This window comes from Dermacentor andersoni, chromosome 4 (genome assembly GCF_023375885.2).
Source record: "Dermacentor andersoni chromosome 4, qqDerAnde1_hic_scaffold, whole genome shotgun sequence".
In the NCBI taxonomy this organism is placed as follows: Eukaryota; Metazoa; Arthropoda; class Arachnida; order Ixodida; family Ixodidae; genus Dermacentor; species Dermacentor andersoni.
In genome coordinates this window covers 197,040,731-197,329,088 of record NC_092817.1, presented here as the reverse complement: position 1 = coordinate 197,329,088, position 288,358 = coordinate 197,040,731, and the positions used below count along the sequence as shown (strand labels likewise).

The 288,358-nt window shown below is 47.5% G+C and overlaps 2 protein-coding genes across 4 annotated transcripts; one reads left to right on the top strand and one right to left on the bottom strand.

Moving 5' to 3' along the window:
- Window positions 1-93,816: 93,816 nt before the first annotated feature.
- On the bottom strand, window positions 93,817-141,692 carry 14-3-3zeta (tyrosine 3-monooxygenase/tryptophan 5-monooxygenase activation protein zeta). 3 transcript variants are annotated; one of them, XM_072288008.1, is made up of 7 exons: window positions 141,486-141,658; window positions 141,014-141,335; window positions 117,916-118,039; window positions 108,329-108,492; window positions 101,207-101,302; window positions 98,704-98,749; window positions 93,817-93,974 (listed from the first exon to the last, which is right to left on the bottom strand). In XM_072288008.1, exons 2-7 carry the CDS (start codon window positions 141,305-141,307, stop codon window positions 93,967-93,969), a joined length of 732 nt encoding a protein of 243 aa, XP_072144109.1. In that variant the 5' UTR covers window positions 141,308-141,335; window positions 141,486-141,658; the 3' UTR covers window positions 93,817-93,966. The 3 variants fall into 3 exon arrangements, with proteins under 3 accessions (XP_072144109.1, XP_050033751.1, XP_050033750.1); XM_050177794.3 differs by lacking the exon at window positions 93,817-93,974 and having other exon boundaries at window positions 96,861-98,749; window positions 141,595-141,692; XM_050177793.3 differs by lacking the exon at window positions 93,817-93,974 and having other exon boundaries at window positions 96,861-98,749; window positions 141,486-141,657.
- A 384-nt stretch (window positions 141,693-142,076) lies between these two features.
- RpLP0-like (ribosomal protein LP0-like) lies at window positions 142,077-228,107 on the top strand. The gene is made up of 7 exons (XM_050177792.2): window positions 142,077-142,185; window positions 142,266-142,324; window positions 164,335-164,438; window positions 176,370-176,519; window positions 199,655-199,806; window positions 224,013-224,089; window positions 227,768-228,107. The coding sequence occupies exons 1-7, from the start codon at window positions 142,158-142,160 to the stop codon at window positions 228,080-228,082; spliced, it is 885 nt and encodes a 294-aa protein (XP_050033749.1). The 5' UTR covers window positions 142,077-142,157; the 3' UTR covers window positions 228,083-228,107.
- The last annotated feature ends 60,251 nt before the right edge of the window (window positions 228,108-288,358 follow it).

The following is a 288,358-nucleotide window of genomic DNA, read 5'->3' as shown; positions in this document are numbered from 1 at the left end:
TCAACATTACACCAACGATAAACGCAATTCCACTACATGAATGACTTGCCTTGTATGAAAACATTGTTTTCACGTTTCGCTCTCCTATTCGCCACATAAGCATTCCGGATTAAGAAGAAGTCTCACTGTTTAGTGCAATGCGTTTGTCACTGGCTGACCACAAATTAATCGCTATCAATGTCGTATAATGGGCATTGAAAAGTTCTCTTCAGCTCCTACTTTGTGACTGCTGAGCCGGCTGTGCTTACATAGGTGCAGATCCACCTCCAGAGGGTCATCATCGAATTGCATTTTTTTTTTTTTTACAGGAGCGTTGCCAACTGCATAAATAGTGTTTTTTGACTGACTGCACATAGGTTACCAGGCTTTTTATCAATCATTTAAATCACCCACAGAGGCGTACGTTATCCTCTTCATTTAGTAAAGAGGGGTAAACATCGACAAAATGATGCAGCTCAAATAGCTTGAACGTGTATGCGTTTTCTATCCGCAGTGACAGACAAGACGGCTCGAGCGTTGCATAATGCCGTTTGCCTAAAGTCAGCTTCGCCGCAAGCCACCAATGTCGCGCAATCAAGCATACGCAGTGTATTGCGTCAAAGTATACAAAGAGTGGAAAGCGACCACTGTCGGAAGATATAGTGTGATGTACGTGCGCACCTGCCGGCACGTCTCCTGTCGCAGTACAAGCACGGAGACGCCCAACGAGTGTACTGGCAGGCCTTCAGAGCTATTTCGCACGCGGCTGTAGCGATCTGAGCCCTTGTTTCGCGCACATAGAGCGCCCCGTATTTGAGCTAGACATCGTAACAGCTGGGATTAGTAATACGCGCTCCTTCATTAATTACCCTTGCACACAAGCCGCTCAGAATCGCTACGAATCTGCACCACGTAGCCAATGTCAGTGTTACTGCACAGCTTTCACGAGGATCTACTGCTATGAAATTGCATGACGACCATTTTTCTTTAGCATACATTTGTTCCGTTTTCATCCGCAGGACGTAGTGTTTTGCCAGTGTGGCTGTTCAGTTCTCACAACGATTTACGGCGCAGATTGCATGGCGACGCAGAGTACAATATGTTCAATTCCTACGAATCTCCAAGTGTGTTGTATGCTCAGTTACATTAAGAACTAATGCATCGGCACGGCAGTTGAATTCACAAACAGTTTCCGTTCCCGCGATTCACCTGAAGTGTGTGGTATGCTCAACGACACTAATGAACAATGCATCGGCACGACGTAATGCTTTGCCATTAAAGTCATCCGAGAAAACGCCTCACGTCCAAACGTATCCTCCTGCGACTATCAAAATTTAATATGCTACCGCCGCAAAAAAAAAAAAAGAAAAAAAAAAGCAACAAACTCGCATCGGCACGGCAGTCGAATTCATAAACTGTTTCCGTTCCCGCGAATCTCCTGAATTTAGTGTGCGGTATGCTGACCTTGCTCAACGATACTAATGTATTGCATCGGCGCGATGTAATGCTTTGCCACCAAAGTCATCCGAGAAGACACCTCACATCCAAACATATCCCCATGCGACTATAAAAATTTAATATGCTACCGTCGCAACAAAATAGCAACAAACTCAACTCGGACACGGCTTTTCCGCCTTGCCGGCCACGCATTCTGTCGATTCAGTGCAGCCAGCTTCGCTAGGGACAAACGGAGCTAGCAACTTTGTTTCCCGTAGTACCTAGGCGAAGAGAAATCTGAAGGACCGAAAGTCCCCACATTTCTCTTTCGCAACTACTGCTCCTCGCGCATGCGCAGAAGGAGCGGAGAAATCCAATTATGATGTGCTCGTGATAACCTTGTGGTGTTTTCGATATCGCTTCTCGTTTCCAACGAGTCGAAGCCTATCGAAAGAAATGGATGGATGGATGGATGGATGGATGGACGTTATGAGCGTCCCCTTCGTAACGGGATGCTGGTTTGCGCCACCCAGCTCTTGCTATTATACTGTCTAATGTCCTACCTAGGTTAAACAAAAAACGAAAAAAAAACGCTATGAACTACCCCACCCAAATTTTCTGATCCCCTATTTCGAACTGTGCTTTTGTACTTCTCCGTTTTATGTCGTTTCCCTACTTTTCTTCCACCAATCTTCTAATCGCCTCTTACTAATCCCTATTGCGGACATGTTTACTTTTCCACTGCTCTCGCTGAACCCAAGCGCTTCAAGGAGGCCAGTGGTGCCTAAATTGACCGCTGGGTAGACGTCTTTCCATTCTAATAAAACATGCTCCACAGTATCCCTAGCTTTACCGCGGCAAGCACATGCTTCTTCTTCCTTCTTATATCTCGCTTTATAGGTGCGTGTTCTAAGGCATCCCGATCTCGCTTCGAAAAGTAATGAGCTTCCCTTTGAGATATCATAAATTGTTTTTTTATTTCCTGATTTCGTTTTTTCCTCTTAAGCAGTTACTCATGGCAGGTCTCTTTTCCATTGCCCGCACCCATGAGATTATTTCAGCCTATCTGACTTTGCGCTTGACCTTCTTTGTTGCTGTGTTGCCCACCCTACAGGCCGCATACTTGCTGGTAAGCTTCCTAGTGCTTTTCCTCCAATGTGAATCAATGTTTTTCCTGTAAAAGTACCTCAACCCTCTTCCAGCCCATTTACTTTCTTCCAAATTCCTCAGCCGTTCTTCACACTCAATTTTACTGCGAGCTTCCCTCACTTCAAAACTAGTCCAGCCCATATCACCCTGCACAGCTTCATTTGTAGTCTTCCCGTGAGTGCACAATGCAAGGCGACCCACTGACCTTTGGTTCCCGTCGAGTCGAGAAGCATTCGAGATGTCAGCGCTACCTATCATTACAATCGTGAGATAGCCGCACTGATGGCATATGGCCTCTGAGATTCAAAGATCTCGCAGGCCAACTAAAACTGTAAAAAACGTGCGCTCGTTAGCGTACGCTACACTATAGCGTATACCGTGCGTTGTAAGTTGCGTACGCTAAACTAAAACTGTCTGTTGACTCGGCCCGATCGAAATCCTCTCCACTTGAGCGTTCTGCACCCTCTTGTCAGCCAGTTCTTTAAGAAAAACTGCCCAATGCAGGCAATGTTATTTGCTTTGAAACAGGCACGTACCCAGAATTTTTTTTCGGGGGGGGCCCACCACCTCCACCATCATCATCATCGTCATCATCATCAATCTATTTTATGTCCACTGCAGGACGAAGGCCTCTCCCTGCGATCTCCAATTACCCCTGTCCTGCGCCAACCGATTCCTACTAGCGCCCGCGAATTTCCTAATTTCATCGCTCCACCTAATGTTTTGTCGTCCTCGATTGCATTTCCCTTCTCTTGGTACCCATTCTGTAACCCTATTGGTCCAAGGGTTATCTAACCGGTGCATTACATGACCTGCCCAGCTACATTTTTTCCTCTTCATGTCAATTAGAATATCGTCTATACCCGTTCGCTCTCTGATCCAAACCGCTTTCTCTGTTAACGTTATGCTTAGCAATCTTCGTTCGATCGCTCTTTGCGCGGTCCTTAACTTGCTCTCAAGTCTCTGCCCCATATGTCAGCACTGGCAAAATGCACTGATTGCACACCTTACTTTTGAATAACAATGGTGAGCTTCCAGTCAGGAGCTGGCAATGTCTGCCGTATGCGATCCAACCTATTTTTATTCTTCTGTGAATTTCCTTCTCATGATCAGGGTTCCCTGTGATTAATTGACCTAGGTAAACCTACTCCTTCACAGTCTCTAGTGGCCGGCTGGCGATCCTGATCTCTTGTTCCTTTGCCCGGCTATTTATCATTATCTTCATCTTCTGCATATTAATATTCAACCCCACGCTTACACTCTCTCTGTGAAGGTCTCCAATCATTTGTTGTAACTCGTCTGCATTGTTGTTGAATAGAACAATGTCATCGGCAAACCGAAGGTTGCTGAGATATTCGCCGTCGATCTTTATTCCTAAACCTTCCCAGTTTAATAGCTTGAATTCTTCTAAGCACGCAGTGAATAGCTTTGAAGAAATTGTGTCTCCCTGTCTGACCCCTTTCTCTATAGGTATCTCTCTGCTTTTCTTGTGTAGAATTAAGGTAGCTGTAGAACCTCTGTAGATATTCTTACGCGAAGGACGAGTCAGTAAGACGAGAAACTATTTACAGATTATATTTACAACAACGGTTGCAGCGCTGACCGGTTAGATTCACAGCGCGAGCCCAGTTCGTTCTTCCTCCTCTTTTCTGGAGTGATGGCGCCTACGCTCCTCGTTCAAACAAACAAGTACCACACGCATGTAGCAATATTTTTCAAGCTTTTTACGTAAGCCTTCTGTATTCCTTGATTACGTAGTGCCTCTATGATTGCTGGTATCTCTACTGAATCAAATGCCTTTTCGTAATCTATATAAGCCACATAGAGAGGCTTATTGTACTCTACAGATTTCGCGATAACCTGATTGAGGACATGGATGTGATCCATTGTAAAGTATCTCTTCCTGAAGCCAGTCTGTTCCCTTGGTTGACAAAATCCAGTGTTGCCCTTATTCTATTGGAGATTATTTTGGTAAATATTTTATATAATACTGGGAGCAAGCTAATGGTCCCATAATTTTTCAATTCTTTAACGTCTCCTTTTTTGTGGATTAGTATAATGTCTGCATTCTTCCAGTTTTCTGGGACCCTTGCAGTCGATAGACACTTCGTGTAAAGACCCGCCAGTTTTCCAAGCATTATGTCTCCTCCAGCTTTGATTAAATCGACTGTTATCCCACCTTCTCTTCCCGCTCTTCATCGTTTCATGTCTTGCAGGGCCCTTCTGACCTCCTCGCTAGTTATAGGAGAGTTTCTGTATCCTGTTCATTACTGTTTCTAAGTGAGGTATCGTGACTCCTCTGGGTACTGTATACAGGTCAGCTTAGAATTTTTTCCGCTGCTTTTACTATATCTTCGAGATTGCTGATGATATTATCCTTCTTATCTTTTAGTGCATACATCATGGTTTGTCCTATGCCAGGTTTCGTTTTTACTGATTTCAGGCTGCGTTCACTTTTTACGGCTTCTTCAGTCATTCTCATGTTATAGTTTCGAATGTCAGTTATTTTCGCCTTGTTGATCAGTTTTGACAGTTCCGCGAATTGCATAACGCTGTGCGGCCGCCAGTCCCATACAACCGCGCCGAGCGCAGGACTCTGCGATTCTAGACGTACTGCGCTCACCGCGACAGGTTAGAAAAACACCCGCATAAGCACAGCAGAGAAGTGGCTACGTGAGGCGGTTCGACCGATAACTGTAGAAGCGTCATTCAAAACAAGTAATTGTTCTCCACTTCCGGCGGCGTTTTCTCTACTTCCTTTTTAAGTAAAAAGATGTTGATCCATAAATATTCTCATAAACAACGGCTAACTTTTGATTATTCGCTTTTGCTTGCAGTTTGGTTGTTGCCTTGGCTCTCTCCCTTAGTAGATCGCTTAATTTCTCAACTCCTTGCGATTTTTGTTTACGGTTGCCAATTTTGCACGAAAAGTGTTATACAATTAGGGAAAAACAGACGAGGTAACGGGCGACAGTCATCTTGCTTATGGGTTTAAGGGTTATTGCAGGGTTTCATGATGGACGCTCTTTCACATTATTTTATTTCCCACCTTATCTAAGCCATATCACGTGCATATGGTTCCGGGCATCTGCCAGCGTCGCGGCGAGCCGTAACTCAAAAAAATAATGAAGCAAACGGATAAGTTAAACGCAATTGGCGTTTTCTCCGGCCGCAACTCGTTCCATGAGAGTATAGACCAGCTGAGTAACAGCCGCATCCCTCTCCTGGTCCCAGGATCAGCCTAAAAAAAGAAGGTTGAACTAACAAAAGCAACAGCTATGCGCGTGACGGTTGAATAGATGGTGACAACTGAACGCATCTCGAGTTAATCGCGCGGGTGCGGAATGTATGAGAAAACTGTCCTTCACATTACAAGAGATGCCGATAACTACCGCCATCTAAAAGGAGTGAAAAAGGCAGCATAATGCTGACCGATGAACAGCTGCCAAGTCTCAACATTGATCTGGCGGCGCTTTAGGAATGTGTGAGGAGTGGTGGCGTGGGTGGTGGGGGGGGGGGGGGGGTATGCCACTTGATTTTGGGGGGGGGCCCGGGCCCCCCCGGGCCCCCCCCTGGGTACGTGCCTGCTTTGAAAGCAAACAGAAGTGACCTACTATAAACCATAACATTTAATTGGGCTTTTCAAACAGCGCTGCAGGTTAGCGCCTGATCTAAGGGACACATCGCTATATCAGGCGGACACACAATCACGGATCGAGAACGATCCGTGATTGGAATTAATCAACATATCACCAAGTGCTGCAGCCCTCTGTGGATATCTCAGGTTCGTGCACATAAACCCGTTCTTTATGTATGTGTTCTCTTTGTGCTTTGATACACCAAGGTGTATATATCCCATGTATAGGTATGCATCTGTGCATATGCATATATATATTCTGCTGAGGCTGGAAAACGGGAGGACTGAGCAGGCCACACGCTTGGAACTCTTCGTGTATGAGAGTGCGAATGAGCATACGCAGGTCGGTATCCGACGAAGGAGGCGCGTCACCGACGAAAGGTTGTAAACAGATGGCCTGCGGTGCGTCCAGGTGTTGGCAAGTCACGATCAGATCATTAACGGTATTTGGATTTTTGATCGCCAGTGCGTTGAACGCGACGTGGGCAATGCCCTTTAGGATATGACGAACATGATCGGATTCCGTCATGGTGGCGTCAACACAGCGACAAAGGGCGAGGACGTCCTCGATATAAGAGGTGTATGTTTCCCCGGGAAGTTGCGTGCGTCTGTCAAGCTTTTTCTTGGCGACCTCAGAGCGGACGTTGGGAGCGCCAAAAATCTGGCGAAGCTGGTGTTTGAATGCCGCCCAGTCAGGCAAGGTGCTCTCGTGGTTGAGAAACCAAGTCCTGGCAACGTTAGTGAGGTAGAATGCGACGTTGCGAAGCTTATGCATGTCATCCCACCGGTTAGACTCACTCACGCGGTCATAATTGTCCAGCCAGTCATCAACATCGTCGCTACGAAAGCCAGCGAACATGGTGGGATCGCGCTGCCGCGTGCTGACGGTCCATGCAGGAACGGCCTTTAGGGCAGAGACGGTGACTCCGGAGGCTCCTGGAGGATCTTCTTGGGGCATCCTGGCGGAAAGGTGGAGCAAGCGGCGGCCTGAACGAAGCTCCAGTGAAACTCGAAGGCGTAGAGGACCAAGGGATCGAAAGCAGCCTCCACCACTTGCGAGACAGCTGTTAAGCCTCAACGGTTTATTCCGCCGGTCGCGCGCTGAAGACGATGGCGCGGGCCATGATGATGAATATATACAGATGAAGAAGATCGAGTGGCAATATAATGCTCACAATATATATATATATATATATATATATATATACGCATTGTCTTGCAGCACGACGAAGAGAAGCACCGGTTATCACGTCTCTCCAAATGGTGATTGAAAAAATAATCCGTTTTTCGTTTCAGAAACGTGGCCGACGCGTCCATTGGCAAATTAACAGAATATATCAACGAGTGCTGGAAACAAGGAAAGATACCGCAGCAGTGGAAGACGGCACAAGGCATCCTAATACCAAAGCCTGGCAAACAACTACAACTCGGGAATCTAAGACCCATATCTTTAACTGCCTGCGTGGGCATAATAATGGAGCATGCCTTCCTCGCGAGGCTCACCAACTACATAGAAGACAACGACTTACTCCCAAAACGATGATAGTATTCCGAAAAAACCTGTCGACACAAGACGCCATGCTGCAACTGAAGCACCAAGTAATAGACGAACCTGGGCGATCGACTCGAGCCATCCTCAGGCTAGATCTCAAGAAGGCATTCGACAATGTGGCACACCAAGCCATACTGCACCAAATAGCACCCTTAGCTTGGGCGAGCTGACGTACAACTATGTACGAAACTTCTTAACGGATAGAGAGGCAAAAATCACGGTAGGAGATCTGACGTCCGAGAAAGTGCCTATTGGCAGTGCAGGCACACCGCAGGGATCGGTTATATCGCCTATGCTCTTTAACCTGGCTCTGATTGGTCTTCCTAGCAAATTACAAAGAATCAAAAGACTTAACCACACACTCTATGCAGACGACATCACGCTATGGATAAATGATGGGAGTGATGGATCGATTGAACAGGGACTACAAGAAGCTGTTGAAACAGTCGAGAAATACCTAGAAGACACCGGTCTAACATGCTCGGCCGAAAAATCTGAGTTGTTGCTGTACAGACCAACGCCAAAGGCGAGACCTCCCAAGAACTACAACAGACAAACCTACAAAGACATTCAACTCATGACGCAAGATGGACAACCCATACCCAAAGTCGAGAAGATAAGGGTGTTGGGAATGATCATAGAAGCCAAGGGCACCAGCGGAGAAACTATTCGCAAAATCGAAGCCAAAGTTTCTCAGACGATGCGATTGATCAAGAGAATCACCAACAGGCACGATTGAATGAAAGAAGCAAGCGTTATGAGATGCATCGAGACGTTCGTCATAAGTCAGATCACTTGTGTGGCGGCATACCGCAAATGGGGCGCCGCAGAAAAGAAGCTAGACAGCCTGATTAGGAAGATATATAAACAAGCGATTGGACTCATGGTAAGAACGAGCACGGCGAAACTCCTAGAGCTGCGACTGCGCAACACGCTAGAGAAGCTAATAGAAGCGCAACGTATAGCGCAATACGAACGCCTCTCCAAGACGTCGGCGGGCAGACACATCCTAGATAAATTAGGGATCCGCTACGCCACACAACACGGAGACAAACGGTACATACCCAAATAAATAAGGGCCGAACTCACGGTACCCCCCTTACCCAAGAATATGCATCCTGTGCACCACGAGGACAGGAAAAAAAGCAGGGCAAAGAACACGGCGAAGAATTACGGAAGGAACAAGGACGCGGTCTCTGTAGACGCTGCACGTTACAAACACAAACGCAGCTTTGTTGCAGCAGTACTTAACCACAACAGACTATGCTGCACAAGCTTGACTATAAACACGACACGCATCGAAACAGCGGAGGAAGCGGCTATAGCGTTAGCCATAGCCCAAACCAACGCATACTTTATAGTCAGCGATTCCCAGACGGCAGTACGCAACTTCGCGAACGACCGGATTTCAGCTGAAGCGCTAAACATACTCATAAAAGGCAAACCAACAAGGGAAGACACGCGCGGCCAAATCCTATGGATACCAGCCCACACCACTGACTCAACGGGAGAGGACAACCCTAACGCGGCGGCACACAACGTAGCTCGAGGACTCACTTTCCAAGCTGCGACAAACGTAGACCCCTCGACAGGGCCCTCCGAAGTATGGGAATGGGAAGACAGATTGACCAGGTTCAGCGACATCACCACCATTACAAGATGCAAAGATTCACTTATCCTCCACCTCATCCACGACTCAGTAGATTGCAAGCTTTCCAATGGCAACAACTACAAACCAAATCATACAAGAGTCCGATACTAATGCACGCCATATATCCAGAATATACACAGCAGATAGATGCAGAATGCGTGGCACCAGAGCCGCGCTAGAACACATGCTAAGGGAACGTCAGGAACTAATACAGGACAATGCGAGCGCAGCCTCCATCGACAGCTTCCGCGCGCGATGGCAGGCCGCCCTGCTCAGCTCGAACCTGGAAGACCCACTCTGGGCAGTCCAGCGGGCCAAGAAAGCCGCCGAGAGGCAAGAACTCTTGGCGGCAACCTCGGCGGGTGCCCCAGCCCACTAAATAGCCGGACGCGAATTGTTCTGATTCGAAATAAAGCTTTCTCACTCACTCACTCATTGTCGTTTCTGGGCGAAGTGGTGGTGTATTCTCTGACGTAACAAACACAGGGCAGCCAGTAAAATGTCATACATTCGTGGGCATAAGTCAGGAACACGCAACCAATCTTTAAAATTCATTTTCAGGGAAACTAAATCGCTTGTAGTCACATCGTTTGGCACAGATAATCGAAGCGAAAAAAAAAAGGGAACGGATATTCAAAATATTATTGAGGTGAGTGGACATGGAAAAATCGCCGGAGTTGCCCTTTAAGCGCCCAAGTCTCGCGCGTGTCGCTTTCAGTTAAACGTGGCTTGCAGTGGCACTGGACATCTCCGTGTTATCCTTCTGAATTAGTTAATCATGGTATAGATGCTTCGGTATATACATTTTTTGCCAGGCAAGAGATGACAGGGGACGAAATAAATTGCCGTCGTGCGAACAACGCCCACATCCCATGTGCTTGGCATTTTTTTTTAATTAATACCGCTTAGCCGTTCCACATTAGCGAATTAGGCTCTTGACAGTGCACCACAACACTTGGCGTTGCGAGCTGCCGCAGTATACCTCACTGGCTATGGAGTTGCACTGCTGAGCACAAGGTCGCGGGTCCGAACGCCGACGCATTTCTATTCGACGGGTCTCGAATGCAAAAAACGTGCAGTGGATGCCAGTGGCGTAGCCAGAAATTTCGTTCGGGGGGGGGGGCTCATGTTGCAGCTTGGTCTCCTCCTTAAGAGGAAGCTCTAGCTCGGGTGCTGCTATTTAAATACATGTAGAAGGGTAATTCGTTTTCCCTCGCAACAACTGCACCAAATTTGACGATGTTTGTTGAATTTAAAAGAAAAACTTAAATTCTAGTGACTGTTGGTTTCGAATTTTCATTTAGGCGGTCAATTGTTTATGAAAAATTGGCCAAAATCGCAAATTTTCAGAAAACGGAACTATCAAGTTTAAAACTCCGTAACTCAACAATGAAAAATGATAGCACAATTCTGTGAATTGCATCTAATAGTACATCTACAGCGGACAAAATAGCTATGTTAAACATGAATCTAAAAAAAAATTAGTATAATGGAAATACGACTTTTGCAGAACCCTTGTACACAACGTGACCAATTCACGCAAGATACAAATTGACACACCAAATTTGTCTGCATTGACTTTCCTAATAGTTGCCGTTTACAGAACCGAGATATCTGTTCTTGGTACATAGCTATTATTTTGTAAAGGTCGTGCTTCTATTTTTACGAAATTTCAAAATTTTCAAACTATTTTATACAAAATTCAGGCCGTAAATCGAAATTCCGTTTCCAACAGACACTATAATTTACCTTCTCTCTCAAATGCAACAACTTTCATTAAAAGCGATTAGCAGGATTATCTCAGAAAAGCGTTTCTGCGTTTTACATGTATTTAAATAGGCCGCGTCGGACTGGGCCCCAGCTAAAGCTTCCTCTTAATTTGTCGAGGGATCAAATACATGAATAATAACTGCATAACCATTGTCAAAAATGCTGTAAACGAATTCTTGAACGCTACGCACTGTCCAAACAAGTAAAATGTGTATTTTTTCATAAAAGAATATTCTCGTGTGTGCTAAAAATTGTGCCCAAAGTAACTGATATCAATGATTCCATGTTTTTGTCGATTTAATAAGTAAAGAAAATATCACACGAACTTTAGAACTATATCAGTTCGAAAACAGGAAAGCAGCGCATGCCGCTGATATGAAAAATGAAACGGCCATGAAATGAACAAGTTGAGAACAAATATGGTAATTAAACTTTATCATTCAAGAACCGTGTTTACGTTCTTGTATATATGCAATGGCCAGTGAAAAATCTCCATGACGCTGTCATTTGTTCCAATGTATTACGCAGGAGCAGCTGTCACCGGTCGTGAATCGTGAGTAATTGCACCGAAATTATGGTCGCAACAGAGAGCACGTATAAAAAGCAGGAGTTCTGAAAGCTATACGAGGGCGAGTCAAATGAATGTGAGCCAATGCGAATATATGACAAACGAGGTACTTTATTAAAAAGTAGTCTTCATGAGAATTTAGACATTTGCCCCATCGACTAACGAGTCGCGTGATTCCCGTCTCATGAAACTGCTTAGGTTGCTGCTTCAAAAAGTGTGTAACTGACTATTTCACGTCACCGTCCGGCACGAATCTAGTTCCGTTTAGCTGTTTTTCGGTTGCCCCAAAATGTGGAAGTCGCAAGGGGACAGGTCTGAGCTGTATGACGGATGTTGCAGGGTTTCCCACTTGAACTTTGCCAGTTTTGTATTAACCACATCAGCTACGTGGGGACGGGCATTGTCGTGGAACAAGATGACCCAATTCGTCAATTTTTCACATAGTTTGTTCTTGATTGCGACACGCAGTGGTTCCGGCGTTTCACAATATCGGAAACAATTGATAGTCTCTCAAGATTGAGCAACTTCTATCAGTATATAATGGCCCCTCACGATCGAAAAAGAAGTCAACAACACCTTTCCGGCGAAAATGACGGCCTTTGCGTTCTTTGGCCGTGGTAAATTCGAATGTTTCCACCGTAAGCTTTGCCGTCGTGTTTCAGACTCGTAGTAGTGGCACCATGGTTCGTCCCCAATCACAATAGCAAACAAGATATCGTCATCCTCATTGTGATACCGGATCAGATTAGTCAAAGCAGCGCCAAACTTCCACGTCTTCTGGCGGTGGATCAAAATCTTAGGCATCCATTGCGCACACAAGAGCCGATAACCGAGGTGCTCATGAATTATGGCGTGAACCGAACCGTGACTGATTTTCACACAGTCTGCCAGTTCATCGACGCTTATCCTTCTTTCTTGTTTCATCAGCTCATCAACCTTTGAAATTGTGTGGGGGGTGATTGCACGATGGCTTTGGCCCGGTTTTGGAATGTCTTTGCAACTTTCCCATTCTTCTTTGAACCGTTTGCTCCCACGCTTTACAGTGGCCAATGAAATGCAATGTTCAACGTACACGGCAGCCATACGGCGATTAATTTCTTTTTGGGAAACACCTTTAGCTGTTCAGCTTTTGGGGTGTCCATTATGTTAGGCAACTATGTTCAACCCAGTGTATGAGAGCATTAAAGAACATTTATCCTCACACATGCGTACCACTTTTGTAAATGAGAGATGCCACTCTGCTACGCGCATGCCTCGCAGATAATGAACCGAACCATTATTGCGACTCGCACTCGTGCATTAGAAATGCGAAGATACAATGGGATATACAAATGCCAAGATAGAGCTTCATAAAGGGCAAAAAGTGTGACTGGAAAAAAAGTTCACTGCACGTATACACGAAACCTCGTAACAAGATATTTAAATATACGTATAAGTATCCATTAAATCTACGTATCTAAGATAAAGTCGCTGTATATTATGCGTCAAACAAGGCAAATAAACATGTTGCGCGATCACAGATTCACAGAATCCTAGATTCCGCCCCAATTCCATCCACTCACCCCGATGTATCGCACGCGACGGAAGGCGGCGCGCTTGCTCCCCGCTTTTCTCCTTTGCGCACACACGACTGAGCCACCATCGTCGGCTCAGCCATTCCACCCCGCCCCCCTCTACGCTTTCACTCGCACATACAGCACGCGGCACGCGGTCACGATGTTATCACCCTTGGACTTTATACGAAACATGAGGGCGACGGCGACGGCAGGAATGCGCCTTGGGTGTCCATATAATTACTATCGCAATGATATAAGAGTATATGGCAACTGAAGCGTCCCGTGGCTCATTACTTTCCACAAAAGAAGAAGTAACAAAATCGAACTTTCACCATGCGACAATTCGCTGCTCCGCAACAATGTATTTTCTTTTTTCCTTCTGTGGGGCGGGGGCACCGAAATGAAAAAATGCAAAGGAAAGTATGTTGGCCACAATCGAATGCCTACTTTGGGCACCTAATTTAGCTACGGAAGGAATATCGAAGAAAACATGAGACGCTTGGTCCACTGAGAACCAACCATACGCATACTGCTCGGTATCATACACCGGCGAGACAAGACTTTCAGGAGAAGTTCTGCAAAAGCGAACGCGGTGCAATCCGTCGAGTCCCCACAGTGATGGCGGCGAGCGACCATTATTTCTTTTCTGCAAGCCAGAAAGTGTCCAAAACTCTGCCAGGCGAAAATCCACTCGGCCAGAGAAAACCGAACGCGCACCGAAGTGTGCCGCGCAGTGGTCGGGGCCACGCGAGAAAAACGTATGCGCTCTGGCTGGCTCTGGCAGCCCGCGCGTATGGTAGCGAGAAGAAAAAAAAATTGAAGAGGCTCAATGTGTTCTCGCGAATAAAAGTCAAAGTAGAAAAAATAAATAAGAACGTAGTTAGCTTGGCTGGCTTTAGTGTTTTGACATGGATGTTTTGGCGCAGGTTAAAAAAAATTTTGATATTTTTTTTTATGTGACATGGCGGCATGAATGAACCACCACAACGCTTCGTCTCACTGAACATCCCTGCGTGCTTTGTCAACTTGTCTGCTAGTGTGTTGATTTGACTTGTCTCGTCGTGTGTTCCGATGTAAGACTTTAGAAAAGTCAATGGACCTTTGGCGTTAAATGTTTATAACAACATTAAACCCACAAAGTTCCGCAATTGAAAATCTAAAGCACAACTTTGGAAATGTCAATGCACCTTTCACATCAAGAGTTTATGAGATCTTTACCCACAATTTTCGGAACTGACATCCATGCGCTCCATAGATTCCGCGGCCTCGGCGAGATGCCGCGGCGAGCTCGCTCACCACCAAAACGCCCTCGAAACTTTGGGGTCAGATGGGGCTGCTTGGCGTTATGTGACTCTCGGTGCATGGGCGTTGCCGCGAAATCCAGCCCGAGTCCGCTATCTTCGCGGTTAAATGTCTTTTCGAGATTCAAAAAGACATTCTAGACAAAATCCACAATGATTTCCGGCGCCGGGGGTTGCTTTCGTCGGCAGTGCATGGACAGCACGAAAAATTTTCGGGGGGGGCTGAAGCCCCATAAGCCCCCCCCCTGGCTACGCCCCTGGTGGATGCATGTTAAAGAATCCCAAGTGGCCCAATATAATCCAGAGCCCACCACTATGTATAATGCTGTGAAATATTTACGGAACGCCTCATATTTCTGTTGTAGTTTGGGCACGTGAAAGTACAGATCTTTCTTTTTACTTTCCGATGCCCACTGCGGGCCCGCACCTTCACAACGGGACACTCGTGCTACGCGCTTTGTGCGCTCGTGAACCTACCGGTTTGTAACCCCTGGGAGCGGCGCTGCGTTGTGGTGTCGGTTGCCAGTAGATCTGGCCGTCGGCTGCCATGAAGCACTGACCGCTGGGCTTGTGATCCTCACCGCTCACGGCACTCGCCCTCTGCATGTAAAGAGAAAAAAAAAGATTATGCAGATCCCACTCACTTCGAGTCCTCGGGGTCCATATACACAAGGACCGGTCCGGCTCCGCCACACTTCCCAGGCTACACAACACCGTGGCACAGCTTACTCATCTGATACGACGGGTGGCCAATCGCCGCAATGGCCTCAAAGAGCACGACACTTTGCAAATGGTACAAGCCCTCCTTTACAGTCGCATTACATACGGAACTCCTTACCTCAACCTGAAGACAGCCGAGAAACAAAAGCTAAACCTTCTAATAAGAAAGGCCACGAAGCTCGCCCTAGGACTACCGACAACCGCCTCCACTGACCGATTGCTTCGCATGGGAGTTCACAACTCCTGGGAAGAACTCGCGGAAGCGCACCTCATCAACCAGATCGAGAGACTCAAGCTCATAACCACAGGCCGAGCAATTCTCCGACGCACAGGACACGCAACCAATCTAGAACACGATGGAGAACGCAAGGAAAAGATCACATCGAAGCTGCGAGAAGGTCTACAAGTTCTTCAGATCCTTCGGAACATGCATCCAGAACACCATCGAGGCAGACGGCTCGCCAGGGTAAACGCAATCAGACACAAGCACCGTAACGACCCGCAGGCGCGCTACGTGGATGCAGCCAAGTATCCTGGCCGAAACGCCTTCGCCATCAGCGTGACAGACTACAGGGGGACGACACTGGCGTTGGCGACAATTCTCGCCAAACACGCGGAGACAGCTGAGGAGGCCGCTATAGCACTCGCCACCCATACAAGCGAGGATGCCATAGTGGTCTTCACCGACTCTCAAACAGCGGCACGCAACTACATGAAGGGCAGGATCTCCATCAAAGCGATCAACTTACTGAAACGTGGCGGCACACACCGCGGCACACATCGCGGCACACAATGAAGCGGCACACAATGAAGCGGCACACACTGCGGCCCGCGCAAGCATCAACCGGGCTTCCCCGCACGACATTCTAGACAGGTCCCACCCACCCAAATCAGAGGAGGAAACGGAAACAATACCGTTAACTTACCAAGCACTGCTACAACACTATCGACTTGGACGCAGGGTCTACCCTCCACCACATCCAAAACTAACAAGAAACGAAGGCACCGACTACAGGCGACTCCAGAGCAATACCTTTACCCACGGAAGCTTACTGCATCATTTCCACCCGACGCTATACAGTTACATCTGTCCACACTGCAACGTGCCAGACACCCTGGCGCACCTCCTCATGCAATGCAAGAACGCCAGAGCAAGCATCACAGCGCCACAACTAATAGCAGCAGACGCAGACCCAAACCTCCTCGCTGAAACGTGGGAGGCTGCGATCTCCAGGCCGGACCTGGTCGACCAGCGCGAACTCGTCGCGCAGGCCCGGAGGGCGATCCAAGCCAGAGGGTTCCTGGAATAAGGGACCCTCCCACGTCGACTGACGAATCACTACTTCAAATAAAAGTTTCTTTCTTCTTCTTCTTCTTCTTCTGCAGATCCCACGCACTGTGGGAACCGACGTAAGCGAAGTTTTCTGCGCCAGTTGCTTTGATTGACGATAATTAGCTGTGATGTTGACGGCGAAGGCTTAATTTCTTCAACGTTTAGTTTAACACGAGAGTGGCGAGTTGATGTTAAACGTTACCTTGCGTGCACCGCTCCTGTTTGTCTGCGTAGTAGACATAACAGAAAGGGAGAGGTGATTGCTTAAGGCGTCGTTGTGCGCCATATTTCATAACCTTTGAGAAGGTTGAGCATTGTCATTGCCTCACATGGCACATCGCATCTTGGCAAAAGAATTAAACAAGAATTGGATTATGGGGCACTGTACGGGCCAAAAGAACAATCGGATTATGAGGCAGGCCGTACTGGTGGACTCCGTATTAATTTTGACACCGTGATGTTCTTTAACGTGTACGAAAATCTAAGGGCACGTGCGTTTCCTACTTTGCCCCCATCGAAATACGGCTGCCACGATTGGGATCAAATCCACGGCCTCTAGCAATCACACAGCCGCAAAGTTACCGCGGTGAGCACAGAAGTGTTGGTTTGACGGTGGACCGCTTCCCTGGTGTTGCCTGGACCCTGTGGTGCGTTTTAATTTATGCGGCTATGCTGCTTCTGCACGCCCTGCGTAATTTGCCCACTTGACATATTTGCATGGTGTTTATTTTTCAGAAATTGCATGAACGTACTGCACCGTATCTAAAAGTTAAGCTTGTCCACTTTCCCCGCAGGCGCTGTCGTATAGTAGTAGGGTTTCCTTGCCTCTGACATCACCTCCACCCTCTAGTATGGGAACTGCCTCTTCTCCCCCCTCTCCTCTCTACACTTCTACCTACGACGCCTCTGAACTCGCACGTTAGTAGAAAGGAAAGCGCTGCAGTTTCTACAATGCTTTTGAGGGGGGTCATGGATAATTTCAGCTGTCAATGCGCTAATGTGGCGACACCCAGGGAGCTCCAGAGGGCATTGGGCACATTCGACGCGGTGGGGCCCAAACGAGTTTCTCGCGTCGCCTTTCCTCTCTGACTCGCTTCCGTCATGTATACACAGGCTCTGAATCACCTGCCGACGCGGTGTACCAGACAGCAGCAGCAGTGGGAAAGTCGAAGGAAGAGGCAAAGAAAGCTTCGCTTTAAAACGCCACGGAAACGCAGCTGCTGCTTCTGCATGCATTCACTCCAACGCGAGTGACCACGCCTCCTACAATTGATCGCGTTTACGTTTGTTCTGAACGTCAAATCGCGGATAGCGTGTGGTCCTACAGCTGCAGGTTTTCGTCTCACTACTAGCGTCGCATTTGTCAAGCGTACTTAATTCATATAATATCAAACAAATTAGGTTTCTTTTCTAGGTGAAAGTGGCTGAGAAATATGACCGTTGTCTGTTCACGAACAACGCAGAGGTCGGGGCTCTGATGCATCTGTGGAGTAACCGTAGTATGAGATCACGTGAGCTCGGGGATCTCTGACGTCAGTGCGTTCTAAGAGTCGGCTTCAGAGTAGATGGTATCGCTGAGTTACGCTATTCTGTCTCGAGTGACGGCACTTGGCGGTTTTCGATTCCTACCTTTACTTTTTCTACGGCAAGAACTGATGAAACCAAAGTTTAGGGACACCAAAGAAGTTCGGTCAATTCGGCTGTCACAAAAGTGTAATTATGGGGTTTTACGTGCCAAACCATGCTATGATTATAAGGCAGGCTGTAGTGGGGGACTTCGGATTAATTTCGACCACCTGGGATTCCTTACCGTGCGCCCAGTGCACAAGACACGGATGTCTTTGCATTTCGCCCCCATTGAAATGCGGCCGGCACGGCGGAATTTGACCCAGCGACCTCGGGCTTACCAGCGCCACACGAAATCCACGACGCCACCACAGCGAGCGACGGCTCCCATTCATTAGGTGCTTCCCTTTTACCCCTTTTGAGCGGAACCTCTCAAAGTGCTAAGCACTTAAAGTACATGATGGCTCATGCATGTTTATGTCCCCAAGGCACTTCCAACGCGATCGCTCACATACGTGTTCTGCGCGCGCGTTTGTATAAGTTGCTATTGCGTTCCCACGCCTGTGGCATGCTTGCTCATTGCTATTATTGGCCGAAAATACGCCGTAGCAAACAGGCGTAGTACCGCTTGGCTGCTAGAGCCTTTCTCTGTTCCTGCTAAAGCAAAAGGGAACTGCATTTAGGAGAATCTTAAGCCCTGTCACAATTAGTCATTGGTACGAGTTCTTCCTTCGCCCGCAGAGCCGATGACGACGGTATCAACTTACCCAGCCACCGGCAGCCGGCTGCCTCGATGACATTGTTCTCAGAAACAGCAGGGAATCACCTCGACGGAGAGTCGCAGGCTTAACCACAACCTGTAGGTTCCACCTGAAACATATAGTAAAAACTTTCAAGGCGATGGGCGACGTTCAATTTGCGGTGCGGATACGCAGTGCGTCGATTCATAATGGCGGCCTATAGAAGGCGCTTAGTTCACGTAATAATGTAATGCGAAGGGATTCACCCAGTGAGACCCGGAGGTAACGTACTACACCATCCAGAAGCGCTTGGATTTAAAGTGGGCGGAAGAATCAACCGGTCACCAGTCGAGATAAACGAGAGACGTTTACTGTATTCGTGGAAAAGAATGCAGGGAAGAAACTGATGTGACCGGATAGGTTACAGAAACATGTAGCGGTACAAGGTAGATAGAGAGGTTTTGAGGGGGGCAAAAATAGATAATGTGATGTATACAAAAATCCTAGAAAGAAAAACACGTACAGTATACCTGATTAAATCAAGCAGGCTATGTGACTATTTGTCACCGCCCCGTTTCAAAGGAAATTCCAATAAATCATCATCATCATCAAAGACATTTTACAAGCTCAGATGCCGCAGAAGACTGTGTTCGGAATTTCGATAAAGGCCCGGTCACACTGTAGGCCTACATGACACCGATATTGGTCGGTCGACTGCCCGGGACGGCTGTCTCCATATTGTCGATGCCAGGTTACACTGCGCCGACAGCAGCAGTCTGCAGATGGTCCGCCGATGTCGGCGGGGGCTCAGCGCGTCGGCCTTACGATTTTGCTGTCGCAATGCAACGACATGACGACCTACACCACCGTAGAATATTCGGCTAATTCTAAATGGGCTCTTTTTTTTATATGTATTAACTTAGAGCAAAACTTTCCGCGTTCGAATACGAATTAACGAGGGCGGCGCATTTGCTTGCATTTGCACGTAGTGTCGGCCCAGTGTGACCGGGCCGCTCGTCGCAAGTGAAACGACGACTGATGTGAGCGGGCTCTGCCCTGTCGAATCGGATCGAGCGCTGCGCCCTGCGTGACGCAACCGCCAGTGTAGTGTTCCCGCTTAGCGGCATGCACACTTTCGGGAGTTGTAGACCCGTCCGAGTGGATCGGTCTCCAGAGGCTGTGCTAAGCCTGTCTGTCTGCGTAGGCAGTCCATGAAGGACAAACACTTCTTACGAAAGAAGTTTGTTTAGAGAGTTAGCCCCTTGCTTTCAAGATTGCACAACAGCGTCACTTTTCAAGTGCTCATCCATGTTTAAGGGATAATTACGAATAATCCACATATAGGCATGTTAATACAATTAGCGTGTTTAAAATTGGCGTGCAGTAAAAAGAGCATGTGCAGCTATGCTGATCTGTCCGTTGTAAAATATTGCAGGCTGTAGTTGACGAAGCCGCGGAGGAACTTAGAATCGCTGGCGGCCGCACTCAGCTGCCCATAGCCTTCGATGACTACCACTCGAGGCATCACCGTAGTTTTTATTCGTAAGCTTATTTACAAAGAGTCCTGACAGGCAGGAAAGTAGACGTGTTGGCGCGAAACTGTGTGTAATAATTAATTATTAAAGTTGCATTGACACCTGCTGCCGCAGGCGGGTACCGCGTTGTAATATTTTCTAACAGTATCCATGCCAACTTGTTCAAACGTGGCCTCTCTGAAGGCATTCACAAAAGTGTAATTATGGGGTTTTCCAAGCACGAGCTAAATTTTGCGTATGGAAATTCTTGTGGGCTATGCATTTACTTTATTTATGCTTACTCAGAATGTGCATATCTATGGGCAATTTCTTTATCTGTTTCTACACATGTTCTGCCTTGTATCTCGTTATCCAATTTATGACATTCATGACATTATGTTTGAGAACGAAGAGCAATTATTACGCGCCTCGCACGGCATTCACAAGGCGATATACGAAGGGCATAACCATAGGGCGGCGTACATATACTTGACAGTGCTGAGAAATGGTGGATACACTGCTTCTTGTTATGGACGATCAGCAATATTTTCTGCTACAGAACGGTCTTCATTCCTTTCTCCTAACCGAAGAAATGTCATCGGGTCCGCCTTGTGTCTCGGTGCGCGACCAAGGCGGGGAGACGTCATTCAAGATCTACTGTCAATCTGGCCGAGCTTTGTTTCTACTCTAAGAAAAATGCCTGTGAAAGCGGCAGTACGTGAGCACTTAGCCTAAAAAAACCTGCCGTTAGTCCCTGTCGAGGTTAAATGCAAAGCGAGCTTGCGGCGAGCAAATTTTGGCAACAAAGTGTCTCGTCGTCGGCTACTTTGGACGTGCTCTCGGACAAGGACAATTCTCGAAAGCGTGCTTAAAGGTGTGAAATGGAACAGTTATCAAGCTGAAGACTATGTAAGATGGATTATGAACAACACATTTCATAAATTACTATTGCGGTATCTCTATAAAACCGGCATGCATGATTATATTTAGTTTCATACTGACGTGCGCGAAAACCCAAGCGAGAAAAAAAAAAGGGGGGGGGGGGGGAGGGTTTCGTCGTCTGTTATAAAGAGGTCAATATAGAAAAACCAGTTCGTACTTCGTGATGTCGAGTAATGCAGCCTAAGCGTCCATTTTCTGTTTAATAAATGCTTTAGATGGGGGCGAAATTCAAAAAAAGAAAAGAAAAGAAACGCCCGTGTACCGTGCATTGGGTGCACGTTAAAGAACCCCCGGTGGTCAAAATTAACCCGGAGACCCCCACTACCGCGTGCCTCGTAATAATATCATGGCTTTGGCACGTACGACCCCGGAATTAATTTTTTTAGTTAAATAAATGCGGCAATTGAACTTAATTCCGGACATGGCGCTCTTTGGCCATACTTGGCCCTTGCGCCATAAAACATCAAACATTCATTCATTCAACTTAATTGGATGATTCTTATACGTTACTCTGTGAACCTCGCGCAAGCACTGCCCATTTAAAAGTCGAGTTTCACTAAGCAACATGCAAATGAGAAACATTTACCCTTCATGGGAGCAACTGCGAGGAGTCCATCTCCTGCGAACTAGTTCCAGGGAACCAAAAGTTCATCCTCTCACAGTCAGCCACCAATGTTTTTAATGGTCCCAGATTAGTTTGTTTGTAGAGGTATTAACCTTTCACGCTCCCCCTCCACCTCCTCGTGTTTCTGCTATGTTCCCTGTCTTTCTTAAAGTTAGCAGCCCATTAACATTTACACGTAAAGGTCTTAATCTTTTTTTTCTTTTATTTATTGGCAATACTGCCACTCGCAGTTGAGAGCATAGCCGGTGGGCACTCCAACGGATTACAAAAGATAATCGTCATTCAAAGGAAAAATAATCGAAATTTGAAACATGCGCACTGTAAACACACAAACACGCACGATGAACGAATCATATTCACCGGAGTAGGATTTAAGAAATAGGTGTGCTCTAAGCAGTTTTCCGTGCAAAAATAAAACATCAACATCGTAGATAAAATATAACAGGGTACAATCACGTGCATTGTGCACTCACCAGAAAAGAACAAAACAAGAAATAAAGAATCGGAAAGCCCACCTAATCAAGAACAGAAAGAAAATAAACTTTAGACAGAGCATTTGTAGCAGACATCATAAAGAAAAAAATTGCCACTTCGATAGCATGAGCGCTGTGAACACGAAACGAAGTACAAATACTGAGGACGGGTTGTAACGTGAAGCGTTTTCATGTGCGAGCACGAAGGAGTTACGGCATTTGATTACAAGGCATTGCGTGATAACGGCTACACGCTTGAACGCTGAGTGTGTTGTCACGTCGGGTGCAGATGTCGTTAGCATTCGCCCTTATCGGGTTGTGCTCGCTGCGGGCATTATTCCAATGCGCGAACAGAGCGGCAGCGTTCGATGTAGCGAGTACAAGAAGTGGTAATTCTGAATAAACACGGAGGCCTCACCTGTGCGGCTTTCTTTCTCTTCTTCTCCCTGCTGCAAAATACCACTTCTTCCTCCTCTCCTCGCCTTCGACCAAACTGGAGTCGCGTATGCTGACACCAACGCGTCGAGCACGCAGTTGGCATCTGCCGCGGCACGATGCGGATTTCTGCAGTTACACAGAACCAGTGCTGCTGAAGTCATTTTGATTTTTCTTCAATAGCCCGTAGAAGATTTCATTCAAGATGTTTATGGAGCGTAGGCACCTGCAGTTGCTGTAATGGAACCGAGCAGCATATTACAGCAAACTCGCAGTTGTACGAACGTCGGTTTATCGAATATTTCAGAATAACGATCTGTTTAAAAATCCCCGGCAGTTTTCTTATAGATTCTATGCAAAAATGTTTCACTTAAACGAATTTCGGAACAGTCAATATTTCAGTTTAACGAACTCGTTCAGAGGATCAAGGCTTGCACTGCACTGCAGGCGCAACCGATGCCCCCCCCACCCCCCTCATCAAACCGCTGCTCGAGCGGCAATGTAACGTCGCTGGCGCTACAGCGTCCCTGGGGCAAAGCGGCGGCGCAGAAAACGAATGGCAACGAGACATATCCTCCGAGATTGCCCGCACAAAACAAGCAAGCATGTAATCGTGGAGGCCATGAACAAAGTAACATCGCTGGCGCTTACAACGCCGCCAGAGCAAAGCGGCGATCTGTCACACCAGAAACCACGTGGTGTGTGTTTTTTTCCGACCGGGTAGTCGTGGCATGGTCGTCCGTCTCTTTCCAGTCTCGTCGGTTCCACGTATGCACACAAACGACCCACGTGGTGTGTTTTTCATTAATATGTACAAATTCCATTTCACACATTTCTAACAATATGGATGCCATATCTTTTGCTCCATGAATTGCACTTAAACCTTTTGGCTCTGTATGCCATGTCTTATGTTGGTCTAGTGAATATTCAGTTTAGTGAACTTTCAGTTAAGTGAACCATTTCCTTCGGTCCCTTGAAGTTCACTCAAGCGAGAGTTCACTGTTCCTTCTTTCCTAGTGGTATTATAGGTAAAAAAAAACCAGAAAGAGATAGACAGAGAATCGAACATACTTAAATTTCTGTACCTTCGCATGCGTGCACTTTTGTTTCTTGCTTCGTATGTCCGCTGATTGGTTCACGACAGCTTAGTCCTATACTATAGGCAAGAAAGGCTACATTTCACGAAACAAGCACGAACTTCTGAAGGCGGCTAAGAATGTTTGCATTATCAGTGATAAGTATACGCACCATACTTACGGAGTTTAACTCTTCGAGTGAAACAAATCTGATTTAGTGATTCCGTATAGGAAAAAATGACTCTTGAAAACTACCAAGGCTGGAAGAAATGTAAAGAGTGATTGCTCGTTCTTAACTATAACCTACGGGTGCCGTAAGATCAAAATGAAACAAAGAAATGTTTTCAGAGTTACACACACACACACACACACACACTGTTGGAATCTCAGCGCTGACGCCCGTTGTTGCAAATGGGTGGGTCGCAAGCCCCAAGGGTAGCGTTGGCCTGGCGGCCTGGGGCACAACTGGAAGCATCCGAAGGTCCCGGCAAAGCATGAGTCGACTGGTAACAGAACAACTTGTTTATTCTAGCATCGCAAAAGAGCGGGCGGTCAGGTCGACCGAAGTGGAGAGACGGGAGAGCACGTAACTCAACGGAAGAAATCGGAGCCTCTCTCGGCGTCCGGGGGGTAGCTGCTTTTATACTCTCGGAGTTGAGGGCAAGAGGGAACGCCTCGATAGAGGCGCACGTGATGCGGGGCGCGGACAGGCTGAGAGACACGTTGATACTAGTGTAGTGACGCATCCGCTGGGCCGGCGCCGGTCAGACCTCCTCGCTTCACACTTGGGGAGCTCCTCTCCCCGGCTGCCGCGCTTTGACAAGCGTGGGCACCAACATGCACACACACACACACGCACACTTGAAGACACGTGGCACTGAAACATGCCTGGACGCGCGTGGCAGGAGGCGTTACGGCAGCGTTGAACGGGCCAAAATGTCCGCCGCTTTGAATGAAGCCCCGGCGTCCGTTGCATCCGCGCCGGCTATACCGCGCGTCGTAGGCGAAACGTAACAGACCGCCCCGCCGGGGGAAGGAGATCCCGATGGTCAGGGGACTGCATCCGCTGTCCGGAGGGATGTCGCTCGATGATGCTCATAACCGAAGTCGGTCGTCCCTCGGCGTTTCTTGAGCGCAGCGCACCGAGAAGGCCTCGTTCTCATGTTCAGGTTCACACAGGACACTGCAAAGTGACTTCGGGAGAGTTGCCATTTTTGTTCTCGTTCCAAGCAAGCGTTAGAACTACGCCGAAACTCAACCGCTTAGTCAGCAAGCACGACACAACCCTCACTAAGCCATGCCAGGCTCCTTCCCCTTTTATACTACTGCCTAGTTCCTTACAGTAGTCTAGCAGCACCCAGAACACATCCACAAATTGGAAAATTGCACTAGAAAGCACGTCATCACTTTGAAACACTAAACAAAAGCAATATGTTAAAAATCCTGCCTCAGGAAGAAAAACATCAGTAACAATCAACTTTGAGGCTGATTCCTACGTTAGGGGCTTCGACTTAAACCATCGGCGTTACCGTTGAGACTCCCCTTTTTGTAACGCGCCTCAAAGGAATATTGTTGCAAAGCGAGGCTCCAGCGCAGGACGCGGCCATTTTTGGGAGAGATGGTCTGCAGCCATTGGATAGGGCAGTCATCCGTCTCAATGATAAACCTCGAGCCGGCTAGGTAGCATGACAATTTCTGAACGGCCCACACGAGACACGCACACTCTTTCTCGGTGGCGCTGTACGCCTGCTCACGACTGGTCAGCTTACGACTAGCATACAGGACGGGGTGTTCCACTTCTCCCTTTTCCCGTTGGCACAGTACAACGCCCATGCCTCGCTCACTAGCATCGCACTGAACAACGAACCCTTTTGTGTAGTCTGGCGATCGTAGCACAGGCTGGCTTGTTAGGGCGCTCTTTAGGGCGCTAAAAGCTCTTTCTTTTGTCTCGTCCCATACGACTGTTTGGGGCTCTGTTTTTCTTAGAGCATCCGTCAGGGGAGCCGCGATATCAGAGTACCTGGGGATGTACCTCTGATAGTAGCCGGCGACACCTAAGAACGACCGAATATCGGTCTTCGTGCCCGGTTGCGGGAAGTCTCGCACAGCGGCCACCTTTATTTCAGAGGGGCGGCGACGACCCCGTCCAACCACGTGACCGAGGTAGACAACCTCGGCCTGTGCTAACTGGCACTTGGGAGCCTTGACTGTCAAGCCCGCATCCTGCAGGCGGGTTAGCACTGCCCGCAAGTGGGCCATATGCTCAGGCCAGGATGCGGAGAATATCGCTACGTCGTCTAGATACGGTAAAGCGAATTCTTGCTGTCCCCGCAAAACTTTATCCATGAGGCTTGAAAAGCAGTATGGCGCGTTCTTCAAACCAAAACTCAAAACTTTAGGACGGAGCGTTCCCATATGTGAAATGAACGCCGCATACCTACTAGCCTCTTCTGTAAGTGGAACCTGCCAATAACCCCTGACAAGATCTAGGGTGGAAATAAACTGAGCGCTACTAACTTTCTCAATGCGCTCCTCGATGTTAGGGATCGGATAAATTTGATCCTTAGTGATGGAATTAAGCCTGCGGTAGTCGACGCAAGGACGAGGTTCCTTGCCCGGTACCTCAACTCAAATCAAAGGGGAGGTATAATCACTCTCACCCGCCTCAATAACACCGAGCTGTAGCATTTTCTTTACCTCAGCCTCCATGATATCGCTCTGGCGGGGTGACACCCGGTACGCCTTGGATCGTACTGGCTCTGGGGAGGTAAGTTCTATATCATGAGTAAGGACAGAAGTCCTACCAGGCCTCTCAGAGAACTGACCTTGAAGCTCTTGTAAGAGCTGGTGTAGTTCGGTTTTCTGCTCAGGCGACAGCGATGCTTTACTGATTAAGTCACTAATGACTTGATCGGTGTCTTTCCTGTTCGTCACTGAGCCTAGTCCCGGAAGCTCGACCGGAAGCTCTTCGGGAACGTTTACCATCATGCACACCACTGCTTCCCGTTGTTTATAGGGTTTCAGCAGATTACAGTGGTAAACTTGCTGTGCTTTCCGCTTTCCTGGCAGACTCACCACGTAGTTAACGTCCGACAGTTTTTGAACAATCCGTGCTGGGCCCTCCCACTGCACGTCGAGTTTGTTCTTTAGCGACGTGCGCAATATCATGACCTCATCGCCCACCTCAAAACGACGGGCCCTGGCTGTCCGATCACAATAAACCTTGGCCCTCTGCTGGGCCTTTGCCATTGCTTCACCTGACAACTCCTGTGCCCTTCTTAAGCGTTCGAGGAGCCTAAGCACGTACTCCACAACGACTGGGTCGTCGCCCCTGCCTTCCCGCGATTCTCGAAGCATGCGAAGCGGAGACAGCAGCGAGCGACCGTACACCAGCTCAGCTGGCGAAAACCCCGTAGCCGCATGCGGCGCGGTCCTTAATGCAAACATCATCCCAGGCAGACACAGCTCCCAGTCAGTTTGTTGTTCAAAACACAATGCTCTCAACACGCGCTTCATGACGGAGTGGAGCTTCTCAACGGAATTCGACTGTGGGTGGTACACTGAGCTGTGTAACAGCTTTACCCCGCACCTTTCGAGAAAGGCTGTCGTCAAAGCGCTCGTAAACACCGTGCCCTGATCTGACTGGATTTCCGCAGGAAAACCAACTCCCGCAAATATGGACAGTAGTGCATTGACTATCTCAACTGAGCTGAGTTCTTTAAGCGGCACTGCTTCAGGGAACTTTGTCGCTGGGCAGATCACAGTCAAAATGTGTCTGTACCCCGTGGCTGTTACCGGCAGAGGTCCCACTGTATCAATAACGAGCCGTCTAAAAGGCTCCGTAATGATAGGTACCAACTTCAACGGCGCCCTCGATTTGTCCCCTGGTTTGCCCACACGCTGACAGGTGTCACATGTCCTCGCAAAGTGGTCTGCGTCCCGAAAACACCCTGGCCAATAGTACTCTTGCAAGAGACGGTCCTTAGCTTTCTTAACTCCTAGGTGTCCGGACCACGAACCCCCATGCGACAAGCGCAACAGATCCTGACGGTACCACTGAGGCACGATCAGCTGATCGAACTCCACTCCCCTGCGGTCTAGATACTTCCGGTACAGGACCCCACCTCTTTCCACAAAACGAGCATTTTTCTTGGCGACACCTTCCTTGACATTGCAGCGTATGTTTTCTAGGCTGCCATCCTTTTTTTTGCTCGGCTATCAAAGCCGACCGGCTGACTTTTAGCAACCTATTAAGTCCGTCTGACGTAGGCGCGATGAGCAAATCTGCAGATAGCTCTTCTAACTTTTCCGTGTCGGGCATTTCCTCTGCAGTATCTGGTGCCTTCAACGCTACAGGCTCAATTTTATTCAGTTCGGACGTGCTCTGAATATCAGCTTGCTGCGCCTCTGACCCTTTCTCATTGTTCGACAACGTCGGCCCCGCAACTACCACCTTTGCAGCGAGCTCCCGAACCTTCGATCTGGTTAAGGCCTGAACGCTAGCCTCACCAAACAAAAGCCCCCATATCCAGCTTTCCTGGACGCGTATTTAGAATTGCTCGTAGGTACAACGGGGCGTGCCACTTTTGACGGAGCTCGACGTTTCTGCGCAGGCGCGAGTAAGAGCGGGCGCGAGAGAGAAGATCTGGGGGCTTTTGCTCCTTGAATATATGACAGCCTAGGCACTACGGAGGAGGTTTCTTAGAGCGCGTTGTATTCGTTTGTCCCCTAGACATGCCGGCATTGCAGAGTTCGGTCGAGTTGGTTTATACGCTCCGCCGCTGGCTGCCCGCGCGGTGAGGCAGTGGGCGCGGACGCCGCTTGGTGATCGCTGTGTCTGAAGGGACAATGTTCTGACTGGTGTTTTATAAGTCGCGGGTCGCCTTTTTCGTCGTGACGATAGATCGGATTTTTTACAAGCACTGCTCCAGGAGGGCACATGTAACCGGCAAACGGAGGCCTCAGGAGAGCACCTGAGGTTATATTAAAGCAGGCGGCGCAGGATCTCCGGGGCACCCAAGCGGTAGCGGGGGGATCAAAGCTGGAAGCTGGGCGGCCCGTGGGTTGGGGCCGCAGAGGCCGAAGCGTGCCTGGGGGTGTTCGCATAAAACATTGGCTGTCCGCGATAGCGGACAGCCGATCTTATACTCCCCTGGCATGCGCAGGCCTCTGCGAGCCCCAACCCACGGACCAGTCCGGCTTCTAGCTTTGATATCCCCGTTGCCGCTTTGGTGTCCTGGAGGCGCCGCCAATAATGCGAAATAATGACACGTTGTTTTCATTAGTAAAAACATGATCGATTAAATATGATTGCGTCGAGCGCCAACTTGCGATGCTATGTTCAGCACAACCGCGCCCCGCGACTTCTGCTGGCACGCCTAGGGACAAGCGTATACACCGCGCGCCAAGAAACTCCTCCGTAGTACCTAGGCAGAGTCGTATTTTCAAGGAGCAAAACTCCCCACATTTCCTCTCTCGCACCCGCTCTCATTCGCGCATGCGCGCAAACGTCCGTCGTCTCCGCAAGTTCCACGCCCCGTTGTACCTACGAGCAGTTGGAAATACGCTTCCTGGACACGTACCAACTAGCGCCCCAAGCGGCCCCGGCACGAAGCTAGCGCGTTTTCAATGGAACGAGCGGGTTTTTCGCGAATAACAAAAGCTGCAGGTCGATTATCGAAAAACGCAGGCGACAGACGTGTTCTGGAAGACAATCCACACGATCCAAATGCAGTGATCACGCTATGGCACGTAAGAATTTTGTTCCCACAGCGGTTAAAGGTTTAGCAATGGAAGCCTATGGAAACGACGAAAATTTGTACTCTATTTTCGAGGCACGAACGGTGCCTGTAATTAACCTACGACGTCTATCGTAATACGCAGTGCAGCGTATGTAGTCCGGAGACTCAGCTTTCGATTGATGCCTATCGCGACTCTCCATACATGGCGCAACACTGTTCCCAAAAGCGTTTTTTGTAACACTGTTGTGAAAATTCACGAGGTATCTATAAAAACATGAGCGTACCGCTGGGCGAAGACTCGGAACCCGTGGCCGAGTGGTAGAATCGCGCGAACCTTTCGTCTCCCGTCGCGGTTGCCGCGGTTCGATTCCCGCTTCGCACTTTTTCTTTAAGCCGCATAGGGCCTAGTTTTATAGTCTGTCATTAGATGGCAGAAACACAAAATCCAATATTTGCTTTCGGTTCTGGTTTTGCAGCGGCGCAGTTTTTTTTTTTTTTTTTATAAAGCCGCATAGGACTTAGTTTTACATTGGGACGGGCTAACCTAACCATGGGGGTGATGTGCGGCTGCGCCAAGCTGAATTGGGGGGGGTGATATATGGGTGGGCTAACCTTAATTGGTGTGTGATTTGCGGTGGGCCATCCTAAATTTGAGGTGATTGAGGGGTGGGCCAGCGCTAGTTTGGGGCGGATATGGGGGTGGGCCAACCCCGATTTGCAGGTGGTATTGGAGTGGGCCAACCTAAATTTGGTGGTGTTGTGGAGGCAGCCCAATTTGTATTTGAGGGTGATATGGGGTTGGACCTACCTAAATGTGGGGGCAATCTCGGGGTCAGCCAATCTGAATTTGGGGGCGATATGGGGGTGGACCAGCCTGAATTTGGGGTGCGCCGACTCGAAATTTGGACGTCGATTTATGGAAATTCGGGCGTGCATGCACCAACTTGAAAATTAGGGGTGGCCCAATTGAAATTTGGGATTGGGATTTGAGTTTAAGGCTGGGCGAAAAGAAAATCGGGCGTGGCCGAATTTAAATTTGGGGGATGGGCCAATTTAAATTTGAGGGTGTGCCTACTTGAAATTTGGGGGTGAGCCTACTTAATGTTTGGGGTGGGCCAATTGAAATTTGGGGGCCTGTTTACGAATAGTTAGACAACACCAGCGGTGTTTCTGCATCGTTTTCATCATCGCAAAGTACGTACATTAATAATTGTTAGCCAATACCCCTCAAAGTGAGCTACCACTCGAGCCTTCCCAGCCCACTGAGCTAATAATGTCACAGGAGTGCTCTCATCGTGACGACCGCGACGTTCAATGTGGAGATCCACAAGAACAAATCGCAGACCGAGCTGACCATTTTCACACGAATGTCATCGTTAACACTACTCGCGCGTGCTAGACGCAACACAAGCTTACAACGATCATAATTCAACTTTCCATTGCACGCTAGTCGACACGCTCTCAGTGCACTATTTCGCCAATCATTGGATAGAGCCTTGCTGCATGTTTTACTGTCATGTTGCGTCGTTTTTCACGAAGGCCGTCTCCTGAAAAGAGAATACATTTTTGAGATTGACGAGGCAAGCTAGTATATAACTCATACGAAGCAAATGTTAAACGGTTATATTGATTTTTCAAAAATGAATATAAGTAAATAAGATTTCAGATGGTATTGTTTCGACCGGGCATGACAACGAGTTTTTCCCGCCCGTCACAGTGCTTTGACCGAAAACCTAATCATTTTGCTCAAACGTGTTGCCCCAATACTACATGTGCTAAATGTAGAAAAGTGCGGTGCGTGGTCACAGCTTCAAAGCCAGTCTATTTTGTGTACGGTTGTTGATATTGTAGTAATGTGGAGTTTTCTTCTTTATAAGAGCACAAAAAGAAGAATATAACAGATGGTAGCTAAGCGCAAAGTAAATTGGAAGATCTGAAACCAGCAATTATTTTTAATTTGTGGGTTGGTCTTCTCCGCCGGTAGATCGCTGTCGGATCAGTTCAAAGAATTTTGTTTGTGTGCAACTGCAGCAAAAACAAAGATACTACCATTTCATTGCCAGGACCTTTATGCCCTCCACACACACAAGAAGGACACCAGATAATTGGCAATATCAGTTTATAAACTGACATTATTTTGCTAGTTTCAGTGTAGCGTGGTGCCTGCGGACGGAGTATTTTCTTAGTATCAGTCCAGTGTTAGCAGTGAGAAGCAGTTCGGTCTACCATTCCCATGAGGGCATACTAGCCATCGTAGCGCTTTACTGTAGGACAAATTAAGTGCTAAAAACTTGGTGTGCCTTGTCCTTCCCGCAGGTCGTTCATCCAATCTGTTATGGTGACGATCAACGTTGTGTCCGTCAGGCCTCCTCCTCATTTTTAGCTTCACCATCGCGAGAGTGGACAGAGAAAGGAAGCTTTCTTCACAATCAGCCCCAGCGGGATTCCACCACTCGTAACTGCTGCAATTTGCATTCAGTGACTGGGCATGCTAAGCACATCCTTAGTTTCACAATGACTAGAGTACGCAGAAAAAGTAGAGCTTTGGTCGCTATCACTACCATGAACCCATGTCAATGCATATATAAGTACGTGCTGGGGCTGAGTATGCTAACCTCTCCGCTACCACCTGCTTCCACCACCTTAGATTTTCCAGGCATACCTGCTTCTTGTTTTCATCGCAGACGCATGCAGGGTAAACGCGTATAACTAAAAAATCTCAGTGCCCTTCCACTCTGTGAAGAAACATGACCTGCAAAGCTGTGTATGTGGGTCCCTTAATGGCGAACTGCACCTCCACCGTATGTCGGCCCCGCATTGCACTGTCTTCGGGATCGGCCCATGTATGGGGAGTGCTTAACGCCTGCTTCATCTCCGCCGCGGGTCTCCCCAGCATGGCGTTACATTCGGGATCAGCCCATATATGGGGAGCGCTGAACGCATGCTTCACCACCGCTGCGGGTCGGGCCGGTATTACGCTATCTTCGGGATTTGGCTCTACACGCGGACGCGATAGGGGGGAAAGTAGCCCTTAAGAGGAAGCTTTAGCTCTGGTGGTCCTATCTAAATAAACGTAAAAGGAGAATTCGTTTTTCTCGACAGCCACTGCATCTAATTTGACAAGGTTTGTTGCATTTAAAACAAAAACTTAAAATCTAGTGTCTGTTGGTTTCGAATTCTTGAATTAGGTCATCATTTGTTTATTCAAAATTGTCAAAAATTGCAAATTTTAAGAAAACGAAATCATCAAGTTTACAACTCGCTTTCGGCAATGAAAACTGATATCAAAATTATGTACATTGCATCTAACAGCACATCTAAAGCAGACAAAATTGATATATTACGCATGCATCTCAAAAAATTTAGTAATATGGAAACACAGCTTTTCCACAACCCTTGTTCACAACGTAACGACTTCACGTAAGATATAAATCGGCATATTGGAATTGTCTAATGGATGCTGTTTACAGAACCGCGATATCAGTTCTTGATGTGGAGTTAATAATTTGTAAACTTCGTGCTTGTGTACTTTTCACACTTTCGAATTGTTGAATATCTTTTACCAAAATTCAGGCCCTAAATAGAAATTCCGCTTGCAATAGTCACTAGAATTTACCTTTCTCTCCCGAATCCAAGAAATGTCATTAAAATCGGTCCAAGGGTTATTTGAGAAAAGCGTTTCGGCGTTTTACATCTATTTGAATAGGCGGAGTCGGAGTAGGGCCCGTGTTAAAGCTTCCTCTTAACGACTTCGCTGTAAAAAAAAAAAGAATGAAAGTATAAAAGAAAACAAAAACGCTGCAGCCATCAATATCGCCGGCTCAGATTTTGTCATGATGGCACCGTCCCCATCGGCACGGCTCCGTGAGCAGCTACCAAGCTGTTCACTTTCGTTATCTTCCTTCCCTCGGCGGCAGCGCATTGTCTTGATGCCAGCGACGCGCTAAATCTGCATCATCATTGAGTCATGCATCGCTCCTGCGACCAAGCAAGCTTTCGGCGGCACACGTACACTGCCGCATTGACACCAAAACTTTAAACTGCTTTCTTTCGAGCAAAGAGCATGAATAAAAATGGAACGCGACTATAAGGCCACGGGGAATATGTTCGCGGGGCAATACTATTGATGACAGCATCCCGAAAGGCTAGATGTGGTCAGGTTGACTTTACAGGTTTGGAAGGAATGACTGATGGTCTAGTTGCTTCATTATCACATAAAGAACAGCATTTGAAGCTGTTAGCGCAGTTTGTGTGTGGTTCCTCCTTTGTGTCCCGTCGTGAACTGCTGTTCTTTCTGTGGCTTTACAGATGTTCCTTTTCTGCGTCAGTTACGCCTTCCAAGAGTGTTTACTTGGAAAATTTTTGTTCGCATGGCTCTTACAGAAGCATGTTTAGTCGAAAGTTTTTCGATTGGCTGCATAATCTCGTGGACGGGCTCCAAACTGCTCATTTTCTTTAGCCACGTAAGAACCATTACTGAAAATTTAATTAACGTAGCTTTGTTAATTACGCAAACAACTTGTCAACTTACTCCGCATCTAGAGATTACCAATCTGAACACTCGAATGATAAAATGATGTTAACATTGTTTGTATCATTTCAATAGTTTTGTTTCGTGCAGTTAAAAGCAGCTGGCATATTGATGGTGTTGTAGACTTCTTATAAAGTAAGTGTGAAAGCTTGGACAGGTTATCTTGACACAAATCAACTTCATGAGCTTAAGCACATGTGCCCAACCTTGCACGACTGCCTTTACAACCGATTCTCATATGTTATACAAGAAGCACCTCAGCGCTACGGTACATCCCACAAGGTGTGCGGGAACATTGTGCGCGCTCCCGATTAGGTTCCTGAGCGTTGGTGGCATCAGGCTCGGTTTCCTGGCATCATATGGAATAAAAACTGCTGCCTGGAGGAAAGCATAGGGTACATTTTCAGTACTTTGTAACATATGAATCAGCACGGATGTGTACGTTAGAACGAAAAGTACTGAAATATTAAGATGAGGATTTGGCTGGATGTATTTTAGCTGTCGAATGATAAGATCTAAAGAAAAAATACTGTGATTTTCTGACAATTAATGCTGACATGAACTGTGAGCTCCGACACAGTACCCGTGGTGGAACTGGCCCCTGGACTATTGGGATACATTGAACCACGATACGCTGGTTTCATAGTTCGCGCTTGAATTTCTTGTATGTCGGCGCCGCTGTGCAGTGTTGGAGGCCCTTTTTAAACGACAAGCACTATGTTTCAGCTAATATTGAAAGCAACTGTATTCTCTTTTTAGGGGGGAGGCTTTTTTTTTAGCGTCTAACCACAGTTCCAGAGTTATCAGTTAGCTCAAGATGCGCCTGCATGTGTTTCTAATATCCAGTATGTTGTCACGGATTCAATAGCGAAAGAGCGTTATCTTATCAGATTGCGCGCGTGAAGCGAATACTGGCCTACATTCGCCGTCACATTTGACGACCCGGGATTACGCTGCAATGTACGAGCATTTCAGTCTGACGAACTGATGCCTTGATCCGCAGATCGGAATCAGAGGAAGCACCAAGGCGGATTTAAAGTGGTGGCGAAGGCTGGGCCGAAAAGTGGTTTAGCGCGACTGCAGCACAACCAGAGGATGGGGGGCAAAACACTCATATAAAGAAATGATAAAGCTACAAAATTGGAATGTAATCTGCCAATAGAAAAGAAAAAATATATTAGCACCTTGTTTTATGAAAGAGGTAAGTCATTTTATTAAAACCTGGCAAATTTTGTATTTTTGCAACACTCTTGACCTGCCCCCTATTCATGAGTGTGCGGTGCATTACAGCGCGTCTTTGCAGGCCTTGTTTCGATACCCGGCTAACCCGGCCACAGTGGCGGGAGCTTACGAAGCGATTTCTTATCGCCAGCTGTCTGCGATGGCGCGCCTGGTAAAGCGTATACATTTAGCTCGCCGGTCTCAAAATGCTCCTTTTGCGAAGTTTTCGTCGTCCTTGCACGTCGCTTCTTTGTCACCGTTCGGTAAGATTTGCAGCCCGCTGCACCGCTGCGGCAGTTTTCTCGGTTTTGTCGTTTCCTTCGGCGTGCGGCCAGTGCGAAGTCTTTTTCCGTCTTTGCACGCTTCGCGCTCTTCTTTTGAAGCGCTTAGCGCTTCATTTCAAGATGAGCTTGCGGCATGTGAAGAAACGATGCTCCGTGGCACACTGCGACAGCGTGGATAGTACCATTGGTGTCACGCTACACCGATTCCCGCTGGACTTTTATCTGGCTATATTGTAGAGTACAGTACACTGATTACATGCTTTACTGCCCCGCGAATGTCCTTGCACTTCACTGTACGCTGTACTTCATGTGTACTTTTGTTGACGTAAAATTACTTCAAATTGATCCGGCTAACGACTAGAAGTACTCTGGAGATGGTACGCCGGCTCAATGTATGGTATTTGCTCCTACGTTGAGCACGTTTGAGGGTGCTAAAGCTGGCTTTAACATTGCCTTGCAGATGTAAACGCACCTGCTATATTCTTTCAGCTGAAGAAATTAAATGTGAAGAATAATCCCAGTGTGCTCTATGGTCTGTGTTGATGCGCCTACTTATGTCATGTTATGTTTGCTTCAATTGAAGCTGTCGTAGCATTGTTTTCTATACTTTTCAATTTCCTAACTGACAACGTTCGTGGCACTTCAGGGCTTTTTCCTATCTGCACTGTGACTATTGAGATGATTAGCCAACTTAAACAATACTGCTTGTGCTGCCTGTGACATGTATTTTTTGTTTGTGTGCCAAGGGTGTGCTTTGTGACTGTATTTGTTTGGTTGCTGCAATAAACAATGAATATGAAACTATGAAAACCATACTTGCCGTACACTCTATTGCGAACTGTGCACTTGAGCCAGTGCTTTGTGCATCATACCTTGCTGTACTCAAAAGCTCTCAAAAGTACTAGCACCAGTATTTGCACTATGAATCATGCATGCTTCGCCAGTGTCTGGAAGTGTTGCTGCCTTTCTATGCTGCCCCTCCTTTACCAGTCACTTTCATTGCGTTCCCAATTGCACATTAACAAGGCCATAACTAGCAGGAACTCGAGCACATTTGACTGGCAAAGGTCGGGGCGCGCTGAAAGGCAGCAACCTTCGAGAGGTACGGGCTCGAAAACGCGGATTCTACAGAAAGACCGCTTTATAATTCGCGCCAAAAGCATACGTATGCGTGACGTCATTCTACGTCACGTTTGCGTAGTTTGCCCCCCAAAATCCAGGGGGCGCTGGAGTGCCCACGAGCCGCCATTTTTTGGACCAATGGGCGTCTATGGAGCCTTCGCTACCAGTACATCTACCTTGGAAGCACTTTGCGCGCAGCCATCGTTGCGCTTTGAGCGTTTTCTTTTCCAGCGAAAGCTCCCCTTATAATGAGTTATATTCGTGACTCACTCTTTGGAAGTGTTTTGTTCTTGACATCCCTACAATGTGAGAGTATAGAGGCGCTCCATCTTCATTGAGTGAATACTTGGAAACGGACTAGGCCTTTTCTTGCGTCTGCGTTTCCATACTTACCGCTTCAATTTATTTTTATTTTTATAACCTAATTTAGGAGGCTGTAAAGCACAGCAACCTTTTATTAACAGGACGTTTTAATAACACAGAAAATATAAATGCTTAGTAGTCGGCTTTCACCTGATGGTAAGGAATTTCAATAAAGATATCTTTATGATAATTAAAAGCCTGTCCTCTTGACAACGTTTAATCTGAGTTCCTCTTTGCAAGCTGATACAGACTTGCAGGTGATTCGTATCGGGGGTCCTCAACATATGTCTAACCGTCAAACAAAGAGTTATTCCGAATGTTTAATTTCAGGAAGGCGTGTTACCCTCCTGTCTTTCATTCCCGTTCGCAAACACGCATAAGACGAAAGTGCTGCATGAATAGCGTCGTTAGTCAAAACCAACGAGCTAGCGTAACTCACCTCGCTTATATCGCTGTCATTTATACTTATATACGAAATATATATATTTTGTATCGACGCATCACGAATCCAAAAAGAGCTGTCCATGACCAGCCCAGCTAGGTTTCTTTCATTTCGTACTTCGTAGTAGAGCTAACAGTAGCTCACGAAGCAGAGCACTGAGTGTGGATATTGCAGAGAAGGTGTTCTATATACTGTCTCGTCACCCACCAAAAATTGCCCGCCGTGCTACTGGCGATTCCTAGAAAATTGTATATGTGACGCCCAGTCATTTGCAACACCGCAACTTTGTTTTGCGATTGGAGAGTCCAGGTGAGAGACAGGGTGGTTATGTAGATAAAGACACGCTATTTTCTGCAGTAACATAGGAATGCATGAATGAATGCCTTCATTAATTGAGAAAAAAGAAGACCAAGCATCAGTGGAAGCACGTCTCAGCAGATTGGGAAAGAAGCGGGGGACAAAGAGGAAAAGCTGGAGGCCGGGTGGCAGGCGAAGTCGCAGTTTAGGGGCGAGAGAATATAAGCAAGAGTTGGTGAAACCAGTTGAATTCTAGTGTAGATCTGTGATGTGGTGAGTAAATGATTGGAGTGACCGCCAAGCATCCGTCATTTGCGGTAGTATAAGCACCCGCCGTTCTTGGTAACAAACGTTTACTGAAAACCAATCTTCGCAATTAATTATTCATCAGCCATACCTCGCCACGTATTTCTTAGTGGCAGGGTCAGTGGATTTGAACTACGCTGTCGCGACAAGTTACGACTATAACGTGAACGCTTGCGGTTACGGTTGCCATACTCGTGACTCTTACTATTGCGCGAATACTATAAACATGGGTTTACTGCACAAGTTAGTGAACAGACATTTTAGAACCGCGTTTTTCACCTTACATACGCGCAACGCAAGCACCATTGCAGCATGTTGCGGTGCGCGTCCCTTCAAGACAGAGACGAGAACAAAAGAACGCGTTAGAAGACAGGGTACCGACTTGGGCCTCGTGCCAAACATATCCAAGCCAACAATATTTATTTTATTTCAATACCCTAAAGGCCCGATGCGGGCGTTACGTAGGGGGGGATTCATCAAAGAAAACTTAACAATATACAACACAGAATATAAACGGCTGAAGACAAGAATAAACAAGTTATTAAGCCAGGTGCAAGTTGACAGGGGAAGAAATGGCTAGGAACAGGTACTGAAAAAATGCACATGTAGCAAATCCCACAAAACAAAACAAAAATCGCACCTTCAGAAGTTCCAAAACATGTCATCTAACATTCCACGGAATGTTACGGCCCACACGCACACACTGAAACAAAAAAACGAAAAAAAAAACGCCCATCATTCTACAGTGGAATTTTCTAAGTATGGGGGGGGGGGGGACCAAAGAGTTGCTTTAAATGATGATGTTCCAGCGATAGCCACAATGCCAGAAGGAAGCGAATCCCACTCTTCAATAGCCAGGACCAGAGGTGAGTATTTGTATCGTTCTGTCCGAGCGAAAATGGGGTTAGTCTTCTTCATGTGATCTACACGAGCCGGTGTGTGCGGCACCAGGAGAAGATGTGAACTTGCGAATGGTGTGTTGCTGTGATAGAGAGTATGGAAAAAAGATAAACGGCTGAGTTTTCTGCGCATGACCAGAGGCGGGAGACGGAGCGATATTTTCAGTACTGTTACACTTTGATACCGAGAGTAACGGAAAAGGATGAATCGAGCAGCCTTGTTTTGTATATATTCCAACATGTTAACAAGATAGGTATAATGAGGGTTTCAGATCACGGGTGCGTATTCTATCACAGGCTTGATTAGCGTGTTGAATGCGTGTAGTTTTGTATCCTGGTTGGCTTGGCGTAGTCGGCGTTTAAGAAGACCAAGTTTTTTTAAGTCTTTGGTAGTAATCAGTTCAATATGAGTGCTCCAGGATAAATAAGAGCTAAAATTTACACCGAGGTATTTTACCGACGCTGAAGTTTCAATGATAGTATTATTAACTGTGTGGGCATTAGGAATCGTCTTAGCAGCGGAAGTAAACTTGAGATGTATAGTTGTGTCTGCGTTAATTACCATCTGCCCTACCGCACCAATGAGTTAGCTCATCAAGATCAGTCTGGAGAGCAATGATGTTAACAATCATGCCGTCGTTTCTAGGCAAAGAGGTTATGTATTTAAACTTCTCGGGTGACAGTCCAATCCGCCACCTACGGGAGCGCTTGAAGCCGCCGGCGGCCATATTGTTAGAGGAAAAGGAGTACGGCTACAGTACGTGGCTGCAAGCACGCGCGACGCAACTGTGCTTGCGGTTCTGCGATGAAAAATAAAATGACACCCCTTTAGGAAGTATATCAGTCCGGCATTGTGTGTCGCTGTTGTCAAAAAAAAAAATTATGTCATGGTGGTGGGTGCCTTGTGTTCTGTGTACAATATGTTGCGAGAACTGAAAAACAGTCGTTTCCTGTTTTCTTCATTCAGTAACCTGACGCGTGCATCGGCACTGTGATGCCCTTTCGTCGATACGTGGTGCCGGGCCGTATTGACAAAACATGACCTTGAAGTATAGTATCCTTATGCCATTTCTTAAAAAAATCACTGTTTGTGTTAGTGAGCATTTTTGCTTTAAACCTAGAAAACAAGAAAAATATTCAACGGTAGGTCTCATTTTTGTCCGGCGTTTCAGTTCTAGCTGAAAAGAGTTGGTGAAAGCAAATTTACAGTAATGCTAAGGCGACCCACCATCTGCACGAAGCCGCAAGCCTACATGCGCTCCGATGAGGGTAACCTGCCAAAGTTAAAGTCATGCGTCACTGGCGGCGCAAGCAATCTTTACTTTTTTTTTCGTTTCTGCATCCGTTCTTCCTGCGTCTGCGGCGAAAACGAGAAGTGGGAAGGCAGATAAACGGAAATTGGTGGAGGCAGGTGGTAACGTAATGGTTAGAGTGCCCATCTCCCAAATGCAAGATGCTGCATTTGGGAGATGGGCTCGAATCCCGGTGGTTTGTTTGGGAAGACAGCTTTCTGTGCACTCTGGTGACTGCGACGCTCAGAATTAGGCGGCAGCCTGACGACAACGGTCGCCATCAACGTAACAGAATAAGCGGGCGTGCAAGGTCCCACTTAAAGCCGAAAGTACATTCAGAGGAGATACGCTATACTCTTGTCGGCAAAAAAAAAAAGTGATGAGTAATGAGCGGTGTTGTTGAGCGAAGCTGTAGACCGATAATGTCACCATACACAGGACCACGCTCCAATCCCGGTGCTCAACGGAAATATACGTCGACAGCATGTCAACTAGCGTGTTATAGATACTTCCTTAAAGTCGTTGCGTGTTTGTGTTGTGTCTAGCAGGAGCGAGTAGTATAGGAGATTTCATTGGAGAGGAGGCGGTAAGCGAAGTCCGCGAAAAGTAATTGAGGATAGCCACATTGAACGTCGACGCCGTGTTGAAGAAAGCCTGCGACTTCAGTTGCTCAGCCGACAGAAAGGCTTGAGTGGTAGCATACCGCTGGGCGTATTTGGTAACCACAGCGATAGACACACACTTTGCGGAAGTAAACAGAGGAAAGGGACGTAGTGAGTTGGCCGCCCTTTTCAAGCTCTGGTATAGCTTGAAAAATGAATGTGGCGAAGTATGACGCACCAAATAGTATATGCCAACCCAAATGAATCAGCGTGGTCATACTTGCGCGACATGCCATGGTGGCCTGCCACCAGGACATCATGAAGTTGCAGTGATTACAGTTTTCATTGGGTACTTGAGAATAAAAATGAGCACATCAGAGACGTCAGAGGGCTGTTTCTACGGTATAAAAACACATCGCTCTCGCCCCCCCCCCCCCCCAAAATAACTAAATCACGAATATAAGCTTACGAATAGGGGCATCATAAGATCGAGCGCTAGGGCGCTTGTTGATCTTGTTCAGGATGACGTCAGCGTTTCATTCAGCGTTTATTTCTGAGAAAATGAGTTGGAGTTACGTTTATTTGCATCACAATGGCGGGCGTAATCAGGCAAACATTGACAGCATTTCATTAGAGGGTGCCTGACTACTCTGTGGAGATTATGTTTAACAATGACAACAAACACAGAAAGCTTTGCTTACATCGATTCGCACATCCGTGGGATCCGCATAATTTTGTGACTATCAATTTAGATGCTTCAGAATGGCGCTCATTAGCGCAACATTTCCATCCACAGTGAGCAAAAGCGGCTGTCGTATCCACAGTAGAATTGATTTAAATGGCTTTAATCCCATGGACATATCGTCGCCAACTTCCGTGGGAATGGAGTCGTCAAAATGGAATACAGGTGACAGGGAAATCAGGAGGTTGATGAACGGCAAGAAGGCGGAAGGTTGCACATGACCTCAGGGATATAAAATGACTTTTTGAGCAGCTTATTCAGGGGGCCATGCAATGGTTTCCACGTCTATTAAAAATCCTCCAAAATATTAACAGAGGCCGACAAAAATGCGGGCATTTTGGGAAAGGGGAAACCGCTGGAAATTTCACGCCAGCCTTAGCCTAAATATAAAAGATGACTTAAAAATAAGAAACCATAACGTTGACAGGGTGGCCAAATTCTGGCACAAATAAATCGGCTGTTGAAGCAGTTCAGCTGAAACGCAATGGTGCGAAATAAGGCGAGAATGTCGGCAAGTGTTGAACAAAGGTCATGTAGGTCCTGTGGCCGACGCCAGCGCTCGGCAGCTGTCTGGTCGTCAGTGTCTGGTCGTCAGATGCCTGGTCGTCAGATGCCTGGTCGTCAGTAATTACAGTATGACTCGGGTCTGAAATATTGGACGCGGACTCCATCACATTGAATACAGTGCATTCTACGGTGTCATTCTTGGACAGATGGTACCCATTCTCTCGCAATGAGGATGGGAACAAATTGTCTCACGTGCGGGCTGTCACCTTCCTCCTAATGGCAACATTCCTTTCCCTCCGTAGTTGCTCAGCTTTTATTGGGTTCGGCTGCTAATCACGATGTCTCGGGATCGAATCCCAACCACGGCAGCGTACTTAGGGTTAGGCGCACGTTAAAAATTCCAAGCGGTCTAAATTATTCCCGAATCCTCCACTACGGCGTGCCTCATAATGAAATCGTGGTTTTGGCAAGTAAAACCTCATAATGCGTTATGTAACATTCGGTAAGGATGTCCTGGGCAGTCGCACAACTCTTGAATACAATTAAGTGTCAGGAGTTGCGCGTGAGGTCCTTGAATATGTCATCATCATCATCATCATCATCGTCAGCCTGGTTACGCCCACTGCAGGGCAAAGACCTCTCCCATACTTCTCCAACAACCCCGGTCATCTACTAATTGTGGCCATGTCATCCCTGCAAACTTCTTAATCTCATCCGCCCACCTAACTTTCTGCCGCCCCCTGCTACGCTTCCCTTCCCTTGGTTGGAATCCAGTCTGTGTATAATAGCTGTGTCTTACCAGTACTCACCTACGGGGCAGAAACTTGGAGGCTTACGAAAAGGATTCTACTTAAATTATGAACGAGGCAACGAGCTATTGAAAGAAGAATGATGGGTGTAACGTTAAGGGATAAGAAAAGAGCAGATTGCGTGAGGGAACAAACGCGAGTTAATGACATCTTAGTTGAAATCAAGAAAAAGAAATTGTCATGGGCAGGACATGTAATGAGGAGGGCAGATAACCGAAGGTCATTAAGGGTTGAATATGTGGATAGCCTTTATGGCGTTCGATAGCTGCTAGTCTACAATGCGGCTATATAATAAAGGCGGAACGGCAACATGGTAGAGAATGTGGAGAACATACAAATCCGCATATATTACTGCACAATGATTTTAAATAGCGTTCTTGCTTCACGCACGTGGATAGCAGCCATAGGAGACTACTTTGGAAACTAACTGCAAGTACTGTATATGTCGTACCCAAGGGTGTACCTGGCCTGGTGGCCAGTAAATGTGACCTAATATTGCGAGCAGCTTCGGCCATAGCATGCTAACGGATGACGACACAGACTGAAGTGACTAGTGCAAGAGTGGACAGGGGACACTAAAGACGCTACAAGGACAAGCGCCCAGTTGGAAGTTTGCGCTTATCCTTGTCGTCTCTTTAGTGTCCCGTGTCCACTCATGAGCTAGTCACTTTAGCATGGAATACCAACTAGCCCCTCTCACACCCTGCGACGACACAGGGACAGTTTGCTCAATTCTTGTTTCGTGACTTTTGCGTCAAGGTGAAAACAACAAATCCATGTATATGTCTTAATACTTAAGCACATCTAGATTTGCAGCTGCGGCGATAGCCCATGAGTGCGCATTGCAAAGTCGCTAGTGAAATAATTGTGTGCACCTTAACGAATTCGACAGGGGAAAATCAAAATCCATGCACGACGGGGTCTCTAGTAGGCGCGGTGCGATGTTCGGACGTTAACAATGTATGCCGATTGAAGAAAGGCTGCCCCGAAGTGCTTCTGACGGTTAGGCTAGCTTCTTTACTCCGTAGAATGAAAAAAAAAAAGGAAAAAGAAAAGGAAAAGAGAAGAAAAAAAAAAGAACCGAATCAAAAGCCCAGAATCAAGAATTGCTCGTCGCGAGTAAACGCTGGATGACGAGCAATTTCCAGGCGACGAGCGAATACGCTTGATCAAGAACACTGATAACGCCGGCGGGACATGCATTGTGGCGAAGTTCAATGCGCAGGGATAGATTTTACTTTTATTATTTTTGTTTGGTTGACGTCATCACGCGTCACCGCGGGAAGTTTGAAAAGTTTAAGGTGAGTACGCCACGTGGTGGCATTCACGCGAACTAAACCCTCGTGTCCAGAAAAGCTGGATACGTTCTCGCGCGGGAGGTGATCGGACCTGTTCGAAAATAGGTACGGGTACTGGGGGGGCAGCATAGATGACACTGCGGCCTCCGTCTCAAGTGCTCCGAAAGGTCCTTCAATAAGCACTTTTGCTACGGGCAGACACACGCTATGAGCTTCCACGGCTTGCTTGATCCATGCGCACTCGCCCGTGAACATATCGGGTTCTACGTAAGAGGGGTGAACTACATCCATCGTAGCTGCGGAATCGCGAAGCACTCGGCACTCTTTCCCGTTCACGAGGAGGTCTCGCATGTAAGGCTCGAGAAGCTTCATGTTCTCGTCAGTGCTACATAATGACAAAAACACGACTTTTGTTTTTGTTTCTGGACACTGCGCCGAAAAGTGACCCGGCTTCTGGCACGTATAACACCACGCGCTTGCCTCGTCTTGAACCGCTTTCTGCGTTCGGCTTCGGCTGCCGCCGTATCCTTTCGTTCGGTCGGACTGCTTTCACTCACATCCGCACTACGTGTGTTCCCCTTTGCTCTCATGGGTGTGAACTTCGGCCTCTCAAACTTGGAGCCAAATTCACCCTTTTGACCGTCCTTAGCTCCGCGAGCCCGACGCGTCACAATCTCCTCGGCTAGCTCAGCGGCTTTAGCCACCGTACTAACGTCTGGCCTATCCAAGACCCAGTACCGCACGTTCTCAGGTAACCGACTATAGAACTGTTCCAGCCCGAAACACTGCAGAACTTACTTTCTCGTGGTCACCAAACGCTTTCTCTTCTTTGAGCCACTCCTGCATGTTTGACATTAGCCTGTAGGCAAACTCTGTATATGACTCACTTTTGCCTTTCTCATTTTCCCGAAACTTCCGACAGAACGCCTCCGCTGACAGCCTGTACTTTTTTAGCACACTCGATTTCACTTTGTCGAAATCCTCTGCCTCCTCTCTCTTCAAGCGAGCGACTACGTCGGCCGCCTCGCCGGGTAACAAAGTGAGCAAGCGCTGTGGCCACGTTTCCCGAGAGAACCCCTGCTTCTCGCACGTTCGCTCAAAGTTAACCAGGAACAAACCAATGTCCTCTCCAAGCTTAAACGGCCGCATCAGGTCAGTCATTTTGAACAATACTCGTGATGATGATGATGATGATGTGTGGTGTTTTGTGGCGCAAGGGCCAGGTCTGGCCAAAGAGCGCCATGAAAAGTGGTAATGTTGAAGATGTTTTATGGAAGATGTGACTTGGCTGTAAAGTGGCCTAAAAATAGTCGCTGTGAAGTGCGTAAAATCTACGTGCTATAAAATTATGGCGATGATTAATGACGAATACTATGAACATTAAAATACATCGTAAGAGAATGATGCAAAATAGAAAATATATGAGATGGTAAAAATACCTGGAGCACTGCTGCCTCGCCAGAGCCCTTGAAAGACAAGGGCCTTGAGGCACGTGCTATACCAAAGAGCTATCACAGGGCCATCCTCTGAATAGAGGAGACGCTACGAACATGTTGGGCTAACAACATGCAACACAACATCTTTCAGATAACTTATGACTGCGCTGGTGTCAAATAGCGGTTCTGGGCCGAGTAACATTAATGGATGTAGGGGAATGTGCTGTCGGTATGCTAATGAAAAATGTCTCTTTCTCTCAGATTCGGCTTCCCGACACTCCAGGAGGACGTGGAGTACGGTCAGCCTCTCCCCGCATCTACCACAGGTTGGAGGCTCACTTCCGGTGAGTAGAAAATTATGGGTGCCAAACGTGTGTCCTATTCTGAGACGACAGAATAGGACATCTGTTCGGCGTGATTTTGCAGTAGAGGGCCAGAATCCTAACTGTGGTTTTATCAGGTGGACCTTATTATCCGTTTTCGCGTCCCACATGCGTTGCCAGTGGTCTCGCAATCTCCTTCGCAAGAAAGGTCTCAGATCTGTGACAGGCACCGCAGCGGTAGGGTTAACAGCTTGCGATGCGATTGACGTGGCCATCTCGTCCGCCAGAACGTTACCCTCGATGCTCCTATGGCCAGGCACCCTGCATATAATGATATGCTGGTTAGATCTGTACGCTTTACACAAGACGGAATATAGTTCATTAAGTACTGGATTTTTGTGTGTATAAAGTGACATCAGGCCCTTCACGACACTTAGGGAGTCTGTGTATATCGCTGACTTTTGGAGTTTTGATTTTCTTATATGCTTCACGGCAGACAGTAATGCGTAGGCCTCGGCCGTAAATATACTTGTTTCCGGGTGTAGTACATCGGATTCTGAGAAGGATGGGCCGACGGCAGCATACGACACCCCGGCATTAGACTTCGAAGCGTCTGTGTAGAACTCTGCGCAGGAGTGCTTGTGCTGGAGTTCTAGGAAATGAGTTCGTATTTCGATCTCTGGTGCGTGTTTTGTTATTTCTAAAAAGGATATGTCGCATTCTATGACCTGCCACTCCCAAGGCGGTAACAACTTGGTTGGATGCATTAGGCGAAGCTCGAGGAGTGGGACATGTATCTCATCACTAAGCTCCCTCACTCGAAGCGAGAAAGGCTTTCTTACAGAAGGACGATTATGGAATAGTGTAGTGCAGGTCATATTGTTAACAGTGTTAAAACATGGATGTTGATGATTGGAGTGTATTTTTAGGAAATATGTAAGGCTGATGTAAGTTCTCTGTAGATGGAGCGACCATTCATTTGATTCCGCGTATAAGCTTTCAATCGGGCTTGTTCTGAAAGCACCAGTGGCTAAGCGGATACCTAGATGGTGGATAGGATCTAGAATCTTTAGTGCGCTCGGAGCGGCAGAGTTATATACGACGGCACCATAGTCCAATCGTGATCGAATTAGGCTCTTGTAAACATTCATCAGACACTTCCTGTCGCTACCCCATGTTGAGTGGGATAGAATTTTAAGTAAGTTCATTGTCCTTAGACATTTTTCTTTAAGACATTTAATGTGCTGTATAAAATTAAGCTTGGAATCTAGTATAATACCTAAAAATTTGTGTTCTTTGTTAGTGGGTATTTGATGTCCACACAGTTGAACACAAGGATCTGGAACCAGGCCTCTCTTTCTAGTAAAAAGAACACAAGAGCTTTTGTGGGGGTTGATCTTAAATCCGTTTTCGTCAGCCCACTTGGAAACCTTGTTCAGGCCCTGCTGTACCTGTCTCTCGCATACTGCGAGGTTGCAGGATTTAAAGCCTATTTGTATATCGTCGACGTATACGGAATAAAAAATGGCCGGTGGCAGTGAAGCACGTAGTGTGTTCATCTTAACAATAAAAAGAGTGCAGCTGAGCACACCTCCCTGGGGTACACCAGTTTCCTGCGTAAAAGGACGTGACAGTGCATTACCGACTTTTACTCGGAAGGTACGGTTGGACAAATAACTTTCTATTAGGGCGAGCATATTGCCACGGATGCCCATTCCCGACAAGTCTCTCAAGATTCCGTAGCGCCACGTTGTGTCGTACGCCTTCTCCATATCGAGCAACACGGATAGGAAATATTGCTTATGTAGAAAGGCGTCGCGAATGTTTCCCTCAATGCGCACAAGGTGATCAATTGTGGACCGCCCTTCCCTGAAGCCACACTGAAAGGGATCAAGCATTTGGTTTAATTCCAGGAAATGTATGAGTCGCCGATTAATCATGCAACTTGTGAGGGCTATCGGGCGGTAACTTGACGCCAACGAAGGATCTTTACCTTGCTTCAGAATGGGAATCACAATCGCTTCTCTCCATGCAAGTGGAAGATATCCAGCAGCCCAAATAGTGTTAAAAAGTGCAAGTAAAGCCAGTTGTGTATCAGTGTGTACGTTCTTAATTATGTCGTACATAATTCTGTCAGGTCCTGGTGCAGAGCTCTTGCATGTGATCAAGGCAGCTCTTAGCTCGGCAATGCTAAAGGGACGGTTGTAAGGCTGATTCTCTCGACCTTTTCTTGTTAATGGCTTACGTTCTTCTGTTTCTTTGTATTTGAGAAAGGATTGTGTATAATTTGTTGGACTTGACACGCTCTCAAAATATTCCCCAAGTGAGTCTGCCTGGTCTTGCAGTGTATCTCCCTGTGTGTTTACCAGGGGGAGTGAATGTGTTTGCCGCCCTCTAATCCTATTTACTCTGTTCCAGGCTTTGGCCTCATCCCTCAACGAGTTAATACTTGATAAAAACTTGTGCCAGCTTTCTCTTCTGGCCTGTCGGCGGGTTCTCCTACCTTGGGATTTTATTTTTTTAAAGTTGACAAGATTCTCAGCGGTGGGAGAAGCTCGCAGCAACCCCCACGCCTTGTTCTGATTCTTACGGGCGGTCCGACATTCGCTGTTCCACCACGGCACACGTCGTTTGCATGCCAGACCACTCACTTCGGATATGCATTTTGATGCGGCATCTATTATGAATGATGTAAGATATTCCACAGCAGCATCAATTTCTAAAGAAGACATGTCGGCCCATGAGATGTTAGTGAGAGTTCGAAATTTCTCCCAGTCGGCTGTGTCTATCTTCCACCTAGGAGCTTGCGGAGGATATTCGTTTTCTTTAGATGTTCTTATCAGTATAGGGAAGTGGTCGCTCCCGTAAGGATTGTTCGTAACTTCCCATTCGAGTTCGGGCAGTATGGACGGGGAAACTATGCTAAGATCTATTGAAGAAAAGGTTCTGTTTGCTAGGGAGTAATACGTGGGTTCCTTCTTATTCAGCAAGCACGCACCTGAAGAAAAGAGGAACTGTTCAACAAGACGACCTCGCGCGTCTGTACGAGAGTCGCCCCACAGGGAGCTGTGCGCATTGAAATCGCCAAGAACAACATAAGGTTCTGGCAATTCGTCTATAAATGACTGAAATTCATGTTTGTTTAATTTGTAGTGTGGGGGTACGTAAAGCGAGCAAATGGTGACGAGTTTATTAAGGAGAACAGTTCGAACCGCCACTGCCTCAAGGGCCGTTCGTAGCTGTAAACGTTGACAGGCTACGCTTTTTTGAATTATAATTCCAACACCGCCCGATGATGCGACAGCATCATCGTGATCTTTCCGAAAAGTAACATATTGTCGAAGAAAGTTTGTGTATATTGATTTTAAGTGTGTTTCCTGTAAACACAGCACTTTTGGATTGTGTGTATGGATGAGTTCTTGCACATCATCAAGATTCCTAAGAAGACCTCTGACATTCCATTGAATGATTTGTGTATCCATATTTAAAGAAATATGGGTGCTGTGTTTACGGAAACGGAAGGGATGCCTTACATTACAGAGCCCTTTCGAGGCCCTGTAATAGGTGTTTTGTTCTTTTTGAAGCGTTCGAGCGAGTCTCGACGCTCCTTAGGCGTTTGGTGCGCCTTGGGGACAGGTGTAGTGTCCATTGCCTCCTGTGAGACGCCGGACAAGCGCTCTTGCGAGAGAGAAGTTTTCAGGGGGAGTCCCGCCTTGGAAGGCAAGACCCCTGCGCCCACCAGCCCGGAGGTCGATGGGGCTCCCTGAGGTATTTGGCTGCGCTGGCCGTTGCCAGCGCTGGAAGGGGTCTCGGAGGTTGGGGCAGCTTCGGCTGCGCCCACCTTCGGGGTCGATGGCCCCGTCTGTTGGGTTGGCGGAGCAGCGCTAGCTGCAACCGCCGCGGGGGCAGATGGCGTAGCTGCCGACTCACTGCTTGTGGGTCGGACAGCCGCCGGAGGCCGTTGTGACGCTGCCCCCTGACGCGCCACATCGGCAAAGGCTTTCTTGGGCAGGTACAATACCCGCCTACGTGCCTCTTTGAATGAAATATTCTCTTTAACTTTGATCGTTACGATTTCTTTTTCCTTCTTCCAGGAGGGGCACGACCGCGAATATGCGGCGTGCTCCCCGTCACAGTTTACACAGTGGAGAGCATTCTCACAAGCTTCAGATGTGTGTTCGAGGGCACTACATTTAGCACAAGTTTGGCGGCCTCGGCAGCTCTGCGAGCTGTGGCCAAAGCGCTGGCATTTGAAACAACGGAGTGGATTGGGCACGTACGGCCTAACACGGAGCTTGATGCACCCGGCCTCGATTGACTCGGGCAGGACACTTGAACCAAAGGTGATTATTAAGTGCTTCGTCTGAATCTCTTTACCATCTCGCCTTATTTTTATTCTTCTAACATTAATAACATTTTGCTCACTGAAGCCCTCCAGTAGTTCCGCTTCAGACAGCTCAAGCAAATCATCATCTGACACAACACCACGGGTGGTGTTCATTGTACGGTGCGGGGTTACTGTTATGGAGGTCCCTCCAAATGACACTAGTTGCGGTAGTTTCTCATACAGTTTTACATCGCGGAGCTCCAAGAGGAGGTCGCCGCTTGCCATCCTCAACACCTTGTAACCTGGACCAAAAATATCAGTTAGGGACTTTGAAACAAGGAATGGTGAAATGTTTCGCACTGCTTTGTTTGGCTTTTCGAAATGAATAACATGGAAGCGGGGAAAGTTCTGGGTTTGGCGTCCGAAAAACTGAAATACATCTTCGGTGCGCCCTCGTATCGGAGGGCGATCAGGAAGTTTAGGGAAAGGAGTTTCCATGAGAATATATAAAAATTCGGCAACAGCGCCGACCGCCCACCACGGAGCCCAACGACGGGACGCGGCAGAGCTTGCATGCAAGTCTGCACGACGCCAGCCGTACGCCATCACTATAACCAAATATGGTGTACCCAAGGTAGGATATCCACACAAGGTTAACCCTTGCCGCCGTGGAGAAAGGAAGTAAATGGAAGAGAGAAGAAGACAGGAAAGGTGGAATGTAAGGGAAAGACGTAGGTTGTGGGAAGAGAGAGACAGGAAAAGGCGACTGCCGATTTCCTCCAGGTGGGTCAGTCTGGAGGTGCCGTCTATGTGAAGCCGAGGCCGAAGAGGTGTGTTGCCTCCGCCGGGGGGCCTTAAAGGTCCAAACACCCAGCATCGGCTCAACCCCCAGTATCCCCTTTTCCCCAGACACGGCTAAGCCGCGCACGGCTACACGCGGGAGGGTCCAACCCTCGTGTGCTCGGGTCCGTGGTGTTGCAACACACCAAACGCCTGCTGACGCAGACGCCCCTGCGAGGGAACAGTACTCGTTCTCCTGCACCGTGTGCCTGACTTCCATTACGAGCGCGTTCCATCTCTACCTCGAGACGCTTCATTTCCAAAGCGTGTTGACGGTCGCGCTCTACTTTTTCTTTTTGTTCTTTTCGTTCGCGCTCATCTTTCTCTTTCTGTTCTTTAAGTTCGCGCTCCTGTTTCTCTTTTTGCTCTTTTCGTTCGCGCTCCTGTCTTTTTGCCGTCTCCCTCTCCTCAGTGGTCTAAAGGCATTCCGACAGCTCGTCATCCTCAGCTTCTAACTCAAGAATAGCCCTTAGCAGTTCTGGTTTTCTGAGTTTGTCTGAGACATCCAGACCCAACTCTCTTGCAAGCTCCAGCAATTTCGGTTTGCGCAACGACTTCAAATCCATGGCTGCTCTGAATGCTGCTTTCTCTACTGCCTACTATTGTCTTGCCGCAAACTAACCCGGCAGCAACGACCACCACAATTACCAGCTCTGTTTCTGACACTAACAAAAGCCTGGCAAAACTCAGAAGAAGAAAGTCCCGCACTCACCAAACCTCGCAGCCAAGAATTCAGCGCAGTCGTTCCGCTGCAGGCAACCAGTCATCACACAGGGCTCGTTGCACTACTCCCGGATGGTCGTTGTGCTGCTCAGCATACAGTCTACTGCATATCTTCGCTGCTGGCCTCCGTTGTCGCGATCTCACCGCTGGCAGACAGTTGTTGGAATCTCAGCGCTGACGCCCGTTGTTGCAAATGGGTCGCAAGTCCCAAGGGTAGCGTTGGCCTGGCGGCCTGGGGCACAACTGGAAGCATCCGAAGGTCCCGGCAAAGCATGAGTCGACTGGTAACAGAACAACTTGTTTATTCTAGCATCGCAAAAGAGCGGGCGGTCAGGTCGACCGAAGTGGAGAGATGGGAGAGTACGTAACTCAACGGAATAAATCGGAGCCTCTCTCGGCGTCCGGGTGGCAGCTGCTTTTATACTCTCGGAGTTGAGGGGAAGAGGGAACGCCTCGATAGAGGCGCACGTGATGCAGGGCACGGACAGGCTGAGAGACACGTTGAGACGAGTGTAGTGACGCATCCGCCGGGCCGGCGCCGGTCAGACCTCCTCGCTTCACACTTGGGGAGCTCCTCTCCCCGGCTGCTGCGCCTTGACAAGCGTGGGCACCAACATGCACACACACACACACGCACACTTGAAGACACGTGGCACTGAAACATGCCTGGGTGCGCGTGGCAGGAGGCGTTACGGCAGCGTTGAACGGGCCAAAATGTCCGCCGCTTTGAATGAAGCCCCGGCGTCCGTTGCATCCGCGCCGGCTATACCGCGCGTCGTAGGCGAAACGTAACAACACACACACACACACACACACACACACACACACACACACACACATATATATATATATATATATATATATATATATATATATATATATATATATATATATATATATATATATATATATATATATATATATATATATATATATATATATATATATATACACATATATATTTTTTTCGAGAATCTGAACATCTGTGATGAAGTTGGTGAAAATTTTTAACGTAGCCTGTCATTGTCATTGTGAGTCGTAAATCACGGAAATCTACTAAAAACAGCCTCAATATGTCAAATTCCTAAATGTGCCTATATAACCCAATAAAACGTGGTAAGCGGGCTGACGTTCTCTTATAATTTGGCTTTGAAGTTATGTAGCGGGTAAAAATGGCGCTCTAGAAATGCCATAAAATTGACCTCGCACTAAATTATACTCGATACAGATTTTTAGACTATATTTTTTTATATATAGGCTATGAGCGTACCGAATATGGCGTTGAGGCATAAGAGTTCTTAGGCGAGGCGCAAATAACGCTAATAACGTTAACGTTACCGCTAATTATGTGAGCTCCGGAAAAATAATTAACAAATATTTGTTAATTAACTATTTTAGAGCCTTGGGACCAGTTGTTTATATGGTAGACTTGGAGACAGTAACATTTAATTGCACCACCATTTTTTATAAGTCTTGAAAATCGAAAACTAATTCATTCAATATAGTCTTCATAGAATTTTAACGCTTAATCTATAGTTTTAACGCCGCATTCAAACGCCTGTGATGAAGTGTATGGCGAATATAGAGGGCTTGCATGTCGCAGGCAAAGCGTGCCCTATCAGTAGCTGCCGCGACTGGCCGCGACGTTCTATAGGAAACTCGGCCCTGGTTTTCGTCACGGGGCTTTCCCGTCTGATGTGACAGGGGAGCCTCCTTTTGTACGCTCACGGCGCGATCGGTTTAGATATTGCCTGGATTGAACGGAGAAATTGATTACGACTGTCATGAATTACAAGCGAAATTCAAAGTTTTTAAAGAAGGGTATGTAATAAAATGTTACTCCATCCAAATTCGCCGTTTATGTAACTGCCGCCAAAGGAATTTATAAAACAGTAAATAATAAATTTTCGCTAATTTGTATTCTGAAGATCACATTATTAGCGGCAAAGTGTGTCCACCTTGTTTAGGAACTCCTCTGCAAAATATCATGTTAGCTATTCTCAAAGCTTTTTATTTAAAAAAGTGTGTATCGCGAAGGAAAATGTTACGCAGAAACTCCTCTGGTCTAAGTATGCGTAAGCAGAATTGTGCCACTCGCTCACCTCCACGCAGCGTGGTGTCATTATCAACGTTGTGGAACTTGATCCGACCAGTATAAACCCTTATCCCCTCTCATCGGTTGTTCGCTTATCGTGTTCGATAGCTTAGCTTAGCGATCTGTTCGATACATGATAAGGCATGGATTAATTACGATAGAGTTCATTGCGGCACCCGAACCCACAACCATTGATGTTTATTAACGTTAAGGTAATTAGCCACAGTTAGTTAACATATAGTTAATTAAGGTACTCATACCCTCGACCTTTGGTGTTAACGGGAATTAGGGTTAATTTAGCGAAGCTGATGCGAAATCACCACTACATTTGCTTAGGGGTGTGTGCAATGCTTTATTGATGGTTCGGATGCTTGTGTTGAGCTTGTGCTTTATTGAAACCTATGCTGATCTGTGTGTTGTACGGGTGATTTCAATTAATACGTGCACTGTTCGGTTCACTTTGCGGAGCGCTTGCAGCCTCTGCCTTACGTGGGTATCAGCCATTGTATATATTGCTAGGTTACGGAGGTATGAGCCGTTGCTTCAAGTGGCATGAACCATTCATTGTCTTACGTGACGGACAAATTTCTCGTTGGGTAGGCGTAGAAATGCCTACGCAATTAAAAAACAAAGAAGAAAACACCCTATTCACTGCATCAAGCTCAAACAGGGGTTGCTAGTCTACGTGCTACCAGAAACCATTCATCTTCAACACACTTCTCGCGGTGCATGTTTTCTTTGTTTAGAGTTAAACAAAGAGAAGAAAAAAACAAGAAACAACATTTTACAGCAGTATCGACGCGTGGGATCATGGCTAAGGGATGATGTGTAACCACAGTGAGCCACATTGGCCCACATCAGTGGTTGAATATTGTGAGAGCTGCCAAGCGCATTCACTGCCGCGGCTGTGGTTGCGGACCTTGTTGGACCAATGCAAGGTGTTGGCAAAGCACGAAGCGCAGCTAAGCGGTCATATTATCGGCGCCGCAATTATAAAATAAGCTAGGTGACATGCGTGTCTGAGTGCACTTTCCACTGCACTTCCAAAACATAAATTCGAACACCTTGCAGAGCTTTGAGGCAATCGTGGGCATGTGTTTAACAACGAGAGTTAATTTCCGAAATCATGTGACGCTGTTATTCTTTTTGGTTTATTTTTGTTACCAGCGAGTGAATATTCACTTCTTATTGCAAGTAAAATCAGTTGTAACTCGACGTTATTTCACTCGATGCAGGTCTCTTATTTGCATTGTTATCGGCGCTGTCCCAGCACAAATGAGTTGAGACAGAACAGGTAAAGTAGACATTGCACTCTTTCTATATTCGTTCATATTACGCCTTTTTAAAAATATTCAGGAATATACTCCATAAAAGATGTCACACTCATTCAATTCTGTCGCTGGTTACTACAAAAGGTACGTGCTTCCGGCCCCCTCAAGACTGCTTCTGGAAAATCACGGTAGTAGCACTAAAAACTACTACAACTACAACTACTACTACTACTACTACAATAATAATAACACTAATTACAAATTTGCGAAACGTATCTCAAGATGACCGTCAATGGTAATTTATTTTATGTTCAAATACAGCAGCCCTATTCAGGGCTATTGCAGGAGTGGAGTATAACAAATACAAGAAACATACAGAAAGGTAGTTGAACATAGTGCTTCTACAAAATGTGACAGTCCCAATTCGTGAACAGAAGTAGATAACTCGTTCCAGCAGTCAACTCTCGTGAAATAATTGTGTTTGAACATGTTAGTACGTACAAAGAAAGGTTGAAGCTGTGACAACGTCTAGTTGGAAAAGCACTGGCATGCGGGATATGATAATCATCGGATAGTCGACAAGACGAGTGAATAAATGAATGTAACAGCTTCATGGAATCGATATGCTACCTTCTGCATAGAAGAGATAAATTCGAAGAATTCATTGCGGTCGAGGGCGATAAATCACGATCGTAGCGATGACAAAGGAAACGAACAGCTTCCCTTCATACCGATTCAACTTTGCTAATGTCGCACACTTTCTATGGGTTCCCGATGCATGAAGCGTACTCTAATACAAGGCGAATTAGTGTTTGATACATTAGTAATTTAGTGTATTATGGTGAATTAGGTAATGTTCGTCTAAGTAACCTACTTTTCTTAGTGTAATAGATGTAATGTGATCAATATGTTGCGACCAGTGGCGTAGCCAGAAATTTCGTTCGGGGGGGGGGCTCACATTGCAGCTCGGTCTCCTCCTTAAGAGCAAGCTTTAGCTCGCATGCTCGTATCTAAATACATGTAGAAGGAGAATTCGTTTTTCTCGGCAACCAATGCACCAAATTTGACACGGTTTGTTGCATTTAAAAGAAAAACTTAAATTCTAGTGACTGTTGGTCTCGAATATTTAATTTAGGTTCTCAATTCTTTATTAAAGATTGACGAAATTCGCAAATTTTCTGGAACCTTAACTATCAAGTTGAAAACTATGTAACTCAGCAATGAAAAATGCTATCGCAATTCTGTGAATTGCACCTAATTGTACATCTCACCGGACAAAATTTCTATGTTACACGTGAATCTCCAAAACTTTAGCATTATGGAAATACGGCTTTCGCAGGATCCTTGTACACAACGTAACCAATTCACGTAAGATATGAATTGACACACCAAATTTGTCCGCTTTGACTGTTATAATATACGCCGTTTACTGAACAGCGACATGTGTGCTTGTTGCACAGCTATTAGTTTGTAAACATAGTGCTTTTATATTTTTTTTACTTTCGAGTTTTTCAAAATATTTAAATAATGTTCAGGCCCTAAATCAAAATTCCGCTTCCAACAGACACTAGAATTTAACTTTCTCTCTCAAATGCAACCAATTTCATTAAAAGCGACCCGGGGGTTACCACAAAAAAGCGTTTTAGCGTTTTACATGTATTTGAATAGGCCGCGTCGGAGTTGGGCGCGAGCTAAAGCTTCCTCTTAAACAATTTGTCTGGGGATCAAATACATGACTAATAACTGCATTGTCATTACTAAAGATGCTGCAAACGAATTCTTGAACGCTACGCACTATCAAAACAAGTAAAATATGTATATTTTTATAAAAGAATATGCTTGTATGTGCCAAAAATTGTGTCCAAAATAACCGACATTAATGCTTCCGTGTTTTTTCTCTATTTAATAAGTAAATAAAATATCACGCGAACTTTAGAACTATATCAGTTAGAAACCAGCAAGGCAATGCATGCCGCTGATATGAAAAATGTAAAGGCCATGAAATTAGCAAGCGGAGGACGAATATTCTAACGAAACTTTGTCATTCAAGAAGCTTGGTTGGATTCTTATACATACGCAGAAGCAGCTGTCACCGGTCGTGTATCGTGGGTAATTGCACCGAAATTATAGCCGCAACAGAGAGCACGTATAAAAAGCAGGAGTTCTGCAAAATAAACGAGGGCGAGTCAAATGAAAGTCAGCCAATGTGAATATATGACAAACGGGGTACTTTTTTTAAATGTAGTCTCCATGATCATTTAGACATTTGTCCCGTTGTCTAACGAGTCGCGTGACTCCCGTCTCTTTAAATTCCTTGGGTTGCTGCTTCAAAAAGTCTGCAACTGGCTCTTTCACGTCATCGTCCGACACGAATCTGTTTCGCTTGAGCTGTTTTTTTCAAATGCTCCAAAAAGTGGAAGTCGCAAGGCGACAGGTCTGGGTTGTATGGCGGATGTTGCAGCGTTTCCCACTTGAACATTGCCAGTTTTGTATTAACCACATCAGCGACGTGGGGACGGCATTGTCGTGGAACAAGATGACCCCATTCGTCAATTTTCCACGTAATTCGTTCTTGATTGTGACACGCAGCCAATCTGGCGTTTTACAATAGCGAAATAAATTGATAGTCTCTGAAGATTTAGCAAATTCTATCATTTATGGCCCCTGACGATCACAAAATAAAAGTAACAACACCTTTCTGGCGGAAATGATGGCCTTTCCTTTCTTGGGGGCGGTGAATTCGAATGTTTCCACTGCAAGCTTTGCTGCCGTGTTTCAGTCTCGTAGAAGTGGCACCATGGTTCGTCCCCGATCACAATTGGAGACAAGAAGTCGTCACCCTTATTGTGATACCGGATCAGATGAGTCAAGGCAGCGCTGAACTTCTCCATTTTCTGGCGGTAGTTCAAAATCTTGGGCAACCATTGCGCACACAAGAGCGGATAACCGAGATGTTCATGAATTATGGCGTGAACCGAACCGTGACTGATGTTCACACGCTCTGCCAGTTCATCGATGCTTATCCTCCGTTCTTGTCTCATCAGCTCATCAACCTTTGCAATTTTGTTAGGGGTGATTGCACGATGGCTTTGGCCCGGCCTTGGATTGTGCTTGCAACTTTCACGTCCTTCTTTTAACCGTTTGCGCGAACGCTTCACAGTGGCCAATGAAATGCAATGTTCAACGTACACGGCAGCCATACGGTGACTAATTTCTTTTTGGGAAATACCTTCAGCTGTCAAAAACCTCAGGGCACCACGCTGCTCAACTTCTAGAGCGTCCATTATGTCCATGTCCATTATGTCCAACCATGTTCAACCCAGTGGATGACAGCATTAAACAACCTTAATACTCACACCTGCGTGTCACTTTTGTAATAGAGAGATGCCTCTGTGTTACGTGCATGCCTCGCAGATAATGGACCGAACAATTATTGCGCAGGGTGGGTTGGCTCGCTTTCATTTTACTCGCCTTCGTACATTAGAAATGCGAAGATACAGTGGAATACACCAATGCGAAGATACAGTTTGATAAAAGGCAAAAAATTGTCGCTGGAAACAAAGTTCACTGCAGGTATACACATAACCCCGCAACAAGATATAGAAATATACGTATAAGTCTCCAATAAATCTACGTATCTAAAAAAAGTCACTGTATACAATGCGTCAAACAAGGCAAATGAACATGTTGCGCAATTAGAGATTCACAGAATCCTAGATCCCACCCACATTCCATCCACTCCCCCCGATGTGTCGCGGGCGACGGAAGTAGGCGTGCTTGCTCCCCGTTTTTCTCTTTTGCGCACATAAGACTGAGCCACCATAGTCGTCTCACCCATTCCACGCCCCCCCCCCCCCCCCCCCATCCCCCTCCCTACGCTTTCATTCCCACATTCAGCATGCGTCGCGCGGTCACGATGTTATCGCCCTTGGACTTTATACGAAACATGAGGGCGACGGCAACGGCAGTAATGCGCCTGGAGTATCCATATAATTGCTATAGCAATACTATATAATAAAACTATCCGGCAACTGAAGCGTCCCGTGGCCCATTACTGTCCGCAAAAGAAGTAGGAAAATCGAACTTTCACGATACGACAATTAGCTGCACCACAGCAGTCATTTTTTTTTATTTTGTGGGGCTGGCGCACCGAAATGAAAAAGCGCAAAGTATGTTGGCCACAATCGAATGTCTACTTATCGAAAGAATATCGAAACAAACGTGAGACGCTTGGTCCACCGAGAACCATACGCATACTGCTCGGTATCCTACACTGGCGAGACAAGACTTTCCGGAGAGGTTACGCTCAAGCGAACGCGGTGCAATCCGTCGAGTCCCCACAGTGATGACAGCGAGCGACGATAGTTTCTTTTTCTCGTCTGCTAGCCAGAAAGTGCCCAAAACACTGCCAGGCGAAAGTCCACTCGGCCAGAGAAAAGCGAACGCGCACCGAAGTGCGCCGCGCGGTGGTGGGAGCAAAACGAGAAAAACGCATGCGCTCTGGTGGCCTCTGGCAGCCCGCGGGTAGGGTAGCGAGGACAAAAAAATTCGAGAGGCTCAATGGGTCCTCGCGGATAAAAGTCGTAGTAGAAAAAATAAATAAGAACGTAGTTACCTTGGCTGACTTTAGTGTCTTTGACGCGGATGCTTTAGCGTAAGCGAAAAAAAATGATATTTTTTATGTGTCATGACGGCACAAATTAACCACCACAACGCTTCATCTCATCCGACCTCGCTGCTGGCTTTGTCAACTTGTCTGATAGTGGGTTGATGTGGCTTGTCTCGTTGTATGGTCCGATGCAAGACCATAGAATAAAGAACCAGCAAGACTTTAGAAAAGTCAATGCACCTTTGGCGTCCAATATTTACAGTAACATAAAACCCACAAAGTTCCGCAATTGAAAATCTAAAGCACTACTTTGGAAATGTCAATGCACCTTTCACATCAAAAGTTTATGAGAACTTTATACCCATAAATTTCGGAATTGACATCCATGCGCTGCGTAGATTCCGCGGCCTCTGCAAGATCCCGTGGCGAGCCCGTTCGCCATCAAAACGCCCTTGAAACTTTGTGCTCGGATGGGGCTGCTTGGCGTTATGTGACTCCCGGTGCATGGGCGCTGACGTGAAATCCAGCCCAAGTTCGCAAGGTTCGTGCTGAAATGTCTTTTCGAGCGTGAAAAAGACACTCTAGAGAAAATTCAGAATGATTTCCGGCACCGGGGATTGCTTGGGTGGGCGGTGCATGGACAGCACGAAAAAATTTCGGGGGGGGCTGAAGCCCCATAAGCCCCCCCCCTGGCTACGCCCCTGGTTGCGACCACTGCGCGTTGTGTGTGTCAAGATAATTCCTAGGTATTTGTGCAACTGTGCCCCGAAAACTATTGTGCTGTTAAAAGCGGACACATACTGTGAAGTAGAATGGCGGTTTGTAAATGACACTACTATGGTTTTTTGAAAGTTAATGCGCATCTGCCAATCCGTTCACCAGGCGCAAAATCTGTTGAAGGAATCCTGAAGTAAGATTGATCACTAGGAGAAGAAATTACCTGGCATAAGATGCAGTCATCAGTATAAAGACACTTTTGATTTAATATTGCTGGGAAGGTCATTTCTAAATACTGAAAATAACGAGGGTCCCAGAACAGAGCCCTGAGGAACACCTGATGTTACATTTACAATTGAGCACGAGGTGGAATTAAATGAAACGAGTTGAGCACTAATTCCGCTATTGTTGGTGACGACGTGCGTCCAGCTGGTCGACAAACGTACTCTAAGGATGGTATAACATAAGCTGCAGTCGCACTTTCTTTGATTACAGACCCGTTCGTGTAGACGTAAATAGATTCCCGGTACTTGTCAAATAGGTGATGTAACGCTAATTGTTTTGCTACTAATGTGGAAACGTTGCTTTTATTTTGAAGCCCTTCGATTGACGTTTCTATTTTCGGCGCTTGCAGAAGCCATGGTGGGTGGGAAAGGTCTGAGTGCCAAAAAACTGATCGTAGGAGTTGTGATTTATGCTCTTGAAATAAGGCGTGTATCTGTGCACCCGGACGGTTCTCTATTAGAGAGAGAAGGGGGTGAGCAGAATACTGAGCAGAAATTCTGAAGAGATGTCAGCATGTTTCCAGGCTGCGAATTACCGTGAAATGCGGTTCGCGCTTCTGCAATAGTGAGGTGACTGGACGTAGCTTGAGGGACTCCTAGGCACACTCGTAAACTCCGAGCCTGCAATACCTGTAGCCGATGGAGGGACGTCGCAGATAATTTGTGCAATATAGGTGCGGAGTAAGCAATTCTCTGACGCACAAGTGCTGAGTGGACGTGAGGCAGGGATGCAGTTGTTGCACCCCACTTCGTACCTGCGATTCTGCGGAGAACATTTATAACACAACTAATTTGGTCCTCCAAGACGGTCAGATGATGAGTCCATCGAAGTTGGTGGTCTAAAATCACGCCGAGAAAACGATGTTTCCGAACCAGCTCGATCTCATAGCCATCTGTTGAAAGACAAAAATTTCTAACCTTTTTTCTTGTGAAAGGCAGAACCGCTGATTTGGCATAAGATGTCATCATGCCCCGTTCTCTTAAATAATCACCTACTGCGTTGAAAGATTCCTGCAGCCGATGCTTGACAACTTCTAGGGACTTGTTCGATGTCCATATGGAAATGTCATCAGCATACATAGATATGTTTATGTCTGCTGAAAGTACTGCTGGTAAACCTGCTATTGAAGCATTGAAGAGAAGTGCACTTAATACACTTCCGTGCGGAACTCCTTTGTTTATGGTGTATGCGTCGCTTTGGCCGTCATTTATATATATATATATATATATATATATATATATATATATATATATATATATATATATATATATATATATATATATATATATATATATGTGTGTATATTTCTGTCTTTCAAGAAGTTAGCTATCCATTTGAGAACTCCGCCACATGCACTCCGAGAGTTGAGAGTACAAGCAGAACGTGAAGGTGACTGACCGAGTCAATGGCCTTCTTAATATCAATAAACACAGCAACAATAATGTTCCCAGAGCTAATCTCGTGGTCAACAAACGTTACCAAGTCAAAGATGCAGTCCATTGTACATCTGCGTTTTCTGAAGCCAGCCATTTGATCTGGTAGACAACTGCTGGATTCTAGCCACCATTGCAGTCTAATATCGATCATCTTTTCCATCACCTTTGAAACACAGCTCGTTAAACTAACAGGACGGAAGAAGTCAAGAGACAGTGGCGTTTTGCCAGGTTTTAGCAATGGGACTACGTTAGCGATCCTCCAACTCATAGGAACATGTGCTTCCTCCCACATATTGTTGAAGACGTGTAGAAGAGTGGACGTGCCTTTTGGGCCAAGGTTTTTCGAGATTCAATAAGAGATGTTGTCAGGACCAGTCGCTGTTCTTTGGCGTGTCTTTGAGAGAGCGTGCTGCAGTTCTTTTAGAGAGAACAGAATATCCAACTGGGTATGAGGTAAATTTCAATGCATTGCAATGCAATGCAATGCGAGACTTCGTACTTTTAACCCCGGAGACCAGGTAATGATCCTCAAACCTTCAAGAAAGAACAATATTGAAGTTCACTAGGACGGGCCCGTTAAAGTGTTGCACAAAATTTCAGATACTAACTATGCTCTGAAAGTGCCCGGTCGCAGAAAGGAGGTGAGGATATACCACTGCAATTTGATGAAGCCGTACGTGGAGCGGAGCGGAGTCGTTAACTGTACCACCAAGGAGCAGGATGAGACTAATACCGAGTTTAACGAGTATAAGGCGACCTACAACTCTGAAATTAGCCTGGAAGTGGTAAAACATTCGGTAAGCTCGCACGCTCTTAGACCCGAGCAGCTAGATGAGCTAAAAGAGGTGTTAGGGGAATATCTAGATTCAGCGATCGGCCAGGTAGAGCCGAACTAATAACGCATGAAATAGAGCTGACATCAACCAAACGCGTAAGATCAAAACCTTACAAGTTGTCTCCACGACAGAGAGAAATTATGGAGGCAGAAATACAGCGCATGCTAGAGTTGGGAGTTATTGAGCCCGCTGAGAGTGACTACACGTCACCGCGAATACTTGTAGAAGCCCCTAATAAGGACCCTCGTCCGTGTGTTGATTACAGGAAGTTAAATGCCGTCACTAGGGATCAGCTGTACCCGATACCCAACACTGAGGAACAAATCGAAAGAGCGCTGCTAAATACATTTCAACTATAGATCTCGTGCGGGAATACTGGCAAGTTCCCCTTTCAGAAAGTGCCAGCCGCTATGCCGCATTTATCTCACCTGTAGGCACTTTTCGCCCTCTCGCCTTCAGCTTCGGGCTGAAGAACGTACCGTTTAGCTTCTCTAAGTTAATGGATATTGTCCTAAAAGACTTGCATGAGTTCGCCTTGCCATATCTTGATGATGTAGCAATTTTTTCGTACAGCTGGAAAGAGCAAGTATCGCACCTCGAACAGGTGTTCGCATGGTTCAGGGAAGCCGGCTTAACGATGAAGGCGGAAAAGTGTAGGTTTGGCTGCTCGCAGGTTACTTATCTGGGCCATGTTGTCGGCCAGGACACGAGACGGCCGGTCGAGCTGAAAATAGCTACGATTGGAGATTTTTCACAGCCGCACACGAAAACACACATTCGTTCATTTTTGGGACTTGTTGGGTACTATCAACGGTACGTTCTGAATTACTCGCAAATAGCAAGTCCTTTAACGGGCGCCCTCTGAAAGGGAGCACCGAATAGCGTGCACTGGGATAAGGACAAAGAGAAGGCTTTCCAAGGTTTGAAAACGCTATTGCTTTCTCGTCCAGTGCTTCGCGCGCCAGACTACACAAACGAATTCATAGTTCAGTGTGACGCAAGCGACAGGGGTATGGGCGTGGTACTTAAGTCGGCGACGATAATGAGGAACATCCTATCCTCTATGCCAGCCGTAAACTAAATATAAGAGAGGAAGCCTACAGCACTTCAGAGAAGGAATGTGCTTGTTTAGTTTGGGCAGCCCAGAAGTTGTCGTGTTACTTGTGCGGAGCGAGGTTCACCTTCCAGACCGACCAGTGTCCTCTGACGTGGCTCAAACAAATGTCACACAAAAATGGCCGCTTGCTACGATGGAGACTCACTCTCCAAGAGTGCAACTTCTCCGTTAGATATAAGAAGAGAAAGTTGCATAGCAATGCGGATGGTTTGAGCAGGCTAATTTGAATTCTGCGTTTAGGGATCCCGCCTAAATTTTGGGTTTGTTATTCTTATTTTGTTCAGCCAAGAAGATCCCCTCTCATTTAGCAGGACTCCATCCATGATTGCTGAATTTGTCAGCACGAAAATTTCTTCAAAAATTGGCGTAGCGAAATGCAGCATTTGTTGTTTGTGCACTTATGTTTCTTTCTTTTTTTTTTTTGAAGCCTAGCAGGTCTAAAGTGAGATCTAAGATACGTCATCTCGGCGCAGAGCCGTGTTGTGGGGTTCGCTTTGCAATTGCCTGTCCTTGATGGATGTTTTGGGGCGGTGTCATCTTTTCACAGCTGGTCGCTGCAAGCCAAGGCACCCCCCCCCCCTTGCAACCAGCCATTCTCTTCCTGCCTAGCGGTTATCAGCACTAGCCAGTCGAGATTTTCGGGGCCAGGGAGGAGCTGGTACGATCGGCCTGCGGGGGCTGGCGATCTTCGGAGAAGCGACCTCCGAACCCTTCCTAGCCCGCTGCGACGACTCGCTTTGTAAAGACAACAATGTGCATCGTCGACAGCCCGACAGCGCCGGCATGTCTAGCCACGTTTGGCGGGCCGAGTATTGTTAGTTGATTCGCTGCCGCTTTCACGGTTTGCTTGGAGCGGGGGAACTCCTGGAAGGGGATGTTTTGCGGTGCTTTCCCATGGGCCCCAGAGGTCGTCACAGTCAATGGACAGACGCGGCGGCTACTGATTGCGGGGTCAGCTCTGGGATCAAGAGGCGCCTGCTCCGGTCAAGACACCTGCCTCCAAGAACCCTCTCGCCTCGGTGTGTTCAGTGAAACGAAAGTGCGGAAGTGAGTGTGTGAATCCTCCCCCTCAAAGACGGGTCGACAACGATGACTTTGGACGCTCCTATTGGTCGAAGGTTGAACGGCAGTTTTCCCTCACCTAGGGATCTAGGGAGGACAGAATGTTTTTAAGCAGCCGTTGTCGGCTCTTCAGTGTGCATTCTCTTTCAGTCATGCTAGACTGATGAACTGTAACGTTCTCCACCCTTCATGTAGATATTGTAAATAAATACCATATTCCTCGTTCTCGATGAGAACAAGTCCCTCCCTTCAACAACATCCTTAGCGTGGATGAGTCGGACGACGGCATGGGCCAGCTACCATCTATTTCATGCCCGACCCCAACTCTTACAGTATTCGCGAGCTTGCTTCACGCTCGGAAAAACACTTATATGTAGTAGGTATTGAGCAGCAGAAAGCTATATCGGGAGTTTTTCATGTTGCCCTGCGACTTTCTCATTGGAACTTTTCAACTAATTATAATAATTGAGAAATTGAATAATTATTTTAGACAAGTTATCTAATTAGGCGCATTGCAAAAAATAACTAGAGTATCTACAAGCGACGAAAAAGAACATTACCCTGGTTCTTTCGAGCTACGAAGCATCTGCATATTTTTAAAGTTTGGCCCAAGTTAACACCCTGTATATGACTATCCTTCTGGATGAAGGGCTGATGTTAAGGCGTGTGTAAACTTTAAACCTCGTTCAAAGCGTCATATTATCATTTGCTTGGGCATTGAGGGAATTAAAGAGACATTCCTTGTCACAGACATCGTTAGTTTGGAACTGTCTTGCTCGAGGCTCACAAGTGAACCATCCTAAGGCGCAAGCGCGTGTAATTCGCACCATCCGGAAAATGAAGGCCTTGCCGCCTTGCAGCGACCACTGCGCGATTTTGCTTTCTCCTCACACGTGAGCAGAAATAAGAGGCGTGCGAAGAAAGAAGCACCTAAGAGACGGCCTCCGTTGCTAGGCGACAGCCGGCTAGGCGGAGCATGCGAAGAGCGCGGCCCACCCATGAGGAACCTCCTGCGAGGAACTGCTTCGTGCAAACGTACGCGTGGGACCAACGTCGCCATCTACTGAAAAAGAGAGGGAAAAAAAAGGCTTTGGCTGTTCTGTCGTAGCTCGTCAGAGCACGCTGATGCTTTTAATGTATTGGTTACCGGCCTTATATAGTTTGTAATTTGTCTTCTGTACACGTGGCACCATGAATAATGCAGCTGTATTAAGAGATAAGCTCGCTGCCGGGAAGCTAGAGCTTGTCTCCAAGCAAGTTAAGAAAAGCCAGGTTTGGAAACATTTCCTGCGAGTTGTTGACGTGCACAGCCTATCACCAGTAGGGCATGTGCAGTGCAAAAGCTGCAGAGCTTTCTTCGTGTATGATGGCGGGAAGACAGGAGCGTCGCACCGGAACCGCCGTAAGCGCAAGGCTGCAGATGACATTGCTGCGATTACTTCGTTCTTCACCGAGAAGCAACCCCAGGTTTCATCTGCCGTTAAAGAAAATCTGCTGACTGCTTGCGTCAAGTGGTGCGCAAAAGATATGCGGCCATTTGACGTTGTTTGCGACGACGGATTCCTAAAGGTTGCCGACGAACTGATTGATGTCGGTGCCAAATACGGGAGCATATCCGCGAAGACCGTGATTCCGCATCCTACGTCGGTGTCTCGCAGGATGCCCGTAGTTGCAAACGAACTCCGAAAAGCGGTGATGCCTGAGATCCAGTCAGCGATGAAGGAAGGTCGCTGCTCGATGACCCTTGACATGTGGACCGACGACTACAATAAAGTAGCTTATATCACTGCAACTGTGCATTACGTCAGTGTGAAATGAGAACTGAGGAGCCTTGTTTTGTTCACTAGCGACTTCCCCCCCCCCCCCCCCCCCCGAGAGAGCAAAACGGGAGAGAACATCCGTAAAGAGGTTGTACGAAGGAGCGCTAAGTTGGGGATTGATGAAGGCATGTTAAGCAATGTGGTGTTCGTGACAGACCAGGGTGCCACCATAATTGGCGCGCTGCGTCCGTATGCCAGAATGAACTTCTGTGCTCACGTCCTGAACACCGTTCTTCGGAACGCGTTTGATGGCGGGTACCAAGCTCAGGAACTGCCCGACCTTTTGCAACAACTGCAAAAAGTGAAGGCTGTCGTGACTTTTCTAAAACAGAGCAGACTGCCGAGCCCACGCGGTGTGTGGCAGGAGATACGCACGCGGTGGAATTCGAAACTCGCCATGATCAACTTCGTGCTAACCAGTACGATGCGATAGAGAACCTCCTGGATTCAAGGGGCGATCTGCTCTGGCAAGTAGTCAATAAGGCATTGTTGACTGAGGTCGTCGAATTCTTGTAGCCCTTCAAGGAGGCCAGCGAAAAGCATGAGCAGGACAAAGTTGTAACGCTGCCCCTTGTATTGATGCACTACACAAAACTGAAGAATCACCTTACTGCTGCTTCGACAGACTCACCAGAAGTGTGCAAGTTCAAGTCGAGGACGCTAGAATTTCTTCAAATAAAAATGCCCATAGGAGAGCTTCACAAAATCGCAACGGTTCTTGTGGCCGCCTTTCCGCCATCTCCGCGTGCTTGATGAGCAGGAGAGGAAAAACGTTCACGACAGAGTACGTGAATTGTTGATTGATGTACATCTGCGTTTTCCACAAGGAGAAACGAGCGCAGACCAGCTGGATAATGGACCCCCAGCGAAGCGTACGTTCCTTAACGAACTTAAGGAGTGGCACGATGCTGTGGAAACTCAGCGAGCCGACAGTGAGCTTGACAGTTACCTTCAGGACAGTGAATCGTGTGACGACATTGAGAAACTGCTTGAATGGTGGGAAGCCCAGTCTAGGAAATACCGAGGGCTTTCATTTCTTGCAAAAAAAGTACTTTGAATCCCATCCCCGAGCGCCAGTAGCGAACGCAATTTTAGCGCAGCTGGGTACGTACTCGCAGAGAGGAGGACCTGCTTGAAGCCGGAGAGCCTGCACAACCTGCTGTTTTTGCACAAGAACATCTAAATTTTAGCATTTTGCTGGCCTTTTCAGACTCCTATTCCTGTCGCATCGTTTTCGGGTGCGAACTTCTTGTGTCACTGGGTGTTATCTTAAGCGTATTTTCTATCTTTAGTGTATTAAAAATGGGGAAATCTGGAATAGCATCACGTATGGTGCGGGACAGGTTAATTATATAATTATATTGTACGTGGGGGGCGATTACGTTTCCGTGTCAACGTTATAATTTGAACTATATATATTTCATATGCTTTTGCTGATAAAATGTAAAAACTATAATATATTGCTACGGCACAATATGCGCGATCACGAAAGGCCAGCAGTGTGAAGACGACGACGACGATTAGAAGCTAGCGCGGGCTGTTGCCTCTTGGCCAAGCGCAGCGTATTTTCCTTGTAAATATATTTGTACATAGCTTTTCGTCTGCGTCTTCCTACGTAACATATCTGGTGGAGGTGGACGTTCCCTGTACCTCGTCACGGAGCTTCGCAGTGGACGGTACGTCGAGCCTTCCTTCATGGCTCCCGGCGACGACAACCCGACTCCGCCGGCTCCGACACCTGCTGCCACTTCGACGACCTACATCACTCTCCCCGCTCCCCGTGATCCTGGCGTATTCTCGGGCCAAGATGGGCAAGACGTCGATGACTGGATCAGCCTGTATGAACACGTCAGCCGCAATAACCGGTGGGACCCTACTATTATGCTCGCCAACGTAGTCTTTTACCTCGGTGGCACACCTCGAGTTTGGTATCGCACGCACGAAGATGAGCTCACCAGTTGGGATTCACTTAAGACACAGCTTCGAGACTTGTTCGGCAACCCCTACGGTCAACAACTTGCCGCGCAGAAGGCGCTTTCCGGCCGTGTGCAGACGTCAACAGAGCCCTATGTCACGTACATTCAGGACGTCTTGGCTCTGTGCCGCAAAGTTGACACCCACATGACTGAGTCAGACAAGGTTTCCCACATCCTCAAAGGCATTGCCGATGACGCCTTCAACTTGCTCGTTTGCAACAACGTAGCAACGGTGGATGCTGTTATAAGAGAGTGCCGCCGCCTGGAACTCGCCAAAAGCCGACGTATTGACCAGCAGTTTGCCCGTCTGCCCAACACCCCAGCGACATCTTCCTGTGCCGACGCTCCTCGTCCCAACAACACTGCCGATGTTACCAGGATCGTCCGGCGTGAGATCGAGGCCGCCTATCCGGCTGCCTTCGACTCCAGTCCCACCAACACATCTGCAGTCACGGTCTCACTGATCCAGGCAGTTGTCCGCCAGGAGTTTGAAAACATGGGTCTTCACACCATCTGCTCGGCCCATCGCCCTAATACCCGCCCGGCTTCTTCGATTTCGCCCCGTCCCGCATCTTCTTACCCACCACGTTTCCGCAACCCATCTGAATGGCGCACTGCTGACGACAAGCCTATTTGTTTCCACTGCCATCGAATCGGGCACATTTCTCGGCACTGTCGTAGTCGCTGGAGTTCCCCGAGCCGGCCTACTTATACTGCCTACTCTCGCCCCTCAGGTGGCCCTTCTCGTCCCTATGCCGCACGCTCCGATAATGCCGCCACTGATTCTCCTGCAACGAACCGCCCCTATTCTCGTTCGCCTTCGCCCCAACGACGACAATCTCGCTCTCCCCAGCCCCGTCGCTCCTATTCGCCGACTCCCTTCGGACGCCGCTCCCAGCCGGAAAACTAGACGATGCAGCGCCTCGAGGTGACGCTGCATTGCTCCCTACGCCGCCAAATCCTCTACTGACTTTGCCCACTCATCTGAACCTTCTTGACGTGCAAGTCGACGGTGTTTCTGTGTCTGCTCTCATAGACACTGGGGCGCATTTGTCCGTAATGAGCGCTGACCTTCGTAACCGGCTCAAGAAAATTATCACGCCCGCCACGACGCCTGTTGTCCGTGTCGCCGATGGCGGAACAGCCCCCGTAATTGGTATGTGTACCGCCCGCGTCTCCTTCGCCGATCGCTCAACAATCGTGCTATTCACAGTCATCGCCCACTGTCCCCACGACATCATCCTCGGCTTAGACTTCCTTTCCGCACATTCTGCTCTCATCGATTGTTCCGCCAGTACTCTCCGCCTTGACCTGCCTGTTCTGGATCCTGCTGAACCACACCCCAGTCGCCTCAGTTCCGCCGACTTCGTTCGCTTGCCACCTTCGGCACTGACCTACGTTGACCTAGTGTCATCCCCACCAGTCCCCGACGGTCACTACATCGCGGCTCCTATGCAAGACGTCCTCCTTACACATGGGATCACAGTACCCCATACAGTTTTATCTATTACGGCGAATTGCGTCTGCCTGCCAGTGGTCAACTTTGGCTTGACGACACAAGTGCTGCCACGTGGGATGTCTTTGGCCCAGCTTTGTTCATTCGAGGATCACTCAGTAGCATCCATTGCAGTAGACGACACTTCATCCGATACTCCTCTACCATCGCAGTCGGCAAATTGTACCATCGCTGACTTACGGAAAATGATTGCCCCCGACTTGCCCTCCGAGCACGCTCGTGAACTCTACCGCGTTCTGTTTTCCTACCACGATATTTTTGACTTTAACGATCGTCCTTTAGCCCAAACTACAGCTGTCAAACATCGCATTAATACCGGCGATGCCCCTCCTATTCATCGCCGCCCGTATCGAGTGTCACCAGCTGAGCGTCAAGTTATTCACGCAGAAGTTCGCAAAATGCTTGCCAAGAACATTATTGAACCATCATATAGTCCATGGGCGTCACCTGTAGTACTGGTCAAAAAGAAGGATGGCTCATGGCGCTTTTGCGTGGATTATCGGCACCTTAACAGGGTTACCAAAAAGGACGTGTATCCCCTACCTCGGATTGATGACGCCCTTGACTGCCTCCACGGTGCTCGCTATTTCTCTTCTATTGACCTTCGCTCCGGCTACTGGCAGATTGCCGTGGACGATCTCGACCGCGAGAAGACTGCTTTTGTCACACCCGACGGTCTTTATCAATTCAAAGTGATGCCGTTCGGTCTATGTAACGCCCCTGCCACTTTTGAACGCATGATGGACTCCCTTCTTCACGGTTTCAAATGGTCCACGTGCCTGTGCTACTTGGACGACGTTATCGTATTCTCCCCAACGTTCGCTACGCACCTCGAGCGCCTCTCAGCAGTCCTGGACGTTTTTCGGCGAGCCGGTCTGCAACTCAACGCATCGAAGTGCCAATTCGGCCGTCGCCAGATTACCGTCCTTGGACATCTCGTTGACGCGAACGGAGTGCAACCGGACCCAGGCAAGATCCATGCTGTTACGCACTTCCCTGTTCCGAAGTGTGTCAAGGATGTGCGCAGCTTCATCGGCCTTTGTTCGTACTTCCGCCGTTTCGTGAGAAATTTCGCCGCCATAGCACGACCACTAACCGACCTTTTGAAAAAAGACGCTCCTTTCCAGTGGGGCGATAACGAGGCCTCTGCATTCTCTCATCTAATCGACATTCTCACAACGCCTCCCGTTTTGGCCCATTTCGATCCTTCTGCGCCTACCGAAGTCCGTACTGATGCCAGCGGTCACGGAATTGGAGCAGTACTGGCACAACGCCAGCGTGGCCACGACCGTGTTATCGCTTACGCCAGCAGGCTCCTCTCACCCGCGGAGCGCAACTATTCCATCACTGAGCGTGAGTGTCTGGCCCTAGTTTGGGCGGTTGCGAAATTCCGCCCATACTTATATGTCCGATCCTTTTCCGTTGTCACAGACCATCACGCGCTTTGCTGGTTATGCTCACTGAAAGATCCTACAGGAAGACTTGGTCGCTGGGCCTTACGCCTCCAAGAATATTCGTATACTGTCACCTATAAATCTGGCCGACTACACAAGGACGCTGACTGCCTGTCTCGCTACCCGGTCGACGAGCCTGACGACGCCGACAGTAGTAGCGCCAACGGCATTTTCTCTGTCTCTGCCTTCGGTAACATCGCCGATGAGCAGTACCGAGACCTATCGCTGCGAGCACTTATCGAGCGTCTGCGCTCTACACCTACCGACGCATCCGTTCGCCGATATGTCCTCCAGGGTGGCATTCTGTATCGAAGGAACTTCCTCCCTGACGGCTCTGACCTTCTTCTTGTCGTGCCAAAACAGCTACGACAGACTGTGCTCTTTGAGATGCATGACGCACCCACTTCAGGGCATCTTGGGGTAACCCGCACGTACGACCGCGTCCGCCGCCGCTTCTATTGGCCTGGTCTCGCTCGCTCCGTTCGACGCTATGTTGCTGCCTGTGATCCCTGCCAGCGTCGGAAGACACCTCAGGTGCTACCTGCCGGTCATCTCCAGCCGATCACCGTCCCTGTGGAACCGTTCTTTCGTGTTGGATTAGACCTGCTCGGTCCCTTTCCCACGTCATCTTCTGGGAACAAATGGGTAGCCGTCGCGACTGATTACGCCACCCGATACGCTATCACTCGGGCTCTCCCTACCAGCTGCGCCACTGACGTCGCGGACTTTCTCTTGCGTGACATTATCTTGCTTCATGGCGCCCCGCGACAGCTGCTTACTGACCGTGGTCGAAACTTCCTCTCGAAAGTTATCGCTGACATTGTGCGTTCCTGCTCCATTCAACACAAACTGACTACTTCATACCATCCTCAAACCAATGGCCTGACAGAGCGGTTAAACCGTACTCTTACCGATATGCTGGCCAAGTACGTTTCCAAGGACCACCACGACTGGGACATTGCCCTTCCTTACGTAACATTTGCGTACAATTCTTCCCGGCACGACACCGCCGGATTTTCTCCCTTTTATCTACTGTACGGTCGCGAACCTACCTTGCCCCTAGACACGGCACTTCCTCCTGCTGCGGTCTCAACAAGCGAGTATGCGCGCGACGCCATCGCCCTCGCTGACCATGCACGCCAGCTTGCCCGTGCTCGACTGACGGCCTCACAGACCACTCAGCAGTGTCAGTACAACGCCCGCCATCGTGACGTACAGTTTTCACCTGGTGCGCTCGTGCTCCTGTGGTCGCCCTCTCGTCACGTCGGACTTTCAGAGAAGCTCCTTTCGCGATACACAGGGCCCTACCGCGTGCTGCGCCAGGTGACGCCTGTGACTTACGAAATTGCTCCTGTGGCCTCAACCTTGTCCTCTCCTGTGGCATCTAGTGATGTCGTACACGTCAGTAGGCTCAAGGCCTACTACACTGCTTCCGAGTCCGATCTTTAGTCGCTCCGGGACGGCGCTTTTGCAGCCGGGGGTAGTGCTACGGCACAATATGCGCGATCACGAAAGGCCAGCAGTGTGAAGACGACGACGACGATTAGAAGCTAGCGCGGGCTGTTGCCTCTTGGCCAAGCGCAGCGTATTTTCCTTGTAAATATATTTGTACATAGCTTTTCGTCTGCGTCTTCCTACGTAACAATATGAAAAGGTTTTTTATCTTGAGTGAATGAATGAATGAATTAATTAATTAATTAATGAAGAGCGCCATGCCCATGATAATGAGTTCGCAGTGTAGTTATGAGTTCTATGAAGTTGGTGTGATGTGGCTGTAAAGGGGCCTTAAAAATAGTCGCTCTAAAGTGCGTAAAATCTGCAGAATAAGATTATGGTGATGACCTGTGACGTGTACTATGAACGTTGAGATACATTTCGAACGAATGATACGATGTATACAATATATCAGATTCTAAAATTGGCTAGAGCACTACTGCCTCCTTAGAGCCGTTGAAACGCAAGGGCCTGGAGGCATGTGCTATGCAAAACAATTATCGCAGCGGCATCCTCTGGAACGAGGATGCTCTACGAATTTGAGGGACTTATAACATGTAAGATAACTTCATTCAAGAAACCAAGGACTGCTTTGGTGTTAAATAGCGGTTCTTGGCCAAGAAACATAGCCGGGTGAAGAGGGATGTAATAACGGAATGCCAGAGGAAAATATTTCTTTCTCTCAGCTTCGGCCTTCCGACACTCCAGGAGGACGTGGAGGACGGTCAGCCTCTCCCCGCATCTACCACAGGTTGGAGGTTCATTTTCAGTAAGTAGAAAATTATGAGTGCCAAAGGTGTGTCCTATTCTGAGACAACAGAATAGGACATCTGTTCGCCGTGATTTTGTTGCGGAGGGCCAAAAACCTAACTGTGGCTTTATACAGTGCAGTTTATTATTTATTTCTGCATCCCACATGCACTGCCAGTGGTTTCGCAGTTTCCTTCGTAAGAAGCGTTTTAGATCTGTGACAGGGACTGCAGCGGTAGGATTAACAGCTTGCGATGCGATGGACGTGGCCATCTCGTCCGCCAGAACGTTACCCTCGATGCCCCTATGGCTAGGCACCCACCATATAATGATATGCTGGTTAGATAAGTACGCTTTACACAAGGCGGAACAGAGTTCATTAAATACTGGATTTTCGTGTGTATAGAGTGACATCAAGGCCTTCACGACGCTTAGGGAGTCTGTATATATAGCTGCTTTCAGAAGTTTTGATTTTCTTATATGCTTCACAGCGGACAACAGTGCATAGGCCTCGGTCGTAAAGATACTTATTTCCGGATGTAGTACATCGGTTTCCGAGAAGGATGGGCGGACGGCTGCAGAACACCCCGGCATTTGACTTCGAAGCACCTGTGTAGAACTCTGTGCAGGAGTGATTGTGCTGAAGTTCTAGGACATGCATTCGAATTTTGATCTCTAGTGCGTGCCAGGTAACTTCTAGAAAGGATATGTCACATAATACCGCCTGCCACTCTCAAGGTGGTAACAGCTTGGTTAGATGCATTAAGCGAAGCTCGAAAATTGGGACATGCATTTCATCACTAAGTTCCCTCACACGCAGCGAGAAAGGCCGTCTTACAGAGGGACGATTATAGAAAAGTGTAGCACACGTCATATCGTTAACGGTCTTAAAACATGGATGTTGATGATTGGAGTGTACTTTCAGGAAATATGTGAGGCTGATGTAAGTTCTCTGCAGATGGAGTGAACACTCATTTGATTCTGCGTATAAGCTTTCAACGGGGCTTGTCCTGAAGGCGCCAGTGGCTACGCGGATACCTAGATGGTGAACAGGATCTAGAATCTTTAGTGCGGTCGGAGCGGCAGAGTTATATACGACGGCACCACAGTCCAATCGTGATCGAATTAGGCTCTTATAAACATTCATCAGACACTTCCTGTCGCTACCCCATGTTATGTGGGATAGAATTTTAAGTAAGTTTATTGTCCTTAGACATTTTTCTTTAAGATATTTAATGTGCTGAATAAAAGTAAGCTTGGTAAGTATAATACCTAGAAATTTGTGTTCTTTGTTGATAGGTATTTGATGTCCACACAGTTGAACACAAGGATCTGGAACCAAGCCTCTCATTCTTGTAAAAAGAACACAAGAACTTTTGTGGGGGTTGATGTTAAATCCGTTTTTGTCTGCCCACTTGGACACCTTGTTCAAGCCCTGCTGTACCTGTATCTCGCATACAGCGAGGTTACAGGCTTTGAAGCCGATTTGAATGTCGTCCACGTAGACGGAATAAAAAATGGCAGGTGGTAATGAAGCACGAAGCGTGTTCATCCTCACGATAAAGAGAGTGCAACTAAGCACGCCTCCCTGGGGTACACCAGTTTCTTGTGTAAAAGGTCGCGACAATACGTTGCCGATTTTCACGCGGAAGATGCGATTTGACAACTAGTTTTCAATTATTTTCAGCATATTTCCACAGATGCCCATTCACGACAAGTCTCTCAAGATCCCGTAACGCCATGTTGTGTCATATTCCTTCTCCATATCGAGGAATATCGATAAGAAAAACTGTTTATGTACAAATGCATCGCGGATATGTCCTTGAATGCGCACAAGATGATCTGTTGTCGACCGTCCTTCTCTGAAGCCACACTGATAGGGATCAAGTATATTGGCACGCACTAGTTACGCTAGAAGTCGAGGAAGAAGAAGTGTGCGTGGTAGCTGCGGCAAAAACAGAAGCTACCGACGCCAGTACCTCGGGGACGGCAGAAATCTATCGAAGCAGCCGTCGCCTCCGAGGTCTTCCACCGCAATACAGTCCCCTGGCAAGCTCCGTGAGGAAGATGTCAACAACTACCGCAAGCCAAACCGAGGGGATCCCAAATGCTGCCGTACCATGCATTCTCAACGCGCCTCGCACGCCTAACCCGTTCCATGGCGACGCCTTTGAGGACGTTGAAGACTGGTTGGACCATTTCGACCGGGTCGCCGCCTTTAACGACTGGGACGATCGCCGTAAGTTGAAGAACGTCTACTTTTCCCTTTTAGACGCGGCGAAAGTATGGTACGAGAACCACGAAGCCTCTTTTACCAGCTGGCAGGAGTTTTACCGACTGCTTTGCGAAGCCTTCTGCACTCCCGAAAGGAAAGAAAGAGCCGAACAGGCACTGTCTTCGAGGTTCCAAATGCCAAACGAAACCGTCGCCATGTTCGTCGAAGACATGACGCGATTGTTCCGTCGGGCCGATCCACTAATGCCAGAAGACAAGAAGGTGCGTCTGTTAATGCGAGGCGTAAAGGAACAGCTTTTCGCGGGCCTCGTGCGCAATCCTCCTACAACAGTCTCTCAGTTCGTTCGTGAGGCAACAGTCATGGAACGTATGCTTCGGCAGCTGCTCTCGCAGTATGATCGCCAGACCACCATGACTGCTGCATGCTCTCTCGTACCTGCAAATGATGACAGGGAGTCCCTTACCGAGCTAATACGACAAATTGTTCGAGAAGAACTGCAGAAGTCCTATGCATCGGCTCCGGCACCTCCCAGTGCCGCGGTTCTTACGGATGTCATTCGGGAAGGAATCGGCAAAGTGGTTCATCCCTCGCCACCAACACGACCCGAATCTCCCACGTTCTCGTACGCGGATGCTCTTCGGGCTTGCGCGCCATCGACGGGCCGTTTTTCGCAGCCGCCTGCTGGGATTTCTCGACGCTCCCCTAGTCCGATCTACCGCACGAATTCGCAAGCACCCTTTCATCCTGGTCCGCGCAAATCTACAGTATGGCGCGCCCCCGACAACAGTCCGTTGTGCTACCACTGCGGGGAGGCTGGTCACATGTATCGCGACTGCCAGTACCGACGGATTGGTCTGCGGGGATACCATCCGGACGCCCGTTGCCCGCGCTATGGCGAACGCCCGCACGAAATCGAGCAATACTTAGAAAGTAGCCGGCTTCCTCCTGCCCAACAGCGAAGACAGTCACGGTCACCTTCACCTCGTCGGTAAGCGTCACCAAACCGTGCTCGACCCGCCTTTGATTCCGCTGGAGTCAACGGTGGAAGCCCGCGCCGGGGAAACTGAAAACGGCGACCTCCGGGGGTGAGGCCGCTGTCATGCGAACCGTCAAATATCCTCCGCCGACGCCATCCCTTCGCGACGTACTGCTGACGCCTTCATTCGAAACTGCAAAAAGAACTTCTGCTGCTATTACTGCTTCAATCGACGGTTATCCGGTAACTGCACTTGTAGATACGGGAGCTGACTACTCGGTTATGAGTGCCTCACTGGCCACTGGGCTACGCAAGGTGCTGACAACGTGGGACGGCCCACATCTGATTACGGCCGGAGGACACCTCGTGTCACCCATTGGACGATGCACCGCCAGACTTGCAATTTCTACTTCGACTTTCGTAGCGCCTTTCCTTGCGCTGCCCAAGTGTTCTCGGCTAGTTATACTGGGCATGGATTTTCTCCAGGAATATGGGGCGATCATTAACCTTCGTGACTTGTTCGTGACTTTTTCTAACTATGTTTCTTCGGATTCGAGTGTGGAGGATGAACATCACCGCGCGGCTTTACGCGTGGTCGATGACTGCGTGACGTTACTGCCTCGAAGTAGCATCTTCGTCCTCGTTGAATGCCCCCAAGACCAACTAGGAATAGGCATCGCCGAAGGTAACCTCACCATATTGCTGGATCGCGAAGTCGGCGTCGCACGAGGTCTCGTAGAGCTCCAACATAGGCAAACCACGATTCTAGTTACCAACTTCAGTGGCGAATACAAGCACTTTGCGAGGCATACCACCATAGCCTATTTTGAAACAGTGGCCGAGTCCAACGCCTGTGCTTCGGTAACGACAATCTCGATTCCGGAACCCAGCGATGTGGACTTGACCAGTCACATCAACGTCAACCTACAGCTAGACCAAAACGAGAAGGAGAGGCTCCTCACTCTGCTATCGTCATTTAGCGACTGTTTCGCCACCACGTCGAAGGTCAAACAGACTCCTTTAATCAAACACAGAATCATCACTGAACCGACCGTCCAACCTGTTCGCCAACACGCTTATCGCGTGTCGCAGAGAGAACAGGATGCTATTCGTCATCAAGTAAAACAAATGCTTGACGATGATGTCATTCAACCATCGACAAGTCCTTGGGCTTCACCTGTTGTATTAGTTAAAAAGAAAGACGGTTCACTACGATTCTGTGTCGATTATCGCAAACTGAACAAGGTCACGAAAAAAGACGTTTACCCACTTCCTCGAATTGACGACTCCTTGGATCGCCTGCGACATGCCCGTTACTTTTCTTCAATGGATCTGCGTAGTGGGTACTGGCAAATTGAAGTTGACGAACGGGACCAGGAAAAAACGGCGTTTATAACACCCGACGGTCTCTATCAATTTAAGGTCCTCCCTTTTGGATTGTGTTCCGCTCCGGCCACATTTCAACGCATGATGGACACAGTTTTATCTGACCTCAAGTGGAACTCGTGTTTAGTCTACTTAGACGATGTAGTTGTTTTTTCCACCACGTTTGAACAACACATCCAGCGGCTTGAGGCGGTTCTTCAAGCTATCCGCACCGCCGGCCTCTCCCTGAAGTCCGAAAAATGTCACTTTGGCTACGAGGAGCTCAAATTTCTAGGTCATATTGTCAGCAGCACCGGTGTGCGCCCTGACCCTGACAAAGCCATGGCAGTTGCTCTGTTTCCGATACCGAAGACAAAACACGATGTCCGCCGATTTTTAGGGCTTTGCGCGTATTACCGCCGTTTTGTACCCAATTTTTGCTAAATTGCCGAACCTTTGCAACGACTCATCAAGAACGACGTCACATTTGTTTGGGGCCCAGCACAATCCAACGCCTTCCACGAGCTTCAGAGACGTCTACAGACACCACCGATCCTTGGTCACTTTGACACCGAGGCTGACACAGAAGTGCATACTGATGCTAGTAACGTTGGTCTCGGAGCGACACTCGTACAGTTTCAAGCTGGTGTTGAGCGCGTTATTGCGTATGCCAGCCGAACCTTGTCTGCTGCTGAAAAAAAACTACTCAGCAACTGAAAAAGAATGTCTGGCAGTCATATGGGCTATCCAGAAGTTCCGCCCATACCTGTACGGACGCCCCTTCCGTGTCGTCAGCGACCACCACTCTCTCTGCTGGCTGGCGAATCTCAAAGATCCTTCAGGCCGTCTCGCAAGATGGAGCCTTCGGTTGCAGGAATTTGATGTGACCATCGTCTACAAGTCTGGCCAGAAACACACTGACGCCGACTGTCTCTCCCGCGCCCCGTGGAACCCGCATCACTAGATACTGACGACGATTCTGGTTTTCTTTGTACTCTTCCGTCTTTAAACCTTGCTCAACAGCAACGCCAAGATTCCGAGCTCCAGCCCTTGATTGAATACCTTGAAGGAAGCCGCCCATAACCCCCCCCCCCCCCCGGCAGTTCGCGCGTCACTTGTCCTCTTTCTGCCTACGTGGCGACGTCCTATACAAGCGGAACTTTCACCCTACGGCAACCGTTTTCCTGCTCGTTGTTCCCGCTACTCTCCGCGACGACGTTCTACGTGCATGCCACTACGAACCAACGTCCGGGCATCTTGGTTTCACGCGTACTCTCGCGAGGATCAAGCAGAAGTACTATTGGCGAAAACTCACAAAAACCGTGAAGCAGTACGTCAGAAGTTGTCGAGATTGCCAGCGTCGGAAAGTTCCACCACTGAAACCAGCCGGTCTGCTTCAGCCTGTCCGACCTCCTTGTTCACCTTTTGAACAAGTCGGGATGGATTTACTCGGCCCATTTCCATAGTCTTCGGCTGATAACCGCTGGATCGTTGTCGCCACCGATTACCTCACTCGATACTGCGAAACACAAGCCGTTCAGCGAGCTACTGCTTCAGATGTTGCTAACTTCTTTATCAAAAATATCGTCCTTCGACATGGTGCTCCCGCTGTCGTCATCACAGACCGTGGTACGGCCTTCACTGCCCAGTTGGTCCGAGATATTCTGCAGCTGAGCGGAACAACGCACCGTACGGCAACTGCGTATCACCCGCAGACTAACGGTTTAACTGAGCGTCTCAACAAAACGATTGCGGATATGCTTTCCATGTATGTTGCCACGGATCATAAAAATTCGGACGAACTGCTCCCGTATGTGACATTCGCGTACAACACTGCCCTGCAAGAAACCACCGGGTTTCCTCCTTTTCGTCTGGTCTACGGACGCGACGTCACCACTATGCTCGACGTGATGCTCCTACCAACTTCGTCTCAACCTACCGCACCAGATACAGACGCCTTTGTTCAGCGTGCCGAAGCAGTGCGGCACCTTGCACGGCAACGAATTCTATCCCGACAAAGTCAAGATGCTCGTCGATACAACATAAGCCATCGAGACGTCTCATACAAACCGGGAGATCTTGTATGGGTTTGGACCCCTATACGTCAAAGAGGCCGGTCAGAAAAATTATTGCGCCGATACTTTGGACCCTACATAGTTTTGCGTCGTCTAAGTCCTGTCAACTACGAAGTTATTCCAGCCGACACTTCGCACCACTCCCGTAGACCACGTTCCTCTGACGTTGTTCACGTTACCAGGATGAAGCCGTACCATTCGCGCTGACTCTCATCCACAAACTTTGTGATGCGGCCCCTGTCGTCATCACGTCCGTTGTCTTTCTCATTTCTTTTATTTCTTCCTTGTGGCATTTAACATCTCCCCAACTTTATTTATTTATTCTTTCTTTTTTTTTTTGGAGGGAGGGATAATGGTACGCACTAGTTACGCTAGAAGTCGAGGAAGAAGAAGTGTGCGTGGTAGCTGCGGCAAAAACGAACCGCAAACGGCTGTTCGCTTAGAATTGACTGACTGGCTTTTCCTCTCGTGACAATATTGTTGAGTTCAAGGAAATGTATGAGTCTGCGATTAATCATTTTCTTTTTTTTTTCAAAATATTACACAGGCAGCTTGTAAGAGCTATCGGACAATAACCTGCCGCCATGGATGGGTCTTTCCCCTGCTTCAAAACAGGGACCACAATCGCTTCTTTCCATGTGTGTGGAAGGTATCCGGCAGCCCAAGTAGTGCTGAAGAGTGCAAGTAGTGTAACTTGTGTGTCAGTGTGTAAGTTTTTGATTATTTCACACATGACTCGGTCAGGTCCCGGTGCAGTGCTCTTGCATGAGATCAAGGCCGCTCTCAACTCGGCAATACTGAATGGCCGGTTGTACGCTTCTTTGTGTCTGCATTTACGTACCAATGGTTTAAGTTCTATTTCTTTGTATTGAAGGAAATATTGAAAATAGTGGATTGAGCTCGACACACGCTCAAACTGTTCCCCAAGAGAGTCTTTGTAAGGTATTCCCTCGGTCATTCACCAGAGGCAACGGATGGATTTGTTGCCCTTTTAGCTTTGTTAAGCCATTCCACACTTTTGCCTCCTGCGTGTAAGAATTAATGCCAGAGAGGAACCTCACCCAACTTTCTCTTTTTGCCTGACGACGTGTCCGCCTCCCCTGTGATTTATTTGTTCAAACTGAATTAGATTTTCGGTATTGTGCGATCTGCGCAGTATGCCCCATGCCTTGTTCTGTCTATTTCGCGCCTCTCTACAGTCTTCGTTCCACCAGGGAACACGTCTTGTAAGTGAACCACCATTCGTCTGTGGGATAAACTTTTCAGCTGCATCAATAATAAAAGCGGGAAAATATGCAACAGCATCATCTATAGTAAGATCATTTATAAAATCTCGTGTTAAATGATATTATTCTTTAGAATGCTCCCAATCCGCCGACGCTAATTTCCATCGAGGAATATGTGGAGGATTCTCATGCAGTGTTATCAGTTTTAAAGTTACAGGAAAGTGGTCACTTCCATACAATTTATTGATCATGGACCATTCTAAATGGGGCAGAAGAGAAGAAGAACCGACTGCTAGATCTATTGCTGAATATGTGTGGTTTTGGACACTGTAATACGTCGGCTCTTCTTATTAAACAGGGCGGCATTAGAGGTCAGAAGAACATTTAAATCTTGCTGCAACAAATTATTATTCCAGTCTCTTATAAAAGATTGTGGGAATTAATAATGTTTCCAACGCGAGTGAAGAAAAGAGCATAAAAGAAAATGTCACGGGTTTGCTTCTATCCGCTTTAGTTGTACACTCCTTTTAAATAAATTTTGTTGCTAAGTTTTATTGTCACTATACTTTTATTGTAATGAGTTTTCATGTACCACATGTACATGTACCACATTTCATTTATATTCCTTGGTATTACGTGCCAAAACCACAGCATGATTACGAGGCACGCCATAGTGGGAACCGGATTAATTTCGACCACCTGGAGTTCTTTAACGTGCCCCTAAATATAAGTACACGGGTGTTCTTGCATTTCGCCAATATCGAAATGCGGCCGCCGTGGCCGCGAGAATCGCACACGCGTCCTAGGGCTTAACACGCAACAGCTTAACCGCTGAGCTACCACCGCGGGTAAAGCAGCATTTCGATGCATGTACACACCGGATTTTCCGTCTGATCGCCCGCTACAAAGCGCAAGGCATCAATAATAATCGTCATCAACAACAAATATCGTCTAGCGGGCCCGAGCCTGGCCTGGTCATGAACACGCGCGGCCTGGCTAAGTTTAGTAATGAACGCCCGGGCCCGGGCTTGGAACCATGCGCCCGGGCCGGGCCCGGGCTGGGCTCGGTCATGTACGCCCGGGCTTGATATCACGGGCCTGGTCTGGGCTCGGGCTTCATAAAGCGGGACCGGGCCGGAAAATCAGTCCCGTGCAGTGCTCTAGGAGGAAAAGGCAGATGCGAAACCACGTGACTACTGCCAACGTCCGATGTTTCGCCGATACCCCGGCGCTGCGGGAAAAAACCGTCGGACGCGCCGTGGTACGAGCGTTCGTTGAGACGCCGGCACGGAGCGGCCTGCGTTGACGGTGCGCGAAACGCTTCGATCTCGACGACTGCTCTGACGAGGGGGCTCGGACAAAGCCACCTAGAAAAAAATGTAAGGCCTCCGCATCACCTCCTCTCCCCTGTCAATACGTCACGAGAGTCGGATGGTAGCGGTGGATGGGGGAGCGCTGCGTTTCTAGAACGCGGCGCGCGTTCTGAAAACAAATTTTATCCGTGGCTGCAACGCTAGAGCGGCAACGCGTGGAGCATTTGCTTGGTGGCTTTGGTGGGGCATGCTGCACCGTAAACGCGATTGCTTTTCTTCGATTGTGCGTGGTTCGTCGTACACGGAAGCGCAACGATGCCTGGCTGTTGTTGCGCACCAAACTGCAAGTCCAATTATGACGGAGGACAAAGTGTCCGAGTGCACAAGTTCCCATCTGACCGAGCCACTCGGGAAGCATGGACGAGAGCAGTTCCTCGGAAGGACTTCTCGCCAACGAAGTACACAGTGGTAAGTATTTCTTCTCTCTATTGTTATTCTGGGTTTCCAGACTAATAGGTTTCGTCAGCATAGTGCGCAATGCATTCGTGCACGCGTGCACAATAGATGGGTCTCTGCACCTGTCAACGCGTTTGTAAATTCAACGTTTTCGTCGAGCTTCATACCTGTAACGGCTTGTTGTTGTTTTTTTTATTTCAGATCTGTGAAAAGCATTTCTTGCCATCGGATTACTTGAAGACATCTTACACGGACGTCAAGACAGGAAAAGTGGTCGAAGTTGCCATGAAAAACATCCGTCGGAAGAAAACTGCAGTTCCGAGCTTGTTTCCCAATTGCCCTGCCTATTTATCGCGTCCGCAAGTGTGCGTTCGAGAAGCGCCGGCTGCCAAAAGAGCGCGCTTGGAAGCCACATATTTGCAAAAAGCAATAATGCTTTCTCAGCAAACCCAAGCAGAAGAGGACGCCAAAAATCTGGTTGGTAGCTTTGCGGACTTGCTGAAGGCCTTGCCAAGCTTTCAGAGTTCGGACTTCTGGACAGTTTTGAACAAGGGCTCCAAGGTTTTCTTTTTGGACTTGCCACTTCAATCTGCTCCTGCAGTCCGTACTTCGGTGATCGTGTCCACAGACCTGCGCGTCGAAGTATTTTTTGGTGAAACGGGTGTGAGGAAGTGTGGTGATGTTTTAGTTCCTGAAAAGCTGTGCGACTTGAGAGATTTGAAAAGTGCGTTACACATGATCGAACAGACACGTAAGGATATCAGCACTGAGCTTTCTGAAAAGGCCCGTCATCTACTGACATTGATTTCGACATTGCTAGAGGAAGTAAGTGGAAAACATTTCGCATGCGAGTTGCAAGAATGGCATTTGGAAGTGCTTAAATTCTTGAAGAGTCAAGTTGATCTTGTTTTGAATGATGCTGGCCGATATCCCCCCGATTTATTGGTTTTTGCTAGCCTTTTGTTCACAATTTCACCTCATGCATATAGATTCCTGAGAAGTTCGATGAGGCTTAAGATGCCGCATCCTGATACGATCAGAAGACTGTGTTCATCGTACGATGTACGCCCTGAAACGGAGCAGCAAGAATGTAGCTTTCTTTCCTATACAAAGCGTATTGTAAGCACCTATAAAGAGCATGAAAAGACTGTAACGTTAATGATTTATGAGATTCACCTTCAATCATTTTTTGATTACAAGGCTGGGTTGGTTACTGGTGCTGCGGTAAATTCATCGACTGCAGCAAAAACTGCCCACGTATTTATGATACAGATCGAGCCTGCTTTCTTCAAACAAGGATGTTGTACACATCCTTCCTGTGGCACAAATCGATGCTAAGGCGCTGCACGACTTCCTTCGGAAGATTGTTCTTGATCTAGAGGCATCTGGTTTTAGAATAATCGCAGTGATCTCGGACAATAACTCCATAAACAGAAAAGCCATGTCCTACTTCGCTAAGCCGGCAAGTGTCAGCATTGTTTACCAGCATCCTGCTGACCCATCACGACCCCTGTTTTTTGTGGTGGACCCAGTTCACATACTAAAGTGTATAAGAAATAACTGGCTGAATCAAAGAAACATTGGCAAATGCATGTACTTTCCTGAACCGAAGAGTGATGAGGCTGAACCAAAGATACTTACAGCATCTTTCAAGGTATTATGCCAGCTGCACGAAGCTGAAAAGCATGAGCTCTTGAAGCTAGCACCAACGCTCACTTTGAAGGCACTGAACCCCTCAAACATGGAACGGCAGAACGTTAAACTGGCCTTAAAGATTTTTTATTTCATCTACTGTTGCTGCTCTTAGTGTTGCAACGTTCCAGCATGCAAAGGAAACCTCTCAATATGTCGACACCATTTTGACTTGGTGGAACATTGTTAACGTCAAGACGCCAAGAAAAGGACAGCGGTTGCGAGATCAATTGCAAGGTCCAATAGTTTCATCGTCATGTCCTCAACTAGAATTCTTAGAGAGAATAGTTCAATGGCTTGATCACTGGAGAAGCCTCGAACATGACAATGGCCGCTTGATACGTGAAACGCACATAGCTTTCAGCCACGCTACCCATGCCTTGCACGAACTTGCCATATAGTGTCTCAAATAGCTTCATTTCGAGTAAGTTCTTTTGGGCAAATTTCAAACTGATAGCTTAGAGGATCGCTTTGGAAAGTACCGGCAATTGTCTGGTGCCAATTACCACGTGTCTATAAGGCAGATATATGAATCTGAAAACAAATTGCGTTTGCAGAAGGTTCTAGACCTGCCAGATTTGGACATTCTACTACCACCGAGCGCGAACACGTTGGAGACAAGTGTACATTCAGGAAACGGCCAGTTTCAAGTCACTGTGACCGACTCCGACATTGAGAAAAAAACGTCAAGGCTACCGGCACTAACCTATGTTGCCGGCTATTGTGCCCATGCAGCTCTAAAAAAGCTGACATGCGCATCTTGCAGTGAAAGTCTTGTGATGCAAGACGTCGATCTAGATGACCCTGAGAATGCATTAATCACGAAGATGACAAGGGGTGGCCTGAAGTTTCCACGAGCAGTTGTAGTTAATGCTGTACTCTTTACTGTAATTATATTGGACAAGCTCAGGACACCAGAATATGCCGTACGATTTTTCAGCCTTCCTAGGCAGAAAGATACTCTTGTCGGCCTTGTGTTCACTACCCTTCATGACTTTGAGGATGTCGATGTGTGTGATTTCGGTCATCCTGCACAGGAGGTAATGGGGCATGTTGTAAGTGCTGCAGCGAATACACTGCTGAACAACTTGTGCCGCACAGAAAACGACAAATTACGCAACGCCAAGAACGACCGAAAATTGCAGACCTTGAAGGCCCGAGATGTTTCTCATTATTTATTTTTTATTCATGAAGCTCTGTTTTGTTGAACATCTACGTATGTTTGTGTTGACAGAACCCTTGTAAAAAGAAACCTGTGGCGTAGCTAGGACTTATTTGCCTACATTATCAAAATTTAAACCCTGCATTTTGGCCAATTCAAATGTTATTTGAGTGCATTGTGCTACCTGTTTATGATTCGAACTCTCCACGCTACCGCAATCCATTAATTGCATGTTTTCCTTTAGGACTGAGAGTAGGCCTCTCGTTTTTTACTTACTTTTCACCATTATCTCAGTATTTTATGAAGACCAATGAGGCCTGCAAACAAGGCGGGTGGAAATAATATAACCACAAGAAATGGTACAACAAAGACGGAAGCTTATTCTATTCGAGAATTAGTTGTGCGTGACCCTATAATAATAAAATTTTAACAATAAAATGAACCTCGATATTCGTGTGTCCAGCGAGGACTGTTTTACGCAATGCAAGAGTGAGAATGATAATTGTATATGGAAGATTTAAAATGCTTGTTTCTGAATGCAGTTCTTATCATTTGTGAATAAAGTATATTCTGTGTCTTCAATATGCAGTTTTCCTCTTTCTTTCCGTCTAAGGTTAAAGTGACTAAGCTGCATGCAGTTTGCTTGTCTTAATCCCGACCAAACATCACAAGCACAATAAGGCAGGTCGTGTTGCGATACACGCAAAAAAGAAATGTCGCGAGGCAAGTAATCTAAGGAAGGTATGAAATAATGTTGCTTTCTATGGTGGTGTTGACTGCGGTGAACCAGCGGCTCCCCCTTATTTTTTGCGTCAGCTATACGTGTCTTGCTTTCGAACCGAAGCACATGCATTTATAAGGTGCTGGCACTTTAAGGACAGCACTAATTTTCCCATGCCATAGTATCCGCGACACGCCAAGAGACACCCTGCAAGCGCAACGAACCTAGGCGCGGAGACGCCGACGGCGTCGACTGTCCGGCTCATCCGACTAGCGTGACGTCACACCGGCGTGCGGAGGCCTTCCTTTTTTTTCTAGGTGGCTTTGGCTCGGAGCGCATCAGAGAGCGCTCGAAGATGGAGGAGAGCGATCGAGAAGGACTAGCCGAACGCAGGGCGCGCCCTCTTTCAACCAGCCACGCCGCTCGCGAGAGCGCTCAGAAACGACCAGCCGAAGATGCCATTAATAACAGGTTTGATTTGTAGTCAATGTATGGCGCCACAGCATTACCACTGGTGATGCGCTGACGATGCGGAACTCAATAAAGGCCTAATTGCTCATTGAATAATTAATTTACTACCCCGCTCCAGCAGGGTACGTGACTACCCCTCCCCCCCCCCCCCCCAGACACACACACCTCAAGTGCCGTTACCAGAGCTTTGTCACCCACATCATTTGAGGTTTCTATTGACTTTCCTCGCCCTTTTCACTTGAAATCTTACTAGGGCCGATAGCTTGCTGTATCATTGTTGGCGCGAACGTGCACGGCTTTAAATTCATACTTTCGCTGTATTTCTGCAAATCCTGATAATAGGAGGACACGCGCGTTAGAAGCACTAGCGGCGGCTGCCTCATCCGTATTTTCTCACTTCAACATTTTGTTTTAAATTTACACTGTAAGCACTATGTACACACACAATATATTTAAATATACACACAGGACAAAGTTTATTATATTTTTGCAAGAGATGGAGGTAGCCAATAAAAATTATTTCTAAAAGTATGGATAGCCTATGTCTAGAGAATAAATATGTTGCTGTATGTTCACCACGCTTTAAATTGCATTGCGTGCTTTTTTGACCATGAAAAAAAAACTGTAGACTCCAATGACCCCTTCGGCAGAGTCTTATCGATGGCGTGTGAAATGCGCGTCAATGTTGTGTGTCTCTGTGTCGCTTCTCTTTCCGGTAAGCAATGCTAAGAACTCATGAAAAAAAAAAAAACATTTCTAATAATTTACAACATATATTAGAGATGGAAACATCGTCACTTGCATGCAAAGGTGATAAATATATACAGGGTGTCCCACTTGAATATAGTGCAGCAAAATTTTAAAAAAGAGCTATGTGTTACTCAAAGAAAACCTAGTGCGTATTGTTTACAGTACAGTGGAGTAGCTGCCAGTAATTTCTCGTTACTGAGATTTAATTTGGTAATTGTAATTGATTATCTAACTCGAGACGTGCTATCCTGATTATCAAAGTGTCAATGAGACATTTCAAGGCACAGCCAAAAGACATCTAACTGCGGTATTTTCAGCGACGTACTGATTGCGTACGAATTTTTTTCTGACTGATCAAGGAATCCCGCGAAATATGGAGAATACCACGTGACTGCGCTCCCACCCGGATTGTAAAGCAGCGCCCTCGAACAGGCTCCCTCTGAGTTATCCAGAACGAAATGAAGGAAATACAGAAAAACATCGTGATCGAGCTCGTGCCTTATCTACCGCGCCCCGGCTGAAGTAACACGTTGCATTTGGTGTTGGTTAAACAAGCTGTGATAGCTGTTGTCTTAGCATATATAAAGTGCGCTGATGTTTTTTTTTTTTTTTTTTGCCGCTATACTTGTCAACACAAACGCGAATTGACCACGTCAGTGCAAAGGTTTAAAGGTGCCTTTTGCTTCGTCCCAGTCGCCGTGTCATTCTGTAATGATCAGAATGTAAACAAGAGGCTTGTCTTGGGATCTGAATATGGCAACAAGAGGAAGGCCGCATATGCATATATATATATATATATATATATATATATATGTACACACACACACACAGTGAAGCAGACGCGCGTATGAAGCGGTTTATTGATGTTTCGGCCGGGGTCCGGCCTTCATCAGAATACATTGCATGGTGTCAGTACAGTTAATATACATGTGCCTGTCAACCAAATGGAGATACGCTTACATGAAAAACGAATAAAATGGGCGAACAAAATGCATCCGAATCGTTCAAAGGACAGCTGACACGAGTGACTGCCCTGATGCCATCGGATGCCATCCTTGTCGAAAACCGCGATGTAAAGTATGCCCCTACATGGTCACATCGCAACAGGTTACTAGTACGTCTTCAAACTTTTGTTTAAAAATCAAAGGAGATTTCTACTGCGACACAAAAAACGTAATATACATGCTCGAATGTACACTCTGCAAAAAACGGTACATCGGACAAACAGAAGGGCCTTTCAGATTCCGCTTTAACAATCATAAATCCCACGCTAATACGTTGCCCAACCTGCTCATCTCAAGACACGTGCATCTTCCTGACCACTCATTTGATAAACTGAGAGTCACGTTGCTTGAATCTGGATTTCGTTCAAATTATGACAGAGAAGCCCGCGAATCCTTCCTTATCTATAAGTTTGATACCGTCGCTTGTGGTATGAATGAATGTGTAGGAAAATTGAGTTGCCTGTCTTTGTAGCCCGTCACTTATCCCTTCTTCTACAAGTACGTCGCTATTCCCCTTTTTCTGTGTCTGTGTTTGCTTGATAACATAGCACATATTGAGCACATATTGACGTTTTGTTGTCACGTGGCGATTGGTTGTTTACAATTCATTTCGGTGCGTTTTTATGCTTTGTATTTTAGATGATATGTTTGCAATCGCCATAGGTCTATACACGTGTCAGCTGTCCTTTGAACGATTCGGATGCATTTTGTTCGCCCATTTTATTCGTTTTTCATGTAAGCGTATCTCCATTTGGTTGATAGGCACATGTATATTAACTGTACGGACACCATGCAATATATTCTGATGAAGGCCGGACCCCGGCCGAAACGTCAATAACCGGCTTCATACGCGCGTCTGCTTCACTGTGAATATTTACCCGGACCCAGAACTGCTTTTTTTCTGGAATGTATATATATATATATATATATATATATATATATATATATATATATATATATATATATATATATCAGACATGTAAGTGTCGCGGTAGACCAAACGCATCGATTATCATAAGAAATGATGAAAACCTGCATGAGACAAACCGGCAGCTTCAAGAAACAGCAGCGTAGGATTCCATCTTTGAATGCACGGATGTTCTAGCATTTATGGCCTCAGACCCTCGTGCTAGCGTGCGAGATGTGGCCGCCCAGGCACCAATTTCCATGTCATCAGTTTGGAGGATTCTGAATGACGGCCTTTCACCCGTACCACCTTAACCAGCACCAATGCTTGGAAGAGAGAGACCTGAAAAATCGTCTAGATTTCTCGAATTGGGTCCTCACAAAAGCCGATGAGTGGACGAAATATTTGAAGTGGTGGACGAGTTTCTCAGCGACCTCCCGCTGTCACGTCTTCCGTTTCTGCGGTATCAGCAAGATGGGGCACACAGCAGCAGCCGAGCACGAAAGTGGCTGGATGCAACTTTTCACGCGCAATAGATTGAAAGGGACGGGCCTGTAAATTTGCCGGCTAGGTCATCCGACCTCTGATATCTTTCTTTGAGGTTATGTGAAAGATCGTGCGTACATGATCGAGACGCACGTCAGATTAGTTCAAGGCAAGGATAGCGGATGCCTGCCGTAGAATTCCGGCGTCGGTCATAAAGAAAGCCACTGAAAATGTGACAGAGCGGACACAGTACTCCGTACCTGCAAAAGGAGACCTATTCGAACACGTCTTCTAGGCAGCAGCTGGTGTTCAACTGAGCTTACGAATTCAAAGATGACACTGAAATCTGACGTCCTTATGTGTGTGTGTGTGTGTGTGTGTGTGTGCGCGTGATTTTTTTTTTTCTTTATGGAGACATCGTGATTGCCACTTCTGCTCATTTAGAAGTGGTATATTTACTTTCTTGAAGGCACCGGTTTCTCCTTTTCTCTACACGTTGGTCGCTTCTCGGCCTGCCTATCTCGCTTTTATTTTTTGGCACGAACCTTTTTGCAGCACGTATACATTTTCATGAAAAATAAAACGGTGACTTTAATTTGGCTTTGGTCCGAAGCAAGTTTCTGGCTCAAATTAAAGCTTCGCGCGCGCTCTTACGACGCGGTGCGAGCAAAGTCGGGATTTTGAAAAAACTCCATGCCTATTCCACTGCCTTTCGCGTTTCGTGCGTGGTCGGAGCGGCGCTTCGCCGCATTATCAACGGGCTTTTGTCATCAATGTGACCAGTAGGCCTTGAGAGACGGATAAGTGTGACGTAGAGGGGAAGGAAAAGCTGCAAAGTCTGCTGTTGCTGTTCCTATCAAGGTGATGTGCTGTCTTTTCGGGTTTGTGACAGGCAAAGCAGTTGCTTTCAATCAGCTTATTTGAGGGCGCTGCCTTATGTGGGTGGAAGCGCAGTCACGTGGTATCTTTCATACTTGGTGGGGTTTCCTTGCCAGTCGGAGAAAAACTGTGCGAAATTAGCATGTCACTGAAAACACTGAAGTTAGATGTCACTTTGGGTACCTACAAATTACTCGTTGACAATTTCGAAATTGGGACAGTACTTCTCGAGCTAGATAATTGTAATTACTGGATTAAATCTCAAAAGAAAGTACGAGAATACAGCTGTAATACTCGCCGCCTTGCCAAATCCTTTTTCCACAAACTGACAGACCGGAATTTGATACCGGAGAAAGTGTTTCAACATCTCATAATAATGATTTTTAATCCCGTCTGTTTGCTACAATGCATTAGTCTTAATTTCGTTTTAATTTTCTATTGCGCTTGAATATGTTCTTAGTGTGCTCGCACCTTGATGTTGCTTTAATTTATACGTTCCTTAATTATTTCTGTGAACGATTTAATACATCCTTCTCTAACTGTCCCCCCTGCGATGCCTTCGAGGGGACGCAGGTATTCTGAAAATAAATCTGAGTAACGAAAGAATTACTGGCGGCCACTCCACTGTGCTGGAAACAATATGCACTAGGTTTCCTTCGAGTAACGGAACGGCACTTTTTTTTTAAGTCTTTGTGTATTATAGTTGGGGAACACTAATTCACTCAGTAACCGAAATGAGGCCAAGCTGGATTCACTCAAAATCAGAATGAATAACAGTCATGCGCACCAGCGCTGAAGCTCGGACACGCAGAAAAAAAAAAATGAGGAGGCTGCAGTTTCGCCGGAAAGGCGAGGCAGTATTAGTAATCGCCAAGTATGCGACAATTACACGAAGGAAGTTTACATACACCACCGAGGACGGGCTGTGAAATCAGTCTCCTACTGCTAGGTCTTCACACCGCCGCTTCAGCGCTCAATTCTTCGAGGTCACACGAAGTTTCTTCAAGTGCAACAAATATGTATATGTATATATATGGTTCGGAAGGCTGGTCGCCCCCCCCCCCCCCCCCTCCTCCTCCCGGAAAAATGAAAACTCCGCCTATGCCAAGTGCAAGGGATGCACAGAAATATTTCACGAATAGTACGAGCGTAACGTAACTTTTGTACGAATGCAGAAAGGACACTGAACAAAAGAATAAAAAAGCTGCAGCAGTTTCATTCCTGTACGTGTCGGCATCCCCCTCCACCAGACGCTTACGTGCAAGCAACCGATGTGGCGCACGTACCATCACTTGATCTACGTAGACGAAACTTTTTGCTTCCAGCAGGTGACAGGACGAAAGGCACTCTTGGCAATTCGTTAAACGCCCCTTCTCCGAGGGACAGAGCCCAGCAATGTGGCGTCGAGGCCGGCAATGTGCATCCGCCGCAATCACACAAGGGACACACAAGTGACTGATCCTGCAAAGCCGGGGTGCAAGAACGCGGCGCAGGCGCACCACCACCCCACGGGCAAAGTGGGTACAGGTAGAAACTTGCACCAAAACATTTATTCTGCTTCTGCCTTCCCCGCAAGGCAACAGATGGCGGCCACCTCCCGCGTTACAAACAACTGTCCCAGCAATCGAGGCCTGGAGTCCGCCGACAACGTTTTCTACACCCCCGTTGACTCGGCTACACTCATGTCGCTGCAAAGAGAGAGACAGGCAGAGGCAACGGTTGAGCAGCCCGGTTTGCACGGGAAGACGACAGGCAATATTGTCTACGCTAAGGCGGCAAATTCTCGCGTTACATAAAATGGACCCCGCCAGCGTTCCCTAGTACCCGAATGCACGATTCGCTGCTGCACTTCTCCATTAAGAATCGCCGCGAGATGCCGCCACAGCAGCACTACTGCAGAAGCCGCTAGTAGAAAGTACGGTTTCCAGCACACACGAGCACGTTCGAACAGGCGTGCCATAACACTCGGGCGTGCAGTAGCGCCCACGTTCTGCTACACGACGACTGTCGGTTGGCGAACAGAACAGGTCGCCAAACAGGTCGAATAACGTCTGTACATTAGGGACAATGTATTGGGCCACATACCTTCTGCCAAGTTTTTACTTTAGCCATCACCATGCAGCAACGACCAAGCGTCGTTCTTGGGCGCCGTCGGGATTAGGTACCGAAATTTCTGGCACGATTAGCCCAGGTACCGCGCAAGGCTTGGTAGTGTCCGAGGAACTGGTGCTTACATTAGTCGTCGTACACGTTCAAATCCACAAAACGTAGTCAGCCACACAATTGTACGGACCACGACGGATTTTCTAAAACCATTTCCCAGCAAACTAACTGCAGCAAGTGAAACCGTACATCATTTGCATACACTAGTAGAGACTGGAAACGCGAATACCACGGCGCGCAGACCTCCGATCCCGTGGTCCGTAGGCTCATGATCTCAACGGTACACCGGGCTTCAGTTCAAGGGCCTGAAGCTACAGGGCAAATCAGCCTGCCCCTACTTTTTCAGCCAAGTTATCGCTGTAAATGCGAAATCAACATATCCATCCCCAGCGGTGGACCTTTCTTTACCGGACCGGCCCTACCTGCCGGCAGCTCCTCGGCACCGCGCTGCTGTCAGTTATTGAAGTTGGCGGTTGTGCTTATGGCGCGAGGGACGAACGCCCATCGAAGAGGCATGCTTACCACGCATGGGGAAAGGAGTCTCGCTTTGAGGAAGCGCGAGGTGGTGGTGAGTGTTCGCAAAAGGCGGTGAAGACTTGCATGATTGAGCGTTCAGGGAGACTGCACGCATCGCTGACAGACATGGCACAGGGGCAGCTATAGTGCTGCTACTAGGACTGAACCGCTGTGGGAACTATGTCGAAAAATTGTGTACAAATATACGTACTATTCTACGGACCTTCATTACCTGTATGTACCTTATTTCGGCTTGGGGACAAAAGTTCGCCCTCGTGTCTACGCAGAAGCTTGTGGAACAGGTGCTAGCGCCACCAACCACATCACCTGCTGCTAAGCAGGGGACTGCACACTTCCCAACGTTTGAAATATTCACACATTCCCTATAACAGCAGACCTCGCCGTACAAGACCGCGGGTGCGCTTTTAGACGTGGGACCTATACGAAAGGCTCGAGGGTGGCCACTGGGTCCGTGCAGTGTCGACCAGACAGGTTAAACCATGGCGTTTGACAAGCCCACCTCTTGCACTCAAACACCAGTTTTCAGAACTGTTGCACATTTTGCTTTCAGACATTCCCCAACTCAAGTAACTGCAAGGTTGCCCGCTCGCATTGGAAGGTGTCAGTACTAGGCACATCTCGGCTGCACCAATTTGGCTTTTACCTTGAAGACCCCTACATTATTTGAAAATTGTAACGGCGCTAACACATGCATCCACAAAGTAACAAGGACGAGACAGTGCTTACGTCTCGTCCTTGTTACTTTGTGGATGCATATGTTAGCGCTGTTACAATTTTCAAATCAAGTATGCAACTTGCCCAGGAAGTTCGAATGACCCCTACATATCTGCACTAACTTGCACAACTGATCTGGAGCACTTGCTAGATATCCTACAGAAGCCCCAGTGGGCAAGAATTTACCTTGCAAGGTTTCTGCCCCTTGCGATTGGCTTGCATGAAGACTTATCACTTAAGATGCACGGAAACCTGAGCAATTACACAATGAGGTCCCAGATTTCTATAGTGTTGCACCAACAGCCTGCAACTGAGAACGCCAGTGGCAATGTTTAGTGAAACTGCACTGAACCACACCTAGAGGCATTCTTGCAGGGCCACATCGAGTGCACAACATGCTCATTCGAACTGACAGCTCTGTTGAAAACTTTTCCAGATGTCATAAGCTGCAATAAGCAGCCCTTCAGCCTCAATCTGTCTGTTCACAGTGGGGAGGTCTGGTACAAATTGCTTCATTTGGCTTTCGAGTGAACTTTGCTTTCAAAGGTTATCTGCTAAGATACTTCAAACTAGCCCAAAAGTAAGCCAACTTTCAGAAGTATGGAAAATGCTGTAGTTTGTGTACTCGCTATCATTCGCACAGTGAATAGCAGCTTCCAGAACATGATCCTTCCATGACACAGGTCAGTGCAGCCAGCCGATGGACGCCACAAGGCTGGCAGTCAGATTTTACAAGTGTAAGGGCCGAAGCACATTTACAACCTGCCTGCTCAATGATACAGCAACAGGTTAAACACTAATGCCACAGGGTTAGCACTAATGGAGACCATCGCCGCCGCTGCTGCTGCTGCAACTTGTCCACGCACCGGTCACTCTTACAGCCGCAGGGGGCTGTGGTTTGGTGTCATACTCATCCATCGTCGGCTACCAAACGCCCAGGCTTTTGACCCGACGGAGCAGATAAAAGCCAGCACTTCTGATGCCGCCGTGGACAACACGTGCTCATCACTCTAGCCGTCTTCAGGGACGTACCCGACGATTCAACCACCACAGGAGGGGAACTGGCAAATCACACGCTCTGCTTCACACAGCAATAACACTGAATGCGCTTGCTTGTAGAGGAAAAAAAAATGTTGAAAATGAAAAACCACCACCGGGGATCGAAATCAAGGGCACACGTTTCTCTTCCATCATCAGTTCTCAGTACACTGTATGCTCAAACAGGAGGGCAAACAAAAGGAATCGGGTGACAGCTCTGGTAAATGACAATGTTCTTTTTTTAATATAACGATGCTGCTGCGAGGAGGGAGAAGGAAGGGGGCAAGGGAGGGCAAGGAGGACAGGAGAGAGACCGAGTTGTGGGGGAGCATAGGCTCCAACATGTGAAAACAAGATGTCAACGAGAGTGACGCCTTCGAGGGGGGAAAAAATAAATGGTCAGCTACGGAAGATCATAAATACAGTAGTGGTCGCAGGCGTTCGCTGGCCCCTCCCTTATATTCCACAGGGGAAAGAAAAGAAAGAAGCACTTCCTACGTTGGGCGGTGTAAAGAGGGCCGCCACGCATCGGTTTTTTTTTCCCTATTCTAAGCAATCCCTCCCCCTGCCTTCTCAATCTTTATCGAACAAATAAAAAGCTCTGCGCATCACTAGAACGTCATTCTCCCAGGGGGGAAAAGAAAATCTAACAGAAACAGTTGAGGGACGGGGAAAAAAAAAAAAAGAAGCTGTACACGAACCTGAACACTTAAAAAATTATGTCCGAGACAAGGGTAGTGGCAGGAGAGAGAAAAGTGGTCGCTGCCGCCGCTTTGTCCAACAGGAGGCACGAATCTTCCTTCGAAATAAATGTTAAACCTAAGTTTCTCTTAATCTGAGTATAGACTTGCATGCGCATGCGCACTGCCTCAGCCAAGTGTCATGTGTGGAAAAAGTCCAACCAGGTAAACACTCCCTCCCCTCATTCAGGAAAAAAAAACAGTGAAAACAACGGAAGACTTGGGATTCTTGCTGTCAAAGCTCCCTCCAAGAATGGTTGCAACAGAGGAAAGGAGGCGAGATGCTTCCTTTTTTTTTTGGCTACAGTGGATTGGACAAATTAAAACAGCAGTGAACAAATGAACACCGAAGAAAGAGGTGGGTTTGTTGGAGCGCGTGCACTCAAGTAGCTTGGGCCACCTCCCCCCTACATAAAACACCTAGGCACAACCGCAAGGGAACAAAACGTGGGGGTGGGGTTCTTGATATCTGGGCACACACAAACAGGAGGGTGGGAGAGCAACAACGGAACCAGCTATCCGACAAGACAAGAGCACCCGGTCGACGGGGCATGGACACAACCCCCCCGCCCCCATGTTAGAAACTGCACATCAAGAAGGCAAAATTCCTTTGGAAACGGAAGAGAACAAGATGGGAGCACGAAAACATTGGACCAGCTTGCGTTCCTCCTCCTTCAGACATTAAAAAATGCGCGAGAAGGGGGGCGGATACTTAGGCGGCCGTGACACCACACACCACGGCTCAAGAAGTGACACCACACAACGTGACCGCCCAATAATGCTCGCTTTGTTTCGAGACCCTTTCCCCCTAAAGTGAGGTTTGGCAAGACGAGATATACAGAAAGGGGGGGGGGGGGGGGGGGGGAGCGTCCCTTCTTCCACGCGGTAGGTAGACATGAAAACAAGACAACGAATGAAAAGAGTCAGGAGGAGTAGAGTAGAGGAGGGGAGGCCGTGAGGTGAGGAGGCGCAGCGGTGGCAAGGACCACAACGACCAGAGGCGGCGGCGGCAGTAGGAAGAAAGGGCGGGCGGTGAGGGAGGGGAAGGAGAGGAGGGCGGCGGCGGCAGCGGCGGCGGCGACGTCGGCAGCAGCAGCATCAGCATCGCCATCGGCCGGCTGCTGCGAGGGACGACGGTGTCGGCGTTGCTGCTGGGGCGGCCGCGGCGCGATGGGAATGCACGCGGAAGGGGCTCGGTGCACACACGAAGATCAATTGTCACCACCTTCCTGCTGCTCGTCGCCGTCCCCTTGGGTGTCCGACGTCCAGAGCTGCGCAGCACACGGAACACCACACATCACACCCACGCTCATCAGAGTGCCACAGCGGGCTTTGTGTGCATAAATACTGAAGATGGAATGGCTTAAAAACAACAGTGCATTGTTGCCGAAGAGATTACTGCAAGTGCAGTCCTCCATTGCACACCGCATTTGCACAATTCTAATGCACACTTTTCAATAAAAGGCGCTCTCAAATTTGCATGTTTACTCAAAAACAAAACAAATTCTTACTTAAAAAAGCTATGCAAGGTAGCTAGCCACACTTATCGAACTGGTCATCTGAAGAAAGTAATGCTCGGAGACATCACAAGATGGATCCATGCTGCACGGAATGCCCACCCACAGACAATGGTTCCGTGAGCCTCCAGAAGTGTGCCACTGCTTGTGCATTAAATGGAACTGAAGATTACTTTTTGTGGCCTGCAGACGGCGAAAAGGCGGTGTCGTCGGACTCCGATAGTAGCCAGCCGCTAACATTCAGCTGTGTGCATTGCATGAAATTGTTTGAACACAGTACACATCTACCTGGCTTCGTTACTTGATGTGCACTGTAGAATCTGCATTAATTTTTAACATAAATGGGCAGTAATATAACTGCAAGTTACAATTGGTAGTGCAGTAGAATTGTGCAAATACAGTAGTTTTGTACAAACCATGGGCCCTATAGCAAAGAACTATTCCAATCTGAGGTCAAATTCACGCAACCACCAATGCAAGCAGCGTTATTTGAGAAGAACAATAAAATGCTGTCCTGGTTTATAGGTGCCTTATGTTTGCTTTCAAAGCAAATAATACTGCATTGAGAGAGTTTTTCTGATCTAACTGGCTGACAAGAGGCAAGGAGCTCAAGTGGAGAGGGGTTTGATAGGGTCGAGCCAGCACAGTGAAAATAGATAACTGGATGAGGAGGGTGGTGCCGACAGAAACCTCATCCACGAACACTAACGGCAGATGAAGGCCTTTCAAACTAAGGTAAATCAAGACTGCACCAAATCTGAATCAATAATTTAATTCTGTTCTACGTGCCAAAACCACAATCTCATGATGAAGCACGGCGTAGTGGGGGTTCCCTGTCCGTATGGAGTTTTAGTAAAATCTAGATGTGCACACTATCGTATGGACTAGTGCAAGGGCCGCACCTTTTTCCCCCCACATTGTTGGGAACGCGGCCCTTGCACGGGTAAGGCGCTTACAGTAGTCTACACACAGTACCGTATTTACACGATTGTAAGTCGACCCCTTTTTTTAAATTTGAAAGTCTGAAGTTAGGGGGTCGACTTACAATCGAAACCGAAACATGGCACCGCCAAAAAAACGCGATACCAACGGGAGCTACAACGCAGTTAGAATTTTATGTTTGCTCTATGGCCCTACCCGTATTTTTTCGCTATCCCGCGTGTTTGTTCGCTTTCGGAAGAGTTTTTCAACATTTTTGAGAGTTTTACAGTGCATGCAACTCATGGCTGGGGGGGGGGTGTCGATAGTTGATGGAAGCGCCGCCGTTCCCATTTGCGGCGGCACCCTCAGAACGGCGGCGCTTGCGGGGAGTATCGGTAGTTCATGGAAGAGCAGACACCGCTCGCTGGTTTCTCTTTCTCTGTTTGAACGCATTGGTATTGGCATGGTATTGGTTTGACGCGTTCCACTTGACTGCCGGCTACGTGCTACTTCTATGCTTCCCCAGTCGTCATGAGTGCTCCAGCCTACTAATCGTTCGGCACTCGTTCACAGCAGCGTTTAAGAGGGCTGCCATCCTTTACGCCGAAGAAACAAATCACTGCACAGCGGGCCGCAATTTCGATGTTTCTAAACGGGTGGTGCGAGAGTGGCGACTGCAGCGAAGCGAAATTTTCACCTGTGACGACAAGTGAGAAATTTCCGACGTGCCAAAGTCTGGAAGCTTTCCGGAGCTGTAGGCTAAGCTTGCGGCGTACGTCGCTGAAATGCGTGATCAGTCCCTGCCAGTGAAGTGCGACGTGGTCATGAAACAAGCCCGGACCTTCGCCTTAATTTTAAGATTCTGCTCCGCCGTGAGTACAAGTGGCTGGCGGCAGAAGACTGCGAAAATACGCCAACCGGACTTGTCAAAAGAGCCTCCCTGACGGCTGCGTGTGGTTGGGTGCATTTGGCGTGGGCTGCTGTTCTGCAGGATGTCCTGGTGCAGTCGTTTGCCAAATTTGAAATTTCGCTGGACCACGACGCGCTGTGGGACCGCAGCACTAGTGAAGACGAGTAGTCCAGCGACCATGTCAGCTACTAATAAATTTTCGTTATCGAATGCGCCCTCGGGTATGCTCTTTTTTTTTTTTTTTTTCGGTCACGCGATATGGGGGGGTCGACTTACATTCGAGTCGACTTACAATCGTGTAAATACGGTACATGAAATACAAGAATCCCAAGCTTTTCCTTTCTGCTGCTAGTTACCCAGAGGACTCAAAGGGAACTCACCGTGAGGTTGTCTCGGAGGAGCTGCATTATGAGCGTGCTATCCTTGTAGCTATCCTCATTTAACGTGTCCAACTCCGCGATAGCGTCGTCGAATGCCTGCAAAAGTGCAAGAACAAACACTTCAGTGCCCGCCACACAGGGGCCTACACTGCATCACGGATGGCTCGTACAATGCTGACTGGTCTAACAACCCAAAACCCATTTCTATTCCAAAGGAAATTAAATGTATTGTAGCAAAATTATGCCGACAAGGCTGCAAGTTTCTACAGTGTGCACCACGCAACATCATTAACTTCCAAGAAATCATAGCACACTTGAACACAAAGTCTAATGTGCATTTTCAATGTTGAAAAATTGGTTTGCACGAACACACAGACATAAAGGTTAGGGTAAAGCAACAAGTTAGGGTAGGGGGGGGGGGGGGGGGGAGTGCTCTGATGTACACAGGAGTCCTATCCCCACTTCGAGAAGTACGAGTTTGACATAAATAAACAACATTCGAGCTTTCGGCACGCTGCTTGACTCGTGTTTTCCTTTTGCAAATGACATGCCCACAGGCTGAAATTCCTGGGTGTTGCATGGCAAAACCAAAATCCCTCGAAAGCATAGCATCTTTCCCAACACTTCGAATGCGTAAACATTCATTGCATCAATATGTATTCAACAGCGCCGCACAAATACACTTCAATTACGACGCACATGACATTGAGGGACGTTAATTTTTTTTTACGTGCCCCCAATGCAAGGCACACAGGCAATCTCATTTGTCTCGCATTGAAATGCAGCAGCTTCTCCGCACTAGATACATGTGCACACTGGCAAAATTAAAAATGCTAGTTTCCTCACACTAGAGCGTACAGTCGAACACTGATATATCGAACTTGAAGGGGATCACGAATTAATTCGATATAAAAAAATACAGGCCCAGAGACTACCTGTGGTGGACGATGACCTACCGATCGGCGCATTCAAGAATGATAACTATTTCCGCACACACGACGCAACGTAATGCTTTATTTGCGTGAAAAAAAAAAAATCGCTTATGTTGGTCTGCTTCTTCGCCTTGCAAATAAAATTAAAGACTCCAGCCTCGATCTTATCGAGGCTGTTCAGGTGCTAAAGCCCGGTTCCTTCCATGTCGCCGCAACAACGGCGAATCAAGCTGAACGCGGCCGCCACTTCAGCGGCGGAGTACGAGCGTGTAGCCGCCCCCTCGTCCGGACGATCTTCGTCGCCACTCGAGCTGTCGGCCTGGGTCCCTGCGACTGCAGCTACAATGTCCTCGTCGGCGAGGCTCGCAACAGCCTGAACATTGCCGTCAACGTTCACAAAATCGTCAGCAGACACTTCGGCTGGAACGGCAGCCGGGAAAAGGGACGACAACTCGCGAAACGCGTCGTCCATGCACTCGTTGTCGCCGTCTTCACAGGTTTCGGGAAGTTTGGCCGTCATGAGGCCTGCCTTCCGGAAGCCGTTGGCCACGGTATCCTGCTTCACGTCTCTCCAGGCGCCCGTCATCATTTGAATGGCGCCCAGCAGGTCAACCTTAAGCTCGGTGCCCATGCGGAGGTTCACCAAAAGCCTATCAATGAGTCGCCTCCTGTAGCCGACTTTGAACGACTTAATGATGCCCTGATCGAGCGGCTGCAACTTCGCTGTCGTGTTTGCCGGCAGAAACTTGAGCACAATGCTTTTGAGCTCGCAGTTGGTGTGATGGGCCGAGCAATTATCGACGAGAAGGCAAGCGTGACGCCCCGACTTGCCCAGTTCGACGTCCCACGCTTGCAGCCATTCTGTAAACAGCTGACGCATCATCCATGCCTTCTTATTGAAGGCGTAGCGAATGGGGAGCTGCTTACAGTTTATGAAGCAGCGCGGTGCCCTTGCTTTGCCAATCACAAAGGGCTGGAGCTTTTGAGAGCCATCCATGTTTGCAGCGAGCAGAACGCTCACGCAGATTTTGCTCATCTTGCCCCCATGACACGTGCTGCCCCGGACGTCGAGCGTCTTGCTTGGCAGCATCTGCCAAAACAACCCGGTCTCGTCGGCGTTGAAGATTTCCACGGGTGAAAACTTCGTGCAAATTTCCGGCCATTCGTTCGAAATCCACTGCTGGATATCCTGGCTGATGACTGCTCCGCTTTCCCCAGAAATGGTTTTGCCAACTATCTTATGGCGGTTCTTAAACCTCTGCAGCCACCCTGTATTGTCGGCGAAGTTATCACCGAGTGCAGCGGCAAACCATTTAGCTTTAGCCATTAGCATTGGGCCATCCACCGGAATGTTTTTAGCCCGCACCTCTAAAAACCACGCATAGAGGGCCTTTTCAACTTTATCGTGGGCAGGAGCGCGCACATGACAAGCTCCCGACGTTCGTTGCTCCGCCACTTTAGACTTCATGTCCGCCTTGTTTTTTAACAAGGTGCTTAGAGTGCTCCGAGGAATCCGGAAGTCGTCTGCCACCGTCGCACTTTTCTCGCCCGCCTCAACACGCTGAATGGCCTTCAGCTTTGTCGCAAAGTCCAGGTTCTTGCGCTTCTTGACTCTGCTTGTGCTTGCTGTGGCCATTGCTTCCGCATCAGCTCACCACGATCCAGTCACACGTGTCGTGAGACGCACGCAAAACAATAATGAACACGAAACACAAGAACGCGCACACAACACAAGAATTCACGTGCGCAGCCTCCGCCAACAAGCCGCTCGCGATGGTCACCTCCGAGGGCAAAAGCGACGTACAAAAGGCACGAGCTGTGGTTGGCTGAGCAAAACTCGTGAAAAAGCAAAAAGAAAAAAAAAAGGCAAAAGGAGGAGGCCGCCGGCACCTTCTTTCCTCTTTTTCGAGCAGATCACTATGGTTACGCGGGGGAAGGATGAGAGACATTGAGAGAGAGAAAAAAAAAACAGTACCGCAAGTCAGAGAGCGTGCGCAGCGGGAGTACAGTCCGAGCCTCCCTCCCTCTCGCTCTCACATTTTCCAAGCATTTCGTGGGAGGCGCGGAGCTCGCGGGTGCAGCAAGTGCAGAGATCGCGCGGCGTTCTATATATCCAATGGCAGGTAACAATATCGTTAGATATAAACGTACGGATTGCTATACTTTAACACAGAATTTTCAAGGGGATAATTTACGAGTTCGATACACACAATAATTCGATATATGTGGGTTCGATATATCCGTGTTTGACTGTATATATACTTGCCAACGTCAAAATTAACAGCTGGCACAACGGCAGGGAGCCAAGTGACCAGATCCCCGTCCTGTCAACTGCCCGGCTTAAGTGTGTCTCGACCACCGGTGACACAAAGAGACTACTTCGCATTTGCTACAAAACAGTGGTTGGTAGAATAAACTGCCTTAACTTTATATTTTGTAAGAAGTGACAACCACTCTCCAACCTGTAGCACGAACGAGAGCTGTACAAAGCAAGCTAGACTGCTTGCTTTGTACCAAGTCTTGCCGCCACTGCGCAACATGCGAAACTGCTTGACTGCATGACGCCCTTTGGGCTCTGGATACCGCGAATAGCTGCCTATTTTTTGTGTGTGTACAAATCGTTGCAATGAGAAGGCGTTATCAAAACAATTCTGCTAGGGTCGGCAATTGTGTCAAGTGCTGTATGCCATGTCTTCAAAGCTAAGCAGGTTGGGCCTAGTGGCATCCGTGGCACTTGATCATCACCAAGGCAACAGCAGTTGGCAGTGGTGAGCTGCTTCCATTCTTTACCCGAAAACTCAGTTTGGTGTTGCGTGGCACGCTAGTGCAAGAAGCTTGCTGTCAATGTGTTCGTTCTCTTGAGGAACATTAAAGGCCAATATTAAGTCAACATGGACTTAAAACTACCATTGCAGGAACCTCGCAGTGCTTGCTTTGAGCCAAGAAGAAGCAGTTTCAGAGAAAATATCGTCCGGCAGGTCCACATGCCTTTAGCGGATGTTAAATTGCGCGCCCTCGAGCGAGCAGTAGTAACACTGCTTAAGACCATCACTACCCTTTACTGCCATCACCAAGTAAAACGGCGCCCAACATATCGGTGCAACTATTCAATATTTAATAGCTTTAATATTCCCGTGTCACAAGCATGCTCTTCCCGTACCTCGAGACAAAGGGCAATGCACAACAGCTCCTGTTTACTGTCAAACTAAGAGCTGCTTTTGCATTGCACTTGCATTTAACTGCACATTCCAGCTGCATGCACCTGTCTACACAAGGCCTTTGTGTATGAACAGGGTCCACCTTCTTGGTCAATCACTTTAAGGGATATCGCTCAGTGCGCAATGATACAGTAGACATCCGTTAATTTGATTCTGACCAAAGGTCCCAAACAGTGCTTGCGCATTTCTATGGGCCCAAACTTTCATTATTTCTATCCTAAAATTGGCCTTTGCCAGATAAGTTGAACTTGACCAGTCGGCACGTGCCTGACCCTTAGGGAGCCCATTCAGTGGTAGTGCGTCTGGGCGACGCTTAAGCAACAGTAAATGCATCGAACACATCTCCCATCGATAATGGCCAGTTTTGACCTGACCTAGGAAAACTTTTCAAGCTATAACCATGGCTCACATGTCCAATTACACTATATACCAGATTCTAATATGCACCTTTCTTTTACAGCAACTGGGCCAAAAATTGCTGGCTCACTGCAGTTATGAAACCAAACCTTCCTTTGTAGAGTTTGTATTGCTTTACTGCTAACACTGATAAAATGTGGCTAAGCCGACTAAAAACCAGTTGCCACTGGGCAACGGTAGATCCTCGTCTACCTTTCTTGCTAAATATAGGGTGTGCATTACTCCTTTGTTTAGGAGCTCTAATATCATTTCTACCTTAATTTTCCACTTTGGACACATAGAAAGTAGATGCATTTGATTTGGGGGGCGTGTGAGAATCAGTCAAATATTGAAAGATGAATCTGCCGTGTGTCTCGGCGTTTTATATTAATTCAACCCGCCAGATAATCCTATTTTGTCGGTCCGGTCACTGAAAAATTAGCAGGTTGACTGTATAGTGTGTAACCCAACTCCAGTGAGGGTTTGCAATGGATGTTAGTCATGTACAATAAAACATCCAACAGCAATTGTCCAGAACACAACTGCCCTCAAAAGGAGAAAAAAAAAATATTTGTCGTAAACATGACCTACAATTAAGCACAGCTAAATATTCAGCAAATGTACAGCACATATAATATTCCTTTGCCAACAAGTTTCAGTGTCTAAACGCAAAGCATGCAGACCAATGATCTGTCAAACCCATGAATATACTGATGACCTACCAATTAAACTAACAATGACCACAGACATGCAGACATGCAATCATTCATGAAATGAATTTAGCTTAAAATATTTTCATAGAAATGGATGTAAAATAGGTTGTGTGTTAACATGCTCAGCAGACAAAACCTTTCAGCAAGTTTAATTGAAAGTACACCCCACTTAGCTGCAATTTTTTTGCAATGAATGCAAATACAGCAACATATACACATACAAAGGTAATATCTACTGCACGCTAAATCAGTTCCCTCGATGTTGACTCTAGACACCATTTAACCACTAACAGAACTACAACATCCTTTGGATTTTCATGATGCACGAGACTAGAGTGTCAGCAAAAGAGTGCACAATCCCCTGACTGGCCACTTATCAAACATTTAACACGAAACGTTATCCAGTTTTATTCAAATGTCACAGTACTTAAGGACAACTCTTGCTGCTTCTCTGCTACTACATGTTTAACCAAAATGTACTATATATGTATTGGCAACTACTTGTGGGCAGGTTCTGCACTTTCCCCAGCAATGACTTACACTGTTTACCCAATTTTTTTTTTTTGGGGGGGGGGGGGGGGAGGGGGATCCTGCTCGTGTGGAACTATATGCTGCGATCCCTATTCATGTCATCTGCATATCTGCTCTAGCATTCACATGGTACCATCACACAAGACACTTGCAAAAACTGTATTTGCTGGAGCCGTAATTATGCTACATAAATGCAAAACATGGGCACTAAGTGGCAGCTTGCAGTGAGGAGTACGCCAAATAATTACACTAATGCTTGCTCAATGCAATAGAAAGCTTGTTCAAGTACTCAGCCTTGCATATCCCTAAATCCAAATTAAACAATTGTGCTTACAGTACTTCATAAGTTAGCCGAGCTCGGATACGCTTTTAATGCTGTATTCATATGGCTACAGATTCTGTGACAAGTGTAATGAAGAATGAACTTCCTTTTTGGTTAAAATCACAAAGCCTCACACAATTTTCACTGCGAGTCTTGACAAAATTACAAACCCTACGTGTGGTTTCCTTCAAACGCCTCAAAGTAGCCAGTCCAAGCAAACCACGGCCATGCCTTTTTTTTTTTTTTGCCATGCCTTTCACTGCCAATGCTGCACTGCATGTTCCATGTAGCGAACTGATCAAGCAAAGAACACGTATGATGCAAACTGCAACTTCCTAAATGTTACCACCAGTGCTTTAACATAAGTATCTTGCCCACACCCAAGCTAACAAGAAAAGCTGCTGACATTAGCATTGTGCAACCTACGTTATGGACACTGACCATTTCTGAACTTGAAGGGCACCACACAACAGGGTGGTGTGTGCAGTACAGTTCAAGCTAATCGTAGCACCCGAGTGTCTACAGACATGATTAGCAAAAGGGGAAACATCTTGCCAGCTTCTAGTGCCCTCGACAATCACACCATTGAGAAGCTACCCATCCCACAGCTATTTCAATGCTGCTCATGCTGTTAGTAGACAGGTTGCAACAACTGTTGAGGTCAGTCACGAGAGACGACAAGCCTTGCCCTAGTGGCCCAGGCAGGCAGTGGCGGCAGCGTTCAAGGCACCCAAGGCATGGCAGAAAAAAAAAGTGGCCTCTAAGCCGTGTGTTACCTGCTTGGCCAAGTGGCAGGCCCGGTCAGGGGCAGCGAGAATTTCATAATAGAACACAGAAAAGTTGAGGGCCAGGCCAAGTCGAATTGGATGTGTAGGCTGCATTTTGCCCTTGGAGATGTCGAAGGCCTCCTGGTAGGCCTTCTGAGACTCCTCTACCACACCTAGTTACAGGAGGGGGAGCAAGGAAGAGAAGAAGAGAAACTTGAGAGATGGGCCAGAAAGCTGGGTTACCTGCTTGGCCAGCTGGCATGCCTTGTCGGGAGAGTTCAGTATTTCGTAGTAGAACACAGAGAAGTTTAGGGCAAGCCCCAACCGGATGGGATGCGTGGGCTGCATTTTGCTCTTGCTGATATCAAAGGCCTCCTGGTAAGCCTTCTGAGACTCCTCGACCACACCTATGGCAATGCACACACGATCCATCACCACACGCCATTAGGGGCCGATATCAACTAAGACCTGTCAAAGGTAGTCACCATTAAGCATGCCCTTTGCAAGTGTAGACAGGCCCTGCGGAGCAAACAGTAATCACTCTCGCTGCACAGCAGGGCACCTTAAGCCTAGCTCATCGTGCAAGCAACAGCTATTGAAATAGTGTCAAAAATGCCCTGCAGGCCTAGTTATTACACTTGCCAAGAGCATTCTAACGGCACACTTCATAGCACAAAGAAATGAGTCACAAAGACACTCGATGTGGCAATTGCAATGCTTTCCAAATGACCAGTTGCAAGCCCACACAGCCACATGCAGGCATACCACCTGCCACGTCAAACATTTCCATCTTTTAGAAAATAATGTGCTGCACAAGTGCCACCAATGTCGGAATGTCTTTGAACCCGACAGATTCCTCGCAAAGGATTAACAATCCAAAGTACTGCCAGCATGCTTATCCACGAACAAGATTAAGGTGAAATGGTATGCAGTCTACCTTGGCCCTATGCTCTGCCAGCGCACTCAGAAGGCATCTCTGCCAACACAGCTCATCATATAATGAAAACTTATATGAAGAAAGAATGTTTTACAACTCGACACATCAGTTCCAATGGCACACGGACTCTTGTTAGTTTTTCTTAGCTCAACTTCAGAGAGTCCTTTTATGCCATTGCAAGCAGTATGGACTTCAACACAACTGCTAAAAGTGTCACCAAGAACTACATGGATAAGCAACCACACTGACACCACAGTAGTCCATACACAGGAACAATCCATGCTTCAGCCCCTGCAACTCATTGTCAGCAACGTAGGACATCTTCAGCCCCATCAGAATGTGATTAATGAGTTTTCAATATTTGACAAGAATTGCACAATTTCATCAGAAATCTTATGCTAAGACATTGATACAAATTTAATCATTAGGTTCCACACTCAAACTGGAACAAGTGTGGGCCACACCTAATTGTACTGAAGGATTCGAAACAGCCGGACAGCACAGTAGGCTGTAACTATTGTGGCAAACAATTTCATTCCCCCATTCTTTTCGTAATATTTTGGCATTGGCTCAGACATTGTTCTTCAACCACATGACCAACGAGAGTAAAGCTTTGCCCTGACCTTTGTTTCAGCCAACCTGTGCTGCACGTTCACCGGTGGCAAGTGCTATTCTTTTCTTGCCCTCCAAGATCACAATATGCGCGAAACTAAAAGGCAAATAATGCTACAAAGGTGGAAAACAATGAATTTTACTGCACTGTAAAAAGGTTAAATTTCCAATTTGCCAAAACAAATAACGAAAAGTGCCCTCAGAATAAACTCAGAAAATGCAGAATCCTAGCTATAAGCTACTGGACATGAGAGCTGTAATCTAGGAATGTGTGTGGAGCATCACATGCAGCATTGGCTTGGATGTTATCTAGCATGCATTAAATTTGCCCCCACTGCCTTCCCAAATGCTCAACCTAAACAAAATAACCTCAGTACAAAGGTAGGACTACTGCACAGCAAATTGTTAAGTAAACTGCTACACGCAAATGGCCTATTTCATTGCAGAATGCTGATAAGTGATCAAGCGCTCTACCCAATGTTAAAGTTCTGCAGGAACTGACTACAAAAGTTGGGAGCTGGAATTTCCTTTCCCAGATGGGTCACAATGCACTAGCATACCACTAGTCTGTTCCTGCCCGATTTACTGAATAGCAGAATCTGGGTTAGAACAAATTTCATTTCTTCACGACTATAAAGGCCCAACAATGAACTGATCCTCCGCTTGCAACAACCTGATGTTAATTACAGACGGGTTAGCTGCCTGACCTCCCAACTAGGCGATGCACAACACACGGCTTAAAAGCACATTTTAAGGTCCAGATAGACTGCTGCAATCCAAAAATACTTGTACAAAATACTACTTTTGCACCAGGCCACGCAACATCATCAGCCTGGCTACGCCCACTGCAGGGCAAAGGTCTCTCCCATACTTCTCAACTGCCCCGGTCATGTACTAATTGTGGCCATGTTGTCCCTGCAAACTTCTTAATCACATCCGCCCATCCAACTTTCTGCCGCCCCCTGCTACGCTTCCCTTCTCTTGGAATCCAGTCCGTAACCCTTATTGACCATCGGTTATCTTCCCTTCTTACATATCCTGCCCATGCCCCATTTCTTTCTTGATTTCAACTAAGATGTCATTAACTCGTTTCTTCCCTCCCCCAATCTGCTCTTTTCTTATCCCTTAACGTTACACCCATCATTCTTTCCATAGCTCGTTGCGCTGTCCTCAATTTAAGTAGAACCCTTTTCGTAAGCCACCAGGTTTCTGCTCCGTAGTTGAGTACCCAACAAGTGCAATGCAAATACAGTGTTGGCAACACTTCACGCACACAACTGAAGCTGCAAATGAGCCAGCTACCCGACTGTCAAGCCAGCTCTCTTGGCAAACTCTCACCCCGGGACCGAATACACTCACTCCAATGCAAGTGGAATGAAGGAAACAAACTTGTAAGATGCGCGCAATCCTCTTTGGTGTTTACGACTTACACGTGCCAAAGAGGTTTCACCAACGCAGCTTTATAAATGCCAGAGGCAAAACGCCAACAAAAAAAAATTTGAGATAAGCCAAGGTGCCCAACGGGAGCATGCTGTGCATTTGAATGAGGAGAATGCCGCAACGTTCTGTAGGTCCGAAATTGGCACTTGCAGCACAGGAGCACCCCATGTACTACTTCGCATATTGAGGCGCATAACAGTCTACTACACTAATACGTAGCAGGCAAGGCTACGAAGGCTAGAGATTCCACTTGCTGCTTTCAACTGCGAGCGAGAAGTAGTGAGTCAGATATGAAACAAAAAGCACAAGTACAGGGTCTGTCTAAAGTAACGAGACTGCCTGCCACGTGGCGCTGCCGCCACCTGTAGCGCATTTCCCGTAAGCAGGATTTGTGGTGGGAGTTCTAAACTAAGTAACGCACCGGGTGGCAGTTGCATCTGAGCTCTGACAGTGAGGATTTCAAGTGATGCAAAATACGTTGCAGTTTTTGGCATGGCAGAAAACGTCAAAAATGGAGCATTCGCTGGAGCAGCAGTAGAAGATTATATTTTGCTTTCGCCTGGGCAAAACCACTTCCGAGACGCCTTGTTTAACAAGGCTTGCAAAGACAACGCCCTGTCAAGGACCCAGGTTTTCCTGTGGTTCGGAGTGTTCGAGAACGGACGGGAGACTGTTGAAGACGTGAAGCGATCTGGATACCCTCCAATGAGCGGTTTGGACGAAAATGTGGCCAAGTAAAAAAATCGCCTGGACTCTGATCGTCGTTCCAGTATTAGATGACTTGCCGAAGGCCTCAACATGTGCAAAGCAGTTAAATTTGTTTCTGAAAATTTGAACATGCAGAAGGTTTGTGCGAAATTAGTACTGAAAGTGTCGAGTGATGAACAAAAACGAAGAGTTGAGGTTCCCCATCAGATATTGGTGCAGTTAGAAAGTGAGCAGGACTTTTTAGCCAATAATAAAAGGTGACAAATCCATGGGTGTTCCAGTACAACCCTAAAACCAAGTGCGAAGTTCACAGTGGTGCACAGGGAACTACCGCACCCCAAGAAAGCGAGAATGTCGAGGTTCAAGGTAATGACAATGTTCATTGCCTTTTCTGATGAGTGTGGGGTGGTCCACAAAGAAATTGTACCTCTGGGACAAACAGTCAGCGCAATGTTCTACAAAGAAGTCCTTGAGCGCCTCCACAGAGTCATGAAATGAAAATCACCGGAAATTGCCGATTGCTGGAAGCTCCACCACGACAACACTTCGTTGTGGACACCTACCTGGCCCGGATAGGGGTTTCAACCTTTCCACAGCCACCGTAAGGCCCCGATGAGAGCCCGGCAGACTTTCCTTTTCCAAAAGCTGGGCCGGTATTTTGTAGCGATGCCTTTTCCGAATCTGCTTTTCCAGGCTTTTCGTGCTTGGCCAGTGGTCAGAGCGACGGTCTGCCCACATTATCAACGGGATCAGGCGGCCGTGTGTGGTGGATGATAATAGTATAGAATAAGGCATAAGGCATCGCTACAAAATAGTGGCCCTGAAGAAAAGCCTGAAAGGTCACCATTTCGGCAATGTTCCTGCCATCCAACAGGCTGTCACATTCTCTGAAAGTGGTTACAGCACCCGACTTCCAGGGAGCCTTTGCAGTGGTGTATCGACACCAAAGGAGGCTTTTGAAGAATTATATTAATATGCACCGATCAGATCAATACGTTCTTTTTACAGACCCAGTCTCATTACTACAAACCGTGTACATGCCATGTAATTAAATGCAACATAACTTTCATGCCGCAAAATATGAAATGCTTATGACACGAAACGTGCCGCGGTTCTGAACCCTTTTACAACCGGACGAGCGAAGCGTTCTTGCGAATGAAGTCCTTGCAATACCGGTCACGGTGCACCGCCTTCACTTGCGACTAAAACAGTGCCTCGTACACGGGCAGCATGGAGATGAGTAAATAGTCTATCCACAAGTTGTAGTTGTGACATATGAACTACAGTAATACCTTGCCAACTCAAACTCGCGTATCTCAAAGAATCTGCTAAGTCGTGCACTTTTCCATGGCACCGAACGATTTCCCATAGCTGCCATGTATTTATTGCGCTTTCTCAAAGTTCTTTTGGGCCAAATTTCGTATATCTCGAAATCTTGACAGACAGATTTCAGCAGAGCTTCTCCAGCCAGCGAAAGTGGGTTCAAGGCTCCAAGTTTCCAAGTTTCCAGATGTCGAAGCAGCACTCGTGGTGTGGCTGCAAAATGCAATGTCACCAGAGCATTTAAGAGGAAAACGCAGATGCTCTGGCCTTGGCCAGAGCATCTGCGGGTGTAGCCCTTGGCAAATGGGCTACACCCATTTCAGCTGCAGCAGAGGATAGTCTGACCGTGTTAAGAAGCGAACAATGTGGCCTCGAAGCAGCCACTGCAGACAACTGGCGCAACAGCCGGCTTGCCGAGCTGCAGAATTACTGTTGCTGAGCCACACTTTCACACCGAAGCGACAAGCGTGCTCAGCTGCAAAGCAGCGAAAGGACAGTGAGAGGGCTCTTTTCGGAGCCAATGCCACAGGTGATGAAAAGTTGCCTCTACTCGCCTTTGGCAAAGCACTCAAACCTAGGTGCTTGTGAAGTGTATGACTGCTGAACGGAGTCATCTATTGAGTCAACAAAGCAGCCTGGATGACTGCAACTTCTTCCAAAGAGTACGCTCGTATCTAATTTGGAGGCGGTTATTGTCATGATGGCATCTGATGCCATCATGGCCAGCCATGATGATGGCCAGCCATGATGGCATCTGTGTTGCAACTGTTGGACCAAGGTGTGGCTGAAGTTGCCTGCAAGTTCTACAGAAAACCTGTTTCAGCCAATTTTATTGTAGTACGAAAACATTAAAGGATATGAAGTTGACTTGCTGGGAGCCGTCCATCTCTTCTGCAGCACCTAGCAGCAAGTTCATTGAGTGGCTATCACCCACAGCTTTAAGCATGCAGGATTTTCTCGTGTCACCAGTTTGCCAGAGGTGGAGAAAGGAGAATTCACAAGTTGTGAGGAACTCTGCCAAGAAGCTACCTTACAGGCAATGGCGCCACAGAAAGTGACACGAGCTTTTGCAAGTACGTGCAATGCGAGGAAGACTTACTAGTGACCTGCGAATTTACTGACTCCGAAACTGTTATGGAAGGCTACAAATGGAGGAGACCGAACACGATTATGCATGAAACTGTAGTACAGTCGCTGCAACTGCTGACAGTGGACACTAGCACAACTCTTGCAGTGCTGGTCAAGCCTATGACATAAGGAAGGACCAACTGCAAAGGAGCCACTCAAGGACATCGTACAACAAGCAATAAGAGGAGTGGCAACTTTTTGAACTAATTACAATAGTTATTGGAATCTAGGCTGATAGCTTTTTCAAAAAAAAAAACTCCAGGGTCGGCTTAGATTCAAGGTTCTTAAAACAAGCCATCTAGAAGTCAGTATACCAGCCACTACTAATCACGCCAGTAGCCAAGTGAAGTACACAAGCATCGTCGCCACTTTGATCTGTGTTCTATCCGAGCTGGTTCTTTATTCTATGGCACCGGCATGCGGCGTGGCACTATAGTGCCACTTTCAAATGAGAAGTTGTGCAGCCACAGAGGCATCGCAGAACGTTCAAGCCGGACGAGACTATCATCGATGAGAAAAGCTGCCATCGGAAGGGGCAATGGGAGATGCTTATTGCGTGTGCCGCAACAAGGATGGCATGTACTGTTTGAAGACCACAGCGATAAGGAAGATAGCAACGGGGGTAGCAGCTTTGATAACATAGAATGAGCTTGGCATGTTCTTTATTCAATAAATGCTATTTTCATTTTGTGAACACTGTCCTCTTTCTTTTGCCTACATTTGAGGTAAGCTTTTTTTTTTACTGGCTTAGGGCTTTCGGGGGTCTGCTTAGAATCAGGGTCGGCCTTAGATGCGAATAAATACAGTACTTATGGAAGGCTTGAATAAGTTAACACAAAGGCACTACAGTGGCTTGCAAAAGAGGACTGCATATAACAATGAGACTATCACGGTGCACCACTGTATATGCCAACAAGTTTATTTGGATCATGGAGCCATATACAAAAGATTTGAGAGATGCATCCCACAAGATTGTTGGTTAGCAAAGGACGCATGCAGCAAGAAGAAAAAACAAGTGCGAACAACAGCAAGACAGTCTGGAAAGAAGTAAGCAGCAGATGACACGAGTTAAAAGGGCCCCAAAGTACATTTCTGACAACCGAGAAACATTCAATCAATTGTCATGCCTTTCAACAAATACAAAGCCGAGAAGGAATTTAGTGCAGAAGCATTACGTGCCCCATGGAGCCAAAATCCGTTGTCTGCATGCCCGAAAAATTATCGGATTCACATCAAATTTGTCAGGCAGGTTTCTGCAAACGAAGTAAATTAATGTCTTCGAAAAGAAAATTGGGTAAATTTCGGTGTGGGTGGGAATCGAACCTGGGCCTTCGAGGTGCGAGACAAACACTTCCCCAACGCCACGGTGGCTCCATGGTTATAGCCAACTGAAGTTGTGCCTGGTGCGTGCGTCATTGCACACGTCACGTTGCAGCCAATGGGGAGGAGGTGACGCCCTGTCTTGAGTGTATAAAATGAGCGCGTTCATGATGTTTTGAGATTTGCAAACTGTATTCTTTGGCATTCCCACACATAAGCAGTCTTAACTGCCGCTGCCGAATTTTTTCAGACACCCATAGCCACATAATTTATGCAAGCACTACTACTTTCCTTATTGTCTCGTCCGTTGCCCTCGGCAGGTGCGATGCAGATGATACATCTTTTTGCTGCATGCTTACGGTAACCTTTTGAGATGCACCTCTTTACCTCCGATGCTTTATAGTGAAGCTTGCTGCCTCAGCTTTCTGCACTGGGGCTATTCAACAGTGCTTCCCAATATTGCCCACTTTCAGAAGAAACCAACAATAAATATGCACAAAATAGCCTTCCCACTGATTGTTTACAGTTGTGCTGCTAAAATAGTGTGTTGGGGGAGGCATTCTACTAGCATGAGTAGAATTGTTGCAAGCTTCATCTACCTTAACCCTTTTAATAAGTGCCAATCCTAGCACATAATGAGTCTGCTATTCAGTGCTGCCCGAGGCTATACACATTGGAATATATTACTGGCCAAATAATGCCTCTGAAGTTATACCTTTCGTGACAACCTGCATATCAGTGGTAGCACTGCACAATTGTTTTTTGCATCACTTTGCGTTGTCTTTAGCTGGACATTTTTAGTCTGTTTTATTAACTGCGGTTTTATGTAGCCTGCATGTTTTAGAGCGCCGCTCTATGTGCCCATTTCTGGGTTGAGCATCGGCTAACTGCGTGCTTGCCACTGCTGGCAAGCATTTGTTGTCTTCCACAGCTGGCGTTGCCATGCTGCCCTTCCCTCTGCAAAGACACTGACGGCACTGACCCAGCGCCCGTCGGTGCAGTGATTTCAGTCCGAAATTCTTCGCATCAATTTCCTCCTTAGGCCCAAATACAGCTATGGGACATAATCACTCTTCAAGCTGGTTTCTATTGCCTGCTAGTATGTTACTAACAGGAAGAACTTTTTTTAAAAATTTATGTACCCCTGCTCAATGCCAAAACGTGCGTCACCATGTATTTGGAAGAAGAAACCATCTCCTAATTTCTGCTATATTAAAACACTGTACTTAGTTGCCTAAATGCAGAGATGAAGATAGAACTTTGTAGTATATTGCCATATTGCTGCTGCATCCTGGATTTTCACGCAATCTCAAGGAATTCGAAACACTTCAAGGTTGTTTTCCAACATCCGTGACAACACAGATCCAGTTCAATTTTATGTCAAATTTCTCAAAAGCGGATGACAGAAGAATATGAGCAGGCCACTTCTGCACACACAGTTCCACATGCACTGGACATGAAATCCAGAATGTATGCCTCGAGTAATTGCAAGCGAATAGAAAAAATAATGCATATACAATACATTGTATAAGGGGTCTTAAGAGGATATACCGCTCGTGCTTTCATTGTTTTCCACAACTGGCTCTGATGCCACTCATCGTGCCAGCGGAACCCATGCTGCCCCTCCCTCTGCAAAGGTGCCAACTGCACTGGCCCACTGCCAGTCGGTGCAGCAATTTCGTTCTCACATTCTTTGCATCAATATTTCACGAAATTAAAACGCATATAAAGCTGCACTCAAATTTCATATTAAGGAGTATCGTAATTGTCGGACAGTTCTCCGTGTGCAGTAATCTTTCAAAAATCTATTTCTAATATGCTGATTGCATTTAAGGCTAGAAGACTAGAAGTTGCAACAATTGGAGAAAAATGTGCTTCTGAATGAAAATTGGCAAGGTAATTTGTAGGGATAAGGATGAAGCTTCAGCAAATTTATGCACTGTTTATCAATCTGTGCTAGCCAAACAGTCATTCATGGTGCATTCAGACACTAGCACCAAATTCCTCTAGTAGCCACTGCATGAAACTGCAATGGCTGTCCTTGTCAGGGCTGCACACCCAGCAGTAGGGAGGACTAAGCCCTGTATTCACAAATGGGCCTCACCTCTATGCTCCCCCTAGATTCCAAATGAAATACAGTGCCACCACTCAACCGAAGGAAACTGCACTTTAACGATGCTTTAAAAATTCTTACAATGACGAAAGTTGCCCGAGAAACCTCAATTGTTGCAGCATACTTGAGTAGATGCTGCCAAGCGCCGCATTACAAAAGCTCTTTTGCTCGGAAATTGCCGTGAAATGGCACCGCCATTGCACTTTCTTTGAAGTGTCGAGTGGTAGTAGAATACTGAGTGGTACTCACTGTTCCTCTGCTCGCCGGTGGCAACCTCTGCCAAGTACCTGTAGTAGTCGCCCTTCATTTTCAGGTAGAACACTTTGCTTTCGGCATTACTTGCCTTGGGGATCAGATACTTGTCTAGAAGACCCTGCAACGGGACAAATATCTGAGAGTCAGTACTGCACCCAAGGCACACTGGAGGCACCCATGCTAACTACGGACCGACATCCAGCACAAGTGTACGAGAACATACAAGGACAATGAAGGTCTTCTCAAGCTGAAGATATATTCTCAGTGCATTCTATTTCTCTGCGCAGTGCTTATGCCATGATCAACTGTTTTTTTTTTCCTGTTGTGTACCGTGGAATGATAAATGTACGCCTTAATCCCGTTTCCAATGCAATGACATTTTACACATTTGTCAACGGGTGTGAATCACAAGTCCTTTTGCCATGTGAAGTATTGTTCAATAGGTTGGAGACAATGTAGATTGCCGTCCGAGTAACAGAGGGGTGAGAACGCTGTCAAACCGCCTAAAAGCAGTTCTAGCTCCCGCTCCGTTGTACATGAAAAAAGAACTATTCAAGGTTGCCCAATCATGCAACTAGCTGTCTTGGGACTTGGTGCTGCTTGAAAAGCTTCCCATTTATTAGCGCCACTTCAACTCTACTTCCGGACTTCTGTACTGTTGCGCTGCCCTTTTCTCGTTACACAGGCTCAATTTCTCTGACTTCATGCTTCTTGTGCCAATGTGTAACAGCAAATGACAGTTGTGACAGGATATTGCGACAGATTGGGCAAGCCCACTCAGCAAAGGCAGCCTGTTTATCGGATATAAAGTGCACATTTGTGGCCCACATATTAGCAGCAAATTCACTTGTGTGCTCAAATGGCGCAACGGAAGCACCAAGCATGGTTTCCGTAGGTCCCCCATAAACAATCTGCACCTCCACACACTGGCAAACAAAATGCACGACACGTGACTAGCACAAAAAACCACCACGATTGTGCACAAGGCAAACTGCGATAATATGTGTTCTGGTTCCTGCAGGATTGAATGAATGGTGTGAATTTTGTCTTATAAGTGTCTTTTTCTTCAAACCCCTGCATGGTACAAGGTTGAATGAAGACTTTGCTCCCCCCCTCCTTTATTCCTTTTTCTTTAAAAGCCAATTACGGCCGTAAATGCGAAGTCAATATATCCATCTCGAGCTGTGTACCTTTGTTGACTGGCCCGGCCTTATCTGCCGGTAGCTCCGCGGCACGGTGCACCTGTCGGTTATTGACTGTGGTTATGCTTCACACGCCCAGGGCGTACGAGCAACAAAGTGCGTTTCGTTTTCTATGGAGAAAGGGACGAACGCCCATCGAAATCCAAAGGGCAGCCCATGTATAGTGGAAAGGTGTTTCGGATTGAGAAGTGTGAGGTGGTGGTGTTGAGAGTTCGCAAAAGGCCGTGAACATTTGCGCGACAATGAGCGTTCGGGGAGGCCGCATGCATCGAATTGTCACAGGGGCATCCCAAATTTAGTCCCGCGAAAGGACAATTTCTGAACCAGTGTGGAGACCACGTGAATAAAAATGTAAGGTAGGTAGAATAGTATGTATATTTGTAATTACCTGTATGTACCTTCACGATCATCATCAGCCTGTTTTATGTCCACTGCAGGATGAAGGCCTCTCGCTGAGATTTCCAATAAACCCTGTCCTGCACCAACTAATTCCAACTAGCACCCGCGAATTTCCTCATTTCATCGCTCCACCTAGTCTTCTGCCGTCCTCGACTGTTTCCCTTCCCTTAGTACCCATTCTGTAACCATAATAGTCCAACAGTTATCTAACTGGTGCATTACAAAACCTGCCCAGCTCCATTTTTTTCTCATGTAAATTAAAATATAGGCTATACCAGTTTGCTTTCTGATCCAAACCGCTCTCTTTCTGTCTCTTGACGTTATTCCTAGAAATGCTCGTTTCATCGCTCTTTGCACAGTGCTTAACTTGTTCTCAAGCTCCTTTGTCAGTCCCCAAATCTCTGCCCGATATGTCAGCACTAATAAAATGCACCTTCCTTATCAATTATAACGGTAAGCTTCCAGTCAGGAGCTGACAATGTCTGCCGTATGCGTTCCAACCAATTTTTATTCTGTTAATTTCGTTCTCATGATCACGGTTCCCTGTGATTAGCTGATCTAGGTAAGCGTACTCCTTTAGACTCTTGAGGCTGACTGGCGAGCCTGAACTCTTGTTCCCTTGCCCAGCTATTCATCATTATCTTTGTCTTCTGCATATTAATCTTCAACCCCACTCTTGCACTCTGTTAAGGTCCTCAGTCATTCGTTGTAACTCGTCTACAGTGTTGCTGAATAGAACAATGTCATCGGCAAACCAAAGGTTGCCGAGGTATTCGCCATCAATCCTTAACCCCAAAACCTTCCCAGTTTAATAGCTTGAATACTTCCAAGCACACAGTGCATAGCATTGGAGAGATCGTGTCTCCCTGTCTGACCCCTTTCTTTATAGGTATTATAGAATTAAGATAGCTGTCGGACCTCTGCAGATATTTTGCAAGTCATTTATGCAAGCGTTCTGTACTCCTTGATTGCGTAATGCCTCTACAACTGCTGGTATATACTGAATCAAATGCTTTTTCGTAGTCTATGAAAGCCATATAGAGAGGCTTACTGTACCTTGTGGATTTCTCAATTACCTGATTAATGAGATGGATGTGATCCATTGTAGAGTATCAGTTCCTGAAACTAGCCTGTTCCCTTGGTTGACTTAAGTCGTGTTGCCCTCATTCTATTGGAGATTATTTTCGTAAATATTTTATAGGATATTGGGAGTAAGCTAACGGGCCTATAATTTTTCAGTTCTTTAATGACTCCCTTTTAGTGGATTAGTATAATGTTTGCATCCTTCCAGTTTTCTGGGACCCTTGAAGTCAACAGACACTTCATATAGAGAGAAGCGAGTTTTTCAAGCATTATGTCTCCATCTGACCAAATCGACTGCTATCCCGTCTACTCCTGCCGCTCTTCCTCGTTTCATGTCTTACAAGGCCCTTCTGACCTCATCGCTAGTTATAGGAGTTTCTGTATCCTGTTCGTTACTGTTTCCAACGGTGGTATCCCGACTCCTCTGGGTACTGTAAAGGTCAGTATAGAATTCTTCCGCTGCTTTTACTATATCTTAGAGATTGCTGATGACGTACCTTATTCAAGCTAATACAGGGGGACTTCCCAAAGTCATTTTGTAGCAATTTTCAGAGCAAGTGAAACTGCGTTATAAACCTGCAGTGCCGTGTACAACGGGGCCGTGCGGGTCCCGTATTGAAACGGATCTGCCTGCATGGGAAGAGAGCACCGAGTGCCGGTAGCTTCGTGTGCACTGTTTTCGCAGCTTAGTTCGAAGTATTTGCCGGCTGCACGAAAGTATTCACCCACTGCTGCTGCTGAACTTCCCCACTCCAGCAGCATTTTGACAGTGAGTGCTCATGGTGATCGGGCGAGATGTGTTCAGGTTTGCTTTTGCACGCGCAACACGATGCTTGTTAATTTAGCAAGTGAATGATTACAGGTATATACGACCAATAACACTTATTCTTACTTCATATAGCTGTCTACTAATTAGGCATCGCAACCGATGCTTCGCCTTACGGGCGAAACTACGACTGTGTTTTAAAGTTACTTTTTACATAAGAGACCAGGGCGATTCAAAGCATCTAATGCTTTACTTTCTGGTATAAGTTATACCAGAAAGTTCTAGAACAGATTGGAATAGTTTTACGTGATACCTTATAACGTAAGACTATTCTCATCTGTTTTTACTCCAAAATGTGCCATTAGCCCTTCGTGACAGGTCAAAATGGCTAGCGCCTCACCCATGTGGGCATAGAAACAGATTGGTATAGTTTTGAGCTATGGGGCGAGCTCCACCACTGGAAAAGCTGGTGCCACCATCGGCGTGACGTGGCATGAGGGATCACGTGGACACAGCAGCCGCGTCGGATGCTTCGGAAGCGCCGAACAAGCTGAAAACTGAAGTTTAAAGTCCCACCTGCCCTGCGGTTCTGATTAAGTGGCGAGGCTTTCCCGCCCTGGGTGTCTGCTTGACAACATTTGAAATCCCTATAATAGGTAGTGGCTGCCTTTGGAAGCGTGCAGCATGGTAGGCTACTACTGCCCAGTGCCGCAGTGCTGGGCGTACGCAACGGAGCCCGGTGTCAGCCTTATTCATACGTAGCCGCAGGGCAAGAAGCTGCCTGAAGCTTGGCTCGCGAAACTTAGAACCGGCCAACAGCCATCGGCTACAACTCTGGTATGCAGCAAGCACAGACGCGAGGAAGATTACTGCTACGGCGCCGGGACACATGTTCGATGAAGTAGCAGAAAACGCGCACAGAGACATTCGCCTGCACTCTGCTACTCAGCTAATGTCATGACAGTTTGGTCTATGAGCTTGTTTATGGAGACACTGGCAATGAAAAGGGAGCAGTAAGACGCACATTAAAAACTGAGTGCATAAAGTGCGAGACAACTTTAAAAATATTGAAACATTCCATAATTTAGAAAAAAAATATTGAATTGTCGCGACGGCACATCACAGTCGCCGTAGGCGTTGACGTCCCTTGATAAAGCAAAATTATTTTTTAACAGCTCTAATAACGTCCATGCAACAATGGTTGCTTGTGGACTGTTGAATGCTTGTATTCTGCAGCCTAAAGCTCACAGCACGATGCGAAAACGCTCCCAGTGAAAGCAAAATTGGTGCGCAGACATGCACGCAGTCGGTCGCTGTGAACCCATGCGATCGCTGCACGCATTGAGGCTTCAGTTCAGGCCCCGCCCACTGTAAGAACACATTTCACATACTTTGCGCTTAGCGATTGCCGACCATTCATGCAAGAAGCCGGTTCGGGAGACTCCATCGCGGTGACCGCCGGCAATGGCGTTCACTGTTTGTATTCGGTAAAGAGACAGCGTCTGTAAACGATCCTGTGCTTTCAGTCTGCTCAAGATTATTATTTCAACAGTAATAAAGTTCCCTAATTTTGAGAGTACTTACAGAAATGTACAGGAGGGCTGCCACATGGAGTTTTTATTAAGCGCCATAAGCCAAACCTATATGAGGAGCACGCTGCGTGATCCCTCATACTACGCAAGAGAGGCGCTTCCGACAGATGGCAACTCCGCAAGTCTTCGCTCCCAATAGCAGCCCTAGGGACAGAGACACACGCCCGCTGAACCCGCCACAGTGCACACCTACCGAATAAAGACTTCATTCGCAGCTCCCTCTGCCTACTTTTCATTGTTTCGCGCCTCAGCTAGGGAGTGCTCGGCCCACTCCACCATATTCTAATATACTGCAAATCCAGACCGTTCCGACAGCAGTGACAACCGCCGGGAGTGGTTGCGCATGCGCCGGCCACTTGCCGTAAGTGCCATAAAGCCCATTGTTACATAAGCGCGAAAATTACAAGAAAGTGCGGAAGGTGCTGTCATGCGGAATGTGATGGACAGCACTGTTCTTTGGAGAAAGAATCCACTCGCTGTTTGCAACCGCCGTCGGAGAACACATGACAAAGTCCATTCTGGTGCATTGTGGTGCAATTTCAGTCAATTTTCTGTGTTTAACAGTTTGGTGCAGGAATTTGAGTTTGTATCAAAATGGTTCAATTGGCGCAGGAGTCCCACCCCTGCTAACAAAATAGGGGCAAAGGCTTTCCAATTCGCCCTCGTATATTTGCGCAACCACTTTTCGCCAGTGCACACTTTGTACAAAGATCTTGCTCCTTGACAACACAAAAACCGTTAGTAACTGCTGACAGACGTCTTCACATGTAATTAATCACTTGCTTGTTGCACGTAAAGCCATAAGCAGAGTACAATGTCGGGACAGCAATGCTTCATTCCAAAGCTCACTTAGGAAGCACATATCTGTTCCAGTGGCACTTGAAGCACCTCCCCGCGGCTAGGCCAGCTGCTAAGCTTTTCATTTAAAAAAGAAAACACTAACGCACTTTTGGAAACCAAACACTATTCTTGGAATCTTCTCAAAGGGCCGAGCATGTCCCCAAGTACTAATCAAGGTGAGAGGTCAACATGGTGCTGCCCCGAATACTGCTTGGTGCCCGCCGAGCCTGGTTTCACGAAATAATGCCAGACACAAATACCAATGGTATAATTCTTTTAGCACATGCCACGCTTGAAACACTGTTCCGAAGATCACAGCAGCATAAGATCGAGCACTACGTTCTCTCAGTCCATTAAACGCAACTGGGGGAAGGGGGGCTTGTCACAGTAGCCGTCATTAGCAGGAGATGGGCAATCAAACCACGCCTCGTTACAGAGGCCTGCACGCAAGGGAGAGCGCCCTAGTCGAAAACCGCCCCTCGCACCGCGTCCTTCTCACCCATCCGCGGAGAGGGCAGACCGTCGCGGCAAGGCCAGTGCTCAAACGTGCACCCCCCTCCCCTTCCTCACACAGGCCACTAAAGGTTGGCCCGCCAAGGTGGTACGAGGGGGGCAGCAGAAAAAGAACCCAGGGAAACCCGACGAACGCCAGGTTGAATGAAGAAAAAAGAAAGCGCGGAGTGGGAAAAATAAGGCGCGGCAGGGTCGTGACCGCAAGGTGAGAGCGGCAGCAGCTATACAGCTGCAGTACAGGGGGCAGGGTGGGAAGCCCCGGGGCCCGGCGAGAAATCGATGAGGCCCGGGACTCTGAAGCGGCTCCCGCACGCCGGGCGCGCTCGGTCCAAGGTTTCTTCGCGCCAGCCGACGGCGCCCGAGATGGGAGAGGAGGGCTTCCCCACCCTCCTCGAGGAAATGAGCCCCGGGTTGAGGCGCGCATGTTTGGGGCTCCGACGCTTCCGAGTCGCAGTGGCGGCGCCTCGCTCCGAGACCGTCGCGCGGCTCTAGCGCAGCGCGGTCCACGCCGGAAACGCTCCAGTCGAACCGCGACGCGGAATCCGCGGCAAAACAACCGACTTCCAAAGCTCGCACGAGGTAGGCCGACGCGACTCGTTGCCAGGCGTAGCGCCGAGCTGGCCTGGGCGAAGACGTCGGCTCCTATTCTCCGGGAACGGAAAGAGCGCTTTCTCGAAGTCGCACCATGCTGCACGAAAGAGTGAAAGCTACTTGCACGACGGGGCCGCTTGGCGAATACCCGTCGGCGAACCAGACAGCCGTCGCCTGCGGCGAGCAAGCCGGCCTGGCGACCTTCCTCAAGGTCGCTACGAAGTTGGCGCTAAGCTCACTGCGTCCGGAACCCCGTTAGCAACGCATTGGTGGTAGCTGCATTATACGGCGCATCTTTCGCGACGTGGTGTCGAACAGTGAAGAAAAGCTCGTGCATCACGATTCCCCAGTGCGAGAGGCAAACGCACGCACCGCTAGAGGAAACTGCCATTCGATCCAACGCTATCGTCCGCCGCTCCTCTACGCATTTTGACTACGTCGGAGGAAAAACGGCAACTGCTGTATTCACGAACTCGCCGTATGCAGCGGTCAACTCCGATGTAATCACGGACGTTCACAAGCCTTTCCGTTAATACAATTACTACATGGAAATGCTGTTTCGCCAGCCGACAAGCATAGTAATGAGGGGTGGTGTTACGTGGATTTACCTTTGCTCTGCGGCCTTCAAATGGCTCTTTTGAACAAAACGTCAGCTACAAACTACGCTTTTGCGCGGAAACAATGCTTCAATTTTTAAAATATGACCGCCTGAGTAGTTAATCAGGAAAGGCGAGTCAACAGCGGTTGACATCAGAGGTGAAGGTATATTAGTATTAGCGGCGTATTAGTGTGCCGATGTGCTTTGTTCCACGGTTTTCACGTTTGTCACTCTGAGAGAATAGAGGCTCCCTCCCTCAAGAAAATTTCGTCTTCGATGCGAACACCTGTTGAGTCGCCTTAGCTTCATTTACGCCGCTTACCGCTGCTTTAGTACCATACCAGACAAAAAGTATCAGCGTCATTTGTATCATTTTACATATAGCCCTCCAGTTTACATTTTTTCTTATGCTTCGCTACCATCGGGATACGCCTACATATTTCGCCGAGTAAAGCCACACTACCGGTACAGGTTTAGGAGCGCGCAGTTTGAACGAGCGCATCTGGGTTTCATTTGAGCCTCTGCGCTAATGGCACGTTATTACTGCTGCGGACATAGTTCTACGCTGACTCGGCGCGTCTTTTCTTTCCTTTCAGGCTTTGTCTCGACATGCTCTAGAAGGCCTCAAATCGTGTAGTTTACGACGCAAAATTATGTATAGATACCGATGAACTCGCCTAAGAATACCTTATCTTCTAAATTATAGATATCGCAACAACACTTTAAGCCACAAGCACGAAGATTAGGCAAATGTGTGTACCAGCATTCCCAGGGTACATAGACGACCGTAGCGCTGTAGTTCCTTGCGATATAGTAAACTATGCATAGGTAGGTGCGTATGTCACCTACTGCGTATACTCGTGTGAGGGAGGCGCACTTCCGCAATTTTCCGGTCCGGCGCAATTCCCTGAACTGATGATCGGGGGTTTGAACCACGACACACATGGGTCGACACACTCGCTCGGCATTCATTTCGCAGGCGTGTGACGTCAGTACGAACCGCTGGTTAGAACGGAATTCAGTCACGGTGGCTGACGCGAAAAGTGTGCGAATGTCAACGAGCGAGTGCCGGTAAATACCGAGTAGAAGCGACTACACAAACTGCACGAGCGGGTGGGTGCGAATGAGAAGAACGCGAGCGAGTGCCGACAAATGGCGGGCCTGCAGCGAATGTCGGCGAGCGAGCATTCTGCCCAACCGTAAAGATTGAGGGGCTTTACCCAACCGCGCACGACAGCGCCGAAGGGCATTCCCGTCCGCAGTGAGAGAAGCTCGAAACGCGATCGCCCATTTCGTCCGGCGCGATCGAGCCGCCCAGCACCGCCCCGTGGCAAGCGAGGCTCTTCGGCGTACACACATCGATCGGCGGACGCCCCGCCACGCGCGTGCGTGTACACAACACACGTGAACGGGAGATGGATACAGCGGCACGACGGACGAGAGCTCGCACGCCGAGAAGTCTGCGCTACGCGCGGCCGCCGGTGCCACCGCTCATCGCAATCTGAACGAGAACCTCCGTCGGTACAGCCGCGCGAGAAGCGCGACTCCCGATCCACCATTGCAAGAGAACTTGCGCGGCACAGGTGCACCGTCGCTGGGAGATCGGCACGGTGAGCGCTGCTCCCACGGATCGCCCGCTTCCACGCAGCCGAGCGCCCCCGCAGAACCTCGCGGCGACAGGCACCCCGCTTCCTTCTCCCGTCGGCGGCGACCGCGCGAGGGCGAAAGAACAAAGGGCCGCTGGGAGGCGACGCCCTCGCCACGTCGTGCGGATATCGGCACGGCTCCCGATGCCCGGCTGGCACGCAAAAGGAGTCCGGCACAGGCATTCGGCTCGCCGATTCAACGAACCACTCTCACTTGCGCCGTAGTGCCCATCGATGACAGCCATCGATGTTGTTCGTCAGCAGTGTCGGAACACGCGCCCTCGGTCGGCCAACAGTGCCGCCAACACACCACTTCCGTGGGTCTCCTACGCTAGAGGACAACCGCGAATCTTTTCATACGGCGGTACATTCAATCTCGCTCCGTTTCGCGGAAGAAAAAGTCACGGCAAAACTTCGCCCCCCCCCTCCCCAGTTATTTTCTCAATGTCGCGCCGGAACCTCGTCGTCCACACCGAATGTCACGCCACGGATTTTTCAAAATTGTCCGTTTGGCTTTTTGGTTCCCTTTAAACCTGTTATGCGCGAATACAATTTTCACATCACAGAAAATGGAAACAACCAGCTTACATTTATTTCTGGCCATGGGTATATTCGTCATAACAAGACAGGTTATCAAAATTCAATTGCCGCTGTAATTAATGATTTAGTCATTCATTTGCTGAACCAATCCACAACTGAAAACACCCTCCAGCATATCAAAAACCCTACTACGGGCTCCAGACTAGGTTTCTATAGCTTAAGTCAGTCCTTGGGCATCAAATAAACGTGTCGAAAGTACGTTGGGCTTTGTAGGTAAGGTATCAGGCCATGTTCAAAACTCGATTTTTTTTTTTAATGACGTTTTCCTTTTCGGAAGTACAATTCACCGAGAAGCATTGTGCAGCAAAGAATTTTGTTCCTATGCTGTTTCCTTCAAGATATCTCAACAAATGTTATCCTACCCGGGAGCTGTAAAACCGAAACTGAAAGTGCCAGTCTCGTGAAACAAAGGTGCCCGAATTCTGCAGTTATGTCGCGTTATTTGTACGCAAATAGTCATGCTTTCTGCAGGAACTTTCAGCGTGTTTCTGTACTTGGCAACCATTAGCTCCGACAACGGGGACTCCCCACATTTGAAGCACGTTTACGTTCTGGAGATTCCTTGCGGGCGTAGCGGATTGCCTTGCTGATCAGTGTGCACACGCTGCCGTCTGCTCATGCCGGTAGCCACAGTATGGGGTTGTTCAGAGCACAGCGGTGAGGAAAACGGATGTTTTCTGGTTTAACGCTCATGAACAAGCTAGAAAAAACGAGGTGTCATACGAGCAAAAGCCGACAAGAACATTACTCTGGACGAAACAAGTTATGAATACGGGGGGATTTTGGCTCTCCAGAATGTCTTGTGCGCGATGCAGTTCTTCGAAACTTTGGCTCCGAGGATTCACGGGATCTGATTAGGTTTGGTTCATTGCACAGTTATGAGAAAACCTCTGAAATTTTTGGATTTGGAAGTGTCCGCGTAGTACACATCCCGAAGCCACAAGGGGTGACGCTGCCGTTAAGATCGCATTCATTGTGGGAGCGCCCAATTCAGTCCACATGTCCCTCTGTGAAAGCAGCCCCACCTTTTCTGGAGTCTAAAGGGGCTGACCACAGATTTTTAAGGGCCTAGCTTTTTTTTCTTTCGCGCAGCGCAGAGCTTGCCTTCTGTAGTGTGTACATCTGCAGCAGTCACTTGAAGTGCGTGGAAATTTAACAAGCAGGATTTTTCGATCTGAGCGGCATCTAACGAAGTAGGAGTCCCTCCAGCAACGCTGAGAAGTCAGAGCGATGTCGATAGCCCACCTCGCAAATTGTGAAAGCCGCCTATCATTCTGCTTCCACAGGAGCAAGTGTAATTGTGGTTAACCACCTACGTCTTAACCTTTTTCAACCACTTTTCAAATAATGCAATAAGTTCGCGTTGCTGTACAGACATTCTTTATATTTGTACCGCGTTTTCCCTTAAATACACGCCTACTGGCTGGCTGGCTGGCACCCGTCTTCGTTCTGTCGATAGACGAGCCAAGCCAACTCATCGAAAACGAAGGCAATGGCAACGCCACTTTTCTGCTTACTACGTTTCAAACGAAGGCTTATCTGCACGTTGTGAGGAAGAACTGATAAAAAGAAAATGTATACCGCATTTCAATAGTAATAAAAATACTAGCAACCGCGTGCACTAGTAGAAGGTCACGTGGTGGACCTTATGCAGCTTGTTTTGCCCCATGGTGCGCCATAGGTCATTTTTCGCGACTTTTAGCGATGAATGAAACAAATGCGGGTTTAATGAGATAAACATTGCTCGTTTTAACCGCTGCGATAGGGAATCATTCAATCAGCGGGGTTATCTCGATTCATGCTCCGAGCGGTTGTCTGTCCTTTTAAGGTATGAGAAGTCCCAGTAACAGAAAAAAGATACTGAACATTGTGTTTTCTTTGTTCACAAATAAATGTGGGTATCACAAAACGCTCAAATTTCATTTTCCTCATGCCCACAGAACTACGTTTGGCAGCAATATAAGCGAGCCTTTGAGCTCATTGCCAGTTTTGCGACACGAGGTTAGTGAAATTTCAAGGTCACCACATCAGCCTACAATACCGGACTCGTACCGCCAGTAAGCCTCAAATTGAGCGCTTCGGATCTGACAACCATGCGACGTGTGTCAAGATGTATTCCGAGGACCGGGTAAGGCTTGCCCCTTTAAAACCAGCAGAACATTTTGCCAAGCAAACCTTCCCTACCTTCTCGGGCACCGGCTAGCTGCGCCGTAACCACTGCGGGTACCAATTTGCGGGGCTGAAAACTCGGTTTCTTCCCTACGATACGAATTCCCTTAAAAAATCCGCCTTTCCCCCTATGGTACGCTTACCGGGCCTTTACCCGCGGTACGAGCGTCCCGTTTTACTAGTTCGTGGGAGCTTTAAACTCAAAAATGTTCGTCGCTTCCCTTTTACAACGAAAACCCTATCGCCACCTCACGCGACGCCCGCGTGCAAACACCACCGCCGAGTAATAAGCGCAGTTAAACTCGCGCAATCTCGGGCGTTTCTGCGACAACAGAGGCACACACAGCCTGGAAAGGCAATCAAGGCCCCATCCCAGGGTGCCGCATAGACGAGAGCCGAACCAGGCGCGGAGATGCCGGCCGAGACGCAAGGGCGCGTCGGGGGCCCAATTCGGCCGCGGACGAAAGCACCCCTGCCCGGCGCCAGTCCACTCGAGTCCACACAGTCTACACAAAAGAACGCAAGGTGTGGGCGTACGTGCATCCACACGCACCGAAACATCGTCTTATTCGTTCAATTGACAGACCTCACATTGTTCGAACACCCTCGACTGCTTTTATTTTTGACGCGCTTTTTCTCTACCGAGGCGCCAGGTGGGCCGATCACGGACAGAGTTCAGTCAGTATACGGCGCAATGTGGCTAATTTCCGGCTACACCGGGGCCCAATTACGCCCGTAGCATCAATTTTACATACTACGCAACTACTACTCGCTTCTCGTCTCGTTAAGACCTACATTTTGATCCCTTCCGAAAGGATGCGCCGAATTGTCGCCGTTTGGCCAACAGGCCGATGGATACCCAGATCCCACGTACGCTGCCGAGCCCGCATGAAGTCGCCAAAGAAGACCTTCCACATGGTGAACGGTTTGCCACGACACCACAGCACCTTTTCCTCCCGACAGCGCAGTCGCACGACTTTTTCCACGAAACACTCTCGCGTAGAGCCAATGGGCGAACTATTCGGAAAATCCCCGATTTTCAACTTTCCGAAGCATAACAGCTCGTCCCCCATTCGAACGCCGAGCTTCGGAAAGGAGTGCGCTGCCCAGCGAACGCAATACCCGACAAGAGCGGCATCGCCATACGTACACTGCCATTTCAGAGTGACCGAGGAAAAGATCAGCAAATCCACGAGGTGTGCCAAACCGTGCACCGCGTACATTACACTCTTAAAAAAATTTACACCCTTTGGGGCTTGTCCCACAACAATAATCGATTGGCTTGATCGCGTTTCGTTTCTTCAATGCTGCGAGCCCGGTACTTCCCAGAGACGACAGGCTTGCGCGTTATCAGTGACACGGCATTCTCGACAGGAAAGTAGCGAGTTTTCAAGGAAATGGAAGCAAGGCAGATGATTATTGTGGGCCAAATGCACACACCAAAGGGTGAAACCGTTTTAACGGTGTACTAAACACAGCGGTGGCAACGTCAAAGCGCGAGACGTTACTGCAACCACCAAAGTACATAGATTGACCGCTACGACAGGCGGGGCCGCATGAACGGGGCTGCTGGCTCTATATTTTCTTCGTCTCGGCGACCTTCTAGTGCCGCAAATAGTCGTTCCTCAAGTGACTTTGGCCAAGTTCAGTGCGTCACCGTTATTCTGCCGCAAGGTCTACCGTTCGGCGCCGCTTTCATACCGAAGAGCTCATTAGCGTCTCAAAAGGACTTTTTTTTCACTTTCCAAGCGTTCACTCGCCAACGCCGGAGGCAACTTGAGGCTATATTTTAAAAACATTGATTACGTATGCGACACGTAAATTGGGGCAACTCGGCGAAGTCGTTTAGCGAATGTTTGCCGAGAATTGTTTCGGGCGGCTGCCTGACAACTTTGTCCCCCTCCCTACAAAAAAAAAGGGGGGGGGGGTTAGTGAAACCGAGGCGGCCCGTTCCCACGACCCTCCACAAACACTGCAGAGATCAGTCCAAGGGTTAACAAAGCTTATTTCCAAGCGGGAACCAACACGCCTCACACCGATGGTCATCAGTGTATCGGCAGCAACGGCGTCCGACAGATCGGGACGACTTGTACCCGCCTCCCCACGACGCTCTCACCCACTACTACGATCAGTCGTCCGGCTCGAAGAATTACTGCAGCGTACGCCTCACTGCGACGCAGAATTAGACCAATGCAGACCTAGCCATCTTGACAGGAGTCGCGGGGCCATCCAACATCGTTACCACCGGTGCGCGCGAGTAAACCACGAAAAAACTGCGCGCGATTTTCCAAAGCGGCAGCAGCAGCTCGGGAGGTAAACGTTCGCAACGGGGCCGTCACCGTAATGGGCCAGCGTAGACAAAAAACGGGGGGCCCGGCGCCGGATCGCGCGGCAGCTTCCGGAGCAGCCGCGCGCCCGAACCGTTCTCCGCGAGGCAGCAGCAGCCTCGGAACGCAGACGCCCCGACCTCGATAACGCCGGGGTCACCATCTCAAGGTCAACGCGACAAACAAACGCGCGCGCGCTCCCGACACTGCAACGCGCAGAGGTCGGCATTCCTCGACGCTGCGAATGCCCTACGCCTTGTGTCGTTACGTCGGCCGGCTTCCACACGGTTCCCTTTGCCAAGAATGACGCACACATATATATACTACTACATACAATATTATATGCCAGCCACAATCAAAACGTCTGCATATTGGTATTCTATTTGTGCTTGGCGATTTTTCTTTTCGTTGGTTACCGATCCCTCCCCGTATGGAATGAAATGAATGCGCCGCCGCAGTAGCAGCATGGGCCTATAAAGGCTACGTCTGTTTCAGAGCATGCAGGTCCGGTACACTGAAGGCGTTCGCACGTCAATACAAGCTTTGTTGTTCCTAGTGCCAATTCCAGAAAGGGCAATGGGCAAAGTTGACACGAGTGAAAACCAGCCAGACGAAATCGCAAGAGACCGGCAACCACGGTAAGAAGGCACGCGTTTTCAACACACACAGTCCTGGAAATAATACACGGGAAGAGCACCGCACGAGACTACCGTGCCCCGCCAACTGAGTGAACGAACGGGCACGGAACCTTTGCAGTGACCCACGACCAACGAGAATTCTTGCCGAACAAACCAACCCAATTTGAATGACGAGCAATTGCAAGAACAGCCTTCAAAACACCATTCAGATATATCATACGACAGAAAATGTCTTCCAGTTAACGGTTATGGACATATTGTTTACACGTTATGCAACACAGAACTAGCAAACGTGAAAACGAGCAAGAACCTTGCCACCGTAGTTCAATCCGACAATGACACGACGGAACAAAAGAGCATCATTAGACTAGACACACAAAAACATCAGCTTAATTGGACAACGTACAGAACTAATGCAATGCCCTGCTTTCTTCAACTTCATTTTAAATGTGCTCAGACACTAACCCCCGTATGCAGAAATGCAACGCAAGTTGAAGCCCATGCTTCACTTGATCTAAGTAACGCCTATCGTGATCACACCTAAGGAAACGCGGTGAGCGTCTTTGGGCGCGGTAACGCCAGGCGTCACTTAAATTAAGTCAAGCATGGGCTTCAACTTAAGTTGCATTTCTGAATACAGGGGTAAGGGCTAAATTTACAGTTGTACTCTCCAAATTCAGTCATTTGACAGAAAAAAAGAAGTGGTGAAAAAAAAGTCAACCTTCCCTAGTTTCTTGCCGACATGTCAGCATAATATTGTGATTTGAAATTATCTAGTACTTTATAAGTTGTAGTGCAGGAACCGCAAATATGCTAGATTCTGGTTCCTTCAGAGTGCCGTATAATCATTTACTGATAAAGAAACAAACCTAATTAGAAAATGTCAAAATGCCTGTCGCAGCAAGCTGAGACAAACTTATATAACCACCACACTTGCATTTTTGTTACCACACCAAGCTGTTACCAAGCTTCCTCACAATGTGGACATATTGTTATTGTGCAGTACAGAGTCAAAGGACTTGCACATATCAAGTTCAGTATTAAAAAAAAGAAAAAAAAAACCACCCGTCTAGTTAATACAGCCTGTTACACTGGCAACAGCTGCAGCAGGTCGCAGACGGGACCTCAATTTTCATGTCTTGACACAGCCTGATGGCTAAATAACTGAAATGCCAAAAGCTTGAATTCGGATCATAAGTATTACAACAGCATTGGAAATGTTTGCATGATCCTCCAAACCTTCACAACCTGCCAGCAACTGAATTCTGCCAAAGTGCAATCTCAAACTGGCAAGCTAACCATGAGGATGCCCTTGACAGTTTCAGGCTGCCTCGACGATTACACCCCACTTGAGCAGATACAGGCAATCTCCTTAAGTGAGTGCTACAAAGTGAAAATTTCGGATGCGCTGTTTTGAAAGATCCTTTATGAAAAGGCAACTTCCTAATGAAAGAGGGTAAGCTGTGTTCATTGGAAATGTGACCAAGTATGCAAAAGCAAACACTAAGATCATGCACAGCACACCAGTCGTGCTGGCCTTACAAATGCTACGAAAATGCCATGCTAGCCTCAAATTAACAGAGAGACACTCAGTGTGCCTACCAAGTTGACATTTCCAAATTTTCCAGGCTATGTTACGCAGAGCTGTTGGGTTACGCAGAACTATGTTTTATGTTAAGACGGGCTGAAACCATGTCACCCAATGCTATCATTTTCTAGTAAGCATATGAAAAACGAAGTTAAAAAATAAAACGACCTAATCCAGTTTGAATACTAAGGAGTAGTGTTTATGTTTTTAAAAAATGTTATTCAAAAAGAGAATAGAAGGGAGGGATTAGTAAAATGCACAGTAAATAAAATGACTGCAAAAAATTGCAAAGAGTTGGACATTCTCAAATACAAATAAAAAGGAGAGCATACAGAAGCAAATATTTTTGAATGCGAGCTATTTCTATCAACTAGTAGCAAGCTCAGTGGTATGAGGCCCAAACTTTGCCACGATTGAGATTCTCTCTGAACAGCTCGTAAGTCAACTTCAACTGTCCCTACACTCTCAGCCCGCACACAATGCCTCACTGTTGTGCTTCATTGCTTTAAAGAGTATTTTGGTGTGGATGATGGACATCTGTGTTCCGGCATCAGCCAACACTTTCTTTTTTGAGCTCAAGCTCCTTCAAAACAACGGCAGCACGCTTCCTTTCCCTTTCATTCCTCAATGCATAGGTTCTTTCCATTCTTGTCCTCCTTCCACTGCTTGTTCGCCCCACGGACCATTTGAAGCATCTTTTTGGTAAGTTGCACGGTCCACGTCCGATTTTTTTAACTCTAAGAGCCGTGAAAACGTCCGAAAAATTGGCCAGTTGTGAAAAATAAATGCATGTCACTTACTGCCCTTAAGGGCTCAAACCGCCCCAGACATTCGAAAATGCTCTGAAGCCCTGTCGGTACACGTGTTAGGCGAATTTGTGCTCGTACTGTGACAGGAAACACCGGGTGCATGTGTGTGCAATTAAGGAATACATACTGTGTCCCGTGGTAATAGCCCCTTCCCACGCTTCACCAAGTAGCATTCCTGTACAGAGGTAAAACACTCTCATGAACCGGCATTATCCAAGATTATGCTTTCCAAGCTTCTAAGCCAATCACGAGGACCCCAAAGGCGGAGTCTGTGCCATTGCTGACAGCAGCAAATTCTTTCAATGGAAAACACTGCACCCAACGGCAAGAAGCGTAATAGCAAACGTCGAAGCAGCTAGGTATAGCGTTGCCGCAGTGGTGGCATGGGTGCCAGCGGATCTGCGTGCGAGAGTGCCGGTTCAAGGCGGCGAGGTAATCAAAGCTGCAGCGGTGGTGGCTTTATGCCCTTTCGGACCTGCGGTCATGGCAAAAAGCACTGGAAAATCTGAGGGCAAAGGGTTCTTGCGTCCGAAATTTCAGACGTTCCGATACATTGACTCACTCTATGGGGTGCGTGCTGGTGCGGAGAAGCTGTCCAAATTATCGGGCATCCGGAAAGTTGGTCATTGACTGTACACTGCCAACTCCTCTAGCCGACAACAGGGCATCAAAGACTATTCATTACGATTCCTGTCTGTTACTTGAGCCAGCATTACCGTGAGTTTCGATCCTTTCAATAAAATTACAGCTAATTTTCCCCGACAGAGGCACAAATTCCCGGAGTTTTTCCAGACTACTCAAAATCCCCGAGAATTCCTGGTTTTCCCGGTTGGTAGACACCCTGGACACTGTTCTAGCTTGTGCTGTGTTCTTAATTCACATGCGCTACCATCAAAAACCTCCCTCAAGAAACAGCTTTTTCTCACCACTGCCAATTCACAAAGGAGAGCCCTTGTAAACATGCTTAATCAGACAGAACAGCAATTGTGTTAGTCATATGACAGTTAACCTGGGTCAAGTGCACAAAGCCTTCTGCAATACATTCATTATCTGAAACAGCTGCATCACTTGTCTAACGGGACTGTTGGCACACAAACTAATCGGAGAAAAATTATGCAGATCCTACATAGTGCGAAAACCAATGTTGTGCAAAGAATTTTGCAGGCAGCTAGCTGTTCAGCACCGTTTGGCGTTCTACAAAGCATTACCAGCCAGACCAATGTTTTTGTCAGCCACCAAACAAACAATTTGGTGACGAAAACGTGTGCACGATAGCAGCGACACAACCATGACGACGTTAAAGTGACAGCTATACTTTTTGCCCACTGCAACAAAGAAATGTTACCATCTGTTTCATTACGACTTGCCGATCCAAAAGGCTGTGCAGTTTAATGTGGCATTCCGAAGCGCAAGAAGGCTTAAAGAAATAATGGGAGAAATCGGCACTGTCGCCTATACACGCAGCACCACACCTGCAAAGACTATCGAGTGTTTCCAAAACATTAGTGAAGTCATAACACAAGTCTGAATAAAGCACTAAAACACTTGGGCGAATTGGCTGGTATGCCATTGCGATGCAGCAGCAGAAATGTGTGGTCTTACAATGCAAAGAATCAGACAGCCAACAACAAAAGGCAGCAGATTTTCAATTTTGAAGGAATCTGAAATCCTAGATATGAAGCTTGCTAAATCTGTAGCTACACTCATCTATTAGTTGCAGTAACCCTGGCAACAAGTCTCAACACCCAGAAATGCCCAACACGCAGTGAGCAGGAAATGACCAACGGCATTTCGAACTATCCCAAAGTGAGCCGATTAAATTGGCCCAGTTGTAAATATTTTCAGGAACACTATCTGCTGCAACTTCTACCGCATCTTTCAGAGGTGTGTAAATATTAGAGACCTTCAAATCCAGAATTGTTCCATTCAGTTTGGTGCTAGAATCAAATAGTCATTCCCAATACTTTTCAAAGAGTGAATGCTTCCCATTGTCATCAGCCTATGTTTAGGTCTACTGCAGCTCAAAATCATCTCCCTGTGATCTCCATTAACCCTGTCCTGTGCCAACCGATTCCAGCTAGCTTCTGCAAATTTCTTCATTTCATCTAGTCTTCTGCCGTCCTTGACTGCGCTTCGCTTCTCTTGGTGCCCATACTGCCACCCTAATGGTCCACTAGTTATCTTTCAAAAGATGGAGCACCAACAGAGACAGCACATGAATGAACAATGACAGCACCTTGTCCTGTCATTGTTCTTTCTTTATGCGCTGTCTCTGTTGGCACTTCAACTATTGAAAGATATGAACCAACTAGCCCCACAACATGTACTACTGCAGTTATCAAACCTACGCATTACATGACCTGCCCAGCTCCATTTTTTTTTCTCTTAATGTCAACTAGAATATCAGCTATCCCCGTTTCTGTGATCCACACCGCTCTTCCAGTCTCTTAAACATTAAGCCTAACATTTTCTATTCTTCGACTGTTCGCCCTCCTATTATAATCTCCATTCAGATTGACAGTAAGCGTTTATTTAAAATGAATTGTCAGCGTACATAAATGAACATGAAACTAAAGGTACAATCAAGATTCTTATAAGTCATAGGGGTCATAAGCAAACAAGGTTAGGCTCACACATCAGATCACTTGGAGACTCATGGCTAACTGCCATGCGTTGCCCCCAAACTTCTTGGGCACTATTCGGTAGCATTTAGCAGAAGGTCTGAATGAAATGCTTTTCGTTCTGGTTTTAGTTTCATTCTAGTGTGAGGTACTGCATTCCGGTTCTGGTCCGGAACGAAAATCATCCACAACGGTTCAGAACAGCTTTTGTTCACATGGAAAAGCTTTCGAAGGAAAGTAACGATCAAAAGCATTGTATTTCTCTTTCTAAGTGAATTATGGATAAATGAATTATCGAGTTTAATGTGACAAAAGCAATCCGATTATAAGGCACGCCGTAGCGAGGGACTCCCGATTTTGACCACCTGGGCACGGGTGTTTTTGCATTTTGCAGTGGATGGAAGTGGTGCCCACCAAGAAAACTTAACTACGCTCTGTTGCCAATTAAGGGCAATTCTTGGTAAGCGTAGCATCCTCTTCGGTCAAATGATGGCGCTGTGCTCCACTCTGAGTGGAGGAAGAGTATCGAGTAGAATAGTTTGAGACTGGTATCCCAGTGAACCTCAACCAGCACAGCACCAGGTGGTAGGATTTTGAAGGAACGATTGTTTGTCCAGACGATCCACAACACCGAGCCTACTTTAAGCTAGCTATGAGCAAGACCTTCAGCTCAAAACTGGAATTCGACATGAAATTTATGCAGTCATACGATGTACAACAGCTAACTGATAACCTTGAGATAATCGGCGTTTTCTACCAATGCTAAGCTGCGAGGCTTGAGAAAAATGTAAAGAAATGAGATGCAATGAGGCATAAAGAGGCAGGAAGGCAATGACGTGGATTTGAGAACGAACTTTTGCAGCAGATGAGATCGCGTGAAAACGTGTGCCAGATCACGTATGGAGCAGATAAGCCAGTGGTCCACTGGGAGAACGAGCGAACGCAGAGGACGTGATGGGACTAGGAAATTCGCAAGAATATGGGAGCCACCTATACAAGGTAAGTGAAGTTTGCTGGGCCTGGCCTTGCAGTGGACCTGACGCTCTACGCTAGCGAACGGACGCACTGCCAGGAAAAAACGCGTTGCCACGCGACGATTACCCTTTCCCTCCACGTGCATACATACCTCACCAGGGCTCCCTTCCAAAGCACCGCACGAAGCCTGCACTTGGCCTAGTACCACTGAAACACCTGCGCGTGCCGAGCGACTGCAAAGCGCGACCCGCCAGATGTGGCCGATTACGATCCAGATCGACTCAATCGGAAGCAAAACATCCGCGGTGTCCCGCCGCCTTTTGCCCCCGGGGCTGCAGCTGACGGCGCACGTGCGTGGAGAAGAGCGGCGCACGTCAATCGCGTTTCCTGCCCCCGGCGCCGCACCCAACCAAAGAGATTGCCGACAGTCTTGAGCACCCATTCCGCAAGATAAGCTAGCGAGCGCCACTTACGATAGCACGCCACACGTAAAAGGGCGCCTGACTCACACTCGCGACCCACGTCAGCCCGCGGTACCTATGGGTGAATCGGCCGAGAGGCTTGGCTCCGCGTTTGCGGCACGAAGCGTGCCGTCGGCCACGTGTGTGAGGCAAGCGCTTGGGCGTCAAGTGGCTCGCGAAAGGAACCGCTAGGTGCGGCACCGCCCTCGCACCGGAAACGGCAGGGCCGTCCAGAGATTGGGTCGCCGCGACAGCGGAACCTACAGAACGCGAGGAACACGCGACTGTGGGAGCCTTCCCGCGGTCAGCGTGAAAGAAGCGGAACGCCAACGCTTCTCGCAACACCTGGCGGTACGCGCACAAAGAATCGACACCGAGCGACGAACGCCGGCGCAAAAAGAAAACTCATCGCGGCGACGTTGGTGCGAGAGAATAGCTGCGCCGTCCGGCCGATCGAAGGCTCCGCGAAAGGAAGAAAACTGGGAGAAACTGGCGGCGGCTGCACAGGGTGAAAAAGAGGTTGGGGGGCAACAAGAACGCCGACGACGCGAGGAACGCGTCAATCGCTCCCCGAACAGTGCCGCATTTCGGGCCACAAGAAGACAGCGGGGGAGGTGTGTGCAGACAAGTTCGAAGCACCCCGCGCGCTGGGACGTCGAAACGCCCGCCCGCGATTCCGCCGAGCACTTCCCTCACCCCCGTCGCGGAAGGTAGGGGGAGGGAGGCCTGCGGAAGAAGAGCCGTCGCCCACCCAGAGAACGTACTGCAGTGTGGAACAGATCTAGGAACGCCACGAGGCGCTAACCCCCGCATGGTCCAGAAGGCGCACACGCAAGAACGCGGAAAGCAGGGCGCCAAGTTTTCTTCGCACGAGGAAATGAAAGAAAAAAAAAAATCTGACACCGTGCGCGCACCGCCCCAACAGCGTAATATATGTGTCGCGCTTGTTAGCAAAAGCGGCGCCGTGCGGAAGGTGAAAAATAAAAGTCGCCGCGACACGGACCCTCGGCAAGACGACGATGACGTTCGGAAGACGTGGGAGGGTGACTAGCCGCACGATCTGGTTCACGTTTAGCCATGACTCATCGCGCGGCATGTAGGGAGCCAGCAGACGATAGTGCCAAACAAAAGAAACAAAAACAAGGAAGGGGGTGGGGGCGGCGTGCTGCAGACTACCGGGAGTGTCACGCCTTCATTCGATGACCTCTCCGCTTACGACGCATTTTGCATGATTACACTGCTCTCAAAGTGGACACTGCTACGTGACGCGCGCAAAACTTGCGTTTTTCCGAGCCGTGCAGCACCCGACAAGGCGTGGGAAGGGAACGCGCACGGGCTTCGGCTAACCAGCGCCCAGACGGAAACGCACACCTGGCCGACGCCGGCTCACCGCCGGACTATTTTTCCCCGCCCGAAACGCTCTCCCGAAATGGCTACGCCGGGCGCTCGAGAGACGAGCCGGCGCCTGTCGCGAACGCGCCATGCAATCGTACGCGCGCAGCGCGAAACACTGCGATTGGGCACGCCCAGCATTCGGTGCGGGCGCGGACGGGCAAAAAACACAGGGCGACAGCGAACACTGCAGCACCGGCAAACACGGAGGCGCTAGGCCTAACGCACCCGCCCTCCCCCTTCGGCGGCCATGAAGCGGCGGCAGAGGAGAGTGCTACTCACCAGCACGTCGTAGCAGATCTCGCGTAGCTCCTTCTCCACTTTCTCCCGGTACTCCCGGGCCATCTGCTGCTTGCGCTCCGAACCCTCGGTCTTCTGCTCTATGCTCGAGATGACCCGCCACGAGCTCCGCCGGGCACCGACGACGTTTTTGTAGGCGACAGAGAGCAGGTTGCGCTCCTCGTTGCTGAGCTCCACGCCCGTTTCTGTGACCTGCTTCATGGCGGCCGCCATGTCGTCGTACCGTTCGGCCTGCTCCGCAAGCTTGGCCCGCTGAACCAACTCGTCCTTATCCATTGCCGTGCCGGTGGGCTGGGTGTTTTAGCTGCAAGGCAAGCGGCCGCGGCCCGAAGAGGAACACCCGTCAGTCGAACGAAGCGCGCACGCCGCTCGGCCTCCGTCAAAATGGCGGCCGGGCTCGCTCCCGCCGCTGCGGCACGCTGCTGTATCCGGCGCTCGGACTCGCAGTACTTACCGAAGCACGCCTCTAAAACACCGCGAGCGAGAGCGCTGGACCCTTCTGCCGCTAGCCGAGCGCCGTGGCAACGCTACCACTACGACGATAGAAACCGAGCAATCTTTACCCACTGGCGGATGGTTTCGCACTTCCCCAGGCGCTAAGCGGTCGAGGAAGATTCCTTCTATCAGCCACGGGGACGCGTTTCTGATGCCACGGTGCCTTGACGTCACGCGTTGCCTGGGAACCGAGCGGAACGCCGCTTCCACGCCACCGAGTTTCGAATCTGCTGAGCCGCGTTTCTCAAGTTACGGAGCGAGACACGCTACTATTCGCGTTAATGTCAAAACTTCTTAATACTATGAAACACGTCTTTTATTTTATGCCACTTTTCAGCAACGCAGACGACTTGCTTAAACAAAAGTTCTTTCGCAACGCATACTTCCGCTGCGCACAATTTGTTAGCAGAGGACAAATATATTCGTTAAACAAATAACTTTCCTGAACTGCCAAATAAAATACGCTGTGTATACAGGCAAATGTATTTGAATTGGTGTTTTATGAGAATATAATTGGTTGGGAAGCATGTAAATGCCGCTCAGGGCGCAACAGTCTATGTGACAACCAATGGCGTTATTCTGCCTGCCACTGCGGTTGCGAACACGTGGTTTCTGTTGACGTCGTACCAGTATGCCGCGCTCGAAGCGAAATCGTCAAGGTATTTCAAGCACTTTGCGGTTTTTCTCACCCTTGTAGTATGTGCTAATGCCTGGTACTCCTCCTGCTCTCTTATTCTAGTTTCTCTAACTCGGACGAAGAAGAAGGGATTAGAGCACAAGCGGGATCTCATCCAAGAGGTAAGCCTTGTCTCTGCCATGAGTTCGTCGTAAGTCGCTTGAACGGTGCAGCTTTCTTTTGCACCTTTCGAAAACTGTGCAAGTTGCGTCCTCTAGGGCGATGTATGACACGTATAAGATCCCTTATGAACCGTCTCATTCTGTAGTCGTATTGAAGCGTCGGCCAGTCATGTTCTCATTCCAGCGGTGTAAACAGCTGAGGAGTACGGCCCTCATTTGGCCACATACTCTTGCCGAAACTGGCATCAGCCTACTAAGAATGATACGTGCAGCGCTATGATAATGCCCTGCTGTGCAGCCTACCTGGGAAACAAGGTCCCATTTATTTTATTTTTTATTTTGGTGAACAGCATTATTACTCAAAGACCAATTACACTACCTGCTACGACCATTCACAACACACGCGCATCATCTTTCGTCACAGATAGGCAGTGTAGTTACATTAAGACGGCCTACTGCATGACTATAAAACTACTTGTAGAACGTGGTTTTCAGTGCGGGTTATTGCATCACGTCGTATGTATGGAACAACGGCTTAATTGTTGCTCTGAGACGTTGACACCTTTGCCTCTGAAGCCAGGTTATGTTTTTTCTTTCTTTCATTCTTTTTTCCGCTGTTGTGAGGCTTAATCATTTGCACGACACATGTTTGGTCAGTTTGGGCTTGAAATCCTGTTAGGGACAATATTTGAAACACGTTGGCCATAATTATCATTAGTAGCTGTGAAGAGTAACTAAATAAGCGATCTCTGCTCCCACATATCACATATGCATTCAAGAAACAATACTGCGACGAGGGGATCGTGAAGTGCAGACATATAGATTCTCGGATTTCTCACGTCTGCAATATATCTATGTACAGTCGGCGTCACCCTTGTGTAGAGCGGGGGAAGGGCGGCCTTCGGCGAGCGGCTGGGCTCGAGATCAGAAGTGCCTAGGTACGCAGCGGCCGACGCATCTAATTTCGGGCCCAGCAACTACCGTTAGACATCGCTGGCTGGCTCCTGAGCACCCCGGAGGCCGCCGTTCCCGCGCTCTGCACAAGAGTGAAGCCGACTGTACAGTGCGGTCCACTGTACATACGTATTGTTTCGTACTCCAGGGTAGTGTATCGTACTGCTGCCGAGTTGTAGCGACGCCTGCCTATCGAAGCTCGACGGACGTTACTATTGGGTAGCGTGGCGTTGTCGGCGGGCTGCAGGCATCCGGTAGACCATGGCGACCAGGCAAGCACGAGACGATTTCTAGTGCGAAACTTGCACGGTTTATTCAAAGGTTGGTGAGAGATGAAGAGAAGGGAATGAAGTGGTGAAAAGTACATTTCGGGGCCCCTTAAATAGGCTCTCTACAATCATGGAAGGGATCTTGCTCCCGTCGACGTCACGTGACAAGGACAGAGTCTGGTTTGTCAAAGGGCGTCCCGCCTCCGGTTATACCAAGCCTCAGGTCCGGGAATTTCAGACGCTTGTCCTTCTCTTTTGGGCATTGCTGGTTCACGGAAGTTCCCCTGTAGAGCTTGACAGTTCGAGGAAAGGGTCCCTCTAAAGTCGCACACTCACACACAAAACAGTCCTGTAAACACTGCGGGGCTTCCACCAGACCGGCGGAAGCCCCAAGATGACCTCGAGACACTCGAGATGACCATGGCGAATTAGGAAGTCACGCTTCGTTTTGATGAGGCATGGTGGGTGCAAGTCCTTTGTGAAGTCACGCTCCGTTTCGACGAGGCATGGTGGGTGAAAGTCCTTATTGCACGAGGTGCTAGACACCAGCCGTAACAGTATGCACTAGCAGCATCAAATGAAGTGCGAACCGCGCAATGCGCGGCCTCTGACCCAGCTCATGCCTCAGCCTGTCAACAGGAAGCATAGGCGCGCCCATCAGGTTTGCGATACATTTGCTTCTGTTTTATTTGACGTTCATTGTCGCGTTTCGCCACTGGAGCGCCACAACCATTCTTTCTGCGTATAGAAACTCGCGCAGCGCGGTTTCACTGGAAGCAGTGGCTCGGGCCCACGTGGATGGAGCGAGCGCTTTGATTTTGCTTCCGTCATCGCCATGTTATCACCGTCCGTCTGCGATGCGAAGAATAAACGTGGGCCAGTTCGTGGGAATTAAGACAGGAGGTTCATTACGCTTACGACAGCGTGCAACGTTGCTACCTTCTGCAGTATTTGTCCTTGCAAAGTAAAATGTGCGCGGACTACATAAAGGAAACTGGACATCACTCCTTGACTTTTTACCACCTGCAATCCTTTCACCCATTCTCAACTTATGTATCATGGCACCGGTAAATAAAAAAAAGTTGGAATTTCTCCGTACACCATTGATAAAAGAAAACACTTTATTCAGGGTAACTATATGGATGCGCAAAACCTCGGCATCAGACATACAAGGGACACTCAGGGAGGCCCCGTCAAGGGGTCGGGGGCGTGCATCCGGTGAGGAGTAGGCAGCTGTCTGACAAAGAGTCAGTACTTCGTGAAATCGCCTCTAGCGGCGACCACCGCTGCCATTCGCCAAGGGATACTCTCATACAGCCAGGCCGCAAAGTTCGAAGTCCGTAAGCGCTCCCACTCCTTTTGCATAGCGGCCGACAAAGCATCCTGGGAGCCAGCCTGGAGTGGCCGCCACGAAAGCGCCTTCTTCATAGCACCCCACACATTCTCCAGTATGTTCATGTCAGCGCCTTGCAGAGGCCACTCCAGCAACATGACTCCCAGTTGTTCCAGCAGACAGGTCGTGTGTATTGGGCCGTGGTCCTGTTGAAAATAGTACAGCCAATTGGGAAATGGGCTGTCCAGGGCGTAGGGCACCACAACATTCTGGACCGCGTCGCGGTAAGCTCCGGCATCAAACTTTCCGTGCAGGCGAACCAACAGTCCAAGGCCGTCCTTACACACCGCTCCCCATACACTGACGGAGCAGCGGCCGCTGCTTGCAACGCGATGAAAATTCTTGGGCTCGAACCTGAACAGAGAAAAAGAACCGACAATTTTTTGGCCATGATATAATTTTGCGATCACCAGAGACGGCGAAAATGCCTAAACAAAAACGTAGCACAAAGAGTATACACATAATTGCGAAGTATCAATAGGTCCCAGAATATAACAAAAACTTCTTCCTGCTTAGCATTTTTAAACATGACAGCTATCGCATAGAAGCAATTCTGCCTTAAATGTGGCAGAGTCTACACGCTCACATGTCAGAAAATACACACCTGGCATTTGTAGCTCTCCAAATTCGCTGACGCTGGCACCAATGTGTTGGAAAAGTTGACTCGTCAGAGAACATCACGCAGCGCCAGTCCTCCACCGTCCATGATGAGTGGCCTTGCGCAAATGCAAGTCTTGCATTTCTGTTTGCCTCTGAGACCGCCGGCTTCTACAACGCTACTCGGCTTCGCAGAGTAGCCTCGTGCAAGCGACGTGTAGTAGTCGACGTGCTGGCATCCAACTGAAAAGTATCCTTTATCGCACGAGCAGTAATATTGGGTGTGTCTGCTGCAGAGGCGACAATGAGCTCGTCTTCTTCCTTGTTTGTCACCCGCTGTCTGTGCCCACGGGGCAAGTTACTGAGCCTTCCCTCAACACGGTATGCCTTGCAAATTCTGTTAATTGTCGACAGTGGTCGACCCAGTTCCTTTGCAATGGCACGTTGTTGCACACCGTGGAGGTAAAGGGAGATGATTCGCTGTCTATCTTCCATCCGGACGCTCGGCATTGTCGCTTTCAAATGACGAGTCGAAGGTTCGTTCTCATTTTATTATAGTCTTCCCGGCGGCAATACAGATATGCTCACTAAAAGAACAGGATTGGTTGCTGGGCGGGTGAGCTGGTTTCCTTCAGTCATCATGTGATCGATAGCACTTGCAGACGAAGGCAAGAAATCGAGAGCGGCGCACCCAGCATAATGTATGTCGCTCTCGACTTCGTGTACTCGTCTGCAAGCATTGTGGATTTGATAATAACTCACTACCAGAAAGAAGGGAGTCAGAACTCCAACCTTAACCCGGTCAGATTTTTTATTGTTTGCTTTGCAGCAAGACGCTGATAATACGACGATGACGGAAGCAAAATCAAAGCGCTCGCTTCATCCACGCGGGCCCAAGCAGCTGCCGGCAGCGGAATCGCGCCGCGCAAGTTTCCACACGTAGAAAAAATTATTGTGGCGCTCCAGTGGTGAAACGCGACAACGAACGTCAAATAAAACAGAAGCAAAAGTATCGCAAACCGGATGGGCATGCCTGTGGTTTCTGCCGACAGGCTGAGGCATAAGCTGGTTCAGAGGCCGCGGTTCGCATTTCATTTGGCGCTGATAGTACAGTGGACGTTCAGCAGCGTGAAGTCTTAAAGGGACTAACTGGCCAAAATGTGTTGTGAGACATTGAGGGAAATAAAATTACCGTGATTTATAGTGATAGAATTCAGCACATTGTTCGCGATTTAAGCAGAAATTATAATTTTAAATGGGCAAAGAAAGTGTCAAAAACCAGTAAGTGGCGAGACCTGGCGGTGAAATCTTGGTACTTTGGATGTATTCTATGAGATTCATGTACGTAAGTTGGCTTTTATTAATTACAGTATAATTATTGCTTAAAATTGCAGTTGGTATAATAATGTTACACACGAGGTGTTTAATGCAGAACCTGATGAATCTGGTTGACAGGCGCAGTTGTTGAAGAGCAGTCTCGCGGCAGCTTGGCTAACGTCGTTCTTCTCTTTCTTTGATCTGGTTGTCTGCGCGGCAGGCGTGGTTCATGACAGCTTGTGACATTTCCCCGCTGGCAGACGAAGCCCACCGGGCGAGTCAGTCATCTCGTGGGTTGTAACGCCTCAGACGCGCGACGTGTGTCACTTCAGCCTTGGCCGAGCCTCGTGCACTGCTCGTGAGACACTCAGTGCGGTAGTTTACTTCGCTGAGGCGCTCCAGAATAACGTAAGGGTCGGCCCTTACGTTATTGCCTTACGCGTAGTGGGCGAGAAACTTCTGGCACAAGCCACGCTTCCGCAACGGCGTCCAGAGCCACACAAGGTCACCAGGATCGAAGTAAACGTGGCGGTGACGCCCGTCATAGCGTATCTTGGACCGGTCCTGCGATGCTAGGGAGCGTAGCCTAGCGAGGCATCGCGCTTCTTCTGCTCGACATAGGATCTCATCAATTGATTCGTTGTCATGAGCGAAGTAGGGAAATATGGTGTTGAGGGTGTAGCGCGGCGGACGAGCATACAGAAGGAAAAATGGTGAGTAACCAGTGGTCTCGTGTCTCGCAGTATTGAAGGCATAGGTAATGAAAGGCAAGATACTGTCCCAATTCTTATGTACTGAATCGACGTACGTGGACAGCATGTTGGCAAGCGTTCTGTTTGTGCGCTCGACCAGACCATTAGTTTGTGGATGGTAGGGCGTAGAATGGCAGAAGCTACATGAACACAGACGAAGGGTTTCTTCAACCACGTCCGCGGTAAACTGTCGCCCACGATCGCTGATTACTATGCGAGGAGGTCCCTGTCGGAGTATAACGTTAGCCAGAAAGAAGATAGAAACTTCTGTAGCTGTGGCCGATGGCAATGCGGCGGTCTCACAATAGCGGGTAAGGTGATCTACGCAAACGATAACCCAACGATTACTCTTGGAGGATCGCGGGAAAGGGCCCAGAAGATCTATACCAACTTGCTCAAAGGGGACGCTAGAAGGGGGAACTGGTTGAAGCAGGCCATGTGGCGCTTGTGGCGGACGCTTGTAGCGCTGGCATTGAGAGCAGCTGGCGACGTACCGTTCGATATCTTTCCACATCTTAGGCCAGTAAAAACGTTCTTGAGCCCGGTAGAGTGTACGTGTAGAACCAAGATGACCGGAAGTTGGGTCATCGTGCATGGCGTGTAATACTTGGCGGCGAAGGTTCTTGGGGACAACTAAAAGGTAGCGTGCACCGGTGGTCGAGTAGCTCTTCTTATACAGCGCGCCTCCATCACGTAGGCAAAAGCGACTGCCTGCAGGTGACTCCTGTGCTGCCGTGAAGAGCGGTTGTAAGCTCTCGTCCTTGTGCTGCTCGGATATGACGGTACCCACATCCGGAAATTCCGGGGGAAAGAAAAGCGATGTATTCATCAAAATTGTCCGCATCACATTCAGTTGTTTGAAGTGGCATCTGAGAGAGACAATCAGCGTCAGCATGCCGCCGGCCACTTTTGTAGCAAATAACGAAATCGTATTCCTGTAGACGGAGGGCCCAGCGCGCTAGTCGTCCTGAGGGATCCCGCAGATTCACAAGCCAGCATAGCGAATGATGATCTGTTATCACAGTGAAGGGGCGCCCATAGAGATACGAACGAAACCATTGCACAGCGAAGATGACCGCCAGACACTCTTGTTCGGTGACTGAGTAGTTGCGCTCGGAGCGGCTCAAGGACCGGCTAGAGTAAGAGATCACATGCTCACTGTCGCCAACACGCTGAACTAGCACAGCACCGATGCCTACGCCGCTGGCATTGGTGTGAATCTCAGTTGGTGATGAAGGATGAAAGTGGCGAAGAATTGGTTGGGATGTCAACAGGAACTTGAGCTGGCGAAACGATGAGTCGCAATCTGCAGTCCACTCAAAGGGAATGCCTTTTTGGAGAAGGCGTGTAAGGGGATGAGCCATGTCAGCAAACCGGGGAATGAATCGGCGAAAATAGGAGCACAAGCCCAAGAAACTTCTTAACTGCTTGACAGAGTTGGGTACTCTAAATGCTTCAACGGCCGCAGTCTTTTGTGGATCTGGTCGGATGCCTTCTTTAGCGACCAGATGGCCAAGCACAAGAGTTTGTCGTTCCCCAAAACGGAATTTTTTTTAATTGAGCACGAGACCCGCTTTCTCCAAGCAGTTCAAGATCAAATCCAAACGTTTGTTGTGCTCACTAAACGTTCGTCCAAAAATCACAACGTCGTCTAAGTAGCACATGCAAACTTCCCATTTTAAGCCACGTAATATCGTGTCCATGAACCTTTCGAACGTTGCGGGCGCGTTACACAACCCGAAAGGCATCACGTTAAACTCGAATAGTCCGTCGGGTGTTACAAATGCTGTCTTTTCTCTGTCGTCCTTGTGTATAGGAATTTGCTAGTAACCTGACCGTAAATTGATTGAGGAAAAGTAAGATGCCGCAAAGAGACAGTCGATGGCGTCGTCAATTCGTGGGAGCGGATATACATCTTTCTTAGTAACTGCGTTTAGGCGACGGTAATCAACACAGAACCGCCAAGTACCGTCTTTCTTCTTCACCAATATCACGGGGGCTGTCCAAGGACTAGATGATTCTCGAATGACGCCTTTGCATAGCATTTCTTGGACCTGATCGCTGATTATCTTGCGTTCTGATGGGGATACACGATAGGGTTTTTGGCGGATTGGCTGGGCGGCTCCTTTGTTGATGCGGTGACGAGTTCTGGATGCAGGAATTGATGGCGGGCCATCGTGCTGCGCAAAGTCGAATACCAAGGTATGTTTTGTAAGCAGGGCCATCAAAACTCGACGCTCGTGATCGCTGAGTGACTTATCAATCATGGAAAGTATCTTCGAGCTGCCGGGGCTCGAGACACTGGTTGCTCCTCCATCGGGGAGCTCTGTAAGTACTGCCACCGATACGGGCGAGTCTTCCTGAAACGTGGCAATCTTTAGGCCTTGAGGTAGCACTGCCGCTTCAGTGGAACAGTTTAGCGCCCACAGCCCCGCGCATCCATTGGTCACTGAGACCACGCAGTGCGGAACTAACATGTTTTTCTTGAGGCAGTTCCGATGTACAGGTTCTACTGCAGCATCGAACGCGATAGGAGTCGGAGATGAACAGGCGACGGCAACACACATCGCGGATAAGGCGGGCACAACTGTATCCTCAGACACGCACAACACACTCTCCGGGCAAGCTTCACCTTCAAAGAGCACAGGTGAAACACTGGTGTCGACACTGAGTTCTCCCGTCCGGCAGTCAACATTCGCACCACACAATTGCAAAAAGTCAATCCCCAGAATCACGTCATGCGAGGAGCGAGGAAGAACAGTAAACTCTGCATTAAAAACTTTCCCACCCAAAGACACATCCACGTTACACACACCAATCGGGTGTAATGCTTCACCACTGACTCCACGGAAACTTGTGCACTGGTCCCAACAAAACATAACCTTGCGTCCTAGAAGGCCTTTAAACCCCACACTCATGACCGTGATAGTTGCTCCCATGTCGACTAAAGCCATTGTAGAGACCCCATCAATCAGTACATGAACCTTATTCTTTAGCATGAAAATAGTTGGAGGCAGTTGAGTCGGCAGCACACATTTTCCAGCGACCTCACCTCCATCGGCCGCGCTGGCTAGTTTCCCGGCGGGGGCGACACGAAACAGCGCCGAGGTGAGGGTGACGTGAATCGCGGCCGAGGGGAGGGTGATCGGGAGGCTCGGAAGGCTGGTGGTGGCGTCAGAGTACGGTCGGAGGCAGGGCAGTGGTAGCGGTTCCGGGTTCTTTCTTCTACAAAGTAGGTCTCCTGGGCGGTGCATCGGTCCTCTCGAAAGTGGCTTCCTGAAGTAGAGTCTCCTGGCCACTGAGTGCGCAGTTTACGACTGCTAGACCGCATAGTCGGCGCTGACGATCCGTAGTTTGATGTTCGGCGTCGGCTACAGTACCTAGCTATATGGCCAGGCATGCCGCAGCAGTAACACACTGGCGAAGGGCGAACTTCAGAATGCGGATTGAAGTATTCTGCCGAAGACATCGGTTGAGGGTAACAAGGCTCTTCCCCTTGAAAGTCGTAGGTAGCGGCAAGTCTTCGTGGACGAAAGTTCCGTGGGCGTGGATCAAAACGTTGAGGGGGCGAATCATTGCGTGGTGGTTTGGTCGTAATGTAATGCGGTTCGTCTCTCGAGCTAAGATCCGCGACGTTCACCGAGTGGTTTCAAGTAGCCGAAGGGGGTTCCCAAAGAGTGTCTCGGAAAACGGAGGAGCTGCAACGTGGCGCCGCATAACGTGCCTGTTCGTCATGTCGCTGGAGCTCCTCGCGGACTATCTGGCAGATGGCGGACGAAAGGTCTGGGAGCAGAGGACTCGTGTCAACACTTGCTACAGTCGTTACATAGGCCAGCCATCCAAACTTTGGTGTAATTCGGCGAGTCTTCAGCGCCTCGAACGTACGGCAGTGCCGTATCAGTTCCGATACAGTGTGCAAGTTCTCTTTACCAATGAGGAAGTTGTGCACGTCTTCCGCTATTCCTTTTACCACGTGCCCCACTTTATCTTCCTCTGTCATTTGAGGGTTGACGGTTCGGCACAGCTTCAAAATTTCTTCGATATAGGTAGTGCAAGTCTCGCCGGGTACCTGAGCTCTCTGGGCTAAAGTGAGTTCTGCACATTTCCTCTTTGCGTCCGAGTCACCGAAACACTTTTTGATCTCCTCAACGAAGCGTGTCCATGTAGTTAGCATGTCCGCGTGGTTGTCATACCATACCAACGCCGTACCGGCCCAGAAGAAAACAACGTTCCTAAGCTGACTGGCAGCGTTCCAGTTATTGTATTGGCTTACCCTTTCGTAATGGGTTAGCCACTCATCCACATCTTCTTCTGCCTTCGCCGAGAACGTGCGTGGCTCTCGGTAGTGCTGGATAGGGACTGGGCTCGCCGAGGCACTGCTGGTGAGGGTATTTTGCTCTGTGGCCATGATTGAGCGCGACGGCGAAAGTCCGGCGAGGCAACGGCTTCGGCGTAGCTCTTGTGCTGGTGGCTCTGTTGTAGGTCGTGGGAGTTACCCCGCACAGCTCCACCAAATGTTACACACGAGGTGTTTAATGCAGAACCAGATGAATCTGGTTGACAGGCGCGGTTGTTGAAGAGCGGTCTCGTGGCAGCTTGGCTAACGTCGTTCTTCTCTTTCTTTGATCTGGTTGTCTGCGCGGCAGGCGTGGTTCATGACAGCTTGTGACAATATTAAACACGAGCATTATTCTATGCTTTGGAAACCAGAACGCACGCATGGCTATGGCAACCCACTGAACAAAGTATCATGTGTATTGGTGTTGTTTCGCTTTCGATCCGATTGGTTTCATTTTGACTGGTTAAATATCAAAGTAGCTGCACAGGAAACAACGAAAACACATAGCTATTATTGCAGAAATAATCTAGCAATTCAGAAAACATGAATCGCAGGAACATCGACTTGATAAACAAAATCAGTTTGTTACAGCTACAGCCACACTTGTCTGCCTCCCGCTAATGCTGGCGTATAATCGCTATCGTACTTACCTATGACTGTTTTCAGCATGCTTCGAGTTAACTACATCCTCACTGCAGATTGAAAAATTCTGATAAAAAATGTTCCATGGCGTTGCCCGCATTAGCACTTCATGGTTAGACACTTTGACCGGTAAGCTTTCCATTGCACTAAAAAAAAATGGGTACCATGAAAATTGGTTGTCAGTAAGTGTTAAAGGTAACACTGTAATGTGCAGCTTTGATCAGCTAGTAGTCTAGCTGCAAGTGCCGGCCAAAGCTAGCTCAACACGTTGCACAGTTCTGTAGAAAGGTTTATCTTGAGGCCCAAGCACCAACAGATATGCATGTATATAGAACCGGTTTCACTTTCCATATAATGGAATGCACAAGCATTAATAGGCAGTTGCTGTTAAACCAACAATGGAGAATGGCAGGCTGTGGGTACCTGTAAGGTGCAGGCTTTAAAAAAGAGAAGCAAAAATACAGTGATTCCATTTCCCAGCACTTGCATATATTTCTTGTAGGTTTAAAAAGGTAAGTGACAGTGGCTATATATATATATACTGTCTGTCACATAGCGACGGTGAATAACGCAGCATTAAAACTGTGAATAACGAAACCAACCTTTTATTGGGCAAACTTGTGCCCACAAGACAAGTTACACCAAACACAGCAATAGAGGCAAACTCAGTCGGCAATCATCGAAAATCTCGTCAGTGAGTCAAGCGCATCGGCTTTTATACATCAGTCACCGAAGGTTCCAGAGTAGTCGCTGGTGCCCGCGTGTCTTCCAGAAAGTTCTACACCATTCGTGTTGCACGTACATGCAATCAGATTACATAAGGTTCGGTGTTAACAGACAGCGGGTGGAACCATCGATAACATTCCAGAAACTTTCGATACATGCAGGCATGTCCTGTGCTGAGCGACAACATGTTAGACGATGAAATGAAGTCACCCGATAAACAAGTACATGTGTCAACGCCCTTTTTTAAAAAAGCATCGTCCCGATGCTACAAACATAAAAGGAGAGCGAAAAACAAAACTACACTCACTATAGAAAAAGCAACAAAACAAAGTGCAATGCAACAAAGTCTAAAGAAAGTCCAAAGTTCAGCTATGCAAAGTCCCAAAGTTTGTTAGCGCTGATAGAACGGCTTAAGTCGCACAACATGGACTATTTCAGGTCGTTAGCGGCAGCGCTGTGATTACGAAATGCTCTCTGGCACGACCTCATAGTCCAATTTTCCAATGTATCGAATGATCTTGTAGGGTCCGAAATAGCTGCGTAAAAGCTTCTCGCTAAGTCCTTGTTGGCGTATTGGGGTCCAAAGCTAAACACGGTCGCCCGGCTCATATTCCACGTATCATCGTCGAAGGTTGTAGTGTTGGCTGTCGGTCCTCTGCTGGTTCTTTATGCGCAGGCACATGAGCTGTCAGGCTTCTTCGACATGCTAGAGATAGGTGGCGACGTCAAGATTCTCTTCATCGGTGATGTGCGTCAACATGCCGTCGAGAGTCGATGTCCTGCTGCAAACCAGTTTCAACGACATGATCTGTGTTGTTTCTTCCACCGCCGCATTGTAAGCTAAGTTTATGTACGGCAGGATGGCATCCCAGGTCTTGTGTTCGACATCAACCTACATTGCTATCATGTTGGCGAGAGTCTTATTCAGGCGCTCCGTAAGTCCATTCGTCTGCGGGTGTTAGGCAGTTGTCCTCCTGTGGATTGTCTGGCTGTACTGCAGAATGGCTTGCATGAGCTCCGCCGTAAAGGCCGTTCCTCGGTTGGTGATGAGGACTTCTGGAGCGCCATGTTGCAGCAGGATATTCGACGAAGAATTTCGCCACTTCTGCTGCACTACCTCTCAGCAGAGCTTTCATTTTAGCGAAGTGGGGGAGGTAGTCTGTCACCACAACGATCCACTTGTTTCCAGATGTTGACATCGGAAGGGTCCCAACAAATCCATCCTGATCTGCTGAAATGGTAGGGATGGTGGCTCGGTTGGCTGCAGGCCTCGTTTGCAGTCATACCAAGTCTTGACATAACAGGTGACGTTGGCAGTCAGGCACAGCCAGTAATAGTTCTCTTGTATTCTTGCGAGCATGCGGGCACAACGAGAGGGTTGTTTGCGCGGGCTGGCAAAAAGTTCTTCTTCACCAGGACGTCGTTTCATAATAAAAACGAAGACAATGCATGCCTAAATACCCTCGGGACAGCAGCGGCCTTGCCTTGCAAGTACTCAACAAGGCTTCTGAGCTCCGGGTCCGCTCGCTACTGCTTGGCAAAGTTTTCTGCACTTATTATACCTAGAAAGGCGTCCTCGTCTTAGTCATCTTGGAGCGGCGAGTCCACGGGAGCGCAAGACAAGCAGGCAGCATTATAGTGTTTTCATCCGGACTTCTAGATTACAGTGATGTATTCTTGCAGTCTGAGGCTCCACTGTGCCAGTCGTCCTGAAGGATCCTTTAATTTCGCTAGCCAACATAACGCGTGATGGTCGCTGACGACTTTGAATGGCCTGCCATATAGATAAGGGTGAAATTTAGCTGTAGCCCAAACGATGGGGAGGCATTCCTTTTCGGTCATAGAATAGTTGCCTTCCGATTTTGACAGCGACCGGCTAGCGTAAGATATTACCCGTTTAAGTCCGTCTTTCTTCTGGACTAGGACGGCACCGAGGCCTAGGCTACTGGCGTCAGTGTGGATTTCTGTATCAGCGTCCTCGTCGAAGTGCCCAAGTACCGGTGGCGACTGCGTGCGTCATTGGAGTTCTTCAAATGCGTTGGCCTGCCGCATTTCCCACTTGAACTCGATATCATGTTTAGTTAGCTGTCTCAGCGGCTCAGCGATGCGTGAGAAGTCCTTGACAAAGAGCCTGTGGTAGGCACACATGCCAAGGAATCTTCGCACTGCCTTCTTGTCGATGGCAGCTGTCTTCTGCGGGTCGGGGCAGACTCCAGATCTGCTGATGACATGGCCCAGGAACAGAAGCTTGTCTTAAGTAAAGTGACACTTTTCCGGATTTTCCAAAGTGAGCCCTGATGACTTAATGGCCTCTAGTACTGCCGCAAGCTGCCTAAGCTGATCCTCGAAATTTCCGGCGAAGACGTCATCCGAGTAAACAAGACAGGTCTGCCACTTCAATCCTGCTAACACCATGTCCATGACACACCGGAACGTTGCAGTTGCCAAGCACAGTCCGATTGGCATTACCTTGAACTCATAGAGGCCGTCTGGCGTAATGACAGCTGTCTTTTCGCGATCCCTCTTGTTGGCTTCTCAGTAGCCAGTCTTGAGATCTATCGACGAGAAGTATTTAGCGTTACAGTGCTGATCCAATGTGTCTTATATCGGTGGGGAGGAGGTTTAAGTCCTTCTTTGTGATCTTGTTCAGTTGAAGATAATCGACGCAGAAACGTAGTGTTCCGTCTTCTTCCTTCACCAACACTACAGGAGATGCCCACGGGCTTTTCGACAGCTGGATGATGTCGTCGCTCAGCATCTCGTCGACTTGTTGACTTATAGCTTCACGTTCTCTCATCGAAACTCGGTAAGGGCTCTGGCGGAGTGGTCGAGCACACTCTTTGGTTATTACGTGATGCTTTGCAACTAATGTTTCCCGAATCCTCAATGACATTGAAAAGCAGTCTTTGTATCGTCGCAGAAAGACTTCCGAGCTGTTGCTGCTTACTGATGGGGAGACTTGGATTTATGTCCAAGTCTGGTTTGGGAACTATGGTCATCGAGGTAGATGCAGTGCAATGTGAGAGGAGAAGTGCATTGCTGGCTTCCACAATTTCCTCGATGTATTCGAGAGGTACTGGGATCATTACCCAGCACCTCCACCATATGTCATGTAGTAGTGACGGTGAATAATAGTGGTAAAACTATGTGTAATGAAACCAACTTTTTATTGGGCGAACTTGTGCCCGCAATAGCAAGTTACACAAAACAGAGCAATAGTGGCGAACTCGGTCGGCAATGGTCGAAAATCTCATCAGCGGGTCAAGCGCGTCGGCTTTTATACATCAGTCACCGAAGGTTCCAGAGTAATCGCTGGTGCCCGCGTGTCTTCCAGAAAGTTCTACACCATTCGCGTTGCGTGTACATGCAATCAGATTACACAAGGTTCGGTGACAACAGACAGTGGATGTTCCATCCACTGTCAGCACATCGATAACATTCCAGAAACTTCCAATACATGCAGGTGCGTCCTGCGCTGAGTGATAACATGTGAGATGATGAAACGCAGTCACCCGATAAACAAGTATGCGTGTCAATATGAATAAAAAGAAAAGGGATTGAGGGGCTCAATTTTTTGTTGGCCAACAGACAATAAGGCCAAGGAAAGCATAAGGAGAATGAAAGTGAATCAAAAGAACAACTTGCCGCCAGTGGGTGCCGAATGCACATCTTGCGTATTACGCGTGCAATATCCTACCAATTGAGCTATGGCGACTGCTGTTTGTCCATCCATTTTCTTGGGTATTGACGTGTTTGTGTACGAGATCTGACCTTAGGAGTGTCACCAAGGCCAGCACCACTTATGGCCTTGGTGCAACAAGGTACGGGCTTGGCTGCCGTCGGTGACATTTATCATTTCTACATTTAAGTTAAAACCACGTGTGATGTCCTCTGTGCTTTCCCTGGCTTTCAATGTATGTTGGCTTCGTGTGTCAATAACATGGTTTCGCATTTTGCCTGCAAACAACAAATAGGCACCAGCGGTGCACCACTGATTTCGCAGTCGCTTGGAGCTGCCGTCACACAGCAGAAGGATATCAAAAAACATAACTCCGCTCATCACCGCCGCTGAGGATAAGACTTGTACTGCTGTACCATTAAGAAGTTGGGAGCTGGATGTGGTAACCACTAAACTATTGCATGTTTGGCACTTTGTGTGATGAGCTTTATAACATGTGTTACGCACACTGTGAGAGGGGTGGTGCGTATGCATATCTATGAGGAACACCAGCAGGCAGGTGCACCCATACAGTATAGCTTGTATCTAGAACTCATAAAATCAGAATTCCTGAAAAATAATACCAAAAAAATTACGTTGAAAGGTATTATAGGGTGAACTAGCTCTCTCCAGGAACAAGCAAGGTTGTAGCCAGGGGGGGGGGGCTGCACCAGGCACGTTACCCTCCCCCACCAAATGTTTGTGTACCAGAATACCTGGCATAAAATGATGTGCCACAACACCCGCCTCGCCCCCATTCATTTCCTGTTCAATGCATGCCTCTCCCCCCACGTCTGGAGGCAAGGATGCAAGAGGATTGTTTGACAGCTAAAGCAGGTACTGGCAAACTATGTACGTTGGGAACACAAAGCCTATTATTGCAAGTGGAGTTGGCAGCACTCGGGAATCCAATCACCAGTTCATGGCAAAGCAAGACCACCAATCTACCAAATTGGCCGAGAGGAACAAGTCTGTCATAGCCCTGACCTCATCCTGGAAAGAGGGCTGGATCTGCTGCAAATTAAAATCATTACATAGAAAGAATGTATCTTTTTTAAAAGCTGCTTAATATTTAACATCAGCTGAGAGGGAGAAAAAGGACTTGGAGCATAGTGCGAATTGCTTCCACATTAAGCGACCTGTAATATCGACACTTTGAAGGAAAGAACACCGTTCATTTATTCATGCATCATGTCGATAAATGAACATCTCTCAACATGGTTCTGTAGCTATGGTATTATCTTGCGGAGCACAAGGTGACAAGTTCAATTCCCAGCTATGCCAGCTGCATTTTGCTGGGGGCGAAATGCAAACATGCTTGTTTACCTAGATGTGGCTATGGTGTTGGGCTGCTGAGCACGAGGTCGCGGGATCGAATCCCGGCCACAGCGATCGCATTTCGATGGGGGCGAAATGCGAAAACGCTCGTGTACTTAGATTTAGATGCACAATAAAGATCCCCAGGTGGTCGAAATTTCCGGAGTCCTCCACTACGGCGTGCCTCATAATCAGAAAGTGGTTTTGGCACGTTAAACCCCATAATTCAATTCTTGTTTACCTAGATTTAGGAGCACGTTAAAGAACTTAGCACAGCATAGCCTTAGTCGCTTTTTCACCACTAAACCCAAAACTTTTTAACATTAAAGAGCCCCAGGTAGTCAAAATTAATTGAGAGCCCTCCACTATGGCATCGATTACAGTGTTGCTGTGGGATGTTACACCCCACTACTCATTATCTAAATTGAATTCTGGGGTCTCACGTGCCGAAACCATGATATGATTGAGACACACCATAGAGGAGGACTCCTGGTTAATTTTGACCACCTGGGGTTCTTAAGATGAACCCAATGCATGGTACACGGGCATCTTCGCATTTTGCCCCATCATAATGTGGCTGCCGTGACCTGGGATTTGATCCCGTGCTCTCAGGCTTAGCAACACAACATTGAAGCCACTACGCCACCATGGCGTGTCACAAATCGGGAAATAAATCGATCAAGCCTATGAGTGAGTGCAGCATTAGCACACCTAGTCTGAGGTGAATATAATTGCTCAAATTCAATACAATGACTGTTGCGTGTCGCAGAAGGCTGTCGGCATCATAAGGGAACTCATCATCAACTCATAAGGGAATCTTTGTGGTGGCCTGCACAGCAGCAGCACGGACACCCTTTCCCCTTTTTGACTCGGTAAAATCTTATCTCTTAAAATCTCTTAAAATCTTAAAACCAAAGGGAAGTGGTGTGAGGCTGTTCCACCAAGCCATAGAGGCTGGACGAACACAAAAATAAAGTAAGTTGTTGCTTGTTCTTCAGGGACGCATTACTCGCTTATTTCTGCTGATTTCCAGCCGCGCTCGTGTCCAGCACAACATTGGTGACCCGGACGAGCAGCAAGTGCTATGGACACACCTCAAGGCACCGAAATTCCGACACTCTCCGGCATCGAAGTCAAACTGCCTCCATTTTGGACTGCGGATCCTGGACTGCGGATCCTGCATTGTGGTTCATTCATGTAGAATCACAATTCGCTGCATGGCGCATCACAGCAGATTCCACGAAATACCATTATGTGGCAAGCAGTCTGCCCCCATCAACCGCTGGCGAAATTCGAGATGTGTTGCTTTCCCCACCAGCAGACAACATTTACAAGGCTAATAGGCAACACTCATTCGCAGGATCACGCCCCCTGAAAGCCAACAGCTACAACAGCTTCTCCGTGTAGCCAACCTCGGCAGCAGAACGCCAAGCCAGCTGTTGCGTCATATACAGCAATTATTGGGCAGCAAAGTGGGTGGTCTTGACAGCCTGCTGCTCTGAGAAATATTTCTACAAAAAATCCCCCCGAACGTCAGAATGGTCATGACTGCTTCAAATGAGAACGATCTATCCAAGCTGGCCGAGTTAGCCAACAAACTCATGGCGGCAGCTCCCACATCTATCGCAGCCGTCACAAGCGCACAGTCTCCACGTGAGTGACTTCAAGAGATGAACGAAATCTCATGTCTCGTGGATTCTGTGGCCACCCTCCATACCGCATCATGGTCAACCAGTCAGAGTGCTTCGCAGTCGCCTATGAAACACCAAAAACTATGTTGGTACCATTGCAAGTTCGGCAATGCTGCACGCAAATGCGTACCACCCTGCGAGCTCTCGGGAAACGCCCTGGGCAGGCGCTGAGGGCGACCAGTGTTTCTGCCATGCAAAAACGTTGCTCATCAGTCTTTTTCCTAACCAACCGGAACATCAGTTTCTGCTTCCTCATCAACACAAACGTTGAAGTGAGCGTACTTCCAGCATCGCCGGCGGACCGCAAGCGCCCGAACACATCGCCTTTGCAAGCAGTCAACAACACGGCCATCGCCACGTATGGAAACCGCTCCCTAACCGTCAGTCTGGGCCTGCAGAGAACGCTGCGGTAGATTTTCGTAGTAGCCGACGTGAAATTCACCATTTTCGGGGCGGATTTTCTGTGCCACTTCGGACTGTTAGTCGACGTGCTTAACGGGAGGTTACAAGACCCTGTGTCACAAAGGGCTTGTAAAAGGCAAGCCTTCAAGACATACGCTGCTCAGCCCTACACTGATCAAGCCAACGGGCCGGGCCCTCTTCGTTTCACTTCCATACTGAGCGAATTTTCTGACCTGATACACCAGCGCCAAGTGGGATCCCCAGTAAAACACAACGTGTTTCACCACATCACTACTACTGGACCACTGGTTCACGCTCGACCACATCAATTGTCATCTGAGAAACTGGTGGTGGCACGACAGGAATTCGACCATATGTTAGAGTTGGATATCATCCAACCTTCTTCCTGTCCTTGGGCATCTCCCCTTCACATAATTCCTAAGCGATCATCGGGTGACTGGCATCCTTGTGGAGCGTATAGAGCACTGAACAGTGTCACAATGCCCGACAGGTACCCCGTGCCACATATTCACTACCTACAGGCAGGTCTGCATGGGGCCAAACTTTTTTCAAAAATTGATCTCGTGCGGCCATACCACCTGTGTCACCGGAAGACGTCCCCAAGGCTGCTATCACTACACCCTTTGGTCTATTCGAATTCCTGCGCATGACATTCGGCCTTCGCAACGCGGGTCAAATGTTCCAAAGGTTTATTGACGGTGTTCTACAGGGCCTGATTTTTTGTCACGCCTACCTGGACAACTTGCTTATCGCGAGCCACCCCAGAAGAATATGAAGAGCACCTGTGGATTGTTTTTTGGCGCCTCTCTGAGCATGGCGTTATCGTCAACGCGGCCAAGAGTAAACTCGGCGTGCCTGGGTTATCATTTCTGGGCCACATCATTTCGAGCTCGGGAGTACGGCCACACCCATCTAATGTGCAGGCCATGCAAGATTTTCCACTGCCAACCACGAAGCACCAACTACGTGAATTTCTCAGACTGCTAAACTTCTACCGCCGTATTGTGCCTAAATGCGCCCATATCATACAACCGCTTCACAGACTGCTCAAGGCAACACAAGGGTCTTCGAATGACCCGCCTTGGTGCGAAGAAGCGAAAAGGGCTTTCAACCAAAGCAAGCAGGCCTTGGCAAATGCGACTTTCCTGGCATACCCACGGCCAGGAGTTCCTCAGTGTCTAATGGTTGATGCCTCAGACATAGCCATCGGTGCTGGGTTGCAACAGCTGAGCGACGGCACATGGCAACCAACTGCATTCTTCTCAAGGAAGCTGACACCTACTGAGCGCCGCTACAGCACCTTCGGGCGTGAACTGCTGGCCGTCCACTCGAGTAGACGCAACTTCCGGCATTTCTTGGAAGGTGTCGAGTTCTTCATTTTAACCGACCATAAGCCGCGGACCTATGCTCTCCGCTCTATGCGTTCAGACGGTGGCACGCACATGGCCCATGAACTTCGGCAATTGGCATACATCTCCGAGTTCACGACAGACATCCGCCACATAAAAAGGAGTGACAACCCTGTCACAGAGCGCTGTAAACGTCGTCAACGCTCCAGAAGGAGTTAACTTCGACGCGCTGGCGGCAGCCCAAAGAGAAGACGAAGAGCTAAAAAGCCTCCTAACAACAAAAACGACCCTCAAACTACAGTGGATTCAGATTCCGGGATCAGGTGACCAGATTTGCTGCGACACCTCCACGAGCAATTCACGCCCCTTCGTGCCTACCAATCTACGTCGCCACATTTTCCTTTCTTTTCGCAAGCTATCGCATCCTGGAATCAAAGCTGCAGAAAGGTTGCTCACAGCTAGGTTCATCTGGCCAGGTATCAACCGAGACGTGTGTTGCTGGCCAAGAGTATGCATACCGTGTCAGCGTGCCGAAATTCCTCGACATACTGTGACCCCGCTGGCAACGTTCGTGCCTCCAGACGAGCGTTTCGACCACGTACACCTCGACATTGTCGGACCTCTGCTGCCTTGCCAAGAGCATGCCTATTTACTGACATGCATTGACAGATTCACGCGCTGGGCAGAGGCCATGCCTATAGCAGATATCACTGCTGACACGGTTGCCAGCGTCTTCTTGCACCACTGGGTTGCTTGTTTCGGTGTACCATCTATAATAACAACGGACCATGGAAGGCAGTTCGAATCATCACTTTTAGCCAGCATTACACGTTTCATTGGTGCTTCTCGCATCAGAACAACCGCCTACCACCCGATTAGCAACGGCATGGTGGAGCGTTTCCACCGCCAGCTCAAGTCTGCGCTCGCCCCAACAGAAGAGCGCAGCTGGATGGAGGCACTACCACTCATGCTCTTGGGAATCCGAACAGCTGTCAAGACAGGCATCGGCTGCAGTGCAGCCAAACTGGTCTACAGAACGACATTACGCCTTCCAGGAGAATTCTTCACTGGCAGCCCGCAAGATGGTTGTACAGCCACTGCAGCCTATGCACTTAGGCTACGAGACATAATGGAAAACCTTCGCTACTGCGACGGGCAGCGTCACGCACGGTATACGTACCATCAGAACTCGCTTCAGGCGCACATGTGTTTGTGCGCCATGACGCAGTTCATCGGCCATTCCAACCACCGTATAACAGGCCATTCCAAGTGCTGCGTCGAGCTGAGAAGCAGTTCGCTATCGACGTGCGCGGTCGTCACGAAGTGGTATCACTCGATCGGCTGAAGCCAGCACACATTGAAGAAGCAAACGCCGTTTCACATGCACCGTCATCTCTGACACCATCCTCCTAGGTTCTACTCGTCCAAACACGCCAAGTCACAAGGACACGTGTGGACGAGTCTCAAGGGTGCCCTGTCAGTATGGACTTGTGAACAATTTAAATCGTCTCATGCACGTTCGCTAACTCACTAGGAGGGGAAGTGATGTGGCGGCCTTACGGTCGCACAGCAGCAGCACAGACACCCTTCCCCCTTTTTGACTCGGTAAAATCTTGTTGTGGAGTGTGCGGGGAAGGGAAGTGGTGTGAGGGTGCGCAACTGAGCCGTAGAGGCTGGACGAACACAAAAATAAAGTCAATTGTTGCTTGTTCTTCAGGGACGTATTACTTGCTTCTTTCTGCTGATTTCCAGCCGGGCTCACGTCCCGCACAACACCTTTAGCCACTGATCTCTGAGCTCTCTGTGGTATGCATAGGGCTCTGGAGCTTTCTGATGTGCAGGCTTAGGAATTTTCTAGTCACTGAATAGAGTGCTCTGCCACACATGGCTGTTGTTTTGAGTGAATGTCTTTTGTGCCCTACAATAGGAAATTTTACTGCGAAGCTTTTAAGGGGAGATTCACAATGGTTTTTATGTTGCAAAGGCCAGCGTGCAATAGCATGGTCGATGTCAAATGCAACACAGTGTGTGTCGGAGCCCCGAATTTGCTTTTATTTATGTAATAATCAATGATTACGCAATAAAAGTTGCGTTGCGTATATCTCATTTGGATGGACAACTTAAATGCGCATGTTTTTTAATCGGTAATCCGTAATTTTTCTTTGTCACATTGCGCAATACCGGCTCCACGTTGGAGGTGTCAGCCAGAGGTTTGTGCCACCGTGGTAGTGAAAGCTGATGCTGTGATGCTGCAATGCAGCCTTCATGGGAGCCCTCAGCAAGAACGCACAGCCACGACCATGCTAGAATGCAGGAGCAACTACTGCTGCATTTGTGCAAGACTGTGAGGCAGCAAACAAACACTTGGTGCTTCCAAAGGGCACGAAAACTCGAGGATACACCAAAGACAGCGGTTGCCAGATTAGCATACAATCTGTTAAGGATTTTCTTTATTTGAGATGTAAAGTTCCATTGTTTCTCATTGCAAAACTTTTTTGCTACTTCTGTTTCGTGTCATTCCAGGTGCGAGATGCCTTTGACAAGTATGACAAGGTGTTTGTGTACTCAGTGTCCAACATGCGGAACACCAAGCTCAAGGATGTGCGCCAGGAATGGAAGGACAGCAGGTAAGGCCAAAGATTCTGGCATTCTCAACACTGAGGGGGCTGGTGGAAATGAGTAATAATAAATAGATAGAAAAAGAAGTAGGTTGGGTGTGGCAGGAGATTGGGAACAATCCAATTAAATAAAAGCTTCCACAGATATTTTTTGAAAGCCATCGTCAGACCGTGTAAACATACATACTAACAGTGATAGTGCCATGTTAATAGAAATGTTAGATATGCTAATCTTTGCTGTACTCACACTTCTCACTCTTTCTTTGTTTTATTGTTAATGACTTTGTAACTTGCTAGATGACAGCACTTGTAATAATGTTATGTTATCTCGCCTCTGCCATTGTGCTTTACATGCTTCGCAGTTGTTGAGCTGTCAGGCATTTGCTATCTGTTGTTAATTCGTTCAGCTCAGGGGTGTGTTCAGATATCAGCTGACTATGGGGGGTCCTGACTATTTTTACTTTCCAGTGAAATTTTTATATGGCGTAGCAAACGTCTGTAAAAAGAATCAACCTTGGTCTTGTGAAAACTAGGACGGATGTCTTGGAAAGCAATTGTTATTTCACTAACGGTGGAAAAGAGTGTTTTAACTACTTGCAGATTTTGTGAATTCGAAGGCTGATCACTCTAAAATTAACACATTTTACCCTGCCCAAAGATTTTCTGTAATCTACATCGCTAGTACTACTGCCCACGGGATGTTAAATTTATGTCAGCCAGCATGTTTCTTGAACAATTGCCGATCTTTGGTTTTTGAGCAACTGCCTCTGACTGATACCAAAATCAGGTGTGTTTTCTTTTCTTGGGTGGGGGGGGCACCTGTTTAGTTAATGCGATAAAGCTGAAAAATACTGTCATATCTTCAGAAATTTTTTTTCAAATTAAGAAAGGAAGGATGCAACTACATCGCAAATTTATTTCATTATAAAACACCAAAATTGCGAAAATAGTGAAAATTTGAACATTTTAGAGATGGTTAAAAAAAGGTAATCCTCACCAATTTTTATGAAAATTTTATGGAATACCCAGCTAGGACTCGTTAATCTAGTACTTCAAAAACAAAGCGTTATTTTACTCTACGTGAGAAAATTGAGCCTGTTTTAAAACCCCTGGGTGGTCATCCCATCGATGCATCTTGTTCTGATAATAAAGTAAAACACATTCGTATTTAATTCTGAAGTCATTCTTTATGTTGTAGTAAAGAAGAGTGACTCAGATTGTGTATTTCTTACCTCTGTTTAGCCATCAAATGAGTTGAGCTTGAGTTTTCGGGGCTCCTGCATTCGTTTTCCTATGGATGATTATTTTCATGGTGGAAGGTGATGATTATTTATTTAAACATCTCTAAAACGTTTAAATTTTTAATATTTTGGCAGTTTGGGACAATTTGTAATAAAATGAATGTTTGATGTAGTTGCATACTTTCTTTCTTAATTTGCCAGAAACTTTTTGAAGATATGTCAGAAATATTTTTCAGTTTCATTGCCTTAACTAAACTGGCCTCGAAAAAAACCCAGAGTTTGGCGTCAATCAGAGGCAGTTGCTCAAAAATCAAAGTTTGTCATTTTCCAAAAGCATACTGGGTGACACTAGGGCGAACCAGAAAGTCTTTGCCCCTATATTTTATTAGCCAACATAAGGTACATGCAGGTAATTGCAAATATGCATACTACTCTGTGTACCTTACAGTATTGTTTCACATAGTCCCCACACCAGTTCAGACATTTGTCCCATTGCAGCATTAAATTTCAGAAATGTTATCGTCAGTCAGCATGCGTACTCCCCGAACACTCATTGTCATGGAAGCCTTCACGGCTTTTTGCGAACTCGCAACACCACCACCTCACACTTCTCAAAGCGAGACACCTTTCCTCATACGTGGGCTGCCCTTCCCTGTGGATTTCGATGGGCGTTCATCCCTTGCTCCATATAAGACAGTTCACACTTAGTTGCTCGTATGCCGTGGACATGTGAAGCACAACCACCATCTACAACAACTGACAGCAGCACCGTGCCGCGACGCTACTGGCAGATGAGGCCAGGCTGGTCCAAGAAAGGTCTACTACTGGGAATGGATATGTTGGCTTCGCATTTACGGCCGTAATTTGGCTAAAAAAGGGGTGGGGGGCAAAAACTTTCTGATTCGGCCTCATATAAATTTAACGCCCCATGGGCCAGTAGTACTAGTGTTGAGACTTAATGAAAAGCTTTTGGCAGGATACAATGCGTTAATTTTAGAGTGATAGGCCTTCAAATTTGTAGAATCTGCAAGTCGTTCAAACACTCTTTTCCACCTTCAGTGAAATAAGAATTTTTTTCAAAAAGTCTGTGCTGTGTTTCCCAAAACAAAGGTAATTCGTTTCTACAGAGACATTTTCCCACCTCCTACAAATGTATAGCTGGTAACTCAAAATAATCGGGAGCTCCCTTAGTCTGTCCTTATCTGAACACACCCTCAGGGCTCTCAATATCCTCTTGTGCGTCAAGTGGTGGCCAAAGTTACCAACTCGCTTTTTTTTTTTTTCTTAAAAGCACACCGGTCATTCATTCTGTCATGAAAAGCATGTGAAGCACTGCATTTGCCTGGACCTTTGATTCATCCTTCCCAGTACTGAATTTATTGGTTGTAGTGTTCGTAATGCAATTTGAGACCTGACATGCTTCAGATCTGTTATCATGATGAAGTTTGTGAAACCATGTGCAGGTTACTCTTGCAAAAGCCTGTTAGTGGTAATTTCTACAGCGGACAGATCATGGCAGTGATGATGTTTTGAGTGGGCAATACAGAAAACGTGGCTCATGGCTGACAGCTTGAAGTGCAGAGATAGGCATACTAATTGGATGTTTAATTGAAACTGCAGTTTCTTTAGTCGTACTTCAAATGCTGCTGTAACTTTCGAAACACTGTGGGGAAAGCCCTCAATGCTGGTTGAACAGTTTGCAAGGAATCTCACGACTTCCTTGTTCACCCACTGCCAATCATGTCTCCATCATCCTGCAAACAACCACTGTCTTCTTTACTGGTGAAAGCTGTGTTATAAGTTGTGACAAACAGGGCCATATTACCTGGAACTTTTCCATTTGAAGAAAAATGTTGTTATCTCTTCACAATTGCAATGTGGGTAGCACGTGTAAGCACACCTCGTCTGCCTGTTAACTGAAACATGGCAGACTGCTGTTAGTGAAGCATAGGTCTGGTGGCATCGGGTCACTTTAAGAGTCAGGGAATCGAAGTTCTAACCCTTTAACCCCCGAGTTTTTCCATAAAAAAAAATATAAGTGTAAAAAAATTTCAGATTTTGTTCATTGCAACAAAATCTTGCTCAATACGTATATCCAAATTTGAAAAATATACTACCTGCGTGATTTACCTCTTATATTCACCAGAAATATCAGGGAAGGACACCTGCCCTAAAAAAAAAAAAAAGAGGCTTTCCTTCAACACGCATCTACAGCTTGAACATAATTACACAACAGATTATTTCAAAAGGAATCGGAAGCATAGAAAAATACCTTCAAATGCCAAACCTCAAATAGATGTGGAGAACCGAGTTGACGAGCACAGGTTTTTAGAGGCAAACAAATAGGAAGGTGGGGCTTGGACAAGTGTGGCTTGTACTTGGTGCTATTGGTACCCGTAGCTAGGACGAGTACGGCTCAAGGTTAGGTGCAAAAAACAAAACAAGAAAGGCCACTACGAAATTTATGTTATAAAGGAAGTTGGACATCAGAATTTATTTCCATTTATGGCACACTTTTCACAGGAGCTATGGTGTCGTGGTGCTGGGCACGAAGTGAATGCTTTGGTTCCTGGCAGTGGCGGCCACATTATGATGGGGACAGAATGCAAAAATGCTTGTGTACCAGGCCTCGGTTGCACATTATAAGGAAATTTAGAGTCGTTAAAGTAAATTCATAGCCCTTCACTATGATATCCCTCATAGCTCGCTATGCAGCTTATTTAGTGAGGCTTTCTTTGTGACATCCAAAGATGTGCAGGGTCACCCAATATGACAGCTCACGTGGCCCCTGCTATGACGTCAAACACAACTCTATATATTAGTAATTACATCGCCTCCCTTACATGCCACCTAAGGGCGCCTCGTCAGCAACCAAGCTAGAAGAACGGACCCCTCAAATGTGCGATTGGTAACGAACCAATGAAAATCTCAAAGAAAAGACTCTTCAGCAATGAGGTGTGTCACTACATTGCTTGAATACTAATTGTGTTAATGTCAACAGTCATCGTCAGATGGGTTCTACTGGAACTCTTATGTTTGTCTGATTTTAACGTACTAATATACCTACATTGGGCAAACAAGGCAAGTCTCTAGCTTGAAGCCAAAAGACAAGGAACTTGTCTGCGATACTGGGGCCATATGCTGTAACGGCTTGCTTTGGAACCAGTTCGGTCTGGCTGCTACGTCAAGGGACGTAACTCGGAGAACGAGTGGAATGTCGCGACACGAGGGAGACCAATGGACGAGCGGCGTTCAGCTGCAAGGTCAAGTCATCATTTTTGTTTGTGCTTTGGGGACTATATAGTAATTGAAGGATGTTGCTAGTTCAGTAAAAAAATATTGGTTTGTATACAACACTTCCGCATTTAATTTCCAGTAATAACTGAGCTTCCGATGCAGACAGCTAGTGGTTAAATTTTATCTGCATTGCTTTATTTATTTTTTGTCACTAGGTGGTGCGCCATACATTGAGCAATCAAAGTGGTTCTCTGTGTGTAGGCCGTGGCTCTAATAGGATTTTGTTTAGCCATGGCTGAGCTTCTTACAGTGGACGATTGCGCTGAGAGTTCCATCCAAACATCCCACAACTTCGAGAATCTTGCCGTAATCAAGGAAGTGTTCTTGGCTGCAGTGAGGAGAGAAATCTCACACCCCTTTTTCTTTTCCCTCAACCGTAATGACCCTAGCGACGGTGTTAATGATGCAACTGACTGACGATTGTGACAACCCAATAGCTTCTACATTCCAGACGCACTGCTGAAAACAACCCGTAGCAAAAAAAAAGAAACGAAACGCAGCGCACACAGCACTTACATCGCAGTGTCAGCGCCACTAAATGTTGTGGTCCGCGATATTCTAGCTCGTCACAAATCCATCACATTCTTTTTCGGGGGCGCCTAAAATGCCTTCGGAACTCGCCTTCGCTGTTGTACGCGTCGCACCGTTGCCTCTCGTCGTGTCATTGTGTTTGGCCAATGCTCACCAGCAGCACAACCAAAGAAGCCACTATCGGCATCCCTCTCCTTGCGGTGGCCAGCGCAAGATTAGCAGAGAGCCATGGTTGCCCTAGCAACCAAGATCATGCTCACCACCGTGCGCGACCCTCGAGCGAACTGCTTCTCCGCAGTTCTTCTCGTAGCAGACGACGGGTTCCTTTTCAGATTACTGACAACCTACGTGACGACAACAAAATTTTTTGTCACTCCCACCAAGGATGACGACAACGAAGCGCCAACCAATGGTGATCATGAGAGCGAACGGGTTCCAAAATGAACCGTTAGAGAATACGGCCCCTGCTTTCCTTGCAAGATTGACTTGGCTCCATCTCCCACTCGTGTCGCGTACATATGCCTTGCACAAACACATTGGTCCACCTGAAAGCATTTTGCAGAACCCTACATGCTACATGCAAAAATTTTTTTCCTGCACATCATAAAAAATTATTTTGCACATACCAGTGCTCTGTTCTTGTTCAAATTTCAAAACAAGGACAAATTTTATGGTCCAGGTCTTTAAATATTACACTTGGGTGTTACTTGCTTGTTTCTGTTGAAAAAAAAAACAATGCCAAGGGGCCTTCGTCTGGGCCTCACCGTAAGTGGCGTCCAAAATATGACAACTATGAGGCCACAAGGTCGCTTTCCTAGTTTGCTGCACGGCAAAGCAAGGCCTTCAAGACTTGTTTCCACTTGTCAATCAAGGATGCAATGGTGACATTAGAAGAGATGCAGTTGAAGACAAATTTGCATATATTATAATTTATTTTTAATACGATTAGCATCTTTTGGGAACGTCATCCACTTTATGGTATGTCATTCTGTTTGTCCACGCCCGTTTTCCTGCCAACTTGCTCACTGCATAGTCCATGGTCTAATGGGTAGAGCATTGGGCTGCTGTGCCGAGGAACTGGGTTCGAAACCGACCGTGGGATCAACTTGAGCTATTGGGTATGTGGCACTGGGCATGTGCTGCTCTTTAACTCTTTCCATACTGCACCCATTGGGTATCGTTAGCAGGCCAACGATGGTTTGATAAGCCATTTTCAAGTCTTTCTGCGCTGTCCTCGGAGACACTGCACTATCAGACGCAAAGGAGAATAACTATTCTTTTGCTTGCTAAGCAGTTCGCCTTTTCCCTCCAGGCGGTGATTCTTGAGCTTGCTCCGAAGTTTTTGTGATCATCAAAGTATAAAGCAAAAATGGCCGCCCGCTATGCGTGGTTTGAAACTTCGCTTTCGAGACCTTCCACGCCGCTCACGGACACCCTGCGCCATAGGACGTGAAGGAGACGAACCTATCTTTTTTTTTTTTTTTTTTCTTCTAAGCAGTTTGCTTTTTCCCCACCAGGTGTTAATTCTTTAACGCATTCTGAAGTTTTGCGATCGTCAAAGTAGAAAGCAAGCTCTGGGAGCGTCTCGCGTGCTTTGAATTATTGCAGATCTCGCGATTCCACTGCGTTTGCAGCTGATTTTATCGATGGATTGAGCAGGAGCAGGTCTGAGGATACCGTGTTTTCGTTGGACTTTGGCTCTGAGAGCAATGATGCAAACCAGCCCGAAACATTGATAGTCGTAGCCCGGCACACTCAACTGTAGTGCCTGCAGTTAAATTTTTGTAGTGGAATGCCTGTTCAATGAAAAATTTTGATTTTTTTCTGATATAGTACCTATTCGATGGCAACACATTTTGTGTGTCTCATAATTTTTGTTACATGTTTTTCTTAGTAGATACAAGCATGTCTTTACAAACTTCATTCAGTTTGATGCCACAACCTTAATTTTGGCAAAATGTCTTTTTTAATGACATACATCTCGTTAATAAAACAGTTTTGCGTGAAAAGTGCATTCATTCTATTTTTTGTTTATGTATTACATAAAATATTGAGTGCAGTAGTTCCTTCAGAAACAGAAATCGGGCATAACCTACAAAAAGAAAACATATTTTCCCCGTGATAATTAATGAACCTCTTTGACACCAACTTCAGTCACTGCTTCTTGCATCCAGTAGCAGCAGTAAGAGGTTGAGGAGGAAGATGGACTGTCGACCTTACTGCAATTAGCATCAGATTAGATAGAGATTCTGCGCATCTGCAGTGAGTGTACGTCGGCCAAACTGGGCACTGCCACCAGCAGCAGCAAGAGCTCGAAGAGGAAGAAGACTCCATCTGGCTGCATGCACGCTTCACACGTGACACATTTCGGCGGTTGCCAAAATACGTCATGGGGCATTACATTGCTTCACTGCTGATCGCATTAATGTCGACATTTATCTTGAAGTAGGTCCTGCCAGAATCCTTTTTTTCTGAATAACCAGGCAAGGTAACAGTGCCAATTATTTCATTGAACGATCCAGACCAGAGTGTCAGACCTTGCTGTGAAATTTGGGCAAGAACAAGGCAGCTCAAGTCATAATGTGCAGGGAGATATGCATCTTTGGTACTTTGTTCATACATGGCAGGCAATGCTACGAACGCGAAGGAAGGTGTTCTCATAGCTCACATTCGTGACCAAAAAACTGTATGTGTGTCACATCTTATAGAGATGCAGCTGTGCGTCATGTAATTCAACGAAACAATAAGTCTCATACTTTGATGTTGCAGAGAGCATAACATCAAAGTATGACCTTACCCTTGCATTGAAGAGGTCTCATCTATTGACCACTGATCAAGCAGCATGACACATTCATGAGACCAGCAGCCACAGTGTACCGCTTGCATTCGCAACTAAAACACAGGGCATTGCATACAGGCAGCCCAAAGGGGCACAAGTAATGCATCATTTCACATAACATTACATCCAGAAGTTGCAATTGTGATGTATTGAAGTAGTGATACCTTTGAAAGTGTCGCAGGTCAAATACAACTGTGCTGTGATGCACAATTACCACACCACTTGCATAGCTTCTGCAGCATTGCCTGCTGACTACAAAACAGAGTATAAGACTTGTTGAAATGCACCCGCTTTATGCGTGGTGGCAAGAATGGAAGCCAGTGCAGTTGCAGTGATGAGGGTGCAGTGCAGTGTCCTTCCTGCCCATCACTGTCTTCCTTAGTTACTGCCACACGATACCCTCAAGCACGTGCCAGTGTGTGCTGGTCAAGGTGATTTTATTGGTTTTGTCAAATGAGCAGCAGAGAAATTCACAATATAGGTGGTGTTGCACTCAAAGTATATGTACCATAATTGCCATACATGCCCAGCCCACGCACAGCATAAGTGTAAGTTATGGTGCAGGACAAGACAAAATGCACGCAGTGTTTTCAGACTCCCGTTTATCACCCCCCCCCAGAACTCCATGTATACACATACCACTAGCAGTGAAACCACGCAATACAAAATACCGGTTATAGTGCATCTGCCAGAAAAATTCAGCAGGGTTCTCCAGCAGCAGAGGAGGGAGCGACATGTAAAACCCTGTTTACACGGTCCTTGAAGTATTTTCAATAAGTAAATAAATAAATAAATAAAATGTCATGAGTGAATGCGACGTCATGGAGCAAATCACAATGTGCCTGTCCCCACAACTCTGTTGCGAATGTGTCTCAGTTAATTGCAGGTATATTGAACTTACTGGTTAGGAGTGGCTGGCAGTTGCACTTTTTGTTTGCTTCTAAGAAACTCTATATCTGCTTTAAGAATGAGACAGGCGACTTTGGCAGTCAGTAAACTGCACAGAGAAGGACTGGTGACATTACAATATTCATTTCATACCAAAGACTTTTGTGTTGTGGGATACCGCCTAGTGTTTTGAATTAAATGTTTTCTTTCATTATTATTGCAACATCACCTCCTCGTCACTGTTAATCCCAACATTCTATCTTGTATCTAGGAGGTATTATCTTGGATCTCTGAATGCAACCATGTCTCTGTGATCGTAACAATGTGCGGATCATAATTGACTAAAATGTACTCTTAAGCCTGCAGTCTTATTCACGATGCTTCTGGGATTAAAGTTAATTAGCTGAAATTTGTGATGTCCTCTTTGTTTTGTTCAGTCCTGGCTTACTGCTGACAGATACTCTTATTATGCGTGGCCTTGCCTCGGCGGTTCTTTTCGTCGTCCCAACTGTACATATCGGCATCAATGAACAGTTTATAATAGTCAAGGTGTCCGTGCTGTCATCCTTTTCATTCATCCTGCGCAGAATTCCAAAAAAGCTTGCATTTGGGAACTGTTCCCTTGCAGTATTTACCAGGAATAGATATACCAGTTCCCTTTAGTTCTCTACAGTTTTTTATACTTTTGACTTTTCTCTGGAATTGTAAAGCTTTAGAATAGCAGGTCGCAGTTGTTTGCTCTGCCATTTTCCGATCCTGTGTATTCGTTCAACTGTGTACAGAGTTAAGTTCAGCTGTTTATCAAATAAATTGGTAAACACTTTTGTAGATAGTTCTTCTGTTGTTTCCTTTTTGCCCTCCAGAATTCCGATTACCATAAGGTTATTTCGTCTGCTTCTATCTTCCAGTGACACAAGCCTATTGTGCAGCATTTTTACAGTCACGTTCAAGGCCTTGTTTGTCTTATTCAACTTGGCTATCACTTTGCCTTGGCCCCTAACAACCTGTACCGTCTTCTCAACTTGTTTTATTCTTTTGCCCAAGGCAGCTAAATCAGTTTTGACGGCTTGTTGCCTGTCAAGCAGTTCTTTCAAAACCGCTGTTGTGTTAAGACCTGGATTTGCTTTTCAGTGTCACCAGACGGCAACAGACATAGAGTAGCAAAGACAAATAAAGCACTTTTGGGCATGGCAGCATTACAATGAAATGATTACCATTCCTGCAACCATAACACAAATAGAAACCAACCTGTTCAAGGAACAGAAGACGAGTTACAGGTGACATGGCTTCTGCAGTGCCACCGTGCCCACTGATGCAGGCTGCTAAGTAGGCTGCTTTATAGGACAGGACAAAGTTCCTGTGATGCTTCCTTAGTATCTAGTGCCGAGGGTGTCGCCCACAGGCACTTCCCAGTTGAAGACGGCCATATCAAGAACTGGTTGGGCAGTACACGTGTTGTATGCATTTTCAGGTGCGCAGATCAGCAGCACCTGTTCAAGGAAGAGAAGACGAGTGACTCGTGGCATGGCTTCTGCGGTGCCACCATGCACACTCATGCCCACAATTGTTCTTTATTCTTCCTCTTCTAAAAAATTTCTGAATCTGGCCTCGTACTTTAAAGCGGCATTTGCATTATATTGTACTTCATTTGCAATTCATTTCTCCATTTTTTTTTATAATTCATTAACAACTCATCACCACATGCATGGCACTCTTTGGCCATGCTGGGCCCTTGTGCCACTAAACACTACACATGAATCAATTTGTGAGTGTACTTTGCGCATTTTGTGTGCACTTTGGGTTGCTCCTTGGAACTTGTCTTGTGGTAGCTTGTGGCAGTTGCTTTGAAAAGATGTGCCCTAGCTCCTGACAGTGGGGCTCACTTGCAGTACTACCTGAACACCCTCCCTACTTCATGGTCTTGCCTACAAATTGAGCCCAAGTGGACCACTGTGCAAAACAGTGAACTGTGTATGTGTGCGATTAAGCAAAAACTAAAGTTCGGTGAGTTTGTGCGTGCTCATCACGTGAAACCACAGACTGAAAAAAAAGTGCTCATCCCATCGCTGCTTTCCTTGTAATCCTCAGCACCTTTCATGTCTCGCAAGATGCATATGTCTGTGCCATCAAAAGGCCTGAAATGTAAGAGATAGCAAGACAGCAGCATAGATTAGAGATTGCAAGCTTGGGTAGGTGACACTCCAGTTGAGATTAAGAAAAATAGAAGTGGACTTGTGCGTTTCTGGCAGTGTTGAAAACACGTGGAACTGGTAGTCTATTATGGTATACCGTTTCTTTAAGAATAAACATAATTTTTTTTAAGTCACCTGTGGCAAATGATGCAATTCTAGTCCTTGATCAGGATTGCTCAAAGGGATTGACATTACTTGCATGAGAAATAGAAAGGCATAGCCAGCTTATTAACAAATTGTCACTAAGATTTTAACTAATTACTTTATGGCACACAGTGCAATTACAAATTGTAGCCGGCAAGTTTGCCAGGTGTATTCACTTGAAACAGGCTCCCAGGATGACACCAACTTCAAGATACTGGCTCCAAAATATTGCAACAAAGTACATTGACATTTTAGTTATTTTCATGCATCAGTGCATAAAAAGGCGTTTTGGTACAAAAGTAAGTGGGACAAGCGCACATTTTTATCTTAAGTTTTACATTGTGTATCTTGAAACCTGTGCCTTCCTCAAAATTTGTTCCAAGCAAATATGCTTGCAAACTTATGTACTGTTAAGTAATTGTTTAAATATTGATTCATGATATTTCGTTAATTAGTCATTTAAGCATTTCAATTTATTGTGTAAGTAATGTCCACATCTTTGAGCAGTTCAGTTCAAGGATTATAATTGTGCTACCTGTAATCGGTAAATTTTTTTTAAATTCTGTAAAATAAGAACAAATAATTTGATAGAGTAACGGAATGACTGGCAATGAAGGGGAAGTTCACTTGATCATGGTAGAGGATTATCTCATATAAAGAGGATAGAAAAGTTACAGGCATGCATAGAGTCACTGGGCAGTAATGATAACTGCACATTTCTGTAGAATTTCTTTGTTTTGCAGTGGACCTCATTAATGATGATGGTTGTGGTTAAATGGTTGGTGGTGTGACTCTTGCACATCTGCAGGTTCTACTTTGGCAAGAACAAGGTGATGAGCGTGGCCCTGGGCCGATTCATCGACGAAGACCACCGTGAGAACCTGCACAAAGTCAGCGAGCGACTACGTGGCCAGTGCGGCCTCTTCTTCACCAACGCGCCCAAGGAGAAAGTTCTTGAGTGAGTGGCGCCCTCTTGTGGCAATTGGTACATCTTGTACCTGGTGGACCGGTTTCAAGTGTACTTTTGAAACTGCTTGAAACAGTAAGGAATATATGCCTTTCAGGCGCTGTGTGCATGATTGCACACTCCAAGATAGTACATCAACCGCACTGATGACAATAATGAGCAAGAAGGGAGCCGAGGGGCTCGATTTTTGTTAATCATAATCATATAAAGCCAACAGCCAACAATTGAAACGTAGAAAATAATAAAGGGGGAAAGTGGAAATGAAAGTGGATGAAAAGATAATGTGTCGCCTGTGGGGTCCGAACCCATGACCTCTACATTACGCGTGTGTTGCTACGGCGACAGCTATCAACTCATCCGCTAACTTGGGTATTCATGTTTTTACTAGATGTAGCCCTGGGACTGCTAGCCGGCGCCACTCAGGGCCAAGGTGTGGGCGGATGTGGGACATCCTTTTCTGCCCGGTGGCGTCATGTAGCACGTGAACTTAGGAGAGCATGCACATGGCTAATAAACCCTGGTAGGCTACCTAATGACGTCAAGGCTGCCAGATTCGAGACCCTCGCTCAAAGTATCATTGAAAATAATTATATTTAAAATATGCTGCAAGCATCTCGAGACACTTCCAATTGGACCTATGCTTCAAGTTTGAATACTACATGTAAGGTTTTTTTAGTAAAAGGAGTTGGAAGGGATCTTCAGCTTGTCATGGAGCGGGTTCTTTTCTTTCTTTTTTTTTTTTTTTGTTGTTTTCACAAAGTTTTACATCCGGCATATGTTTCAAGTGGCTGGACGGCTGCCTTCTAAGTGTGCTAGACATGAAATAGTTGATCTTCTCATATCTGAACTTTCTGTTGAGAGTTCTTGCATGAAGTGTACATTTTCGTAAACTTGATAAACTCACTGAAGAATAGAAAATTCTTAATCTGTTCTGCAGTAGCATGCTTTTCATGCTTATGAAGATGCCAAAAATAGGGTGAAATTAAATTTTCAATGAAAAGGATAACTAGCACCTTGTGGAGGCAATTGACAATGAAACCAAGGAGTGAGGGGATAATAAATGACTGGAATACCTATGTTCAAATTGCTTAATTGTCTGAGTTCAATTTACAATAAACTTGATATTCCTAATGAAGCAAGTGGGGAGTGAAAATAGTGGGAAAGACAAGTTTGCCATCAATGGACGCTGAACTTGCAATCTATGCATGACCTACCATTTGAGCAGTTCTCTCTTTGTGCACTTTCTGGGGTATTTATAGGTTTCCCTTCCATTCACCAACCATCTAGAATCTTGGTACATAAATTTGGCACAACAGCTCTGCTTTTTTCAACATCATATTCATTTTTTTCATGTCTCTATGGCCAGCAAGCAACCAGTTGTAATTTATGTCTTCCTTGCTGGTAGAATGTTTAGAGACAATTATTAGAATTTTATGGTATGGTGAGGTGGAATAACTCTACTCTCGAAATAAAAGTTTTTGGAAATGTTACCATCTAATCATGAATCCTAGTATTGCCATTGAGTAATATTTGTCTTGTAATGAATTATGCTTGGTCAACTTAATGTCATATGTACCTACAATTCATTTGCTCTGTTGAGAAAGCTAGCTGCAAAGACTGTGTGGTGCCAGCAGTCACCAACACAGCAACAAAAGGCCACTCTAGGCACCAGAGCGCTGAGCAGTACGTGAGAAGAGATGGACCGGCGAGAACCAAAAGGCTGGTTTAATTAGGCATGCTTGCTTTTTAAAAAATGGGCACTTCATAACGACGATTGTTCACTGCAGGATGTTACTTTTTAAAAAAGTCTTGCAGTGATGCTAACTGATTGATTGCACCACTCTTGTGCAAGAAGCTGCCTCGGTCTCAGTGCAGTAGCATGGTATGTTAGTGGTACCGTACTATGGTGTCAGCTGGTACAAAACGGGGGTAATTGGAGATCGATGAGAAAGGCCTTTGTCCTGCAGTGAAGGTGAAATAAGCTGATAGTGATAATGACACAGTGTGAACTGTTACACAATAAGGGTCCAGGGCATCAGTTTCAGATTTTTGGAAAAGAGATGCACAGATCAAGCAACAGTTAAGCAGAAACTGTTGTAGACCTTGTATCCCAAGCCATATATGTACTGGTAAAACAAGTACCTTGATTACAAGCTAATACACAAATATGGTGTACACATGTGTCAGTAACTGGCTGAACAGGCAGCACAAAATTTAATTTGGAGGCTTAGCTAAGAGATAAGCAAGTATGCTACACCACTTGATCACTCTGCTTGTATTTCATTGTACATAGAAAATGCTCTTTATGCACCTGCTTTTCTTTCTAAATTGACCAGTGATGTTATGTGTACATGTATATTCATTTCTTGGTGTGCCTTCTCATATAGAAAGATTTGCCTCTTTAAGCTGCAGCTCTTAACAGTTGACCCATCTTTTTTGTTTCATAAGGGAAAATAAATAATTTGCTAGATTGGTTTTCACCAGAAAATGAGGTAGTGGTATGGTATTCATAAATAAGGTATACCAAAAGAAGGATGAACAAATTTTGTGACATATTAGACATTGTAATAATTTTTCCATGCGCAGTGAGAGGTTAGTTTCAAGTGGGAGGGTTAGGGAGCCAAGTAATAATGGCATTTTGCTGAGTGGTTGCAGTGTTACATGCTGGAAATTCTCCCTTCTGTCCAGAAGTTTTCATTCAGAATTCAAGAAGGTCAGAGGGCGATGTTGTGGGACTGCAAGGAATGTTTTAGAACTGTGGAGCAAGTAAGGAACATCGCTCTAACAAAGAAGGGATTAGAAATCGATACCAATTTTCCTGCTTATTACAACTATGACTGAAAGAACAGTAACTTCCATGTCACCTTGGCAGCTCTGCACTGCATATGATCAGTTTATATCTCACAACAGGGGTTTCAAATTATTGTTTACAGTAGAAGCTCATTGATGCGACCCTGTTACGTACCCAATTGAGCTATGCTTGTTTTTTACCAGTTCATACATTCCCGGAAAACACGATCTTTCTGCACCAATGTTCAGTACATCGCCACACTGTGAACGTATGATGTGCTTTATGGCTGCTAGATCTTGTGTAAACAAGAGAAGGCGCGAGGCACACACGATTGAGAACCGTAGCCGCCCACTGCATCGGCTACACACCGATACTCACCCGCCCATCTCACGTGAAAACACCAGCGTACACTCAATTCCTTATTCCAGTTCCAGCAAATTTACTCCCTGGTCATCGCATGCCGCATTCACAGTTATCGCCACTAACCCTATTGCGATAAGCATCGATCTTCACCTATCTATTTTACAGCACATAAAGCACAGCGCCATTGAAAGTCTACTGCAAGCTTTTAGTAGGCGATAACCCAAACGTGCCACTGTTCCCTGCTGCAGGCGGCGCGATGCGAGTGTCACGTTTCACTCTGGCGGCATCGTCGGCATTGTATTCCGACATCACCCACCAGCTCAATTTCGTTTCGGTTTCCCATCACCATCTTAAAAACACTACAGAATATGAAAACTGCAATAACATGTCTAGAGTCACTGAAGCCTTACCAGCTCGACGCGCATCAGCGCCTCGTGCCACAACACTTCGTATTGTGTAGAGACAACTAATGTTGAGTCTGTAAAATATTTAGTTAGTTCTAATCGTACATTTTACCATTTAGTACGTTTTATTCTTGAATTTTTTTTTCTATAGCGTACAAACAAGATTCTACTGTATCTAAAGAAAACTTGTTACCAAGAAAACGTTTGGTGCAGACCTCAGCTGCTAATAGGAAAGTAAGAGTGTGTGATTGACCATGGTGATTATTGTGGTCTTCCCTTTTGCATCGGTTAGGCATCGTGCACTATTCTGACCAGAAATGTCAAAAGAGAAGAGAAAAAGTCTAACGATAAGCAGCACATGCACTGTCCTGCTGTCTGCGACATTTAAAGTCGTTCTTTCATCATTGAAGCTGCAGCTAGGTAGAGGTTTCACAGTTGTGCCTTGACTGCTGCATGCTTCCACAAATACCAGAACCTTGGTAAATGTTTGCGCCATCTGTTTGACTGGAGTGCACAAGCTTCCACGGTGTAGCATGCTGTGCTCAATATTCTCTTTTGCCCTCCCCACATGCCCTGCACTGCACAGTCGTGTCGTCTAAGGATTGGTTGAAGCAGTGACAATACATTTTTGTATGTAACGCTTCCTTATGGGCTTCAAACAGAAGCATACTGCCAGTGCTGTTATTGTACAGCTGCTCCACAGAGATTGTAGTCTTGTGGGCTTCGTAGAGGGCTAGGCTGGATTTTTGCTCGATTTCAGTCTGCCACTGCAAGTGCCCACCAGAAATCCCTGCCAGATTGCCCATATTTTCAATGTAAAGATATTTCAGAACTACGACTTTCAATACAGTGCATATTTCAGAATAACTCGCGTAGTTTATTTTCCCCTTTATAACCAAGAAACATCAGTATTACAAACTCGGCTAAAAGTAACAGCGCCGCATGAAACAAACTGCGAGTGCAGTAGCTATCATCATCACCATGCCGAGTGCCAACTGCTTCACCACAAACTTACCAAGAACTTCACGACAAAGGTTTAGCAATGTTCGCCTAAGATCCAACGATGAATGCAGCTAGTGACAGCGCCAAGAAGGAGCAGAAGCAGTTTTCACTGCAGGACAAATTGAACATATTGCAAGAAATCTATGCAGAGAAAAAGCGAATCGACGTGTGCAGACAGCGTGGCATTGCCCCATCAACCGTTGCGACCATTTTGAAAGACCGAGACAAGATCGTCAAGCTTCACTGGGAATCGCAACTCGCTGCTACGAGGAAGCAGCTGTGACTGGGAAACTTTCAAAATGTAGGCCAAGCTGTTCTCATGTGGTTCAAAGATCCCAGACTGCAAAACGTTCCTGTGTCTGGCCCAATGTTTCTAGAAAAAGCCCGCGAATTTGCCAATGCATTTGAAATAACTGGGGGAGACGCCTGTGCGGGTTGGCTTTTTCATTTCCGCCAAAGGAACGTAATAACTTGGCAGGTTGTCTCGGGCGAGGAAAAGGTTGCTGACAGAAGAAGGCGCGGATTCCTAACGCAATGATCGGTTTCTAGAGTGGGCTGAATTGTACTCTGAAGACAATATTTTCAATGCAGATGAGACTGCATGTTTTTATCAGCTCCTGCCAGACCGGACGATTCACTTCAAAAGGCAGCAGTGCAAAGGAGGAAAGAAGTTGCATCTTCGTGTGACAGTCCTGCTCTGCTGCAATGCAACAGGCACGAAGAAAATTAAACCACTCGTCATCGGCAAGTACGTGAAGCCTCACTGCATGAAAAACGTCATGTCGTTACCGTACGACTACCACGCTAATAAACGAGCCTGGATGACCAGAGAGCTCTTTTCCCGAGTGGCTCATCAAACTTGATGACCAAATGAGCAGGGATGACCAAAGAATTCTACTGGTTCTCGACAACTGCTCTGCTCACATAGTGAATGTTCGCTTAATGCACGTTCGCTTGGAGTTTCTGCCACCAAACATCACATCCTTGCTGCATCCCCTAGACCAGGGCATTATAAAGAGTGTGAAAGTAGAATTTTGTAAGCGCCTCGTGCAGCGGTTGATTATCAACCTCCGCCTAAAGCAGCCGACTGCAATCAATATTCGTCGGGCAGCGGAAATGCTCACAGGAGCTTGGTGGAACTTGAAGGTTTGAAGGCAACTGCCGACGAAAAGCAGGGCTTTTTGTCAGCAGTTTTCGTCAGCAAATTCGTCCTGGTCCGGGACAAATTTTTCTTCAACTGCGAGGCTTTTTCTTCCGAGGAACTCGTATGGGTTCTTTTTTTTTTTTTTTTTTAGCAATTGCTACGATAGGGTGGATGTCTGATCATCCCCTAATTAAAGACCAACTTGTGCAGAAGAAAATGAAGAAAGGCTGTCCTTATATGTAGGACTACGTTGACAGTATGTGCACAGTCGGCTTTCTGTTGCTTTGTGGCTAGGAGTTTTGGAAGCGCATTGCCCGATGGACAGCTGTGCATTTCTGGAGCTAAAGTGGCAATTTCTTCATTTCTTAGCAAAGTGGTTAGGTGATAGATGCTTCCTTGTAGTTTAAGTGCATGATTCCTCAATAAACTGGTTCCTCGTGGAACTGGCTTTGTTCCCTTTTTGATGTTCTGCACGTTCTTTGCAGCCTTGTTGCTTGCATTGTGTGAGAAGAATGGGCACGGATGCATCACACAGGGAACAGCGCTGTGCACAGCTGGAGTGGATATCTGAGCCAGTTGGTCGTTCACAATGGGCAAAACACTGCTTTACAACAACATACATTGTTTTCGGGAAGTCATACTGCAAGTCAAGGGCCAACAAAGCTGTTGTAGAATTCATTTATTATAGCTGAGAGACTTGATTCTAATCTTTTGTACTCTTCCCCTTTTTTCTTCCCTCTTTCTTCAACCAGGTGGAATGGTGTCCAATTTAACAAACAATTTGTCGTCTGTTCATCCTTCTTTGTTGCGTGCTTCTTATATCTTTTTATTCCACAATAATATCAGTGGTTATTCTGTGCTTTCTTCGTGTCCCTGGTTATACGCACTATTCTCGCCCATAAGCTCTGCACAGGTGCTGCTGTTCATTGTTGTTGAGTCGTGTTCGACTGCTAGTGACACCATGGATAATTACCCTCCAGTGCAGTCTCTTTAGCACTTTCCTGTCCACGCCTATTCCCATCGATGGCTTACTATTGATGTTTGCAAATTTGAATGTTGCTTTCCGGACACTCTCGGACATCGCACTTCTGCTAATTCTGATGCAGGGATGATTCTGATTCAGGGGTATTAGACAGAAATGTTTGCTCCTTTCATCTTACTTTTCACTGTATGTAACTTTTTCTGGTGCATGGTTCTGGCATTCTAAGTACATACTCTTTGTGTGTCAAGCTTTTCTTTTGGCACAGGCAACATGAGTCCTTGGATTTCCCGAAGGCATTGATTCAGGTATGATGAGACACTTACCTACTTAACAAAGCTATGCGGGCTTTAGTCACTCAGTGGCTCAGTGTAGTCACTCAGTGGCTGTATGGTGAACTTTCACTGCAAGGAAGAGTAATGTCTTCGAGAATTGAGCTCAAATGTAGCGATGCCGTGTAACACCCTATGAAGGAGCATTACACACCACAGTGTGGCAGTGTAGATCTTTTCATTGGAATAGGTTCTGAAACCTGGTCAATACAGACCGATTTAGGAAATAAAATACGAAGTGTGTACTCTGTGAAACACACACACATGTTTATATCAATTCAGCAACATATAACTTGCAACAAACATTACTATGGAACACTTCTATGTATGGGGTCTCTAACTAGTCTGCGCCCTACAGAATTAGGTCATTGAACGTCGCACTTCGCCATATGATTCGATGTAGGGTGTCTGAAAAGGTCACGGCCGGAATGGTACGGACGTCGCAAGCGCTGCTGTCGAAGTACCCAGCTGGAGGCGGGTGGTGAGACATGTCACGGCGGAACAGGAACGTAGGCCAGGAGGAAAGTCCAGGATCATTGGGACTGTGGTCTGTGCTCCGCAGGGAGCAGAGTTCCGCATAGGTCCGGCATTATTTTCCAGCTATGCAGTGAAGCCACTCCTTGCGAGCGCAGGAGGCAAATGGCGCACGGTGTTCCATTTGCTTTTTTGTCTGCTGGTCGCAAGCTACATGCGGCAATTGTTTACAAGTGCTGAGCAAGATGGCACCTTTTAATACAGGCTATAGGCTCGAACTATTGGCGCAGCCAGAGTGAAATAGGATTGCAACTACCTGAAATTTTTAGTTTGTATGTGTGTGTATATATATATGCAGATATAAACACACACACACGAACTTGCATATAGGGGGCAGGACCCCCCTCGATCCCCAGAAATAAAATCCTGACTACACCCGTGGCTCAAACAGCTCAAAAGCTCGCTTGCTAACATGCGTTAGCTTGCAACATAAAGCGGTGCAATGTTTTTCAGCACGCATATGAAGTTTTCTCGCTGAGGCTGGAAGGCAACAAACGTTTTAAAGAATGTTTAAAGAAAATTTCACACATGTTAAGTGGACAATTATGTGAGTGCATTTTGGCAGCCGAAGAGCCGATTAATGATCGGCGCCAAGCAAACTTTCATGCATGCAATTATGTATGTGACTGTTAATCGAGCGTCATTTATCACTAGCCGCCGTTCACAGCAGCTGCATGTTTTCAATACATGCAGTGCAGACACGTAGATTTAAATGCATTTCAAATGGTCACATGTGCACACTTTATGCAAAGCTTACTTTTATGACTCATTCATACTGCATACTAAACAGCTGCTTCGTAGCAGCAAATCTGCAAGTGGTAAAGTATTCAAGATACAGGAGCTTCTAGATCAAATTTATTTCGTACAAGGGAATGGTTGACCAATGGCCGCCGGCAGCAGGGCAAGATTGCTGGTGCTTGGAGCCCTGGGGGGGCAGAATTCAAAGCAACTGGAAAGGCAACAGGCTATTAACAGTGTGACGAAGAAGATCGGCAGGCTAAAAGGTGCCGCCAAAAAGAGCACCATGACCTCAGCCCAACCCCTCACCCCTTCCCTATCGACTCGCTCGTGTGGCTTTGGGTACCGCCTGTTGCTGCTCCTGGCCTTTCGTCCAAGCTCCTCCCGAAGTACCACAGGCCCTACCGCGTGGTTGCGCAACCATCACCTGTTAATTACTTGGTCGAGCCCGTGTCACCATCTCCTGATCTGTGTCGTCGGGGACGAGAGACTGTGCACATTGACCGGCCGAAGCCGTATCACGATCTGCTCACCTCTTCCTAGATTGCCAGGATGGCTACTCTTCAATTCTGGGGGTGATTGTGACGAACAAGATCGGCAGGCTAAAAAGCCCCGTTGCCATCGTGTGGCTCATACCCAGTTCGTTCACTGGCTGCACCCTAGCTGCTGTTGCTGCGTTGGTCGCTGCTTCTCTACGACCCGAATAAACCCCCTTTACAACAGTAACAAGAGGTCATTTTTATTGCAGTAATCACATCAAGATGGCAAACGTCCCAAAGTGGAGGAAGGTGGTGGAGAGGGGCACTGGGCCTCCCTGCCTATATACATGTAGTTTTCTCATATCAGCTCTGTCATCCCCCTATTTTGATTTTTTCATGTAAGCCGATTATTACAATTATCAGTTATGACAATGGAATTTACGTGGCACTTGAATATTGTTATAAGTGGGTTCGACTGTACACCAAAAATCGTACAACCCCTCATGCCAGGCGAACTCATCTCAGCGTTAACAAGGTGTTACTTGAGAAAATGTTGCTTTAGGGTAAACAAGCCCAACTCATCTCTGTAAACAAGGCGAATGCACCTCGCATATCCTGGTCCCTTTCGGAGTTGGCGGGTCCGCATACACAGTAGCCATATATAGTCGCCGGCACACGTCTGTCTGTCCGCATGGCACCGCGTAAAAAGCTTTGCCACTTTCTGTGTGGTTTGTGCGCTTTGGTACGCTGCACCTCGTCATACAAGTGTCAATATAATCTGTTTCGTATGAGCTCAACAAGGTCCTTGATTTTACATCGTCGAATACCAAACCTACAACCCGGAACCGATGAATGAAACGCACACTCAGTGGTCCGTTGATTGTAAGGTCGATGGCACTGACAGAAACGAGTCGGCGTCGCGCCCGTAAAGTTGGTTTCACAGTGGCGCAGTTGAACATTTGACGTCATTTTCTACCACGTGATAGTGCTCGGTGAATGCGGTGCGAGCGGCGCCGGAAAAGTTATGCGCAACTCTGCTCCCTGCGGTAGCATATAAAGGAACGCTAGGATGCCGCACAGACGTACACCGGCTTCAGTGTTTGAGCCATAGGCTTGGGAGCACCAGGCATAGGCAGAAGCCCAGACCCATTGTCCAAACAGGTTGCTTCTTCTACCACTGCTGCCTTCTTCTATCGGCTTCCTCCCTCACAATGGCACCACTCTCGGGTTCCACACTTGCGCCACGAGACTCTCTGCAGATTTTTTTTTTTTTTTTTTTCACCTTTTTTGGGTGTCAGTGCATCATGTGCGTGCATTTATCGTCGCCATTGTCGTCTTCGCCTTCCATTTGCAACACGGCATGTGCATCTGATGGTACATAGTCAACTGCCATTGCTATCCTGTCATCATGTCGTTGTGTCATCTTGTCGTTGTGTCCCAGCAAGAGCTATTACCATCAGCTTTAGGACTGACCACCCAACAACATCGACATCTGCTGAACTAGCTGCTCTTCGCGCTGCACTTTGTTTCGTCGATTGGGAGCCACCTCGACAATGGTCAGTCTTCAGCGACTCAAAGGCAACCCTACGATCTGTGCTATCAGTTCTGCGTCGTGCGCCATTCGAACAGCTCGTATTCGATATTAGATGTCTACTCCTTACATCACAGGAGAAAGGACACCACGTGACGTTTCAGTGGCTGCCAAGTATAACTGCAGCGTCATGGGAAACGAAGATGCTGATAATGCCGCTCGGGCAGCTCTTGAAGACGCACAAGAAGAGGCCATACCACTTTCATGAGTGGTTGCACAGGATATCACGCTCTCTCTGTGGTGCACACCAAACAGCCAGACCGACCGGAGCAACCGTCAATACCACCTGCCCTCTTTGATGCATCTCTGTATGCCAACTGGACTCCGCCGAAGAGAGGTGACTCTGCTTTATCGCTTGTGGCTAGGGGTGGCTTTCACGAAATCTTACTCATTTCGCATTGGAATGGCCGACAACGCTCTCTGCAATGCCTGTCTTTGCGAGGAGACACTGGAACACATTTAGTGCGACTGTCCTGAATGTAATGTTCAGCGACAGTCCCTGGCATCCGTTCTAGCGCACCTTGACACTAGACCATTGACCCTCGAAACGATTTTCACATGCCTTTGACAGAACACATCGCAGCTGAAGGCAACAAAGGGACTACTTCAGTTTTTGAAAGAGACAGGATTGGACAAGCGGCTGTGACAGTGATATCACGTACCACGCCAGAGTGATGGACTCTAATGGACGATGTGTGTGTGCTGTGCTATGTGCTCTCTCTCTCTCTCCCTTCCCTATCTTTCACCCCCCCCCAACCCGCTCCCGTTTGTAGGGTAGCAAACCGGTTAAGCTAAACTGGTTAACCTCTCTGCCTTTCCTTCTCCACTTTTTCCTTCCTTCCTTCCTTGTCATTGTGTTATTGTCATACCACAGTAATGTCATCATAGTCATCATCTTATTCAGGAATAAATGTAATGTTCATTGTACCCATAAAATTTGGAAGTGTTCTTTCACTTCCATTTGAACAAAATGAACAAAGGCAATTATACCTTGTTAACTGCTTTGCACAGTGAATGAATTCAAGTGTGCAAAAGGTGTCATCTTTCTGTAATCTCTTGTTGGGTCTTTTGTTGTTGTTTTCTGAATAAAAATATTTAAATTGCACTTAAGCTACTTGTCTGTGACGTTAGAGCAGCTAAAATTTGTTTCACACCATTTTCATCCCTGTGGTAAAGTTTGTGTGTTTTGTACAAAAATGCAAAAGGGGCATTTGATGTGAAACAACACCTTTATAATCCATATGAAAAACTGTACGTCGTTTGACTGAAAAGCTGGACCATCTTGCATCTTTTATCAGCCTGCAAATCAGCTGACAAAGAAGCTCAAGAACAAGTTAAGGACCGCGCAAGGAGTGACAGAACAAAGAAGGCTAGGTGTGACGTTAAGAGACAGAAAGAAAGCAGTGTGAATCAGAGAGCAAAGCGGGGGTAGCCGATATTCTAGTTGAGATCAAGAGAAAGAAAGGGAGCTGGGCAGGCCATGTAATACATAGAAAAGATGACCGATGGACCATCAGAGTTACAGAATGGATGCCAAGAGAAGGGAAGTGCAGTTGAAGATTGCAGAACACTATTTGGTGGGATGAAATTAGGAAATTCGCAGGCGCAAGTTGGAATGAGTTGGCGCAGGACAGGGGTAATTGGAGATTGCAGGGAGAGGCCTTCGTCTTACAGTGGAGATAAAATAAGCTGATGGTGATGATGATGAAATCAGCTGGTATTACAGAAATTATGACTGAGGTTTCTGGGCTTGAGTTAATGTACCTGTACATCTTGGAGTGTTCAGCTCAAGGCCGCATGTTTGATCCAAGCCGTGGTGGCCACATTTCGATGAAGACAAAATGCAAAAACATTCGTGTACCTATGGCACATGGTAAAAAACCCCAGGTATTCATAATTAATTCGGAGTCCCCCACTACAACTTGCCCCATAATCAGATTGTGGTTGGGGCACACAAAATCCCCGAATTTAATTTTAATATCGGAGTGTTCAGCACCTTCGAAAAGTAGTACATGTGCAGAGCATTATCTCCTAAGTGATAATGGCACATAGAGAATCGCACATCACGTCAGAATCCTTTTTCTGCTTAAACATTTCATTCCTATTTAGGGGCTCCAAAATAGTATACTATTGAACCCTGCAATAAAAAATTTGCGGGGAAAGTGCAAAAAATTTGCTTTTACGAGGCTTTAGTTGTTGCGGGATGAGACAACACAGACAGGGAATGCACGGCAAAACAACACTTTTCTGTTGAAATTTTGTTAGCCTACATTGCCCCCATGCGTCAGTCAGTGATGGCAAGATTTAAGTCAGTACCAGTTACGTCGAGGTCTACGGGCAACAGCATCCACTGGAGGACCACTTTTGCTTGCGTGGAATTCTGTTGCTCTTACCGTACATGTGTACCACCTCCAGTGCATGCTGTCACCCGTAGATGCTGAAGCCGAATTCGCACGAAATGCCTGTTGGGAAGTGCAGAAACCAGCATTCTTGAAGCAGGGGACGTGTAATCTCGGAGGACTGCTTTCAGAGTCGCAATGCGTCCCAGTTCTCAATCACAGCTGAAGGTGTGGTAGCGCATGCTGCTGCTGCCATCTCGAGCACCATAAACAAATCCATGTCATTGGGATGTGAATTTATTTGTTGAGATACAGTCATCATCATCATCATCAGCCTATTTTATGTCCACTGCAGGGCAAAGGCGTCTCCCTGCCATCTCCAATGACCCCTGTCCTGCGCCAACTGATTCCAACTAGCACCCGCAAATTTCCTAATTTCGTTGCACCACCTAGTCTTCTGCCGTCCTCTACTGCACTTCCCTTCTCTTCGTCCCCATTCTGTAACCCTAATGGTCCAATAGTTATCTAATCTGTGCATTACATGACCTGCCCAGTGCCATTTCTTTCTCTCCATGTCAAGTAGAATATTGTCTATACCCGTTTGCTCTCTGATCCAAACCGCTCTCTTTCTGTCTCTTAAAGTTATGCCTAGCATTCTTCGTTCCATCGCCCTTTGTGCAGTCCTTAACTTGTTCTCAAGCTTCTTTGTCAGTCTCCAAGTCTCTGCCTCATATGTCAGTGTCAGGTAATATGCACTGATTGTGTACCTCCATTTTCAATGATAACTGTAAGCTTCCAGTCAGGAGCTCACGATGTCTGCCATATGCGATCCAACCCATTCTTATTCTTCTGTGAATTTCCTTCTTATGGTCAGGGTTCCGTGTGATTAGTTGGCCTAGGTAAACGTACCCCTTCACAGACTCTAGAGGCTGACTTGCGATCCTGAACTCTTGTTCCCTTGCCCGGATTATCTTTGTCTTCTGCCATATTTATCTTCAACCCCACTCATACGCTCTCCCTGTTAAGGTCCTCAATCATTTGTTGCAACTTGCCCACATTGTTGCTGAATAGAACAATGTCATCGGCAAACAGAAAGTTGCTGAGGTATTCGCCGTTGATCCTTACTCCTAAGCCTTCCCAGTTTAATAGCTTGAATACTTCTTCCGAGCACGCAGTGAATAGCATTGGAGAGATTGTGTCTCCTTGTATGACCCCTTTCTTCATTGGTATCTTCCTACTTGTGTAGAATTAAGGTGGCTGTGGAATCTAGATATCTTCCAGGGTATTTACATAAGCGGTCTCTACTCCTTGATTATGCAATGCCTCTATGACAGCTGGTATCTCTACTGAATCAAAAGCTTTTTCATAATCTATAAAAGCCATATAGAGAGGCTTATTGTACTCTGCGGATTTCTCGATATCCTGATTAATGACATGGATGTGATCCATTGTAGAGTATCCCTTCCTGAAGCCAGTCTGTTCCCTTGGTTGGCTAAAGTTCAGTGTTGTCCTTATTCTATTGGAGATTATTTTGGTAAATATTTTATATCATACTGTTGGGAGTAAGCTAATGGGCCTATAATTTTTTAGTTCTTTAACGTCTCCCTTTTTGTGGATTAGTATAATGTTTGCATTCTTCCAGTTTTCTGGGACCTTTGCAGTCAATAGACACTTCGTGTAGAGAGCCGCTAGTTTTTCTAGCATTATGTCTCCTTAATCTTTGATTAAATCGACTGTTATTCCATCTTCTCCTGCCACTTTTCCCCGTTTCATGTCTTGCAAGGTCCTTCTGACCTCATCTCTAGTTATAGGGGGAGTTTCTGTATCCTGTTCATTACTGTTTCTAATGGAGGTATCCTGTTTCTTCTGGGTACTGTACAGGTCAGTATAGAATTCTTCCGCTTCTTTTACTAATCTTCGAGATTGATGATGATATTACCCTGCTTATCTTTCAGTGCATACATCTTGGTTTGTCCTATGCCAAGTTTCTTTCTCACTGATTTCAGGCTGCATTCATTTTTTACGGCTTCTTCAGTCTTTCTCACCTTATATTTTTGAATATCACTTATCTTCACCTTGTTGATCAGTTTTGACAGTTCTACGAATTCTATCTTATCTCTCTATATGGACACTTTCATTCTTTGTCGTTTCTTTATTAGGTCCTTTGTTACTCTGGAGAGCTTGCCTACTGGTTGGCTTGGTGCCTTGCCTCCTACTTCAGTTGCTGCCTCTGAAGCCAGCCTCGTTACGGTTTCATTCAGCCATGCTATTTGGAAGTTTTTGGAAACAGGCAATCGACAAACATGATGGCGGCCATGACATGCTTCCAGTGGCCTCGCAACATGCCGTGACGGTATTTTTTGTGATTGAAGTGAAAAGGAAGTGTATTTGAGCACTTTCTTTAATTCTGTTAGAGTTACACGGCTATGTAAAATGGGGTCTAATGATTCAGCAAATTTCATTGAGGTGGGATTGCAGCTTAGTGATGTTTCGTTCTCAAGAGATATGAAATGCATTGAATACTATGGGGGTTTGCTGGGGATGCGAAAGTATTTGGGCTTCGACTGTATTCTGATATCACAGCGATTGGCTAGAAGAAGTTAAAGGGACTGTGGGTGAAGAAAAACCAGATAGACGCTGGTACCTGGTGATCTAGCAAGGCAGACGCACACTGGAGCCAATGAAGGAATGCTTCTTATTCCAGAGCGCGCACGCTTATATAGCTTTTGCCGAGACGCTAGCAGTGCTTCTCAGACGCTGCTGGTGCGATGACACTACACTCCCCCCCCCCTTTTTTTTTTTTTTTAATTATAGCCCCAATGCTCAGGCTGCCGACGCTCTCTTGTGCTTCTCCAGTGAGGGATGGGCCTGGGTGATTCATCGCTATCCACACCTGGTTGGCCGAGGTTATGGCAAGCAGGACCCTTTTCTTGTGGCGTTGCTGGCTCCTGCTGTCTGTCTTCGACAGATGGAGCTGGTGCAGGCAAGTGAGATTCCGCTGAAGTCTGCCGAGTTCTTGGGAATGGCACAGGAAGGGGAATCACGGGCTGTTCAGGAACAGGAAACGTTGCCTCTACCAGGTGGTCTGCGTGAACAAACCACTCTTGGTTTTGTATGTTTACAACATAAGTCACAGCACTGATTCGTCTGACGATGATACCAGTAATCCATGCCAGCTCACCTGGTCTAGTTCCCTTCACCCGCACCGTGTCAGCTTCTTTGAACTTGCGCCATTGGGCAGCAGGCTGCTGAACGGGCCGTCACTCGTCTTTCTCCAGACAGTTGTGAAGCTCGGGGTGCAGCATGGTTAGCCGTGTCCTTGGACTCCATGATAGGAACAATTCAGCCGGGGTTTTTCCAGTTGCTGCACATGGGGTGTTTCTGTAGTGGAAAAGGAACTGGTCGACCCGATGTCGAATAGATTTGGAAACTCCCGCTCGCTCTTCATCCTTCAACTTGTTTCAGGTTTCTTTTCACGGTCTGAACAAGGCGTTCAGCAGCTCCATTAGACGCTCGATGATAAGGTGGTGCCATTTTGTGGCGAACTTGGTTTGCTGAGAGGAAAACTGCGAACTCTGACGACACGAACTGTGGGCCGCCGATGACTTCTTCCGGCAGGCCAAAAGCTGCGAAAATAGTTAGTAGTTTTTCCACCGTTTTGGCTGCAGTTGTGACAGACATGCAGATGACCTCTACCCACTTCAAGTAAGCATCTACAAGAACAAGCAACGAATGAGGTTTGCAGTATGCGAAGTCAAAGTGAATTCTCTGCCACCGTCATGTCGGCCAATGCCATGAAGTGATAGGAAGGCGTGGTGCAGCATTTTGAGTTAATTGGCAACTTATGCATCCCCTCACTGTTTGTTCAATGTTCTCAGTTTGCTTAGGCCACCAGACAAGACTTCATGCAAACATTTTCATGCGAGTCTCTCCCAGGTGCCCCTCGTGCAAGAGTTTCACTACCAAGCATTTCAGTGAATTTGCTATGAGTACCCAGTTGCGCCATGTGATACAGTCATTGTCAGCAGATAGCTCATAACACCTAGTAAAGTACGGCATGAGCGCTTCTTTGGTTGCTCTTGAAGGCCATCCGTGCCGCGTCTACAGCAGTACTTTTGACAAGACTCGGTCACTGCTGGTTTCTTTGCAAATCTTATCAGCCGATAGCGGCAGCTCGTCAGTCACCGAAAAAAATTGGACGTAGTCGCTAATGTCATTCATGTTTTTCAGTGGAATGCGCAACAATGCATCTGCGTTCACCACTGCGTTGCCTTTGCGGTATTGCCACTTGTAGCGATAGGCTGCAAGCAAAAGCATCCATCTTTGTATGCAGGCTGCTGCTGCTGCGGTAGATATCGGTTTATCATGTCCGAGCAACCCTTTCGGAGGCAGATGGTTGGAGAAAATTGTAAATTCACAGCCGAAAATGTACTTGTGAAACTGTTTTATCCCAAAAACAACAGCCAATGCCTCTTTTTCTAGGTGTGAATAACCCATTTCTGCTTTGGTCAGGGTGCGTGAAGCGGATGCTATCGGCTTTTCGTGGCCGTTCACAACATGAAAAAGAACCGCTCCTACTAATCCTAGTGGCTTGGAGGGATCGTTGAAGCTCAAAATGTTGTTGCTTGTAAGCCATCGCTTGCTTTCTTGGAAGCAGCGTTCTTCCTTATCTGACCAATGCCAGCTTTGATCCTTCTTCAGTAGGTTGTACAGTGGGTTCAGCTTAGCAGACATGCTCAGATTGAATTTGGCATAAAAAGTAAGCATGCCAAGGTAGGCTTTTAGCTTCGTCTGGTTTGTGGCTGCTGGAGCACTTTTGACAGCATTAAGCTTCTCTGTGCAAAGGCACACACCAGAATTTTCAATAACATGGCCTAAATACTTCACAGAGGGCTGGAAAACCTTACATTTGTCTTGCTTTACTCTAAGTCCCTGGAGCTGAAACTTTGCTAGCACAGCCTCAACCCGATTCTGGCATTCCTCGATAGATGCTCTGGCTATGAGGATGTCATCCAGGTAGCACATGACTCCTTCCAGTCCCTTCAGCATCTCGTCCATGACACACTGAAAAATAGCAGGGGCACTTGAAATACCGTACGGCATGCGAAGACACTTGAACAAGCCAAGATGGGTGTTAATAGTAAGCAACTTCTGCGAATCTTCATGCACTGACAGCTGCTGATATACTGAGGTTAAATCAAGCACTGTAAAGACTTTTCCGCCAACCAGTACTGCAAAAATATCCTCTACGAGTGGCAACGGGTAGTGTTCAGTCTTTACGAAAGGGTTTAACGTGACTTTATAGTCACCGCATAGCCTCACCTTGTGCTCAGGCTTTGGGACGACTACAAGTGGTGTGGCCCAGTCGCTCTGCATGACTGCGATCCCTCTGTCCTTGAGTGCGAGTAATTCCTGTTTAACAACATTTTTCCGTGCGTAGGGAACAGGACAAGCCTTGCAGAGGACCGGACGAGCCTCTTCTTTCAAAACTATTTTCACTTCATAACCCTTTATTAAACCAACTTGCAGACTGAACACGTCAGGGTACTTCTGCAGCAAGAGTTTTACTTTTTGCTCTGCTTCCACATTGAAAATGTGATTCCAGTTCAATTTGAGCATGGTTGAGTTCCAGGAACGACAATCACTGGCACAGTTTTCTTTTGACCTTCATACTCGACACTTACATGTGTCTGTCCTGTCGTCTCGAGCGGCGTGCCACCATAACTTTTCAGTTCTAGAAGGCACTTTGTCAGACCTGGCTTCCTAGGCAGTTGAGCGTAGATCTGCTCGTTGATAATTGATACAGCTTCACCAGTATCTATATGCATCCTCACAGGTTGACCTGCGATTTTCACTTCTACCAGATAGGGCCTCTGAATTTGCTCGTTTAACTCAACTTGAAAAAGGTACAAGTTGTCCGGCTCGGTGTGTACCTCAAGTGCATTAACCGCTTTGCCAATTTTCTTCATGCAAGCATTCGCTAAATGGCCTATTTTCTTGCACCAGTGACATTGTGCCGTACGATATTTGCAATCACATGCATCGTGCTTGTCTCCGCATCTGTAGCAATTTCCGCTAAGACAGAAACTTTGTGGTGTGCTTACCCTAGGTTTTTGTTGTGGATGGCCTTTCTTGCTGACAGTGTGGATGGCTTTGTCCGTTTGCAGATTTTCATTGGGCAGTTGGAAGCTCTTCGACTCTCTTTCGGCGAGTTCCGCTGCTTTCGCCAAGTCTCACGCTGTTTCGAAGTTGAGCTCTTTCCTCTTGAGCGACGTTGCTTAAATGGCTGGGTTTCGGAGCCCCACAACAAAGCGGTCACGTAGCGCGTCGTCCAGAAAAGTCCCGAACACGCACTTGGCAGCCATCTGTGTTAGTTCAATGGCAAACGCAGACGGACTCCATTTCGAGCTGGTGCCGGCGATTGAACTTGAACCTCTCAGCTATTACTTGGCTACCTGGCGCGTAGTGCTCCTTCAAGACGTTGACCACTTCCTCGAACGACTTGTCCTCCGGTGCAGCAGGCAACAGCAGGTCCTTGAGGGTCTTGTACGGGCGTCTTCCGAGGGCAGTGATGAAAGTGTATTTCTTCAAGTTGCAGTCTTCAATTTGCATGACTTTCCAGTAATGGTCGAAACGCTCTACATACGAGTTGAAGTCTTTGTCGCCATCTTCGACGTAGGAATCGAATTCTCAAAACTTTGACATGTTCAGTCACTTCGCTTGGTGTCAATGGTAGCCAGACAGGCGCTGCTCACGGACACGATCCCATCCTCATCGCCAGAAGATATAGCAAGGCAGACGCACACTGGAGCTAACGAAGGAATGCTCTTTATTCCAGAGCATGCGCGCTTATATAGCTTTCATTATACCAAGCATAATGAAAGGAAGGTGCTCGCTCCATGATGAAGGAAAAGTTGAAGCCATGAGTGAAGCCTTCATTTGGCTGTGAAAATGTTCAATGATCCAATTGGATATCGGATGCTAAGAGGTAGTCTTGATGTGATTGGCACCGAGTAGCCGAGATAGATTAGTGAACAACGTTGAGTCGAATTGACGACCATGGCCAGTCATAATGGTGGAAGGGACACCGTAGCAGCTAATCCAGAGTGTGATGAGTGCTCAAGCTATCGACTCAGCCGTTATGTCTAAGAAGGGCATTGCTTCAGGCCATCTGAGGAATTTGTCAATGCAGGTTAACAGGTAGCGATGGTTCCCGTAGGGAAGAAGGGGGCCAACATTGACGTGCAGATAGCTGAAGCGGGCGTTGGGGACGGGAATAGGTCAAGAGGAGTCGCCGTGTTGCGATGCACTTTACACTGTTGGCAGTTGAGGCACGCACGTGACCAGCGACAAACGTCTATGCTGACACTGGGTCACACATAACGAGAAGTGACAAGTCGCTGTGTTGTGCAAATGCCAGGATGAACCAAAGAATGGAGAGCATCAAAGACGGCCCGGCGGTATGGGCGAGGCACATAAGGACGAGGATGTTCTGTCGACGTAACACGCAAAAGGGGAACGCCGCAGTGAGGAAGCAAACAAAGAAAGCCAACGCAGGGCATAATGATCAGTTACAACAGTAAAGGCGCGGCCAAACAGGTAGGTATGAAATTTGGCGACAGCCCAGACAAGAGCAAGACACTTTCTTTCTGTGATTGAGTTATTCTTCTCTGGAGTAGACAGGAGGCAGCTAGCATAAGCAACAACGCAGTCGTGTCCACCCTGACACTAAGCGAGGACAGCACCGATTACGCCGGCACAGTCGGGTCAAAGTACGCTAAAATAGAAGTTGTGAGGGCATCGATTGGTACTTCATTAGCCTGTAAGTTCTGGTATGCTGTGCCCAAAAGTTTCGAAACATGGGCACTTGCTTTAACCATTGTGAGCTGTGTGAGTACTTGCGCAAGTCAGCTTTCTTCGTTTGTTCATGTATTCCCCGTCATTCACTTTTTGGAATATAATGATTTTTTGCAAGATGTTATGTGACTATCACTGAACGTGTCTGCGCCTACTGACAACAGCATCACTGGCACAGTGCTAGGATTGCCGTCGCCCGTACGGACGGGTGAGTCCAATGCTAGTTACAGAAAATGTTTCAAAAGTGATTGTATCCCCAAGAGTGAACGGCTACCGCCCTTGGTGACACCTGCCCACCAGGCAATTCTGTGCCACATGATGGCTGCCTGAAACTCAGCAGGAGCTGTATTCTAGACTGGTATTTATTGATGACGTGCAGTAAGTGCAGATGGCCGTGATGTAAAGGACACTTGTCCCATGGCCATTATTTAGTGTATTTAGTGTATGGACTGCATTGAAAGAGTGCCCGTCGTAGCTTCAGGGTGTTGCACTTGACATTAATTAATGCAAAAGTGAAAGCAGTATCTCTTCAAATGGTCGATCAAGAATGCAAGCCCAGTAGTGTTCCAGTGTGTTGTGTTGAATAGCAGCATTTAAAGAGTGGCTTGTTAGTGTTTCTTTTTTTTTTCCTCTCTGCTTGTAGGCCATTTTCATAAATGACAAGCTAGCTTTCTTTCAATCCCTCATGTTCAAGACATGGCAATCAACGTACTGTTCAGCTGGTGGATATGCTTCCTGCCTTCATGATTTTTTTTACTGTTTGTCTGTAGAGTTGAACAAATCATTTAGCATGCAGTTATTAACAGGTTTAGCATTTGAAGGCCATCTGAATATCTGCCTCCATTCATTCGATGTTTGTATTACTGTGTTGCCCCCCCCCCCCCCCCCTTATGTAATACCCCACATGGGGCCCTTAAGGGAATAATAAATGATGATGATCATGATGAATGTTTGCCATCGTATTTTGAGCATCCAGCTATATGTGAAAGCCATAAGTTTTGAAGAGGGTATGTACTATTTGGTTATGAGGCAGTTTCTTGATCGTCCTAACCTAAAAGGAATGACAGAGTGTGCGGTTCGGCACATAGTATTCTAACCATGAGGAATTGAATGTATAATTGACTTCATATGGGGGGGGGGGGTGGCTTAGGCGCTTGTTGTGACCTGTTACATAGAGTAATTGTATTTTTGTGCACATAAGCAATACCGAATATTTTTAAAATTTAACAGTACAGTTGAGGCGTGGGCTGTGAGTACCACCCGCTCCAACTCCCTGCGTAAGTGCCACGGGCACAGTCTAGCTTCCCAGTGCACACACACACACCTCGATGCTACCAACTACGGAGGCACATTGGCACACAAGCCCAAACACTACACACACTCAGTGATAACAGAAACAAACCAAACTCTATTAGGTCTTCCCAACAAGAAGTGCTGGCTTCTGGGATGCTTGATAAGCAGGCAGGAGGAAAGCTAGTAAGAAGCGGAGGTATTCACCTCTGCTTACCGCTGTGGTCTCTAGCATTCTTCGTCCCTCAGTGTTCTCGTTCGTGGTTCTTGAAAGACACCGATTCTAGCTGCTTCCACTCCGGTTGCTGTCCCACAGTCGTCTCCCTTGGCACCTTCCTCTGGCACAGGTGGTCCCATCTGGGACCTTCACTTCTTATGAACGAGTGTAAGGAGGAAGTCGGATGTGAGTATATTGGTGCACCTCATGGTGGGAGAGGCAGCAGATTTTCATCTCTGTCTATGGCTTCATGGCAGCGTGTGCCACACTGCCATGAAGCCACATCTTTGTGCACAGTTCTCGGCATTCCAAACTTTCGTTGCCTCCTAGGGAGCCCACACACTTTCTCCACCTCTGCGTGTCCTCCGTTCTCCTTCTCTTTTCTGGTCACTATTTTGCATTTTGACTGTGTTAGTAAGCGAATAGCGCATGTGGCACTGACAAACAAGAACTCGGATTACGATGAGCACAGCGTTTGACTGCAATCTTTAACAACACAGCAGAAGCTGGAGATTATCAGCGTTACCGAAGAGGTGGGGAACAAAGCCGCTGGCTGAAGATCTGACATGGACGAGTTGTGCTTCCACAAATGCAGACTGTTTTTGCAAATATTTGAGTGTTGTCGTAATCAGTTACGTAAATTATACAAGCTTCTTTTTTTTTATCAGGGCGTTGTAATTAGGGGTGCAAATTATACTCAGGAAAATGCGGTACATTAGTAAAAAAAAAGATTACTGTCAAGGCCTTTGTGTGAAGGTGGCACTGTAATCAGTCCTAAAATACCAATTAGGTGTCTCCTTCAGCAGTGAACTGTTCTGTACACCTAGTGACAAAAGTTTATGGGCCACGCCATCTCCAAAAATGCTCAGTTCCCAAGCAGCCTGTAGCAGTAGCCAGTAAAGCTGTATATGACAGTGTTGTTAGCATATTGTAGTCGAGGCCCGAAATGCAAATGCCAGACTGCATTGTGAGGTTGCAGAGACATTCAGCTTTTCCTCATGTCTCGTGCCCCGCAATATTTTGTCGCCGGGTGTATGTCATCATCGTGTCATCACTGTGTTTCCAGGTGGTTCAGCGAGTACACTGATGCAGACTATGCACGGGCAGGATTCCGAGCGACACACCAGGTATTCCTGGACCAAGGTCCGCTACCTCAGTTCCAGCACTCTCTGGAACCACACTTGAGGCGTCTGGGTCTGCCCACCAGCCTCCAGAAAGGTGACGGCTCAAACCAGTGGCACTTCATGATTATGTGAGCCTGTATGTAGCCTATGATTGCATGCCTGCAGCACTTCTGTGGTTTCACTGTTAATGAGGAAACACTACACACATCCGCACTCGTGTAGAGCACTTGAGTAGTGCATTGCATGGTGAGGAAAGCAATATTGCGCTTGGACTCCTATAAGGAAGGTCATAATATATATATATTTATTTATTTATTTCAACATACTGTCAACTCTTTGACAGGGTTATTACAGGAGTGGTGTGCAGAAAGAGTAATAATAGTAATTGTCAGGGTAGGTATGCTAAACAAGCACAAATAAGAAGGAAAAATATACATACAACAGTAAGTATGAATACAAGTATTGACAAGCATGCTAATAGAAAAAAACAACTAATCATATAGAGAATACAAGTAAATGACATCAGGTTGATGAGTACGTATTAAGCGAGTTATGTAACATCTCAAGGAAATCATCAATTCTTTGCTGTTCGACCATAAGTCGGTCAATGGTATTCCATTCCCGAATGGATCTAGGGAGAAAAGAATAATAGAATGTATTGGTTGTTGCACGCATATTCTTGTAGTGTGAGATCATGCGTGTGACGTAGTTGCCTTGTTTGTTTAGTTTCAACGTATGTTGTGTGGTCTATCTTAAAATAGTTGTGCAGTCGCATATATAAGAACTTCAGGCGGTGGATTTTAGCACGACTTTGGAGTGAGGGCAAACCTGCGCTGCGTAGCAATTCTGTTGGGGAATCAAGGCGTCGATAGCAGTTAAAAATAAATCTAATCGCATTGCGCTGCACATTTTCAAGCATGCCGATACCGCTACTTGTGAAAGGGAACCAGATTATGTTGGCGTATTCTAGAATCGGTCGGACAAGTGTGGTGTACGCTAAAAGCTTAGTGTCACGGTCAGCGTGCCGCAGCGTCCGCTGAAGGAAAAACAATTTTTTCATTGCTTTCGCGGTTATAGCTTCCGTGTGAGCTGCCCAGCTGAGATCAGAAGTTATTATTACACCAAGATATTTGTACTGGGTTACATTTCGGAGTGCGACATTATTAAAACCATAAGAGAATGCTAAGCTTGTTTTCTTGTTTGTTATTGTCATTGCAACTGTTTTGTCTGTATTAATCACCATTTGCCAGTTAGAGCACCAACTTACTACTTCATTCAGGGAAATGTGCAGCTCATTTTGGTCACTGTAGCTTTTGACCTCTTTATACAGTACGCAGTCATCTGCGAATAGCCTAATATTTGCGTTAATGTTGATTGCCAGGTCATTTATAAACAACAAAAATAATATTGGTGCCAAGACAGATCCCTGGGGCACACCGGATGTGACATTTAATGTGTCAAAAATGTGCTCATTGCATTGCACAAATTGTTGATGGCCGGACAAATAGCTTGACATCCATCGAGTCATTGGCCCATCCCCAAGTTTGCGGACCAGCTGGATAACTAGCTTTTCATGGGAAACCCGATCAAACGCCTTTGCGAAATCCATAAAAATTATGTCAATTTAGGAGTATTCGTTAATGCCTTGGGCCAAGTCGTGCATTATCTCGACGAGTTGAGTAACAGTCGATAGGCCTCTCCGGAATCCGTGCTGGTTGGGGTGTAGCAGATCATTGTCTTCGACAAACTTTGTGATGAATTTGAGGATAATATGCTCGAGTATTTTACAGCTGGTACACGTCAAGGAAATGGGCCTGTAGTTTGATGGGATCGTCTTGTCGCCGGATTTATGCACTGGGATTATTTTTGCGACTTTCCATTCAGAAGGAATCTGTGAATCCTGGATAGATTTTGTGAATATTAAGCGTAGACACTTGCTAACTGGTTCTGCGTACTGTTTGAGAAAAGCGTTCGGTATCCCGTCTGGGCCACAGCTCTTTTTGTCATCAAGGTTTAATAGCAGACACAGTATACCACTCTCAGTTATTTCTGGGGTTTCTAGTAATTTATTTTTGGTAGATGGGATAATCTGGGAATGTTGCACTATTCCATTATCGATTGTAAAAATCGACTGGAAGTAGCGATAGAATTGATCCGCCTTATCTTTTGTTTCTATTGAAGGAGAAGCCTTTCTATCGCTATGTTTACCATTTACGTAACGCCAAAATTTCGCTGGTGACATTTTCATGAGCTTGGATAGAGTGGTACCATAGTAGTGCATTTTGGAAACGCGCATCTTGCTTTTCAATGTTTTAGATAGTACGGAAATTTGAGCGGTGATATTAGTGGCTAAACCAGACCTCCTACCTTTCCTCAGCCTACTAATTTTACGTTTAACATGAATTATTTCGCGGGTGATCCATGGATTATATTTTCTTGTAAGTTTGCGCTCTAGTGGGACAAAATTTTCAATACAGTGCATGACGTGTGCTTTGAATTGCAACCATACATGATCTATCGACGAGTTTTTATCCGAGCAAAGATCTGAAAAGTCAAGAAATTCGTGAGTGAGATATGTGATTATTGCATCGTTGTCTGCTCTGCTGAATGCAAGAACGTGCTTTATAGGGCCGTGGTGTCGTACAAGACCAGGTAGAGGCAGTGTGCATAGGACTAATTTATGATCGTATATGCCGTCTAAGATTTCGGTGGATGTCTGGTCGTTCAGGAAATGGTCACTAACAAGAACAACGTCTAGAATAGAACTGGATTTGCCCTGGATACGTGTGGGGACGCGTACGAGTTGCTTGAGGTTAAAGTTGAACAATATATCCAATATGGCGTCATTCGCAGCACCTTGCACTTTTTTTGACGACCATTCCATTTCGGGCAAGTTAAAATCACCAGCTATGACTATTTTGCCGTTCGTCATGTAATCATGCATATAATCCAGAAGATGTTCTAGATAACTTGTCTCGGCGTTAGGTGGTCTGTAGATAGTGCCTACAAATATGCAGGCTTTCTGCAGCTGTACTTTGCACCACACCGCCTCAATTTCTGGCTTATCTGGTAAAACGTTGTGTCGTAGTTCTTTCTTAAAGAAAAGTGCGACACCCCCGCCTCTAGTGCCCCTATCTCTGCGCACAATCACATATCCCGGTGGCAAGACTTCATGGTCTGAGATTTCCGAGTGAAGCCATGTTTCTGTGACAGCAATAATGTCAGGTTTAATTTCTAAAACAAGAGCTTCGAATTGGTCTATTTTATTTGCAAGACTTCGTGTGTTCACATTCAACAGGGTCACTTCTGTCGACTTCGAGTGACTCTCTTCTGTAAGGCGTCCTTTTCTTCGTTTTTTTGTACTGCAACTAAATCTTCATGGTAACTATCCCAAGCAAAAAGTTTACCATTTATAGGCACTTTATCGTAGACTAGTGACACCCTTTCCTGCCTATCCCGGTATTCTTTCGTTCGATCCCACAGCTTCTTTCTTATTTCTCGAATACTATGAGAAAAAGCTTCACTGATATAGAAACCTGAGCCCTTGAGCATCGTGCAGTGCTTGAGGATTGAAACTTTGTCTCGGCAGTCGAGTAGTTTAAGGATTGCGGGTCTTGGCCTAGAAGTATCAGTTTGCTTCTTTTTGCCTAGGCGGTGGATTCTTTCGATTCCCTTGGTTTTTATCTGTAGTATACCGTCTAAAATCTTCTTTTCGACCAATTCAAGAAGCATGTCTATTGATTCCTTTTGTTGTTCAACACCGTATATGACAAGGTTGGACCGACGGCTCCGGTTTTCCAGATCCTCGACTTTCTTTTCCATAGCCATTAGGTTTTTTTCTAAGGTAGATATTCGTTTATTGTTCTCTGAGATCTGTTTTTCAATGCCAGCTATCTTTTCAAGTTTCTTGTCAATTGCATTAAGTCTAGTGTTCGTTATAGATTTAGCATAGATTTGACATAGCAGAACAGCTTTAGCTGTTCTGCTATGCCATCTAGTGTAGGGCCTGGGTTTAACTCAACATCTCCACCCAGAAGTAACAACATGCGCAAGAAAACAAACAATTTGCAAAAGGATTCGCAGAGCGACCGTATATATATATATATATATATATATATATATATATATATATATATATATATATATCACCGTTTCACCGTAAGGGCAAAGCAGTGAATGCAAGATATCAACATGTTAGAATATAACACGAAGTGTAAGACTTGTAGTGGTAGTACATTTGAAGTAAACATAAGGTAAGTAAAAATGAGCTGTTTTGGTAGGGGTCCTCTGTTTAAATAATGACATTGGACAAATTCATTTATGTTTATTAATAACAGCCATTGTCTTTCTTAGCGAACTTACCACCACTGTTCTGTATCAGGTATGTTTCAAACCTCTTTCCTGGGCTGATCCTGGAGGTAGTGCACAGCCACACCAATAAAATTACATCTTTTTCAGGTTAGAGCTCTGTTATTGTTTTGCACTTTTACTATTCAAGTCTGAGAAGGTTTAAGATAAAAGGCATGCACTGTCTATGTTTTGTTTCATGGCATCTGTTTGTGGGCTGCCATTCTCAAAGTTGTGAGGGAAAATTTTGTCATGAATGTAAGACTTGGTATGAGCAACTTTAGGGATGGAATTGTGTGGTAATATAACCCACATACACTGCATGTCATATAACATGGTGTAGCATATAGCACATGTATACCTAAATATATATGGAAGCTCGCAGTGACAACAACGGAAAAAATTTGCTAGGCGTGTCCACATGAATATGCTGTCACAGTAAAACAAGAGTGAAGGGATCAGCCACTAAGCCTCGCCACTTCGGATGACCCGTCAGTCTAAATTTGAAGTTTATTAAAGAAATGTACATACAAGTGCAAATATGCACTTTTGAGACCCAAAAATATTGTTAGAGGGTTCCAACAAAACATTCCATTGGGCATACACATCAGTAGCAGCATACAAACTATGCAAGAGTGTTTATAAAAAAAATAATTAAGGTAGTGCAAAGCCAGGCAAGAAAAAGCCAGAGTAAATACAAAATTTAGAATCATCGCAAAAGCACAAGCTCAGAGCAATATGTGTCAGTATTTGTGAACTACATATAGTTAATAAGTAAACGTTTATAATTCTTTCGAAACAGACTGTAAGCCCAAGCTGATTTGACATTAGTACAGTAGAACCCACCCCACTGATACGTTTATCATTCATATGTTTGACACGTTTATCATTCATATGACGTTGCTAAAGTACAGTCCCAGAAATAGGCTCATATACACGTGTGACACGTGTGTATTAGAATCCCCTTTGATACATAGGTGTTCTCCGAATGTTCCTGCGTAATACGTTCCGACTTTGGCGTACGTATAAAAATATTCATCATCATCATCAGCCTGTTTTATGTCCACTGCAGGACGAAGGCCTCTCCCTGCGATCTCCAATTACCCCTGTTCTGCGCCAACCGATTACAACTAGCGCCCGCGAATTTCCTAATTTCATTCACTCCACCTAGTCTTCTGCCCTCTTTGACTGTGTTTCCCTTCTCTTGGCACCCATTCTGTAACCCTAATGGTCCAATGGTTATCTAACCGGCGCATTACATGACCTGCCCAGCTTCATTTTTTTCTCTTGGTGCCAATTAGAATATCGTCTATACCCATTTGCTCACTTTCTGTCTCTTAACGTTATGCCTAGCAATCTTTGTTCTGTCGCTCTTTGCACGGTCCTTAACTTGTCCTCAAGCTTCTTTGTCAGTTTTCAAGTCTCTGCCCCATAAGTCAGCACTGGTAAAATGCACTGATTGTACACCTTCCTTTTCAATGATAATGGTAAGCCTCCAGTCAGGAGCTGACAATGTCTGCTGCATACGATATAACACATTTTTATTCTTCTATGAATTTCCTTCTAAATATTAAGTGGACTGTTTATAACGGAAGAAATCTTGGAGAAGAACGTCAACTGCACTAGACGTCCTAGCTGTGCACTTCTGACCACCACCAGTGTACACTTTGGCGCACCATGGTCATGGCGCAAAGTCGCAAAATTTCGGGCACGTTACTGCACACCGTTGAATATTCAGAGTTTGGCTGCACAACCGTGTGCCAATTTGGCCACAGCGACAAACGGAAATAATGATATTTTCGTTTTAATACATTGCTGGCATCATCGACGGCCACGTCACCAGCTCCTTCTCAAATTGAAAGTAGCAAAGTCTAGTCGATTCAGCAGTCACAGACCGCGCCCAAACTACCCAAACTGCAGGACAAGCCAAGCGGAGTTGCTTAGTGTTTAAAGGATGCACTGGCTGAATTTGCCGTTTGTCGTGCGAGTTTCATGTGTCCAGCATTTTCATTTGCAATAAATAGCGGCCAATGCCAGGCAACTTCCTCAAGCAGTTGCAAGTGGCATCAAGTCCACTCTCTATGCCTACAGTGATTAAGGTGGGGATCAAGTGAGGGAAGTGCAAGACGATGACTCGTGAAAAAACCCACGAGCATTTGGCTGTCGCAGCACAGTTGACTTCCGTTATGTAGATACATTGACTGTACATTCATCTATCTGTAGTGGCAGCATGACAGTGGTCTAAATAAGGACTGATCAGGCAAGCTTAAGTGTGTGCAAAAATGCATTGTCAGACTTGGGCCACATTCTCAAACGATCACTTTCGAAGATACTGCTTTCAATTTAATAGTGCCAAAATCATGTATGGGCGACAGTGATCCTGGCGCTGTGATTAGAGAGCATGCTTGGGCAGGTGCAGGGTTCGTACACCTCCTTGAAAACCCTTGAATTGGGAAAAAGAAATTCAAGAGCCCTTAAAAATACTTTAATGTAAGTGAATTTTCTTATTGAATTTTTCGAAAACTGAGGTTCGGAGGCAACTTTTGAAAATTCAAAGTAACAAATGCTGCATAGGGACTGTGCCATGGATACTGTCTATCAAGAAATAGTCCTAGATATTTTCTTTTGAGAGAGTCGCTAAACGGTTGCAATGTGGCTTGTTCCCAGCCGCCAATGACGGGCTTGTTTAAATCACCATTGCCATCGCAGAGCTAGACAAAGCCTGATCAAGCGACAAAGCCGTGTCACCATTTTGTTGTTTTGCTAGTTGGTTCACACAGCAGCAGTCATGGTATAACTCGTCACTTACAGCGCAAACATAGACGGAGGACAAAAAGGACGACGTAGACAAGCGCTATCTGCCAACTGATTTTTATTTTTCAGAACCAAACATATATACCCTAAAACACCAAGACAAAAGCGCCCTCTAGAAGCAACACCCGACATGAGAATGCATTCAGAATTTTACCTAAGATGAACGAGAGCGCATGTGCGATCTCGGGAAACCCAGTTCTTTTTCTGTTAGTGCGATAGATGGCTTACTAACCGAGTCGTCATCGGCAATCGCTGCTGCTTCAATGATAATTCTAGTAGTTTCATTGGGATGCCTAGCCAAGATGGTCGTCTCCTCAAAAATTGGGACGCAGCCGCATTGTGCGCAGTGAACCCCCAGGAAGCCTTCCCGCCCTTTGCGAACTTTATTGCTGTGTTCTTGTAACCTAACGTTGATACATCTACCAGTCTGTCCTATATAAGACCTACCACATTTCAGGGGAATCTTATACACTATACCTTTCGAACAACCTGTAAACTTCTTCCTATGATTGATGCTGCAAATACTACGTTTCTTAGCCGCAGGATTGGTTCTGACGCAAAGCTGGGCCAGTTTTTTTGGAGCAGAGAAGACAACGTCGATACCTGCTCTTTGTCCTATTTTCTTAAGTTTGTGGGATATTCCATGGACATACGGGATAACAGCTGTTTTTTTACTTCGTTCATGTACCTGAGACTCAAAGCTGTGAGGCTCGCTGTTAAACTTATTACGCAAGCTTTCCGAAACTGAGACCAGAAGGTTGCTCGGGTACCCTGCAGCCCTCAACCGAGCTACCTGTGCACTGAAACTGGGATCTATCTAGATCCCAGATAGTTGGCAGACAGCGCTTGTCTACGTCGTCCTTTTTGTCCTCCGTCTATGTTTGCGCTGTAAGTGACGAGTTATACCATGGAATTCCAACTAGCCCGTAGTCAGACCTTGCTTCAGCAGTCATGGCTCTATTTTCGATCCCTCAGCTCAAGAAATGCCCAACTTACAGCTATTAGGCTTTAACACGACGAGTATCTTTGGCTGAAGCCAGGTAGTGCTAACCATCATGCCAGGAGGGGGTTGACCTCATTATATTAAAAACATCAACTTTGAAAAGTTACCTGAAGAGCTCGAACTGTGTGTCCAACTCAGCTGCTTAGCTGCAAAAAAATTGCAGCTAAGAAGAAGGATATCTCGTTAGATATTAGTGCATGTGACGAATAAGCTTTGTTTCCCCCTCCTTGAATTGAAGCCTTTGGCATCCTTGAAATGCCTGAATTATTCTTGAATTTTTAGTCAAATTTTCTGTACGAACTCTGGCCCTGTGCCAAGAATGCCGTCGCTTGTAGATGTCCATGTGTCGAGTACTAGTCTTGCAAAATCTTGCGAAAGTAAAGGTATCCCCGAAAGTGATAGTCCAAGAATACAACTCGCCTTTTCTGCAAAAACCGATATTCAGACTGTATTATTCGGACTTTTATGTGGTTCCCAATGAGTACAAATTATCTGTCTGCGACTGTAAATCCTTTAGAGTCTGAGCTGTGCGTGGTTATTGTTTTAATATTTAAGAGGTAGTTTTTTTTTTTTTTTAGTTTAACCATATGTTCGCGTAATACATTTCCCAGGTATTACATTGTTTTCTCGCTGTCCAGTAGAAAACATATAAGAGGGGTTCTACTGTATTTAGTTTGTTCCATGTTTTAGTAGCAAAATATTCAAGCGTGTCACTGCCATAGTTACTGTGTACCTTTTAGAGAAGAAACTGACAGCAGAGTTCACTCTGCTATCAGCTTCAGACCGAGTCAATCGAAAGGAAGTGGTCAGAGATGATGTACTTCAGTATAATTTGTTGGTGCAAATTAAATACATTAAGGATGCAATGTTATATTTGACAAGGCCATAGACGTTAAGTATATTAAAAAATTAAAGTAGTTATACGTACTGTATTGCAGCATACTTTCGTATATCCATAGGGCTATTTTCTGAAGTATCTATATTGGTGGAAAGTGAGTTTTCTATACAGATCCTCATGTAGCCATGCAGTAACTAATGTGAGTCTGGATGAAGCTGTAGTAAAGGTTAACTCTGAACAGTTTAAGGGATTAAAAAGGAATCCGCTTTCCACAGTTAACCTGTTTGTTATACATGAACGCCAGACAGAACACTTGCAATATATTGTGGGGGTTCCACTCTGCATGCAGTTAGGGCTGAAGGCGAGCTCCGGATCTAGCCCCACACAGTCGCTCCGTGTTTCTCCCCAACCCGTAGCACGAGAATAGCGGCTACGTTGGGTTCGAACGAATGGGGCAACCAGCAGCTTCAACTGTAACAACATTTATTGCTGGCAGCAATAAAGAACACTGGCAGAGGGAAGTCCTCTCTGTAAGAAGTAATAATAGGCTGGCCTCGTTGCCCGGAATAGTCAGGTAAACGAGGTCACTCATGGGTTGTGGTAGGTACTCAAGTCTGGCAGGTTAGGGGTCCGGCGTCAGAGAGCGGGTCTCCCCCGATGGCGCTGTTTTGTACCTTTTTACCTTTGCAAGGGGAATGTCCCCCTCACCCATCAGCTACGTTCCCACAAGTCGGGAAGGAAGGGTGCGTGCACATCGCGAGAGCGAGGGAAAGGGCGTAGTGCGCTTCTCCCATGTCTATGCCGGCTCTCAACGCGACCGCGACGACGCGGGGGAACATGGGCTCGTGTGCTCCCCACAACATGTGCCAGTGTTGGGGGTTAAACTGCTAGCTGGTATCGTGAGTGAAAAGTCAGTTGTGCAGGTGATGTGGCTGCCCTGATATGGTGCCAGCATATTATTGTTAATGTTGAAGTCGGTAACTCTGGACTGAGGAGCATGATGCATTCTGCAGAAGCAGAGTTATCGGTAATCAAATGTCACCTATGATCTCTTTGGCGTTGCTCCTGCTCCTTCTTCAATGCCTTGCCCTGTAAACGCTACGGCAGAGCGAAGGCATGCCCACAATACTCCACCTACTTAAAGGGCCTCTCACCAAGTCTGGCCATTTTGAGCTGACAAGCGCAGAGCATACAATGCGCGCTAACAATCATGTTTGCAAAGAATTGCAGCGTTATGCTCCGCGAAAAAATCTGAAATTTCAATCTCAACGCTGTTTTCCCTTTCTCTCGCGGCGACCACGCTTCAAGCCGGACGGTGACGTAGTCGCGTCCTTACAGCTATGTTGTCGGGTCTGCAGTGTGACATCGCTCGTGGTGACACGTGACTTCGACAATTATTCAAGGCGACATCTGTTATCTGTGCGATCTGTTGCTTGAATTGACGAATTGAACTTTAGAGAAATAATAAAACACACAAATGGAATGTCTGCGTGTCTTTTGTTTTACTTCGCACCGAAGCAAGAGAGATGTACTTCCGCTTCGTCTGCTTGTTCCCACGGTCGTGCGGTCACGTGCGCATGTACCGAAACTATGCTATTTTCTGCCGTGTTCCAGCGCGTGATAGACTCTGTGATCCGCTTGTTCCGCCTCAGTATTCGTGTAGCACTGAATTATACCGCTAGTCATGTGTCTTCGTGCACAGCACACAAAATCATGCGCTGCGCGAAATGAGACATCACAACAGCTCCCGCGCAACACCGTCAGCAAAAATGCACAGCACCGAAGAAAAAAAATGGCTGTGGCTTAGCTAAGGTTAAGCCCAGGATGCGAAGCATACTAGCCTTTATTTTAGTTGTTGAACCACTGTTTAGCCTGGTGAACTGCTGTTGCTTGGCTATATTTGGTTCGGCTAGACGAAGAAACAACTCATGCGTTACTCTGCTTCGCCTTCAAGAGTGGAACGCGACAGCGTTCCCGTCGACCCGCCAAGGGGTGTAAGACAATGGGCTGCAGCGCAGCGACTACGCGCCCCACATTGGACGCGGTGAGCGTCGAGCAACGCAGCGTTCGGCGCGGCAACGAAATGTGCGCCTGAGCAAGCGACGCACGCCTGAGCCTTAGAAACAGCTCGTTTCTAAGGCAACACCGCATTCACTAGAGGCGCTTTTGTACCGCTTTGAAGCATCGTACTCGTGGCTCAGTGGTAGCGTCTTCGTCTCACACTCCGGAGACCCTGGTTCGATTCCCACCCAGCCCATCTTGCAAGAGTTGGGCCAAAGCCACCTAGAAACAAGCGCAGCTGCCTATATACCGCCGCGACGCCGCGAGCGACGGCGCGAGTTGGAGCCCCGTTTCTCCTCTGTCGTGACGTCATGGTGTCACGTGGTCAGCCTTGAAGGCGACGCTGCGAGCGACGGCGCGAGTTGGAGCCCCGTTTCTCCTCTGTCGTGACGTCACGGTGTCACGTGGTATGGCATGGAGTCACTAAAGGTCATTGAAGGCGACACCGCCGCGCCTGAGGAGCTGGGTTGAGCTCTAGTAATATGCTTCGCATAAAAAATGAACGCGGGACCCGTGACATAGGCATCACGCGATCCTCAAGGTCCGGTATGGCAGAATGCAGGGAAGGAATTTCGCTTGCGGAGGCTAGACGGGGTTAGTGGAGAGAGTGTCTCGATATACAGTGAAGCTCACCTTGTGAAATCATGGGTTCACAGCACTGAAATATTTATATCTCGGCTATTAATGAGTCGATTTGAAACATTTTTATGGCAGAACACTCCCTAGAGGACATGTAACAACTTTCAGCGTGAAACCAAAATTTGCTATGGGGCCTGGTGAGGGGCCCTTTAACGTGATCGTGGCGTGCAATTCAAATTTGATTTTTAATGTTCACGGAGACACCACTATTTGTGATTTTGGTGCCTACAACATGCCAAATGCAGTTGTCCACAGCGAGCCACAGTGCACTCAGCGTAGAAACCACAACAGCTGCAGGGTCTCACAGTGGCCATGGTATCAACTCTATCTACGCTATGTAACAGATCTGCTACACGCAACTGTATTACGTTTGCTTTGTGTATCAGAGGGATGGAGCAAGCACTCGTGCTCATGTGCTCCAGTATGGTTGTGTTGTATGGTACGGACCGGCTTGGTCCTGCACCTGCTTGACCGACGAATAGTAGCCATGTCCAACTTGCACATTTTGAAGCGCTGTCACTAGCTCGATCACTACAAAGTGAAGTCTGCCAAGTCGTCTAGCCATGAGTGGCGAGAAGTGAGCGCGTGCTGGCAAGCGTACGTGTGGTCTGAGCTCTAGTTTTGCCTGGTCAGAAGGGAAAATAGTGTCTTAGCAAGCAGTCTGTTGCTTTTACTAGAAAATAATTACTGTTTTGAAAAGAGCTTTCCACACTAGATTATATTCGGCGCTTGTACAATATGTTTCTTTTTGCTTAGATGCGTTCTGTTTTTGTTTAGTTTATTAATGTACATGTTTATTCTACGTAATATGACATTTGTTGCACTAGGCTGGTTTCTGCTCCACATGCACAGCCGTTTATCGTAGCTAAGTTGGCGTTTGTTTATATATTTGTGTTCTTTTCTAATAAGCATTCACTCGAGATTCAGCACTTGTGTTGTGATCCTCTTTTCCTTGACCTCATTTATTTAGCTCTGCTGCTTGTCAGGTATTTGTAGTGTAATCTTATCGTTCATCTTTCAGCAGTCACTTTCAGCTGGGAATGTCCCCCTCAACTGGAGGGCTAGGAAAATAATAACCATCTATAAGGAAGGGGATAGTCTATGCCCTAGCAATTATTGACCAATTTCAATTACTAGCATTTGCTCGAAGATTGTGGAGCACGTCATTTGCTTACTCACACATTGCCACCTTCCTCTCATCCACAAACTTCTTTTCTCAGATCAGCACGGTTTTCAGAAGGGACACTCCTGTGGCACGCAACCTGCTCTTTTTCTGCATGACTTCCATTCCTAGACTTTGAGAAAGCATTCGATAATAAGCTTTCTCACATGCCCCTCTTATACAGGCTTTCGCACCTCAACTTACACCTGATTGTTCGTAATTGGGTTCAAGATTTTTGGCCAACCGTCAGCAACTTGTTTTCGTTCATTCACATTCATCTACTCTATCCCCCACAGCTTCAGGTGTACCGCAACGTTCCATCCTTAGACCTCTTCTTTTTGTTGTTTACATGAATGGCCTTATCTCTAGCATCTCATCTAACATCCACCTTTTTGTAGGTGATTATGCTTTGTACCGAGCCGTAAAAGAACTTTCCAATGTCCACACTGTCTAGGATGACGTTTTCCATATACAAAAATGGTGGGACGACCGGTTGATGTCCTTGAACATCAGTAAGACCTCATTAATTTCCTTTTATCATCGGACAGTAACTTCCTTATAACATGAGTCAACTGTGTTAAGTACCTAGGTGTCCGTCTACATTTCTCCTTACCTAACCTGGACCCAACATGTGATTCACAGAACAAATTCTGCTAACCGTTCACTTGGCTACTTACGCCGTGATTTATCTTTGGCACCTTCCTCTGGCCTATACAACTCTCGTCCGAGCAAAACGCTAACTACGCTTTTGCAATCTTTGATATCTATCAAGCTCACTTAAACAGCATGCTTAAGGCCATCCAGGATCGTGCAACCCAATTTATACTTGAGTACAATTTCTATTAAAGTATCTCTGTCCTGAAAGCTGAGCTTCACCTACCTACTTTTGCGTCACACCGTAGATTAACTTGTATTTGCTTATTTCACAGATTTTTTTTTATTCACTCCCAGCAGGCAGCCAATTCATAGCTCCAGCTCACTGAACCTTAGCCATCCCATTGTAGTTTATCCTGCACACGCCCATACCGCTACCTTTCAGCACTCGTTTTCTGCAGACATCTAGAGATTGGAATGCACTTCATCCTAAAGTTGCCATAATGACTAACCTGTCATGCTTCAAGATTGCCATTGATAACCAGCCATCAAGTCACGCCAGCTAAACTGACAGCTAGCTAATCATTTGCCTGCACCTCATGTGATGTCCCCAATTGAGACCTTTGGGGTCCAGTTAAACCGCTAATAATAAACTTCAGTATAACAAAATTCACGTTATAGCGAAGTATTACATTCTTTTTAACTTCTTATCCATAGAACATCACGTATTTAGAAGCTCAATATAACGAAGTGTGTTTATACACGATTTCACTATAATGAAATATCACTGCCGCTGCGAAGGAACATGACAATAAATGGAAACTTCCACTGATGTAGATGGTCAAATGATTGAATTACGAGCGGCTGCTTGCGAATGCACGTCATAAATTGCGCGCGGCCTGACCAAGAGCGACCGCGGAAGTGAAGCAGCGTCATATTCCGTATAAAGTCCAAGTGCGATGAAATCCCATTGCGACCTCCCCCTCACCCCCCGCCTGTGCGCTTTGGGTGCGAGTGAAAAATAAAGGGATGCTGCACCCTTGTCACATCTTCACAGTGCCCCCCTTCTTTTATGTTGTCTGTGCTGCACTTGGAAGCTGTACTGCTGTACGTCCATGGAGCAATCCCATCATTGCACTGTGTTCTGGTCATGGTGGAAGGAAAATGTGAGGGGCCATGACATGAGGCAACTATCTTCCGCAAGGCGCTATTGCTGCCCCTGAGGCCATGCCTCCTTTCCTTTAGGGCTTATCTACACGCCAACTGTTGAGATATAAGCCCTACATGTTTGCTGGACCTCCCGGTAGATTGTTTAGCTCACGGTAGCTTTCAGTGTCACCCTCACCACCCTCAGCAGCTAGAAAATATTGCTTGCCTATGATGTGGTAAGAGATCGCAGTAATGTAAGCAGATATGGGGCATGATCCGAAAGCTCATGCCCGGCCCATGTGCCATGCTTGGGTAGCCCAATGTCGCATGGCTCAGGCCCGAGCTGGCCTTGGGCCACTGCATTCTTTTGTCGGGCAGACCAAGCCACGTGCAGAGCCCGACTCGTGCTGAAAACACGGATGCTGTGGTGCAATAGGTTTTGTGCGTAACATCCAGAATTGGAATGCATGTCTGGCTGAAACCAGTGTAGCTGTTTGGGCGAGTTGACACATTTTCACTTGACGAATGCATTTCTCTCTGCCACCCCTCTATACGGTTCTCCTTTCTTCTGGCCACTCCTCACACTGTGGCCTCACTTTAAGAAAAATCACAAGCCACAACACACACAAACCAACAAAGAAACTGAGAAGAAAACCACAGCAAAATATGCAAATATAAGCAAGTTGCATTTCCCTTTCATTGCCAGAATCCGCGCCTTACCCAGGATTGTGCACTCTTGAACAATCGGCATACTGAAAGATATGTCGCGTAATTGCTTGAATGTGGACTTATCCTATGTGGCATACACAGCCTTCGCCTATGCAACCCATGCTTCGACAGAATCTCTGGCGACCATGCCTTTGTATTTCTCGTCCAGTTTCCGCGGCATCGCAGAGCAGCGGCAACACTTCAGGAGGAACTCAACATTATTTGTGTGGCAGCAATTACGGTGCAATGCCAGGGTTGCTGTCAGACGACTGGCGACGGACTTACCGGCATCTTATTCCGTGAAGGAGTTAGCGTCCGCTCTAGTTGTGCGGTTTAAACATTGATACGCATGGATTAAGCATAACTGTGTTGGTGCTCTGACTCCCAATATTGCCTGTGAGTGGCCTGTCGTTATAGCTGACAGTGTGCATACTCTCTGGGCCTGTAAACATATGGAAACATTCTTGCAGAGCATAAGGGAATGTCGCTGAACTTGACATGCGCCTTTACACTTTGCACTGTCTCCATAGACTGTGGTCTGGCATCAAGATGTGTGCATGCCTCAAAACCCCGACAGTCCTTGGGATCGAATAGACCGGCATTAAACTGTGCTGATTCTATTAGAAGGGGCATTTCAGCTGGCTGCTACAAGCTGCTACCAAAAGCGAATGCCCAAAGTGTGGTGCGGGATAAGTTTCGTGTGGTGGTAGACAGCAAAACGTCTTCGCCTTTAGGACAAATGCAGTGCCAATTGTGCAATTTCCTTCTCACATATGAGTCTGCAAAGACAGCGATGCAAGACCAGTCCTGCAAATGCAAGTATGGTCCCTTTCTTGAAGCCAACAAGTACACAACAGCTGGCAGCTATGAAGGAACAGCCAAATCTTGAACTTTTTTTTGCCAAGGATATGCAGCCTTGTGATATAGTCAGTGGCAGCAGATTCGCTAAAGTAGCTCAAGAGCTCATTCACATTCGTGCTCGTCATGGCAATATCTATATCCAAGATATTCTTCCCAACCTTAGCACACATTTGTGAAGACATGTAATGCAACTAGCCAAGCAGGTTTGTAAGATTATAATGCTGGAAGTTGCGGCAGCCATTAACGAACACCACTGGTATGTGGACGGATGACTTCAGAAAAATTGCGTACACAACCACTACAGCACAATATATTGACATCGATTGGTGCTTGCACTTTCATGTTCTTTTCACATAAAGCTTTCCAAATGATCGCAAAACTGGGGAGACCATCCGAAAAGAGTTACAGTGGTGTTTCGCTAAAATCGGCATTAGGAGTGTTGCTTTGCATGGAGTGACTTCTACTACCAACTAGGTTGTGAATATAATGATTGTGCTGCAGCCCTACAGTAGGCTGACCTGTTGAACCTGTTTGCTCATTACAGTCCTACGCAACACATTTTGCAAACAGTTCATTACAACTGAAGCCCCATCGATCTCCAACACCTTACAGAACATCATATCTGTCGTTAAATTCCTAAAGTAAAGCGTTGAGCCAGCCAACTCAACAAAAGCATATTGCAGAAGGTAGCAACAACATGGAATACGAAATTCTATGATAAAGTCAGTATTTTGTCAGCTCGATGAAATTGAAATGTCGCTTGAATAAAGAATACTTGCTATTGCAAATAATGCGGATTGAGACACCTTCGAAGTCCTCATTGCACTTCTCTGGTCATTTTCTGTACGAGAGCATTAGAAGAAGAAAACCAACGTTGCATTTAGTTCTCCTGCATTTCGCTAGGCTTCAAAAAGATCTTCATACATATCCCCAGTCTTTATCAAAAGCTGTAGAAAAAACAAAGATCCAAGAATGTGCACTGCACTGTACTGCACTGTAATGTGCACTGTACTAAAACAAAAGTAAGTCCCAGCCTTGAGCACAAGATAGCTACACTTCTATGCCCTCCGTTTCGGCATTTTTGAATGCTCACCACTGATGAAGTACATGTGCACATAAGGCAGCTTATTTCTTGGCTTTCTGATTTTGCGCAGAAATTGCTTCAGAACAACATGCCATGGAAAAGCAATGTTTAAAACTGTATACTGAGTGACAAGACCATTTCCATCATGCAAGATCAGCTTCATGAATATTTGTCAATGAAATCATCACCTTGCTCTGTATCTGACCTACTAAAGTTTTGGGAAACCAAGCAGTCAAAGAACCCAAAGCTTGCTCTACTTGCCAAGATCTTGGAAATCCTGGCTACCAGTGCTAGCAGCGAGCGGAACTTCAATTCAGCAGGATTTGTAATGCAGGAGCACCATATTTGTTTCCAGATCATTGGACAACTTGCTGTTTTTACATAACTTGTCATAAGTGCTGAATATTTAGTTATGTTTTATTTCAATGTGTTCATTAAAATGTCATTTAATATGGGAGAAAATATTTTGTTCCTGCAACAAAGCCCTGGTAATGTCGGGCCAAGGCAGGCCCGGTTATTTACACTGGTTATTTACACTGGGCCAGGTCGGGCAGGCTCGTTGTTCTTCAATGTCAGGCTCCGACAGGCTCCGACAGGCTTTCGACGCAAAAGGCAGGCCCAATCCTGGCTCGGAAATGCAGCTCGTGCACAGCATTAGTAAGAGCCCATTTCCAATGAGCCTTGCCTTCAAATTATTTATGGCTAGGATTCCCAACTGTCATGTGACGCTCTCTCCTAGTCTTTCCTTCCTCCATGGTTCCAATGTCCGTGTGACCTCCAAGATCAGCTTGTTGTGCCACCCAATCTTGGAGGCCATAGTATTGGCGTAGCATTACCTTTCTGTGCCACTAGAGGGTGTTAACACCTTATCAATGATCAAATCTCTGTTTTTGCTTCTGTGGGGGATGCTGCTTAACCATGATGTCTAAATAAGTTCAACCAGTAATGATTACGTTGACTGGTGCATAACACTAAACATGGGAGGTGGCAAAAGATTTCAAGAACTTGGAAGAAGGAGCAGGCAGTGCTTCAAGGGGGGGGGGGGGGGGCTAATTGTTGTTTTCCTGCTGCTTGTACAGGGGTAATGTTTTGCTCAGCCGTATGTAGAAGCGTTGCCTTCCGACATGGCGGAAAGGAACAAAATCAGACGCCCTGTTGTAGCATCTTTAAGTTGGAAGTGCAGCAAGCGCCTTGGCATCCCCAATCAGCTTGCCGAAGCAGATGGGTGCGAGCCTCGAACTTGCATTGTGACGAGCCTCCGTATATGTGTGCTGCTGATGCACGTTCGAGCGAAGCCTACGAAACTTTTGTAACAGTTTTAATGAAACAAATGCACCCCTGTGTTTTTCCATGGCACGTTAAAATCTTGTTTTCTGGACGCCGAGAGTAGCAAGAGCTTAATGAGTGCGGTTACTATGGAAATGAGGATGTTTGAACCACCAGTCTCATTGCTTCTTTGCAAAAAATAGCATGTGACTTCTGCCACACTATCGCCAACAGAGCCAGGATGGCCAAGGCCTCTCCTAAGCTTTCCTTCTTCCATGCCTCCTGACTATGCAGAGTTATTTATTCACCATGTCCAAAAGGCATGAAAGGTTCTCTTAATGTCCTCTCATTGGCTGTTTCTAGCAGTATTGCCCTGCATTGGGAAGCTGTGAAGTATGCATTGCCAGCAAGCAGGGTTATCCCCACAATGGTCAGGGGAGGGGAAAGCTGTTCACTGCTGCAATTTGCTGTCCACCATTTCAGTTAACCACCCTCCCTGCAAGTGGTGACTCAGCAATTTGAATGGTCGATTTGGTCAAAACGTCCAATTATATTTATATTTTTTCCCCAATCCTCAGGTGTGCACTTTATCTCGTGGGGAAACATTGGGAAGAAATGTGAAGAAGTTAAAAGAATTGCACCTTTCTAGTGTGCTGGCAATAAAAACTTAGCAGAATATCGGGCTTGGGCAGATGCCATTGTGCCCCAAATTATGTGGCTTTCCGCTGACACATTGCCAACATTTCTTTACCGTCATAAAGAGGAAAGGTCAGAGCTCCACATAGCCACACCACATTCCGCCATGCAAAAATAAAAGCAAAAGAAGTGAGCAGAAGCATGAAAAGCAAGCATTGCGATTTGTTACTGCTGCTATGTGCACACAAGAAATGCTCGTTTCAGCTGATGCCGATTTGATTCACTTGCACTTGATTATAGAACATATGTGCAGTTAGAGGACCCAAGAAAAAGTAAAAAAGTGTATATACAGCATTGTAAGACAATAAAAACTGACTGAAAGTTTATTCTGAATTTCATTTTCAAGAAAGCAGAGGGCAAGTACAGAAAAAACCCCTCCTCTGCAATGTTTTCGGTGGCATCTTACTTTTGTTCCACTGCACAGATCCCAACAGCTTCTGGTTTTTATGATTACTCTACTTTTCAGTGCTTTATTGTAGCGGTGACAACTTCCCATTATGACTTCTTTATCAACACAATCGATTTTCATTAATTGGGCCCTGCCAGGACTGTAAATATTGGTCGAATTAAACAGGAGAAGGCAGAAGAAACAAAAAGCACACTGCTGATTCATTTGGCATTATTTGCCCCTACTATAACACATCCCCAAATCGAATGCACACCCACTTTTATGGATTCGAAGTCGAAAAGTAATGTAAGAACTACATTAGCGCTTCTAATCAAAGCCATATCAAACGCGCACTGGTGACTTAAATGGTGAGATCCTGGTGTTATTAAATGCGCACTCAAAGAACAGTACACCGCAGTACAATGAGCGGTTTTCTTTTTTTTTTTTTTACTATGTTTTATTCTGTCATCAGAATGCAGCCACCGCGACTAGGTTTCTAGCGTGCAACATGTGCTCAGCTGTGCAACGCCATAGCCACCGTGGCTGGTTCCTTCCACTTACAGCCAGGCAGAGCTAAAGCAGAGCCACTGGCATCAACGATTCGTCGTTGCCTCTCACTAAAATGACTACATTGGAGATTGCCACACGAAGGGGAGGAAAAAAATCACGGATCAGCCCAAAACTCTTCAAAGCGAAGCAGAGCACACGCTTTTGCGTTGCTTGGTTGGCTGCGCCGTACCACCCACCCGACTGCAGAGCCACCATGATGAACACCCGGGACCTGTAATCATTTTCGGCTTCACAGGAATGCACAGTGTGCTCATGCGTTTGATCCCACGACCCCCATCTAGTTCACTGTATTGTTGCAAATGCTATGAACATGGGCTTGGTATTGGTATCGTATTCGATGGCGCTGCCCAAGCAATAGGCCACAAATAGGTGTTTTCAACTAGAGCCGACGTGTGTTCGATGTATTGACTGTATCCTAAATGCACCACCAAGACAATGCTGCCGCTCTTGGAGTCACCACTGCAGTCACCATTGTGGTCAGGCACATGCATAATGACCGGTCAAGTTTTAATTATCTGGCGAAGGCTAATTTCATGATGGAAGTAGCGAAAGTTTGGTCCCGTAGCAATGTATGGACACCGACCATAGGGTCGTAATCAATTAAACGGAAAAATCAAATTAGTGGGAGTTTACTGTATTTACGGCGGCACAACAAAGCACTATGCAGCTTCTTATATGTCCTCACATGCAGCAACTTTTGCATCTCTGTCTTAGCATGCCTTACTGTGTGACACTCGTTATGCATTTTACTTTTAGGGGGATACAACTCACTTTATTGTAACATGTCTTTCCACTGCCCAAGGCTTTATCTCTGCATACTTCCTGCTTTGTGCGAAAACTAAGCTCTCCGCATTGACACCATCTGCATTTCTTACTTTATCACGACATAGGCAGTTTTTCTCAAGGTCTCCTGCAGACTTCCGTTTTGTGGAAACTATGTCATTGCCCGCCATGGTTCAACAGAAGACAGTGCAGCACAAGTATATCGTCGTGGCATATACGTATGGCCATCTGTACTAGCCCTGCAGATCTGCCATTTTCCAGCTGTGTTCTCTGCAGAACGACGCAACAAAACATAAGATGCTATCTAAATATCCTCACTGTAACAAATGTGTGCTTTCAAGCACATCATTATTTTAGTGAAACCAAACTGTTTTTTCTACCATTTAAAAATGAACAGCTTTCTTTGGTTCTTTCGCCTGTTCTCATACTCGATGGCGCGCATTCGTAGCCTAACGCCAACCAGCTGTTGAAGTACATGTGCTGTTGTTCGAGAGCTTTGTGATCAGGTTAGGTGCTGGGTCTGTTCGATTTGCCTGCACCACTGTGAACCAGTTCACGGTGATTCACGAGCAATTCAGAAATTGTGTAACTCGATTCCTCAGGTGGAGACACAGTGCAGGCATTATGTCAGACTGATGTGCACAGAGTGTGTAAGTTTGAGAGGTCCTGAACTGCAGCTATGGTCGGCTTCTGGGGCGTAAATACACACCACACTTGCGTAGACACATCAGACGTGCGTAAGCGGGGTTTTAATGGTGCTTGCGCCCATGTGCTGTGTCATCTTCTGCGTCGTCTGCTGTGCCGCTGCTTCGCACGTGTACGCCTGTACTAAGTCGGCACCAACAGTGGAGTGGGTGCAGCAAAATCATGAACCAGCCCTGCACCTTTCATGCACCTTTTGAAACGAACGTCGCGTTTAGCGGTCGCCATTGCTGCACCTCTGAAACTAATGGAACGGTCCTATTTCCACCCAAATCCGCAGCACGGCAGCGGAGCAAATGAGAGCGATCCAGCACGAAGCGAGTTGACCCGAAATGACCAGTAGAAAAGGGCGAACCCGCTCTAGAGGTCGACCAGTGAAAAACGCCATTAGACTCAATACAGCAGTGCAGGTTCTAAACCTACAGTGCTTAAACCTGCACTTTAACCTGCAAAATGAACTCCTGAAAAACATACTGAATTTCAAAAATTTTTTTACGTAGTCATAATTTTTTGTCACTCTGATTCTCAAAATATATTACTTGAATTACTTGATAGGTTTCTGGTTAGAACTAAAAGAAATTCAGAAGAGACACTTGAGACTGCTTACATGTGGGGATGTGAAAGCATTATACTATTTGTAGACCTTGGAAAGTCATGAATGTGTTCATTTTATACACTCATGACATGTAACCACCTTCTCCCCACCGGCTGAGCCGTCACGTACCCAATGAGGCACGCATTAGGCCACACACTGAGTCGGCCAGAACCGTGGAGCCACCATGGAGCTGCCGTGGTGTCGGGGGAGTGTGCTTGTCTCGCACCCCAGAGACCCCGGTTAATTTCCCACCCAGACCGAAATGTACATTTTCTTTTTAAAGCCATTAATTTACTTTGTTTACAGGAGCCTTATGAAATGTGACATAATTCAGGCATTTTAGGGCGTAGCTCTTAGGCAGCTGTTCCCGAGTTTGACGGCGGCGGCATCCCTTGGCATAACCGACAGAACTAGCACAGCAAAGGATGAGACAGCGAATGGGGAGCACAGTGAGGAATGAAAGACGGCAATAACAAAGAGAGCACGAGGAGGAAAGCAGAGGAGTAGGGTGCTCTGAAACCATGAGGTGGAGGAGGATGTGGCGAAAGCGTGAGAAGAAATGCGTAGTGCCGCGCAAGACTGGCTCTGCGGCGACTTCCGCTACGAGATGGTGCCAGAGTGGCGCGTCGTCGTCTGTTCACCGATAGAATGCTGCGAGCGCATCCACCGATACCACAAATTGAAACAAAGCACTGCATGAGCAGAGCTCTGTCTGCGGTGGCAACTGTGAATCGCGCCTATATTCTGCCTCTCGCAATCTCCCAGTTGGCGAGGCAGTCGCGCCACACTTGGCTCCATTTGCAATATGTCACACAAGACAGGTTAGGTTGTCCAAGCCAGCCAATAAATCACGAAATAAAAACGCATATAGAGCCGCGCTCAAATTTTGTGTTAGGGACTATCGTAATCGTAAGTGAATTTCTTTTACATGCTTTTACTCTTTGTGCCCTCGGCCATTTTTTGGTACCATCTTTCGGTCGCGCCGACTCCGACAGATTTTCGTGCGATGGGGCACATATTGCTTCCGCATTAAAATTTTAAACAGTTGGTCTTGAGGGCAGCTTTCCATCAAAGCCAACCGTAACTCATCTTTGGCTGTGGCCACAGCTTAATGGGCTGAACGAGTGATTGGCAATAATGGTACAGCCTCCCATGCAGTGGATTGAAAAATATCTCTCAGGCAACGTGCTCTGGCTTATATGTCATAATCCACTGATGACCAGGTGCACGCATCGTCTGCTCAAGTGTTTTTAAAGTCCACTAATAGGAAAATTAGACAACTACCAGTCCCGCAGGTTTGCCAAGGTTGCCTGAATAAGCTACTTATTTATAACCAATTTATCCAAAGTGAAATTTTGTTGCAGTTGGCCTTAACCCTTGAACTCCTGTGACAAATTTAAAAAAAGAAGCGTATAGATTTGTAAATCTTCTTTTATACCTGCATATCTTGTGCCAAAGTAGCAAAAGTCATTGTGTATATTGTCAAAATTACAAGAAACTGCACATAAACGCATGTGCAATAATTGTGGGAAGTTTGCGTGTTAACTCGTCATCGGCAACTAGGAGGCATGAGTGCCGATGATTTGCCTTGCCATTGGCAAGTTAAGAGGTTAAGGGTCACATGATGCAGCTGGTTGGCAGACTCAAATAACCTTACTATATAAGCTAACGTATTAGGAAATTTTTGAATATTCAAAGTAATCAGATACTGAATGTTTCAATCAGGTTCTTCAAATCAAAGCAAAGTTTTTCAATTTGCACCCAAGATTTCATATATTTACATGCCCCCACATCACATTCTTTTATTTGTGTTTTGCACACATAATACTCAGCATGGTCCTCTTATAAACTGCATTTCCAGAAGCCCCTTTTATCAGTACGTGCCTACATCATACGGACAATAACATTACATACGGACACTTGCACTGACTAAACTTTGTTGAACCATTATATCACAGTGCCTTCTCTTATGAATGTTGCAATTGTCCTGACATGATCTATTCAGTGTCGCAATGACATCTTTGCCTTTTCTCGTGGCAGGTGTGGTGACATTGGTGAAGGACCATGAAGTGTGCAAGGAAGGCGAGGTGCTGAAGCCGGAACAGGCTAGCATACTGGTAAGCTTCTCAACTGGCCAGCATTGTTGTGTGAATGCCATTTAAATCAGTCAATATTGTCAGCTACTATACTCACCAACTCTGTGAAGTGCAGTGGATACTGCTTGTGAGAACAAACCAGAGCTGGAAACTAAATGTCAAGTTTTTATTTCCAGCTACAAACATTGGAGGTCCCACAGGTGAAAAACAGTCATAGAGCACTTGAAAGTGCCTGAGAGCCCACAAAGAGGAAGCGGCTTCCTAATGGGGACAAGGCAACATACTACAGTCGAACCCAGCTATATTGAACTTGCAAAAAACGCCTATCAGTTCGGTATAGGGCATAATTCTATATAAGCCTGCTAAAGAATTGGACGTCATAGAAGCACATACCATTTATGAAATCACTTTATTGATGAAACTAGCTTAGTTTCGCATGAAATAGTCCTGCATTTTCTTCTGCTTGGGCAACTTCACTGCCTGCGACGCACGCACTTCTCTACATTGTCCAAAGAGTCGGAGCAGCTGAGTAACCTTCAGCATTTGCGCAGAAGCACTGGACTAGTGCAAGTGCACCAATCATCTCGGAGGATGTGGGCAAAGGACCATCGTTGCTTTCATCTCGGGTCCATTGCATTACGTTCCGATGGGGGCAGAATGCAAAAGCACTCGTGCACCATCCATTGGATGCATGTTAAACAATCCCGAGTGGTCAAAATTAAGTTGGAGCCCCCACTACAGCATGCCTCATAATCCGATCATGGTTATGGCACGTAAAACCCGAGAATTTGTTATTATTTTTTTTTTCTGGACACATTGTAGTCGCCGCTTCTCTGTTACCGTGCCTCGGAGATTTGTGTATGCATGTGCTATGTGTTTGTACTATAAATGTGTATTTGACTGAAAAGTACTTTGAACCACAGAAGTCTTAAAAAGGCTAAACTTTATTGCAACTTCCCCACTCAGCTTAAATGTGAACAGTGTGAAGCATTATGGGGACGTATCCACTGTGAGCTCAGCATTCTGGGGTTTTATGTGCAAAAACCACAATTTGATTATGAGGCGGTGACGCTGAATTAATTTTGACTGCCAGGGAATCTTTAACATGCTCCCAATGGACGGGATATAGGTGTTGTTGCATTTCGCCCCCATCGAAATGCGGCCGAGATTTTATCCCCCGACTTCATGCTTAGCAGTGCAACATCATAGCCGCTAAGCCACCGCCACAATTGGAGTTCAGATTCGTAGGCGACATTATTGGCTGAAGAAAAATCTTGTTATTTTTTCAATCTACAGTTGAACCCACTTATAATTATTTTTCTGTTATAACAACCATATTTCAGTGCATTCTCTTTCTTTCTGAACCTGCAGATTAAAATTACATTCAGACATATTGAAACTTTCAAATGCACCATGCTGTTACAATGAAAGCTTCACAGTCTGGTGCACGCAATGTTTTGAGGCTTATAAGTGTACCCCACTTCAGCTCATCCGTAAAGTGAGTGAGTGCCATGTATGGATTTCGGAAGCCGTGAGGAAGGTCTCTCGTTCTCGAGGCATGTCTCCAGGGTGGGCCAGTACAGCATACGACAGGCGTTGCCTCATGGATTGCACTAGAGTGTGTGGCATTACCATATTGTAGGTCACGAAAGCAACAGCCTCATTTTTCGCATGGTTCCCTGTGTGGTAGCAGGTGTACTGCACTTCTGGACAATTTGTGCCAACAGCCACTCAAGTGTTGCTTTCGTTGCACGCCTGTCAGTGTAAATACGCGCAACACGCAGCTGCCATGCAAAGTTGCAAAGAGTAGGCAGTTACATTGTTGCCAATTGCTGGTAAGTTACAGCCCTTCGCAGTGACATTCTGCTTATCGAACTTGGCACTCTTCAGGTGACGCGATCTAGAAAATGTAACTCTACAGCTCTCTGCACACTCATGACCCACTTATAATAAAATATATTGCAAGGTCTCGAAGAAAAAATGGGAGCGAAATGGCAGGTGATCAGGGGAAACAGGATGTCGTGTTGAAAGAGCTTTGACACCTCCTGTCCTTCTTTAGATCAACATTTTTCATGGAAATTTGCAGCCAAATGTGGGAAAGTACTGGAAACAAAAGTGAAGATACTAAAAGTTCTATTTTTGGGCCACGGTGGTGTCAAATCAAACTGCTGATGCCAACTTCAGTGTTAATTTTTGGATGCTTTGAAAGGCGGGTTCACATATAATGAACTACTGATATAATAATGAGCACTTCTCGTTGAACTAATTCAGTTCATCGTGAACAAATTTAGCTGTATGCTGTTATTGTATGTCACCTGCTGTTGTTTCAAAAAAGCTAATGTTTCCACTAGCTTAAGCTATTGACACAAGACTTGTTGTGCAAGCTTTCATAATAATCAAGCATAAATAAGGCTATCCAGTTTAATCCAAATATACCAGATGCATAGTGTTCCATGAGATGTAACTGTGGCTTACATAGCAACATCAGTAAAAGCTCTTCAAAGCTCAGATGTGCTGTGCAGGAAAGAGAGGGCACCAAAAGTGTTAAGAATGATAAGCACGGAACATTGAGGAATTTGGCAGTGCCAGCCTCCTTCATTTTAATGTGTTGCCCTACTAACAAAGGGACTGAGCAGAAAAAGCAATAACTCATTCTCCCTGCAGCTGATTGCAGCGGTACCAACTTTGTGCCTACTAGCCACTATGCTAAAATCAGTTCCAACATTTGCAAGTTCGAAATGGCGTACAGCACAGGTGACGGACAGAAGTGTGTGATACAAACAGGACAGATGTGCAAACTGTTTACATATTATTTGTAATCGTGCAGTATTGTAGGAAAGGTGACACGCAAGCACAACGTAAGTTGCGCAGCTGGCCGGCAAGAAAGGACAGTGAACACAAAAAATTCTATTGAATGCGGCGTCCTTTCTACATATCTGCCCTTGTTTTGTGCTAACTTCATTTTGTCAATATAATCTGGATGTTTAACACCTGCTAAATCGTATCCCCCCCCCCCCCCCCCGCCACCTCATGTACAGTTGAGTGAAAAAGTTGAGACCACGGCATCAGCAAAAAAAAAAAAAAAAATTAACGTCTTCTAGTACAGCCGTGCAACGTAAAATTGTATTACTGCACGATACTGGTCAAACAGACGCACGCAGGCAGTGCTTCTTTATTTCAGCCTTTATTTCCTGGCTTCAAAGAAAAAAAAGCATTTTAGCAGGACCTCTGGTCCTGAAACATTTGCACTCAAGTGTACATGGCGGCACCTTTTGAATGTATTCTCACTGCATTTTCTTGCCAGCCATCCAACCAACTTGTACGCATTAAAAACAGTTTACACCCAGAACACTAACTTGCCTTTGCTTTCATTTCCTATTTCAAGAACTCTGCAGCCGCTACTTTCCTGTCAAGAATCCTATGTCACACTGATAACATGCCTGCCATGTGCACCCTGGAAGTACGGGGAGCACAGTGTTATGTAGCGTTGTGCTTTTATGTCATCTGTCTCGCGTACTTTACGACTCCGAAGAAAAATTAGCTGATGGTCAGCATATCTGTCCCATTCATGTCGTTTGTTCCATTGTCTACACTGTTTACCATATTGAGCATAAACCAGCAAGCCCACCTTCAAAGCTTTGTATGTTCATTCATGAGAAAAATGAACTTATTTGCCTTTTCTTTTATCCCTGTGTGCAGAAACTGCTCGGCATCAAGATGGCCACTTTCAAGATCACTATGGAGTTCCTTTGGAATTCAGATGGTACTTGCGAGGTGCTCTGCGAGAGTACCAATGAGTTTGCCAAAAAGAAGAGGTCACTGCGAGGCAAGAAGCGGCAGAAGCTTGGAGCAGATGACAGCGAAGGTGCCGATAATGGCAGCGAAGAAGAGGAGGAAGACTTGGACAGCGCTGGTGAAGAGAGCGACGAAAGCGATGGTTCCTCAAACAGCACAGAAGATGTGGTCCAGCAGAGGCCAAAGAAAGTTGCAGTTAGGTCAAAGAGACAGAAATAAACTATAATTTTAGACATCTGGCAAAGATTGCGGATTTCTCTCTTTATCACTTTGGCAGGCAGCAAAAAAAAAAAAAAGTACAGGTGAATCAAACTAACGTTTTCTGCAAAGTTTTTCATCTACCCCCTCCTGCACGGTTATCTGGATGTGTTGGCACACCATTAGAACAGAAAACTTAGTACAATGCACACAGAGGTAAAAGAATGAGCAGGGACATCCACTGTGTTAACTTGCAACAAATTTGTCTCAAAACTTGCATCTGTTCCTACCAGGCAAAGCACTTTCAAATACATTTTTAAATACCTGCATTATCGGCATTTCTATAACATAGCACAACAATCTCAATGTTTTCATTAGGCAAACTACTTAGGCACCTAGTTAGATCTATGTAAACAAGGATACTCATGATCCCATCTTACTGTACTGTGGACCTAGAGTGTGCCGTTCCACAATTGCACAGTAACCACAAAAATCAAATTGACTTGTTTCTTAGAACAAGAAGCCGAGAATATGGGTACTGTTATGCAAGAATGAAATGCAACAACTTGGCACCCAGCTATGGTATGACCACACATCTCACACTCGAGTTATCAGGCATAAGATCTGTCTTTAATTTTTTCCTTTTCATATATTATTTAGTTTCCTATCATAGCCTGTCAGCATTGGTTTCTCTGCCAGGCCAAGAACGAAAACTTTCTAGGAAAAGGCACAAGTAGTCTACACAACTAAAATACTGGGAATTATGTAATACCCGCCGTGATTGCTCAGTGGCTATGGTGTTGGGCTGCTGAGCACGAGGTCGCGGAATCGAATCCCGGCTACGGCGGCCGCATTTCGATGGGGGCGAAATGCGAAAACACCCGTGTACTTAGATTTGGGTGCACGTTAAAGAACCCCAGGTGGTCGAAATTTCCGGAGTCCTCCACTACGGCGTGCCTCATAATCAGAAAGCGGTTTTGGCACGTAAAACCCCATTTTTTTTTTAATTATGTAATGGGTTCCCCCACCCCTCCAATATATGCCTAGTGAAGTGCCTTGACAAGCGTTAGAACAGACACAAGCTTCAAAATAAACTTGAAAATTGGTGCCTTGTGGGTCCCATTTATTCTTTTCTTCAGGTCTGCATTTCACTACATGTTCTGCTGTAATGCTGCCTTTGCGCAACGTAGTCATTTAGAGCATTTATTTTATTTATTTATTTACAGGCCTTCGAGAAGGCATTGTGTAGGAGGGGAAAATACATCGGTACAATGAATATTCACGCAACATGGAAAATTAATACATTAGCAAATACAATATGAAGAGCAACAAAAAACAAATAACATAATAGCATAACAACATTATAAACGTCTTTGCGTGTATACAGTAATAAGTACAGTAAAGAAAAATTTGAATCACGGAAATTCCTTTATTTATCTAGAAAAATACAGAAAAGAAATTAAAAGAAAGCAAAACGTGTTAAACGATTGAAATGGCACATTGATCGATTAGAAGATTGCAAAGTGCACTATGTTTCGATTGGCAAGCGATGTTATCTGGTAGTGCGTTTCATACACAGACCACACGGGGTAAAGCGTGTGCATTACCATAAATTCGGGTGTAGCTGAACTGATTGTTCAGTCTTTGCGACGTCGAGGATGCTTTTCTTTTTCCGGTTTGACAGGCCAACTGTATGAACGAATCTATGAAATGATAATAGAAGCGCAATATCACGGCGAGTAGTTAGTGGTTGCAACGAAAGATAGACTTTTAATTGGGTTACACTTAGCTGGTTGCTATAATTTTTTTTTTTTATTGAAACGGCTCGATCTATTCTGGATGCTCTCCACGAGTTCGTTACTAGTAGGGGCGATACTGTTGCCATTATATGCATGCTGAGGCATATTGAAGGCACAGTTATCATTATTTGTCTGGAGCACATATAAAAGCATGATTGGCCTAACCTAACGACAGGCAAGCGTTGCCTGCAGTCTTCACTATCCTTGCACTGTCGGACTAATTATATCCTGTTGGACCACCTGATCTCCCGAACTCGCCCAGCTTTCAGTTCTAGCAGTATAAAAAAATCCATGCATATATACTACAATGGCTCCACTGTATTCATTTTGCAATATGCAATAGGTACAGTATGACTTGACAGTTGGAGGGGGCAGTTATAACACAACCATGATTGCAATGTCTTCAAATTTACCTTGCTGATACAATGCATTAGCCAGACATCATACCAGAAACAGAATCAATTGCAGAACGCTAAACATGTGCTTCCCATCAGTGCTGCATGTTACCACACATATTGCAACCATGTTTTCACTATGGCTGTAATACTTGTTGAAAGAAGTGTGAATCCATTGCAAAGTCGCTGTAGATTTGTTTTATTAAAGAACACAACTGGATGTGCAGTGCTGATGCTGAAAGAGCTTCTAGAAAGTATGCAAGGCTGTGTAAGCTGCTGTTGCTAGTGCATTCCCCGGCTAGTGCATTCTTAAAATGCACTAGCCTACAAAACTTGCTGAGACTGCTATATAAATGATGGGGATTCAAGGGCTTTGGTTAAACTGCTCATACACCATCGTAGGGGTGCTGAAGATTCTCTGGCATTTCCAACGTGAATGCAGCTTGTGGCATCAGCTAGCAAGATTTAGCACCTGAGCTTACGGTAAGTAAAGGCCTCATTTTTTTAAAAGATATAGGCCAAATTATATTCAATTTTTATTATTTCTATCTATCTTCCTGTTCGACCCACCAAGCAAGTGCAACGTCAACAGCTGCTCTGTTGCATTTACATTACCTAATCTAGCTTACCCATTACTTAACACTGGCTTAAGCACAAAGCAGCACAGCAACCTAAATTTGTGATAACGTGCATGTGTATCTCACACATCCCCATCTCTTTCACCACCAGTATTATTGAAGTGCACAGGCTGTCAGGTTTGGTTGGGTTAGGCTAGTGTTTGTTACCCACTGCAGCTTAAAGTAGCTAAATATTTATACGAAAGCACCATATTTATTTTGCTTGGTAGATACAGTAAGATTCACACTTTAAGGGAGCAGTTGATTTACGAAAGCACCATATAATACCATATATACATGATATGTCCAAGACATAATCAACAGTAGACATAATCAACAGTTGTTGCCTATATAACATTTGCACCATGGTTTCACGCGCATCGCAATGTGGTGCGCTTGACGCTCTGTAGTGTTTTGTAAGCTGTGCATTTGCATAATAAAGCTGCAAAACTGGTATTGTAAAATTTTCGTGTCGATCCCGTATTGGCACCTCAGCATGATCAAACTGTTTTCCTTTTCCAATCAACTTTTGTGTGAGCAGTCTACGGTAGTTTTCAAATTCTGAGCAGTAATTTTTTTTTCGCCTTGGGTACGTCTATCGATCTATACACGGACATACACAAAGCAGAAGTAATTGAAAAAAAAATGAGTGGAAGGAGGGCTGGCAAAGGATGTAAACTTGAAAGGAATCTTAGTAAAAGGAATATAGTAAACGTTGGCCCTTAGCACCTTCACGAAATCTTACCCATTGCTCCCCTGCATCTTCGCCAAGCGGCACTGATCGGTAGGAATGTAGAATTTTATAAAGCACACCCAGTGAAGGCGCTGATCACAAGGTGATCATATTAAAGTGGTTGTTCACAGCATTGACCATATTTTGGTACCATTCCGAAATCTGGAATGGTGCCTGGGTGGGCGATGACGTTTGTTTAGCTTGAGAAGGAATGAAACATCAGCGCACTTCTTGTAACCAATCCAGCTCGTTTTATGTCACGAATTCACAATGGCGAGGTCAATTTCATAATATGCTAATTTAATAAAGCTTAAACTACTGGATATTTTTAGTTAGTACCTGCAACAAACCTAGTCAGGTCAGTGTTGGTCGATTGCTCCGTTTCAAAAGGTCTTTTTTTTAACATTCTTGCCGGTTTCACATGTTGCGGTGACAAATGCGAAGGCAATGTACCATGGCGCGAAGCAGGGATCATACAGACTGTCCAGCCGCCCCGATCAAGAGAAAGCATTGGAGGCGAAGGCAACGTCATCATCCTGGGATTCAAGGGGTCTCCAGCCAAGCTTTTATTGAACGAAAATAGTAGGGTCTGTGGTGGCGCTAGTAGACGGTCGCACCGACGGCGGCAGCACCAGCCGGCAGCAGGTGGCGCCACGCGCAGAAAAGCTCGGATGAATGTACACCCGGTGATGCATTGTTGAAGACATCGACCGGTTGCGCATTCATCTCGGCCTCACTGCGCTCGAATTGGTCGGTCAAACGTTGTACGCTAGGAACGAGGTGGTTCGGGGAAAGGGAGAGCGCGCCATTCCGCCGGCCACGCTTTATTTGTTGCGACGGGGTCCGGAACGACCTGCGGGAGAAGGAGAGAGCGTCGTGTCTGCATCATCGGCAGCCGCGCCGGACAAAGGCGAGCCGGAATGGCGGGTCTCCGGCGCCACTGTCTGGTGTGCTGTCCGCCCGCCATCACTGCCCGGCGCGCCAAAACCGGTCTTTAGTCACCATCTTTGAACGCCAACGGTCGTGAGCGGACGCCGTGACGTGGAAGAGAATGAACGCCTAGCCTCACCGCTAATCGCTAACAGCGACGCCCGCGTTTAGGCCTAGCCGCCCCTACGAATTGCCCACCCTTTCAAATAACAAGTGCATGCACTTAACGCCCCCCGCGATTTCCTGCCGCCGCCCCGCACATGCAAGCGACGGGCGCGCGCACAGAAAAGCCGCGGCGGAACTGACACAGGGACAAGGCAAGCACAGCATGCGAATAAAAAACACTTTATTCCGTGTCAATGGGGAGGAAAAAACAAGATTAAGCGGCGGCAAATGCGACGCATTATATCCACCGGGGCCGAGGGCGCGCACACTTGTCGCAGCAAATGTCAGAGGCGCACAGGCAGGTATCTCTTGGGAGCCGAAGCGGCGAACAGCGAAGGACGACGATAAACGTCCGCTTCTATGGATGAGTGTGGATCTAGTCATGAGCTAGATTCACATGTACTAGAGGCACAGTCATCGATAGCAACGGGCAGCCATGCGACGAGTATGATGAGGAACGATGCAGCAGGTAGCGAGGCCTCGCCGCGTCCGTCCGATCGAGAAAAGGGTCCCGCTCCGCGATCGGGACGTCCGACGGAGACCGGCGCACCGCACCCCGAGAAGCCACAAGTGGAAAAGACCGTGCCGAACAAAGATGGCGAGCGGGAGACGGGAAAGAAAACGTGCGGCGAGAAAGAAAACCTGCTCGACGGCTTCGGCAGCCAATCGGAGCGCACGCCGAACGCGAGCGAAGCGCCTCCATTGGCGAAGCCAGCAACCTATCGGGTCAGCGGGCGCGAGCGCGCGGCGGCCGTCTGCTTGTGCCCTGCAGGGGCTAACCGACGCTTTGCGCTGGAATTTTGCCTCCGGCTGCCCTCGTATGTGCCCCCTTACCCTCGCGAGAAAGAAAGTAACTACTACAACGGGAAGAAAGGGACGTCGCACTGACCACTGCGCGCGCTGTGGAACAATGGAACTCGCGAACGCACGCTACGGACATTTCTTTCTCTATGCTACGGATCTGGCGCCACCTGGGTGAAAGAGCGCGAGTCGGGCGACTTGGCGGGAGAAACACGGGTAGGCAGAACGAGCGGTGGCGCACCCGCTAGAGAGCAAGCCCAGGCATTGCCCACGGAACTGCAGACGGTGGTGCGGGATAAGACGCAGTGCGATTTGCACAAGCAGTGCAGCACGTTTCAAACGGCGCGAAAAGTTTCCGATGAAGCCGGCGGGTTAGCCTCGCGACCGGCAGGGAAAGGATAAGGGGGGGTGGCGACGTGCGCCCAGCGCGAGGGTACAACGCGTGCGCGCCGGGGCGAGCCTCCTCCGCCGACCGAAAGGCGCGGGCGAACTAAACCGGTTTGAGCTTTCCGAGGCACGGCCGGGATGCCGCTACGCGCGGCAGTCCAACGTTCGGTCACAATAAGCCTCTTGCGACTATCCCTGGCCGCTAGCAGGCCAGCGACGCGGCGGAACCTACAGCCGCGCATCGCCAGAGTCGATCACGGAGACGCTCAAACAAGCGCATGGCAATTGTGAAAGAAACGGAACCACTACCAGCGAGGCGAGCGCGGAAGGCAATGAACGTCAGGCAGGAACGATGTATCGGTCACTTGCCACGAGAGGAATGTGTGGATGACTGGCTGCCCGAAGTACCAACGAAAAGCAACGCTGAAGGAATCTCTCGATGAGTTTGCACTCGCGGGATTAGGATGAATGTACACCCGGTGATGAATCAGGAGGCAAACATCGACCGAGTGACATTCACCGGCACCCACGGCGCTGATGCAGAATGAACGATGTCACGAACCGCGCGACAATCGAGATGCAAGTCCGCGGCGACGAGCTAACGGTGTAACAAGCATTAAATAGTCAAGTTAGTGAGGAACCAATTTTTGCAAAATGCATCTTATTACAGATAGAAAAGTCGCGAACGAAAAAGGGAGCAAAGAAACTTGTCTCACCAAAATCCGCTGGTCATCCAAGTCGAGGTCTCGCTGTCCGATGGCAGTGGCTGTCGGTTGTCTCGTTTTTATAAGTTTGCCGGACTGTCAGTGACGTCTGTGATTGGCACGTGGGCCAGTCTCCGCCCCGTCGTTGTCTTCTCAGACGACAAAGGACACAACGTTCGAGCCCTGCACGAAGATGCGAAAGCATAGTTCGGAGACAAGATAGCGTTCCTCCGGAGCTCGGTGTAACCCTTCCCTTGCCCTCGGTCGCAGTATTCCCTCCACCCGGCCTAGGAGATTGGGGAACGCGGGGACGTCTAGTCTGCTGCCATCGCGGTGACAATAACGCAGCCCTGCAGCTATTAGTTCTCCGCAGTCGCCATTGAAATGCGTGCAAACCCCCTTCCTCCCCTCGGTAAACAACGCTAGTTGTTATAGCTGTTTCTAGTTAAAAGGAGGGGGTAGTTTCGGGAAAACGAGGGGAGCGAAGATGGTTAAGAGGTTCTTGGCCTTTCTGGCTCGTTCGGGAGAACTCCTCGAACCCCAACTCATCCTCCCCCAAAGACCATGTCAGGCACCTGCAATGGGCACGACCGCTTCGCACTGTCAGTCGTCTTTTGGGGTTCGATGACCGCTGTAAACAGAAACAGGTTGGGACTAGTGACACCGTTGCATCGAATATGCGTGGTCCGAGCTTTCGCTTTATTTGGACTCGGTGTTCCTTTTCTTATCAATTTCAATTTACGTGTTTTCAGCACGTCGTACATCAGAAGTGCAGGGACAGAAAGCTTTGTCAATCGACGAGCTTACAGACAGTCAATGGCTGAATTTCTTTTTTTTCTTTTTTGTTTGTTTCCGAGAACGGCAAACAGTCACACTTGTTTGAGGGTTCTTTTGCATACACAGAGCACGTCATCTTTCCGACGTTGATGAGTGTTCACGGCTTTTGTTGCACGCATCGCACGCGTGTATTCCTCGAATTGTTACCGTGACAACCATCTGTCGTGCATCAGGCAAACGCGGCTTGTCTGGCAAACCAGCTTAACAGGCGCCGGAGCTGATATACGTTTGAAAGTAAACGAACGCGCGCGATATTTTGAAAATTCTTGCAAAACAATTGTTCGCATCTCCACAATTATCGTCGTGCGCTGATTACTCTAGCCGGGAAACGAGACTATCTCGTTGACGCAGTTAGCTTCACATCGTTAACCGCTTCTCTTTCTACCTCTCTCTCTCTCACTTTTTCTTTTCTTAACAGATTGGCAGATGACCTCGTTTCCCAAAGCAAAGTACCACGAGGACTAGATGCAATGTTGATTTCAGCCGATAATTAGAAAGTCGAACGATTTCCTCTGTGACAGGCACACGCGTGTGCCCGTTTCAATAAGCGACGAGTTAATGACGACACGCAGTTGGTACGAAATGGCGTCGAGGAAATTGATCGTAGCTTGTGCGAGTCTCCAGATTACGGAAACGTTGATACGGCTCGGCCGTCAGTATTACTGTATACTCAGTTCTCACTTTGATTCAATTATTTGTCTGCCCATGCGTCCACCGCCAAACATCGGTTGTAGGAAGAAGGGGAAAGTAGTAGCAGGGATAAAATAAGTATGCGAAAGGGGAAATGCTACGAATAGTGTGTATATGCAAGCGACGCGAGGACTGTTAGCGTACGCTAAGCAGTGGCGATCGAGGTGCTGTCCCGAGTCACTTTGCAGAGGAACGAAGCTGCACGAGCTTTACCAGGCAAGAGCACACCTTCACTCGATCGCCCACATGGTGATGAACAGTCGCTACGCAGGTAAGCTAAACACTCCCGAAGTAGGTAAACAGTGCCGATCGCATTAAAAAGGGCGGGGTGACAACAGCCAGGAACATAGCTGGAGCATGACCTCGCAGCAAACGTTGTTTAAGAACAACGTCCTTGTGTGTGCAAGAGAGAGAGATCGCGATACCAGACTATCGCTTTTAGGACCCCCAGCCGAGGGCATTGAAAAATATTTGAGCCCGGCGCATCCGACACGTGGTGCAAAGTGCGCTCGAGCGTCCGGACCGTGATTGGAACCGTGCGCAGTGACAGATACAGCGGGGCACGTACGAAGGGACGCGTACGGCCGAGTGCCGCGCCGTTCCCCTTCTATTAATACAAATGCGGTTGGCATTCTTTGTCCACTTCAGCCGTTTTGTGCCTATCTATATTACCTCTTACGCCAACGCAGGTACAATCTACCAGCTTGGGCCGCTGTAGATATCTGTGGCCGTCCAAGTCGCTGCGTCGTCGTCGCGCCTTCTACGCCGACGCAGTGGCCCGAGCTGTGCAATGGCTACTTAGTATGTGTAGGTCGTTAGTACGCCGTCACGGTCTTCATCACGCTGTCCTTTTGCTATTGCCATTTCATTGTCTCCGTACTACCTTCGTCGTTCCATCGATGGCGATATTTATTCATTCTAAAGTAATCGTGCACGATGTCCTCATTCGGTCGTGATGATGCCGCCGTTATCGTGCCGTCGTCAAACAGCTATCGTGCATCCGTCACGCGCTCCTTCTCATCTCGATGTCCTCGTGCCGTCATCGTTATACCTCGGCAATCGAGTGTCATAGCAAATCGGCACCGGACTATGCCGCATGTGGCCGAAGCGACGCAACTATCAGAATCACCAGTGCACATGTTAAACGTGACTTGGGAAATAGTGCGTGTCGCTACATAGCCCGACTGCTAATCGCATTGTCATCGGCGGTCAGCGTGAGATCCGCCGCATCTTTTTTTTTTTTTACACGGGATGTATACGTCCTGCTTTAATGGCAGTATTGGCGAAACAGGTAGTAATTGGATAAATAAAGACGTAGCGCGGGCGTACTCTCGATCGATCACCTCTCGGGGATATCAACGAACGCTGATTGGCTCAGCCACCAGGACGTTCATTGCGACCGACATTGTCGTGAGCAGGGCGTCTCTAGGAATACCGGATGTTTCGCCCGATTTCATACTCGCGCCAGTCGATTTATTGCTAATGAAAATAGCTGGCAGTCAATTTATTCCCACACGGGCTCAGCTTATTTCAAGCACCACCCTGTGTAAGTACAACTGCTGTCAGTTGAATATCCCCGCGGCTGTGGCGCTGTTGAGTTCGGGGTGGTGGGTTCGACTGCGATCGCGACAGCCGCATTTCGACGGGGTAGAAATGCAAAAACGCTCGCGTGTACCCAGGTCTGGGTGCCAGGAACTCGGGCGGCCCGAATTAATCTGCAGCCCCTCTCCCCCCCCGAGTGCGGCGTACCGTGGAGGAAATGTTGTTTTTCAGCACTGCGCGCGCTCGCTTGCTTCAGTCTATGCGTTCGTTGTTATTGCGCAAGAAACTCTAACAAGCACTTTAGTACTTACTGCGAAACGGCAGTAGGTTTAATCAAAACACGACATACTTTGACAGCCGTCGACGTTCAAACCAAGCGAATTGTCGTCGAACTGATAGGGAAGAAATTAGAGCGTGATATTTTTTGTTAGTTCTGTGGCCGCGGTCCTCTGCGACGGTGTGGGTTAGGCTCCCAGCAGAGGCAGCCGTAATTCAGATGTAGGTGAAATACAAAGAAAGGAAGCACACGTGTCGAGAGCGTGGTCCCTGGACGGGTGTGGCGCACGTCTTTAATAAATATAGTAATCAGGAGTTGGGCTTCCAGCCGCAGCTGTTGCTTTCCAGTATGGAAGGTATTAAAAGAAAAGAAAGAACGCTCGTGTTCACGGTCGCTGGGTGCACGCTGGAACAACTTAAAACCTTCCGCTGTGGGCCGATCTTCAGGGCCTCACGTGTGCCCTATCTGGGGGGCTCGAGTTTAATGTTTCAATAAAGCCATCATTTCGTTGTCGGGGCTTCGCGACGTGTCCTTTGTGTCCGTCAGCCTATTCCACCGCTCGTCCAAACGTAAAGTTCATTGCTCGCTGAGCAGCCGAAGCAAGCGGTGGCCTAAGGAGTGGTCATTAGCTCGAAAAAAAAAAAAAAAGCGCGAGAAAGAAAGAAAAAGAAATGGGATGCAATTGTTGAGTGTCACATAGGGGCGTGGAACGACGCAAACTTTGCGTATCGACGACGTCACGCATCTGTAGCTGTCGCGCGCCGACGTAGTTTGAGAGCGATCTTTCTTTTTTTCTTTCGTAGCGGTCACGCGTACCGGGGCGAAAGCGCACGCGACAGAGCGTGCGTCGCGTCGCACCGCTTTCTGACTGAAATGAACGAGATGAAAAAGGGTTTTACCGAAGGGCCCGATCTTTATTAATCATATCACGGAGAGCCGACAGACAGACACCAAGGGCACTGGAGCATCGCACGCGTAATGAGATGACGTGGGATCGTTTCCCACCTGCGGCAACTTGGTCTTTTTTTTCATCCACTTTCATTGGCATTAATTTATCGTTTCTTTAATTAATTTAGTAAGTACAACTAATGTCCCCAATGTTGTCCTTCCACAGTCACTACACATGCTGTCCTTGGTGTCTGATTGTTGTCTTCTCATGGTGTTTCTGACAGAAAAGTGTGACGAGGGTGTGTATGTACTTCGATCGACATTATACATTTGCCACAAGTGACAAACATTAAAGAGGCGAGAAACGCCAGTTGCAGCCACGAAACCTTTGTGATGACAGGAGACGCTTAAGTGAATTTAGAAGCTTCCCATCTGAGTTACCGTTCGCTGTTACGGTGAGAGTCTAGAGCATTCTATATTTATTAATAAAGTACATCTTAAGTTATTTGATTTCGCTGAAGTTACACTAACTGTTATACATACGTGGTTGACGTAACAAGCCAGCTCAAGCTTAAGTCTTTCGCTGTTCTTGTGCTTATTTTCTTCCTTTTCTCCCCGTTGCTTTCGCGCTCTTACCAAAAGTACGATGAATTTCGTTCTTTTGCCTGGTTGGATCATCGAACATAAATCTAGTATGGAGCGTGACAGGAAACTAAACGAAAGCGGACGAGCTCGCTTTTTTTCTTCTGTAAGTGCTTGGTGTCGTTCGTTGTTCGTCAGCGAGGGCATACACAAGTTTTCAGGTCGGTCGAGAGCCGGAGAGCAGTTTTGAGAATGCAAGTGTTCTTCGGGAGGTCATCGCCCTCGACGGATCCACAACGCATTTACCAGCGTTCCTAACCGGCACCCCCCGCCGTTGTCGCCCCCAGCCTCTACGACTAAACTGCCCTCCTCGCCTTGCCCCTCGTCGCCCCCAGCCACCCCCCTCGTGCCTCTGGTAGCTGAACCCCCAGGGAGTTCCTGGGGCAAGCGTCGTGCGGGGCATGGAAGGGGTTGAGGAGGATGCGATAAACAAAAGGGAGGAGAGGCCTGTTTACCCCGGTCCAGCTCGCACCGCGATGGCCACCGGACACGCTGGTGACCTCGGCGTGGTCCGCCTTTTCGCGCCATCTTTCGCTGTGGCGGCGGAAACGCGGCGTCATTTGCGAAATGTCCACATATGTCCGAAACAAAAACTCTGTCGCGACAGTCAAGGAACCAAGCAGTATTCGCAATGCACGTAGTATTCGCGAGGTGGTCCACGATGGTGTGCAGCATGGCAACAAGAACGTCAAGCGCAAAGTCAGAGAGGCTGAGACAAACTCATGGGTGGCGGCAATGGAAAAGAAACCTGCAATGAGCAAATACTTAAGAGAAAAAAAAACAGGAAAGAAACAATTTATGATAACTCAAAGGGAAGCTCTTTACTTTTCGAAGCGAGATCAGGATTCCTTAGAACACGCACCCATAAAGCGAGGTATAAGAAGGAAGAAGAAGCACGTGCTTGCTATCTTCCTAATACCATACAAATGTTGGCCAATCCCCCGCAGTGGGTAAGCGCCATCGAAGAAGGAAATCCAATCCAATCTGTAGTAAAGCTAGTGACGCGATGGAGCATGTTTTATTAGAATGTAAAGATATCTGCCCAGCGGTCGATTTAGGCACCACTGGCCTCCTTGAAGCCCTTGGGTTGAGCGAGAGCAAGGGGAAAGCAAACATAGCTAGAGGCAATTGGAAGATTGGTGGAAGTAGGCAAACGACAAACAACGGAGGCGTGCGAAAGCAAACTTCACAATAGGGGTTGAGAAAGTTTGGTTATGGGAATTCATCGTGTTTTGTTTTGTTTTTAGCTTTCTTTTTTTAACGTAGGTAGGACATTGGGCAATATAACAACAAGACCTCGGTGGCGCAACCCGCCACCCCGTTTCAAAGGGGACGCTCATAGCATCAGTCGATCCATCCATGGCCGGCACAGAGATTATCGGGATCGTCGACTGCGCGTCCGTGTCGTATATAGCACGCCGAGCTTATTTTTTCGCAGAGTGTGTTACGAAACATGATGGACCACATTCAAACCGGTAAAAAAAAAAAAGGACAGAAAGCAAGAACAAGGGGGCCCGTGCCTAATAGAATTACAAGTAATTTCTGAACGCTGGCAATCTCATTTGTCGCGGCGTCCATCAAGCCACGGAGCGCTGAAGCTGTTACTATTCACGGACTGTTTGTGCAGAAGTCGCACGTTCTAGGCAAGCCTAATAGGAATTCGAGTTTATTTTTGACCGAGGCAGTCGTATCAATATGCACGAGATTTTTTGTTTTTCCTATTTTTCGGTCGCGCTGTCCGCACGCCTTGCCACGTTTCGCGCGTCTAGCGCAAGTGTGTACGTTCTCGAATCGTTCGTGACCTTCGTTCACTGTGGCGCTTGCTTGCTTCAGGGTAGCGCGGGTGTTCTTGCATTTCGCCCCCATCGAAATGAGGCCGTTGTGGCCCGGAGGAAAAAGAAAAGTCGATTAGTTTCTTCCGATGCTCTAACGTGGAGTGGTGCTGCATATTTCGTCAAGCGCAATAGATTACAACGTTAAAGACTCGTCATAAAGCTAGCGCGCTGAAAAGTAATACCGGAAGAATGTGCTTCAACAGACAGTCCCGCGAACGTGCGCAGCGTCTACGCAACGTGTCCCGCTGTTAAATGGTTTTATTTTATAGCTTTATCCCGACACCTATGCCACTAGTTCTTGCAGGCACTGCAACGACATCGCTAGCCTTGACCATATCCTCTGGCGTTGCCCCTCGTTACGAGGGGCAACGCCAGCAAGCTGAATAAAGTACTAACAGCGGTGCACCCGGCCGCGGTGGCTCGTGCAGCAGAGAATGGCGCAGGAGTGCTCGACGAGCGAGTGTGAGTGAGAATGTAGCTCGAAAAGAATGTTGGTCGGTGAGCATCCACTTGTTGCGCCCCGACACGTGGTGGCAACACTGCGCAAAGCACAGGGCTTTCCTCTTCGTAAACACTCGGCATTGAAGGGCTACGAGACGATTCGTATCGCGTTGTCGTCGTAGCATTCGATTTCTTACAGTGCTGTCTATTTTTTTAGCAGCAACGGATGTTTCTTACATTAGGATGGCGTTCTCTCGAAGACAGATTTGCAATGACATAATCGTCACTGTAGATAGGTGTACACGTGCACACATGAGAACGCTTTTAAAAGCTTGTTGGGGTTTTTTCGGAAGCACAGTGTGCGCCACTTGTTCGGGCGACCCTACTTGCTTTTACGCTACTCTCCCATGCGGTACCTCGAAACCGTTGTCTTCCTTAACCTCGTAAACAAAGATGTGTCGGCGTGCCTCTACCGATGATTGCTGCAAGTGTAGCTTAAACCCATGGCCTCATAAACGGCATGTTTCCTTGCTGAAAGCTTTACTTTAAAAAAAAAATGTTAATCTTATGTAATGTTTCGTTGCTCGAATTCTATTGCCGGACAGGCAGCAAATTTGTGCGCGTTAAGTTACGTTGAAAATGACTATTATATTCTTCTGACTGTCATGGGAGGTGGATGAATTTTTCGTTTCAACGAGAAGCGTCGGTCAGTAAGAGAAAGCTGTGGGGCGATTTTATACGCGCGTCAGTATTAGGCGCATTTTTTTTTTCTTAATTCCGAACGCTTCGTGCTGGGGTCTTTTGCGATCAGTTCTTGTGAAAACGTTTCTTGCTGCACCGATAACGCGGAAGCCAGCACTGGTCGCATTGGGTGTCCTTTAAATGTCGCGAAACGCACCTCTCGCCGACGGTATTGTGATGCAGGACACTCGGGACCCGTATTTGGCAGTCAGAAAGTCAAGTTGTGGAAGCAATTGGAGTAAATTTACATGTCTGGTGGGAACGAAGCGAAATTAAATAAACCCTCACGTGGACTCTGGCTTTCAAGGACGTTCGGCATGCGAGCCAATGGCAACGCGCTAGAATAATGAAAAAAGTTAAGGAGAATAATTACGAAATACGCGTCCAGCGGCCGCAATTATGCAAATATTCTACTCATTCTCCATTCTTCTCGTCTTAGGCCAAGCGTGTCGCCACGCCTTCGTCATCCGCAGTATCGGCCACTCGAGGTGACTCGTGACGAGGAATCGCCAGAAGCGAGAGTAGAAAAAGAAAAGAATCGTACGCGAGTCGCGGCGCGTGCGTCGCGCACGCGTCAGTCTCTGCCCGGACGGACTTTGAAAAGCCTCGGGATTCGCGCAGAATCGCAGCGCGCTTTTTGTTCGACGAGTCCGTGCGAGGAACAGCGAGGCGCGGATCGCGTGTCCGACGCGATCCCGCATTCTGACGGCCCAGCACGAACTCGCGCGTAGCACTAAGTTCCGCCCTGCCTGTCGCAGTGTATGGTGCTCGCTCGTCTTGTGTTTAGCTCCTTATTTGCAATGGGATTCGCAGCGCGTCCTTAAAAAAAAGTTACCTTAGACCAATTCAACGTCACCTTGCAAACTTCCAATTTCTTTTTTTTTTTTTTTTTTTCGCTGCGTGTAATACCGCAGTTTGAACGAGATGCACGTTGAAAGATTTGCTCACTTAGGTTCCCTTAGGTCTGTCTGAGCGTGCAGATTTCTCTGACGTGTATGGTAAGGCGCGAAGCTGATTTTATTAAATTTAGACTGTAGTTCGACGAAAACTCGTCTGGTTACGTAACGTATTAGAAAAACAAAAACAGCACATGCTCTTGTGGTCACTGGCCAAGTCAAGAGTTAATTGACGGTCAGGTAAATTTTGTTATAACTTTTTTATCAGCGGTAAGGGACGCAAGCTCAGGAGAAAAGCAAGCACAAGAGGAGTTAAATTATGAACTGAAAATGTTTATTTCTAGCACAAAGAAAACATCTCCAAAGTCAACACGAGCGCGCATACACCGAGGCTTTATCAAGAAACGTAACCGTCACTCGCTCATCTTCTTCGTCGCGGAGGCCTGGATTCCATGTGTTGCAGACGAGGGATCCCAAAGCAAGCTCCGAGACCAGCTATGGCGTAAGGACGTTGATTCTACCACCACCCCGCGACCGACAAAAGAAATGTAACGCACCGAAACTCAATCATCAAAGTCTTCCCCCGCCGTTTCTCTGGTCGCGCTCGCTTTCAGCGCTCCGTCATTCAAATTCGCGCAGTCAAAGTCTCCGACGTGTTTATCTACTGTTCTCCTATCAGTCGCCTTCGTTTGGGCAGCCCAATTTCCGTCACGCGATCGGGCCCCCGTCATCGGCGACGCTTGTCCAGACTGCGACGATTGGCCAATCTCATGTTTGACTTTCTCGTTTCCCAGCCGGCGGGCCAGAATCGCGTCCGCAAACCCGAAATTTTAAGCCGCCCTGCTAATGTACCAAACAGGAGGCGCATTAATGCGCATCCGCGAGATGTTGCGTGCATTAAAGGTAGCAGAAGACCTTCACGTTAGCTTTCTCGGCATGCCGAAAATTAATTTGCTTACGGCGAAGTGGAGGACGAAATAAATGTCGGCAGATGTCTGCTGCTGCGATGCCAAGCGTTGCTGTTCGCATGCCGTGATGGCTCGGTGTAGCTCTGCTGCCGAGCACGACGAGGTCGCGGGTTCGATTACCAGCCACTGCTGCCACATTTATGTGGGTGTCAAATGCGACAACTCTAGAAAGAACCCAATGAGGTGAGAAATGATGCCGAACTCCGTACTTCAGTGTTGCTTTGGCACGCTAAACTCAATCAATCAACCAACCAATCAGGTGTTTTGGCTTAACGAAGATACACAAGATGTCGCTACAAGCGTTGATGATGTAATTAGGTGCCTCGATACGCTCTCTCTCCCCCAGTGGTGAGAGTGCGCGTTGAGGCAGCCTACGTTCTTATTCTCTATATGTCTTCCGTGTTAAAAAAGAAAAACACCCGACAGTGTCCGATCCGACGTACGACGAGTACCAAGAGCATAACAAAAAAAAAAAAAAAAAGAACTGCGAGATGTAGCATCCTGAAACTGTAGTCATATGCAGATGTGATAGACGCGACAGTTAAGGGGGCTCTCCGGACTAACGTTGGCCACAACGGATGGATGGATGGAAAAACTTTATTTTCGTCAGAACGGCCACAACGGAGATTCTTCAGCGTACACGTAAACTTAAAGGGACACTAAAGTGAAAAGTGATTTCTTCTGCATCAGTAAATTACCGTTCTACAACACCAAAAACACCACTCTTGCAACGCTAAGACGTTTGGTAAGCCAGAAAAAGCGCAAGAACGAAATACGGGTGGCGACGCCTACTTAAGTTCCCGCACCTGGGGGCTGTGACGTCTTGGATTTGGATGTGACCTTCTAGGGCCCACTAATTATATATAGCGGTACAGATTGACTACATTGCGTTCTAAAGGAACCAAATATTAAACAATGCAAGTTTCGGGAACCTTTATTCAGCCAACGCGGCCCAAATGCGAGAACATACTTTGGAATCCCTGACGTCACGCTGACGTACCCGCGCTGGGGTTTCGGCGCGAAATTCAAATACTGATACTTGGACCTTCATTTTCTCATCTAATAATCAAACTATTTTTTTTAAATGACTGCCTGCAGGGTTCTCAAACAATGCTTCATTAGTCTAAACTGATTTATTGTTTCGCTTTAGTGTCCCTTTAAGTGCACGAGCGTTCCTCTACTTCGGCTCCATCGAAACACGGCGAGAATCGAACCCTGAACCTTGCGCTCAGCTGCAGTACGCCGCGACGGTGCACCCAACAAATCGTGCCGCGTGTTCGCTGCTTGATCGTGTTCATTCAAATTGTGTGACGTGCCAATTGGCGTCATCGCGGCCACTTTTCATTGCGAGCGCATAAACTCCATAGACAGTGCCTGAAAAGGCAGACTGTATTTCGGAGAGGACGGCCGGACTCCGCGCCCTCTAGCGGGATGCTGACACATCGTGCGCCCATTCGCGCAAGCCGGGCGTCCCGAAAGTGTTGGCCGCACACGGCCGGCCCTCGATTGACTGTCTGCGGCTGCTAACTGAGCACAGCGCCCCCTGCGCCTTTGTCTGGGCACGGAGCGCCGTCCAGAGCCGAAACCCGCCCGCAGGTCGCTCGGGTCTGTGCACGGGGCGGGCAACGGCAGGAAGCGTAACGAGTGATGATGCGCTCGAGCGTTGGGTGGCGGGGACGTGGGCACAAAGCCCCTTCCGGCCGGGCAGCTCCGATCGAACGACTGTGTCTGCGTGCTCTTAGCGCGAAATCGAAGCGACGAGGGCTTTCCCGAGTTGCGCCGTGGTTGTTTTTCACAGAGTAAGGCCACCACATATATTCGCTCAGTCGTCGCTTCCTCGGTGGTAGCCCAGTATTTTACGGCGTTCTCCCGCTCGGCGCATGTGGGTTGGACCTTCGTTCACGGCAGGCGCATATAGATGTGTGTGAAATGCAAGAATGCTCGCGTACGCTGGATTTCAAAATGAATCGGGAAATCTACACTGCGGCATCTCGTATAGCCACGGCGTCGCTTTGAGACCGTTAAACCGCACGAATAAATCAATAAGCCAATCAATCGTCTTAATATGCGGGGCCTACCGTCGAGTTACGTTCGAACGACCTTTGTCTGAAATTTCAAAGTACCTCACGCTTTATAGTTCTTCGAGCGGAAACTGGAGCCACAGCACTCCACATGTGTAATGAGTGAGCTGGTGAACCATGGGCGACAAAGAAGACGTTGTCGGGCTGTGGCACGAGCGGTCGGACGGGGTAGAGAGGACGTCAACCAGTCAGGGGTTGGCACGAAACCGAGGGCACGAGGAACGAGCAGAGAAGAGATCGCTCGGAGACGCGGGGTTCGAAGATCGCCGGGGTCGGTGTCGTCGGGGTCCAGACCCGAACCCGAGAGCCTCGACAGAACTCGGACGACCGCAGCTGTCCCCGGAGAGATCCGCCGAGCCTCAGCTGCACCTGCTGTTCTTGAGCCGCCGCGCTGAGAGCCGAACTCGCCTGGGGGCGACCAGAGGCCTGCACCGACGCTGGCGAGAGGCGCCGGGGTGGAACCGCGGGACCAGTACGGACGCCGCTCAGCTGTAGCGGTCGCACTTGGACTCCGACGTCCGGGGTTGGCTTTACCGTGCGTCCGCGCCCCTCGTCGGCCCGCCGTCAACGCACCGCCGCTCGAGTAACCGACACTTTCAAAGACTGCGTGTCTCTTCCTTGTTTTAGAACGACAGCGATTTGAACAGCATTAACGCGGCTATCTGTACTTTCCTTTTTCTGTGCTTTCTATGAAATTCTCTCGTATTATTTTCTTCTGGTAATGAATGTTAAGTTTGTTTTTTGGAAAAACGAAATGGCTTCGTCTATCCTGAGCTGAGGCTCTGCTTCAGATTAACAAGTCACACTCGAGGAACCTGTCATCACAATATGACACTTGCGTGCTCCGCTGCATACGTTGGGGCGCATACACGTGGGCTACGGTGACACGACGGCTCGCCAAGCTGCGGCGCAGAAATACGGAAACCGATGGCAGTTCCGACACTGAAGAGCAAATAAAACCCTCATAAATGCTGACAAACAACAGTGCCACGCCAACCTGTCAGACCTCGAGAGTGGTCCGAGTTGTTAGCAAACTCGTCAATATAAATGTAGCCGTCAGGATGGCGTCATCTCAAGCTACCGTGTGTACACATCTACTTCATTACGTCAGCGTTGCTTGAGCTACGCCAACGAATCGCCTTCTATCTTTGACGACTATCGCTGACTGCACTTTGTTCGTCATTAGCTCAAGCGAGATTAAAAAGAACCCGTTACAAGAGGAACGAAGCTCTACAGAGTCATTATGATGACGTCACAAAAAAATTAAATGAGCAGCTTTTAATTTGGGTTTGCTAATACAGATTCAACCATCGGTTTTCAGCTTCACAAGTGTATACGAATTCATGCCGCTCGCCGAAGCGTTCTAGCCGCATTCTGCTCCCGGGCACTCGTCACGTCGTGGTGTTTTTGACGCTTTCCGCACTGCATATTTGGTTGTCTTCGAATAAACGTCATAGTTGATAGCGCGTGTATCGTCCGCCTCACTTTGTCCCATCGTTCGCGCTATCGTTGAAACGTTGCGTCTGTTTCCATCCGGCGCCGAGCCGTCTGCTCCACAGGGAACGGCTTTCGGGAACCCTAGCGCAGCAGCTGGTTAGCTTTAGTCCAGCTGAGCGGATTTAATCATGCGTCGCGTGTTCGCCTAATTAAATCCGCCCGTCCGTCCGTCGCCGAGCCCGCTGCGGCTTCTCCGCCTATGAGAAAACTTCCAAGAAACGAAGCATAAAGGAAGAAACACCGAACAAAAACAAGCAAGACACCCGGCACGGCATGCGTTATCCGGAAGCCCCAAGTTTTGTTATTTTCTTCTGCTTTCACCCCACTTCGCCGATCCGGCCCCCGCCGCGAACTTCGCGAAAGCGGCGAAGTCGAGAGGGAAGGGGCGGGAGCGTCCGGTTGCTTCCCGCCAAAAACGTTGCCGATGACTCCTCCTCGGTTTCACTGGTTCTTTCTTCTTTTGGCAGTTGTCGCGGTATGTTTTTTTTTACTTCAATTTTGCACGCTGCTCGCATCTTTCGCGTTCTGCTCCCCCTCCCGTGGTGCCTTGCCGCCTGCGTTTCATTCTCGCCCTCCGGAGTCTCGTGCAGACGAACAACGAACCGAACCCATCGGCAGAAGTGGAAAAAAGGCGCCGTGCGACATCTCGGCGTTCGATCGACGACACGAGTCTCCTTAATCGAGACCGATGCGGTTTCAGGTCTCGTCCTTCTCGCTGTATTGTCCGTACGTTTCGCGCTGCTGGTGGTGCTGGCGTCGCACCTGTGCTCGTCGCAGTGCTAAGCACGAGTTCGCGGGATCGTATCCCGGCCGCGGCGGCCGCATTTCGGCGAGTCTACTCCAATCAGAGTCGTCAGTTAGTCCTTTCACGGGAACGATTTCGCGGTGCTACAAATAAACCAACGACTTCCTGCGCCAAAATAGCCAGAATACGATAAAATAGTTGAAAATTCGTGACGCCACCTTGACGAATACCGCCATGGAGAGAAGCAGGTGTGAAATGCAAACAAATAAATAAATAAATAAAAATTGGCCGTATTTTCCGCCAATGCCAATCAACCCTTTCCCCGAAGAAGGAAAAAACGTGTGCGTGTTTCTGAATAGAACGCGCGCAATACTCTAAGGCTTTATTTGTCATGATAGTCCCGAGTCACTTAGGTATAGATTTGAGAAATGGGAGATATCAAACAGGTTTACCTGGGATGCACGCTGTGATGAAGGACCTCGGCAACAACGTCCGGACTTGGCAAGTGAATGCCTGCACAACAAAGGAGACGAGTCAGCAAGATGGTGATTTGAAGAAGAGCAGTTGCACGTGCTACACATCCCGAAACTTTTCCCTGAAACTTCGTCCTCAAGTTAGCTTCTCTGCACTGCCGGAAGTCGTGCTGTGTGGCGCAGCCCACTTTTTGACGTTCAGATTTCATGCTGTGCTTTTGCGAAAACGTGTTCCAGGGGAACGCATGTTGCATTTACATGATGTACGCGCTGTGCTGCAAGGTATATGTCCAGAACTCTTTCAAGTAGGAAAGGGCAGTGACTAATGCTATGGAGGGAAGATGACTTAAAGGGACACCGAAGTACACTTTCCTTTTCTGTACAAATTGTATATCACCTTACTCAATGCCCTTCAGGGGGCCTGTAATGTATTATGAATGAATGAATGAATGAGTAAACAAACAAACGCTGAAGAAACTTACGTTGCATTCTCTGAAGAGCGCATTTTAATTCATTTAGCGGAGGAGGGTTGGTTTCTATGAGAGAAAAGCAAATGGTAATCCGTACTTCCTTGAATTTGAGGCTGAAATTGGTGTGTGAGAAGTCAATTTCACATCATTTTCTCGCACTTGGTCAGTTTTGGGGCAGCAAAAGTCAAAACTTGCTAGGTTTACCGACGTTCTTTGTCGGGGAACAACGAAATTGGCCCGAGCAGACACTGTCGACATCCGTGGCGTCCCTAGTGCGTCGCCACCCATCTTTCGTGCGTGCGAGTGGATTTATGGGCATTCCCTCTGAGACATCCGTCCTGCTTAACTTAATCAGGCATGCTATACACGCTTTTCATCGTGCCATTTTTGTTTGCATTCCTGGACTTTGCTAATCTTCCTCAAAACCTCTCTAGATCTACTTTCTACCGCTAGTTATATGCCTGTAACAGATCCGGTCGTATCAATCGTTTACCTGGCTTATCTCTGCTGATCGTCTCTGTCTTATGTCGACTGCTGACTGGTTGATGGTTCCATCTACTTTAAATCAAGCGCTTCTGGGAAGTGTACGTTATCTACGGGTCTCACTGGGCGAATAACTTGCCATCTTTTCTGCCTTGGTAAGCCAGTTTTCTGGCTTACCCAGCTTCCTTCCGCGGTTGTCGGAAACGCAGTTCATTACTGTTAATTTTAACATTGTCGCGAGACTCAAGAATGCAGTAACATTATGTAAATACTGAAGTAAATACTCATATCGGTAAATATCTGTAAATATACGTTTTTGTGCTATAATATACCACAGTATAACTAGTATCTCGCTGATCCACTACTACGTACTGGCGAATGCCATGCAGGAAACCGAGATCTGCGCATGTCGTCTGTCACCGCGCAGAATGGCATAACTGGCTTTGATTCAGGTGATGACGGTAGCGAGCGGACACCTCTCCCTTTGGTTTGAACAGGTCGCGGCTACGAAGTCACTTGCGCTTTAGTTCTTCCGTATAAAATATCGGTGGGGAACGTGGCCACAATGTTCTATGCGTTCGCACGAATGTTTTGTAAAATGCTTGCAGCGTGCTTGCTTCCACTTAGCATTATCTTCGTATACCTCTCCCTTCGTGAGCCTTTGCATCCCCCCACTGTTTTTCCTGTGTGCTTCCTTTTGTAGCGGGACTTTCCGGTTGGCACTTTAAAGAAAGTTGCCCGTGAGCTGCAGGGTTCAACAGCCGCTTAACCAGATCAATTTGTGTATCTCTTGTAACCTTTGACGCTACCCGTCAACATGCCGTGCCAGACATGGCCAGTTTGGTCAAACCACCCGTGACAACCGAGATATCGACGCAGCACTGTGCCCGCCCAGAGGAATGGCGAAAACAGGTGTGCTGAAACGGACGTAAAACATAAAAAAAGAAGAATAGTAGTCGTTTTTCCTTTATTCGTGCGAGTTCTCAACTTTCCGGAGTACAAAGGCAGCGCATTACAGACGTCCGAGAAGCTTGAACGGGGCGGGGAATCCAACAGAAAAGAAAGAAAGGGAAGACGGGGCGACGACGTCGTGATGGCACCGTCAGAACCCATCGCCGGCAGTCCCACCTGAAGGCTTGGTCGTGACGCGATGCCCTGCACTCTACGCGAGAGCCTCTCCGTCGTACTGGCCGGCCGACGGAAGTCCGAAATCGTTGAACCGCCATATTTTCTCCCTCGCCTACCCCCTCTCTTCTTTTTTTGCTTCCAGGCGTTCATCGTGCTCTCGGTTTCTCTTCACCCCGTCCCTGTGCCTGCCGGTCCCCTACGACTTCGTGTCTTCTGTTGCGTGCATCGCTGCTCAAGCAACAGACGCAAGCCGTGTGGCGAAAACGCTCCAAAGCTGCACTTTACCTGACTCTACTCTAGGGTCGGGTATGCTGTTTTCGTAGTTGTTTAATGGCGTCATTAAAGAAGCCCTGGCTGAATGTCTGCACAATTCTCAAGATTATTTTCTGGAAGCTTACAAGCTTCTGTACCACCGATGAACGCGAACAGTATCGAGCACAAGCACAGCTTGATGTCAACATTCTGGGATAATTTGTTTATTTGTTTGCTGTGACTGGAGCAATAATTCCCGTTTCTCAGATGTAGCTAGAACGGCGTCTTTGGGAGATACGAATCCTGCAAAGTGACTATCTTTCAAGCGGTGGTCTTGCCGGGTCTTTGCGACGCCCAAAATCCAACATATACATAACTCTTCCTAGCCGCCCCGATGTTCCCTGGCTTCGCATTACATGTATCGCAGTCGCAGAAGTTACGTGTGTCACTAGATATTCAAAAGCGAAGAAGCGTTCCGTCTTGCAGAGACAGGGTACGGCCCATTCTTCCCTTTCGTCACGCCACGAGTCTTGTCATCGCTGCACGCAACAACCGCGTAAAAACGCGGCCCTCGACGCACCTTCACCCGTCTGACCGCTCGTCTTGCAAGTGCCCGCGGATCACGTTTTGTTTTTTTGTTTGTCTTTCTGTTAAATGGGGGCTTTTCTTTCTTTTTTTTAATGCTGCTTTTTTTTTTTTTTGCGAGAAGGCGCGTATTCTCTGTTGATTTTTCTCTTTCTGTACTGCTACAGCTAGTGCGTTTCCCTCCGCCTGGTCAGGCAGGCTCCTCCTCGCCCAATTTGCTGCTCCCCGCGCGGAGTGAACGCTCGGTAATTGCGCCGGCGAGCCCGCGAAGAACAATCGTAGCCGCGCCGCCGACGTATTCGTGCGTACGCGTTGTGTGCGGCTGTGTGTGTGTGTGTGGGTGGGGGGGGGGGTGTGCAAATGCGGGAGTACGAGTTGCAGCGGGGGCGAAGAGGGAACGGTGGGAAGGGGGGGGGTGTGCCAAATTGGACGCTGTGACGTCACGTGTGCTCACTCGTCCAGCACATCTTCCCTCTCGCGATGTAGAGGCGTGCGTTGGTCTCTCTCTCTCTCTCTCTCTCTCTCTCTCGGTGCATCTCGCGCTTTTCTCACTCCCTCCCATCCACGGCTGCGAGAAGCCGTCGTCTGCTCCTATCGTGCATCCATCCAGCGCTGCATCTGCATTCAGTTATACGTTTTTGCTTACCTACCTGCATCTGTCTTGCACTCGCGTCTTCTGCAGCACTACTCCGCGCTGCCTTCCTGCGCCGTTTTTTCTTTACTGCTTCTTTTCTCGTAAGCTTGGCGTATTTGTTTATACTGTTTTTTTTTCCTTTGCGTTCCACCGGCTCTGCGTTAGCTTTGCCCTGCTCCCAAGGGGAAGCGGGTTTTCCCCGTTTCTAGCAGGCGGTCATGTCTCGGCTTGGCTACCTCCATATTTCGCCGATATCTATATGCGCGCCGTCGGTGCGAGCAGACGAGAGCGTGGCGTCCCTGCTGCTCGGCAGACGATCAGCCTCGTTTTGCATGGAGCCGGCTTACACCACCGCCCACCGAGATTGATAACTGTTTTGTTGAAGCGCGAGAAGCGGAGACTGCATAATTAAGTCGTTTAGTACGCTGCGAGCGACTGCCCGAAGTACGTTATGTTCGCGCACGCCAAAGCATGATCAAAGTGCACCGAGCTCGTCGCCGGTTTGAAAGCGGGACGATGCCAGAACGCCCATTCAAAGGAGAAGATTAACTGCCCAGATCAAGATTCATGCGTTGTTGCTAAGTTTTGCTCGTGGGTCGGTGCCTGCCGTGCATGCGCCTCTGTCAGTGTTCGCATTTGCAACAGTGTTGTTTTACGCTACCCATTAATTCCGCCAGCTGTCTATGCCGTGTCAACGACGACCATGTATGTAGATTGTATTTAGATATATTGGACACTACAGCGACCACGCGTTATCGAATCAAATGTTTTTGACCGTCGTCGCTAACGCTAGGGTATTAACGGAATTATTGATTGCTTGATTAATTTATTCGCCGACCGACTGATCGATTTGTATATTTGGTGTGGCGCCTCAAAGGAACACCAGGGCTATGAGAGGCATCGTAGGAAGGGGTCCGGACCAATGTCGATTACCAACTTGGCTTATTTGTGTTCGTTCGTTTGTTTGTTTGTTTGTTTGTTTGTTTGTTTGTTTGTTTGTTTGTTACTTGCCTAAACTGATCGAAGTTTGTGCTGAGTAATATTTGGACTCGGTCTCGCGGAGTTCTGTCTACCTTGAAGGGATGAAATCGGCTCTACTGCAAGGTTGTTTCCCAACCGAAAACTCATCCGCAATCTATATTTATCTCGCGAGCGCGGGCTTTGCGGAAGCTCGATGTCGTCGTACTTCCCTCACACGTGCTCCGCGATGCGAGAAGAAGAGTGTTGTTACCATTCGATAGCCAGCCTCTAAACAACCGCGAGTCGAATCTCCGCACCCATTCTAAATGTGTTGTTCATTGATAACGTGTCGCCATGTGTTCAACATGCTGGATCTGTACGACCGCGTGCTGGAGTGTCTATTTATATCGCGGATGGCTCGCACTGACGTCATCCTTGGCGCCATGTCGATGAACCAGCACGAGGAGCATGCATATTAGTACACTGTAAGCATGCAGCTGCGTCCACTGGCGCCTCGAGCAGCTCCAACAGAGCAGGTATAGCAGGGGGCCTCCGCTGAGCTTTCCTTCCTCCACGGAGGCAGCTTAGCCGTGGCAGGTAGCCGACCATCACGGTGAGAAGCTGTGCCTGCGACATCACGTGCAAGCTATCTAGTGGGCGCCATATCTAATGAAAACGCGGGGACAGATGTCCGATAGCTTCAAGCTCTTCAACTTCTCACTCTGAGCCCCAGCCTTAATCGCACCTGCGAGCGACTTATTCCTATGGACATCGCTGTTGACACAAATGTATTTGGTCGTGATCACGAACTAATGCTCATCACAGGTTACGCGCGGGGTCTATGCGGCGTATGATAAACGCCCCTGTGGCACAACACGAAGGGACCACAGGACCAGAAAGGTTTGGGCCGAGCTTAGGAAAAAAAGGTCCTCTGGTGCTCACTAAAAGATCGGTCTTTTCGTCTTGCTCTCCCTTCGGCACTAGGTGCTAGCCGCACGGACGCTGTGTTTGACGCGCACGCGTATAAATTGCGAGTCATTGCAGGTGAGTCCAAGGCGGGAGTTTGCCGAAAATGGTCAGTCTGTAAACCAGAAGGGCGCACTTTAGGCAAATCTGTGTATTACACACTCAAGATGGCCCATCCACCACACCTGCATGCACCTCCCGTAGGCAGCCAGCGAGTTCCCTCTAAGTAATGTTTTGTAGGAAGCCCCATTAAACAGACAATAGCGTAGCGGCACATGTCGGGCCCACGGTGCCTTCACTATCACGCGCCGCACAGTTTTCCTCACGACGGCGCGCAAACGAGCCGAGCCAGATACGCAGCCTTGACTATGCAAGACAAACCAGCGCGTTTCCGTTGGCACGCACGTTAATGCGGCCTCCGCGACGAGGCTTAGCGTCTACAGAAGGACGCACGCTCTCGCGTCCTTCTGTGCGCGCGCGCGTCTAATCCCCGTTTGTCCGCAAACATGCCAAGATCAATGCCGCGCTCGCTGCAGCCGTCAGTCGCGCCGAAGTGCACCACTAACGCACTAACGGACCTCGAAACCGTTTCACATCGCCCTGCCCCCTTTTTGACCCCCCCCTCTTCATTTACACTATATATATATATATATATACACATGTACTGGGTGTCCCGCATAACTTGAGCCAAGAATTTAAACATGAAAGGCGCGTCGGAAGCGAATTGAACCGAACACATACTATTCGCAATAGCCTATAGTAACCGAGACCATTTTTTGTTTTCCCCGTAACTCACTAAATAATTAAGTTTAATTACCCAACTTTTTAATTATTGCCTGAGAATCCCAAGTATGGTACGCAGATTTGTAGAGCAGCTTCAGAAACCACCGATTGAGTTGTTTCCTTTACGATACGTCTCACGTATTCCTTTTTCCCGGGTTGCAAAAAAAGCCCGCGCAATATGAAAAAAAAAAAAAAAAAAAGCCACGTGACCGACTGTTTGCGCAGTGGTTTGGTGCTGCTCTCAAGCGTGCGTTCGGTGAACAAGGTCGGCTGCATCGGGACCGGGGACGAGGAAGCGGCAGGGCGTTCTTTATCTCATCGGCAGTACTCGGCCAGCAGCATGCATTTGCGCCGTCATCCGACAGGGGCCGACCTTGTTCACCGAACGCACGCTTGAGAGCAGCACCATACAACTACGCAAGCGCTCCGTCACGTGGCTTTTTTTCATATTTCGCGGGCTTTCTTTGCAACCCTAAAAAAAGGACTACGTGAGACGTATCGTAAACGAAACAGCTCGATCGGTGGTGTCTGAAGATGCTCTACAAATCTGCGTATCATGCTTGGGATCCTCAGCCTATAATTAAAAAGTCGGGTAATTAAACTTAATTATTTAGTGAGTTATGCGGAAAAAGGAAAAATTGCCTGGGTTGCAATAGGCTGATGCGAATGGTATGCGTTCGGTTCAAATCGCTTCCGACGCGCCTTTCATATTTAAATTCTTGGCTTAAGTTATGTGGGACACCCTAATATAGGAAGTATCACGCAATGTTACAAAGACTGGCTTTGTATGTTTTCTCTTGTAATGGATGTAAGTTGTGTTCGTTTGCGCACATTAAGCGTGTACCAAACGAGTCCCGTTCCCACCCAGGGTGTTGTATACAGCCAGCAACTACATCGCTCTACATATGCCCTGCGTCGGCTGTGCCTGAAGATGGCATAGCAGATACGTTATACTATAAGTGCACGGGGTGACGACTTCCCGACCCTCGATGCTTATTTCTGACAGTGCGTGAACTTAAGGGAAGTTGAGTAGCGAAATTAACTGTGTTACGGCGATTATTTCCTCCTACGATTGCATCGTATTGTAATTTCAATAGGCTGCGCGTTACGCGAGCACTCTTGCGTCCTGCACGCATCTCTGTGCGTCCCGGGGTGGAGCCACACGACCTCGCGCTTGGGACATCGACGCCACGGCCGTGTGTCCCCGCGGCGGGTACGTAGCCTCGACATAAGGATGCGGTTCGACTCTTCGGAAGGCTTAATTATTCGACTGCTGGCCTAAACGATGATCCCTTTCAGCTCGGGCGTGCGAACAAAAATCAACTGAAGAGTGAGGACGTGGGAAACGCTTGCAGAAGATTTTCTGAAGCTTTCTTTTTTTTTTGATGGTAAGTTATCTTGCGGCGCTTTCGTGGCTGTCTAGATCGATGCCGATTTGGCTACTGCAAACGGTCGCGAAGAGCTGCTTCTGGCCGGCAATAAACCCGATTCCCGAGGCTTCGTCAGACGCCGCGATGGACCCGCCTGAAAAGTGTCAAACCGGCTTCCCCGCAATGCGCAGTTGCCTAAACCGGATGGCGGCGAACACTGATTATTTGATGATTATACTGAGGACAGGCGCATTAGGGCTTCCTAGCGTTTGATTCCGATCCCACTTGCGACACCAAGAATAACGAGGCTCGGGCTGATCGGTGGCCAGCATTTTAACAACGCGCCGGCAGCCGTACCTCAAGGAACCGTTTGTTGCGGGAAAGCCGTCGTCGCACGCTGCGTAGCACGTTCATGTGCTCGAACATTGTGGTATTTTTATAACGCAATTACAACTGTTACATCGAACTAACAATTAGCTTTACAGAGTTTAGATGCTGCATTCGATGCGACGGTACCGTCAGCGACACAGTGCGCATGCGCGGAACCCACGTTCTCTGTCTGTTCTTTTGTATCGAGCGCTAATAATGCGCGACACTTTGAAGCTCGATATTTCTAAATACCTCTGCAAGCTGACTGCTCTTTGCAGCAGTGAGTATATAGTGGCACGAAATGTAGCATCTTACCGTAATCATTTTCATGATTGACTTGGTCGAGTCTGCTTCATGGGCATCTCATTGTGGAAAGCTTTGAGTAAGAAAAAAAATAGAAAAAGAAACGATAAATACCGAAAAGTAAGTTTAGTTTAGAGGAACCGCACACAGAAATACGAAGTTTTAGAAAACTTCCTCATCGCACGCTTTCGAAAACTTTTCGTATTGACATTGCTTTTACGGCGCAACGTAAATTTCAAGCGTGGTATAGGGCACTCGTTCTCGCCTTCGGCGAAGTAACGGACTGGTACTGCAGTTGGATTATTCATCGTTAGTTTTATGACGCGGCTTCGAAGTCACCCTAGGTGCGTTTTGTTACTTGTCTGTGGTGCTGGCGCTGGTTGCCTGAAGAAGAAAAAAAAGACGGTAAAGGGAGGAAACGCGCTGTTCGCATCCCATTTGCCCTACCGTCGCCGTTACAAAAATCAAAGGAAACTTTCACGACGCACGCTCCAGTCAAGACAGGCGCCAGGTGTTGCGCCCGCTCCTCTCTCCCGTCACGTCCGGGGCGACACGCAAGCCTGCCTGCGACCGGAATGAAAATCGGCGAATAAACACGCCAAGAATGTCGCGTTAGCGTGTGCTGGCTACGCGGTGGCTACAGTCCCATCGCGTCATCAGTGCCAGCCGGCCACCGATGGTCGGACAGAAGCGCAGCGTGCGTAGCGTCCTCTGGTATGCGGGCACGAAGTGAACCGTGCAGACGACACTGAGGTGCACTGCTGCTGACCGAGCAGACGTGGCCAGCCGACGTCCTTGCCTCTCGTGCCGATCCGTCTCATTTCGCGACTAGACAAATTGCGGTAAAGTGCTTTGCCGACGAACGCGTCACTTGCGGGAGGAATGAGATGGCCTAGGTGAGTTCCGCGTCCTGCGTATTCGGTGTAATCGCACTCGGCGGACCGCGAACACAGAGACTACCGAGAGAGAGAGAGAGAGAGTCACTTGGGGGGTTTGCATGGCCTCCGAGACATACGTTCGCCCGCGACGGTGCGCAAATCTCGGAGTCCAACTTATACGTTACGTTGTTCTTTAGCTGCAGACCAGATGGCGCGGAACCGGTCAAGCCATTTAAGCCCTATGGACTGCGCCGGGCAACGTCTGTCCAGTTTATATGACGCGCGAAGTACAGAAGGCACATTTCGAGCCGCATTGTCGAGGCTCCTATAGTGGACGTAGCGGTTTAGACAGACCTTCAAACGCATTGGTGTATTACAATCAATTTCAATTCAAGCCAGTTCAAATTCATTCAACATTTACCGGCGCTTGGATATAGGACAAGAAAGTCTAATTCTAATTAAGACGGTAAGTGGCCCTCAGCATGTCATACCAGTTGTAGCATAGTTTTCGTATATACGCAAGACAATTATACTTAGGGAATGAATGAATGAATGAATGAATAAATACCATGCTCTGCTGCAGAAACTCCAAGACAAATCAAACATAGAGATGCTTACATAAATGAAAGACAAAAAAAGAAAAGAAAACGTACACGAGCATTATTATAATGTATACCAACGACAGAAACCACAGACATATATAAAAATGTGTGAAAGTGTCACATTTGCATTTAAAAAACAAGAATTAGAAGAAAGGAGGGAAGAGGGGGTCTTAGCGTAGTACATTGCAAAGTGCATGTGTGTGGTGTATGTGCAGACTTCGGCCGGTCACATTTGTTCCACCTCGTTTGTGTACCTTAACATTATGGTTTCCATATGTGGTAGAATGCTTACGCTACGTACAAGTAGCCACATTATACCACCGCTCCAAGTGTGTGATCTTCTGCTCACAGATTAAACGAATTAGTTTTTTTTTTTTCAACATGCGTACAAACTTTACATATTACATCAAATGCTCCATCAGTTCTCACCGTATATGCGAATACTAGTGTCGAGGTGATTTAGAAAGGCATCTTGCGAAAAGCTGAAACTTTGTTCTATGTATCGCCCTTAACAACTCTGAAACCAAATATATGTCTTCCTATGAACAGCGGTTTATTTTATTTCATTATTATTTGTCGCAACGCACGCGCATTGCAATTCACATGCCCGAAGCGGGAGTGTACAGCAATAAACTGTTGGAAACTGCGATTCCTCATTACAGCGAAAAAGGCCTACGCGATTAAGATAGGTGAATGACGCTCAGGATTTGAACAAATCGAAACACAATGGTGATGGAAAGAAGTCTGTTCATTGTTACAAAGGCGCCAGGCATTGTTGACAGAAAAAATGTCGTCACTCGTCGCGCATAAGGTAATTCAAAGGCGTGTGTATGTGTGCATGCGTGTGGGAAGGGGGGTAAGGGGGGCGTAGGTGTCGCTTCTTAAATACACTTTTCCTGTGGGCATGGGTGGTGGAACTGGGTGCAAGCTTTACTATTTCGATGCAGTTAGTTCGCCTTTGAATTAGAGAATTAGAACTCGGTAAACGTAAGAGCGGTTAATTGAAAAAAAGAAAGAAACACGAACGAAGAAATCTTATCAGGCTGAACAGAGTGAAACAGATTATATGTTTGATATATTGTTTAGCTTTTGATTCTCTTTGTCGAACTGATCCGATGTCAATGACTAACATGTAGGGGTGCTCGAATGGCGTGATTTCTGAATCGAATTGAATATTCGAGAAAGGCTACCTCGGAATACTCAGTCAAACACTTGATATTTACTTATCTTAACAAAGCATAATATGATTTCGTGGAGAGAGAGTAAAACATCTTTATTAATAATATTTGAATGGCGAGAGCAGTGTGGGAGGAACCCTCAGTCCAGGGTCCCTAAGATGATTCCGGCGATGTTTCGAGCCCATTGTATCACAGCTCGGAGGTCCTCGGGAGGTCCGTCGCGGAGGGCATCGTCCCACAGCTCTTTGTTGCGTAGGGGGTAAAGGAGAGTTGGCAAGAGAGGAAAGAGGTTTGCAGTGCACTCAATCGTGAGGTGGAAGATTGTGGGCGAGCTGCCACAGCCAGGGCAATTCTGCATAACAGTGTGGGTAGAATTTATTGAGAGAGACAAGATTTGGAAAAGTTGCGGCTTGTAACTAGCGTAATGCTTCTGCTCCCTCCCGCGAGAAGGACGGCGGTGGTGCGTCGTGGGTGCGACGAATGCGTGTATAATGACGGAGTATGTCTTTGTAACGGAGCAAGGGATCCCCCCACTCTGAACTAGTCGCCTCACCATGCCGAGTCGCCCGGAGGGAAATTTCTCGGGCAACCGCATGCGCGCGTTCGTTACCCGGAAGCGAGGTATGACCAGGGGTCCTGTTGTAATCGCACCGCTGGCCCGAGTTGTTGGGGTCTCGGTGCTGACGCCCGTTATTGCCAATGGGTCGCAAGCCCCAAGGGTAGCGTTGGCCTGGCGGCCTGGGGCACTGGAAGCATCCGAAGGTCCCGGCAAAGCATGAGAAGACTGGTAACAGAACAACTTGTTTATTCTAACATAGCAAAAGAGCGGCCGGTCAGGTCGACCGGAGTGGAGAGACGGGAGAGCACGTAACTCAACAGTACAAATCGGAGCCTCTCTTGGCGTCCGGGGGCAGCTGCTCTTATACCCTCGGCGTCGCGGTCCAAAAAGGAAGGAGGGAAGGTCACGGGATGAAGGTCACGGGACGGCGCAGCAGGAGCCCACGACGGCGCGAACTGTCGGGCCGAGAGACCCGCTGAACCGAGTGTAGTGACGCATCGCCAACCTTCACCCCCACGACGGCGTGAACAGTTGAGCCGAGAGACGTCCAGGCTCCTCATTCGGGGAACTCCGCTCCCCGCTGCCGCGCTTTGACAAGCGAGGGCACACACACACACACGAAGACACGTGGCACTGAAACACGCCTGGACACGCTTGGCGGGTAGGCGTTGCGGCGTCGTCGGACGGGCCAAAATGTCCGCCGCTTTGAACAAAGCCCCGGCGTCCGTTGCATCCGCGCCGGCATTACCGCGCGTTGTAGGCGAAACGTAACAGACCGCCCCGCCGGGGGAAGGAGATCCCGATGGTCAGGGGACTGCATCCGCTGTCCGGAGGGATGTCGCTCGATGATGCTCATAACCGAAGTTGGGCGTCCCTGGGCGTTTCTTGAGCGCAGCGCACAGAGAAGGCCTCGTTCTCACGTTCAGGTGCACACAGGACACTGCAAAGTGACTTCGGGAGAGTTGACATTTTTGTTCTCGTTTCCGGCAAGCGTTAGAACCACGCCAAAAGTCAACCGCTCAGTCAGCAAGCACGGCACAACCCTCACTAAGCCCTGCCAGGCTCTTTCCCCTTTTATACTGCTGCCTAGTTCCTTACAGTAGTTTAGCAGCACTCTGAACGCGTCCACAAATCGGAAAAATTGCACTAAAAAGCACATCATCACTTTGAAACACTACACAAAAGCAATAGGTTAAAAAAAAATTCTGCCTCAGGAAGAAAAACATCAGTAACAAGCAATTTTGAGGCTGATTCCCACGTTAGGGGCTTCGACTTAAGCCATCGGCGTTACCGTTGAGACTCCCCTTTTTGTAACGCACCTCAAAGGAATATTGTTGCAAAGCGAGGCTCCAGCGCAGGAGGCGGCCATTTTTGGGAGAGATGGTCTGCAGCCATTGGAGAGGGCAGTGATCCGTTTCAATGATAAACCTCGAGCCAGCTAGGTAACATGACAATTTCTGAACGGCCCACACGATACACGCACACTCTTTCTCGGTGGCGCTATACGCCTGCTCACGACTCGTCAGCTTACGACTAGCATACAGGATGGGGTGTTCTACTTCTCCATTTTCCCGTTGGCACAGTACAACGCCCATGCCTCGCTCACTAGCATCACACTGAACAACGAACCCTTTTGTGTAGTCGGGCGATCGTAGCACCGGCTGGCTTGTTAGGGCGCTCTTTAGGGCGCTAAAAGCTCTTTCCTTCGTCTCATCCCAGACGACTGTTTGCGGCTCTGTCTTTCTTAGAGCATCCGTCAAGGGAGCCGCGATATCAGAGTACCTGGGGATGTACCTCTGATAGTAGCCGGCGACACCTAAGAACGACCGAATATCGGTCTTCGTGCGCGGTTGCGGGAAGTCTCGCACAGCGGCCACCTTTATTTCAGAGGGGCGGCGACGACCCCGACCAATCACGTGTCCGAGGTAGACAACCTCGGCCTGTGCTAACTGGCACTTGGGAGCCTTGACTGTCAAGCCCGCATCGCGCAGGCGGGTTAGCACTGCCCGCAAGTGCGCCATATGCTCAGGCCAGGATGCGGAGAATATCGCTACGTCGTCTAGATACGGTAAAGCGAATTCTTGCTGTCCCCGCAACACTTTATCCATGAGGCTTGAAAAGCAGTATGGCGCGTTCTTCAAACCAAAACTCAAAACTTTAGGACGGAATGTCCCCATTGGTGAAATGAACGCCGCATACCTACTAGCCTCTTCTGTAAGTGGAACCTGCCAATAACCCCTGACAAGATCTAGGGTGGAAATAAACTGAGCGCTACTCACTCTCTCAAGGCGCTCCTCGATGTTAGGGATCGGATAAATTTGATCCTTAGTGATGGAATTAAGCCTGCGGTAGTCGACGCAAGGACGAGGTTCCTTGCCCGGTACCTCAACTAAAATCAAAGGGGAGGTATAATCACTCTCACCCGCTTCAATAACACCGAGCTGTAGCATTTTCTTTACCTCAGCCTCCATAATATCGCTCTGGCGGGGTGACACCCGGTACGCCTTGGATCGTACTGGCTCTGGGGAAGTAAGTTCTATGTCATGAGTAAGGACAGAAGTCCTACCAGGCCTCTCAGAGAACAGACCTTGAAACTCTTGTAAGAGCTGGTGTAGTTCTGTTTTCTGCTCAGGCGACAGCGACGCTTTACTTATTAAGTCACTAATGACTTGATCGGTGTCTTTCCTGTTTGTCACTGAGCCTAGTCCCGGAAGCTCTTCTAACTTTCCCGCATCGGGAATTTCCTCTCCAGTATCTGGTGCCTTTATCGCTACAGGCTCAGTTTTATCCCGTTCGGGCGTGCTCTGAATACTAGCTTGCTGCGCCTCTGACCCTTTCTCATCGTTCAACAACGTCGGTCCCGCAACTACCGCCTTTGCAGCGAGCTCCCGAACCTTCGATCTGGTTAAGGCCTGAACGCTAGCCTCACCAAACAAAAGCCCTTTCTCGCGCAGGAGGTGATCGGACCTGTTTGAAAATAAGTACGGGTACTGGGGGGGCAGCATAGATGACACTGCGGCCTCCGTCTCAAGTGCTCCGAAAGGTCCTTCAATAAGCACTTTTGCTACCGGCAGACACACGCTATGAGCTTCCACTGCTTGCTTGATCCATGCGCACTCGCCCGTGAACATATCGGGTTCTACGTAAGAGGGGTGAACGACATCCATCGTAGCTGCGGTATCGCGAAGCACTCGGCACTCTTTCCCGTTCACGAGGAGGTCTCGCATGTAAGGCTCGAGAAGCTTCATGTTCTCGTCAGTGCTGCCTAAAGAAAAAAACACGACTTTTGGTTTTGTTTCTGGGCACTGCGCCGAAAAGTGACCCGGCTTCTGGCACGTATAACACAGGCGCGCTTGCCTCGCCTCGAACCGCTTTCTGCGTTCGGCTTCGGTTGCCGCCGTCTCCTTACGTTCGGTCGGACACTGCGCCGAAAAGTGACCCGGCTTCTGGCACGTATAACAAACGCGCGCTTGCCTCATCTCGAACCGCTTTCTGCGTTCGGCTTCGGTTGCCGCCGTCTCCTTACGTTCGGTCGGACTGCTTTCACTCGCATCCGAACTACGTGTGTCCCCCTTTGCTCTCATGGGCGTGAACTTTGGCCTCTCAAACTTGGAGCCAAATTCACCCTTTTGACCGTCCTTAGCTCCACGAGCCCGACGCGTCACAAACTCCTCGGCTAACTCAGCGGCTCTAGCCACCGTACTAACGTCTGGCCTATCCAAGACCCAGTACCGCACGTTCTCAGGTAACCGACTATAAAACTGTTCTAGCCCGAAACACTGCAGAACTTTCTCGTGGTCACCAAACGCTTTCTCTTCTTTGAGCCACTCCTGCATGTTTGACATAAGCCTGTACGCAAACTCTGTATATGACTCACTTCTGCCTTTCTCATTTTCCCGAAACTTCCGACGGAACGCCTCCGCTGACAGCCGGTACTTTTTTAGCAGACTCGATTTCACTTTGTCGAAATCCTCTGCCTCCTCTCTCTCCAAGCGAGCGACTACGTCGGCCGCCTCGCCGGGTAGCAAAGTGAGCAAGCGCTGTGGCCACGTTTCCCGAGAGAACCCCTGCTTCTCGCACGTTCGCTCAAAGTTAACCAGGAACAAACCAATGTCCTCTCCAAGCTTAAACGGCCGCATCAGGTCAGTCATTTTGAACAATACTCGTTCTCCTGCACCGTGTGCCTGACTTCCATTACGAGCGCGTTCCATCTCTAACTCGAGACGCTTCATTTCCAAAGCGTGTTGACGGTCACGCTCTTCCTTTTCTTTCTCTTTTTGTTCTTTAAGTTCGCGCTCATCTTTCTCTTTCTGTTCTTTAAGTTCGCGCTCCTGTTTCTCTTTTTGCTCCTCCCTCTCCTCAATGGTCTCAAGGCATTCCGACAGCTCGTCATCCTCAGCTTCTAACTCAAGAATAGCCCTTAGCAGTTCTGGTTTTCTGAGTTTGTCTGAGACATCCAGACCCAACTCTCTTGCAAGCTCCAACAATTTCGGTTTGCGCAACGACTTCAAATCCATGGCTGCTCTGAATGCTGCTTTCTCTACTGCCTACTATTGTCTTGCCGCAAACTAACCCGGTAGCAACGACAACCACAATTACCAGCTCTGTTTCTAACACTAACAAAAGCCTGGCAAAACTCAGAAGAAGAAAGTCCCGCACTCACCAAACCTCGCAGCCAAGACTTCAGCGCAGTCGTTCCGCTGCAGGCAACCAGTCATCACACAGGGCTCGTTGCGCTGCTCCCGGATGGTCGTTGTGCTGCTCAGCATACAGTCAACCGCATCTCTTCGCTGCTGGCCTCCGTTGTCGCGATCTCACCGCTGGCAACCAGATGTTGTAATCGCACCGCTGGCCCGAGTTGTTGGGGTCTCGGTGCTGACGCCCGTTATTGCCAATGGGTCGCAAGCCCCAAGGGTAGCGTTGGCCTGGCGGCCTGGGGCACTGGAAGCATCCGAAGGTCCCGGCAAAGCATGAGAAGACTGGTAACAGAACAACTTGTTTATTCTAACATAGCAAAAGAGCGGCCGGTCAGGTCGACCGGAGTGGAGAGACGGGAGAGCACGTAACTCAACAGTACAAATCGGAGCCTCTCTTGGCGTCCGGGGGCAGCTGCTCTTATACCCTCGGCGTCGCGGTCCAAAAAGGAAGGAGGGAAGGTCAAGGGGCCGGGTGCAAGGGGCCAGTGGGGGGGTGTCATATACGTCTGAAGACACCCGGAACTTGTTGATATCCTCGCCTTCCTCGACTACAACCGGGGTAGGGGGGGGGGGGGGTGACAGAAGACCTATGGGCCGCGGGTGCCAGACGACCTAGCTACGCCACTGGCTAGCTTGCATCACTTTTTTCTCCCTGTAGAATTTAACAAACTTTCTTGTCCCTGAAATTCGAACGGAAACGAATATTCGACAATCTTGAATAGTAAACTGTCGAATATGATACGAATTGAATAGCCAAGTTTGAAAAAGAAAGAACATCCAATCACTATAAAACTTCAATCCCCAATTAAAAATCCAAGATAACTACATTGCTCTCTTCAGGCAAGGGTAACCGGCTCTGAGGCTTGGAATAAAAGCGACATCGCAGACACTATATACAACACCAAGAAATGCAGCAGAGGATAAAGAATAAAGGATGAATGAGTAACGATAAATTACTCTCGCCGCGAGAACGCGGGGGCCTTACAGCGACCGTGTTGCAATCACCGCGCCCTAAGCGATGGATGAAAATCTCGCGAGAAACACGAAAAAGAATTCCTCTCAAGTCAAATGGGGAGAGGGTAGGTGGAAAATGAGAAACGGGGAGTGGCGACTCGAAGTTCGAGGGAGAGGAGGCTGATGTGGCAAGAACGTCGCGGTGGAGAGGGCAAAAAAGTCGAGCGGGTATAAATAGGGGTCGTGGCGGCGACGGGTCGACGGCGCATTCGCACCGACGGCACGGATACGCGCGCTTTCTTTCCGCAATAGGACCGCGTTTGAATCGCTTCGATATCCGCAGGCGGGACTCGTTCTGGGAGCTTAGAACCATGCGTTAACCAGCGCTTCTTTCTTGGGAGCAGTACCGACACGATGTTTGCGACTCCGCGTTTTTTTTTTTTTTACTCGTGTCTTTTCTTTCGAGTCCTAGACCTCTGAACGCCAGAAAAAAAAAAAAAAAGCATACCAGCGCGCCTCAGACAGTCGTAAATAATTTAATGTATTAACTTTTTATACAGCCAGTTTCGGTTTCGTTTTCCAGGAAGTTGCTCGTTGTGACGCAGAAGGTGGTCACGTGGTGGCAGGGTAGCAGCACCTTGCGACGCTTTGACACTCGCTCCGGCTCGCTGTGCTGCGTTGCTGTCTCGGTCCTCGGAACGAGTAGCAAGCAGCACCGGGGGCGATCGAGCAAGCCGGAGCGATCGGGCCAAAGCGTCGCAACGTGCTGCTACCCTGCCACCACGTGACCACCTTCTGCGTCACGACGAGCAACTTCCTGGAAAACGAAACCGAAACTGGCTGTATAAAAAGTTAATACATTAAATTATTTACGACCGTCTGCGGCGTTCTGGTGTTTTTTCTAGGGTTTGGATGTCCCGCATTTTTATTAAATGCAAATAAATGAAGAATCGAAAATGTTGTTGTCAGTTATGCCTTTAAAAACTTTAGAACAAAGATTTTGCACTCACCGCTGCTTGGCTCTTGCTCAAATTTCGTTGCAAGGTCGCATTTCATAGCCCGACTTTTTTAAAAAAAATCTCCTCATCCGGTTAATTGCGCGATTTGTGAGAGAAAAGAAAACAAATGTCAAGTTGGCATCGTCTGCGCCCCTCGGACAAATAGTGTGCATAACACGGCCGCTGTCATTACGTTACCCGGAAGCTTCCGGCGTCTGCAGTGTACGGCAAAGCATAGGGTTCCCGATTGGTTGAGTCGGGACGATTGAGTCGGGGCGCCTTGCACGCCACGAGTTCCTTAAAGCGAGGCGAAATCACATTTTTCTCTTGGCAAACCAAGCAAGCGACAGGGCCAGACGTTAGCTTGGCTGACCGGGACCGTAAAATGCGATGCTGCTGCGAAATTTGAGCCAAATCAGCACAATGGTAAGCCGAAAATCTTTTATAAAAGTTTTTGAAAGAAAAAAAAATGCGGGCGGCTACTTTTATATGATTTGATAATGATCGGGAAATTGTCGTGAACTCTGGACTCTCAATTCGCGCAAACATCGTCTGGGTATCGTTTCGATGTTTAGCAATCCAGAGGCGCCAAAATTTCAGTTTCTGTTTTTGTGTGCTTCAAAGAATGTTCGCCCTCAAGGGACACGCTAAGAGCGGTCAAGTTCAAAGTTGTAGACGTGCCGTATATATATATTTGCGTTGCGTAATACTGCGCCATAAACGTATAGACGCGGTTGCTTCGTCAGCTACGATAACTGATCGCATAATTGCGGCTAGGTTTTCTTTGAAGTTTAGCCACAACGGCGGCAGACTGTATCCCTTGTTCAGCATAACTCCAGTTAACTTGCCAGTGTAACTAAGGTGTCAAAATCAGTAAGTCAACCGCAATTTCGGTGTGGACATCGCGTTGCCCGTGTTTGAAACGCCATAGAAGTAAGATGCAGTACTGAAGTACGACGTACAAATTCCGAGCACGAGCGTGATGTCTTTTTTTTTTGCTTTTGTATTTCTTTATTATGAAACTATGGGTTTTTTTTTCTTTTGTGTGCGTTTGCGTGCTTAGACCGCGATGATTCGATTTACAGGTTCTCGCGTTCAGAGTCACTTCAAGAGTGACATATGGGCTTGGCGAACGTGGACGCCTTAAGTCCTGCTGTCTATTACGCATACTCAAAAAAAAAAAAAAAAAAAAGCGAGGACACCCCACATCGTGCCCTTACCACTTATCTCCGATTTGCGCGCTCTTAACGTGCGGGCCCCCATTAGGCCGTATGTGAACACTGCGCTATGTAGACACGGTGGCCCGATAATTACCGAAACGTTTTATTAAACATATCCATTGAGCGTTCGCACATTGTGCATCTCCGTCCACGAGCGGTAGCTCTTCAAGCCACGCGTTCCGATAGAAGCGCAGCCAATACTTTGACGCCTACGTTCATTCGTAAAGATCGCTTTAGGAAGCAGCTCTGTAGGAAGTCGCAAAGTTCGCCAGCACCCGTCGTAGCCGTGGCGTTGCGCGGCCAAGGTCGCGGGATCGAGTCCCGGCCACGGCAGCCGCATCTCGATGGGGGCCAAACGCAAAACAAAGTTAGTGAATACCGTGCTTTGGGTGTGCGTTAAGGAACCGCCGGTGGTCAAAATAAATCCGGAGTCCCTCACTACGGCGTGCCCCATAACCATATCGTGGTTTCGGCGCGTAAAACCCCAAAATTGAATATTGAAAAAAAAAAGTTTTTAAGCTTACAATGCAAAAGCCGACTGGATTCTTCTATATTGTGTGCACTGTTAGACGGCGCGAAAACCTAGCAAGGTAGGACAACACGGGCACAAATCAAACCACTTTTCAAATAATTTTCATTCAAACATCACATGATGTTTGGGGGGCGTGGAGGAAAAAAAAAAGGCATCTACTAGGCTTGACCGTATCGGTGCCCGCTACAAACGGCAAGCAGTGGCAAAGCGTGGGATAACTAAACGTGGTTACAGGGTTTGCGGTGTAGAGATACGTTAAACAACAGGCACAGGAAAGAATGTCAGCACCATCTAGCAGAACATATCAGACGACTAAGTTGGCAAGCAACAACAAACGTACAATTTAGCGTGAAATTATATAAAGACGGCAGTAAGCTCAGTAATGAGGCAAGAATACACGGTGGAAAGCACGAAACACAGGATGCACAAAAATATGGCTGATAAGAAGTGCAGAACGCAAGCGTCAATAAAGACTGGGCAGATTCGATATACAAGCACAGGAAAAAAAACTTAGACATGCGTGAGAATTACGACTATCTTATCCACGAGTGCTTGAATTATATTAGTCTCATGATTATCTCCCGAGCGCTCATTTAATAAAACGCTAAGCTATATTTCAACAATCGTTTTCCATAGTGAACGTTCCAGTTTTCAGGTTTACATGTAATGTAAAGAGAATGGTTTTCTTGAGGTCCCGCTAAGTCATCCAATGTGTAGTCACGTATACACCTATATCAGTTTTGTAGTGTAGAACAAGACTGTAGGGGATACAATAAGTTTTACGCTGGTGAAGTTGAAATTATTAAACAATTCCGCTGTATGTGAGGACGAACGTTTCTACGACTACGCGAACGACGCAGTTTTGCTACCACAAAGTCCGTTTATGTTTTCTAGCGTGGTCGTGGACCGGACTAGGCCGCCATAACTCAAAATCTAGTAATATGAAGGATATATATGCATAATAAGACATTCACTGAGGCCGTAACAAATGAACAGTAACGACGCACATTTATCGACCCGTGCACAAGAGTCTGCGGACAAGGTAATTACGACGCTCGTCTCATTGCATGTTTTCTGAAAAGCACTCACTTAATGTTTTGAAAGGGCGAACAGCTTCTACTTGAGTGTTACTGATCATGAGGGGAGGAAGATGAAAAACATTTCTGACGCAGGCGGCACGTTACGCAGGCGGCGTTATTAGTTCTTTTTTTGCAATAATATTTAAATTGTTTTCAAGAGCCAAGGCACTATTTAGCGGTAATGTCTGATTAGCTCCGCCGGCAAACTTACACTTGAAACAGTGGAAAAGAATAAGCTCTTGTTGTCGTCGTATATACGGTATAATGCACTTGGAAGAATTATCAATATTCACGATTTTCTTAGCGTAGAGCACAAAAAGGAAGGTGCCGAAAATGCTTCCCCGAGGAACAGCCAATGTAACTGGTCCTACTGCAAACGACGTCGGCTATAATATCAAGGCTGAAAGGATTTTTTGGTAATGCCTTAGCCCGCAGTGACGTAGTTCAAAATACCATCCCGCGCTGTCGAGAGGCACAATGAAGCTCAGCTTGGTTACGTGCGTACTTTTAGCGAATCTTGTCAAGGTCACGCTCGTTCCCCACCGTCTCAGAGTCGTCCGATTTTCCAGCGTCGAGCTTCCCGTTTCGGCTCCATACATATACATCCAGCCACTGACCTTTTTCTTTTGAACAGCCTCGCCTAGAAGGCGTTTGGAAATGGAGCACAAGTGTTCGTTGACAAAAAAAAAAAAAAAAAAAAAAAAGCACCACGTCGAAGTGTTTCAGAAATCTATGTTGGTCAGCCGTAGCCTCTTGCCTTCTCAAGGAATTCGTCTCTTTTTTGACGCCGGGCAAACTGCACGTTATTGGGCTTCCAGTTGGGCGGAACGCGGCGACAATAGAGGCACACCAAAGACTGGATTACAGACAACGAGGTCTCTTTAAAAGCCCTTGATTTCGACGTTCTTATTACGAGCGGTAGGCAGCACTCGGCATCGTCGATGCTTTTTCGGATTGCGCCCAGCTCAGCCCGCGACGCGCGCTGTTCTCCTCGTTCAAACGGGCGTTTTTCAGCTTTTACGGCGTCCTGCTATTCCAGCATTCCTGCGATTATTACCGCATGATGCGAATGCATCGTCGTTCACGTATACATTATACGCTGCGATTCTCTGCGCGGAGAACGGTTCGAATGGTTATGAACTCTGCGCACGCCTCCGACGCTTCCCGCAGATCCCTTCGACGCGTAGCTCTTCCCCTAGGTCATTCGCAGAATTGTCCCCATTATGAGCCCCATTCAGCTGCGAACAACAATCTCAAAGAAATCGGACACGATACGCACACTACATCAAACTATGGCAGCAGTGTAAGCCAACTGGAGGCACAATTAGAGCAGAGATATCTCAATTAACGTGCGCACATACAAACGCAACAATTGAGGCGCGTCAAGATGTGCCCGTCGCGCTACCACCGCTACCAAGAAGCGCGACGTATACAGCGCCCCGAGCAGGTCCTGTTGAAACTGCCGACGGTCGCCGGTGGCTCCGCACGAAAACGCACAGAAGCCGCAGGCAGCAGTTGTCTTTCCCGCAGAGGGGTTCGGCAGCGTGCCGAAAACGGTGGTACTGTGGCGCTCTCGAGGACTTGGTTAGAATTCGGGAAACGGGTCAGCTCCGACTGCAAGCGCAACAGATGAGGCACGTCAGGTTGCGCCCGTCGCGCTAAACCCCGGCTGCCGAAAGCCTGATTGCGCTCGAACTTTGCTGCTTGTCTCGTTTTATGCCGGTTCGGGCGGCCTCTTTGCTTCGCGCTCTATGAACGGTGCATTCGATATCGTCGTCCCTCGTGTTGCGTCCCGTTTGTGCGGCGGAAAAGTGACCGCACGCCGAATCGGCCCTTACGAAGATGACGTCGCTGGAGCGACCGGCGGTGAAATTGCCTGCATTTTTAGCTACGTCGCCAACCGCACTCGTAAATCGCGGACCTATCTGCTGCTTGCCTCCGACAGTCCACCAGCGATTTCAATTCGCCACTCCAACTAAATGTTTTTCCCCTAGCGACCGCGCAGAGAACCAGCCGATCTAGGTTCTCAGAGCGTGCGCTGCAAAGTTGCCTCGTAGTTCTCAAATCGTCGTAATGCCGCCGTGTACAAGCCCGAAAAAAGAAATACGGATGCCGAAAGACTTTTGTTGTGTATGCGTGTCATCGCGGTGGCGAGACAGCAATGTATGCTTTCATCGTTTCTATAAAGAAGCAGACGACGCGCATCGGAGACCGACATGGATAAGAATATTGCAGCATAGGTGACTGATGCTGTGCCAGCTGGTTCATTTGAAGCACTTCACTCGGTGTGGCTTCTTTATTCCCAGCGAGTAGACCGTTGCTTTCTTGTTCTATATTTTAGATATGATGTTGGCGTTTGAAATCGCGGAGTGTGCTATGTTTAGGCGGGACACTTTACTAAATTAGTGACTACCTGGAACACCGCGTAGTTCGAGCATCAGACGCAGACTACACCTTATCACACGGATCGGCTAACGGTAAGGTGCACCCTATGGCCGACTCGCAAACTAAACTCATTTGCTTTTATCCCAAGATGCACTGACCAGGTAACTCAACAGTTTATAGCCTCGTTCTATCAGTGCAAAATATCCGTATTTAGCTTCTGAACGCACGACAGGCGATATTGACTATATTTTGCGGGATGCTATGCGATATAGTGCAACACGAGTCGCAGTGCGGAGTTGCCTACAAAGGCCCAAGACAGGCAAGCATCGTACCTCTAGCAGTGGAGCAACGTCGCGAACAAGTGTCAATTAAAACCTTCGGAGGCCCACTACGCACAAACACCTCCCTTTTTTAAACTCCGGCTGGCTTGAAAGGCTCTTTGTCTCTAAAAAAGGCTGATGCGGCTCGCTAGGCTAGCCTCACCTTTGCACGCACAGCGCAACTATTTCCTCGCTCAAATACTTGAGGCCGATCGAAATAAAGCCATCGGCCTGCAGCAAGGACCCTTCCGGCTTTGACGAAACACCTCGACTGTGTTTGAGAGCGAAAGAGCCGCCGTGAACCCGGATGTCGTAGCCATCTTTGTTTATTTGGACAGTGTGGCCAACACAAGGAACACATTCGGGAGTTGCGAATACGAAAGCAGCTACGTACGTCGCGAATATTTTCTTGGCTGACTGCATGCGTGGTTGATCGTAGAATTACAAATCCACTGTATAAGGGACGAGGCAACACGGCGCTCCGACACAACGCTGAATCGCTGTATTTATTAACAGTGTAGTGATGTTGTGCAAGTTGGCACGCAGTTAAGTAAGTACATAACACTCGACCAAGTATTTGCTGAAGTTGACGACCGGAGATGTATCTTTTTGAAGAATCGACTTGGTATGCAGTTAGCGCAAAAAAAAAAAAAAAAAAGAGTGGTTATACTATCTGAGAAAATCAAAGGCATCGTGGGCCCTTTCTTTTTTTTAATTTCGCGCCTAAACCACGTTGCACTAGTCTGACGTCACGAATTTCAACATACTTTCGATCGTTTCGTGCCTTTTTTGTTCAAGAAAACTTCCCGAAACTCAATTCGTCGAATCGTTGGTTCATTTAAGTGCGACAAAATACTTGCTTATCGATCAACTATACGCAACATGAGAATAAACTGTCCAGCTCTCAAGACGCCACGAGGTGCAAGCGCGGGCACTTCAAGCTCGCCTATCGTTCCTGCTGCTTTTTTCGCCAAGCAATTGGACTTCACTGATTGTACTACTGACGCTGCTGATACCGTACAGTAGTGCGAATTGGCAATTCATATTATAGCTTAGTATGCCTATTCAGCTTTCCGATAATTAAAGGTCTCTGTAGAGAGGAAGTGGCGGATGCGCCGTCCAATGATTAAATGCGAGCCTATATTCAACGGAGGCTTGAATCTGAGCGGCTGACTTTCGCCAGCAACAGAACCTACTGCAGCTAGCTAAGGCTCGAAAACAGTGTCCATTTAAGGCACTGCGCTGGTGAAGCCGCCTTTAATCGTCTCTATAAGTGAGGTTCATAGCAGTAACGTTGTTCGTGATAGTCGTTCGTAACGCTGTCAACTAACCGGTAAGCTGCGTGTAGTCGGTTTCGCGAGTTTTGAAACGCACTTGCCGGGACAATATATGCACGATACTGAAAAAGAAAAAAAAAACGACACAGAAGACAAATACGCCGGATTACAGTGAGCGATTTACCTACAATGCGCCGCGTTAGGACGTCGACAAAAGAATAGAGTTCGTAGAGGCAAAAGAATGGTAATCGTAGAGCATGGAACGGCGTTTCGGAGCTGCGTAGTTTCGGTGGTCTCTCCTGTTTCTTTTTTCGGCTAAGTGCCCGTGGTAACCCGGCGCACGTCGTGCCCGCTTCTCTTTCTCGCGATTTCTCGTTACCCAGGCAAGCCACGTTACGCAATGGCGAGAACGGACAAATGGCCCTCGCTTCATTGGATGTCGCGAAGAGGCCGCCGCGGACGAAGGACTGACGCTGCCGGGTGAAGGTCGGCCGCGGCGTGTGTTTGCGAGCCGGGTGCAGCGCCGACTGCACAGGCAGTTTCGTAATGCGCCGCGTAATTGTGCATCCCACGTGGCTGGGCGATGCCTGAATGAGCGGCGCACGCGTCTCGGTCCACCGCCGCTCGAGTCGCCCGTCGATGCGCGCAGGGAGACTGCCTCGCCGCTGTGCACGCGTGCGCTCGGAAGCTGTGCGAAAGCGAACGATTCATTGTTTGTTCAAACAGCGGTTGCTGCAGAAGTGCGCGACTCCGAACGAACTTCCCTCCCACGCTATTTGCTGCGAAGTTCTCGTGCCTGAGGAATCCCCTAGCGAATATCCTTCCTTAATTATTCTTATTTTTTTTTAAAATTTCGGCGCAGGAACAACGAAACTAGCAGTGTTAAATGTAAAGTTAGCGGTTCTTCCTTTCTTTTGAGTAACTGGCTGTTACCTTATGTGTAAGTGTTCTTTTTCTTTATTTGTTTGTACGTTCTTCGTAGATTTTCATTAAGTAGATTCTGCGCACGCTTTGGGTGAGCTACAATATTGCTGTATCTCCGACGATGAATTCCTCACTGCATTGCGTGCTCCTCCTCGCCCAATCGGTTCGCCCCTTTTCTTTTACGCCTTGTCTACCTCCTTGATCTCGCGCTCACGTATCTTTCTCAACAGTGCGCTTCGTGCTTCATTGACGCAGGTTAAGGCGGGAGGCTCGCACCCGACCTGTGTGCACACTATCTGCTCGCTGAGGCCACAAACGTTGGAGAGAGAGAGAGAGAGAGAGAGAGAGAATAAAGTGGCGAGAGGACGTCACGGCGCAGCGTGTGCGGCGCACAGCGGCGCAGAGTGTTACGTCACCGCGGGGCCTCGCGACAGATGACGCCTGTCTCGCGTTTCACGTTCGTCGCTGCTGCCGCCTCGGGTGCAGCGGCCGGCTGGGAAACAAACGCCGTGCAGGACCCTCCGAGGTTGTGTGCCGTGCATCGCCAACGCGGTCCGACAACCACCTTGCATTGACGGCTATTATTGGAAACAGGGCAATACATGTATCCCACATTTAGCGAAAACATAATGCAACACACACACACGCACACACACACACACACACACGCATATATATATATATATATATATATATATATATATATATATATATATATATATATATATATATTAGCACTTCTGAAGTCGCTACAACACGTCCTGATGTCCCCGTGTTCACAACACAAAAAATGGAGACCATTCACCGAGGAATTAATTTACTGATGATGATGATGATACGATGACGATGATGCGCTTCCAAAACGTGGCACGCACCTACAGGGAAGGACGGGTCAATAATCGGTTGTTTGTAAGCCCAATTAACGATTTGAGAAAAAATAAATGAATTCGACGCGGTAAAGCTGCGAATGAGACCGATGCGTGCACCTTCACTGTTGTTCTCCCTTCGTCCTCGCTAACTTGCGCCGTGTACTCCGCCGTGCAAGCACCCGTCAGACTGGCGCTCTCTGCCGATAGGCGACAAGTCATTTTGCGCCCCTCATTCGGCGACCGATCTCGTCCGTCGCGTCGGCTCGCCCGCTGCGCCAGGGCTCTCGGCGCACAAGGCGAACGCGCTGAGGGCACGCTAGGACTCGGCGCGCTGGGCCGCGCACCATGCTGTTCAGCTTTCTCCGTATTAAAGAAGAAACGCGAGTCCTGAGTTTTGGTTATGCATTTCACTTTTGCAATGTTCTTTCTTTCTTTCTTTCCCTTGAAGCGGCCTACGTTTGCTATCTATGGCTAAGCGATAAGTATATAGCCGGAATCGTCCGCGACGTTAGCGTCTACTCCATTTAATTAAACGAAGAAAGAAAGAAGGAGAGAGAAGTCACCGAAATTAACGTTTATCTTTGCACTTGCACCATAGGGTGCCTCGTGGCTTGCATTGTCGCTTTCGGACGTTAAACGCCGTCGCTTTTCGTTATAATCCCAGTTATAGTTCTGTATATATAACGACGTCCCGAAGGAACTTGGCATATGGCAGAGAAGGGGAGGCAAGATATCTGCCATAAAGTCGGCATCTGCACACAGCGTGCTCCGAAAGCCGGGTGCACCAGCGACTGCTGCTCGCGTCCTAACGCGACCGCCGTGCGGCTGGAAATCCGCCACGTCGTGCTTGTATGCGAACAGAGACCAGTGGGTGGCGATCGACAACCTGGCGTTCAACTTGTTCGCTGTCGCTGCTCGGCCGTTGTTCTAACGAATAACCACGATACTGCCGAATATCTCGTAGCTCGAAGGCTGCCACGGTATTTAAAGCCACTTTGTTGACCAGAACATAGTCTCGATGGCTGCTAAGCGCGTTATTAATGCATGGGCAGCACTTTTCAGCAAGGTGCAAAATACATAACGCATTCAGCAGACTCTGGGAGAGTAATAATCAGAATTGAGCAAATGTTTATCAATCAAAGTAGCAACAAGGCCACGTGGGAAAGAAGCCACCACGCCAAGAAAGAAAGAAAGAAAAATAAGGAAGGCTGGCTACATAGAAAGGTTGCTTCGGCCTACTTTGGGGCGAAATAAGTATTTGCATACAGTGCAAACTAGTACTGTTCCAATAAAAGAACAGCTTACCCAAAGAAGCCACACACGCGTGTGTACACCCCTTTTGCAACACGCTGGAAGGGAAAAATCCGTTTCGTCCCGGAGCCCGCCTGCCCCATAGTTTCCCCGTGCAGTTTACGTACATTGCACGGCGATCGTTCGAACGGCCGTGCGACTGGGCACGGCCCCTCCCACGGAGCAGAGCTCATTAAGGCCGACCTCGGTCGAGCAACTCGCCAAGGTCGTCGCCGTGAGGGAATACACGGCCGGCGCGGGGGAAACATCGAGAAAGCGTGGGCCCCGCTTATTGGGGCTCGCATTACTTTTCGCCCTCGCTCTTCGACTCGATTAAAAAGCGGGTTCTCTCTCTCTCCGTACCAATGCACTGAGCGCCACGCGTAGTAAGGAGAGGAGAAATACGCCAGCTGCCCTGCTCGGCGGCATGAATTAATCGCGAGACCGCTCGGCGAGGGGGCTCTATACAACGAAGGGACCTGTATCACGAAGGATGAATTATGTCCCTGCCCCTGCCTTTCCCACGTATTGTGAACGCTTCTACAAACATTTAGAATTTGTTAGCCAGTGATCGCAAAACGTATTAACAGGGACGCCTTTCAATATGTAGACGTTGAAATTAAAGCTACGAACATCCACTACAACGAACTTCGCCTGTACAACGAAGTAATTTTGGGTGTCCCCTCGCGACGGCCGAATCGTTGTTTTACACCGAACGCCACGTGCAGCTTTGCCGCCACTGCCCTCCGCAGACGCCAATGAACTGCATTCTGCGCTAGCAGCAGCGCCAGCGTCGCCCTTCCAGAGCGCGCCGATGACATTGACTGTCAAGTCCGGCTGCACTGTTCGATGAGTCGCTCAGCTTGTGCGCTGACTGTCGTAACACAGCAGCGGGCGCGACGACCAGCGAACACGTACGTCGAGTTGATGACGACATTCGTGTTGATGTAATCGTAACTGACGAGTGATGGCGTCTTCGCTGCCGGGAAGGACGGGAATGTCATACGAAAGCTACAGCCATGAAGAGCCCGTAAACAAGCAAGTAATTTTGGCGCCAAGGAAGGCGACAGCGCCAGTGCACTAGCTGCAGCTTTGCCTTGCGTGTGGCTCGCCCGTGTCGCACGCGGAGCGTGGCCACCATATCGGCGCAATAAAATGACGGCTGCAGTCGCACAGATCACGTCACACGAAATGTGCGCACGGCAACTTCTTTGACTATGTATCTCTTGAATTAGCGTTAAATATTGGTTTTCTCTTATGGAACGTGCTTAGAATGCTCTACTGTGAGTGGTGCGGTCCGCGACCTTTACAGCGAAGAGACCTGTATAACTAAGGATTTCGGAGGTGCCAAACACTTCGTTATATAAAGGCGTTCTACTTGTGCGCCGGGCAACCAAGCTCTGCTCGCGACGCTGGGAAGTGTGTCGCCGCGTCTCGCACTCCAGCTGGACTCCTCGGTTAGCCGGCGCCCCCTGGTCACAGTGCGCGCGTTAATACTGTTACGTTGCAGAAGTCACATATACAGGTATGTATTTAAAATGTTTACAAGAGAGACAACGATGCATAAACAAGATGGCTGTCGAGACCGACTCCACATGTGCACGTCAAATCGTCGTCTTCTGACTGGCGCCACTCGTCTTGGTTGCTCCGTAACGCAATCCCCGTCTCGGCGGTATTTACAAGCGAAGTGAACTCGCGGCAAAGTAAGACTTTGGCCGGGACACACGCACAACGTCTGTGGGAACACGCGAGTCAAGCGGAGCGATCTCGTAGTTCACATCGCCAGGCTGTCGCAATATCGTGTAAGGCCATGTGTAGCGCGGCAGCAGCTTTTCAGAAGAGCCGGCGCGGCGACATGGCGTCCATAGGAGGACAACGCAGCCAGGAGGAAATCGAACGTCCCGATGTCGGCTGTCGTACCGGAGTGCGGCCTGATGCTCAGTGAGCCGGGAGCCGGCAATATGGCGTGCCGTGCGAGCCCGGGCGAAGACGTCTTGAGCATATTCAGTGGGAGTGCTCGTCGAGGAAGGAAGCAATGTGTCAAAGGGCAAAGAAGGGTGGCGGCCGCGCAGAAGGTAAAAGGGTGAATAGCCAGAAGTCTCGTCACGGGACGAAATTATAGGCGACGGTCACTAAGGGTAACGAACGTGCTGTCCCAATCACTGCGGTCGTCGGAAACGTACACAGATAGCATTTCCGTCAACGTGCGATTGAGCCGCCCCGTCAGTCCGTTTGTCTGCAGGTCGTAGGCGGCGGAAAGCTTCTGCTCGGCAGAGCAAGAGCGAAGTAGATCTTCGACTACTCGGGAAAAGAAGGTGCGGCCGCAATCAGTGAGGAGCTGCCGGGGTGCGCCATGGTGGAGGATGACGTCATGTAAAAGGAGATTTGCCACCTCAGTTGCACAGCTTGCGCTGAGGTGAGGTGGCCTGCTGAGGTGGCCTGAGGTGGCCTGCTGCAGGGGCGTCCTGCAACTGCTCGAGAACTGATATGTCCTGAGATGACGTGGTACAAGGAGTAAAAGTTGTGGTCCTTCAGGGTGTAGATAACGTCGTCGCGGAGCACGAACACGCGCAGCGTGGGCTCCAAATGTCCAGAATTGAGACGATCGATGGAAACACGTAAGCAGTCGTCACGTTGTCGTACAGCGCGGATGTCGTTGAGATCATCAATAGCCAGGACGCAAGAGTCGCTATCATGTGCATCATAATTAGGGCGGTCGACAGGATGACGGAAGAGGCAGTCGGCGTCCTTGTGCAAACGGCCTCACTTGTATAAAACAACAAACGAATATTCTTGGAGTCGTTGCGCCCATCTACCAAATCGTCCAGTGGGGTCCTTAAGTCAGGAGGGCCAGCACAAGGCGTGGTGATCGGTAACCACGGAAAATGCGCGGCCGTACGAGTATGGGCGGAATTTGGCAACTGCCCAAACTAACGCCAGGCACTCCGGTTCGGTAATTGAAAAATTTTTCTCGGCGGGCGTCAGGAGGCGGCTGGCGTATGCAATAACTCGCTCTGCTTTACGCTGCCATTGAACGAGTACAGCCCCAATTCCGTGGCCGCTGGCATCTGTGTGAAGATCAGTGGCGGCAAATGGATCATAATGAGCCAGCAATGGGGAAGCCGTGAGCAAGCGAGCGGAGAAGGTTTCGGTTTGAGCAAGGCCCCATGTGAAAGCAACGTCCTTAAGTAAGTCGGTGAGTGGGCGAGTGGCTTCGGCAAAATTCCTGATAACACGACGGAAATACGAGCATAGCCCAAAAAAGCTTCGTACGTCTGCGGTGGAAGACGGAATCGGAAAGTTTTAGACAGCGCTAATCTTGTCAGGGTCGGATTGAACAGCAGCGGCACTGACGAGATGGCCAAGAACGGTAATTTGACGTCGTCCAAAGTGGCACTTGGATGAGTTCGATTGCAGGCCAGCGCGACGGAAAACAGCAAGAATAGCCGTTAGACGCGTTAGATGAGTCGTGAAAGTTGGTGAAAAGACTGACATCGTCTAGATAACAGAGACAAGTGGACCATATATATATAGCCGCGAAGTAAGGAGTCCATCATTCTTTCGAAGGTTGCCGGGGCGTTACAAAGGCCGAAGGGCATAACCTTGAATTCATAGAGGCCGTCAGGTGTTACGCAGGCAGTTTTCTCACCGTCCGTGTCATCTACCGAGATTTGGCCATAGCCTGATCGGAGGTCTATCGATGAAAAGTACTTGGTTGGCTCCGTGCAAGCAGTCCAAGGCGTCATCAATACGCGGTAAGGGGTAGACATGCTTGCGTGTGATTTTGTTGAGGTGTCTGCAATCCACACAAAAGCGCCAGCTGCCGTCCTTCTTGACAAGCACGAACTGCAAGAAGCCTCGATAACGCCTTTAGTCAACATCGTATCGACTTCTCGTTGAATCACTTGTCGTGGAAAACGGTACGGCGGGCGGCATATCGGATTGGCGTCTCCAGTGTAAATACGATGGGTGACCACCGATGTCCAGGCTAAAGGGTGGCTGTCCAAGTAAAAAAAAAAATGTCGCGGTAAGTTTCCAAGAGACGGCGGAGGTCAGAAGCTTGTGTCGGAAGAAGATCAGGTGCAATCGTCTTGCTAAGTTCGTCTGTGGGAGTCGGTGAATCGGAGGTTCCTGTAGAGGGCGACGGAATTTCGGCGTCATGAGCCGATATCTCGCAACCGTTCACAGGTGAAATATCTCCCAAAGACATTCCTCTGGGAAGAATTTGAGTCGAGCAGTCAAAATTAAGGAGAGGGAGCGAAGTATGATTGCCTGTAACAGTGAGCATGGTTTGGAGAACGGCCAAATATCTTTCAAGTAGTATGTGAGCGGTGAGACATAGTACATAGACGCCGTCAGGAACAGATGGGAAAGATAGTAGAGTGACGTACGTAGTGGATTAAATGAGGTTCTTAAAGGAGGGAGATGAAAGTGGGGTAAAGTGCAGCGCAGTAACTGTCTCAGTAGAAGACACCTCAACCGCGCTGCACAAGCAGGGGGGGGGAGGGGATGAAAGTGGTAGTGATAGTGAGAGGGCATCAGCAGCAGCACGCCGCGGACGCGAATGGCGACATCGTTACAGGCGGATGCGACAGGCGGATGTTTTCGGGAGAGCATCACCGTGGTTGTGTGACTGGTGGACTATAGCAGCCGTGGGACAGTTCAAGCTGAATGGCACTAGACGCGCAATCAAAGAGGGATAAATGGGATAAGTGTGTGTGTGTGTGTGTGTGTGTGTGTGTGTGTGTGTGTGTGTGTGTGTGTGTGCGTGCGTGTGTGTGTGTGTGCGTGTGTGCGTGTGTGTGTGTGTGTGTGCGTGTGCAGTATATGCTCAACCTTGTGTGTCCCAGCCATCTCGCTGTCGGTCTTACGGCACCGAGCCAGCACGTCCTGGATGTAAGAGACGTATGATTCTGTGGACGTCTGGGCGCGAGTCGCTAGATCTTTCTTGCGATGCACTTCCGCCCGGCGGGACGGCTCAACAAGTCCCTCAGCTTCTGTTCGCACGTGTCCTAGACGTTAAGGTCTTCCTCGTGGTTGTCATACCACGCCTTCGCCGTGCCTTGTAGGTAGTAGACCAAGTTTGCCAACATAATCGTCGGATTCCATTTGCTGCGGGCACTTACACGCTCATACGTGGCGATCCAGTCTCCTAGGTCGAGGTGGTCGGTGTCGCAGGACGTTCCTGGATCCCGCAGCTGAGCCAGCACAACCGTCGGTGTTGTAGGCGTTGATGTGGGCCGCGCCATGTCGGATCCTGTTTCGTCCGTCATGTTGTCCAGTCCGAAATGGCGACCACTGCGGAACTCCTTTGTTGTTTCTCGTTGGTACCCCGCACGTCTCACCAATTTGTTACGTCATACACAAAGATGTATTTACAATATTTACAAGAGAGACAACGATGCATAAACGAGATGTTGTTGTCCTGAGTGGCCTAGGCGCATACCCACAGTGGGGGATTGGCTATGAATCGGGTGGTTGAATTAGGTGTATAAAAAACAAGGGAGTTAACAACTTCAACGTCTCGACAGCCATAGACAAGATGGCTTTTGAGACCGATTCCACCTTTACACGTCAAATCGCCGTCTTCTGACTGGCACCACTCTTAATAGCGCCGTGACAATACGCTAGATACCTTCTATACCGTTCGTACTAGTCACGCTGCGCGATAGATAACGTCTTGTCGTTGCCTTCATCGGTGCCCTCGTATATAGGTCATGGCGTTCACATGTTTGCGGAGAGTGCTTCCCGTAAGGCTGTGTTCCTTGCTAAGAAAGGAGAACTGGGTGAAAACGCGGACGTATTCTCGGACGATCACTTTCGGCGATGCTATGACTTTCACGTGACGTAGTGCTCGACCAGCCAATCAGTTCATCCGGGTTTTGTCAACCAGCCAATCAGTGCGTGCTGAAAGGGATATCGCCGAAAGTGACAGCCCGAGAGTACGTCCCCTGGGGGAGCTAGAACATGTCCATATAATGATCTGCGTGAATAAGACGCTCCCTGTCCTGAAACTCCACCATCATATTATCGAAACAGTCTCTACCAATCTGCTCTGCTTGCTGTCAGTCGCTTAACGCATGAAGAAAACGAAACGTCCAATGCCCAAGCTCCAACTCCGAAAATAAGCACCTTCACCAGTTTATAGTTTTATGATAAAAGAAAGGCCACTCTTACCGTGACAGCAGGCAAGGTAAGCGAAAAAACACTCAGAAACCGGTGATGGCGACACCGCCTTGAAGTTTCCGCACAGTGACATCATCAATTTCGGAGGCGCCTGTTCGGGCCTAGTCAAACTTTTATCGTTAAAGATGGGCTGCGTTGTATTGGAAAGGAGCCAAACAGCGAACTCTGACAGTTTCGAAAATTTCTACTGCACCACAACGAGCCAAACAAGTGCAAAGAGTTTAACCCCCCCCCCCCCCCCCCCCATGCATTCGAGAGACGATGGTCGACAGAACGCTTTGTTTTAAAAACGCGTGAACGAACGAACGCGAAGACGAAAATGGAAGCCGATGATGATAATGATAGGGGTGATGATGATCATTATGATTATGTACAAGTCAGTACAATGAAGTAAATTAGTGACGCTTACAATACTTTGAGGTCCGTGACGTCACGCTGACGTTTACGGGCGGTTGGGTCTCGCGGCGCGAAATTAGGAAAATGAAAGTGTATATATATGCTTCAATGCCCTTTTTCTTTTCAAATAATGAAAATCTTATCGCAAAAACGAAAGTAGAGTATCCAAAGAATACTTATATAATAATATTATAAACTGATTTGACGTTTCTCTTTAGTGCACCTTTAAATTTACATCCGCCTCTGTTTGAACGCTGTCTGCAACATTAAAAGGCAGCGCTCTTATCGACCCTAAATTTGTGCGTTCTTTTTGCGCTTGGCGTTAAAGGCTGTCTCCCTCAGTGCCCTATCGCAGACTACGTGGAAAGGGCAATTCTTTTTGTCTTCTTATCTTATGCAAATTAAAATTAAATTATATTATGGGGTTTTACGTGCTAAAATCACGATCTGATTATGAGGCACGCCGTAGTGGGAGACTTCGGAAATTTGGGGCCACTTCGGGTTCATTAACGTCCACATAAATCTATGTACGCAGGTGTTTTCGCGTTTCGCCCCCATCGAAATGCGGCCGCCGTGGCCGGGATTCGATCCCGTGACCTCGTACTTAGCAGCCCAACACCATAGCCACTAAGCAACCAGGGCTGGTCTCTCATGCAAATGAATGCTACGTGTGTGCTAGCGAGCTGCGAAATTGCTGTTAGGCTCGTTTCACCGCAAGCCATCCTTTCAACCACCTAGCAGCTTAACGTTGTGGAGAAGACGGCCTGACTATCTCTGTTGCCAAAATTTCAACCATCACAAATGAATGCATGAATGATCATGTCAATGCCAAGTGCACAATCACGTAAAGAAAATTTTGCTTGCCTCGAAAGGCAGCAATTAAACAGACTATATGCCACATTGAATGCAAGAGGAGAGCACTATAGTTCTGCAATGACGCTTAATAATTCCTATTTTTCGTCAAAAAAAGTATATATATATATATATCGATATCGATTACACCATCTGAGATTTAAGGTTGCACTGAAAAATAATTTACTTCATAAATTTGTGATTTTGATTCGATCGGTTGGTGCTTGTGCCATGATATGACTTTGATGTCGATGTCTGTGGCGCAGAAGTTAAGAAAGGAAAGGAGGAACGCACACAAGGAGCGCATTTTTCTGTGATTTTCTATCTTAACCTTTAAGCCACAAAGAAATATCTCTCCCCCCCCATCCTCAATTATACATCGCACTTTGCTATACTATGAATTTCAATTTTTCATATATTGTATTTAAAACCACGTTGAAGAACACTGTGTTTCAAATCTGTGTAAAGTTTAATGTATTAAGTTTTTTGTTGTGCTTATATGTTTATATTTTCAGAAACGTTTGCATTTCGTTGTTGCATATATTTCAAGCTTTCATAGTATCACGAACTAAAAGGGTATGTTGTCTCTTTGATTTTCATTGTGATATACGAATTTCGCTTTAGACATTCTTGAGTGCGGTTTCTTTTTACTACATAACCAGTATTCGTTTTGACTCAACTGCGTTGCAATGAATAATTAACCCGCCGTGTTCGCTTGCTTAGTGCCTTTGGTGTTGCAACTTGCGCGAGGTCGCGGGATCAAATCGCGGTCACAGCGACCGTATTTCAATGGGGCTGAAATGCAAGAAACACCCGTGTACATATAATTAGGCGCACGTTAAAGAACCCCAGGTGGTCAAAATTAATCCGGAGTGCCCCAGTACGGCGTGCTTCATACTCAGATCGTGGTTTTGGCACGTAAGGCCCCACGATTTGATCTTAATTTTTAGTAAGGAATAATCGATTCACTAACGCATCCCGGATTCCATTTCTCTTTGGCGGCCTCCTCCTGCGACAGTTGTTTCACGTAAGCAGCCTCCCGGATCTTTTAGATTGCGCGAGGGTCTGTCGCAGGGCGGCTCGGCGCCTTACAACGGCGAGACCAGCGATAGCATGCGCATGCGCGCAAGCTAATTCAATGCAAGCGTCGTACGGTAGGCTTCTAGCGTGATGTGCCAATAGGAGCCGCGATTTTACCAGGAATTGTGATGTTGACATCCCGATGTAACGGCGCTCATAACTGCGTCGCGTTGTAAAAGGTGTTTCCTCCGTCTGCCTCGCGCTTGCCCCTATACTTCACCCCACCCCAACCCCCGCCCATTCTATTCTTCATTAATTAACGCTGTTGCGCAAAGCGACGAAGGCACAGGACTTAAGCGAGAAAAAACAACGCACGACACGTGAGCGCAAACTGTCAGCCCAGGTGTCGCGTGAATTGTTTTCCTCGCGCTTAAATCGTGTCCCTTCGTCACTTTGCGCAACAGCGTCAATTATGCAGAACCGACTAGCCCACTGCGGAATTTCCCGTTCTTCGCTGCTCGCATTTATTCCAGTGAGCGTACAGCGACGAGCTGGCGGAGCGAGCGCCTTGCTTCTCCCGTGGCTCACCGACGACGGCGCAGTTAAGCAGGCGAGGCGTCACGAGGAAACCATGCACCGTCGCCGGGCGCAGCTGTTCGCGACAGCTTCCTGAAATGGTCGCGTACGGGACAGCAGCGGCAGGGCGTCAGTCAAAGGCGAACCGTTCCGACTCTCGTATTTCCGAGCGGAAAAGAACCGAATACCGCTTGCCCGCGTCGCGATTAAAAGCGAATAAAACTTAGCACTGGCCCCGCAGAAGTTTCGCGGGGTGTCGTGTGGCGCTATACGGTCCGTGAGCCGGCTCGCGTGCAACCGCACTCCTGTACTGAGCCGCTGGCGCACGAGGTATACGTACGCGGCCTTCAAACTTCCGCAAGTTCCCACGCTAGTACGGTGTAGTTGCGTCACGGCGCCGATGTCTCGCATTCACGTTTGTTCCAATCCGATGCCTCGCAGAGCGGCATAGCTCGCTGCGGGCGCTGCCCTAAACCCATACGGCCTTCTTCGTCGCCACAGAGGCAAAGGAGGGGGGGGGGGGGGGTGATGTCGACGTAGATCGGAGACGCGCTCTGTCGGGACACGGCCGGACGCTTTACGATCGCGCCACGCTGATTAGGCCGGCGCCGTCCGGAAGCCGCGAGCGTTGCTTCGCCGTCGTGCGAGCGCCGGCGAAAACCGTGGCATGCCATGCGCGGGAGAAGGGGGAAAAAAAAAAGCAAAACCCTTGCCGGACACAGGCGCGCGCTTTTCCCAGCGTCCGAGGCGAGCGGCCGCCGTGGGAAACTGCTTCACGAGGGGGAGAGAGAGGGGGAGTGTATGTGTGCTGCCTTCGCAACGACTGTCGGAGGTTGACCGCTCGGCTGGCCGTCGGATCTCGCGAGCGAACCGTTGCACTATGCGACGACGGCCTGCTCGGAAGCGCGAGCCCACTCCTGGGGACTGCCAATCTGCATGGCCTCAGAGATCGGGCGCTTTGGCGCGCGCAGCCCTATTTCGGAGGTAACGTGTTCTACATAAAGTTCACTTACTGCAGGGAACTCTGGTGCTTATCTACGGAGTATCTACGAGAGCTCCAAATGTGCCGGATCGGACGACATATGAAAATAAGGGGTAGTAGTTTCCTGGACTAGTTTGGCGTTTCATTTTACGAATGCCAAGACACAGGAACAACACACAGACGCAGGAACCGACGCTACTTCCAGATGAGCATCGGAAGAGCCCGGTCACCTAAACGAATGCGGCACGTCGTACAATTATGAACACGTAAAACATGAAGAAAATAAATAAAACAAACCAAGAAAGGAAATGGTTTACATTCTTCCTTTATAATCATCTCTCTCTATGCCCAACTTTGACCTATTTGTAATAGCACCAGGTGACTAAACTTCAGGTATTGTTACTTCTTTAACTTAACAAGCTCATGCAGAATACGGTAAATAATGCGGCTTAATACTCAGTGATGATTGGTCATGCGGTAAAATACAAAACACTGCAAACGACCACAGCACTCGTCACACTTCCCTCATACGCCGTTGTTCGTTTCGGCTGCTGTTCAAAGGCAGTGCGGACACGCATGCAGGCATACCTGCTGTCAACAACGAGTTTTCTTTCTCAAATGGTCGGACTCACATGAACGTTGCAGCGCGCACACTGTGGCAGCGGACGTGGCAGAAAACCGTTTAAGACGACACAACGGATATTACGTAGGAACAATACGCTCTCGATATTGCGGATGAATGTCAGCGACGGAGTCCAAAATATATGGTACACACAGTTGCTATGAGAAACTTGCAATGTTTCTTTTCTTTTTCCTTTTTTTTGTAATGCGCCTTCTCGCAGTTCGTAATGAAAGGATGCAGTACGGCGAGCACAAACTAAGGCTGAGGCTGCGTGCATTCCTGAATTGCAGGTTTCATTTGTAGACAGTGATCGCTCGTTTTTGTACGTGATTCTCTCCCTCTCTTACACCCCTCTTTCTTTCCCCCCTGAACTAGCGTATCGCAAAGTATATTTTTTGCTTTTTTTTTTTTTTAGAGCGGCCCGTGGCGTTCTTTCTCGCCCTGCTGTGACGACGAGAACACGGAACGCCGCGTTCAAATGCGCATAGTTTCGCATTTTAAGGGAAACCTGGAC

Bases quoted from the DNA above. Each gene is read 5' to 3' on its own strand.
- RpLP0-like (XM_050177792.2), top strand. From the start codon at position 142,158: ATGCCGCGCTCGAAGCGAAATCGTCAAG. The intron at 142,325-164,334 runs GTAAGCCTTGTC...GTGTCATTCCAG, and splicing joins AGCGGGATCTCATCCAAGAG to GTGCGAGATGCCTTTGACAA. The intron at 176,520-199,654 runs GTGAGTGGCGCC...CTGTGTTTCCAG, and splicing joins CCCAAGGAGAAAGTTCTTGA to GTGGTTCAGCGAGTACACTG.
- 14-3-3zeta (XM_050177794.3), bottom strand. From the start codon at position 141,307: ATGGATAAGGACGAGTTGGTTCAGCGGGCCAAGCTTGCGGAGCAGGCC. The intron at 108,493-117,915 runs GTGAGTACCACT...GCATTGCCATAG, and splicing joins CACCGGCGAGCAGAGGAACA to GTGTGGTCGAGGAGTCTCAG. The intron at 101,303-108,328 runs GTAACCCAGCTT...GCACTTTTGCAG, and splicing joins CATGCCAGCTGGCCAAGCAG to GCATTCGACGACGCTATCGC.